Raw genomic sequence first — 221,194 nt, 5'->3', positions numbered from 1 at the left:
AACCCAACAAAAATGTTATTCAAACGTTTTGATCAAAACCAAACACGTTTATAACACATTTAGAACATTTTAAAAACATTTTTTGTTTGCTAGGATAGCATCTCCGATGATGATGACAATGATGAGTGACAATGACGACGTCCTGATGAGTGACAAATCTGGCAAAATCTTGACCACTCACACAGGGACCAACCCGCACTGGTACTGTGATAACCGATGGTGCACTCTTTAAAATAACATAGTTTATTATGAATTCATAACCTCATTAATATATGCAGCTAGTGCAATCCAATCACAGATAATAACAGATAATACGCGGACGCAAATGCAGGTCATTGAAAAAGTATAATGACCGCGTCTCGTGACGTAGCTAAAAGTCGCTTACAATGACCGGCGTAACGTGACGTGTTACGGCGTTCGAACAATTTACGCGGACGCTGGCCGCCGTATTTGGACATCGCATGATTGCGTGCTAGTGTGATTGGTCGCTAGCGGTATTTCCTTAATGGGCTATTCGATTTTTTACAGGGAAAACGACAGATAAAGTTAAAATTGAGTTCTGTTTTCAAATTAAAAGAAGAAAATGTGACGTAAATTGAATTAAATAAAGTGAAAAGTGACGGTTATGAATGAGGTTAATGACTTTGCATCAGTTATATTTGGTATTGTGAAATATCTAAACATTGTGCTTTGGACCTCGGGATATTCCTCGGTTCCAAAGCACAATGTTTAGATATTTCACAATACCCTCAAAACAACTGATGCGCAGTCATCAACCTCTAATTCCTATCAAGAAAGGCTATCTACGTATTTGAATATTTTGAGTTGTGACAATCTTCATTTTGTAAATAATTCAAAAATGATATTCAGATTCTTTGTGATTTGGTAATAAAAATCTAGCATGTTTTCAATTTTATTTACATGTTTGCATCTCCTTATCCCTTATCTAACAGAGGCAAATTTGGTTAACTATGAAGGGTTGTTTTGTTGCAACCACCCCTACATTTTTTCTACAATAAACATCACATTCTATTACAGTTGGTACCAATGTATAGCTATGGGTCTCTTCTATCCAGTGATACCAAAATAAGTACAAACATGCCCTATGTAACATTTCTATGATGTCATAACGTGTGCACGCTGTTGCAAAATTGGACAATTTGGTACATAGACAAAAGAAGAAAGGAATCAGTTGCTAACTTTTGAATAATGTAAAAACCTAACCCCAACCAGGTTCAGCAAGTGCATGCATATATACATAAATATCCCAGAATATGAAAGAGTATATAGAGACACAAGGAGTTATTTTTGACCAAAATATACTTATACAGCAGTTATAAGGATACACTGCCAAATTTCTTCTTGAATATACAAAGCTACATTATGTCTGTTCAATATAAAAAACAATTAAATTACAATGTTGCTGCATGTATATCTATATTATACATCTATGTATGTATGTATAGTATACATGAAAGTCAATCAAATACAAAATAGGTCTCAATTGCATATATTTTAACAATATATAATGAAAGTTACAATTCGATGTTCTTGTTGCTTCGGAAAGTATTATACACATTGACAGAACAAGAACACATAGCAGCATGACTGTCCAATGACTTAATCAAAGAATGATATTAGAAATGTTGTCAGGTTGAAGAAGCAGCGGTCAGCAGGTTGCACAACAAACACTGACCTGCATAGGCAATATAATAAAAGACAGAGATAAAAAGACTAAATCGCGTCTGATGTCAGGGCAAAGGTGCGCTGTGATTGGTTGCCGAGCTGCGCAGTACGGCATTTTCTGTCTAGTTGTCAGAATTTTAGATGTGAACTAGTCTTTTTATCTCTGTCTTTTATTATAGTCAGCTAAGCTGTACATACAGTGGTCACTAATGATAACGTCAATTCTGCTTTGCAGGTAGTGACAATTCAACTGCAATTAGCAGTTGGCTGGATTACACAAGAGGTGGTCGATCAATTAGGCTATGTAGGTTACAGTCAGGCTACCCACATGGTGGTCAGGATGTAAACATATCGACCCTTTGCACAGATCCGCCATCTACCTCCAAGACATCTTAGAAGAGATTCTCCTTGCAAATGCATGCGCAAAAAGTGCATTTTTGTTTTGCATGCTTTTCTACAATGTGCCAGAAGGCTTATGCAAAGCATACGTAGTAATTAAAGCATGCATTTCACAGGTGTACGCACAAACAACTTACACTTTGTGAGTAGAACCTCCGTTAAAGATGACAGTGTAAAGGGTCAATTGGTCAGTCACAGTGCAATCAATCAGGCAATGTGATGAGTAGTGGTCAAGTCAGGTAGGTGAATGATAAGTGGTCAGATAGGTTGTGCAAGCATGAGAATATTGTGGAAATAACAGTCAGATATGTGATGCGATCAAGCAAAATCAGTCGGAACTCGGAATATTAAATTTTCAGTTTCTTATAGGATAGTAAAAACCATTTACAAATCTGACTTCTGCAGAAAACCCCATTGAAATTGAACAACCAGTTCCAAAGATTAAAGAGTTTCCAAAACAACAGGAAACAAAAGAAAATATTTCCTTTGTATGGCTATATCTCAAAATCAATATTTCCGAGTTCCGACTGATTTTGCTTGATCGCATCACATTATGCTGCACTGGGCTGTGAACCTGCAAGCAGTGGTCATGCTGCACAAGCAGTGGTCAATTACACTGCAGGGGAGTAAATGGTCAAGTTGTACAGGCAGTGATCAGTTATGCTGGTTTCATACTTTCCTGCCATTTGCCGCTTTGAAGATGATTATGCTTCACTGCTCAGTCGCACAAGAAACGCTAGCGGTGACCATCTTAAGCTGATATATATAGATCACTTCACCGCTTTGCCTAAGCAGCAGCATCGCTGGGAGTTGAATTCAAGTCAACTTGAAGCGGTGCCGCTCTGACGTATAAGAACAAAATAGGATTTTGGAGTGGTGCTGAGCGGCAACAGTGGCTTTCAGAGTAATGCTGCTGCCGCTCCGCTTGCAGACAAGTGCAAGCGGCGTGATGAAGCGTCACACCGCTCAGCGGCAAGTGGCAGAAAGTATGAAACCAGCTTTACAGGTAGCTAAGTACTGTAGGCACCTATCCTCTCCTTTGTTGAAATCTTCACATTTTACCGCATAATTGTCAATCTCAAACAAATCCACCCTTATCAAAGAAAAAATTATGATGATGCCTGATCAGCCTACTATTTTTAGAAACACTTGTAAATTGAAGTTAGAAATACAAAATGCTTTAACATCTCAGATTCAGCAGCTTTGGAGCCTTTATCCCCTTCTCAAGATATTTGTTGTGTTGTCCTTCATTGTATGCATTCTGTGATTGTAGCACATCTGCAAACTATGAACAAGTGTGAAAACAATTGTGCATCATTTTTAAATCTTGAATCTATGCGTACATTGCACTTAAAAATATAATACAATTTGGAATCTATTAGGGTAGGTTTCCATGTACAATTATAGAGACAATTGCTTGATTTATATGAAGTAGGTAACAACTGAAGACATTTGTGATGCAATAAAGCAAAATGAGCTATTTATTGATAAAAGATTTATCACAAAAATGTGGGCAAATAACAGTTGCATCTCATGAACCTGCAATTTTGTTTGTTTTTTCTCCAGTAATGTTGCCTGTTAAATGAACACAAATTTCAGTGACTGTCTTTTCACCTAATGACAGAAATTGTTCTTCTACATGCCCTTACAGTGAGAATTTCAAATGTATGAACACTTAGAGATTTAATCATGTTTCACCATTGTTCATCACTGTTTAACAATCGTATGTGAAGTTAAAGCTGCCCTCGAGAAGTAAGCAACGCAGGCTCCATCAACGCAAGTTTTTAAATGGTGGTGAAGAACAGTGAAATGTGTGATTGAATCCCTTTCAACAACACAAAAATAAGCTAATATTTGTCTAATTCACATGAATATTTTACAAGGAATGACAGTTTAGTCGTTGCCACTAAACATTACAAGAAAATCTGTGATTTCTCTGTTGGTATCAGCAATAAAACTACAGCATAAAATGGAAATGTTTAGACGCTAAGCAAATTAGAATTGGCAGTGCTAGCAGCAGAACTTCAGGCAACTTTATTGCAACTCACTCTTTAACTTTGACCATGACTGAATCGTTGGTAGGGTTTGCACCTTTTCTACTTGACTATAATCGCTAATGATTTGCCTCTCAAATGCTGAAACTGCTGGTAAGATATCATATAAAGATGATGTTACTATATAATTTATCTTGTTGGACTAAACAATAACCTGACATCATAGGCTTTCCTTGTCTGGGCTTGTTAACAGTTGCCCTTAAAATCATAACACACACATTAACACAGGTATTCCCAATTAAAACAAGAATGCTGATTGCAGCTTTGGCATAAATCTACGATGATAACCGGTTATTAAATTACAATATAAAGCAATAAATTAATCACCAAAAAATGTTTCTATCAAAAGCAGCTCTTACAAAAAATCAACAGTACTGTTACATGATTCACATAATAAACTTAGCTTTCAACTTAGCATGTAGTTGTGGCAACAAAACATAAGTCAGACATGACACACCTGTGTAATACACTATCAGTGATACACTGTCAGTACTGGTTTGGATATCAGAGTCGCATGTACACTAGAAACATACTGGACTGGTACTACACTGGTACGCTTAGAGTAGCCACAATGTAGCTGGACAGCAGTGTACCTCTGGGGTGACATCCATAGGAATATGGTAGTGTATATGTATCAAATTTCTTTACACATGTTCACAGATTATGCTCCACAAACTTAACAAATCTTGACATGACATGATTTGTTTCAAGCCTAAACAATCTTCCGATTGGGTTGGGGTCTTTTAACTTAAATGGAATTAGTCTTTATGTACTCTTATTAATGAACTACACCATCACAGCCCTGTTTATCCAGCTAAAAAGTTTCTGCTTCACTGAGGTATTATCATCAATGGTCTACACCTAAAGGTTGTGCCATACTTAAGGTTGTGCCATACTTGTTGATGTTTTTCCATTGCAATCCAGTCACACATCGGGAAAGTAACTTGTCAATATGTGACATGATCAAGAGGAATGAGTCGGATGTCGCTAATATTGATTGTGAGATATTAGGAAAGAAAGTGTTGAAATTCTTTTGTTTTATATTGTTTTCAGCGATTGATAAATTGACATAACTTTCCAAAGAAAAGTTGTATCAACATGGAGTTTTCAGTTTCTGAAAGCTCTAAATGTCCTTTTTAGAAACATGAGTAAAACTAATTTTTGACCAGGGTCGACATGCGACTCATTCCCCTTGATCATGTCACATATATAGATCTGAAATCACCACCATGCTCAGTATGATATCACTATCAATTGAAGTCAACTTGAAGCAAAGAAAATCACAGCAATTAGCAATTACTGAATCACCAGCAGCATAAATGTACCACCAGCATTGCTGCAACCACTGTCTTAATGTAAAAACACAAAATTTTATATCAAAATAAAAACATGCTTACGAAGGATAGACCAATCGTTGAGTGTTGCCTTACACACCTTAATTTATAGTCTACCTAATCAAGAAGCTCCTGTAGCCAATTGATAAAGGCACACATCTTACAAATCACAGGTCCTGTGTTCAATTCCCATGTGGGGTAACTTTTTACACAGATAGATTAGGGAACAGCCCAAAAGATCGATGACTTCTTATGAACAAGTTTCATTGAGGAAGCGGGTTAAAAATGTTGATTACGTTTCTCCTACACTCATAAAAAATGTCGACGTTATATTGACCGACTTCTGGTTTCGTTAGACAGGGAGGGAGGGGATATAGTCTGTCTCCTTTAAAGTTGATGCCATGTTGGCTTTCGCAGTGACAGATTCATATCGTGCTTGCTAACCTAATCCCACAAGATGTATACACACATGTGGAAGGGCAATTTGTCTGTGGCAACACAACTATATAAACACACCGATTAGAATCTACCACTGCAAAACCCAACATGGCGCTAGATACGAGACACACCATAGTTACATTTATAGGATATCATGGATATTTTGGGTTATTTCCCTTACTGACTTTCCATTGATGGGCATTTATTGGTCTACTTATCTTGACCAATCAGTGCCATATCTCAGAATTAATTCTTCTTGATATCAGATCCTTTGATTGATCATGCTAGACATGTTCATCAAAATATTATTTCAACAATAAATATTACAAAATAATTTACAAATTAGTGTTTGTAAAAACAAATATAGCTAGTTTGTATCTATCAGTTAGCTACAGTAATGAAAGCATTCCCAAATAGCAGGGTAAAGAAGTATAAAAACTATCAGCCTCGTAACAGTCTCTTTGATACTATAGTAGAAAGTCCCCACTTTAATTTATATTACTTGTGAAATACATTTCATTCCAATGGGATGTTTAAACACTTAGAATCTGTCAATATGCATTAAAATTGAAATGTTTGGAAACTTCCGATTTTCTAGCATCAAAATTGTCTCTTGTCACATAAATTAAGTCAGTTTATTAAATAAAAGAGAAGTCTTGCAGAGTGTCTCAGTATGTACTGTAAACCATGTGTACACATCAAAAGTTTGGTGCCATGTTACACAAAAATAGGCTGTCTGAAGAATATGTATGACTGAACAAGAAAGTGGACCATTTAAATGGGTAAACAAGAGCATTTGGTCCTATTCTAATTGATGATCTTTCATAGAATGTAGAGAACATTGTGTAATAATACCCACAATATTAAGAGACTTTGTCAAACTTAATTTGTATCTCGATAAAAACTATCAGTTTCTTGATTAGGCTTTACAATGAGTTGAAAGTAACAAAAGGTTCATTATCTGTCCAGTATAAATTTTATCACCATGATTAGCGCCAACTTCTTCAAGACATGAATAGCTCTGACTAATTCCCGACTTCTTCAGGGCAGGGTTAGCTCAGCTTTCTTCAGGGCAAGATTAGTTCCAACTGCTTTAGGACAAAAGCAAGAGATTTGCAAGAAGAATGTCCCTTGTTAATCTGCAGTTTCCTTGAAAATGCACTATAAATACAATAACACTGCATCATGATTTTGAAATTTTCCTGCCACCGCTTGTCTGCAAATATTTCTCTAGTTTTTCCTGGACCCTGCGCAGTATCTCCTCCAAAACATCAAGTTGATGACTACAAACTTAGATGATGTTTGTTTCTTGTAATTGACAACATAATTTTGATCTTTGATCTTGTATGGTTCAATGAATCAGATATCAAAATAGGTGCAGAATTCTGCTACCCGATATGCCTCCTTTCAAAATAGGACAATGGAACAGCAGTTTCAAAAGGGATTTGCACCCACAACCAGCAAAGGTATAGTAGATATGATGTCATACAATAAACCATGGATGTATGCCGATGACAAGACTTAACATATTTCCCATGTGTCACGGTGGTGAGGTTAATGTCATGGTGATAGGGTTGTTGTCAGTCATGTAACAACAAAATTAAGATCACTCTTCATGAGAAATGTTATGAACACTGCTTTCATCTTTCCCAGGTGGAATGGTGGCTAGGTCGTTGTCATGGTGATAAAGGTTGTTTTCACATTAATGTTACAACAAATAAAGATGGCTACTCATGAGAAATGTTGACATACACTGGAAGCTTTTCTACTGACAGCTTCGTTACTATGATTGCACATGTCCTGAATCACTTCCTTGATCTTTTGCTCCTTCATGGCCCCTTTTAAAGTTTCTGTTGATAAAATGTGAAAAAAGAAAGAACACAAATTATAAAACAGAGAATGGGAATAATTTGATGACAGAAATAAAAATGAATCTATGGTTTGATTTTAGCCATAATTAAATCAACGGTAACATTGGAACAATCACCACCAGTGTTTCACCACCCTTGCACACTGCAACTACCAGTGTATGACCAAAAGTCAGTTAAAGCCATATTGTTACCCTTAAACAAAGATACCCTACAAAAATCAAGACTTTAGGTGCCATAGTTTTGTCAAAATCCGAGATTTTGAATAAACCATTTTAATAAGACGGTTCATGATGGAAATATTAGTCTAACACGTATATGCGATGTTCATAACATAGTACGTACAAGGTGTGTTGGACACATCAAAGGATCATACCATATTACAACTGCCAGTTTAACACACATTGGTCAGATTTCCTATATGATATATGGAGTGCAATATCTCCATAATATAGTTTCTTTGGATATACAAATACAAGACCATAGAGATGACCAGTCAAACTTACCAGACTGTGTAAGAAAGCCGGCCAATGTGAGTACATTGCACTGTACTTCATCAGGAATGTTATTATCTTGTAGCACTGTCTTGATTACCTTCAGTAGACCACATTCTAGCATGGCAGGGACTGATTGTCCTAGAAAATTAAAATATTTAAAACCATGATTAATTGTTTAAAATTGAAGCAATGATAACCTATTCTCACGTTGGTGGACTGCAAAGTTGAGTTGAACAATTGGGGTCGTGAGTCAAGTTGAGTCAACGGGGGCACTGAGCCTTACAATGTTGAAATAACTTGTGTGAAGTTATTCGAGTTGAGTCTATCACCAATTAAAATGCCAGATTTTTGTTTTCAAAAGTGTTTTGTTTTAAAAGGGTGTCCCAAAATGGTAAGTAGCCATCCATGAGATGGTTTCCATGGTATTTTGAAGCTTTAATTGACTATCAAAATGATTAGGGTAATAATATCTTTTCACACACACATGCACTACTACACAAGATCTACCTCTGCTATAAACATATGATTGCAAAATTATACAGGACATACAGAGATGCCTCAATTCCAAACTACACTATTCCTATATATGTCACGTTGTAGGTACTTTTGGAATATTTCCTAACATAGTAACTAACCCCATACAATGAATAAGCTACACACTTCATTTTCATGTCAATAGAGACCAGTCTTAATTCTTTATGCCCATGGAAAATCTGTGCAGTTCTGATACAGAACACAATCTCAAAAATAAATGTAAACTTTAAATTTTCTTCAGATTTTGTGAATATTTCTACAAAGAAGAAAGGTTTATGGGTATTTACCCGATTTATTAACCATTTTTAAACAATTGTTTTGTTTTGTTCCTTGATGGATCTCTAAATCTCCTTTAAGGTAGTACTGATCATACCAGGATGTCTTTCACAAGTTGGATTGGTTCTAATCATTATGACCCTGCATCAGTATCAAAGAAGTGACATAACCAACGACTGAACCAGAGACCTAGTGTATTAGAAGCATTCCAACCATACTCACCCAGACATGTTGAAGCAACAAGTGTCAGAGCAACCAAAGCTTCATTCTGCATCAAGGTATGTTCACAGGTTGCCATGGAAACTAGGGGTTTAATGCCACTGGATGACACAATAGTCTGCATGACGTTTGGGGATGCGGAATGTTTAACTAGTGCTGCTAAAAGTCTGTAATATATAAGCAAGTAGATAGAAGGGAAACCATTAAACACGAGGAATGGTCAATGAGGTAGAATCGAAGAGTACAGATGCCATCATGTTTGTGTGTGTCACTCATAGAAGCAACTTTATGTACCTCCACATTATTTTGCTATCTGCCTGGCAAACTTAGATTGAAAATGTGTTATTTGCTTAGTTGTTTGCATTCTGCCTGTGACAGGAGGATTTTATCAATTCTTATATAGACGAATCCAACGAGCCAAGTCATGGTCAGGATTTGGTCAGCCATCTTTGGGTCCCCGCAAATCGATGTTAAGATTCTTTTGTGTTGTAAACTGTCATCATTCTTTTGTCTACGTGTAACACGGGTGATAGAATGCAGTTTAAAATACCCTCCAAGGCCGCATTATTTCACATTTTAGGTGAGGTTGAGCCGACGGGGACCCAATTTTGGCAGCCATTGAGGTATATAGGAATGCGTGAAATTGGATTCGTCTATAGTACAGAGGTTTCCATAAGCACCTTAGAATCTGAATCAAGCCCCCAAACTGAAGGCATTTATAGCCGTACAAAGAAAAGTTGCAAATATGGTGCTTTTTGATATTCAACATACAAGATTAAATTATTGAGAATACTAACTCATGGATCATCAAGATTTAAATAATAAGAACTTCTGAAGACTATATAGTATTAACTTCAAGATTCTTTATTTGTTACAGAGTTAGTAGGATATAAAGGAGTACTGCTGCTAAACTTCCTTCCCTTTTTACCCCTCCAGAAACCAATTTATTTAAAATACCACATATTTTGCCAGAAAATTTGCACATTCTGGTACTACTGTTATATTTTCAAGGTTATAAAGCAATTAACTGTTGCTAAACTGTATTACCTGTTAGCCTCTCCAGCAACTCCAGCATGAATCTGACACTCACATAACTCTACTACACGCTGAATAAATGCACTATTCTCACCAAGTTGTACCGCTGTCTCAGCTAGAAATAGAAACAAAAAGTAATATCAAACACTGGGCAAGAATAAAGGAGTATTCAATATCAATGGTAGGAAAAGTTTTTGTTGATGTAATGAATGTCCAACAACCAAAATGTTAATAGTAGTTAGGCAATAGAAACAAATTAGTTCGATCTTTCGATCGACCATCGATGCTTGTTCGATCCGTGTTATTTATGAAATCAATTAATTTACTATTGTTAATTATCATAATATAGTAATTATTGCCTTTAGTGATATTGACCGATATGAATGTAGCATTAATTCTTATTAATTAGTTGATAGTTCATTAATAACAGACATCGAAGCAGCATCGACGGTCGATCCAAATATTGAACAAATTTGTTTCTGGTGCCTTACTACACTATACCACCACACATATGTTTGGATTGTGTATCTGCTGTGCCTGCATACGCTTACATCAATAAATCTCAAAATCAATATTAGAAACAAATTACTTCTTTACAAAACAAACAGCTACATAATGTACATACTCCTGATTCCAGAAAAATACAGCACTAATTTTTATGTTTACAAAATATTATCCTGTTTTGCCAAATAAAACATAGCTATATGCTAATCTTTAGTTAGTTCTAATGGGCAATAAAAAGTATAATTTTAATATTTGGTCAATTTGAGGGAAATGGGCCAAAAACATGAGATTTTGCATGTTTTCTTACAATTGCACAAGTCTTTTAAGACTTTGAATACTTAAAAGTATTCAAAGTTTTGCATGATATAGGCTATGGATTTGCTCATAATTTTAAGATATTAGAAAATAAATTTTAAAATGCATAACCTGAAATTAGTATTAGTACAAGTCTTAGGGCTTGATTGTCAGAGCATATGAAAAACAACATAAAAATGCATGTTTTTGGCCCTTATTTCCCCAAATTGGCCAAATATTAAAAAATGCTTTTATCACCAGTTAGAACTAACTAAAGGATTATGATTTAGTTATGTTTCATTTAGCAGAACTGGATATTTTTTTTAATGCTGTATTTTCTGTAACGGGAGTAGAGTAACCCAGTCTTACCTTGTCCATCTATCAACATTCTAATGGTTCCCAGTAGTTTAAATTGTACAGGATGCATATCCATATGAATAAGAGGCAGAATGGTAGCCAGCGTATCTTGTTGTAATAACAAGGGTTTATTTACCTCTGAAAACAAAACAAACACAAAAATAGAAATCAAATTACAAATGAATCCGAAATTGGTGGTTCATCCATTAGCAAGTTTCTATTCTTCTCTTAATACTTCTTCTCTTAATACTTCCCTCCAAAGCGCATATATTGTTGTTGTTTTTCTTTCATAATAAAGTAATGACCTTGTTGGAATGGGCACTAAACTACTTTTGAAACTTTCCATTTGCTCAATTTGGAAACACTTGCATGACAAATGAAACCAAATATATGCCATTAGCAAAGATGGAAACTTGGCTCTCTACTATCAGGAAAGGAAAAATACAAATATTAGTTCTGTTTGATATATAGTGAAAAATGGTGAAAAATGCAGATCGCAAGTTCTTATAATCAATCAAACCACATCTAAACTGTGCATTTTGAAGGTGAACTTCCCTTTTGTTGAAACTCATTTGCAAACAGTTTGTCTTGTTGAAATGACTTAACTTATACCATGAAAGCACAAAACTTTTTTCTCATAATGAATTTTATAGCTGAAAACAGATGGCAAGTCCCTGAGGTAGGTGTGGTGGAGTGTGGTAGGGGAGGGGGTGGGATGTGGTTGGGGAGGAAGACACTAGAATTTTGACAGGGTGTGCTGCCCAAGTTTTAAAAGCCTACCCCATTTCTAGGAGTAATTTAAAACTGAAACCCTTTGCTCTTTTAAGGAGATGGAGTTTTTGAACAATTTTTAAACATGTACCAATGTCTAAGGATTTTCTGTGAAAAACTTACGCCCCCGTTTAGGGATTTGCTATGAAAAACAGACCAAATTGGGCGGCATATGCCTGTATACTTCAACATGGAAGTAACCCCCTCCCCTCGCTGTTTTGCAAGTACTTATAACCAATCAAAACCACTTCTAAACTGTGAATTTTGTAGCTGAACTTCCCTTATATTCTTCATTTATGTTCCTCATTTGCAAACAGCGAGTCTTAACCTACAGCCAGACAACACAAAACATTTTCTCACATACTGCACTGAATTTTGAATCGACCAATATCTTACTACAAAGGTGCAGAAGGCACATTATCACAATGGGAGCGTCATTCTTTTGCTATATCATTTTGCAGTTTATTTTAGGAATTACCAGACTTCCAGTGGGTCAAAGTGCAGCATATATAGACACTAACCTATCCTGTTCAGTAGACACATATTTGTGCAGTGCAAATGCTCAAATTTCTGACATTGACGATCAGATTTTATATCTGAATACTTCCTTTGCATGTGATGTTTGTGTACTTCAACTGAACACTACTAGCCAACATGGAATACGCTTGGATGTTGAGTCACTCGCCAGCTGGAAACAATTTCATCAATTCTATATCATCTACGATGAAAACACCATTGGTTTTACCGGAAAAAACAATCCATGCAGCATATTGCTTCCCACAAATAAGCTTGAAATTCACTTCAAGATGGATGCTAATCTTGCCATTCAAACAGAATTATTGAATGCTACAGATCGATGCTCTGACATCAACATCGCCACATTCTAGACAATGCATGGAAAGTGACATACCAACTACAGGAGTCCGCGCTTGATACCGACTATTATCATCCTAACTTTGTTCGCTGGATCGGAGTAAATGAGTCCAGGGGCCACTTACCATTATGCGCCACTCACTGTGTGTGTAGATTAATGTACCAACAATTTGTGATTCTATGCAAGGAAAAAGTGTCTAAGACATTGTTACTGCATCCTAACTTTGAAGCCAATAACTTCTTTCTACATGAAGAACCCCCAAAAGTTTTGGATGCATCAAGACGTTACCTTGAAAGCATAGATGCACGTTCATTTCTGGATTTGAGATACATTAATCGGCTGGTTTTGAACAAGAATCTTCTCACTCGCATTAAATCTGGAACATTTGGCTGGTCTGAGTTACATATCATAGAATTAGGCGACAACAAACTGACGGAATTGCAATCTGATCTTTTCATTGGCCTCTCTTTCTTAGCCTTTCTAGATATCCACGGTAACCAGCTGACTAGTCTCCATCCAAAGCTTTTCATCAATCACTTTATTCTAGCTGGCATAGAGTTAAGTAGGAATAATCTCACAGAAATAACTCCTGGGACCTTTAAGAGTCTCAATTTGTTACGCATCCTTATTCTGGATAACAATAATATCGCAAGTCTTCAGCCAGGAATGTTCAAAGACTTGAAATCACTCTGGTGGCTGTATATAGATGATAACAAGCTGACAACGATCTTACCGGAGACGTTCAGAGGACTCCACTCATTATTCAGACTTCATCTCAGTGGGAATAGGCTAACAGAGATTGATCCTGAAATGTTCAAAGGAGCCGAGAGACTGATGGAACTTTTGATTTCTAGAAATGAATTAACTTCTCTTTTGCCAGACACATTTGTGCTTACACCCGGATTGCTGAAGTTGTCTTTAGACTACAACAAGTTTGAACACATGGATCTCCAACCTTTCAAGAGTCTTCCACAATTGTTAGCTTTGAATCTCTCTGGAAATCACATCAAAGTTCTTGAGTATGGTTTACAGAAATCAAAAAAATTGGGCCCAAGTAATGATATTCGTGATAGCAATGAGGTAATCCATTTCCCCAAACTGAGGCTGTTTGAAGTAAATAACAATGAACTCAATAGGATAGATAAAAATATATTCAGAGAAATGCCAATCATCAATCTTATAAAATTACGAGGAAATCCTTTAAAGAGAGTAGATAAGAGTACATTTATGTCATTAGTACAAAATGATACATATGTATTAGTTGATGAGCCAGCTACATGCTGTTTTATAGATGGGGACAAATGCAAACCCCAAAATCTAAGAGAGCCATATCTGACGTGTCTTCGTCTTCTTCCTCACCCTTCTGTCAGAGCTTTCATGTGGACTTTTGCTCTCTTTGCTTTCTTTGGAAACCTGTCCATCTTGCTGTGGAGATGTCTTAAGCGTGGCCGAGAAAACATCATCCAAGTCCTCCTGATAGAGAACCTTGCAGCTTCTGACTTGTTAATGGGAACATATATGTTGATCATTGCCTCAGCGGATGCATACTATAGACCAGGGGTTCTCAATAGGCGGCCCGCGGGCCAAATCCGGCCCACCAGCCAATTGTGTTTGGCCCTTGAATTGGTCTAAAATATAAAGGAAAACATAAGAAATTCAAGTGCATTTGGCCCTCAAGCAAGCAACTTTGAAGTATGTTTTGCCCGTCAATGGCCCTTGAACATTTCTAATTGAGAACCCCTGCTATAGACAGTTCTTTCCATCTGAATCTGATGACTGGAGGAATGGTCCTATCTGCAAATTGGCAGGAGTACTCTCTGTTCTGTCAAGTGAAGCTTCTGTATTTTTCATCACCCTCATCAGCATCGACAGATTCTTAGAGGGAAACAAAGACTCACCAAAAAATCAGCCACAATAACTATCATCTGTCTTTGGTGTCTTGCTATCTGTCTCAGCATCATTCCAATCAGTGTCAGTGACATGAATCCAGATTTTTACGATGTCTCTGAGGTTTGCATTGGCCTACCCTTTGTAAGGGCTCATATGTTTCTCAACAAATCTTTTAAAGCTGGAGAAATCGATTTTGATGTCTACGAATCAATTTCTTCTGACAGAGCTAATACCTATGAGGAAGATTACATCTACCCAGAAACTAGTAATGATCCAGGGCAATACTACTCTATAGTTCTTTTCCTTGGTATAAACTTCATGTGCTTCTTTATTGTGGCTGTGAGCTACATTTATATTTTTGTTATCTACAAACAAGTTAGTGGAAAAACAAAAAGTTCTGGGACCAACAAAGAGATTGGTTTAGCTATTAGGATGGGAGCAATCGTTCTGACTGACTTCATGTGCTGGGTGCCCATCGTGGTGATAGGGATATTGGTTCAGTCTGCCACAGTGACCATATCTCCAGTTGTTTATGTCTATATTGTTGTTTTTATTCTTCCCATCAATTCTGCTGTCAATCCATACATTTATACCATAGCCATTATAATATCAGATTACAGAGCTAGGCCTAAAGATAAGAACAAAAAGAAAGACTTAGAAATGAGAAAAAAGATCGGTTACTGTACAAAATCAGACTCAGCAAAGACACCAAGTACGGCATCAACATCATTTTCTTGTAAGCCAAGCAGTTATGAGACACATTCGGTGCAACACCAGTCTACATAGAGAAGAGAAAAAAAGAGAGGCACTACACAAGCTCCTTACTCTACTTCATCAATGATGATGTTGCCTCTGCAATGTCTATTTTGTTTCCTCTCATCCTTTTTCCTGGTCATTTGTCACTATTCTTGTAAGTCTTTTAGTTCATCTGGTATAGATGGCGATGTTGCTTATTAATTGTCTCCTCTGCTTCTCTCTTATCCTTTTTCCTAATAAGGTACCAGAGCCAAATTGGTTTGATCGATCTTTGGATCGACCGTCAATGATGCTTTGAAGCTTGTAATTAATGGACTATCAACTAATTAATCAAAATTACTGGTAAATTTGTATTGGTCAATATCATTACATGCACATATTCATTAGGTAATAATTGTCAATTAATTAATTTGATACATAATAAGGATCGAACAAACATTGATGGATGGATAGATCAAACTAATTTGGTTCTATTGCCTAATTGGTCAGAATTCTTGAAAGTCCTTAGTTCATCTGGTGTACATGGTGATATTCATCTGGTGTAGATGGTGATGTCACCTTTAATTGTCTCCTCCATTTTCCTCATAATCCTTTTTCCTTGGCCCATTCAAATGAGTCTTTTAGTTCATCTGATGCACATTTATCCCGTTTCCTAGTCCTTGATGCCATTCTTGCGAGTCTTTCATTTTATCTGATGCAAGATGGTGATGTTGCCTCTTCATTGTCTCTTCTGTTTTCATCTTATCTGACTCCATTGGTTCATCTGATGTAGATGTTGTTATTGCCCTATTATTGCCTCTTATCCTTGCCTACCATTTTTGTGAGTCTCTTAGTTAATCTGCTGCCTTGTTCTTGATAAGGTCTAGAACCATCTCTATATTGCATGCACTCAACTGTATCCATTTAGCCCTTAAATATTCTGTTCTGTGTTAAAGGAGTATTTCGTGATCTTAGCATCCTCTTTTTATAACATTTTTCAGTAGATATCTACAAAAAAAGCTTGTTCCCAAAATTTCAGTTGATTCCGATTCTGGTATACCAGAACAAAATTCAAATTTCACGACATCTTTGTTAAACGAATTAATCTGCAAGAAATATTTTGTACATAACCATTATGTAGCCAGAGGTTTCCAGTGATATAAAAATCTCAACTTTTTTTTAGGAAAGTGGGGGGGGTGGTGGATAAGGCTCTGAGTGAGTCCCGGGAATTCGAGTCCCGCCCGATAATCCTATTACCCGGGCAGGAAATTCCCGGGTACCCGAAAATTTTTTTTTTTTTTTTCAAAGTTTTTTCCCGGTTTTGTAGTGTCTCTGGACCAAGACCTAAATGCTAGGATCATGGTTGACCTAAAAAATAAATAAATTGAATTTTGCACATTGTTTTGTGATTTTAATCTGAAAATTGATACATAGTTTTTCATGTCATACTCTATTAATGATATCAAAATGCATTGAATTTGAATGCATTTTGATATCATTAATAGAGTATGACATGAAAACTATGTATCAATTTTCAGATTAAAAACACAAAACAATGTGCAAAATTCAATTTGTTTTTAGGTCAATCATGACCCTAGCATTTAGGTCTAGGTCCAGAGACACTACAAAACCGAAAAAAAAGAAAAAAAAAAAAAAATTTTTTTGTTGCAATTTGGTACCGGTACCCGCTAGAATGCCCTTTTAATTAATATTTATTTACACAAAATGTGATGTCTAAGGATAAATTTGTGTAAAAAGTGTGACAAAAATAAGTAAAAGTGTAACTTTCGTAACATTTTTATGCAATCACTTACACGCAGACTGTAGTAAAAAATATGTGCAAAAACTAAGTTATAAGAAATATTATATCAAATTTTTAATGACTTGTTTAAAGCTGTAGGTCAGAAACCTCACTTTTTTGTTTGAAAGTTATGATGTTAAAATAGATTTTTGGGTATTTGCATTGATGCCTACATGTATATTTGAAAACATTTGATATATGTCACTATAGACAAAAGATTGGATCATTTATTATGCATATATCTATTGCTGAACGCTTGGGCACTTCTTTTGCTACATTCTTTGAATTGCTGCCTTCACTTTTTCTTGTTAAATTTAATTTTCCTTGTAAATACGACTATTTGATTTCTGTGAAAAAGCTGTTCTATATAACTATTAACTGACCATTTATCCAGGAAGTAAGGTAAAATTATAAAAGTTGCTATAAATATTTCTTATGGTTTAACTAGTCTATTATGTGCACTGGCTGCTTTGGGTTAAGATTAAAATATGTTCATCCTATCAACCCAGAGAACTAAGTATATAATTCTCATCCCTATGTGACTTCGTATATGTCAAATAAAAATATGCAGTTCTGATGCCTTTCGATAGGAATGCCACTAACATCACTCAAACGTAACACCTATAAATTTAAATCTTCCGCTCTTCTCCAGTGTGCCTCCATGGCTTAATTGGTTTGAGCGTTGTACTAGTAATACAAAGGTCGCCAGTTCGAATCCAGCCAGATGCACTGGTTTTCTTTTAATGTCTATATGTGCTGGCTGCTTTTGGTAAATATTAAAATTGGTTCATTTACACTAGCTGTTTGTCCAATCTTGCGTTAATAAATTAATTTCTGAATGGAGGAACTTATCAGTGCTTTGTGCTTCCATTACATTGAGTGTCTGTATAATATGATATATGCTATGCTGCACCTGATATCACCAGACTTCATCAGGCAACTGATCCGCTGGACTGGTCATGTGATACTTAACCAGCATAGTGTGTCAGTTGCCTGATGAAGACTGGTGGTGTGAGATGTAATGTATAGCAAGTTGTAGAAGTAAGTAAGTTCCAGTAAAAGTTTTATAATGTTATTCAGATTTCCTTTTACAAATTAAGCGTATTGCTAGCCGTCCAGCGTGTATTATTTTGCACAAGGTCCAATGCACATGCTTGACGTCGCGCACATATACGCAATGGTTAATGCTGTCAAAGGAACCTTGGAAAAACTTATAAACCAAAACTCTGTGATTTTAACGACTTGATGGACTAATTAAAAAAAATCTGAATACATCATGACACCAAAGAGTTACAATCATAAACTAATGAGATACAGACCAATCACCAACAGGGAAAAGTCCCTTCGTCAGTTGGTGAATGGTCTATAATTTTAATTAGTTTATCGATAGTTGTAATAGGATCTCTCATCTTCTTTATAGTTTGTTCACACTTACTTGATATAGCTAGATTTCTGAGAGCACTAAGCACAGCATGACCCAATCTCATGTCTACAAAGTCCTCTTCAGCATTGTCATCTTTACGTATTAGTTTAAGGAGTGGTCCTACGATGCCAAGCTCAACAAGCTTGATACAGTGTTCATCTGAAAGGAAACAAAAAACAGATAACAGCATAAGTTTAACAGGTGGTCCTAAGATGCCAAGCTCTACAAGCTTGATACAGTGTTCATCTGCAAGGAAACAAAACACAGATAACAAAAAATTACTTTAATGGTGTATTACAGCAACCACCGGAATTACAATAGCTTTTACTAAATATTCTCATGTTTTAAACAAATTAAACCGACAACAGGAATGCTAAATTGTTGAATGCAAGCCACACCCATCCATTTTTCACCCACTTTGATATTTTCTGAACAAAACTCATCCACTCTTCTAAACAAATTATAAATAATTACAATCTTACAATATGATTGTCAAAACTACAGGTGAAAAACAAACAATAATAAAAAAATAAACCTAATATTTTGGTGCATTCATATAACCTAATATCTGCTTCCCTTTGCCATAGTCAACACATACAAAGCTGCTGCAAAAAAATAGACAATACAATCCAATCTCTATTATAAGGATATCTCTGTTATCCGGATGTAAGATCTTCATAGTAAACCTTGTTCTAATGCTTTGACATTTTAATTTCATACTCTGACACATTTCGAAGGATCAATGTTGCATACATGACTCACATACCCTCTTTCAGTGATATTTGCAAATATTAAGTTATCTTTTGTTTTCCCAATTTAAGTACTTCAGACATTCAATGTAGAATAACACATAATTCTCTTATCCGGACTTGTCCCATCATGGCTAGATAAAAGATTCAGTCATTCAGTAAACTCATTTGAAATTCACACTCTCTGTACAGGAGATTAATAAGGTCATGTCTACCATAGGAGGTGTAAGGATTTCAACTGGAATAGCCCATTTTGTTACACTAGCTAAAATACTTGGAATCACACCAAAATATTCTGAATTACTTTTGCTATGTAATACCACTTATATGAGAGCATGTGCAAAAAGTTCATACTCATAATTGTCATGATATATTTATATAGAGCCTGTACAAGTTTCACCACATCACGGACCAGTACTTTGATAAGCAGTGTTGCCATTATCTTCTCTTCTGTGGCTAATGCCTCTCAAGTAGCCCAATTTTTGAGGAATGTAAAAAAGGAATATCTCTCAAAAGTAGTCCAATCTTAGCTTAGTAAATATGTGGTATAATTTCTAAATGTGATATTCAATGCATGGTTGAACTGCACTGTTTACATCACTGACAAGGTTTGAACAAATTTTCAGCCATTTCCCAGGCTCACAAATTTACAAAAATCCGCCCAAAATATAACTGGGCGGAAATATATAACTGGGCATTTTGAGACAAAATTGATCTAAAATTGCATTATTTTCTGCGAGTTTGATCTAAATATCATCTTCAAAAATTTCATAATTTGTTGCTTTGTAACAAAATCCACTGAAATGGTCTAAGATTAACATGTTCCTGCTCAAGCTCAAAAGTAGCCCAAATCATGGTGACCATTAGTAAGTTGCGGGATGATAGTACAAAGTTGCCTAATTGGTGTACCAAATTGTGTATGATAACATAAGCCTGATCACTGACTGTACCAGTTCATAGTATGCACTAACCAGTTGAGGGTAAATCAATAATTTGTAATTACAGCTTCCAAGGGCAAGAACGACTCTACCATCAAGTACCAATCATTATATTGGAAAAAATAATTGTTATCTTAGGGTGGATTGCATGTAGAGAGTTCACTGGACTTTGCGGGGCCAACAATTCTTGAGGTAACTTGCTAAAGTGAAACAATAATAACTGCAAACAAATAAAATAATGACAAAGCAAAAGATGTAGATTCTGGCAACTGATCCATTGGTTACACATCGATAGTCTAGTATGAAAACCCTATAACCATAATCCTAACTTTACACTTCACCCTAACCCTAACCCTAACCCTAGCCTAACCCATATCCCTAACACTAACCCTTAGTCCAATGCTAACCTTAATACTAGCCTTATCCCTAATCCGAACTTAAAATGCCCACACCCTAATTTGAACCCTTTTCAGACTAATGACCCTTGAGCCAACAGGCTGTTCCTGATCCCTTTACACATGGAAATGTGACAACCCTTTATATCACGAGCCATATATATCACAATGGCTTTTATTTACTACATATAATAATTTGGTGTTGAAAAGAGGTAAATACAACTCAAGTGCAGCAAAGGATTCCAATCAATGGCAGTTTAGGGAAAGGGGGTATTTTTTATTATGAGTATAATTAACCAGGGAAAGGTACTCTAACCCTGATCTGCCATCAATATCATGTTACTGTGTCCATGTGATTAAATAAAACATTCAGCCATGTTGCATTAGTGATAACGATAATTAGAAGCAAAAACATGTTTCACAATGGTCCATTGAACCCTATATACGGTAGCAACTATGGGAGATGAGGCTATTACTTTTTCATTCATAATAGCTAAAGTAACACATTTTTAAAATTTTAAGTGGTGGGATGAGGCTGTTGACCTGGTCACACCCCTTTAATAACTTTTGATTAGTTCTTGGTAAAGGTCAATCGTCCTTTTTGATGGGTGATAGGCCAGTGATACTGCCCTACTTATATACAAGTTTTCAGCATCAAATCATCCTCAAAATGTGCATGAAATAGGATGTTAACATCCCTGCTTAATCATGCTAAGTATAATGATCCAGCTTGAGGGTAGAAACACTCCTAATTCAATATTTGGAATGCTAGTTTATCATGCTCATAACTAAATCGGGTTATACGACAGCTGACTAAATACCTGGATTGGAGTAGATAGGGTTCTTTATTGATGTATGCACCATGAGAAATATCAAAATAATATCGCTTAATTGAGTATGAGGAGTAATAGCGTGTACACATTTCTCCCCGCCATCTCCACCAGTACCGAATATTCCGTTCATCTATTTCCAATGTTAATGGATCTATTGTTGGTACAGACATACAAGACTGGTCTATACCAATGTTGTAAATGTTTGCTCTTAACTTCATATCTATTTGCCTGTCTGCCAGTCAGACTGTGGCAGACTGATTGCTTGTGGGACACAATATCTGATTAGATTATTGACAATTTTGTGAAACACACAAACTTGTCGTCTGCTTCAGAAAGAATACATTTGCCGGAATACAAGAATGCCTTTGTATTTTATAAATCATTTGTACCTAAAATTGTATTGTTTTGAATTTAATTGTTGTCTGCAATATATAAATACTGTAAACAATATTTTCACAGCACATAATTTTCACAGTTTGAAAAGAACTAACTACAATTTTTTTTTTTTTTTTATATTTTCTTAAAGGCCTATAAGAAAAAGAAATATTTGCAAGAATGAAAATGTTGTGAATCCATGGAAATGTTCATGCACCTAAACATTTCATACTTTACAGTATTTGTATCTGTGTTCAATGCAATTTGGTGGTGTTTGTTTCAGCCACTAAAATCAGGGCAAGGAAGACAATATTGAAAATTTAGGGCTCATATTGAAATACCCTACCACGTTTTCACACAGAAAGAAGACAGGATTCCCGTCGCTAAGCGCCGCCTCAGGAAAGCTTCGGTCATAAAAGCGGATGGATTATATGCATCAGTGATACACCCTGCCCAGGATTTTAACAAAAGAAGGCTAGCACAGAAAAGCTGTAGGATGGCGCACATCTTCCTGTGTATGGGAATTTCAATATGAGCCCTTAGTAATTATGATCATCATCTTGCCTTCTAGCCAACCAGGCTAACCAAACTGCTCATATTTGCAGGAATCTGTCATTCTAGTTGGATTTCTTGCATCATTTCCTTTCTGAAAATGTGTACTTTTATGTACCTATCATCATTATGTTTAAAGATACAATACAATACAAAACAATGTCTAAAATGTCCCACTTTTAGTGATGCCTGCCCCCTTAATGAGCAAAAATATTACATAGAAACTGACACAGTGCAACCAACAACTCATTCCACTCATCACATCACTTCACATCTACTTACCACTTCTTGCAAAGTTTCCTAGTGCTAATGCAGCTGATATCTTGTAAAGCGGTGATGGAGAACTCAGCCAATCAGTTAATACCAACATGAATAATTTGCCCTCTCCATTTTGAAATAAATATCTCATACTTTCATCTGAAAAGAAAATTGGAAGACAGAAAAAAATTAGGTCAAATTTGGTAATAAAAATTGTATTTTTAATAGTAATTAGCTGATTTAACTCCAATAGAGGTGACACAGAATTCAGACCACTGTGTTGACCTTTAACCTGAATATGGCTGGAGTGCCGGGAATTATTTTTTGTTAACATCTCGAATGTGTTATAGGACCATTAAAAGGAAGCTAAAAAAGTTGGTTTGGTAGAGTCCTGGGGGGTCATCATTAAATTCCCGTACATACCGGACTAATAAGGAAAGTTTTGTGTGTACTTGTAGCAATGCTTCAAATAATTCTAGGAGGGATTTGCTTACATTTGCATCAGCATGATTGATCTAAAATAAAATATATAAAACTATTATACAAGCTCACACAAATTCCCCCTGCTTGCGTGGCAAGTCTTGTCAGCCTGATATTTGGGTTAAATAAAGTTTGGGAAAGTTTAAGCACAATCCAGCCAAAGGCTGCCCTTTGTAATCTTTTATTTATTGCTCAAGTGAAGATATACCTGAATAAACAGCCATTTTAAGAAAACGACTACTCCAATTTTTACAAACTTTCAAAAATTGAATTATAGACATCAATAACATACATATCAACACCAACTTGAACAGAATTAGGCATATAATAATGATTGTTGATGAAAATATTGATTTTCAGACCCTCAACAAACCCCCTGTCCAAATACTTGTTTTGGCCAGCACCAACTCATTTTTTGGTCGATTTGGATGAAAAAGGTGTCAAAATGCTCAGGAAATCATACTGCATCAAATAAGCCGGTTTCCTTATAGTGGGAATTCCAATTGAATGAACGCAGCTTTCAATAGCTGTACTCGATCCAACCGCGATCATATATCGCGTATTTCAAACTACAACGCGAACGCACGACGTTGGATACAATGCTAACCAATCACGAGTGCGTTGGCATGGTTAGATTCACTTCCTCGTTACTCACGCACAGTTGCACACGCTGGCGTATATCATGGAGTGTACGCAAATATTCGTCATGCTATTGAAAGCTGCGTTCATTCAATTGGAATTCCCACTATAAGAAATTTGAAGTATCACCTTTTTTAGGGCTGTTTAACCTTCCCCTTATAAAAACCATAAGGCAGCACATGGCATATATCGTGTTTTGTATCTGGGCTCTTTACTTGTACTATGACATTATAAATATACCACAGAATACTGATCAAAATGTTACTTCTTTCATTTATAATCAATGTACATAATCGGCAACATAAATAGAAACAATAAATAAATAAACAAATTGAATGCAATACACTTGTGAAATATAATAACATAGTTCATATTTCAGTCTAGACAAAATCTAATTAAATATATAACATCACCTCCAGTAAGCAGCAGAATAACGATGTCAGTAGAGACTTTCTCCACATCAAACTCCTCATCTGACAGACTAACACGCCCTCTTGCTGCTCCTCGATTACTACCTGCGTATTTGTCTACCACTTTTAGGAGGGTTTCTACTAAGTCAGCTTTGGCAAACTCCAATTTCATTGCATCTGAATAAATGGAAGTGAAAATGATTAGAACAAGTTGTATGTAAGGGACGCACCATTAGACTTCAAGGGGGGGGGGCTAGGAAGTTTTGAGCAAAAAAAAACCTTCCCCACTACATGAGCAAAAAAAAAAACTTTCCCCACCAACACACAAAAAAAAAAAAACTTTCCCCACCTAACTGTGTATAAATGCATGAAATTAAGCAGCAAAAAAAAACTTTCCCTGACCACAACTTCCTAACCCCTCTTGAAGTCTAATGGTGCGTCCCTAAATGTGGGATGTTTAACAATGTATTGAACAAATGTTTACTGATTTGGTCGACTAAAGCACTATTGTAATAATTGCTGAAGAAGACACCATCACCCTTTTCTTCAAAATTCTTGATTTTTACACAATTGTAATGTACTTTACAGGGGCATTTCATGATTTTAGCATTTTCTTTTTAAAGTTACACTTCAATAGATATTCAATCAAAAAACTTATTTCCAAAGGTTTAGGCCATTCAGACATTGAATTTGAAAGTTCTGCATAATTGCATGTAAAAATTTCTATTTGTTGACAGACAGAAAATGCAAATTGGTTGGACAATGTCTTTATCAAACGAATGATTCTGCAAGAAAGGTTTATTCTAGTTCCCTAATAGTGTAAAAGTCTCATATTTTTTTGAGTAAGTTTGGGGGGATGAGCCTGGGAACAACAAAGTGCCCTTTTAAGGAATTAACATAACCTGCAAACCTAAGAGGTACTATATTTGTAAAAAAAATCTGAAATTTTAAATAAAATTACAGAACATAAGATTGAATTCATATGATCAAAATAATAGTAAAACTTTCATATGGCTCAAATATCTCATTGCGAGTGTGAATCTACTGGATGTTAATTAACACATTGAGTCAGTTTATCTCATTAATAATCAACAGACTGATACACACATTGATGATAATATGTGCTGGAATGAAATAGCCATTTTCTTTGTTTTAACTCATTCGTTTGGCTCAAAATTAAACATGCCACATATCTGATAGTGAACACCTGACACTTATGGAAAAAATACAAAATCTATTTTTTATGGAAATGTTGTAACATTACTTGAACCTTACACCAAGTAGCACTCATGTTAACTATTAGTGGTTACTGGTTGCAGATGGGAACTGTCATGCAGGATAATATTCTAGCTTACACAGGCAATTCTTAAGAAACATATCCCCATTGCTATGGTTTATCAATAGCTGACTATGTTCTGCATTTTTATCAGCAGTACAAAATGATAATAAAATCATGTGGACTGTGTTGAGTCATCCCAAATACAATATTTGAGGTTTTTTAATTAAAAAATGTAATAGTAGTTCTATAACATTTTTTAATTAAAAAAACCTCAAATAAAACATAATAATAATAATGCCAGTATTATATATAAAAATTGTAAACTTAAAGTGTGAAAAAGGATAAAAAAATAAATGTCTCACAGCTTCAAAAATATATGCAAAATGTATTTTTTTGTTTAAAGATTTTTTAAACGTAATTTTGAATTAAGAGGTCATTTCACATGTTCAAAAGTACACAGTATAAAAATGTGATTAATTTACACAACTGAAGTACAAATATCAACAGTTTTCAAACCTAAACATATTTTCTTCAAATATTTCTCAGAATTTCATGATTTTAGAGCAAAAAAAAAAAAACTTAATAAAAATGAATTTGCCATTTCAGCTGAAATGGATGCGCTATGAGATATAACATTTTTTAAACATTATTTGAGGATGTGGTTGAATATTTACCATTTTCTGCTAGTGATGAGATGACTTCTAGAATCATTTCCAGCTGCTCAGCGTCTGTCACGCTACCCAGACCTCTTGTTAATATCTCACATATACCAGTCTCTTCAAATGCTACTTTGTTGCAATCTATGCATAGAAATTCAATAATTCAAACCCAAATTTAGCAAGAAAACCATGAAACACAATATTGTACGGAAAATATTTTGATGACATGAAATCTTTTATGCAATTGTCAAAAATTGATATTAATTACAATTTGTAATGATACTGTAGTTTTAAAACAAACAACTCTAGTAATATGTCTTATGATATCCATCAATAGTATTAGATTGGTAAAAAAATCTTTGTACCATACCAGGACAACAGAACATATCTAGTATTTATAACTAAACCATTTTGATGTGGTTGTCACAGACAGTAATATAAACTATCAATTCACAGACAGTCTTTTCAACTATCAATTCATATTTAAACAAATAATCATAGATATTTTACAGAGTACAGGCAAGTTTAATGTACTTTTGATACCATTGGAGCTACTCATTGGAAAAATAGATAAATGTACAGCTTAGTGGCATAATATTGTAACATTAATGTGAATTTGTAATATCTGTAGTACTCTGTAACATTATCCCACATAGTATCAGCTTTAGTGTGTTGACATCAACCAAATTCATCTGGGTTATTATGTTATATTGCTTTTATGTTAGTGGAATATGCATGCGAAATAGGAGATGCCATTCTTTATGTCCCCATCTATTAAATATTCATATATCTTCTACTCTATGGTCATTTTATTCTGCATGAAGCTTACGTATAATTTAATTGGATGGCTTCGTCTTGCCCAATAAAAAAACTCTTAGCTTGCCCAATAAATCATGTGTATTGTCCAAAAACATCCATCCAATTTTATCATTATTACCTTTTCAGAATAACCTTCCTGAGTATAAAAAAAAGCTTATTGTCCAAGTGGTTAAGTAGTTGGAAGCTAGGTTACGTACTGTATAGGATGCAAGATTCTAAAAACCTAAAATGACTGAAATTGCAACTCATTTGTCACTGGTGTACTGGTTGTGACTCCTGGGATCAATTTCTAGTGCTCCCATTTTAAAAACTAGTATTATTTATTTATTTTTAGAGAAAACCAGTAGGGCAAGAATAGGGCAAACACTAAAAGTTTGAGATATTGGTTTAGGGCATTAAAATGATGTGTACAAATAAACATTCATTTCTTTTTATCTGAAAACAAAATACCCTTTGATTGATTGATTGATCCAATCGATTGGATTAAATAATCAATCAAGCAATCAATTAATAAACCTACCTTGGTCAGACATATTTCCAGCACACATAATAAGTTTACCACAAAATACCACATCATCAGAACAACTTTGTAGGTATCTGACAATCAATTCAACAACATCTAAAGAGACAGCCTCTGTTTGTAATGGGCCTGGTAATAAAATAAAAACAATGGAAGCAAAATCAATAGAATGTTAAATGTTATCTGAATTAGGTCAATACATAACACTTAATCTGTCTTTTTTAAGGCCAGAATATAGGTGAGGGCAGGACGATGTCACAACTGTCGAACACCGGTGAAAACAAGTCGAGTGCAAGTGAAATCAAGCTGCATGTTTGTTAACAACTTGGGTGTAATAGGGTAAATAAAGCATGCACCCATGTGCTTCATATGCTGCAACACTCTGCTGGGCCAACCAGACCTTTAGCAAGTGCAGTGTCTGGAATGTCCACACCAGCTTATATGTTTGCCAATTTGCACACATTTTACCATTGCAAAATGCAGCAGCAATTTTTTTTCTGCAGTATTTTCCTCTGCGGTCAAAATTTTCCATATTATTTTCTGTCATGTAGCAACAAATGTCAAAAAGAAGAATGGAGCCCTCAAACAAAGCTAATTATTTGAGTGGAAAATCAGAGACAAGAACCAAATATTGCAGAGTCGGTGGGCATTGATTATCAAAAGTAATTACAAATCACAATGTTGCTTTTAGCATTCCATAAGGTTCATAAGAAAGCCACATGCAACCATCCATAGCCTCTCATAATTTGGGTGACTTGTTGACTGTAATACAGTCTTGAGCAAATTGATCAATGTCTTCAGACCACCACATTGACCTATGGCTAGTCTAGCTTCATCTCTCTTTCCATCTTTATATTTCTCTCTCACCATTCCCCCCTCTCTCTCTAAATCTTTGTTATGTGGTCTCTGTTTCTCTCCCTCCTCTATCTCTGTATTTCTTTCTCTCACTCTCTCTCCCTGTCGCTTTCCTTGTTCACTTCAGATACAATGCTTTAAAATATGGTGTTTTTGATTTAATTGCATTGTATTCCTCTAGTATCTACAGTGTCTCAATTGAACTCTAAACTTGGACAATTCATTTTGTAATCCTGGACACATAACAACGGGCATGTTATTTTAAAATATAGTTCATTGCAACTAACAAACATACAAAATAAAACTGATTGCTTACCAAATGATTGGTACCCATCAATTTTGATGTTTATTGAAAAGCCTGCCTCTTCCAAATCTAACATTGGGTTAGTCCGTTGAAAGCCATACATTCTTATGGAAGACATGACCTTAATCTCTAACACAGGGGGTGTAGATTTCAAATGGAGTCACCCATTTAGGTTATCCCATTTTCATACTCCCTGTTTGGAAGATTAAGGTCATGTCTTCTATAGGTGTATGGATTTCAAATGTCCAGAATATATAGGTTATGACTTATGACTTGTACAATTAACCTACATATTATCTTATGTTTAATTTTGATAGGTCAGCGCAGACTCATCCATTGAAGGATATATCAAAATGATTGGTACCCATCAGTTTTCAGTGATTATGGACAAGACCGCTATATCAAAATACAACTCATTTTTTGGCCGATTTGGATGAAAAATGTGTCAAAATACTCAAATGTGTCAAAATACTCAAGAGATCATACTGCATCAAATAAGCCTTTTTAACCCCCTGAGTACTGCCTGCCAATCTATCATTACCTCTGATTGGTCAATTACATGATATCTTCATTTTAATCACCAATCAGAATGGAGCTTTGCAAATAAATCACCCCAATTTTTGTGTGTGGTGAAATTATTCTAACAATGTTGCTGATTGGTCCAATTGATAATGAAAACTTCTTTTTGACTAATAGGCAGGTAGTTCTCATGCAGTTAATGGCTGTTTAACCTACCCCTAATAAAAACCATAAGGCAGCACATGTCATGTATCATGTTTTGTATCTGGGCTCTTCACTTGTACTATGAACATTACAAGTACCCCACAGAATACTGATCAAAATGTTACTTCTTTTCATCAATAATCAATGTATAAAACATAATCGGCACCATAAATAGAAACAATAAATAAATAAGTAAATTGAATGCAATCAGTTTTCAGTGATTATGGACAAGACCGCTATATCAAAATACAACAGAGGAGCTACCTTATTTATATAAACTACGCAAAAAAAGTTCCTTTATGGTTAGGAAATTTACCCACTATTAAAATCTAGCGACCAATTTTGTACATTTGCTAAAAATTCGCATGCGGAGATTGTCCTGCAATTGTGACACCTCAATCACTACCCTACGACACTCCTGAGAAATGATATGAATGTTTAAGTAACACAAGGTCTAAAAATGAAAATTGCAAAGAAGTCTATTCAATGGTTTTAGAGCTGATTCACTGATCCAAGACGGTTTCATTATTCCCGCCTTTTCAATTTTAATTTAAAGCATTTTAATTGATGCATGTTGGATAATCCTTTGCTTATTGTGCAGATGAATGATGAAAGACAAAGGTGAGTGGGTACTATAAAGACATTTACGTTTTGAGAGATGGATATGGAAAAGGGATTCAAAACAGGTCATGATTACAGCTGCATTCCTGGAAGCAGAAGGAATTGAGACACTTGAGTGGCCCTCCAGAAGCCCTGATCTTATCCCCTTGGAGAACCTTTGGGATCAGCACAAGAGACGAGTCAACAAGAAGATAAAGGCAGATACAACTCTGGTGGGATTGCGTCGCATCGTTATCAACGAATGGAACAGGGTTGAACAAGGTAACATTCGACGCCTCATTAGGAGCATGAGACGCCGCGTGACTGCTGTAAGGGAAGCCAACGGGGGACACACAAAGTATTGAAAGACTGGTAAAGAAAGAGATTAATCTCAAGTGAAGTTGGAAGCGGCAGTATGATGCCTGAAATGTGCTCAGCAATTAAACAAAACATGTTATCTGCATGTTTGTTGTTTTTGTGTTCTTTTATGCTGAAAACTTGAATAGGCCTTTTTGCAATTTTCATTTTTCGACCTCGTGTTACTTAAACATTCATATCTTTTCTCAGGAGTGTCATAGAGTAATGATTGCGGTATCAAAATGCGCAGGACAATCATCCGCATGCGATTATTTAGCAAACATACAAAATTAGTCGCTAGATTTTAATAGTGGGTAAATTTCCTAACCATAAAGAAACTTTTTTTGCGTAGTGTATGAATGTTCTATATGATCATAAAACTATAAATCTTGGTCATTTCAATATGATCCATAAAGAAGAAGCAGGCTTGTCAATAAACACAGAAACTGATGGGTACCAATAATTTTGATACACCCTGTATCAATGAAAACTGATGGGACCAATCATTTTGATACACCATGTACACAGGTCCCTAGGCATTGATTATCAAAAGCAAAGTATACTAGACTCAATATCAAACACAATCACAATGTTTCCTTTACCATTGCCATAAGTAAGGTTCATAAGAAAGCCACAGGCAACCGTCCGTAGCCTCTCATTGGGCGAGCCTTTGTCCACCGTAACCAATCTAGTCTTAAGTAAATTGATCAATGTCTTCAGACCACCACATTGACTTATGGCTAGTCTAGCCTCGTCTGTAAAGAAACAATGGAAGGAAAGAAAAAAGGCAAGATGTTACAAGTCCACCACTTGATTGAATCTTATTGCACATGTATCAGGGTGACTTTAAAGGGAGTTGATATGTTTCTTCAAACCCATCTAGCATCTTTTATTGCCACCAGAACTTCATTTGTCTTTATTCTGCTTATTTTGCATGAGGTTTATGCCAAAAAAATTGTTTGCTTGTCATTGCACTCCAAATAGTGAGTAGCACTGACTGATAACAGTGATTTTTGGTAAAACAGTTTAAACACACTTTTCAGAATGTTAAATGAAAAACAACTTTTCTGGAATTTCCAAAATTAAGGTTGTATTCTTTTATACAATAAAAGCTTTTTTTTCCCAGATTAGGGTCAGTCGGGCAATGAAAGGGAAAGATATTTGAGGGGCCTTATAATGAAACAGGAAAACTGTGATAAAATTTTGTTGAAATCTTTGTTAATTTTGTAGTTTTAATTTATTGGTCAAGAATATACCAAATTGACACTTATGACCATCTTCCATTCAACCAATGAAACCGATGTTATGCTCTATTACTTTTAGTTTTTCTGAAAAATCATGAGTAAAAATATTTCAAAAAATAAATTGTTTTTCATCCCTCCTATAAGTAGGTCACATTTTAAAATTGGCCAGTTTTGAAGATACTCATATAAGTTGGTCTTCTGCAGTAGTCCATGATTGAATTGCTATAAAAACCAATTTCAGCCATCACTGACCACAAAAGGATGATATCAAATGGGTAAATTCTTTCAGACAGTATTGTCCTTTAACAATCATACCAAATATTCACTTCAAGTGAATTCATTTTCTTATGTACGCAGTGATTTTATTAAAGGTTACACATTGTCTGATATTGACAACTGTCTATTGACCATAGTGAAAGTTAAACCATGTTCAATTTCAGCACAGTTGACACAGCCTACGGTGAGACACTCTGTTTAAAGTGACTTTATCTCACAAATTTTCAGAATCACTTTATTTGCATGGCAATTACTTTTCCTTTCAACCAATTACTTCATGATCTTTTCAAGTTTCCAAATTGGAAGCAACTTTATTACTGTTACTGGGAATTTTACTTCAACCAATTTTAAAAATCTTAACATTAAATCAAAGATCACATTAACAATAGAAAGAAATCTGCTGTACCAAAGTGGATATGAAGCCTTCATTAAACCAAATCTAATGAAACATGTGACACTACTAAAGCCATAATGCAGGGTTGCTGATTTCTTTGATTTTTTTCAAATTTTTATTTTTTGTATTCCAAGAACTGCTTTACCCCATGATCAAGACAAATGAGATCAGTGGAATGCTAGACAGATGCGCAATCCTATTAGGCATTTACAAAATATCAAAATGGAAAATTTCAAAAACACAAAATTTTGTAAAATTGTGGGAAAAAGCTAGCCTGTTGAATTCTGCATCTTGAAGATGAATTTTTAGCAAAAGATAAAATTACATCATAGAGGTATTTTAATTGTATCTAAAAGTTGAAAAGGCACTAAGAATGAAGTAAAACAGTCAATTTAAGAAAGAAATTAACTTACATTTATCAAAAATGGTAACAAAATTAAAAAGTTGATTTAAATCAGTGATTTTTTTTATTTAATTCGCAATTCAACTTTGATTTAAATCAAACAACCCTGCCATAATGTATGATTTTGATCAAATTTTAATTTGGTCATTCTTTGCCAAAAATTATCAATCATTAATAGAAACAACTGCCAAGGAGGTTTTCTGATCATTTTAAGCTAAAATAATGAGGTAAAATGACAGAAAACCACTTATTTAGCCATTTTAACTGTTGAGCTCTTTGGGGGAATTGGCAAATAAAACCAGGATCCCAGGTTTTAATCAAAAACTATTGTTACTGTAATTAAAGCACTTCAGGCTCAGTCTTTCACAGAGTACTTTAGTACACCATATTACAATCATGCAAAAAGTATAAATTCATGAAAAATTGAGGGCATCGCTATGAGCAAATCACACATTATTGCTTTAAATATCATGTTGGTTGAGCTCAGATTGAGCTAGAAGCCTGAGCTCCTAATGTCTGAAAGGAATGGAAAAATACTTTAAAATAATTGATTTGTGTGTCTAAATTTTATGGATACAAATATGTGGATCACACTGCACACGCCTACGAAACTACATATTATGTTGCCAATTTAGCTGCAATATTATGTTGCCAAGTTAGCTGCAAACAGAAACTGATATGTTAAAGGTAAATGTCAAAACCAACACCCTGTTATATTAGCCCAAGGTATGACATTTGTTTCAATCAACAGAGAAATAAATCCCCAAATGGGTCATGTGCAGTGGCAACCTGTGTCCTCATGAGGTAATCAGGTTTGCAGGTGCGCTGTATCAATTTACTATGGTAACCTTAAGCCATTGGACAGAACAGAACACATGGGACCTATTCTATACAATGTGAGAGAAGATGCTACAAATTTATAATTTTTTTAGTAATAAAGGTCAAATAAAATATTGATTTCATGATACGACTGTTGTTGCATTATTGAAGCGACACTATAAATATTTCTATCTTGAAGGTAAACAATGCAATTTTGATTGTATAGTTTGAGCAAAATGTACAATTTACAATGCGTAATTTAACAATTTTGTAGACTTACCATAATTACAGAGCTCTACATGTCTGTATGATTATATCAGTATAATGGCCTAACAGACTGCTTATGTAGTCCTGGATGTACTATAGATGTACCATAATTATAGCAAATATTGCCTAGAGCTCTACATGTCTGTATATGGCTACATCAGCATCATGGCCTAACAGACTGCCTATGTAGTCCTGGGTGTACTATAGACTTACCATAATCACAGCAAATGATGCCTAGAGCTCTACATGTCTGTATATGGCTACATCAGCATCATGGCCTAACAGACTGCCTATGTAGTCCTGGATGTACTATAGATGTACCATAATTATAGCAAATATTGCCTAGAGCTCTACATGTCTGTATGGCTACATCGGCATCATGGCCTAGCAGACTGCTATGTAGTCCTGGATGTACTATAGATGTACCATAATCACAGCAAATGTTGCCTAGAGCTCGACATGTCCGTATGGCTACATCGGCATCATGACCTAACAGACTGCCTATGTAGTCCTGGGTGTACTATAGACTTACCATAATCACAGCAAATGATGCCTAGAGCTCTACATGTCTGTATATGGCTACATCAGCATCATGGCCTAACAGACTGCCTATGTAGTCCTGGGTGTACTATAGACTTACCATAATCACAGCAAATGTTTCCTAGAGCTCTACATGTCTGTATATGGCTACATCGGCATCATGACCTAACAGACTGCCCAATGTGCCCATACAGTCCTGGATTTACTAATAGACTTACCATAATCACAGCATATGTTGCCTAGAGCTCTACATGTCTGTATGGCTACATCGGCATCATGGCCTAGCAGACTGCTATGTAGTCCTGGATGTACTATAGATGTACCATAATCACAGCAAATGTTGCCTAGAGCTCGACATGTCCGTATGGCTACATCGGCATCATGACCTAACAGACTGCCTATGTAGTCCTGGGTGTACTATAGACTTACCATAATCACAGCAAATATTGCCTAGAGCTCTACATGTCTGTATATGGCTACACCAGCATCATGGCCTAACAGACTGCCCAATGTGCCCATACAGTCCTGGATTTACTAATAGACTAACCATAATCACAGCATATGTTGCCTAGAGCTCTACATGTCTGTATATGGCTACATCGGCATCATGGCCTAACAGACTGCTACGTAGTCCTTGATGTACTATAGATGTACCATAATCACAGCATATGTTGCCTAGAGCTCTACATGTCCCTATGGCTACATCGGCATCATGACCTAACAGACTGCCTATGTAGTCCTGGGTGTACTATAGACTTACCATAATCACAGCATCATGGCCTAACAGACTGCCCCATTGTGCCCATACAGTCCTGGATTTACTAGCAGACTTACCATAATCACAGCATATGTTGCCTAGAGCTCTACATGTCTGTATGGCTACATCAGCATCATCATGGCCTAACAAATCACACAGGGTAGGTATCAGCTTTGCATCAATACATGGTTTCCTCACAAACTCTAACAGAAAAAAAGAAAAGAATACAAAACATTAGAAAATTGGTGTTTTAACTGTACAGAAAAGCAATAATTTACCACATCATAATATAAAAATGCTTGATTTGGACACAATGTCACATGTTTTTGCACCAAAACTTTGGTAAAAATAAATATATAATCATATATATATATAGTCCACCCAAAGCATTTCATCGTGTCGTCTGACGATTGCCTTTTAGGCATGAAACTCAGAGTAACGACTACCTATTCTGGAAGGTCTGTTCTTTGAATTTTTATACGCTATATTTTGGGATTGACAACATTTTACTCAAGTTAGACTATCTTTTGAATAAAGTGCTCAATCCCAAAAGAGAGAGCGTATAAAAATTCAAAGAACAGACCTTCCAGAATAGGTAGTCGTTACTCTGAGTTTCATGCCTAAAAGGCAATCGTCAGACGACACGATTATACTTATATATGTCCAGGCAATTTTCTTTTGCTGACACGTGAAAATTTACAGCACAATGTATAATGTTTTTATTTTTATATGAGTAAAACAAGAACAAAATTTGTGTTCATGAAGATATTTGTTCATTCAATATCTGTTGTCATTTTTCTTTCTTTTTCTTTTTGGAAAAAAGAACTTTCAAGCTTAAAATAGCAACACCTGCCCAGGCTGCCCTCCAAAAAGCCAACAATATCCAACAAACCCCATCAGCAGCAATAATTATTCATAACCTCATTAATAAACACGATGCGTGCGATCCAATCATATTTTATTATTTGTGAAAACACGAGCGCAAATCGAGGTCATTAATATCTCACAATTGACCGCAAAATGCGTAATTGTTCCAATGTCGCACACAATTGACCTCCGCGTGCACCATATTTTGCGTCCAACAAACTGCGCGCACGCTGGCTGCCGTATTTGGATTGCACGCTACCATATTTGCACAGATTCTGATAAGCACTTTTGTTATTGGTCGTCTTGTTTTAGCCTGATCGATTTTGGGAAAGGGAAGATGTAAAAAATTGTTTATTTTACAAACTTTTGAGGAACATTTTGTGTTATTTTGTAAAGTTAAAAGATCAAAGTAACGGTTATGAATGAGGTTAATAACTTTGCATCGGTAATTTGTCGGGCATTGTGAAAAATCGAAACATTTTGCTTTGGACCTCGGAATATCCCTCGAGGCCTCGGGATATTCCTCGGTTCCAAAGGCAAAATGTTTAGATTTTCACAATGCCCTCCAAATAACCGATCGCAGTTATAATCTCTAAATAGTGCACTATACAAAACCCACAACATAAGATCTTGAGCAGTGTACTTTAAACAAATGCTGGTCATCCACAGTCCATACAGCACAATACCCTAATCCGCCTATATCTAGAATAACCATCACAGCACAAACTTTTCGTATAGATAGACTTGAATATCTACATCTCTTTTTCCAAAAATTTCAAATAACGATTGTCCGCTAAACTACACAGACATGACTTTGGGGCTTGATTAAGCATTGCCACAGAGCAAAGTACTTGAGTCGAGTACTTTACCGATTCAGTGACCTTGACAACATATTAATACCAATTTATACATAAATGATTTACGTCACTTGTTTCCAGTTAATGAATATGTAACAAACATAGCCGCAAAAATTCCCCTTCCTTATACCATACAGAATCACACAATTCTTATTTGGAAGTCAATCTATAAACATCACGATAATCAAATTAATAATTATAAAAATAGCAACAAGAAGTAATTTGCTTCTTGTAGCACACAATAGGCATGTCCACATGGAGAATGTTTAGCTAAAGCAACATGGGTCTTGAGAAAACACTTGGGGGATATCCACTGTGTGAACCATCTAGAGGAATCCAATCACTATTGCAGGCATGAGAATGATCATCCATGAAAAAACCTGAAAAAGTTGAAAAAGCCTGAAAAAGTGTGTGAAATTAGGCTAAAAAGGCCCGAAATTAAAAGAAAGTGCGGAAATTTGGACCAGAAAAAAGCCTGAATTCAGGCTCAAACCTAAAAATTCTCATGCCTGCTATTGGGGTTTGTCCCAAAATTTATCCCCAAGAAATTAAAGGAATTTTGTGATTTCTCCAGTGATCCTCAAGTGGTCTTCGAGTGCTACTGCAAAAAAGTAGGTAAATTGCTAAACTTGACCAGTCAGGTAGAGATAGCTCCCTGTGTTAATAACCAGTCGAGGTAAACATCACATTTCTCTCTATTTTATGCTTTTTCTAGCTTTGGACAAATGTGCCCTGAGAAATGTGAGTAACAGCCAATTTAACATTTAAAAATAAAAAAATAATTACAAGCTTAGTATCCAAATATCGTACCGAAAATTTAAACATTGCAGTAGAAATCGAGATGCAATGCAAAAGCAAGAAATAGTGCGATTCTATTTTAAAAAGTGTCTGAAACCAAACGAGTCATCCCTAAGTGCAATAGAGTTGTGGTAAAATCGCTTGTTGCTGGTTCTGATTAAGGTTGTGGTAAGTCACGTATGGACAATCACTCAAGTTAGCGATAATATCTTTGGTATTTTATATCACAGGTTGTGTAAAATTTAACTTGAGTAAGGATTCAGGTCTGAACATGCCTAAAAGGAAAACACAAGACTCCATTAAGCACCTAGAAGTCAATGACCACAACCTATTGTATTCTTTCTTATACACATTATGAGCTTTATTGTCTCCTCAGTCAAGGTCTTTTATTTAACTGCTTCAGCTCATTGTATGTCTGATTATCACTTTATTGAACGATGATGGAATGGTATTTTCACTTAACAGCATCATACAATGAATACAGTGAAGATTGAAATATACCCACATGATATCGCTATATATGCATTGTTTCATGGTCACATGGTTCATCACCTGACTTGCTATTGAAGACCCAATCAGAAGCATGTACCGTATTTCCTTGAATAGTCGCCCCCCTCAAATAAACGCCCCCACCACTTTTTTCAACCAAGATGCTAATATTGTATTATAGCTGTATCTATATTGATATTGATTAAATGTTGCTTTAAATATTATTGATTAAGTAGCTATCTACTGCTGATTCTGGTATTGATGAAATACCGTATTTCCTCAAATAGTTGCCCCCCCTCAAATAAATGCCCCCATCACTATTTTCACCCAAGATGTTTCAAAAATGCAGATATTTCCATGCTATCTTGTGTAGTAAGCTTACCATGTTGCTCACATGGTCGATAATAGCAGCAATAATTGGCGAAAATCTGCATCGGAAACCCGGAAGTGAACCAAATGTCAATGTTTCTAGTTCATAGTTCGTCATTTTAGCGTGACTTTTAAGCTACCTAATGATTTGAATGGGACTTGTCGTGCTAAAAATGACCTCTAATAACCCCCCCCCCCGTCTGGAAAATGCAACGTCCCCAGGGGCGTTTATTCGAGGGAATACGGTAAGTTGAATGATTACAACTCATACCACAGGCTGAGTGCCTCCCCTTCTGAGGGACGGGGCGGGAAACACACAGGGCACCTCCGGCCAACCCGAGAGTGTTAGGGTTAACCAACCCCATATCTAACAGAAGTTTGGCCAAAAAGCTAAATGCATAAGCTAAATGTTAAGGTTTAGCCTATATGGCTATTACACTGTTGCTTGTATAATGGTACTGGAAACATCAACCATGCTGAGCCATATTGTAGAAAACATGTTTGCATGCTCAATCGCCCTCTTTTTTTACCCTGTGTCCAGGCCTGGGGAAGGAGCCTCATAATGTTGCTCAACCTATGATTTTAATTCACCCTAACCCTACTAACTACCGCAAAACACCACAGGATGGGTATCACCCCTTCAGTAGGGCAGGGGTGGGCAACACACAGGGCCCTGAATGAGTTACAGTTAATGCACAAAGAGATTTTTCATCATGGAGGTAGTACAAAATCCTTTATCAATTTTTATTACAGCTGCAATATTGTGCAGATACAATGCAGAGTACACATCTGGTATGCATTTTGTGGCTAAGGAAGGGAATAATATATATTATTATTTATATCAGCCTTACGAGAAGTACAATAAATCCGCATATAGTATAGTTTCTTTGAACAACCCCATTAAAAACGATTGTATGAGCAGATGAATTGTGTGTGCGTACATTGCGCTGATTGGCACCACAGGTCAAATTTGATTTATTTTTACCAAGTCAGTCTAATAAAATAATAATAATAATAATGTTGAATGGCTTATTTTCAATATAAATATACTTTGTCTTTTAATAAATTCTAATAATAAAATAACCAAAAGTGGGTAACTAAAATAAAATGAATCACAAATTATTAGTTAAAGTTATCAAATTCAATTGTTGTAGGGTTGTTCACAGCCTCCTGTTTTTTTATTATATTTGATCAAATAAGCAAGCATGGTTCATTGTTGTATATCTTTTGACAAGAATTTAATTGAACAAGACATTTCAAACATGTAGTAAAAGATTCTGAAATATTTTTACGGTACTGTATCTCGTAGTGGATTAGTGCTGTATATTTTGGAAAGTATATAGTGAGCAAGGAATAAGGTATATGCAATGGCCAAATGATCACGATGATTAGCGTTGTAAACTCAAATAACACCTTATCCCTATCTCTTTCCTCTAAATGTATACATCATCTGTTAGTGGCTAGTCAGTGGAAATGATTTTGTCACCTATTATGTATGCAGGATATATTGTGATGTACAGGATGCATGATGCGATTGAGCAATATTTAGTTGGAAATCAGGAGTATTCAATTTTGACTTTTCAATCATCATATAAATAAATGCATTGCAAATAATAACAAAATATCATAAAAATTTTGATCCAGTTTCTGAGATAGGAAGATTTATAGAATCCATAAAATAAAATAAAACCAAAGTTGCATGTTGGATTTTGGATGCATCTTTAAAATTGATTTCTATGACATACAGCTCTTTTTCCTTGATCATGTGATATAAACAGTAATGTCAGTGATAACATGTCTGATATCATTTGTCAGAGGCTAGGTGATTGATTATGAGCTTATGTGATGTGATAAAGCTAAATAAAACGGATGTCAGTAAACTTGATCTGGAGAGATAAGGAATTATTATGTTTTATTGCTTATAGTGGCAATAAAGTGATCAGATTTAAAGCTTGATTTGATGGTATTTTTGGCATAATCAATAGTTGCAAAAATGAAAATTACTTTTGGCCAACAACACCCATTGCACTCATTAGTGACTTTATTGCTTCTGTTCATTTCAAATGATTATTCTTTTTTACTATAAAAACACGAATTAAAATCAGTATTTTGATAATGTTATTTTTGCATAGCACCCTTTGTGCAGTAGTGGTGGTCGGTGGCAGTAGCATAGGGAGCAGTGCATGTGGCTTTTTGTTGGCAGTGGCCAGCAGTGAAGATGACCTGCTTCAATGAAATAATAGAGGATTGAACCAAACATCTATACAGAAATGAATGAATATGCCATTAAAAAAATTCTCCATTTTCTTAAAAAGAAATTGAGTCCTCCTTTAACTACAGTAATAAAAAAGTGAAGTAGTTGACCCTTTGAACGGTTATCTCAAAATGAGGTTCTATTTGCAAGCAAAGTGTGTGTGTGTTTGTTTGTACACCTTTCATATACATCTTTAATGCAGCGTATACCATGTGAAAACATTCTGATGCATTGCCTTTATACGTACAAGAAAAATGCAAAAAAGTGCCCTTTTGAGAACATATTTCCATGTAGAACCCAATGTTTGTAGCAAGATGCAACTTGGTACAAAGAGTGAAAAGCAGGTGACAAATTTTTGCTTATTTTTTGCTCTTATTTAATACATAGCAAATAATCCCGAGATCTGAAAAAAAATCCATGAGAAGTGTAAACTCTGCCTAGACTGGTCAAATCTGCTTGCTTATTTTCCCAAGATTGTAGTAGCATCAGAACTAGGGCACTAAGTCTCAAGTGAACTATTATTCATGAGCTGTTAGGTAAGTATTGGTCAGCAAAATTGTTGAATCTCATGAAATTCATGATGAAACTCTGATGCATTGTAGTTTGTATATGTTATTTGGTTCAAACTAAGCTAGGGCAGATGACCTAGCAAATTATACTCTAAAGAAGAAAAAAAGTAGGAACTCCAGATATCTATCAAACACCATCTTTTAGTTAGCTTAGCCTAATAATCTCCAGAATCTGTATTCTTCAATCCTAAGGAAAGTCAAAAGAAAATTGTGATCATTGGTTTAATGGCGGTGCAATATGGCACTTTGTACATGCACAAGGGGCTTTCTTTCTACATTCAAACACTGAAAATTGCTTTATTTTTAAGAAACAAGAGCAGATCCTGATACGAACTTGACAGTGTCATACTTGTTCCTGCAATACAAATTATTGATACATGGGGTCACCCTAAGAAATCAATAGAAATTGATATTGTTACCAGGAGTGGGGTGGGGTAGGGTTAGTACTAACATGGACAGGGTGTCTCATGAAGAATGCTTGGTTTACTCTAGATGCTTTTGATCACTGCAGGCATCATTTTGCACATTGTAGAAGGTAATTATAGTCACAAGTAACAAGATTTTGTCTCAATATCAATAAAAGGAAAAGAAACGTAAACAAAAATATCCTGTTCAGCTTACAAGATAGCAAAAAATATAGATCAATTTGTCAGCTTTATTGTAATGTATACATGATCTTATTTTGATTTTCTCACCATACTTTAACCATATGAAGTCTGTATTGAAATATTTGACCTATTTTTAGCATCTAGCACAAAGTTGATTAAACGGAAACGATCTCATGATTGAGTAATTTAATCAGATGAGTAGCTCATTGATTACCGCGGCAAATGGACATCTGTATGTCATGCCTGCCTGCATAGATACAAGTAAATCCATTGGGTTAAGAATACAAAACAACTTTGGTCTACACTAATTTTCAATCAACAAAAACAGAATAAAACTTTTCTTTGCACTCTATATTAAATGGCAGCCAGTTGCAAAGGGGATATTTCAGATTTGAACCTGTGACTTATTCGCTGTCATAGTGCATGTTAGTAACCATTGGTTACTGCTCCAAGCCTGGGCTCATACACTTGTTCTGAATTTTGATATGCCATAGGCTTTGTGTTGTGATCATTTCGATCAGTGGTTCGTAACAAAGAAAGCGTGATCCAGTTGACCTGGCAATGGTCATATTGTAATGTGCACTATGACAGCGAATAGATGCTCACCAATACATGTATATGAAGCTGGGTTTAGTAGTATCAATTTCAAATTTTCAAAGGGGATGGAGGGGCATTTTGGGGACAGGTGGCAATCAGTGTCCAGAATGGGGTCAGATGGGGTATGGGTGTGTTTTGTCAAGCATGTGTGATACCAGAATGACTATCTTCTATGACACAACAGTAAATTACTAAAAACAAACCTTATATTACTCTATAGGACGCTTTAATATTGAGTTTGTATTGAGATGGCACAATCTGTGCTCCATCCAGCTTTTTGGACTGACTTTGCGTTGCATGCTCGTTCAAGATTGCATGGGCCACAGACTATGGCTAATCTACATATGAATCAAAATGATATGGTCTGAATTTGATGATAACCAATATTGGATTTTTTAATATCACCAAATAGCTGATCCAATCCTATATTTTCCTTGGCCTAAAATGACAAATACTTAAATAACCAAATTGAATATGTTTATTTAAAATCATAAAATTGTGTTGATTCAATTTTACATTTGACTGCAACTTAAATGAATTAACTTTAATTGATATTCATCCTGACCATGAAAAATATGTCAAATGAAATCATAAAACAGTACACAAATGTGCACAATGTACTGGTATGGTGTAATCTTTGCCCCAAGTCAAACATGGATGAACATTATTGGAAATGAAAGCCATGTTCCTGCTAATCCAATATTCTGCTGATAGTGCTCAATATCTGTCTGATCCAATACCAAATCTGATTATTACTTCACATCTAAAAATACCCAGCCCAACTTTAATAATCACTATTGTGTGCAATTGGGTAATGTTTTATAAGGAGATGCATTTTATGCAATGTTGAAGTTAACAGCATTAATAATATTTTTAATAGCATGACTATTTTATTGAAATAATATGTGCATCCAAAGTAATCTACCCCCATGCCCTCCTTAAATTTGCTCTACATTTAGATGTGTTAAAAACCGAAGGGGCCACTTAACTTTGATAATTTAGTAGGCATGCGACACTCAGGTTTTCACAAGTAGGGTCTTGGGACAGGATTTTCTCCAAAAAAATTATGTATTGGAACTTATATATTCAGTTTTTACACCACTTTAGTAGGTATGTGACGCTAATGTATTAAAAAAATAGAGTCTTGGGAACTGATTTTTGCCTTAAATATTTTGAGTATTGGAAACTTATATTTAATTTTACCTGCTTGAGTACATTGTGATGCTCAGGTATTCAAAAGTAAGGCCTTGGGAACTGCTTCTGTCGTTAACATATTAGGGTATTGGAAGTAAAATTTAGCTTGTAAACTGGTTGCGTATTAAGGCACAGGCAGCTGATATTTTGCTTTTAGAAATCAAAATGAATGGAGCATGAAACTGTCAGGGTTTTTTTTTTCAGAGGAACTGAAGCAAGCTAAAACAGGGGTCTTACAATTGGCCGAGAAATCTGAAAAAAGGCTGGTCACATCCTTTATAGCCCATTATATGCAAGTGCCCCCTTCTCTTTCCACACCTTCCCTTCTCCTGGGGTAAACATCCTTACCATTCTTTGCCATTTCTGCCACCATTCTGGCTATCTTGGTCTTGCATGATGGATTGCAGTTACCTTTCAGACTCCATGAAGCAGTATTAAGGATTCCACCATCTAGAAGCTTTTGACACATGGATTCTGCAAACAAGAAAACGAGGTCTGTAAACATAGGTCATGATAGGTGGACTGGCTTCTGTGGCAATGAAACAATCCTCACCTGGGCTGTTATCCAGACCACACAGTGGCAAAGCTATGACTTTTTTAGAGGGGAGAGGGACAAAGGAACTTTTAATGGGGAAAACTCTTACAAAAATGGTTAAAAATGTACAAAAAGGCCTAGATACCTCTAAAATATCAGGACAGCCAGCATCCCACATGGGAGAGGCAGGGGGGGGGGGCAAGACTTCTCATGGGGGAGCTTCCCCCATTGGCTACACCACTAAGGCTGTGACATAGAAACAATCAAAATGAGGCAGTTGAGTTCAATTCTCAGACAGTTGGCACAAATAGCAGGCTGCCCCTGTCAGTGATATGTCAAGCAATAGAGTAAACTGAATGGTATTTTTAATAAAATAATTTTTTTTTATAAGCAATTTACAATTCATGAGAAAATACTCTACAAATTATCCACTATTTTGGGACAAAAACATAATTTTCCTGGTAAACAAATCTCTTGATAAGATCAGTTTTACATAAAGTACACAGAATCCTCCTCCATAGCACTTTAAAGTACACCAGTGATGAGGTATAACATCTTGAACTAGTTTGTTATGTCTAGAAGAACACTACAAATTGGTTGAAAAAGCAATCCCAACATGATCAGTACACATATGAATTCACGTTATTGTAAGGCACATCTAGAGATTTAGGATTGGGGCTAGGATTTAGGCCCAGTACAAATGACCATACATTTTCAGCCCTTCGATATACCAATGACCCTTACTTCTAGGCCAATTTTAGTATGTGGATGGGTAATTTTTTCATAATATCCCCAATTTTTTCAGAAAAATAGCCCAATTTTGCCTATCTAGCCAACGTTTCAAAATTTGATATAAAATAGGATCGATTGAGCCCATATTTATTGGTCGAGCTACGAGTTTTAAAATATTGGATGAGACGTAGTCAAGTCCAATATTTTAAAACTCACAGCTCAACCAATAAATGTGCGGCTCAATAGATCCAATTTTTATATCAAACCACGATTTGCAGCACTTCAAATGGGAGGTTAATAGCATCAACCCATCACTTTAATTATAGGCCGTTCCCATCATTTCCCACTTGCGGTCTGCAATATGAAGCAGAATGCATCATGGGATTAGTTTCATATCCTTTATCATTTACACAGGCATCAGTGGGTGTAACGTATTGACTCCATCCAGCCAGCTTGTTTACCACTTGCCTGGATCAAAGAAAAACATGTCAACTATGGCCAGTTATCTAAGGACATGCAGTATTATTACATATAGGCTACTCTCCACAATTCCAAAACTTTTTTAGATACAATATTTTTTCAGGATTTTAGAAAAGTTCAAGAAAATGCACACTATTAATTTGTTTCAAATGGCCATCTATGAACACATTCCTAACCTGTCCTTACCATCTTGTCTTTGCAGTGCTACCAGGATGCTGTCTACTGATGATTCCAATTCATCTGACTCTGTGTTCTCATCTGCCAGTTTGAGGCGAACCACTGCCTGGTTAAGGTCATCTGTAACAAGAGAAAAAAACCCAAATATTTAGAGTAAGATCAATTAAATTTAAAAATATAGAGTATTCAAACAGCATTCTAGATGCTAGTGCCCTAATTCCTTTAAACAGTGTCATTAATGTAAGTATCATAATGTAATCCATCGTATCTGTTGTGCAATGGTATGGGCTTCAACTCATGGTCGGGAGGTTACTGGTTAAAAAATGTTGTAAAAACTACTTTAAAAAATCGCAGTGATTTATAGTGCACTACGCACAGGCACAATGCCAGAACGTTTATCCACAAGCCTCAGCACACTTGTACACTTAGAAAAAGCCTTTAACATATTTCCTCACTTGTCTCTATAAACCCAGGTGTATATAGATGGGTACCAGTATATAGTTGGTAAAAAAAAAAACTTGTTGGGTAGGACGAGTGGCAAAAACCCTTTACAGCACCTTGTAAAGGGGAATCTGGCACAAACCCTAAGGAAAAAAAGCGACATGCACTCCAGCCTAGGCCTTTGAGCACTGCTCAGGCATAATATTGACCATTTTCTTCCATATCTGTTGTATAGCGATTCTTAAGAATTTTGTTTAAAAGTAAAATTTGCCAGTTGATGTGTACAACAACATGGCATTTAAACTTATCTATCTGTTAAAAATTGCCCTCGGACTAATCAATGTTTTAATACCTCACTGAATATCTGACAACAAATTCATTATAGATTTCTGCTTTCATTTGAAAGTAAATATGCAGCATCATGACTATCTATATTGCAGATACCAGCACTGTATTATTATTGTCCTTGTCATTATCACTGTTTGTCATCATAAGCATAATCACCATAATTGTTAGATAATTATGGTAAAGTATCTGCTGAAAGATATTAAGAGTGTCATTAATTTCAATTTATTTTCATATTCATTGATCTATTATGTCTACTATGTGTAATCTTTCATATAGACCCTATGCAATAAACCAACTGGCACAGTATAACAATTGAAATAAGCAGCCAAGTTGGAGGAGAGTTCTAAGATGCCAAAGGGACAGGTCTCTAGTTCAATCCTACAACCATTCATATTTAACATCTGTTTTATTGTATTATCATGAGACAAAATGATTAGTTCATAAAAAATCAAATTTCATAAACATTACAGATTCCACTCAAATAGAAATAAGTTCCATTCAATATCAAACAACAATATGTCTATAAGTGGATAACACACATTCCTTGAATAAGTTCATCAGGATGGTTAGATATTATTTTTGTTTTTACAAGTCCACAATTTACTGAGTAGCAATACTCCCATTCTCATCTCTAGAGTGTTCTGTTCCTTGCAGTAGCTGATTGTATTTGTATACCATACACTATTTAGTGAATATATGTTCCTTCATTGCAGCAGATAACATTGTCCCTCCCTCCCCCCTGTGCTTTCTGATCCACATTGTTTCTCTGATCCATCTAGTTTGCTTGGCCCCCTCCCAATCAAGTTATTGATTGCGAGGGGGGCAAAGTCATAGACAAAGATTCATGCCAGCAAACTAGATGGATTAGAGAAGCAACATGAATCTGAAAGGGGGGGGGGGCATATGTTATCAACCACAATGAAGGAACAAATTTTACTAAATCATTCTTACAATCAGCTACTGCAAGGAACAGAACACTCTAGAGATGAAAATGGGAGTGTTGCTAGATTGACACATTATTAATGAAGTCTCCCGATCAGAAGATGAAATGTCTAAAATGTGAGTATCACTGGATGTGTACACTAAAAATTTACCAATAGTATACATACACATTGACTTTAGAATGCAAATGAATATGGCATTCTTTGAATCATGTATCATTATACATTCACCTTTGTGTCTCTAAATCAAATAAGTTCTTCTTTTTTATTTGTCTCCAGATCTACAGTTCTGAGAAAACTAATTTAGAAAAGGGAAGCAATAAATCAGAAGCTACATCAACTACAGATGGGATGGATTGCAAGAAAGGGAAAAACACCCACATATAAATTAGTATACCCAGACTACAGTAGAGAGTCAACTTTTTCCAGGAATGGAGCAGAATTACGAAACCTTAATTAAAGGAGCACTGCCTGATAATTTTACACTTGATCGCTTAGTGATTGCAATGCATCGCTTTGGTAAAACAATGGGTAATTAATTGCTTGTGAAAAAGTTGGATATTATGTAAATGACTTGCACTAAAAGGGGACCTTTTGTGAATTTTTCCTTCAAAAAGGTATAATTTCAATGTTTTTTCTCCCAAAATGGACATTTTGTGAATTTTCCTTCCAATAAAGGTGATTTTCATTCAATGTTTTTACAGGAAAAGGTGGACTTTTCCCTGGATGGCATGGGGGTGTGTATCACATCCCACGCACCCTCCACTAGCCACGGCTTTGGTTGAAGCACCCAACATAATATACACAAAACAAGCTTATCTCTCAATTATATGAAAGAAAAAAATGCACTTCATGACACCCTAAAACCTTCACTATTCATTTTGGACAAACTCTCACCATTCTTCCTCAATCTCTTCCCAATCCATCACTACATCTTAGCTCAACACTATAACTGCATTACAAAATCTGAGACCTCATCATCAATAGCACCTTAATCAGTCGCCCGATGACAATGCTGCTCCTAAGTGAAGTCTTTGTGTGGTGCTGCTATTTTTGCTTTGCCCTAAATGATATGACACCATCCTTAGGTTACCATGATTCCTCCAGAGAGATGATGTTATTTGGTTGGTAGAATATAGAGATAGTGATTAGGCTGACACTGAGGTAAAGATAACATGGCCTCCAGCTGTATTATTGATATCAAGTATCTTAGGCAGACACTTATATGATCCTGGTATGAGCTATGTATAGAAAGTATCTGTATCCTCTTTGTATTTCTATATCGCTTGCTTTACTTTGTATTCCCATCTCTCTCTATTACCGTATACAAGTATATCCATATCTCCTTTTACTTAACTAACAATTAGCCTTATTGGTATGCAGATATGCAAATTATGTCTAATTAGGTTGGCAAAATTTTGATGGTTTTGACCTAAATTCATTAATATACAAGTTTATTTACAAAATATCAATTGGCAAAATGTTAGCATATTCATATTTTAATATCCGCATTTCTAATTGAATGTATTAATGCCATAATCAAAGACAGAAACAGAAACATTAGTTCTGGTCTGATCACCTGCCAATCAAACTCCTCACAGCCTGTGATTGGTTATCAATGTGTAGTTAGGGCGGTGCTTTCCCTAATTAGGCTATGTTAACAAAACACATGCGGTGAATAAAATGAAAAGACAACGACATCAGATGTGAACTAGTTTTTTTTTATAAATTTCTGTCTTTTATTAATATTGGTGAATACATATACACAATTTGATTTTTGCGCCTCTATACATAATTGGATTTGTGATTTTTTTCTTCGACAGCTATTGTCTGTTTTGGGGATGTTACCCATTGGTTTTGTGTGTGAAACTTGGTTGACTTTTTACACTGGAACCGGATACAGTCAGACATGTTTGTTCCCTCTACGTATTTTTTCATTTATGGATAACACACCTGATGATTCTCATAATAAAACATTGAAGTTGACCAAATTTTACATACAAAACCTTTGGGAACGAACTATCAAGGATGGTTTCTGGGGTGACGTACCCCCCTGGTTTTCATGTATTAGTACAAAATTAAAGTTATGAAATTAAAAATTCCTCTCGCTTAAAAATAGTACCAATCTTGCTCAAATTCTAATCTTGCATTACCAGTAAAATTGCATAATATGTTTCCTGGTACTATAAATTACAATCTAGGTTCTTTCCCGGGGTTCTTTCTTTACTTATCTTCATGAGTCATGAGTATGACACTCATTTATCAGTCTTTTGAAAACATTATCTTGACCATAAATTATTGTTCTTAAATATGATGCAACTGTGGACGAGACTCATTCCATTTGCTTTTACAGGAAGGAATGTTCTGCTATGGAGAATAAAAAAATTGATTTGGGTAAACTAAAACACTGCTATTTTTGGATGACCCGATACACATTCCCAAGCCACACAGACCACTAACAAACTTAATGACATATGGTACTAACACTAGGCCCGCAAACTAACTCATCTGTTATGACACAGTTCTTTCACATCAATATGTTTGTACATTCATAAAATGACCCTTGACAGTGTTGGGTACACAAACTCATACTCCCCAACTTGAGGTCAGTTTTTGCCCTATAACTGTTGAATGCGGGATCACTGAAGCAGAAGCTATTCCAGTTGAAATCCACATACTCCCTATGGCAGAAATGGCCTTAATCTTCCACAGAAGGAGTGTGAATTTCAAATGGGCTACCTGAATGGATGACTCCATTTCAAAACTGCACCACCTTTGTGGGAGATTAAGATCATGTCTTCCATAGGAGGTGTATGGAATTCAACTGGAATAGCCCTATGCTTTTGGAGATGAGACCATTTGAGCTATAAATAGCGCAAGGTGCTCTGTGGTCACTTAACATTGATTGATTGTTGGTATTGAAAACAAATGCCGCTATCTGCGCTTTGAAATACACTAATCACATGCAAGAATAGACTAGAAATTGATTTTCTCTAACACTTGACCTATTTACACACGCTCCTGATACCTAATCACACTCGGGGTGTGTGTGTGTGCACACATATATGGTCATCTACAGGGCCCAGTGATTTTCGTGATGTGAAATTCCAACACCATCCAAATTCACATGCGACAAATATGGCATGAATAGCATGACTGTCACTCAGAGACTCATATAATTTGTCACACTCATACTTTGTCACTCAAAGATTCCTATTTCATCTCAGATCAATCACCCAAAGATTCATTTTTTCAACTTAAATGTTGTGCTTGTAAACACCCTCCACACACACAACCCCCACACTCGAAGCACAAACTATATAGATTATCATATTTATAATGCAGATGAATATGCTCAGTTTGTAATCGTGGAGCATGGTACGTCAATCTCGTTACACAAATCAGCAGTGGATGTTAGTGAATAAATTTGAATTCTTACCTTTCACCTGTGTACTCAATAGCTACCATCTGACAGTACACTAATTTGTAACATGTTTTTATTACATTAAATTTTGTACAATTTGCTACCCATTGCCCCTCTTAAAACTGCAGATATGTTCATCCATTCCTAGAGCGTCTGCAATTGGATAGCAAACGTTCAATGTGCGCCCTTGTTATAATTAACTTACACATAATGTTTTAATTGTTTATTTGAAAACATCTCAGCACACACAAAAATGTTTTAAAATCATTACAAACAAGTTTTGGTTTTGGTCAAAATGTTTAAATAACTTTTAAATGTAGGGTTATATGAAAGTCATGATTCAAAAATATTTTGTCAACACAACATTACGTTAGAATGTTTTGCAATTAGGAATAAAGGTATTGTTTTTAGCCACTGCAGTGCATCTATTATCTCATATAATATGGGCAACACAATTATTTTAAGTAAAACAATGTGGTGAAGCCGAGTTGTTTTACGCCAAAAATAATGGCGTCGCTATTTAGGGGAAATTTAGGGGGATGTATTACCCCAACTTCTGCCGCCTATGGTCAATAAACTCTACTTCTAACTGTGTTCAAGCTAAAATAAGGTGAAATTGAATAAAAACAACATTAGGAAATCTGCAGCTGTTGAAAATGTGAAAACATTTTACTTAAATGGCATTTTCTTAAGGGCTGGGGTATGAACGTTTGGACAGTATTTATTTTGGGACATTAGAGCACATCAGACATATCGAATTGCATTCTGAATACGAAGAATGTCATTCTGATATCAAATAATTTTGATTTTTGAAATTAGCAATTTAATACACATTTTATGGCAAATCATTAAAATTGATATTTTTGATATTTAACAGTACTTGAAGTAAAATTTATAAATCTGATGATTTATACTTAAAGTGTATGTAGGTGGGATGAAAAGCAGGCGATCAATTGAAAATTTTGACCTTTTGTATTGAAGATATGGATTTTTTTCCCAAAACACCAAAAAAATTAGGTCTTTTTGGGAAAAAAATCCATATCTTCAATATGAAAGGTCAAAATTTTCAATTGACCGTCGGCTTTTCCTCCCTGCTACATACACTTTAAGAATATATCATTAGATTTATATAATTTACTTCGAGGACTGTTATATATCAAAATTTGAAAAATATCAAATTTTATAATTTGTCATAAAATTTGTATTATATTGTGATTAAAAAGAAGAAAATTATTTGATATCAGAAAGACATGCTTCGTATTCAGAATGCAATTCGATAGGTCTGAGGTGCTCTCATGTCCCACAAAAAATACTGTCGAAACGCAATAAACGCTCATTTTGGATCCCTTAAGCTAATGAGTTGCAATAATACAATTCAAACCTTGCATCTAAGTTCATTGAATGCATAATAGAGCACTCCATCTACACATATCAACATGTTGAAGTGCTCCTAAGCAACTATACTCTCATTAATTGCAGGTTAATGAAAACAAATGCATTTTTTTCCAAACCAATTGGTGGGCCATTGGTCATCTCATGGTTTATTGACACTGGTCAATGATTAATCAAGGTTTGCTGTGTTGGAATGATCAATTGTCCACTTCAACTGGCTGGCCATTAATTCCAATGCATTCAAGTAAAAGTACAGTAAAGGTCATTTTGGATCATTGAGCTGACAGGCAAATAGATCCTGGTGGTCATTCATCTACATTGTAAAGGTAAACTGACAAGGGGAGGGGTGCTGGAGGAGGGAAATCTCTGTCTGCAAATACTTCTGAGTTGCAATTTTCACATCAATTCACAATTCTCGCAGACAGGACTAGAAAGAATGCTTATTTCCCGGGAAGATTAAATTTCTAACAAAAGTAGCAATATTTGTAAATTTTTGGGAAGCTAAAATGTCCCATCAAATAGCAAATTTCTCCCCAGTGTCAGAATTTTCCTGGAAGGAACTTCCTGTTTATCCTGGTATTGTCACAGAGATTATAATTGTAGAAGGATTTGTGAAAATCAAAGTTGAATCTTGTAAATTGTCAAAATCTAAACAGTTGAAATTTTGCACAAATCAAATTCAACGCATTATTAGCCAAATGAGATATATTAAAAAATTCGACATATACAGCTATTTTGCATGAATATGTCCTAATATTGTCATTTCACAAGCCTGATTTTAATATACCAAATGTCAGGTATGTTTACCAAAACTATAATGTTGCTTCTTCCTAAATTGCTACTCTCTGGATTTTGTGTTTTACTCTAACACATCACTGTACATGCAGCTTTAAATGCTTTGGGGGCTAGTCGTCTTGTACAAAACAAGTTCTACTTTACTCTCCTTACCTAAATGCAAGTCCAATTCAGACACAATCAAGTGTAAGGAGTCTCATGTTAGCAATAGTCACTTTTGACTTGTCTACATCATTTACTTACATTCTAAAAATACTTGCTTCTGATCACAACTCCTTTACAAAAGGACATCTGCTTGGAAAGTTAATGGTAATTTCTTTCATTGAAAATCACGGAACGTCAAAAAATGGTTCTCTTTTTAGTCAGTAATATAAAATCTGTATTTCTGACATATACGACTGACTTCCTTTGATTGTGTGGCACATTTAAGCATAGAAAAGGTCATTCAGGAACATAGGCTGTTGCGTATAGAGGCATCCTGGCCAGACTCTTCTGGATTAAATGCTTTGGGGCAAGCTGTCACGTACAAATATGCAACAAGTTCTGTTTTACCCTATCAACATCATTCAGCAGACTATTATCCCCATGAGTACTAGCTGTCGATTGGTTACAAGAAGACTCTAATAAATAATTGAGCCAATCAGCAACATGGTAAGAATGTAGTAGGGCTGAAAAGGATTGAGCTTAAAATATTTTAAGCTGTATTTTAATTGGTTGCTCAGATTAATATAACATATAATTAACCAATCAGAAACAATGTAAGAAAGGCAGTTCTCAGGGGTTTAAGGAGTAATGGCCTCTGGAACATCGAGTTCACAGGCTAGAGTGAATATATGAATCATACTCCTCCATTAAAAATGTCTTATTATTATTATTATTATTATATGTTTTCCCTCCATGAAGCAACAAACCAATATGACAGACTTAGCATAGTGTTACAAACGGGGTACTCTTTGGGAATTGTTTCTTATTCTGATGTTAGGATAATCCAAGAGGTAATTGCACACATACACCTGTTCATCCCAGTCATTTCATCAGATTAAAAAAAATGTTTTTGTTTTACCCCACAATTGTTTTAATCAAACTTTTATCATCGTTAAAATTGTACTTTATATTCATACTGTTGTATACCAGTGATGAAGATAAAAAAAATTATAAATTAAGATAACATACTGTAAAGCATGCTATTTTTGCGGTATTTTTGTGATTTGAACTAGAAGTATTGTAGTTTCTTAAATTCACCATTACAAACAGTAACACATTAAAGCCTATGGGTAGAAAATATGTTCACAGGCTTTTAAATTTGCAGCTCTGAAAATAACTGCGAAAAGCACAAAAATTAAAAATTAAAAAACCTCACAAAAATGTCCTACTATACAGCATTACTCCATCTATAATTACTCAGAAATGGTAAAACTCAATTACAGATACCTAGTTAATTGCCTGTGTACCATGGCTGCTTTCTTTGCCATTTAGTTTCACAAGTTTATATGCATCACTTGGATGGTAAATTGAATTAAATTTTGACACAGATTTGATATAAATTATGATAAATATGATAAAAAGTAGAGAACACAGAGACATGTCAACACGTCATGGGTGCGTAAATGAAGTTCTAATTCCATTCCATGTGACGTAACCAATAACTACATAGATACATCCCGGTCATTTCATTGAACTTTTTAAATGTTTTTTTCACCCACAAAATCAATTTTAATGAAGCTTTTATCATTGTTAAATTTGAGCAATATATTCACACTGTATACTAGTGATAAAGATACATAAATGACATAAATATAGAAAGTAAGATTATATATTACTCCATCTATTTACTCAGATATTGTTAAACTTAATTATAGATACAGGAGAGTAAATTGCCAGTGTACCATGGCTTTCTATGCTCCTTAGGTTCACAAGTTTATATGCATCATTTGACTTGGATGGTAAATTGAATTAAATTTTGACACAAATTTGATATAAATTATGAAAATATGTAGAGAAAGTAGAGCAAATATACAGAGACATGTCATCACGTCGTGGGTGCGTAAATGAAGTTCTAATTCTATTCCATGTGTCGGAGCCCATAACTACATAGATACACACAAATTGCACGAATGAATATATTATCCAATCAGCCAAAATGAACCTATCATTGTGGAAGATCAAATTAACACCTTCCAAGCTATCACACTACCAATATAGAATGATTTATTGTTTATAAAATCATATTGTTAGTTCCCAAGCGATGAATGTGTTCATGCTCCTAAATTAAAGATAAACAAGAAGAAACTTTAATTTAAAAATCTGTAGTTAATAAGCCTGATAGCCAAGTATGCATGGTAGCGTCTAATGTATGTGTTGCTATGTACCCCTGATAACAACATGCACTGATGGTAAAGTTTGAGTAACTATCTACCCATGATAGCACTGTGCATGGTAAAGTGTGTGTTGCTATCTACCCATGATAGCACTGTGCATGGTAAAGTGTGTGTTGCTATCTACCCTTGATAGCACTGTGCATGGTAAAGTGTGTGTTGCTATCTACCCATGATAGCACTGTGCATGGTAAAGTGTGTGTTGCATCTACCCATGATAGCACTGTGCATGGTAATGTGTGTGTTGCTATCTACCCCTGATAGCACTGTGCATGGTAAAGTGTGTGTTGCTATCTACCCTTGATAAGCCCATTATGTACTGCAAAGAGATTGGCTTAGTATTATGTTGCTATCTACTACTGATAGCACTATGCATAGTAAAATGTGGGTTGCTATCTACTCCTGATAGCACTATGCATGGTAAAATGTGAGTTGCTATCTATCCCTGATAGCACACTTTATGCATGGCTCACTATGTTGCTATCTACCCCTGATTGCACTATGCATGGTAAAATATGACTTGCTATCTACCCCTGATAGCACTGTGCATGGTAAAGTGTGTGTTGCTATCTACCCCTGATAACACTGTGCATGGTAAAGTATCTACCCTCGTAGTATGTATGTATTGTACATCATGAGTTGCTATCTACTCCTGATAGCACTATGCATGGTAAAATGTGAGTTGCTATCTACCCCTGATAGCACACTTTATGCATGTCTCACAATGTTGCTATCTACCCCTGACAGCACTGTGCATGGTAAAGTGTGTGTTGCTATCTACCCCTGATATCACTGTGCATGGTAAAGTGTGTGTTGCTATCTACCCCTGACAGCACTGTGCATGGTAAAGTGTGTGTTGCTATCTACCCCTGATAGCACTGTGCATGGTAAAGTGTGTGTTGCTATCTACCCCTGACAGCACTGTGCATGGTAAAGTGTGTGTTGCTATCTACCCCTGATAGCACTGTGCATGGTAAAGTGTGTGTTGCTATCTACCCATGATAGCACTGTGCATGGTAAAGTGTGTGTTGCTATCTACCCTTGATAGCACTGTGCATGGTAGAGTGTGTGTTGCTATCTACCCCTGATAGCACTGTGCATGGTAAAGTGTGTGTTGCTATCTACCCCTGACAGCACTGTGCATGGTAAAGTGTGTGTTGCTATCTACCCCTGATAGCACTGTGCATGGTAAAGTGTGTGTTGCTATCTACCCATGATAGCACTGTGCATGGTAATGTGTGTGTTGCTATCTACCCCTGATAGCACTGTGCATGGTAAAGTGTGTGTTGCTATCTACCCTTGATAAGCCCATTATGTACTGCAAAGAGATTGGCTTAGTATTATGTTGCTATCTACTACTGATAGCACTATGTATAGTAAAATCTGAGTTGCTATCTACTCCTGATAGCACTATGCATGGTAAAATGTGAGTTGCTATCTATCCCTGATAGCACACTTTATGCATGGCTCACTATGTTGCTATCTACCCCTGATAGCACTGTGCACGGTAAAGTGTGTGTTGCTATCTACCCCTGACAGCACTGTGCATGGTAAAGTGTGTGTTGCTATCTACCCCTGATAGCACTGTGCATGGTAAAGTGTGTGTTGCTATCTACCCATGATAGCACTGTGCATGGTAAAGTGTGTGTTGCTATCTACCCTTGATAGCACTGTGCATGGTAAAGTGTGTGTTGCTATCTACCCCTGATAGCACTGTGCATGGTAAAGTGTGTGTTGCTATCTACCCATGATAGCACTGTGCATGGTAATGTGTGTGTTGCTATCTACCCCTGATAGCACTGTGCATGGTAAAGTGTGTGTTGCTATCTACCCTTGATAAGCCCATTATGTACTGCAAAGAGATTGGCTTAGTATTATGTTGCTATCTACTACTGATAGCACTATGCATAGTAAAATCTGAGTTGCTATCTACTCCTGATAGCACTATGCATGGTAAAATGTGAGTTGCTATCTACCCCTGATAGCACTGTGCATGGTAAAGTGTGTGTTGATATCTACCTCTGATAGCACTGTGCACGGTAAAGTGTGTGTTGATATCTACCCCTGATAGCACTGTGCACGGTAAAGTGTGTGTTGATATCTACCCCTGATAACACTGTGCATGGTAAAGTATCTACCCTCGTAGTATGTATGTATTGTACATCATGAGTTGCTATCTACTCCTGATAGCACTATGCATGGTAAAATGTGAGTTGCTATCTACCCCTGATAGCACACTTTATGCATGGCTCACAATGTTGCTATCTACCCCTGACAGCACTGTGCATGGTAAAGTGTGTGTTGCTATCTACCCCTGATATCACTGTGCATGGTAAAGTGTGTGTTGCTATCTACCCCTGACAGCACTGTGCATGGTAAAGTGTGTGTTGATATCTACCCCTGATAGCACTGTGCATGGTAAAGTGTGTGTTGCTATCTACCCCCCTGATAGCACTGTGCATGGTAAAGTGTGTGTTGCTATCTACCCCTGATAGCACTGTGCATGGTAAAGTGTGTGTTGCTATCTACCCCTGATAGCACTTTGCATGGTAAAGTGTGTGTTGCTATCTACCCCTGATAGCACTGTGCATGGTAAAGTGTGTGTTGCTATCTACCCCTGATAGCACTGTGCATGGTAAAGTGTGTGTTGCTATCTACCCCTGATAGCACTGTGCATGGTAAAGTGTGTGTTGCTATCTACCCCTGATAGCACTGTGCATGGTAAAGTGTGTGTTGCTATCTACCCCTGATAGCACTGTGCATGGTAAAGTGTGTGTTGCTATCTACCCCTGATAGCACTGTGCATGGTAAAGTGTGTGTTGCTATCTACCCTTGATAGCACTGTGCATGGTAAAGTGTGTGTTGCTATCTACCCCTGATAGCACTTTGCATGGTAAAGTGTGTGTTGCTATCTACCCCTGATAGCACTGTGCATGGTAAAGTGTGTGTTGCTATCTACCCCTGATAGCACTGTGCATGGTAAAGTGTGTGTTGCTATCTACCCCTGATAGCACTTTGCATGGTAAAGTGTGTGTTGCTATCTACCCCTGATAGCACTGTGCATGGTAAAGTGTGTGTTGCTATCTACCCCTGATAGCACTGTGCTTGGTAAAGTGTGTGTTGCTATCTACCCCTGATAGCACTGTGCATGGTAAAGTGTGTGTTGCTATCTACCCCTGATAGCACTGTGCATGGTAAAGTGTGTGTTGCTATCTACCCCTGATAGCACTGTGCATGGTAAAGTGTGTGTTGCTATCTACCCCTGATAGCACTGTGCATGGTAATGTGTGTGTTGCTATCTACCCCTGATAGCACTGTGCATGGTAAAGTGTGTGTTGCTATCTAACCTTGATATCACTGTGCATGGTAAAGTGTGTGTTGCTATCTAACCTTGATAGCACTGTGCATGGTAAAGTGTGTGTTGCTATCTACCCCTGATAGCACTGTGCATGGTAAAGTGTGTGTTGCTATCTACCCCTGATAGCACTGTGCATGGTAAAGTGTGTGTTGCTATCTACCCCTGATAGCACTGTGCATGGTAATGTGTGTGTTGCTATCTACCCCTGATAGCACTGTGCATGGTAAAGTGTGTGTTGCTATCTAACCTTGATATCACTGTGCATGGTAAAGTGTGTGTTGCTATCTAACCTTGATAGCACTGTGCATGGTAAAGTGTGTGTTGCTATCTACCCCTGATATCACTGTGCATGGTAAAGTGTGTGTTGCTATCTAACCTTGATATCCTATTACGCTATCTTGTCTTATGCCCCTGAGCGGCCTGACAAACACGCATTGGACACAATCATGGCAAATGGACACAATCAAGTCTTGTCACTGGCTGATACGTCGCGTCATGTCACTTGTCGCAGTGGCAAGCGGCATGAAAGTCTGATAAGGGTATTAGTATAATATGTTACTATGAGAATGTGAATGGCACACTATGTTGCTATGTGTTATGTGTGAGTTACACAGTTTACATGGTACAGTGTGTTGTTGTCCTGATATAAAATGTTGCTATCTACCCCTGGTAGCAAAGTCTGCATGATACATTTTATGACAGTCGATAACAATGAATATTTAAATTTGAATTTAAAAAAAATTGTCATATGGCCAAGGGTGCCATCATAAGTGATGGACTATGCTCCATCATGACAACTGGGCACAACTGACACATTGAATTACTTTGAGATAATACACTCAGTTGTAAAAAGCTATTTTCAGTGGTCCAAACATTTCCCAACCATTTATAACTCAGCTGCATTGTCACAAGTGAGAGAAGAGGAATAAGTTTGAGGTGAGCAATCATGAACATGGACAGCTAGAAATATGAGCAGGCGGTCCATAACCCATCTAGATGAGATAAATTTATGGTATTATTTCCTTGAAAAAGTCTAAATATTTGTACAATCAACAACTTTAAAAACCTCTAAATGAAGGCAATTCCTGATGTATTTACAGGTGCATCATAGAAAGACTGCTGATAATAGGATTTATCTTAATTATTTCAGGTTTACAGTTTTATTGTGAGACTGTTTCAATAAACATAAAATCATCTACTGACTCTAAAACAGCATAGTAAATCAGTACATTTGTTTTTCAAAAGGAAATGAAAGCAAAATTGAAATATATCTACAACATGTCAAATAAATTCAGCTCCATGTACTCATTCACATGTATTGACATTAAGATTCAGAAAGACATTATACTTGAGCACCTCTCAGTAAGGGTAGTATGATTGAATATACAAGTAGCAGTGTATGCGTATACATAAGACCCAATGGGCTATTCCAGTTGAAATCCATACACCCCCTATGGAAGACATGACCTTAATCTCCCACACAGTGAGTGTGAATTTCAAATGTTGTTACCCAAATGGTTGTTTTCCATAGAGGGGTGTATGGATTTAAACTGGAATACTCCAATGCCATGCAGCATAGCATTGCCAACTGTAATAACAATTTTATTAATCAAAAGTTAATCATACATATTTGCTGGCCAAGGATATGACGATCAGAAATATCATTTAGTATATATCCAAACCAAAGGTAAAGTACAGGTAACATGACCATGCATATGCAGTACAGACTTAGTATACTAACAGCCTGAATATATTCCAATATTTCTGTATGCATTTTTCAATCACAACCAATCTTGCATTTTAAATATTGCGTTTGCTGTCCTATGATGCAATCTTTGTTCTCAGATACAATTTTCCAGTCATATGATTAGCTTTGATCTGTGCACTCTTCTCCTTAACCTTTTCTTGCTATTACACAGTAAAACTAGAATTATGCAGTTCATAATTAAGTTAAGGTGGTCCCCACACAAAAGTGTGTATATAACAAAGATTTGTAAATACAAATAATATGACATTGAAGTCATAAATGTGAAAAATATGATTTTTGGTCAAAAATGTCATTTTTTGTAAAAATGTGACTTCTGGTCAAAAATGTAATTTTTGGTCCTACTCATCAATCTATCTTTTGTAAACCCTTTCCAAATTTAAAACAATGGCATGTTAAGTTTCAGAAATAGAACAAGTCGGCATGCTCTGTTCCAAATACAATATTCATAAGAAATTTGATCATGGTAACGCTTAATTAAACAGCCTGTAAATTGATACACAGTGCAAATCCCCTTACGGTCAATCACAGTTTAGTCAGCTATGTTTGGATTTCTGAAACCCCTGAGACGGACTCCTGCTTCGCAACATCATTCTTTTTCCAAGCTAGAGTGACCTCTGCATCTACATGTAAGCCCAAGGGGACACAATCCAGGACAAGCAACACTTAACGATTAAATCCATCTTAAATTTAAAACACTGTTTATTAAGCCACCTTTTAACATGCACATCAGGGATATATTTAGCTTTGTATAATCTCTGTGCATTGGCATGTCTCCACCAGAGGGGCCTCTCATTATTTTTCCTTTGTAAAAGTAATTCCACCCAAGGTCATCTTTAAATACATACTGATACATGTCGCATTCATTAAGAAGGACATCAGTCTTAGATTTTTCCGTTTTAACAGGAAAAAACATTGACGTATTGAACGGCCCCAAGCTGGAGTCTATATAAGTGCATGCACTTTAACTGTTACTTGGGCGGATGTCATAGGGAAGCAGTCTAAACAGTTTCCCTTAAAGGTAAACATCAATTTAAGTTCAAACATGCCCATCAAAGTCTGCAATTAAAGCAATAGCCTGAGTGATATGATAGTACAGGGCTATTTATAAATCTCATAAGCTTTAGCGGTAAATACAAGCACTTAATGCACTACTACATAAGTAGGTAGGCTAGCACTAAACCATATACCGCCGTTTCAGCTTTTTGTTGGTACAGGTACTTGAAAACTACCTTAAGATAAATTTTCCATGAAGTTGCAGTTGTTTGGCAGGGCAATATTTTCATCGTATTTTGATGGTGGACTGTAGATAGACACAGCCTGCAGCATGATAAAATCATCTTGAATCTTGCTCACTGCAGCCCTACTTTACATACACACAGACACACACAAGCTTCTTCAAACACATGTTGAAATGATTGTTTGCTTACGAACACTGTGAGACGCTATACAAGGCATAACATATGGGCGCATTTTCAGGTTCCATGAATATCAAATCTACAAATTTTAAGAATTAATCATCCTATGCTTTAGTTATAGGTAGTCCTTTAGTTGAATTTCATTGCCTTAATCTAGAGATCTACCATAAATACTCTATCCTATTTTGCATAATGTAGATGGAAGTAAAAGTATTCGAGCAGGCAAAGCTACACTTCTCATACATGTAGTCATAGACACTGTATAACTGCCCAAATATGATTAAATTGACCTTTTCATTCTAATAATATACTACTAAAACTAATGTATACTATATAATTCATAAATGCACAGTTATTTAGAATGAACAGAACACTCATGGCCTGTTCAGTATGCTAGCTGCCACAAAATCATTTTGCTAGTTATATTACATTATGTGTGAGGCCATGAACTATTCATTTATCATATTATGAAAATGGTAATAACAACAGCAACGTAACACCGTTATTACAGGATGTACAGAAAGAAAGAGAAGTTAGGAAGATTAATGAAACCACAGAAAACAAGAATAGAGGCCGTCAGCCTTTCGCCATCTTGTGGGTACAAATGATCTGCGTGTTCATGTGTCGGACACTACGCGCATGGCGCAGCTTGCCATGCAGTTGTTACCACGCATCAACGCGATGATTTTGCTGTTCACGCATGGAGATCGAACGACCATCGCAGCGTGTACCCACAAGATGGCGGCATATGACGTCACACTGACGGCCTCTATAGAAAGGTTGAAAATCAAACATCTATGACAGATTAAGAAATGGAAGTACACATGAGAAACAAAAATGATACAAATGATTTGTAGGAAAGGAAAGAAGAAGAAATAATAATAACAAGACGACTGGAAACGAGAAGGAACAAGAAAAGAAAGTATACAATTTCAAAGGACAAAACCCCATTCAATATAAATAGGTCAATTTTTCAATGTGCGCTAATATGAATAGATCTGGAGACCTCATCCGCCTACATAAAGGGAATTGTGAGCCTCTTGTATGTGAGATTGGCTGAACACAGAGGCCTAGCTAGCCAGAGCAAGGTGCACAATTCCTATAGTTACACACACACCATCACTCTCTTTCCCCTCTTCCTGTTATTCTTCACAAGACTTCTCTGTGATTTCTTTATTACTCATCTGTTATTCAGATGATAAAATATATTTCAGATTAAAGCCACAACATCGAACTTTATGTAGCTACCTTTACAATATGTTTTGCATTCGTGTAAATTTTGAAACTGGTCAATGTTATGTTAAATTGCTATAAGAAGTGTATTTGAGAGTATAATTTAGTAGTTAGTGTGTTTTGCGAGTTTGTATAATAGATTTCGATCATTGGTTCTCTTGCCGATATTTATAATGTGTTTATCTGTACAATTAAGGCACCAGGCTACCTTAAACTATTATTAAAATTTTAACCTGTAAATAGTTATAGACTATTTGGTACTGACTTCTAGACTACTCAAAAGCCAAAAGTGTGTGATCCTACCAATATTCTAATTGTCGTCCATTCCCCACAGGTGCCTCACTATCTCAGTTTTGGTCACACATTGCCAGTATCACGCCTTCCCTGTGGGGCTTTAATTAAACAAACTTATACATTGTGTATCATCTACTTACCAAGCATTAAGTATCCCTTGCATTTGTGATACAATGACAAGGATATATTGTGTCAAAGCATTTTTTTTGTGGATTGAGGGTAATTAAGGCAAAGATTGCTTCAGTTTCTGGAATTAGTAATTAGTAAATGTCATATTTTGAAAGGGTTAAATTTGTATGAGAGTAGATCGCACAAATAATTTGCCATGCTTATCCACATAACACGATGGTTCATAAAAATGGTCAGGGAAAGAAATTAATACAAATTAAATATTCATCTGTCTCCTGATAACTTGTGTTGGATCACAAACAAAATCGAGGAGGTTTATTCAAGTTACACAGGGTAATTAGTATAGATGTGCTGGCAGGTTGGTTCCCATTTCTTTCTTTTTCTTTCTTTTATTTATATTGCAGGCGATACCAATGACACTTTGATGCTGGTGGTAAGAAACAAGCCTGGCCTGTATGTACATGTACACCTGGACTCCCATATAATTGCTAGTGACTACTAGACTTTGTGTGAGGCGACAGTAGACTTTGACATGCACAGCGAAGCATATTGAAAATTTTGTGTCATCTGCGAAAGTGAACTTACATACGCAGAGCAATACAAGGGAGAGCATGCATCTTTTACACAAATTGTACTGTCAGAAGTCTATTGAACCAAATAAGTTCTGAAGTTCGAGTCCAGCTAACGAAAAAAGTTAATACTTTAGGGCTTCTCTTGGTGTATATAATAGCATCGTTGATCAACCACAGTTGAACTTTGCATGGGAAATTTTAATTTGAGCATTCCTTCGATGTAGAGTAGTGGAAATTTGGAAGATGGGTTGTGCATGATTTAGCCATGACCGGCGCTTTGGTAAGGCAACTCAGGAACAAAGGGTTGCATGTACATCGAGAGTGCTGAAATAGAATAAAATAAAGCAAGACATCAGGCAGAATGCTGTTAGCCACATTGGTCCAATATTTCTGACGCAAAATGGAATTAAACAACCCAATCACTGGGTTCTGTATATGCGCGGTTGTGCGTAAGTGTACTGGCCAGTGCAAGGTGCCCTACTCGGATCACAAGGTCTATTTTCACTACACAACAGAATAACTCGATTTCTGCCCGAGATAGACGAAAAGATTTTTCAATTGGTAACTAAAAGTATGAAAGAAAGTTAACCATTGTGATGTTGATCATCAAAAAGATCAAATCAACATCTTCATATATTTGAAGAAAGAAGAATTAACTTAAAGAGTCGTAAATTCATCCAACTTCGCATTGGTAGTGGACAACATATACAAAAATTTTATACAATTTCATGAGTTGGACGAAAAACTTTAGGGGACAACATGGGAAATTTCCATTGGACAAATGAATCTCATGGGACTTGGAATATCACTAATATCTGGATTTTTAACAATTGATTACATTGTAAGTAAAATTGTACAAGAAACAATTTATACAGTGGTGAGCCCTCTGATATTATATTGATGTGCTTTATGCTACGTAATAGTATGACTATACGAGGGTAGAAGTGGTTGAGTACATCACGTCAGGTGCGGTTTATATCTCAACAACACATATATTCTGTTGCACATTTGAAATTAATAACATTTAGTCAATCGTGCTTGTATTTGTTTGATTAAGTCTGTGTTAAAGGGAAGTAGGAATCAACTCCAGGTTGGCATGGGGTAGCTAGACTCTGGGGCCAAGTACTATGCCCTCATTTTTCTAGTTTTTTTTGTGAGGTTGCGCGGCCGGCTAGTTATCGCGTTGATTTCTTTCAATATCCTATTGTGACGATACAATGTATCTTGCAGCATATAGAGCCAGCATAATTTAGTAGTGTTATTGTGGAGAATTATATGGATTACAGTCAATATCCAGCAAAGAAATTATAGTGCTGTTTTATGCTAATCAGCAATTAGTGGCACAGAGCCAAACTGTGATTTATATTTCAATGTGCCAACAATAAAATCCTTCATTGAGGTTCCATTTAGTTATCAGTAGCATTATCAAACATAGGCAGATATATCACCATGTAGTTTCTGGTTTTCAAACAGACGCCTCAAATGCGCTAGTCAACTTTTAAATATGTGCCTCATTCCATTGTGTATCATCCAGGAGCGATAGAGGAGGTTTAGGTAATGATATCCGTGCAGCAAAGTGAACAAACAAGTTTAAGGGGGAAGGGGGATTAACCAAGTTCCTTATAAAATAAGTCCCTTGTGTGGGGTTTTGAATTATCTTTTCTGTATTTATTTATTATGATATATGTATATGTCATAGAATGCTAACATTAAGACTTGATCCCTTGTAACTTCAGGTAGACCACCTGTTGAAGAGTCTCAGGAATTCCACTTGGGAGCGTGGGATCTGTATGCACCAGTACCATAATTTATTGTTGAGTTTCCAGCCATGATATTTGATGAATAATCCACAGGTTCGGGTCAAACGCTCAGAATTTAGCCTCGGTGGCGGCCACCAGAGTGCAAGTTTGGATCACATTTGGTTTTGCTAAAAGCGAGATTTTCTGCGCCTTTGGTCGTTGTTTCGCTAGAGTCTTGGGTTGGGTAATTCGCTCGATTAGAGAATCTCCTATTATATATTTGGCAATTATACGGCTGAGAATTTGTTTGTTTGTTTGTTTGTTTATTTGTTGTAACTACTGGTGCGGGTCTTAAACAAAAAGTCAATAAATGGTTGTCGTGTCTGATTGCCAACATGCATGCAAATTTTGCGTCCGAGTGTTTTCAATTTCTCTGTCTTGGGGTAATAAAGTTTAACACAGTGCAACAAGTTAAACTCAATTTACCCTTGCTGAGAAATGGACCAATCCATGTTATTGTTTACCGGGTCAGATGTCAATCATTGTCATGCAGATAAATTTGTATTGTTTGGCTCGACCGGGAACCAATGGGATTTACCGCCTTCAGGGTTTCGGACGTGATTAGGTGGTTATTTATTCACTGTTGGTTTTGTATTGGACACGACAACAACAAAAATCTTCCCACCCACCGCGCCCTGTGTGGACATGTGAGAAGGAAGTAAAATATAATTATGTGTGACAGTAATGAGATAATGACCTGTATAAATACAGATATATTTTATCTACTACATGGTAGTGTGTTAAATAATAGCTAATTAAAGCATTTAACTGTCTGTAAGTTTAAAAGAAAAATCAAGAATTATGGTCCCTGTAGATAAGGAGGGAGGAATAAAGAGTTGACGCCGATCATTAAAATTACATGTGACTTGCAATTAATTTCCCTTTCTCAGATCTTCATATTTACAATGTACACTGTTTAATTAGATCATGTGTTCAATATGTTGCTACATAAAATTTATATAATTGTTCTGTATCAAACTTTTTAGAATGATAGTTCAAGAGGGAAAGTAAGTCGTCAAAACTATATATATGTACAGGAATTGACAATCGTATTGTTACATGCAGGCACAGGTCCGGTGTCATCAAAAACAGTAAAGTAGTCTTTTATAAGGTCAAAGACTTCACACAGTAAGCAAAAGAAAATAATGCTGGGTTTTGAATTATCTTTTCTGTATTTATTTATTATGATATATGTATATGTCATAGAATGCTAACATTAAGACTTGATCCCTTGTAACTTCAGGTAGACCACCTGTTGAAGAGTCTCAGGAATTCCACTTGGGAGCGTGGGATCTGTATGCACCAGTACCATAATTTATTGTTGAGTTTCCAGCCATGATATTTGATGAATAATCCACGGGTTCGGGGTCAAACGCTCAGAATTTAGCCTCGGGTGGCGGCCACCAGAGTGCAAGTTTGGATCACATTTGGTTTTGCTAAAACGAGATTTTCTGCGCCTTTGGTCGTTGTTTCGCTAGAGTCTTGGGTTGGGTAATTCGCTCGATTAGAGAATCTCCTATTATATATATTATTTATTATAATAGATTTCGATCATTGGTTCTCTTGCCGATATTTATAATGTGTTTATCTGTACAATTAAGGCACCAGGCTACCTTAAACTATTATTAAAATTTTAACCTGTAAATAGTTATAGACTATTTGGTACTGACTTCTAGACTACTCAAAAGCCAAAAGTGTGTGATCCTACCAATATTCTAATTGTCGTCCATTCCCCACAGGTGCCTCACTATCTCAGTTTTGGTCACACATTGCCAGTATCACGCCTTCCCTGTGGGGCTTTAATTAAACAAACTTATACATTGTGTATCATCTACTTACCAAGCATTAAGTATTGAAGACATGCTTCAATTACAGTAATTCTACACTGACACTTATTTTGTTTGTATATATTGAGCTATATGAGAATATTTTCATTTCTCATTTTGAGAGAGGTTATAACACCAACAAATCTTACACAATCAGGCAGTACACTTGTTCATGTTATATAATTTACTTTTAAACATTATCTTTTTCAATCAATAGTGAATGCAATGCTAAGAGCTTGCTAGTTTCGATTTATTCTGCACTACAATGTATGTAAACACTATTACTATGTGATGTGATACAATCAGGCTAAATAAAGCATAAACTGTGAAATTGAAAGCATACACAAATAGTTTATAGGGAGTATAAATAATAATATATATTATAAGAAAATTGGCCCAATAATAGCTCATAACTTGTCAAATGTGCTAGGGATGCAAAGATTTCAGTAATAATGTGCAAGTTGATAATGATTACAACTCAATTTGAAATGAAAAGGAAATATTAAATAAAATGAAAAGAAAAATAAGAAGAAAACCTGATCTTTGGACAATGACATTGAGACTATTTATAACACATGTAAAGTTATTTACTTGAAGTAGGGATGTGTTAAATGACACTTCATCTAAACATCTGTATTTCATAGCAGACTTGAAATCAATCAGAAATCTGCATGCAGACTTGCTTTATACACAGGGACTGAGGACAGATTCCTTGTAACAAATACAAATCTTGTTTGTTTGCATGTGTGTGTGTAGGTGTGTACAGTCAGTCTACTCTGAAGTACAAAGTACCAACGTGTACGTACACATTGTGCCGACTTTGAAGGCACGCATACCTGCAGCAGAGACGCAGCATTGCGCACTGTTTACGTGCTGTATACGCGCACGTTGTCACTTTGTACTTCAGAGTGGACAAACTGTATGAATTTGCATGTCGGTAAGGTCACACTAGTGTGATTTTATATAATCTCATACAGCTACCTATCTACTGATGATAGCACCAGTGTGATTTTAGAACATACTGCTATCTAATCTAATGAAGACAGTATCACTGTGATTGTAGATAATACTGCTATCTACTGAAGATAGCACCAGCTAAGTGTGAATTTAGATCATACAACTATTTACTGAAGATAGCACCAGTATGATTTTAGAAAATACTGCTATCTAATGAAGATAGCATCACTGTGATTGTAGCTAATACTGCTATCTAGTGAAGATAGCAACAGTTAAATGTGATTTTAGATAATAATGACTATATTTACTGATGATAGCACCAGTGTGATTTTAGAAAATACTGCTATCTAATGAAGATAGCATCACTGTGATTGTAGATAATACTGCTATCTACTGAAGATAGCAACAGTTAAATGTGATTTTAGATAATATGACTATTTACTGATGATAGCACCAGTGTGATTTTAGAAAATACTGCTATCTAATGAAGACAGTATCACTGTGATTGTAGCTAATACTGCTATCTACTGAAGATAGCACCAGTTAAGTGTGATTTTAGATAATACAACTATTTACTGAAGATAGCACCAGTGTGATTTTAGAAAATACTGCTATCTAATGAAGACAGTATCACTGTGATTGTAGATAATACTGATATCTACTGAAGATAGCACCAGTTAAGTGTGATTTTAGATAATACAACTATTTATTGATGAAAGCACCAGTGTGATTAAAAAAAATACTGCTATCTAATGAAGATAGTATCACTGTGATTGTAGATAATACTGCTATCTACTGAAGATAGCAACAGTTAAGTGTGATTTTAGATAATACAACTATTTACTGATGATAGCACCAGTGTGACTGATTTTAGAAAATACTGCTATCTAATGAAGACAGTATCACTGTGATTGTAGATAATACTGCTATCTACTGAAGATAGCACCAGTTAAGTGTGATTTTAGAAAATATGACTATTTACTGAAGATAGCACCAGTGTGATTTTAGAAAATGAAAATACTGCTATCTACTGAAGATAGTATCACTGTGATTGTAGATAATACTGCTATCTACTGAAGATAGCAACAGGTGAGTGTGATTTGTTTAGATAATACAACTATTTACTGATGATAGCACCAGTGTGACTGATTTTAGAAAATACTGCTATCTAATGAAGATAGTATCACTGTGATTGTATATAATACTGCTATCTACTGAAGATCTAATTGAGATAGTACCACGGTGATTGTAGATAATACTGCTATCTACTGAAGATAGCACCAGTTAAGTGTGATTTTAGATAATATGACTATTTACTGATGATAGGACCAGTGTAATTTTAGAAAATATTGCTATCTAATGAAGATAGTATCACTGTGATTGTATATAATACTGCTATCTACTGAAGATAGCAACAGTTAAGTGTGATTTTAGATAGTACAACTATTTATTGAAGATAGCACCAGTGTGATTTTAGAAAATACTGCAATGAAGATAGTATCACTGTGATTATATATAATACTGCTATCTACTGAAGATAGCAACCGTTAAATGTGATTTTAGATAATATGACTATTTACTGATGATAGCACCAGTGTGATTTTAGAAAATACTGCTATCTAATGAAGATATGCGATGCTAAGATAGTATCACTGTGATTATATATAATACTGCTATCTACTGAAGATAGCAACCGTTAAATGTGATTTTAGATAATATGACTATTTACTGATGATAGCACCAGTGTGATTGTAGATAATACTGCTATCTACTGAAGATAGCAACAGTTAAATGTGATTTTAGATAATATGACTATTTACTGATGATAGCACCAGTGTGATTTTAGAAAATACTGCTATCTAATGAAGACAGTATCACTGTGATTGTAGCTAATACTGCTATCTACTGAAGATAGCACCAGTTAAGTGTGATTTTAGATAATACAACTATTTACTGAAGATAGCACCAGTGTGATTTTAGAAAATACTGCTATCTAATGAAGACAGTATCACTGTGATTGTAGATAATACTGATATCTACTGAAGATAGCACCAGTTAAGTGTGATTTTAGATAATACAACTATTTATTGATTTGATAAAAGCACCAGTGTGATTTAAAAAAATACTGCTATCTAATGAAGATAGTATCACTGTGATTGTAGATAATACTGCTATCTACTGAAGATGTAGAGTTAAGTGTGATTTTAGATAATACAACTATTTACTGATGATAGCACCAGTGTGACTGATTTTAGAAAATACTGCTATCTAATGAAGACAGTATCACTGTGATTGTAGATAATACTGCTATCTACTGAAGATAGCAACAGTTAAGTGTGATTTTAGATAATACAACTATTTACTGATGATAGCACCAGTGTGACTGATTTTAGAAAATACTGCTATCTAATGAAGACAGTATCACTGTGATTGTAGATAATACTGCTATCTACTGAAGATAGCACCAGTTAAGTGTGATTTTAGAAAATATGACTATTTACTGAAGATAGCACCAGTGTGATTTTAGAAAATGAAAATACTGCTATCTACTGAAGATAGTATCACTGTGATTGTAGATAATACTGCTATCTACTGAAGATAGCAACAGGTGAGTGTGATTTGTTTAGATAATACAACTATTTACTGATGATAGCACCAGTGTGACTGATTTTAGAAAATACTGCTATCTAATGAAGATAGTATCACTGTGATTGTATATAATACTGCTATCTACTGAAGATCTAATTGAGATAGTACCACGGTGATTGTAGATAATACTGCTATCTACTGAAGATAGCACCAGTTAAGTGTGATTTTAGATAATATGACTATTTACTGATGATAGGACCAGTGTAATTTTAGAAAATATTGCTATCTAATGAAGATAGTATCACTGTGATTGTATATAATACTGCTATCTACTGAAGATAGCAACAGTTAAGTGTGATTTTAGATAGTACAACTATTTATTGAAGATAGCACCAGTGTGATTTTAGAAAATACTGCAATGAAGATAGTATCACTGTGATTATATATAATACTGCTATCTACTGAAGATAGCAACCGTTAAATGTGATTTTAGATAATATGACTATTTACTGATGATAGCACCAGTGTGATTTTAGAAAATACTGCTATCTAATGAAGATAGCATCACTGTGATTGTAGATAATACTGCTATCTACTGAAGATAGCAACAGTTAAATGTGATTTTAGATAATATGACTATTTACTGATGATAGCACCAGTGTGATTTTAGAAAATACTGCTATCTAATGAAGACAGTATCACTGTGATTGTAGCTAATACTGCTATCTACTGAAGATAGCACCAGTTAAGTGTGATTTTAGATAATACAACTATTTACTGAAGATAGCACCAGTGTGATTTTAGAAAATACTGCTATCTAATGAAGACAGTATCACTGTGATTGTAGATAATACTGATATCTACTGAAGATAGCACCAGTTAAGTGTGATTTTAGATAATACAACTATTTATTGATTTGATAAAAGCACCAGTGTGATTTAAAAAAATACTGCTATCTAATGAAGATAGTATCACTGTGATTGTAGATAATACTGCTATCTACTGAAGATAGCAACACTGTGATTGTAGATAATACTGCTATCTACTGAAGATGTAGAGTTAAGTGTGATTTTAGATAATACAACTATTTACTGATGATAGCACCAGTGTGACTGATTTTAGAAAATACTGCTATCTAATGAAGACAGTATCACTGTGATTGTAGATAATACTGCTATCTACTGAAGATAGCACCAGTTAAGTGTGATTTTAGAAAATATGACTATTTACTGAAGATAGCACCAGTGTGATTTTAGAAAATGAAAATACTGCTATCTACTGAAGATAGTATCACTGTGATTGTAGATAATACTGCTATCTACTGAAGATAGCAACAAGTTGAGTGTGATTTTTTTAGATAATACAACTATTTACTGATGATAGCACCAGTGTGACTGATTTTAGAAAATACTGCTATCTAATGAAGATAGTATCACTGTGATTGTATATAATACTGCTATCTACTGAAGATCTAATTGAGATAGTACCACGGTGATTGTAGATAATACTGCTATCTACTGAAGATAGCACCAGTTAAGTGTGATTTTAGATAATATGACTATTTACTGATGATAGCACCAGTGTGATTTTAGAAAATACTGCTATCTACTGAAGATAGCAATAGTTAAGTGTGATTTTAGATAGTACAACTATTTATTGAAGATAGCACCAGTGTGATTTTAGAAAATACTGCAATGAAGATAGTATCACTGTGATTATATATAATACTGCTATCTACTGAAGATAGCAACCGTTAAATGTGATTTTAGATAATATGACTATTTACTGATGATAGCACCAGTGTGATTTTAGAAAATACTGCTATCTAATGAAGATATGCGATGCTAAGATAGTATCACTGTGATTATATATAATACTGCTATCTACTGAAGATAGCAACCGTTAAATGTGATTTTAGATAATATGACTATTTACTGATGATAGCACCAGTGTGATTGTAGATAATACTGCTATCTACTGAAGATAGCAACAGTTAAATGTGATTTTAGATAATATGACTATTTACTGATGATAGCACCAGTGTGATTTTAGAAAATACTGCTATCTAATGAAGACAGTATCACTGTGATTGTAGCTAATACTGCTATCTACTGAAGATAGCACCAGTTAAGTGTGATTTTAGATAATACAACTATTTACTGAAGATAGCACCAGTGTGATTTTAGAAAATACTGCTATCTAATGAAGACAGTATCACTGTGATTGTAGATAATACTGATATCTACTGAAGATAGCACCAGTTAAGTGTGATTTTAGATAATACAACTATTTATTGATTTGATAAAAGCACCAGTGTGATTTAAAAAATACTGCTATCTAATGAAGATAGTATCACTGTGATTGTAGATAATACTGCTATCTACTGAAGATGTAGAGTTAAGTGTGATTTTAGATAATACAACTATTTACTGATGATAGCACCAGTGTGACTGATTTTAGAAAATACTGCTATCTAATGAAGACAGTATCACTGTGATTGTAGATAATGCTGCTATCTACTGAAGATAGCAACAGTTAAGTGTGATTTTAGATAATACAACTATTTACTGATGATAGCACCAGTGTGACTGATTTTAGAAAATACTGCTATCTAATGAAGACAGTATCACTGTGATTGTAGATAATACTGCTATCTACTGAAGATAGCACCAGTTAAGTGTGATTTTAGAAAATATGACTATTTACTGAAGATAGCACCAGTGTGATTTTAGAAAATGAAAATACTGCTATCTACTGAAGATAGTATCACTGTGATTGTAGATAATACTGCTATCTACTGAAGATAGCAACAGGTGAGTGTGATTTGTTTAGATAATACAACTATTTACTGATGATAGCACCAGTGTGACTGATTTTAGAAAATACTGCTATCTAATGAAGATAGTATCACTGTGATTGTATATAATACTGCTATCTACTGAAGATCTAATTGAGATAGTACCACGGTGATTGTAGATAATACTGCTATCTACTGAAGATAGCACCAGTTAAGTGTGATTTTAGATAATATGACTATTTACTGATGATAGGACCAGTGTAATTTTAGAAAATATTGCTATCTAATGAAGATAGTATCACTGTGATTGTATATAATACTGCTATCTACTGAAGATAGCAACAGTTAAGTGTGATTTTAGATAGTACAACTATTTATTGAAGATAGCACCAGTGTGATTTTAGAAAATACTGCAATGAAGATAGTATCACTGTGATTATATATAATACTGCTATCTACTGAAGATAGCAACCGTTAAATGTGATTTTAGATAATATGACTATTTACTGATGATAGCACCAGTGTGATTTTAGAAAATACTGCTATCTAATGAAGATAGCATCACTGTGATTGTAGATAATACTGCTATCTACTGAAGATAGCAACAGTTAAATGTGATTTTAGATAATATGACTATTTACTGATGATAGCACCAGTGTGATTTTAGAAAATACTGCTATCTAATGAAGACAGTATCACTGTGATTGTAGCTAATACTGCTATCTACTGAAGATAGCACCAGTTAAGTGTGATTTTAGATAATACAACTATTTACTGAAGATAGCACCAGTGTGATTTTAGAAAATACTGCTATCTAATGAAGACAGTATCACTGTGATTGTAGATAATACTGATATCTACTGAAGATAGCACCAGTTAAGTGTGATTTTAGATAATACAACTATTTATTGATTTGATAAAAGCACCAGTGTGATTTAAAAAAATACTGCTATCTAATGAAGATAGTATCACTGTGATTGTAGATAATACTGCTATCTACTGAAGATAGCAACACTGTGATTGTAGATAATACTGCTATCTACTGAAGATGTAGAGTTAAGTGTGATTTTAGATAATACAACTATTTACTGATGATAGCACCAGTGTGACTGATTTTAGAAAATACTGCTATCTAATGAAGACAGTATCACTGTGATTGTAGATAATACTGCTATCTACTGAAGATAGCACCAGTTAAGTGTGATTTTAGAAAATATGACTATTTACTGAAGATAGCACCAGTGTGATTTTAGAAAATGAAAATACTGCTATCTACTGAAGATAGTATCACTGTGATTGTAGATAATACTGCTATCTACTGAAGATAGCAACAAGTTGAGTGTGATTTTTTTAGATAATACAACTATTTACTGATGATAGCACCAGTGTGACTGATTTTAGAAAATACTGCTATCTAATGAAGATAGTATCACTGTGATTGTATATAATACTGCTATCTACTGAAGATCTAATTGAGATAGTACCACGGTGATTGTAGATAATACTGCTATCTACTGAAGATAGCACCAGTTAAGTGTGATTTTAGATAATGACTATTTACTGATGATAGCACCAGTGTGATTTTAGAAAATACTGCTATCTACTGAAGATAGCAATAGTTAAGTGTGATTTTAGATAGTACAACTATTTATTGAAGATAGCACCAGTGTGATTTTAGAAAATACTGCAATGAAGATAGTATCACTGTGATTGTATATAATACTGCTATCTACTGAAGATAGCACCAATTAAGTGTGATTTTAGATAATACAACTATTTATTGAAGATAGCACCAGTGTGATTTAGAAAATACTGCTATCTATTGTATTGAAGCTAGTATTAGTGTGATTGTATATAATACAGCTATCTACTGAAGATAGCACAGGTGTGATTTTCAACAATACTGCTACCTAATGGAGATAGTACCAGAGTTACTTTAGAAAATAATGCTATCTACTGAAGATAGTACCAGTGTAGTTGTAGATAATACTGCTATCTATTGAAGATGGAACCAGTGTGAAAAATAATACTGCTATATACTGAAGGTTTCAATCTCTGTAATTCTGGAATGTACTGACAACATGAATTTCTACCTATTAAATATTACATTAGTGTGAATATCAATTGATTTGAAACATGTTGTGAATGAAACTATCTATATCAATAATATATTGAGCATGATAATAGCTAAATCACATATTTAAGTGCACAAGTGTGAATTTCACTAATACTGCTATCTACTGCTATCTATACTACCACCACTGCAAATTCCAATAAACTCCGTCAGGATTACTATTATTAAAAATTCAAATATCTAATGAAGATAACACCCCCTGTGATTTTCAATAAACATAGGCGTTATCTTATTATTAATAATAAGAATGCTTTTGATCTAATACTGTATAGCAACGTGTATTTCAATGGGCAATTTTGTTTGCGTGTCGCATATAGTTGATGTGTTTGTAAATGCATGTATGTAATGTATGAGTGTAAAAGGATACATACCAAGACTTGTTGGGGAAAAACATTAACTGTAATATCAAAAACCTCAATGCACAAGTATCCCACAAGATACAATTGCATCACCATTCACACACATATATGGGCAAGGAAAGCTTTGTCTGCCAAGGTAGCCCCATTGCATGCCATGCCCCGGACATGTGTCTTCTCTTGTTCTTTCTTTCTTCCTTCCTAATTTTTCTTCCCTTCGCCAAAAAAGTACCTGCGGTGTTGGGGTTAAACACTGATGTATGAATAAATGAGTCAACAGGTTGCTACTGCATGTACCTCAAAATGCAACGTTACACAGATACTCATAAATAATACACCATGTACAGAACAGATGAACCTCATCTATCTTCCTACAAATCACTAAACACACTGCTCTATCCAATTACAGTTTAATTTGAGGACATTATTTGTAGCAACACCTGAATGATAAATGAAAGACAAACCTGTATGAGCAACAATTTATTGCACATAAGCCTCTACAGTGAGTCAATCGTAAATCATTTATTTAATTCTAACCAACCTTTGCTCTTTACATTTATTCTACTAGTCATTCCAATGACTTGGTTATTGATTTAAGCAAGTTTGAATGTATCAAATTCAAAATGCCAAACCTTTCTACAAATATGTGCAATGTTATATAGTGGCATGGCTATACTACATACAACAGGAAAGGCAAGGATTGCAGACTTCCAGTTTAATATGAAGACATAATATATGAGGCCCATCAAATCTCAATACAGCTTACAAGAAATTCAAATCATTATTTTATTCGGTTATTATTCTACTCTCTATCTCTAGCAAATCTTTAAATCATAAAGAAAGCTGTGTGAAAAGATTAGTTTACCATAGCCAATAAGGCTTAATATTTCTACTTAAACTAATTCTAACCTAAATCCCAACCCAAATCCTAATCCTATAACAGGTGGTGCTAAACCTTAAACTGAATTATTAATCAAACTATATTTCAAACATTATGGCTGACACTTCCTGTCATTAGCAAGCAAATAGGGACAAATTTTTTAACAAATCTATATTCTTATTCATGAACATTTATATATTTACATCAACTTATCTTCAGAAGATAAGAAAAATCTGCCCCATCTACAGCAACTTTACTTTCAAGAAAAATATGCTTAAGAACTGTAAGTCTGAGGCATATATTGTTTGCATTGATTGAACATAGCATAATTATTACTATTATTTAGTTTTGTAACAAAAAACCTAGCTGCAGAAGCATCTGACTATTGTGTGTTTGTATGCACATATGTGAATGTCAGAAAAAGGGTCAAATGTATCAAAATACCTTCTCTTATAAATATTATTCAGCTCTACTTATCCTTTTTGTTGCTAATGGTAGCTAGTAGCATTAACCATAATGACTATATCGACTCACTAACATTGTAACACTTAATCACAAAACAAGTAATTATGTGCTATCTTCAGTAGATAGTTTTAAGGGTACACGACGTATTGTTCATCGAAGCAGCAAAAAAAATTGATTTTCATTATTTAAATCAATATATTATTGAAAAAATAACACTTTTTTTTTGCTTCATTCTACAAATCATATACTTTGAAAACATGCTTGATTTATTGTTGTTTATGAGTTATGAATGTTTTACAAAAGTGTTATTGTTTCAGCCCTCTTTACAACATAACTCAAGAACCAAAGGACCTACAAAAGTATATCTGTGATATTTGAATTCTTCTACATGTTCGCTATGATATGATCAATGCAATTTTTTCCAGAGATCTAACAGGCACATGCCCCCAAAGAAGACCCGCTGGTCTTTCCGGAGATCCACACAGGCACATGCCCCCAAACCACTCCTATGGTTTCCAACTGATGTGTTTGTAATGTAAACTTTGTGCTAGTTTCTGGTTTTAAATATCAAATCTTACTATAATTGAAATGCTAGAATTTGGAATAAACATGCATTTTGTTATCTTGTGACTACCTTTCTTTTTGTTCTAAACCAAAAGAGTAAGTCAAGTTTAACGACAATTATCCAATTTTCAAGGCCAGTCTCTATAATCGATCTGTTACAGGTAGAGGTGATAGGAACTGAACAAAAAAGGTAGTATGTGCGCTCTCTCGATTTATTTTTGCAGACTATATTCTCCAATAGACAGCAACATGTTATTTATAACTGGCATGAAACATGAAACACTTAGTCCTACAATATTGCAATGGATTTTACACCATGCGGTATCATATATCATATGTAATTTTTGATGGAAGAGTGGAAAGCATATACATAAGATCCAATAGTTGTTGCTATTTTTAAATTGTTAAGTAGCAGTTCTCTACGTTTCCATCCAAGGTCAACAGAGTCCAGATGAAATTTAATCCAACGATGCCACTGATATTGTATTTAAGGGACACTATGGTATTATTTTGTAATGTATCAAACAGCCTCTTATAGTGAAGGACTTGAAATAAAACACAGCACTCATCTAAAACCTACATAAGCTTTTGGATATTTATCACTCTCATCAAAATCCCGGATCAAAATGTGATCTCTTTAAATCCAAGTTCAGGAACAGCTCTTTTATTGCTTTAAAATGACGTCTCACAAATTGATGATAGATACATAAAAAGTATGTGAAAATACACCACAAATTCCTTATTATTTTCTTTATTTTCTATATTTCCAACAACTGCTGTGTGACTTGTGATGGATCACATTGTATCTGATTTAAAAACACATAAAGACACACACAAACATATTACAGTAGTTACCCAGTGCTTTTTTACAAGATGTATCACCTTTAATGAAAATTCAATTAAAACAAGTTTTTAAACAAAGTTGTCAGAAAAGGCCAATAGAGTAACCTACTTCTGCAATAAGAAAGACAATTTTAATATTCTGAAATGAAATTCTCAAAGGAAACATTTTGTGATGAAATTCAGAGACAAAAACAATACGTCGCGATGCTCAAAATACTGTAATGCACTGCTTAGTGATGAAAGGCAAACTGATGCCGATTTAATGGTTGTACAATCGCATCAGTAATCAGATCACTGGTTACCAAGGAAGCACTTCATCAATTAACATATAGCACAGCACTGGAGTGATCGGGTTGTCAGTAATCGGATATAGATCAGGAGTTATCAGGAAGTGGTGGTTGCCACCTTGTCTTTGCCCACTTTATGCATTGCATGAGTACACTAGTACCTCAGCTCAGCCCCAAAACTTAAAGGGGAATGTTGGAATGTCATCTTTCTCTGGATAAGACCTGACACTAGGCCAGCCCATGGCCAGAGGGTAACAAGAGTAGGTTTGTTTCACCTTAAAGGGAATGACAGTCTTGCAAATATGGGCTGACTTTCCCCTAAGCCATCCAATATGCCATGAATTAGTAGGACTACAACTGGTATCTGCTGGTCAGTTTATACTCCCATTTCCACATCTGTTATTTTTATGTGCGCCTTTAACTATAACTCTTGAACTTCCTAATCATAATCTACACCTTTACCCTAAGAATAAATTATGTACAGGGATACGAGCTTTGACTAATGATCAAACAGGTGCCACTTTGAGCGCAAGTAGTATCATTGTGTTGTACACTTTAGGCAATTCCATCCAACCGTTATTGCATTTATCCACCCAGATGTATAAATGGGTACCAACGTTATGCTAGGGAAGTAAACAAGTAGCTGTAGGTGATGTGCTACAAACCCCCACAACGTCTGATTATAACACATCAATAGGGAGATGGCCACTCCAGGCTACGTATGAGCACAGACAAAAATGTTTTCAACAAACAAACAAACATGACAAAGTAATAAGTGGGGATATGCTATTCAGTGTCTTCATTAAAATATGTGAGCAAGTCAAACATGTGCACATTTTATTTACAGTGGTAGTGATTGTATTGTAATGCTTTGTCCATGGCATATTCACTAATGAAGTCAAACAATGTCTGGAGTTGGTGTCTTTGGCCACACAGTCATGTACAAATGCTAGCACATATGCCACATAAAACTGCCCCCAGAGATGAACATAATTCAAAATAACCAAGAAATTTGCCTCAAGTGCACCAAGACTTTTTGCCTAATACATTAGAGTCTATGCTTCAACACATAGCTGCCATGGTGCCCCTAAATTTTGATGAAATTTGATCCCTGGGCCCCACATGACCATAATTGCATTTCTCCACATACTGTGGCCTATAGCAACAGGTGACTATTAAAGTACCATACTGGTTGAAATTACTCTGCTGCTTTTCATATTTCTGATATGTACGCACATTAGTTGATGCACGCTACGCATATGGCTCTTCATAAATGAATTCAAATTGCCTCTCATGATATGGCTGGCAAACGAGCACGTTAAGATTCTCAACAGATAGGTCAGGTAGACATATATAATTAATGGGGCTAGTGATTTGAGAAGCAAACCACTCAATTAAATTAGTGCGTGCAAGCAAGCAAAAGTGACTTGCCATTCAAGTGCAGTGTTTATTAAGCAAATAGCTAGTCAGGTAATCACAAGGTAAACCAGCTATCAATTTGTTTCAATTTCATGTTGTGAGTTTAGACCAGACAAGGTAAATTACACTTCCCATAATGCATTTTTTTCAATTTCAGTTTTCTGTGCTTTTAGGCTATGCAGTTCAACATGGGTCTAAAAGAAGTACAGTCCAACCTCTCTTATCTGTACCTCTTTTATATGGATCTCTCTGTTATCCAGACATGTGATCTTGATAGAAAAACATGTTTTTCATGTTTTGAGAACTTGATTTCATGCACTGAAGCATTCAGAAGGACATAACTATGTGGTATACACAACTCAAATACCATATTTCAGTGTTATTACCCCATTTTGAGTAACTTTTTGCTGTGTTAATGTTAGCACTTCAGACATTGAATGCAGAATTACTGTTACATGTAATTCACAGATAAGAGAGATTAGAACGTACCTTGAAATGAACAGAGCACACCATCTTGCAAATTATGGTAGGCTTTTATTAACAACCAATGTTTAGCCAGTCTAGATTCTCAACATGAAAAAGGCATGTTTTACAGGGAGTATGCGCAAAGAAAGAAATATGAGTGCCATTTTATTACATGAGATGGCGTAATATGCTGCAAAGGATTCTGGGAAGGGTAAGATATCTTCTTTTGAGTGTAGGCGGATCTATGCAGAAAACCATATACACATGTGATGAACAACCTGTATCAACATTTGTATTGACATATTGACAATATTTTCAATAAATAATTTGAACTACCAAGTGCATGATATACGGTTGAAATTTTCACGGCTATTGACTTTGGTCCTTAATCATTTATGTGGGCCCAAGCTCAACAACATCTGACACTTCAGGTGAACAACAACAGGTACTTACTGAAATGAGCAAAAAGAGGCCAGCCAACAGTATGGCATTTCAAGTGGGCTCTGCAATGACTCTCAACAGCATTTGTTTTTCCAAGTATTGCAGGTACCAATCATGCAGCTATTCCAGAAACTAACTGTAACCCCAAGAATTTCAGAGAACTGGAAATTACTGTGGAGAACTGAAAATTAAACTTCAGTAGCAATGCAAAAAATGGCTGACTATGCGGACTTTGCCAAATTGTAATTATGAGTCTTAATTAAAATTGAAATTCATTATTCTTTATGCATGTCATGAATTATGCATCTAATTTTGGTTTAACTTTCTTCTACTGTGTAGCCTTCATCAAAATGATACCTGAATTACTTGTTTGTATTATTCATTGAATGAGTAACCCAGGTTTGAGAAGAACTAAAACAAAGAAAATATAACAAATGATAACTTAGTGGCATTAAAAAGACAATTTGTGAACTAGTTGCTTGGACAGCTTGTTGAAATCACATAAAATGGACAAAAACAAGAAACAATGCCACAAAAATCCATTTTATTCAGAGAAATGATTCTTTTAGGGCTCATACTGAAATACCCTACCACGTTTTCACACAGAAAGAAGGCAGGATTCCCCTTGCTAAGCGCGCGCCTCAGGAAAGCTTGGTCATAAAACGGATGGATTATATGCATCAGTGATACACCCTGCCCAGGATTTTAACAAAAGAAGGCTAGCACAGGAAAGCTGCAGGATGGCGCACACCTTCCTGTGCAAGGGAATTTCAATATGAGCCCTTAAAAAATACAACAAAGAGAAACAGAGAGATTCACTAGAAGGCTATATATTTGTATACAAATACGGATATACCCGCATGTTATCGGTGTACCCAAACTTACAGTCCTTATTTGCTGAGGACTTAAAATAAAGAAATTGTAAAAAAGTCGCCCAATTAGGCAGAAAATGTGTAAACAGTGAAAGTCCAAGTCACAAGCTTTAAGTGAATGTAGGTTGCACTGTCGTAGCACTTAAAATAAAGAAATTGTAAAAAGTCCCCTCCCAGGGGAGGCGTCTCTCCATAGGTTGCTGTTGTCAATCTCTCTTATTCACAGTGAGGCTATGCAATATGATTAGGGAAAACTATTCCAGAGGGAGTATGTAAATTAACTGGAACAACCATTCCAGAGGGAGTATGTAAATTAAACGGAACAGCCTATTTTGGGGCCATTTCAGAGGGAGTATGTAAATTAAATGGAACAGCCAATGGATATGTAATTTAACTGGAACAGCCTTAATGCTTCATGCTGGTATTTCCAATTATTATATTATAATACGGATCTGTCTGTTTAGTCCTATGTGTGTGGGGTGTTGGTGTGGGTGTTAGTAACAAATTCTCAGGTGCTATCTGTGTACAAATTCTGAGCCCGGAAGCTGCTTTATTTGATGAGAAACGGCCGGCCCTTTGTTTTAACATTTGGGGCCCTAGGGCCCATTATATTTGAGTTATGAGGTCCATGTACATATGTTGAAGTATAATTCTCTAGTGCTATCAAGCGACTCAAGCTGGGCACTGTAGCTGCTTTATTTACCGAGTAATGGCCGGCCCTATGTTTTAGCGCTTGGGGCCCTGGGGCCCATATTATGTGATATATGGGGCTCATATGTACATATAACAATGTAATTTTCAGTAGGCTAAAGCTGGGCATTGTAGCTTCTTTATTCACTGAGTAACGGCCGGCCTTATGTTTTAGGGTTTGGGGCCCTGAGGCCCATATTGTGTGACACATGGGGCACATATACACATATAACAATATAATGCTGAAGACCGTTTAGTGTATCAAATATGAACCATGTAGCTGCTTTATTTACTGAGTAACGGCCGGCCCTATGATTTAACGTTTGGGGCCCTGGGGCCCATATAATGTGATATATGGGGCTCACATGTACATATAACAATATAATTTTCAGGTGCAATCTGTGTACAAACTCTGAGCCCTAAAGCTGCTATATTTGATGAGAAACGGCCGGCCCTTTGTTTTAACATTTGGGACCCTGGGACCCATAATATTTGACTTATGAGACTCATGTACATATGTTGAAGTATGATTCTCTAGTTCTATCAGTAGACTCAAGCTGGGCATTGTAGCTGCTTTATTTACAGAGTAACGGCCGGCCCTATGTTTTAGCGTTTGGGGCCCTGGGGCCCATATTATGTGACACATGGAGCTCATATATACATATAGTAGTATAATGCTTAAGACCTATTAGTGTACCAAATCTGAACCCTGTAACTATTTTATTTGCTGAGAAATGGCCGGCCCTTTGTTTTAACATTTGGGCCTCTGGGGCCCCTAGCCTTTAACATCTGGGCCCAAAATGGGCAAAAGGCACATTGAAAACTTAGGGCTCATACATGTACCACATATGAGCCCTAGTGCCCTTATAGTTTTAGAGCTAGCCTTGTCAATCTGTTGCCCCTTATTTTAACATTTGGGGCCCTTGGGCCCATAATATATGACATATGGGGCTCATGTAAACTTGTATATATAGAGTACCCCTGGGGCTATCAGTGTACCAACTCAGGGCCCTGAGGCTGCTTCATCTGATGAGAAACGGCATGGTTTGTGTTTTAACATTTGGGCCCCTGGGGCCCGTGACCTTTGACCTCTGGGGCCGAGATGGGCAAAAGGCACATCTGCGGGGTAGGGCCCATAAGTGTACTACATATGGGCCCTGGGGCCCTTGTAGTTTTAGCGCTAGCCTTGACAGAATGATGTGTTTGATAGAAGGAGAAGGAGAAGGAGATGAAACCACAGGATGGCAATATACCCGTCCATGCTTCGCATGCGGGTATAAATATAGAACCTTTGGCTTCAAACAACATCTTGGGCTTTTTAACAACAGACTATACCACTCAGACATTTGACAAGAAACCTAATCAAAACAGTGCCAAATATCCTGCCATTGTGTTATGCATAAAAACATAACCTACATTGCAGCTTCAAATAAGAAACTTGACTGATGTGAAGTAGATAAAAGCTAGCAACAGGACTCAGTTCTTTAAAGACCCATTCAGTGATCCCAGCGCAAGTGTCAACAAATTAAAATTGTTTATAAATTGCTTTTTATAAAAGTGAAGGATAAGTCATTCAAATTGTCATTTGGTATTTTTGAAATGACAAATTTGGCAAAAAACAAAGAAAACAGCAGTACTGACTAAGTTGAAGCCCCATTCAAATACATGTAGCTAATTTAGATACGGTCAGTATCTAAATTACAGATTCGTGTAAAATGTCTTATTTTGTCTTTTAATACATAGCTTTCGGTTGAACCATCCCACAGGCAATGTTAACACATCTATGACAATGACAAAGGTACCAAAATCTGAATTTTGATGAATTTTATGATCGTCCGGATGAGCAAAACACTGAATGGGTCTTTAACTTAAATCTGCACTGCTGGTAAAAATATTGCACACTTGTAATGTTTCCTCAATAAATATGTTGCTCTTAATTACATAATTACATTCAACCCTCACAGTTGAAAAGGACAGGATTGGCCTTTGTGTATGCAAGTGCAGCAAACAGGACCTCATCTTGTGAGCTTTTGTGCCTCACTAGATGTCATAATTGGAGCAAACTCCGAAAATTTTAGAACCCCATACTATTTATTTTGTTTTAAAATACAATTGAACTAGTTGGCTCTGAGCCCAGGTAGAAGAGGCTTTTACTCCATACTTGTAACCTATTTGCATGATTTTCAGTTTCAAAGACCAAACTTTTTACACGGTACTCCGTTCTTTGTAAATCATTTCCCTTTTTCCCATGCATAGTTTCCCGACATTATTTTTCATTCCAAATCAGTCACTTTGAAGATTCTACTTTCTACAAACACTAAAATGAATACTGTCCCATGCAGAGCTTTGCCTCATCAGTCAATAAAGATGCCAATATACATATCACAAATAATTAATAATCATATAAAAAAATCATCCAAATAAAGCCTTATTTTATGTTTTTAACAGCATAAATGAAGAACTACAAAGAGCTAAGATTTCACCAATTAGAAGAGCATTTTCTAGTTTTTTGGGTTTCAAATATGATATTTAAAAAATATTTTAGAAAAAGTAAAATTGAAACCTTTACCATTAAAAAAAAAAAAAATTAGTATCTATTTTTTTTTAATTTAAAAAGTTAGCACAAATCTTTAAGAGTGAAGCAGTGAAATGCTGCTTACTTAAAACAGGTGCCACAATGAAATGTAGATCTATACAGTTGTTTGAAGAATTAATTGTGCATTACAGCCAGATAATATTTCAGATCTAGTCTAGATTGTATTTGCATTTCATGATATAATTTGAAATATATAGGCCTATGTGACAGTTTAATAAACCTCAAACTAATTCAGTTAAATAAAGTTTATGAAAATTACTATTTGAAAGTGAGACATAAAAAGATCGTATGACATGTTCCTTTTTTCTTTTCCTTTACAAATTTACAAAGACTGATTTGTGCAAATTCTGGTGAAAAGAACAGTATCAAACAAATCGCAATATATTATGCTAGAATGCATCGGCTGCCAACAAGAGACACCCTTCATTTGAAACAAATCAAGGTGCTCCAAAGAAAATATTCTGTTGTTTCCGGTTTCTAAGTAACCCTAGTTACGACCGTTGATTTACAAATTTTACAGCTCCCCTACAACAAGACAGCAGCAATCACTGTATGAAACAGATAACAATTTTCATAAAATATTTTGCTGAGTAGCTAACCTTTAGCAATCTCATAATGAAATCAAGTTACAAATTTCTTTTGTAAAATAAAAAGTTTGTTGACTGATCGATCCCTGATTCCTGATCAGTTTAATCTTGCACCAGATTGTATTTTATGCAGCTGGCATTATGCTATTCTGAGAAACTTCACATCATTGGATTTCACCTTTGATAAAAATATGCAGCAGGTACACTATTTTAGTCAGCAAGCAGAGAGCAATCCAACGGGCTATTCCAGTTGAAATCCATACACCCTCTAAGGAAGACATGACTTTAATCTTCCCTACTGGGAGTGTAAATTTCAAATGGGGCTACATGAATGGATGACTCCATTTGAAATATACACCCCATGTGTAGGAGATTATGGTCATGTCTTCCACAGGGGGCATATGGATTTCAACTAGAATAGCCAAATACGTCAGATTTCCCACAGCCATCACATATGGGGCTATACACATATATCTTATCAGCACTTCAGCAGATTTCTAGTTCACATAAACACTTTTGTAGATTTCTAATACACATCAACATTTCTACGCTTCATGCAAGCAGATATCTAGAGAATTTTGGGAATTGCTAATGAAATCTGGTGTATATTGGTGGCATGGATGCATATAACATAAATGGCCAAGGCTCAACTAGGCAAAGCTTTGTGTACTGCAATATGAACGTAAATTACAATATTCAAACATTTAAACTAAAGCAGCCTCACTCCTGATGACACAGTTCAATGGCTTCCACTTGACACTCTTCCACTAACAGTTGAGGAGTATAAGTTTATTTGTATACCCAATGTATTTACCTGTTATTTTGTAGGTGTGTGACTCCACACCACTAGAAATTTCAATTGAATGAACACAGCTTTCAAGAGCTTTGCGATCCAACAGCGATCGTATTTTGCGTATTTCAAACTACAATGCGAACGCACAACCTTGGATACAATAATCAAAATACTAACCAATCATCGCGCAGTATACGCGAAAAATCATCATGTCAGGCTATGCTCATTCAATTGAAATTTATAATAGAAATCTGATCAAGTGCAATTACAATTTTTGCCAATTTTGCTTTAAAGAAAAAAGAATGCACAGATAAATTAAGATTAAAATGATCAAAAATTTGCCTAATTTTGGCTACAATTCGATTCAAACTGCACTGGTCATCATTATTATCTCAAGTTGAGAGTAATGCCATTTGGGTTTAGCAGTGGCAGATTCGAATCAAGTGTGTTTACACGGTTGCATCACCAGCATATGGACAAATTGGCCTTTTACGATTCAAATCTGCCACTGCGAAATCCAACATTGCATTACTTTCAACACAAGAAGAGATACACCATAATAGTGTTCAATCCTACTATTATTTTTGAAAAATCAAATAATCGCCTGAGCCTAATTCTATGCATTTTCAAGCATCTAGGGGTCACAGAACTTTGTGTTGATATTTGAGATCCTCCTTTAAGTCAATCTGTGGTTCCATACTGTCTGCACTTAGAAGCCATTCATTATGCATCAATGTTTCCATAATTAGGCTTAAATCAAAAGAGGAAATAACATTTGGGATGGAAACTGTTTCAATGTGTTGACTGTATTTTATCAGAGATGTAAGTAGCTGTTGAAAAAAACCCCGAAACGGTGAAAGGGAAGCGAGCAAGCTGAACATTTGATTGCAGCACTATCTTTTTAGAAATGCTAAGGATCGGGGAATAGGGTATGAAGGTATCATCCAACTAAAAAAAACCTGAATTGTGTTCCGATTCTGGAAACATGGAAATGTAAAAAAAATCATAAAAAACAACAGAAATATGTAAAAGAACAGGAAACTTACATGTCTGATTTATACCACCATAAAACTCGAACAAAGAACCTCTGTTCACAATACAAATACATGTATCTGAAAGCTTAAACTAGCATATTGCAAGCAAACAGATTGTGCTATTGGAAATTTCTATGAAGTAAAATGCAAAAATTACACAAAACATACATAGCTTAAAACTAAATCTAATATCTACTATGGTAAAATACAGTAAGAGGGGATTTTTGTTTACTTGAGGGCAACACAATATTTTTCTGCGGCCTAATCAAAAGAATGCGAAAGCAAATTACTTGCACTTTGAATGATTATCATCCACTTTGTACTTTCCTGTGTCTCCTTCACTGGCTACTCACCCATATTTATGAATATGTCGGTCTCTTCAGCTGTAGGGTCTTGATATCAATTCATCTGATCCTGTGGAAGTATAATAACAAGAATACATTATTATCATTTTTGAGAATTATATTTATGATATGAGTATCAAGTGCAAATTCACATTTAGAACGACACCAAGTACAAATACAAAGTAAAATAAGCTTAAGGCATTTGTCTAAGAGCGACACAGATGCATCCATATATAAGCGAGGTAACACCTGTGCACAGGATTGGAAGAGTTAACTTACAGTTGTTTGGAACAGCAAAAATTCAGGTGTATTTGAGGTAAATTGATGTTCCAGGTTCTAGAAAGTATATAATTTATTCACATTTATAATATGATAATATCTATGTGATGTGATCAAGCAATATATGATCATGAATGCTAGTAAAATTGACAATTTTATTATGATGAAAATGATCATATGATTCATATCTCAAACATAATAATATAATCGTGATGGATTTTACCATAACTGGCAATATGGGCAATAATATAATAAATGACCATAAAAATGAAAATTGATGTACCTAACAAGAGACTCATTTACTTGATCACTCACTAATGTAAAGCAGATATTTTTTTGATGCAGAATTTTTCACAATTTTAACAATTTGGAAAATATATATCACCAATTGCTTATTTCACAGCATTTATGCCAAGTATAATGTTATGTGATTCTATAACACCCATGGATGAATAAGGCTGCGATCACATAGCAGTATACGGTATTCGCTATACGAAATACGCTCATTCGATCAGGCTGAGTTCACATAGTATGTACTCCTATGTGAACTCAGCCTGATCGAATGAGCGTATTTCGTATAGCGAATACCGTATACTGCTATGTGATCGCAGCCTAAAGAGCACATAATATGATGGATGGGCAACATCGCACATCAACCTGAGGACAGTGACAATTCAAGTGGTCTATACACATAGTTTTTTTAGTAGCCTCCCCCATGGCCACAGCAATTTTGTCCAGTGGCGACACCCAGTGGATGCTGTTGGATCATATCACAGAAAATGGTAAAATATGAGGGGGAGGTTGATCCTGTCCTCATCTCTTTAATTTATATTGCGCTGGTATTAGAGTTTCCATGGCCTGCTAGGCTGCTATGACCACATATTTACATTTGCATTTATGTTCATTTTACAAAACATTCACAAAAATAAAACCTGTGTGAAATCAATATCATATAGACCTAGCTACATCAAATATGGGAATAGAGTATAGGTTGACATGATCCAAATAATTTTCCCCATAGCCAAATGTTTAACGTTAGTAGTGAAACTATTTGGTAAATTTCAAGTGTTCAGACTTTTATGTTACTGAAGTACCTTGGATGCTCAGTAGTGCAAAATCCCCAACCAAACCCTGATTTTATATACTTAGACGTTTTCTGATATATAGGACACACACTTATAGACTTGATTCTTTCACTTGGTTTCGCATGTGACAGATGAAAGATTGTAATTTACCAATCTGGTTCACGCCTACCTGTCTAAGTCAGGAAATGTCTTTGAAATCCAGTCACGACAGAGTGATTTTCGTAGAATTAATGAGTGTAAGGCATACATAAAGCCATATGGGTAATATCCAGCATACCTGTCAACCTACCAATGGCATTGGACAAAAGCAATGTCCAGACACATGAATGCAAGGGTACAGGAACATTCAAAAGTTTAATTATAATTGGTAAGTAAAGTAGTAACGTAGGTGGTTGCAGTATCGAATCACCTGTGTTAACTTCAACCTGCATGAGCATGTACACATGCATACAAGGCAAAGGTGGTTTGTCAGTATGCTTACGGTGCAACCATGTAAAAACACCAAGTCACTACCAAAGTTGTGGTGAACAAAAATTGATGTCATATGGTTTGTTTTCTCGTCCAACAGCACCACATTTGAGATAGGGTCTGTCCCTATTTCTAAACTATTGAAAGGTTGGTAGAGCTGCAAATGTTCAATGTCTGTATGACATACAAATCAATATAAAACGTTTTGCTTGTTGCTGTTGTGATTGCTGTTCTTTCTTAAGTTTTCTTTCAGAATTTGTATCTCTAAGTAAAGTTTGTATTGCAGTCTCAAACAATAAAAAGCAACCGTAAACAAACTTGTACATCTTTTATAACACATAACAATTTGTCTTGCCTTTATTTCACATCAATAAAGTCATATCAAATTTAAAGGACTAACTATTTTCTTAAACTGCTTTCTAAAAAAGTACAAATCTTTGACCTTAGCCAAAAGCACTCACAAAGACAAGTAGTGACAGGAACAAAAAAAGAAGCAAATTGATTGGGGGAATTGGGGTGCCATATAAACCGATCAAGTCAAATATATTCATACTGGCATCAGACTGCATTATGCTATAAGCTATGTGCTTTAAATTACAAGGCAAATGTAATGCTCTTTACACAAGGATAAAAATAAAACCCCGTAATTAATCCATCACTGGAACATACGTGATTGGTTTTCGGTCAGAAGTGCGAAAAGGTGACAAGTCTCCCAGGTGTACCACTTTAAGTCTCATCACTTGTGACGTGAGCAAGGTACAACTAGCGAGATGTCTGTGGACATAATTATGAGATAAGGCCAAATAAAGAGTGCAATTTCTTTTACATTTGATTGCTTTCTGTAACATGAAATGCTTCATAGCTCTGGAACTGTATGTCCAATTTTGAAGGGGCTTTCAGCATATTGCAGCATGTAGAAGTGGCCATATTAGTAAATAAAAATGTAAGAATGGAATTTGCCTGACAAGAATCTTGTTTTGCTTGAATTGTAATTAGTGCATTCTCAAAGCTCTATCACAGACATATCAAGTTGACCTAAGAACTTATTTACAGAATTACAAGCCAGCATATGATCTTTAGCCTGATATTAGAGAGTGTATTATGTTGCTGATTCTCTAAGATGGCAAATATTGAGCTCATGAAGTGCTGAACACAGAAGCCTCCAAAGGTCTTGTGCATGTATACAGGCAAAGCCCAGGGGCAAAGCCCTAATCAAAATAAAATTAACAAGAAGCAAATAAATATTGCAATTTTAGTTTGGAAAATCTAATAGATTGCCATAAAAGAGAGGTCCAATGCTGTGAGTACTGAATACAGTTAGAATGGGATAATTGCTGAAATATACTAGTAATATATATATAATATGGGAATGGATTAAAAATCACCAAATATCATGATTATTGTAATTATTATTATTAGGCGACAAAAAACAACAACAGGAGGATGGACTTTTCCAATAGGTTCGGTCAGTCAGGATTTGTTTTTTCCTAGCGGCTAAAATGACCCTAAAATATCACCAAAATCTTTAAAATATGGCAAAATTTGATATATTTTTTTGCAAACATATTTTGAAAATTTTCTGAACTTTGTTCAAAAATCATCAGTCAAAATCAATCAATTTTGCCCCCAAAACGGCTGATTTTACATGATTTTAGCAAAAAGTAAAAAAAAAAAACTCCCAAAGTACAAAATCTGGGTAGGTCCAGCAAGTGAAACATGGGGTTTTTTTTGTGGCCTTACCTAGATTTTTTTTCACATGATGGACAATTGACTGATCTTAGAAAAATTGTCCAATTTAATATCAATATAGCCACTGATTGGCATGATAGAGTATATAATGAATGTTAGCCACTATGCATATTAAGGTGGTTTAACGTCTAATGAATACAGACATGACAAATTGAAAAGTGCAAGGCAAATGCCTCAACTGATGGATCACATGTGACATGGGATCTAAACATACAAACCTTCATTCAATGAATTACAAGTTCAAAGGCTGTACCAATAATGTGAAAAATAAAGGATAATTTTTTGAAAAGAAGGAATCCTAGGCCCTACCTAAATAATATAGGATTGTTTGTACGTTTCTCTGCAACCCAAGTTAAGACATCATAGGAGATGTATGCTAGTTTAAATAATCTATGTTCCTGGTGAAGTGAATTGTCTAGTCACCATAGGCTTCAAACATTTCAGGCTTGCCATACAATAATACAGAACTGCTTACTATGCTTACCATGCCAAGATAGAGTGTATAATATATGCATTCTAACATGTGCATTGGATTTATGAAGGTACATGTACATAATGTAGTAGAGAGCAAAAATTTAATTCCAACTGCAACTTGCAATCCAGGACCACAATGTTATTCAGTGTCTTGAGGGCTCTAATTTAAGGAGTTGGACCTGTATCTTACAGGACGGCTTTCATTAGCGATAGGTCAGACTCGATCCACCATGAAATGTTGCAGGGGGGATCGCCACACCTCCTCCTTAGCGAGTCTGTTACCTTCCCAGCATTTAAGAATGCTGGTACCTATTTATACACCTTGGTTGAGAAGAGTAATCGAGATAAAGTGCCTTACTCAAGGGCACAACACAATGGCATTGCTGGGGCTCGAACCCGCAACCTTCCCATTATGAGTAGGAGCCTGTTCTGCTTGGTCCCCATGTTCCCTACATGTATATTGGAACTCCATTAGTTGTAAGTCTTTACTAATACTATGTTATAGCACTGTGGTCTTGGACCACTAGTTGTGGATGAAATTAGATATTTGCATAATAGACCTGCAGTACTTTGATACTTGGGATTCTACCATGCAACCATAAGCATCCTTCACTTATGCATCTAACCATGATGTAGAACCTGATGTAAATTGCTGCAGGGATACGAACCACCTACCACAAGTAACCCACAGACCAGCAATACATACAACAACTGCTAAAAATGTGTTGCACTAGGCCAGGAGCACTTTATATCAAAATCCTGGGGATCAAAATACAGTGCCTCGTAATGTTTTGCCAAGGTACGTATGTGCCCTACTGGCAAATACATGAAAGTATTCCCATCTATGCAATGACAAATTTATATGAAATGGTTCCTTCAAGCCTTTTTAATGTGGTTGCATGAGACAAGAAGTTGGATACAAAATTGATGAGTCTAGACTTGATTACATTATACTGTTTATCAGTGTTGCCATAAATTTGCACAATTGGGCTGCTTTCAAATGGTTGACCATGCCTCTGTAAAATCAACATGTCTTTCTAACTAGAATTATGCAGTCCATGACCCCCACAACAAAGGATAAAGTTAATACATACAAAATATATATATTATAAGGTTGTGAATAAGTTCAAATGTTCAAATAAAATGACACAAAACTATACAGCTCATGAGGTCACCATACTCTTATCATCCAACAAACTATATCGGTTATCGCTGTAAGCTAGAGTGGATTCAAATTGATGATTTTTTCCCCACCGGGTGGGCGGATGGACAACCGACAGGACAGACAAGCAAGATGATTTAACCATCTATGCCCATTTATGCTATAACATAAGTCCCACAAAACACATTGTTGAAGCTAGCCAAAAATTGGGGTGGGCTTCTTTTGTAAGTATCATGACACAGCAGTTTTCAATTGCAATTTCCTTTTAATTTGATTTTTACAGCCTTTTGTGTCTCCAAAAAGTTGCACTTTTCACTTTTTTTGGCCACTTAAATTATGATAAATCCCTGAAAACAAAGAGGCCTATCGAGTTCAGATCCGTCGATACACACTTTTCAATACGGAACAAATGTTAACCTCATAGGGACATCATCCAAGCAGCAAAGTTCATTTCCCTTTGAAAAAGCGTTATCCGGCGGATCTGCAGTCGACTATTCTGCAAACAGGTGGTAATCCACCCAAATTTCTTAATTGGGTGACTATTTTTGCTAGAATTCATAAAAATACCAAAATATATGGATTTTGGGTGCCCTTTACTTGGTAATGGGGCTACTTGAGTACTGCATGCCTAAGTCTGACATGGTGTTTGCTGCACATTTGGTCTCAAAAATTGTAGTAACACTGCTTGCAATTCTAATGCATTACATGAATGTATCCTGCAGCATCTAGACCTGTGCGTTCAACCATACTCAGCAGTTGAAATGGAAACCTTTTATTCATCTTTTATCTTACATTTTTTTGCAAGCAATTTGGGATCGGTAATTTTGAAAGGAATTCTTATTTGCAAATATCCATCTGCATCAGACCATTCCTCCTAATGTAAGGCCTTTACAATTATAGTTGTGTTGGCCTCACCTCTTACCAACCGTCAAACAATCAAACTATTTCCAACTTCAAGGACATTGACATGTACTTCTCCAAGTTGGGCAGTGGGCACATTTTTAAATCTTGAGCCATTCCAGTTGAAATGCACAACCCCCATATTTCCAAGTATTGACTTCTTTGTACAATCAAGTTAGCTCAATTGATAAGGCCTTCGACTATGGTGCGAGAGGTTGCGGGTTCAAACTCTCGCGGTGGTTTAGTACGCTCTCGTGGAAAAATTGAGTTAGCTTGAAATTCCCCTGGACATGGAACTTACTGCTAATTGCCTTGTTACAACCAGTACGAAACTCGTGTAGCTGATCCTGGTTGCGATGGTCATTTGTGGAATGTCTCGGGTGTGCGCTCTTGAAGCTGCGAAGTCCCTGTGTTGTTGTTAAATGGTTTATGGAATGATGAGGGGCCGTGGTGGTCAGCGACAACCTGTAAAATGTGCTGAGGCTTTTGGATCAACATCTAGTGTGCCTGTGCATATCGCACTATAAATCACTGCGCCTTTTTTTAAAACAAAATTATAAAAGACAGGTACTACTACAAACAAGAAATCAACCGCATTAATTAATAATGGGTGCAAGACACAAATGTGTGCACAATTAATTATTCAATGAATAACACATTCCTTTAAATGAAACAAAGTCCATTCCATCAGTTCTCATTTGAAAACCATATGGAATAGATCACATAGACTAATTACCAGGACCTATTATCCATCAATACTCATTACGTTTTAAACGATGCTACACACTTGTAAGCTGCTCTAGCTACATTGTAGCATACACACAACATTCAAACCAATTGCTCATATTCGTCTGAAAAGGGATTGACACATTCTTTAAAATGAAACAAAGTCCATTCCATCAGTTCTCATTTGAAAACCATATGGAGTAGATCACATAGCCTAATCAGCAGAATCTATATCCATCAATACTCATTAAGCCATATATCACTAACGATGCTGGGTACACACTTGTAAGCTGCTCTAGCTAGCATACACACAACATTCAAATCAATTGCTCATATTTTTGACAGAAAAGGAGTCTGGCACCATGGCACAATTACGTACAGCATTCAAGCTGAAATCCACACTAAACCTGTGGAAGATTTTGGAAATATCTTCCACAGGGGGAGTATGTTTTTCAATGTAATTGGTCAGGGCTAATCATTTTGAAACCCATACTCCTAACGCTGTGGAAGATTTTGGAAATATCTTCCACAGGGGGAATATGTTTTTAAAATGTAATTGGTCAGAGTTAATCATTTTGAAACCCATACTGCCCCTGTATTATAGCTTCACCTACATCTTCCACAACTGGAGTGAGTATTTCAAGTGGAAGTTACCCAATTGTCTATTCTATTTGAAACATATACTCGCTCTGTGAAAGACTTTAGCTAAATTTTCCACAGGGGTAGTATGGATTTTAAATGGAATAGCCTAACTTTCACAGCTCCCATGAAAATCTCTTGCATCCTGTTGCTGCTAAAGGCACAGTTCAATGAACTCCATTTACCAGTGATAGCTCAAAAGTTAACATCAAGTTGTGGAGTATGAGATTTTCCTTTTATACCTATATTAATATTGCATTTTAAAGGTTAATCTATGAGTATACTTGCAAGCATTGAGGTTTCAGAATTGTGTCTCAAATACATTATGGAATCTTTCATATCTTACAACACTATTTTTTCCCAAAATACAATGTGTTTCAAATTCCTTATGCTGTTCTTGAAGGGTCTGACTCTAGTCTAAATGTATTATTATTTTCATTATATCTTATCAGTTATTCAAAACAGTAAAGATGCATTATTTTGTATCGGATCTATATTGGGCATCTACAATTTTCATACAGGTTGTGTGTGTGTTTTCGATCTAGAAACCAGGGTTCTCTCTTTTTTTCATAATTCTTGTCATACACTTGTAGATGACTAGTACATTCAAAATTTGCTAAATTCCAATCTGCCGAATTATGGCAGTAGCGTGTGCAAAAGGGGATTGGGGGCATGGCCCCCACTTTTGTCAGTCAGTAGGGGGAATGCACCTAGTCAGGGGAAACTGATAGAGGGTGGCTGCAACAGGTGATAAAAATAAATAACATGACAAAATATGACTTAAAATATAACATTTTGATCGCTATCCCACCCTTCTTAGATTCTTAAGCACCCTAGCAAATTGGGTCAACAATCTGTTGCATCTGACTTAATACGGCGAGCAAAGTGTGTCGAAATTTTTGAGCAGTTGGGGTACCGTGACCCATGGCCCCCACTTTTCAAAACCTGCACACACCACTGGTTTATGGATTATCTTTTATTCAGAATGTGTCAAACTAAATAGGTTTTGTTTTCTTAAATGTCAAATATCATAATTCTGATATGTTCATATTGTAACAAATCCAGAAAATAATATCGAACTTGGAAACATGATCAATTAATTTATATTCCTAACAACACTCCGTTCATTCTGACAAAGCTCTAAATGCTAAACGACAAATGCAGTTGAATGACTCCCACATACTTACTTTTTTAAATATATGGAAATCTTGTAATGTTGTAAAAACATGCCGACAAATAAGAATTCGCACACAACTACATTTACTGCACAGAATACCTAGCGGTACTCTACAATATAAAGTTATGCACTGGTAATATACACACATCGGTGAAATGCAATGCCCATAGTTATTTATTTTATAAAGAAAACCATAACATGAACTGAGCAAGACATTAAAACCTAAAATCATGTATTAAAAGATCTCGCAGTGAGTAGTATGCTAGGATGTTTTGTGAATATGTAAATGCCCAAAGCTGTTTCTTTTTCAGACGTTGCATTAGGATGTTGTTTTGCTGAAAAAGGGTTGGCAGGAAGGAGTTTTGATAACATAATCATGCTCTCTAAAAAGAAAATGTATCTTTTGGCTAATTTTTGTATTATCATAGCTGATGATTCATTATCAACACCATACATTTTAGAATAAATAGAAAAGCTAAGCTACATGTACTGCTTCATTTCAATTGGATTTTACATCCGCAACTCAAATGGGCTTTTCCTGTTGAAATCCATTATTAATCTCCAACATAGGGAGTGTGAATTGCAAATGGGGTTACCTGAATGGGTAACTCCATTTTAAATTTAAACCCAATGTGTGGTCATGTGTCATGTCCTCCATGATAGGTTGTATGGATTTCAACTGGAATAGCCCAATTTTAATAGGGACTAGTTTTAGGTCATGCTTTAAATTCAAACGCTTGACACATTTCTGGGGGATATGTTTTCAAGTTACCAAAAACTAATTCATGATCTCGGAGGCAATCTATCAAAGGACTCAAATAACACACTCACAAATCAGTATTCCATTCTTGAATAATGCCAAATGATACCAAAAGATAGGATTTCCATTTATTTGACTCCTAACCTATGAATCCCTGAATTGGTGTAGTATTAGGCTTCTGAAGAATAGAATGACCACATTGTTTTATAAAGATTTTGTTTTACAAGCAATGTGAAAACAATGAATCAATCTATATAATTTTCCTAAAACTTATCATTTTCATATATCCAAGATACTCTGCATGATTTAACCATAATAATGTATGTGATTTGAAGCATACATTATGTTACCATAAATTCTGGCTTTAAAAATGATAATAATAATAAAAATGAATAAGAAACCTTGGCACCTTTTGCTATCAGGGGTAGACAGCAGTGCACATTTTGCTCTCAGGTGTGGAGAGTAGAACTCATTTTGCCCTCATTGGTAAACAGCATAGCACCTTTTGCTAAGGGGTAGACAGCTTTTGATATTACAGGGTAGACAGCATGGCACCATTTGTTATCAAGGGCATACAGCAGGGCACCTTTTGCTATCAGGGATAGAAAGAAGAACTCCTTTTGTTATCAGGGGTAGACACAGACAGTAGAGCATCTTTTGCTATCAGGAGCAGATAGATAGCAGCACATATTTTGCTATCAGGGGTAGACAACAGACATCTTTTGCTACCAGGGGTAGACAGTAGTGCACCTTTTGCTATCAGGGGTAAACAACATGGCACCATTCGCTATCAGAGGTAGCCAGCAGAGCACCTTTTGCTTTCAGAAGTGATAGCAGAACACATTTTGCTATCAGAGGTAGACAGCAGACATCTTTTACTATCAGGAGTAGACAGCAGAGCACCTTTTGCTATCAGAAGTAGATAGCTTAGCATATTTTGCTATCAGAGATTGACAGCAGACATCTTTTGCTATCAGGGGTAGACAGCATAGCACCTTTTGCTATCACATTTTGCTATCAGGAGGAGTAAACAGGGCACCTTTAGCTATCACAGGTAGACAGCAGACATATTTTGCTATCAGAGGTACATTGAGACAGCAGAGCATCTTTTGCTATCAGAAGTAGATACTAGAGCATATTTTGCTATCAGGGGTAGACAGCAGACATCCTGTGCTATCAGGGGTAGACAGCAGGGTACATTTTGCTATCGTGGTCATACAGCGGGGCACATTTTGCTATCAGGAGTAGGTAGCAGCTCACCATTTGCTATCAGGGGTAGATAGCAGAGATGGTAATAAGTCATTTTTGCATGTCCAAGTCAAAGTACAAGTTATTTGGTCCAAATCCAGTCACAGGTCATTTAATCCAGTCACAAGTCAAGTCACATTTGGTCACAAGTCAAGTCAAGTTACAAGTCATGTGGTCCCAGCACAAGTCAAGTCACAAGTCTTTGTCCAAATACAAGTCAAGTCACACATTATTTTGCATTCATGCATTAAACTTGGGCCGGGCTGTCATTTCATTTCAACTGCACAAAATACAACATTCAATTGGTCTCCAGCTTATGTTCTAGCTTTAAATTTGTTTTAAGCTCATTTATATGGCCTACTTTGTTTTCATACTTTTTTTCTAACCAACATTTATTTTACACATGTATACATGGTTTTTTTTCAAATTCTGGTTGGCTAAATTAATGGTTTTGTGCAACTGCTTGAACTCATGTAGTAGTTTTGACATCTGATGATTTGATGTCAAAGTTGGACCACACCAAGACCTTACCCCTTATCGCAGTCATTACAGACTGGACACGAATGAAAACTTTAAATCATTTCTTGCAAGTCCAAGCCAAGTCGCAAGTAAACGCTAGAAGTTGCAAACTTGTCAAGTCACAAGTCACACAAATAGCAACTGAAATCTAAGTTGCATAACTTGAGTCTACAACTCTGGTAGATAGCAGGGTACCTTGCACTATCAGGGGTAGATAACAGAGTATTTTGCTATCAAGAGTAGACAGTCAGCAGAAGAGCACCTTTTGCAAAGTGATAGACAGCACAGCATCTTCTGCTATCAGGGTAAACACTAGACAGCAGGACACCTTTTGCTTTCAGGGGTAGACAATAGAGCATACTTTAACTCAGTGGTAGAAAGCAGAACACCTTTCTCTATCAAGGGAAACAGCAGGGGTAGACAGCAGAGCATCTTTGCTATCAGGGGTAGTATATCATCTTTTGCTATCAGGGGTAAATATCAAGGTACCCTTTGCTATCAGGAGTAGACAGCAGAGTATTTTTTGCTATCAGGGGTAGATAGCAGAGCATCTTTTGCTATCAGGAGTAGATAGTAGATCATCTTTTGCTATCAGGGGTAAATAGCAAGGTACCCTTTGCTATCAGGAGTAGACAGCAGAGTATTTTTTGCTATCTGGGGTAGATAACAGCACCTTTTACTATCAGGAGTAGATAGCAGAGCATCTTTTACTATCAGGAGTAGATAGCAGGGCATCTTTTGTTATCAGGAGTAGACAGCAGAATATTTTTGCTATCAGGGTAGATAGCAGAGCATCTTTTGCTATCAAGAGTTGATAGTAGATCATCTTTTGCTATCAGGGGTAAATAGCAAGGTACCCTTTGCTATCAGGAGTAGACAGCAGAGTATTTTTTGCTAGCAGGAGTAGATAGCAGAGCATCTTTGGCTTTCAGGAGTAGATAGCAGAGCATCATTTGCTATCAGGAGTAGATAGCAGAGCATATTTTGCTATCATGAGTAGCTATCAGGAGTAGATAGCTGAGCATCTTTAGCTATCATGAATAGACATCAGAGCATCTTTTGCTATCAGAGCACATTTTGTATGGAATGAAAGTTGAAACCTCTCAGATGTTAGTGTCATGTTGCAGCATATTTCAAGATTTTCTTCAAGAATTCAAACTCAAAGTAGTTCAAATTTCAACGTTAAGGGGGAATAATACCCTGATTTTCATCAGTACCTCTCTTCTTTTTTTTCTTGCAAATTTATGAACTACATAAATATGTTCATCATCTCATGTCCTAAACTTATAAAATATCTCTACCTACAAAGTGATTTTAAACCATTTTAGAAAATCATTTTAGCCCTATATATTTTTCTGTTTACTGTATCCTAGTAACTGAGATATGTGTTTCATAACAAACCATAATTTATTCCATTCAACATGTCCAAGTAGAATACATGAATAGAATACATTAAATCCTTTGTTATACTATCTATAGAAATGTACTCACTGATTATAACACTGAATAAATTAAATATGCCTAATCTCTTCCACATAGACAATTTAATACTACACCATGTATGTATCTTCTATAATGTGTTGTTAGGAAAAGAGATTAAAAAAGGCCACAAGGTCATCAAAGGTCAGGTTATAGGTCAATTGGTTCAGGTCAAATTCAGACATCAATTTTGAACACATGTGATAGTCTGTGATATCATACATGTCATAATGAGGCATCAATTTTGATATTTTGTCTGTTACTGGATATATAATGGAAATGTGTGAGGTGGATATACTAAAATACCTTGGGATGTAAATGGTGAGTACAATTTAGATTGCCTAGTTGAGATGGATTGGGCAAATAAATATAAAATAGTTACCAAAATCACAAAAATGAAGCTTACGGAAAACTACCTAATATGGTGGTATACATGTAGGTGACAAAAAATACAATCTTTTTCAACATTGCTGTAGTGTGGTTGTGGTAACCTGTTACCTATGGCTTAATTAAGTTTCGGTGAAATAGTGTCGCAAGTTCAAAATACAAAATATAGCTCGACATTGAAAATAGAAGCATTTTAACCGGTTCGTTTTTTGATAGTTGTGGAGCACCAAGTTCATGAAGTCATAAAAGAAATCAGGGACCACTTATTCCCATTTTACATATCAACATTATTTCCCTAATGTGTTAGCAACACATATCCAAAATTTTATCGAAATCCGTTGATAGTAAGCTTTCCAAAATGAAGTGAATTTAAAACATCAGTGATGTACCACTTTTTGGCTTATACCATTAGAAGCATGTACGCTTCATTGATACTGATGCCACCAATTGAACGTGAAGATTTGCCCCTTCATTTTGCATACCACTTTGTCCAATTTCTTTTTCTCATTTCTTCACAAAATGCAAAAAAATGCAAAAAAAATGCAATGGGTGTAGTACCCCTTAACTGCAATTTATTGAGTTGAATTTACTCTTCTTGCAGGAATATATCCATTCCAATAGCTCTATTAAATGCAAATCTTTATGTTTGATCACAATGAATCTAATTTGTTGAAGCAATTTTCATGCTTCTTTTATTTTCAAGCTTTTTCCACTCCAAGCAGCTACTGTGAAAATAACAATGTGCATTTTTTTGTGTTCATTTTGGGTACAAAAGACCTTTAATTAAGGCTATAAGGTCTTTTATGGAACTTTATGTTTATCTTCAATACAAAAGGTCAAAATTTTCATATGACTACATACACTTTTTAGTACATATGAGTACATATCATTATTTATTTATTAAGTTTACTTCAAGCACTGTTAAATGTCAAAAATATCAATTATCTATGATAATTATGTACATACATTATGTACATTATCTCGCGAATTTCAAAAAATCAAAATTATTTAATATCATCAGAACATTCCTCATATTCAGAATGCAATTTGGTGTATCTGATATATGTGTTATCAGTTCCCACAAAAATACTGTGCGAAGGTGGGTGACCAAGCTCTTAAACAGATTATGTAACTGCAATGTGAGAGCACAGGAGGTTCTAATATAATATCCACAATTATACATGCATATATATTATACTCCATATTAGTTGACCTGTTGCCTGTTGTGAATATGCTTTTCATATTCACTCCATTATCACCATCAATACCTGGGGTGATTCTCCATTAATATCTAGTAGCACCCAACAGGTAATGGCTGAAGTGGTAAAATCTCACAACATAAGAAAAGAAATGCTGGTCAGGATGAAGTCTACTGATTATTTGAAATCTCTCAGAAATAAAATGCATGTTAGACATGTATCTTATGTGTACTATAATTAGCAAAATATTATGTGTGTGGCATGTGTGACACCACAACGCCTATTCCAAGCTCATTATTTTTGTCCAACGATCAAAATTTGAGTCTTTCAAATTTACTGAAACATCTTTCTTGATCATTCTTGGTGTTTTTTTAAATAGGCCCTAGTGTTTTTAATAATGCAAAGTTATCATTTATGTTCATGTCATACTCTATTAATAATTTCAAAATGCATAAAATTTATATCCATTTTGAAATCGTATAGAGTATGACATGAATACAAATTATAACTTTGCTTTTTTTTAAATGTCAACCATCCATGAATGATCCTAGCATTTAGCTCTAGGTCCAGGGACACTCCAAAATCGAAAAAATGAATAATTTCAATTTTTTATGGGCGTCTGACGGATAACCTCCGGTGAATTTCTGGTCATCCAACTGCAGTTTTGGGCATCAGGACGCCCAGATTACCACTTAAGTGTATGTCAGTTGTCGCAAGATTGTGTGACTGATAATTCTTGTGTACCAAACAGGGTTATCACCAGGACCAAAAAAGTTCTGGTTAAAATATTGAAAGCGAAGCGTAGCGAGCGAAGCTGTTGCGCCTCGCACTATCTTTTTAGTGAACGCTAGGGATTGGGGAATAGGCTTTGAGGGTACCACCCAACTAAAAAATTTTCTTGCTCTTTTTATGATGAAATATCACCATCCACTTCCGGAAATGTAAAAAAAATTAAAAAATTTGTGAGTGCCCGACGGCCCCGTCCGGCGTAGTGACAACCCTGGTACCAAATGGTTGTTGGAGTTTGTTGTATCAGTTTGCAGAATCATCATAAATTTGGTGAGGATGACACTGGCTGGCAGTTACTTGAGAAGTCTAGAGCTTTGTTCCCCAATAGCTTGTATTCCAGGCTAGAGTCCCGAGCTATCAAATTCTAGTAGAAATCAATGCGGCATAATGTGTAAAAGGAATGGAAGTTCGCAAAGTAAACAAAGCCGATTAAAATGAGCAATCAGATCCAAAATGTTTCACTTCAACCCCGGGCTTCAACTAAATTAGACTGTTCAAAATAGGCAACAGACAGTATGCCAAGTGAAGCGAATATCGTAATATGTGGCTCAACAGCCTATATTTTAAGTATACATGCAATTCCGGTGAATGTGTTTCCTGGACTCACTATGATGTATGTGGTAGAGACTATCATCGAAAATGTTTCTAAAATTGCATGTCAACAAAATTTTGGACTGTTCAAAATAGGCAATCTTTACTCATCAAAATAACGATCCAAATTTCAACATTAACCGAAAAATGATAAAGCAATACTAGACTTAGCCTAGCATCGAATAAACTTATCATGTGCAAATTCGAAGCTAGAGTTCTCGAGTTGGATTAAACTAGACATAATCATGCACAAAATCTCACGTAAAAAATATAAATTAAGAAACTATGTTTTTAAAATTAACCCCAAACAGTAAACAGATATTTTAATACAAGATACTGTACAAATCACTGACAGTTTGAAGCTTAGAGATCAGCTGATTGAAGCAAGGTTTTGTTTACAATCATTGTGACAAAGTAATCTGTGGTGGAAAATACCCAATCTACGGTGGCTTGATCGAGAAGTCCATCCTCAAACCAGGCCACTGACCATGTCATTGTGGATAGTACTAGTACAGATATAGATTTCTTGATCAAAATTATCAAACGGTTGCATATCGCACACAGTTTTCACAATCACAGTATTGTACAGAAATTAAGTTCTATGTATACCTGCTTGGGACTCTAGCTTCAGAATCAAATGCAGAGCTATCAGTAAGCAAATTCTACTACTAAACAGTAAACTATGGAAGCTAGACTTCTTGATTAAACTCAAAACTAGCAGGTATATGCAGCATGCAGCAATTGCAACTAAAATTCTCTTGGTCGGGCCACGTCACATCCATTCATGCATTAGCGTGAAAACAACTTATCGCATATTTTTATTTGCAGAGAGTCGAACCTGGCACAATAGTGTGATAGTGTGATATACTCCAGAGTTCAATGTATGCGAATGTTGTTTTCACTCCAGTACATTGTCAGCCAGTTCATACCCGGCCTGGATGTCCGACCGACAGAATACAGTGTCAGTGTGCCACAAGAATATACCCCAATGTGAGTGTGTAAAGTCCTCCATCAAATGACAATGAGAAGATCACAAATTATTATGAACTTAGCAATAATATGATGTATACATGGGCAGTGTACTATAGCTATGCATGTAAAAATGATGTGGTTGAATTAAAAATACATTGTAAGCTTACATTACATTATTTTGCATGGGCACACCCTTGACTTGCTAGGAGATATACTGACGTGGAAGCTTATTTTATACAACTTGCCTACCTTTCTGGCAGATGTCTAATCGAAGTACCTCTCCTTAAAGCCTTACACAACACGCAGACACGGAAAATGTTTCTCCAAAATATCTCCTTTCCTCAAAAACACTCAGTTTGTCAATGCCAATGCACACAGGTTTATTTCTCACTTCCAGAGAAATCGTGAAATTATGAATGAGGGCAGTCTGTAAACGTTTTACACATGGGTAAATTCATTTTCTGTAAGGGGGTTTTCTTTCTAATTCATTAATATGGTATTTTGTTTCAGTAATTTTGAAGTAAAATTTGACATATTTTGAAAGAAATTGAAAATTTATATAAAAATATTATAATTTTAGTTTAAAATTGAGTTTTTAAATGTTTGATTCATTTTTTTAAAAACTGAATGTTTTTAAATATTACCCACCATACTATTTGATGCATCCAAGGTCAATCATAATTGTTTTCACCTATGACCTCCAACGCATGACCTCCAAATGAAAACATTAGAAAGTCAATGCAATGCATAGCAGTCATAGTGAAAGGAAGTTGGAATTTTAGGAAAGTAAAAATCACAGATCAACTCTAAGAACAATTTGTATTTTGTTACCATTTGATACTCCATCTACAGGGCCTCAGAATGGGTCTCCCACGGCCGTCTTGCGGTCACCGATGTCTTCGATTTCTGCTGTTTTTTTACATGTTTGTGTTTTGGGTAAGTTGCGATTGAAGAGTGCAGTGTGTTGTTGTGTGTGCAGTTGACAGTTGACAGACACCTTTGGCTGCTTTTCAAAGTTCACTGCAGAGAGAGTGTTGACTCATAGTATGAGTCATGTTGCTGTAAATTTCACTTGCTTAAGTTACCTGTAGTAGATTTGGGGATGTGAACTTCAAGCTGTAAAATTCATCTTGGCTGTATGGCTAGTGCTCACTTCCCGGGGTTCACTTTTATACTACCCGAGAACTCTAACTTCATGAACTTTGCGTGCGATAGTTTTAATAATTGTGCATTCAATGCTAGAGTATGTTGATAAATATTGTTTTTTGGTCAATCAGCATTGACATTTTTTGCAACAGATGTTATTTATTGTTAATGTTGAAATTTGGATGAAAGTTATTTTGATGAGTCAACTGTATATCTTAAAGATTGCCTATTTTGAACAGTAGAAAATTGTTAAAGTGCAATTGTAGCAACATTTTTGATGGGATCGCCCGTCGTGATCAGCTGTAATAGATTCAGTTCAGTTTATTTTCATCACAACACACATCGGTACAAGTATAATGTAATACTAGAAAACAATTTTGTAATAAATTACATGTCATTAGATTTATAAAGTTTACTTTGAGGACTGTTAAAAATATCAATTTTTGATCATTTGGGAAAATAATTTTTTTCGATCCAAATTTGAAGAAAGCTGAATGTGATATGAAACGAAAGCAAACCTGCACCAACAATATCTACTCCGGCCTTACGATTGAACACAGTTCAAAACACAATGACCATTTTAAAACAGTCATTACAGAGGCAACCATTTATCTGCATGGGTAAATAAATTTGATTTCTTCCAGACAAGCTTTCAGAAACTTTATTATAAATAAATGTCATATTTAACGGTTTGTCCATGTGTGAAGCTACGAGATGTTCAGCAGATCGACATTGACACACTGATACATGATGATAGGCACTGGAATGAAACAGTAATTTTCATTGTTTTACTCGAGACTAGGCCTACATCTGATAAAACTACCATTTATTAGGAAAAAATCAAAATCTATTTTTAATGCAAATTGCACATAATTTTGCTTTAATTAAATTACATTTATTAACATATTAAACAAGTCAGTATTTCTAACTGATAGTTACATTCCAGTTTCACAAAAATATATTGCTGTTCTCCTACCCAGAGCTGTACAATAGACTATGCATGGGAACTCCACTGATAGCTTCCACATATGTATACCAAGCTTGGTCAAATTTGATCATTTTGACTTGTAAAACACTTTTGACTAAATGACATAATATGACTGAGGCTGAGCAAAGTTTTCAAATTTGAAATAGAGGCTTCCCTTTTGGAAGTGCTATACATTGTATATTGGTGATCACCCATTGTGATCCTATATGTTGATTTTGGGGTACTAACCTATCATCATAAGATTATCAGTGACAAGGGGCAAGATTCTCAATTCTAAAACTTTTCACCTAACATGATTATTACTCGATGAATAATCTACACCATGATTATCATCACTGTTTACCATGTTTACTAACTGCTCCCGTTTACTAACCGAAGCGTGGGTCTCTAGCTAGTTTGAAAAAAGATAAGATTTTAATACCATCTTAAACCTCTGGCTACATAATGTTTCTTTCAGATTCATTCGCTTGGCAAAAATATCATCATATTTGTATGTCCTTTTTTAATAGAACAAAATTAAAACATGGTTGCCTATGTAGTAAAACTAGTATACGGCCACACGTTTTGAACTGGCCACCCAAAAATGGTGGTGGTGTTACATATTTTCAAATTATGATCTGTTCAATTGCGGATGTCTTCAAAATCTAAAAGTTGCTGTAAAATTTTTATTACTTATCCTATCATAGTCAAAGTATACATTTTCTGAAATTTGATGAGGAATCTAAATATGGACTTACTTTTTCTGTATGGGTTAGGGGTAAAATGTTGCAGTTCAAAATATGATAAATTGTAAAAAATTCTAACATACTTTTGGACACCCTGTATTCCGAGATTACCAAACAGCTGTGATTTTTTTTTCTCTCCAAAGTCTGCAGGCTCCCCTATCCTCTAACTAAATAGATGTTGTTTTCTTTCAGTTTATTACTGCAAGTTAGTAATAAGCAATGCATTAAGTAACCCTTTTGTATCCGAATTTTTTATTCCACCCTGTATAATTTCAAGGTCACCCTGTATAATGAGTTGAAATATGTATTGTTACATTCCTTATGCCTTCAGCTTTCCAAAAATGTATACTTTTGCTAGTTTAGGGTTGATAATTGTGGAGATATTTTAATTTGAAACTCGATTGGTGTAAAAATTCATATATTTGTGATGTAACGCTATGGGTGGCGAGTTCAAAACACATGGCCATATAGTACATGTAATCATGCATAACTCACAAACACAAAATCGGAATCAACTGAAATTTTTTTATTATTTTAGGAATAAGCTTTTTTTGTGGATATCTACTGAAACATACCATAAAAAGCAGATGTTCGAATCACAAAATACTGCTTTTTCCCTATTATCTTTTTCAAGTTTTTCCCTAAATATCTCTTTCAAGTTTATTTGAGTGAAGCAGGTACATTAATGTTTAACTAAAGTGCTACAATGTAGATATTAAACAAGAGTTACTTGTTTTCCAATCTAGGCAATAGGATCCACACTACTTGGACTTGGTATATATGCAGAGATTGAGAAGAGAAGTTATGAAGCAGTCACTGATGTGTTTGTCAGTCCATCATCTCTTATGATTGCTGTTGGTGCCTTTATGTTTATATTAGGATTTATTGGATGCATTGGGACTCTCAGAGAAAATATTATCTTACTACAAATTGTAAGTACATCTGTAGTGTAAAAGTTGCAAGTAAACTTGCATTTTGAAAGACTCAGTCAGAAATTTGACAATTTCCTGTGCAAATGTTAAAGGAAACAAACCAAAATATTGATAAAGTCTTATTATTTAAATGTGACACAATCTGGTCCATGGGGGCCAAAGGCGGCAAATTTGAAACGTAGATAAAGGTAAAAATATGGAGTTAAAAAACAATAAAATACATAAGAAAATAGACATCAAAAAACTTCATAACTTTAGAACCAAGTATGTATGCTAGACCTTTGGTGTTTTCAATAAATGATAGCCTATTGTATGTATAATGTAATAATTAAAGTAACTCAACTTTCATAAATGCCTCCTTTGGCCCCCATGGACCTGATCGTGTCACAAATATAAACGTCTTCATGTTCTTTTCGTAAAACATTATTTTAACATTGTTTTGAAAATAAGTAATCCTATAACCTAAGCAGTAAGTGTTAATGGTTATTACTAGTATTGACTTCTCATGTTCAAATTATATACTTGTAGCTACTGGCATAGCCAGGGGGAAGTTGACCCCTGTGGAATATCTTGGGGCCCCCTGTGGGATGCTGGCCCTCATAATATTTTAGATTTTCAGGCCTTTTTTGATAATTTTTCCCCCTTCCCTCAAAAGTCACCCCTCCCCTCCTTTGGATCAATCCAGGCTACACCACTACTTTTACCCTAACTTAATGTTGAATGTCAGATTTGATTGCAATGTCTGATTATAAATGCCATCTTATATCTCTTTTTTCTTATTTTAGTTTGCTTGGACATTAGCAGTTGTCTTTGCTTTGCAACTAATCACAGCAATTGTAGCTTTTGTTTTCAGAAACAAGGTGGGTGTCATTTTGTTACTGTTTTTATTGTTTAAATGTGTGAAGTGATAGATACATGTTTAAATGTATGGAGTGATAGACTATTTGTGCAAGACTTTGTTGTAAGGCACAAAAAGGTAGTACATTTTGCTGAATAATTCTGGATATTACGGGTGCACAGAAGTGTGAGGTTCAGTGACGGGAAGTGTAATATCACGACATATATATACCGTAACCACCCGGGTATTTAAGCCCACCTTCAGGTATAAGCCCACCTTCAGGTATAAGCCCACCCCCTATTTTTCAAAACATTCTGGGAACAATGGTGCATTCGGCTATAAGTCCATGTTTTATATGACACCATTTTTGGATGTTATGTGAAAATGTAGATGTTCTTTCTTATTGAGCATAAGTGCAAACAAAATCCCTTGTATTTTGCTCACAGATGTGTAAGCTGTCCCACAATGCAATGTATTAGGTACCCAATTCTGAGAGGTGAAAAGCTTAAAAAGTACAGATAAAAAGTGAGATAATAAAAGTCAAATTTGTAAAAAGCTTACATTGTCAAGCTATGTTCAAAAAAAGATGTATTAAACATGAAGAATGTTGTATCATCACCAAACAGCGCAAATAGCCCCATCAATTGCATGGCTTTTGTTATAACTCAATGAAATAAGGCATCCACTCTTTATTTCAATAAATAATAAAAACTCTTCAGTTCCCCAATAAGTCTCCAAGATGGCTTCCAGTTTCAAAATGGCCACCATACATGTATGCTCTACAAGTGACCATGACAAAATACACTCAAGATTTATTGCTTTATATTACTCATGAAATACATTCTGCTAAAAAGTGCATGGGTACTTTAAATCACTATGTCAGTTCACAATTGCTCACTTTTACTGGTTATAATGACTCCAGGTGTCGTTGACTGGTGGCCCATTATGACATATAACAGAATACAATATTTTAGTTTGATTTTAATTAAGAAATAAAGGGTAATGCATGATCCTTTACACGAAAATAATGTGTCAGAGGCAGTAAAAACGTAAATAATGGGTGAGGCGCAGCCGAACCCATTATTGAAACGATTTTACTGCTGAGGACACATTATTTGCGTATGAAAGATAATGCTGCACCCTTTATTTCTATTCTATTACCACAAAATAGTGCGATTTAAAGAGAAAATATCACATTTTTTGCCCAAATATTTCAAGTTGTTTACCTCAAGGTGTAGCGCCTGCAGGTAGCCAAAGCGTATGCACATTCCAATAACACAACCTAACATTCCATTCTCCCCTATAAGCAGGTATGCACATACAATAACACACCCCTGGCATTCCATTCTCCCCTACATATTAAAGCAGGTGTGCTGTGCGCTTTGCTGTGCGCTGTGATGATATAAGAACATAAAGTTTGTTGCCCTTGACACTTTATCGCTAATTAATGGTCTGTCACGTGACGTGTTCCAACAAATCACAGTGCGCGATTTTGAATAATGGGTCGTGGGGGTAATAGAATATACTATTTTGGTTCTTAAATTGAAGGAACATATTTTCTATACTGTCATCAAGTTATCCCAACCCCTGTTCTCAATCATCCAGGCCTTGAAACAATGTTAACTTCTTGGGAATGAGGTAAAATCACAAATTCAAATGGATTTCTCTTTATATATATTTTTTTTAACCAAATGCCCGGGGGAGGCACTCAACACAAATGACCATACGGGTATGCTCCCGAAAAATCTCGCAGCTCTGAAAGACCCGTATATTTGACCAAAATAGAGCTCCGAAAGACCCTTGATTTTGATAATTTCAGCTCTAAAAGACTCTAAAATTGCTCATTCCTCATTATTTCTGGGGTTTTTCAGGCGATTTTCAACCAAAAAGCCAAGAAAGACCCTTGAGTTTGACTGTTCGCAGCTCCAAAATATAACTTGTTCGCAGCCCGGTTCGCAGCTCCAAAAGACCCCCTTTTACCGGTATGCCATCAGCTCCTAAAGACCCACCACCTCAAAATTCCGGGGAGCATACCCACCAAAATATTTTGATGTGCCCCCCCGGTCCAAATGTCCCTCCAAATGGGAAGGAGCTGCCTAGATTCCCCATTCTTAAACAGTTGTCATTTTCCCTGTAATAAAAGTATTGTTTTGAGACCCAGTCTATTTCCTGATATAACATGGACATTATTTTTGCATGGAACAACTTGTTGTGCCGTCTTGTTGTTCCACTCACAATAATGCTATTTCCCATGTTATGTCAGGCGATAGACACATGGCTGGCTCTCAAAACAATACTTTTCTTCAGTAATTATTTCCAGTCCTGTATTAAAATCACATTTAAAATATTGATTTATATGATCTAGAAACAAAAGAATAAGAAGGGCTATATTATCTGGGAAGAAAAACAAAGAGAGGGAGCCAGGGAGAGAGAGAGAGAGGAGGGGAAAAATGAGGATGAAAGAGAAAGACTGAGTCTGAATGAGAGAAAGAGAGAGGGTGGATAGAGGGAGAAAGACAACAGAAGGGAGGTAAAGGTTTGAATATAGTTTATTCAAGTTCAAGTTAAAAGTTTGTTGATATAGTTTCATGTTTATGTTTCAGGCAAGTGCCTTAGTAAGCGATGGAATCCGTGGTGCAATAGAGGATTATTATAATGATCCTGATATTCATTTTGCAATTGATACACTACAGCAAGAGGTAAGTAGCTTGGAATCTTTGTCACTGGATCCCAGTCAATGTATTAATTCATATATTGCAGAGACATCAGGGTCATATTCAGCATGGAACCCAGTCGATGTATTCCTTCATATGTGACACGATCTGGTCCATGGGGGGGGGGGGGCAAAGGTGGCAAATTTGAAACTGAGATAAAGGTAAAAATATACAGAGTAAAAACAGTAAAATACGTAAGAAAATAGACATCAAAAAACATCATAACTTTAGACAACTATGCTAGACCTTTGGTGTTTTCAGTAAATGATAGCCTATTTTATGTATAACGTAATAATTACAGACAACTCAATTGTCAAAAATGCCTTTGGCCCCCATGGACTAGATCTTGTCACATATTATTGTAACAACCCTCATAATATCTAGGCCTATATGAAACTGTCCAGTACATTGAACAAAATGTTTCTTATGTATGTTATTAATTATCCTAATTCAATATTTTAATTTAATTTAGTTTGAATGCTGTGGCGGTTATGATTTTAATGATTGGGACAACAACATATATTTTACTTGTGGCCAGAGAGGTCCCACAGCATGTGCAGTCCCGTATTCCTGCTGTATTTCAACTAAGGTATGTACTTTGTAATTATCATTCAATTCACATGATCTTAAATAATTACAATTATTTGTCAGTTACTGTGGTTTAGCTTGTAAGTTCTTGCTTGTTAGCCTGAATTGGTTCCTGCATAAGTACTGTATAAGTACCATATTCATTCCAATAAGCGCCTAGAGCGCTTAACAAAGTCATTTTGGGTGGGTGCTTATTTTTTACCTCGTTTACCTAAATTTTTCAAAAGGACAGTTATTAGAGACAAATTTACGTATGTTATAAAAGGGTCCTGAGACGTTCTAATAGCTTTTCTGATGCAGAAAATGTTTTGCAAGTTTATGCAGGACTTGTAGTCCTACAGCAAATTGAAAATACCCTGGGTGGGCATTTATTGGGGCATGGGCGCTTATTGGAACGAATACGGTATATATATCTTATAATCTTTGTTGGGGATCTTATCCAGGACATCTTCGAGCTGACCATAAAAGTTTTCCATAGCTTTATCAGGTGCAGTTGATGAATGGGATGTTGAAAGGGTGACCGTGCAGTATGAGAGAGATGATTCTGTCGCTGATTGGGTTGAGGCCCAGGAAGGATCAAGCTGTATTCCTGTCCAAGATGAAATCTACTCTGAACTCCTGCTTTCCTTCATCTTTGCCTAATGAATATATCATTGTGTATCCATTGTCTGTAATAAAATGTCCTTGTTTGAGCCACCATGTTTCTGAGATCCTCAGTATACAAATGTGCTGCTCTTTTATTCTGGTTGTAATGATCTCTAGCTTCCCAACAGTCATACCTTGAACATTCCATGTTCCTATGACTTGATGTTTTCTCAGGTTCATGCTGCTCCTTTGTGCTCAGGATTGTCGGCAGTACACTCTGCATCACTACAGCTATGCCTAGTCGGATCAACATGGTCCTCTTCCCCAGTAGCCATTGACGCATCGTCTGGCCTGTGGGTACCACCATTGAATGCCGGATTCTATATTGATTACGACCTCTTATAGAAACTATCTTGGCCAAAAGTAAATGCAGTGGATGACCAGGTCCTACTGCATTAATAGACTTGCTGGATGGCCACCATTGGCTCTCCAGAGCCGACGCCCCTTAAGATGAGAGTGCCCAGCCACCCTCCTCACCAGGAGACTGGTGGGAGAGCCGGTTCAGTCACCAACAGCTCAACCCTTAATAGGTTGTACTTGATACAGGTTACCAGTAGCAGGTCTCCAGACCTGACCTGACAGATGGAGCACCCCCTTAGGGAAAAACACCCATGGGAAAGCCAGCACCAAGAAGTGCTGGTAAGGGTAACTTTCAGCCTTGCGCAATGAAGGGCAAAACACCACACAGGCATGAAAATCAACTTTTTTAAGGAGACCATGTTGTGATTTGTGTGCTTATGAACTGGTGAACTTGAGATAATTTTTATCTATTTATTTTTATTTTTTTTATTTTTCCAGTATTTCTGAGCATTTGATTCTGAAAAAAAAAAAAAAAAACGTGGCTATATCTCATATATCCCATTTGATTTTTTGAAAGAAATTATTTTGATTTTATTGCATTACATGTGCATCAGTTTATGCTGCCATGTTTTAAATAATAGCAAACTCGGAAGCATATTAACACATATGGAACTATACATTTATACCTAAGAATAATTTAACAATAATATCTATCCTAGAGAAAAATTAAAAAGATACATTAAAACCAAGTATGCTATCACTACAAAACATGTGTGTCATCATAATTAAAAGATAAAATCTTTAATATTACATTCATGACTGTCATATCAGCATACTTCCTCACATACTTCCTGTGTTGGCTAAATTTGCATTTGATTTGTAGCTAGAGGTACAATGTGGGCAAAATTAAAATAAAGTCTATTATTTTGTTTAATAAACTTCTCTAGGTGTTTAACCTTAAAGCTAATTTATCATCATTATTTGTTACAAAGATGATAACACAGTAATTTTTGGCCAATTCGTCGGTCGCAACACATAGTGGCGTAGAGTGATATTCCAAATGTTCCGTTTCACATAGTGGCGTATAGGTTTAGAGCTAGCTATTACCCTATAATAGTTATTCCTTTTTAACTATTAAAGATACAGTTTAATAGTTTGAATCTTAAGCTTCAATTTAAAATTGAATCGGGCCACTGAGAGATTACAGTGGAGGAGTATGGACTCCGTTACTGCTAGCATATCCTTCATAAATGTTTTGCTTGGAGACGTATTTTATCTTTCACGTACGCCACTATGTGTTGCGACCGACGAATTGATCAAAATATTTGGATACATGTAGTTTCGGTCAAAAATAAAAATAAGCAAATGAAAGCAATACAATTTTGGCCAAGTTTGGCAGTTTAAAAAAAAATGCAGTTTTTATTGAAAAATAATGAAATTCCTAGATGATACAGGTTTCATGGTTTCATTACCCTCCCTCCTCGGATACTTTAAATCACTTACAAGTGGGCAATTTTCAGTGTCAAGGTGAAAAGTACCCACAATTTCTGTCTCTTTAATGACCAAGTAATAAAGAAAAGTACTTAAAAAAATAAAAGCAAAAAAAAAAAGCAAAAAAAAAAAAACCCCAACAATTTAATAAATATTTGGCTAGGATATTTGGATACTAAATGTGTGCACATAATTTGCTAAGTTCTTTCGTGTACATGAGTATGTGTTACATGTACATTTCTTGCTAGTTGCTGGCTGTCTAGTATGCAGTCATGAGGTTGTCTAGTATGCAGTCATTTGTGACTACCCTACTTCCATATAGGAAGTCTGCCATGCTATCATTAGTCATCATGTATTTGACACAGTTGCTTAGAAACTAACTAACTCACTATAAACTACACCTAGATGCGGACCTAGATGTCACAAATCACTCACATAAAGTTTGTTGATGAAAACTAGTTATACTATATTTCAAACAATCTTGGAGGTTTGGGAAAGGTCAAAGGGCATTGGATCCCTACCATTTCCCTATAGGGAACAGAATTACAACCAGTATTACTGTATTATTGATCACTTCATAATGACACATTTTAATTGCTGATTAGTGTGACGTTAATGGGCTATTCCAGTTGAATTCCATACACCCCCTATGGAAGACATGACATTAATCTTCTATACAGGGAATGTACATTTCAAATGGGGTTACCTGAATAGGTGGCTCCATGTGAAATCTACACTCCCTGTGCAGATAAGATCATGCTCTGCATATCAGTGTATGCATTTCAACTGGAATAGCCCAAATGAGCCCCTCAATTGATAGTACAATGTCATGCAAATATTTTTATTATCAGATGCATTGGGCACCAGTAGGTCCATTTTTAAGCGTCCCATTTAAAAAATTGAAATTTACGTTCATGAAAAGCTTTATTAGAAAAACAAATGATATAAAAAGTTACAAATTATTTGCAGAATTTTTGCAAAAATTGGAAAGGACATGAATTTTCCAAGACATTCATAATCCTCTGCATCCGAGATTCTGTTGCCAGATGCATCTGAACACCAGACTCTTCATAAGCATCCCAATGCTGAAGTATTGCGTCCATGACATGCAGACATGTGTAAAACCTTGATCCCTGCCGTCCGTAGTGTACTACTCATGTGTGGAAACACAGTCCAGAAATGAATTGCCATACCGTGGACACACATTTTGTAGTTTCACATGTGACCCTACACACCTACCCCAAACGAATAAAATGATTACAAAACAAACGAAATGTATTTTATTATTTTCCTTTTTAGGTGGATATGGTTCCTAACACCCAATGTGGATATAAAGTAAGGGAAAATAGCCCAACCAGATTTGATGTGGACAATATGATCTTTGTCAGAGGATGTACAGATGCCATGAAGTTATGGGCAGAAGATAACCTTAAAACTATGGCTGTAGTTGTTCTAGTCCTGGCTATACCTCAGGTGAGAGAAAAAATATATAATTTCCCTTTACCTTTTTTTTTTTTTTTTTTTTTTTTTTTAGAAAAAGAATCTTTATTTTAGGGATTGCATGTTTATGAATAGATGTCAAACTCCTGTTTTATGTTTGATGTACACATCAAAACTGTTTGTGTAATGCTTGCTATGCATATATCAGTCATTGTCTTTGTGAAGCTTTGCATTGGTGTATCCAGAAAAATATGAGTGCTAACCTTAATTGGCCTTGAATTTGGCAAAGGGTCCAAACTACAAATATTTGATCTGTTTAACCCTAACCTCCTAAGCCAAGCACTCGGTTGGCGACACTTTGCCACTGGTCTTGGGCTTCGCTGGCCAGCGAAACCGTGCCTATATATCATTTAGGGCGATTGCATCATCACACCACGTGGGATGCACGCACGAACAGCACATATATCAAGTAGTATTTTGTAGTATACAGGCGGGTTAGGGTTAAGAAATCCTATACTGAGTTTCGATAGTGGTAACCTAACCCTAACCCCTAAGGGCTTTTTGGCGACGGGATGGGATAGAAGGAAAGAATAAAGAAAGAAAAGAAAGAAAGAAGTTGTTGGCTCTGGGTGGGATTCGAACCCGAGACCCCTCGCATGCCAAGCACTCGGTCGGCGACACTTTGCCACGGATCTTGGGCTTCGCTGGCCAGCGAAACCGTGCCTATATATCACTTAGGGCGATTGCATCATCACACCATGTGGGATGCACACACGAACAGCGCATATATCAAGTAGTATTTTGTAGTATACAGGCGGGTTAGGGTTAATATGGGTTTGAAGCATCGTACCAAGATGTCATTAATTATGACATGATGTCATTAATTATTGTGCCAGGGTGTCATTAATTATTTCAAATCAAATAAAAATATTTTATTTTCCCACAATTCTTTTGATTGTCTTTTAATTGATTGCATTAGAAATTACAAGCACTCAAACAAGTATGAACTTTGTCTCATTTTGTGTAAATGTGTTAAAAACATTTTATGCATGTATGCCTGTGAACTCTGTGTCAATTTTTTTTGCATGTTAATTTGTTTGCTTACTTTTTATTTTTGTTGCATGCTAACAGATTGCAGGAATATTTATGACATTTCTCTTCATTTTGCAAGTTGAAGATGAGCAGATTGCTTTAAAATATGAAACCTAGATGAATGATGCATGTATATGGTAGGCAAGCTGTGTGTAGGGGCCAGGGATGCTTAATTACATCTAACATAAAAATATACCATAGCTGTTTGGGAACAACCTAAAAGTTTCAAGACATCCTATAAATGAGAGTGCTTTCATTTAGGAAGCTGACCTCTCCTTCATTCCCTCCCTCCCTGATGATATGAATTTAACACATTTTCAGGAAGGAAATGATGCAACTAGCATAACAGATGCCTGCAAAAATGAGCAGTTTTGGAGAAAATCACAAAGTTTGATTTTACTTTACTGCCTCAATGAAGGCATATGGACTATATTTTTTACAAATGTAATTATACTTTTTGACCCTCTCCCCCCTAAGGAAAGGACTTTTGTTTATAGCACATCTTCAAACTTTTGGTGTGTTTCCTTACACATCATAGTTTTCACTAATGATATGCACTACTGAACTTCACTAACATAAAGGTTTGTCTACTTCTGCCATGTTAATTTGTTGATACTTATAATCTCACTTTCAGTGATATAGTTATTAAACCCATCAACAATCATGGATCAATCAGGGATGTAAGGTTTCGGGATAATCTGGAATTCCAGATTTTTTTTGTCCAAATTTCGACACTCTTATTTATTTTCAGCCTGTTTGGGAGCCTTTTGCCCAAATTCACATGCTTTTTCCAGATTTTCAGGTTTTTTCTTCAGGTCTAATTACATCCCTGAACATGATTATCCCCCACCCCGGCTCTTTGGATTGAAGTATTACACCCCACCCTCTGTAACTTATGTTATTTCAAGAATTCTTGCTTGAAGTTGCTTGAGTATCCTCAAATCACTTAACCTTAACAAATGCAATGTTAATGCTAAAATAAGGCAAAATTAAAACAATGATGACTTAAAGGTGAGCTAGAAGATGCACATTACAACTTCTTACAGTTTCCTCTGCTTTGTTTTGTAATTTTTATTACAATAATTATTTCTCAAAATGCCCCCCCAGATTGTTGCACAATACCCTGATGTAAATCCAGCCCTGCAAATAAACCTGCCTAGGTTTAAACCAAGTATCTTAAAAGCACCAGGGGCAATCACTGACTGCACTATATACTTTCACTAAGGTTATGGTCACTAATATTAACAACTATATTCTCAATACTTGCTCAGTCCATTTCAGTTTGTTGGCATTTTTGCATTGCTTTGGTAAAATTGCATGTACAGTTTTAATTTTAAACATTCAATACTGATTAAAGTTTGTTTTATCAAGTTCTCATATTTGATTCAAAAGCATTCACAGAGCACTGCCAACATACCAGTCCAAAATAACAGCAAGGGTCAATGCAGAATCAAATCAAAATGACAAATGTAAATTGACTTATCTTGCTAAATGATTACAAAATATAGATCTATAATAGACTGGGCAAGTATTGCCTGAAAAAATACTAATGATTGCTTTTGTTTGTTTTGTTTGTTTTTATTAACAAATGACTAATTGATTTTACATTTTACATTGCTTTACATGTAACTATTCACAAACCCCATATTGCACCACATTGACATTTACAGAAATGAATTAATATGTTAACTATTCATACCCTGAAAGTAAAATGTCTTATTTTCCTTGGAGCCATTGAATATATTAATTCTGTTTTTCAGAATCTCAGCAATGATAATTGTTGCCTTCCTTGCTGATTAATTGGGAAATTAACATGACTATGTCATGCCTGATTTGTCATGATAAGGGGCTCGGAGGGAATTAACATTCATTGTGATTATCAGTCAAATGTATACACAACAGCTCAGTACATCATATGGACTGTTTCTTTATTTCATTTCTTTCATTTCTTTATTTTACCAATTATTTCACTCTAAGTAAGATTTTTTGTTACAAACGCAGATGGTCTCTATGGGTATGTTCATAAAATATTGAAATTTAATCATTTCAGCTCAAATTGTTTTCATTGAAAAGAGAATCACTTAACTTTTAAAAAAATGAGGGGTCAATCATGTCTGCAGGCCAGCACTTTGGCAAAGTTATGAACAAAAGTATGCTCACCTGAATTGTCCCAATTTTTGTGTCCCAGCATTATCAATGGCTTCCTATTTCTAACATGTGTGTATGTATTTTATGGCTAAATTTTTACAAAAAGGGCCATTTTACAAAAATGCACCCGTGTTTCAAAAAATATAGCTATCACTTCATGATTGTATCAAATTATTAGTTGTACCAAAATTCAAGTTAGCTTTTGGTTCTGAGGGCCCAGATCCAAATTTTCTTCATTTTCTTATTGGATTACAAAGTTAATACATGATCTTGGGTCACAAGAGTTGTACTAAAGCTTTAAGAAGCCCCAGGAATGAAGCCTACCCTCACATGTCAAAAATATGATCATATTTTACATAGAGCTCAATGCATTTGTCTATTTGAGGTATAGAAAAAATGATGTGTGCCATGATCATTTGTGATTTCATTATAACAAACAAGCAAGTAACAAAGAAGTAAAAGAATTGTTTAAGAAAAAATGAGTACCATTACATGACTAAAATGGGTCTTGTAATTCTGTAAGAAAAGCTGTGTGTTATTTTCATAAGGGGAGCAAGGGTTTGTGTGGAGGGCATGGATATCTATAGTGTGTCTTGTCTCAAGTTGAGAGTAATGCCATGTTGGATGTCACAGTGGCAGTTTTGAATCGCTTGCGTTATGCCTAATCCTGTGTATGTACACAGATATAGAAGTGTGTTTTGTCCGTACGCTGGCAACACAATAGCGTAATTACACTACCACATGCAAACATCCAACATTGCATTACTCTCAACTTGAGATGAGACAGCACACTATATGAAACATGCACATGTTAGACCTGCCATATGTCACAAAATGTACATTTTTTGATTTGTGAAATCTTTATTGAGGGATTTAAACTACTTCAGTGGCAAGCACTGCTTTCCAAGCAGGCCCTCATACAACAATATTTACAACATTTTTACAGAATATTTACAAAATAACATGATGTTTAAAATATATACAAGAACATGAATAATAATGTGAAAGAAAGAAAATAATGCATCTCAAGTACATGAACGATATAAATCAAAATACATGTACAATATGATAATAAATGATTATGATTTAGCAGAAATAATGATGCTCGTCTTGAATTGATGCAAAGACAGAGTTTCAAGGTTTATACGATATGATGGTGGTAAGTTATTCCATAAATTTGCAGCTCTTACAATAAATGTACGTTTACCACTATTAGAATTATATTTAGGCATGATCAATGTGTTAGAAGAATGACTCCTTGTTTTGTGATCATGAGCATTATGGACAAAGTCAAATTGATTACATAAATATTCAGGACACATGTTTTTGATACATTTAAAGGTAAGAATAATCATGTGATTAGACCATCTATCACAAAGTTTAATCCAATTTAAAGAATTTAACATGTCATCTACTGGTGTTCTAATATCAGCAAAGAGAATTGTTCTAGCTAATCTGTTATGAAGCACTTGAAGCTGATATTGATTGGTTGCAGAACAATTAGACCAAACACTGCTGGCATAGTCGAAATGTGGAATTACAAGAGCATTAGAGAGCATAACTAAGGTTTTATGAGGAAGGAAATACTTAGCACGTTTTACAACACCAATTCTCTTGGAGATATTTCCAGATACATAATCAATGTGTGATGACCAAGACATATTACTATCAAACTTAATACCAAGATATTTGAAAACATCAACTCTTTCAATAATTTTGTCATCAAATGTGAGAGTTATGTCCTTGTAATGATTAAGCGTATGATTAGTTCCAAAAACCATAAACTTAGTTTTATCAGTATTTAATGTGAGCTTATTAGCTTTAAACCAGTTAGCAACAGTTTTTAGGTTAGATTCAAGTTGCATTTTTAGGTCATCAGCATTTTTTGCTTTACACATAAGAGAAGTATCATCTGCATACATTACTGTCTTACAAGTTACAACATCAGGTAAACAATTAACAAAAATTATAAATAGCAGAGGACCCAAGATTGAGCCTTGAGGAATTCCAGTATTATAAGTTTTGAAATCTGACAGAAAAGAATTCACATGCACAGCTTGAGCCCTATTACTTAGGTATGATTTAAACCAACAAAGTTCATTACCCTTAATACCATAGTCAGCAAGTTTATTAATTAGAATTTCATGATTTACCGTATCAAAAGCCTTTTTTAAATCCAAAAATATAACTCCTGTTGCAAAACCATTGTCCATATTATTAAGAATATAATCTTGAACATCTAGTAAAGTTGTTGTTGTAGAATGATTGGATCTAAAACCAGATTGAGAATCCGAAAGAATATTTCTACTACAAAGATAATCATATAATTGGTTATGAACAGTTCTTTCAATAATCTTTGAAATAATTGGCAAGACAGAAATCGGCCTGTAATTGCTTACGTTATTCTTATCACCAGATTTAAAAATTGGAGTGACTTTGGCTTTCTTCCACTCATCAGGAAATTTGGAACTGTTTAAAGAAATGTTACAAATATGAGCAAGTGATTTTGACACATAAGGTGCAGCCAATTTGAGCAGTTTTACATTGAATTTATCTAAACCTGGTGACTTATTATTATCCATATTACATATTTGGTTATATACAAAATCATAGGATACAGAAAAGAATTTAAAACTCTCACTATGGTTACATCGAAATATACTACTTTTCCCATCATTACATGGGCAGATGATATCAATATTATCAAATTGTTTACTAAGTTCTTCACCAACTGAGGTGAAGAATTGATTAAATGAGTCAGCAGTATCTTTACCTGTAGCAATATTACCATGCCCATTTTGGCTTATAATGTGAGGCACATTTGGCTTACCTTTTTACTTGGAATTACTTTTTAAGTGTTTTCCATAACTTTTTGCTATCATGTACATTATCATTAATTGCCCTTTCAAAGTGCTTCTTCTTCAAATAAAATTTCATATTATTAACTCTATTTCTAACTGACTTAGCCTTTTCCCAATCATCAGGGTCATTGGTTTTATGAGCCTTGGCATAAAAATAATCCCTATCCTTACACAATTTAAGAAAATTACTGTCTACCCATTCAGGGATCTGCCCCTTTATACGCTTAGTTTTAAAAGGTGCATGTTCATCGCATGCTTCATTAAACAATGATTGCCACTTAGATAGAGCGTCATCAACATCATCAATACAGTTTACTTGTTCCCAATCAATATTCTGAATTGTGTTCACAAAGTGTGATTCATCAACATTTTTGAAGTTTCTTGATGTGACAGTTCTTGGAGGCAATTTAATTTGTTTGTGTTTGCGAACAACATATATTAATGAATGATCACTAAGTCCTAGACTATGTACACCTGACTGAAAGGACCAATTCTGGACGAGACACAAAGATCAAATCAATTATAGTTCTACTTTTATCAGTAATTCTAGTGTAATCATTAATGAGCTGAGACATTTGGCATTTTTTGCAAGATTAGATACTTTTTAGAGTCGCACTTTTTAGAACATCCAAATTAAAATCACCTAATATATACACATCATCATAAATATCATTGCACTTTTGAAACAAAACATCCAATTTATCAATATAGTCAACAGTAGAATCTGGAGGATTTGTAAACAGTACCTACAGCAATAGGTTTGGTGTTAGGTAAGTTGATTTCAATAAAAATTGCCTCTACCTCATCATCATGAATATCAACATTTTCTTTAAAACATAAATTTTCTTTTACATAACACATTACACCACCATGAGCCATCCCATTACTTCTATCTAGACGACAAAAATTATAGCCACTTATCATAAGTTCAGAGTCATCAATACTTTTATCTGTCCAGGTCTCACTCAGACAAAGAACATCAATATTGTTTTCATGCACAAAAATATCCAGATAATCGAGTTTGTCAATAATACTTCTAATGTTTAAATGAGCCATTTTGAGATCTTTTTGCAACTTGCACTTTAAATCAACAAAACATTCACCAAAAGGGAGCTCGTCATTAGCAATTCGTGTAAAACAGCAATTACATAACCAATTCATAGAAGTATCTGTTAATGTCGGTGATCTATCAACACATTGGGCATGAAAATCAAGAGTACAATTATTGCAAGATATATGTTTAGACTTACCAATTTTACAACTACAATGTCCACAAAACATATTTTCTTGGCAACTAGATATATTATTATTTTCATCAAGATTAGACTTTACGTTTTAGCTTGTTTGATACGAAGAGTCTTAAAAAAGAAATGAAGTTGCTAGCCAACTGTGTTGTCCCTGATCGACGAAGATGAATGCCATCCTTTGCAAGATGCCTATGAATAATTTTTGCTATTGTCAATATAGTTCAAATTTAAATGTTCACAAGTCTCAAATAATCTGGAGTTGAATTCCTTAATCCAGGCATAGCGTCCTTTGTGTTTTTGTATAGTTAGCGAAGATATTGCGACAGAGATCTGCGAGTCAATCTGCTTAATTCCATGAATAAGTTGTGTAAGTGCGGCAAGGCATTCTTGTGGGAGGGTAGTCCGAATGTTATTGGTCCCACAGTGGACTATGACTGAGGAGGGGTTGTACTGCCTAATGTATGATGGTGCTAGTCTAATCCAAGTTTCAATTCTGCTGCCTGGAATACATTCATTTACAACATTGAGGCGTCGCGACATTCTTCTTCCATCAAGGTATTTGGGGATTGAATCCCCCAGAATTAGAACGGTGTGTCGTGGGCGTCTTAATTTCTGTGTTGAAGCTTCAGGTGCTGGCATAGAGAAACTAGAAATTGATGCTGCATCAGGCATGTTGATAACACATTCACTACTGGCCGTTCTTTGAGTATGTTTTGAAGTCCGTCTAAATGTACTTGAAGCACCGGCAGTGGGATTTGGAGAGGGAAGGGGAAGGGGTGGGAAATCTTCAGGCATGTCCTCAACTTCCAAAGCACTAAATACATTGCTTGTAGGGATGTCGATGATAACAGAGTCCGTTCTGCTGGGGGGAGTGGGTTCATCATTGGGCATGTTAATTATAACGCTCAGGTTCTGAGGCTGGGGGGTGCTACTGCTGGGAGCTGTGAACGTGGTAGAGATATCAGTCTGTGTGGCAGTAGAGCATGTGATGGTATCATCAGTCTGTATTCCAATACTACATGTAGAATGGGTGCTAACAGGATGTGGGGTCAAGTCCAATTGTGTAGAAACATTGGCTTGCAGCCTAGGTTGAGAAGATGTGATCGGGCGAGAGATGTCATGGGGGTACAGTTGAACTTGCGCAACTAGAGTTCAAGAGGTTCAGTTTTTCCCCAATGTCTTGTACTAAGTGTGTTGAGGTCCAGTGGTAATGTTGACTCCCTTGGATAGATAGGGTATGAGTAGATCAGTGTTACTCTTTCTTAATCTGTTCTTTTTTCCCCATCTTGTTGACAGCTCTTTGGGTGTTGTCTAGCCTTCTACTTCATCTTGCAAGTCCGGGAGGAGCAGAACCAATTTGACTATGGCAAGGCTAAAAATGAAGATGAAGGGGCACGCATGAAGTAATATGTAACCATGGTAACAACAGAAATGTCAAAGGTCATTATCTATGTCTTACTATAGTTTTTTGCAGAATTTCTTTTACAAATTAAGTGTGCTGCTAACCGTCCAACGTGTATTAGTTTCCACAACTTCCTATGCACACGCTTGACGTCACATGCGTATATGCGATGGTTAACGCATAAAAGGAACCTTGCAACAGATTATAATGAAATATCTACTTCCTGCATGCTGTGTTTGAAATAAGGCAGGCCCTCAGACCAAACAAAACCAAAAACCAAAAATTGTTTTCCTCTTCAACATATAATACTTTTCACAAAATTGAAGCTTCCACTCTTTTATTACATCATTACTTTTTGTTGATTTCCAAGTCTGATGTCTTAAAAAGGCACTATTTGAAATATGTATATATTTGAGTTTAGGCCTGTACAAAGTGATGAGGGCCCGTATATGTTTAGAAATACGGAACCAAGTGGCCCATGAATATTTTGGATTATTTCCAACACTGCCTGCATGTCTACAGTCATTTTGCAGTTTATATTATATGTATATGCACAGACTTCTACAGATCAGTCAACAGTCAAAGTCCCTGTTCTTTGTATGCTGTCTAACAATCATGCCAGTGTTGCGTGTCTGCATTGCATGTCTGTGCGCTTTACACAAAAGACCATAAAGATATGCAGTATGTGCATAGCAGTTTCATCTGTTACACTTCTGGGAATGATCGGCCATTATTATTGGGTGATGCTGAGACTTTCACTGTGGTTAGTCTACAGTAGCTTGTGTGTATATGATTTTACTCTTACTTGAAGCCAAAGAGATTAAAGGTAAAGAGCCATATTTGCATGTCCCTAATGGAGGGCAAAATAGTATACCTCATTTATTTCACCATGCACTTGAAAGAAAGAATTAATGCTTGTTTGCATTCTGCTTACAACCCATGCAATGTGCTGTTATGCAAAACATTGTAATTATCAAGCTTAAAATATACCAATAATCATTCAGTTCATGTATTGGCTGATAAATGCCATAGGTACATTATTTTGGCTCCATGGATGACAATCCAATGTAGGTAATCACCTCTTTGCTTGAAGTATGCAGTAAGTCTTATTGAATTTTATATTATGTGGGTTTCTATTATGCATGCAAGTTATTTTCAGATCAAATGTGTTTGCATGGAAAACAAAGTGTATTAAAAGGTCAAGATTATATTTAGGCATACCTAAAAAAGAAACACCCTCAAATATTTTTTATAAGTAAAAGTGACCAAAAATTCAAAGTGGCGAATCTGGAAGTAATTTACGATGAAAATATAACTTAAACAGAAGGTAAACCAGAAGTGACCTGTATTTTTTCATCCAGAATTCCCTTTTAATAAATGTCTCCCACTTTTTATGGTGTGTTGACCTCCTCCAGCCATCCCTTGTTCATGAGTTGAAAAATCACCTGACTGGGTGATCTATGGATGAAAAGAAAAAAATACACCCAAATTGAAAACAGTTTTTAACGATAACAATGGACAAAGTTGGTAAATGCCAACAGGGCCTACCTGTGATATTTCACTGGATGGTAATGTATATTTTAATAGGCTTTATATCTTATACACTAATGAAGGATCATATCAAGTTTACTCAAGAGAAGAATGTAGAAGTGACCAATTAGAAAACAATATGATTTATGTTCCAGAATATGCCATGAAGTTTAGCTGCTGCTATGCATGTACAGATTTTTTTTATTACTTTAGGGCTTGAATTTTAAATTTAAGTTTTAAATTTTTTGCTTTTTGCTCCAAAATGCAATGGCAAATTCCAAGAAAATCGACAGATCAAGAAGTACTTATAGACTATTTCAATCTGTGTACTTTACATTCCAAATGAAATCAATTATATATTTTAAATATTTTCTTGAAGATGGTTCATGTGTCGAGAACAATAATTTTGATAGAGTCTGTAGTGCCGAAATGATCAAATAAAACAAAACAAAAACAAACAAACAAAATATTACTTAGCAGTGTTTTAGGTTGGAGGAATAAAATATTTGTCTTGTAGTCTTTACGCTCACAGAAGTAAGATTTCAATGCAGCACTTGCTGTTCGCAGAAAGGAATATATTCTGATCTAATGAAAATGGGACAAGATAAAAAGAGTTCTTGATGTCAATTAGGAAAAATGTTTCTGTATTATTCATTTATGTAATGTAATCTATGTGCCAGGACTGTACAGGGTGTCCCAGAAAAAATTACCGGGCGAATGAATTTGGACGTAAGTCGAGAAATAGACATCAGAATCCAAAAATCTAAACATCAGCGTGTAGCCCATTTTATTCAGCATCTTATATGTCAATTTTACTGGAATCGGTTGATTGATCGCGAAGAAAGGAGCGATTACATAAGGCATGCGTCAATTCACTTCATTCCAAGTTTGTAAGAAAGACCATTCAACACAATGTACACTAGTGGTTAACTGTCAATGGACTTTATATTTTGTTCTTAGAAATCCTTTTTTAAACAACCTGTTTCTTGCAAAACATTTAATTAGGTTTTGTTTGAATTTGAAAATCTGCACGATATTGAAAATTAAAGCTTGCATATAAGATGATGCTCGGTACTTGTAAATATATTTTTTCATTAATGTTGATATAAATGTTGCATAAAGAACAATTGCATATAGAATTCCAGTCGGCTTACAAAAATTCTCACCGTGACATTAATGTCAATTTTCCAAGAAATTTTTAGATTTTAGATTGCAAAGTTTAGATCTTTAAAAACATCAATGTTGCCTGGTGTCAAAAATCACACGTAAATTGTTATTCTTGGCTCAAATGTTCTTTGGAAAGTTAAAATATAACATATTTGCACAACATAATGAATTGAATTTGGAAAACTTCCAATTGCAGAAATCAAAGCTTTCTCGGATAAACTGTTATGAATGCATGAATGACATAACACCGTCCGATTATAAAATAGATAGTGTGATGTGGACTAAATTTAATGAGCGAGAATGAAAAAAGCGCCTGTTGATCAAACTTGAATGAACTGAATTGATGCACGCATTGTGTAATCGTTCATTTCTTCGTAATCAGTCAACCGAATCAAATAAAATTTTCGTATGTGATGCACAACAAAATAAGCTATGTGCTACATTTTAAATTATTTGATTCTGATGTCTATTTCTTGACTTACGTTCAATTTTATTTGCTCGGTAATTTTTTCTGGGACACCCTGTATTTTTACAAATCAGCTTTTTACTTTCCCTGTGACTCTGAAAAGCTGGCCAAAAGTAAGTTTAAGTAAGCTCATAATGTTCAGTATTTTTTTCTTATTATATGTGCAATGTATGTCATACAGGTAGTATTATCATTATAGACCTGTTTATAGTATTTCTTCATTTCAGTTCCCCATGCATATAATATACAGGCTGTATCAAAATGATTGTATCCATCAGTTTGTAGTGATTTTGGACAAGACTGTCACATCACAATGCAACATATTCACCGAGTTTGATGATAAATGCTATAAATGGTCATAAAACTATAAATTCAATAAGATTGAAAAAAGCGGGCTTTTCAATAAACTTCATTACGGATGGGTACCAATCATTTTGATACACTCTGTAACCTGCCCTTCTTTTAAGTCAAATCAAAATGCCAAAATTTGGACATCTTGGCTGTTTGAAGGTAGAAATCATGTAAGTGTTGTTACTAATTTAAAAGATAATATTATAATGAAGTAAAATTATTTATGTATTCCATTTTACACACCTTGTATTTAAGAAAATAGACTTTAAACAAAAAGTTATATTTTCATCATGTTTTATACAATAAAATAAACATACAATTATATAAACATACAGTGAGATAAATAATGTTTAAAAACATTTACCGCCATCTATGTTTACCAATTTCATGTATTACCCTGTAGTATTATGAGCAGTATTTTAGTCTTTCTTGAAACCAAAAACTGAAGAATGTCTTTCTATAAAAAGAAAAAAATGCAAACTGTGATCCACCACAATGGATGTCATAACAATCTGTTTACAGTAAAAACAAGTACATGTATGCAGCTTTTTAATGATTTTCCATTGCTTCATTTTCTATTGCTTTATTTTCTTTTCTTTTCTATTGTTTTATTTTCTATTCTTTCTTTTCTCTTTTGTATTGTATTGTATTGTATTGTATTGTATTGTTTTCAACGCCTTGAGCACCTTTTTAAGGTGGATATTAGCACCTAGTAAGTTAACTTTGTTTAATGTACACTTTAACAATTAATATCTCTAGCTATACATATAAATATGTTTTGGAAGGTGGTTATTTTCACCTGATTATCAACTATTATTATAATAAAATGATATTTATTATAATGCAGTTTTAAAATGTATTAACAAGATATATACAATATATGCAATGTATGTCAAACTTATAAGTATTTGTGTCAAGTGCCAACTGACTGTTGTGAACAAATTACAAATAGGTGTGTTAAATATCACCAGATCAGTGGACTCAATAGGTTTTCTACCTAAAATTAGGTTTTCCAGCTAAAATTTTGGTCATGTTGAAAGATTTGTTTTAATTGGATTTACTGGACCCTGAGTGTAACTATTGGCAAGGTAATGTACTATAGTAGAATGAAGGTATTCATTGTTGCTTTTCAAATAAGAAAACATCTCATATAAGAAGCAACTTTTCATTAATGCTAATCTGAATCTCTACGTTAATTGAACACATCATAGAAAACAATCTGTAACACAGGGTGATGTATTGGGCTATTCCAGTTGAAATCCGTACACCCCCTATGGAAAACTTAACCTTAATCTTCCACACAGAGAGTGTGAATTTCAAATGAGGTAACCTGAATTAGTGATTCCATCTCCTGTGTGGGAGATTAAGGTCTTCTGTAGAGGGTGTATGGATTTCAACTGGAATAGACCATTGTTATAAGATGTGCAATAATGCATGTATATTATGATCATTTTATTACCAAATATGCTTAAAGATACATTTGAGGAAACTGAAGCAGACAAACCAAAGAAGATAAAACCTGCAATTGATAACCACTGCAAAGTATTCATTAGCAAAAAATGTTCTGTTGTGAGAGATATTGACAATTAATTACATTTTAATATCAAATGTCTCAAGATCAAACTTGTAGCATGGCCAAGTATTATAATATGTGTGTACAATTCATGTGAAATGTGAATCATACTTCAAATGTTTCATCTATCTTTATCATGTTTATTAACAATGTAAGCATAACTAAAAAACAAGATTGACAAATGTTCTGATGTTCAACTTACAATGTTGACATAATTAATTGCCATTGAATCACAAATATTTTTAGAGGTTTTGATAACTTGAAATCAAAGACTAGAATTGTATTACTGTACCTCGAAATTTAGACAAGATTTACCAATTGGTATCATTGCTGTCAGGAATCTAATAAGTGACATTGCTTATTCCCAAAATTTCAGTTGATTCTGATTTTGTGTTTACGAGTTATGCATGATTATGTGTATTACTATGGCCATTGAATCCCAAAATATTTTTAGAGGTTTGGATAACTTGAAATCAAAGACTAGACAATTACTGTACCTTGAAATTTAGACAAGATTTACCAATTGGAATCATTGGTATCAGGAATCTAATAAGCGACATCGGCATTACAAATTCCTGAAGTATTGTGGGATGGTTTTGGCAGTTTTAGTATACATTGAACTCTGACCCATATAAGGAAATTACTCTAATTATTATGCATTCATTTCTTATTGTAATAATGTTATCATTAATATATTTTAAATAATTAATTTATGGGATAACATGTTGTTGTTTTTTTGTTTTTTTATTCTAGTAAAACATTTTTTAAATATTTTGTGCGCACAAAAGTATTTCTGATAAGTCATTGTGTACCAAAATTACAAAACTGTCCCACAATACATTGCAAATTGTAATGCCAGTTTGGCTTATTTACCATAGTTGATGTTTGTTAAAAGTATTGCATTCTCAGTTCATGAAGCCTTTTTGTGATTCCATTTTTACAATTTGTACCCCTAAGTTGAATAAATCCTTTCAAATTTGAACAAAATTATATGTGTTACAAATAGAAGCCCTTAAAAGCTCAAAGATGGGTCAACCTTGTAGTGTTGAAATGTGATATATTTTTTCCATTGTAGTTTATAGATGATTTGAGTTCATAGTGAATATATTGTATGTTAATAAATTACAATGGAATTAGGTCTAATATATCAAAGGGTGTGAATGTTTTTGAGTCATCTAGAAGTAGAAAATGGACGGAGAAACTGTGAATAATTTTGTCCATATGAAAGGGGTGTGAAATGAATTTTGCCTCTGTTCAAATAATTGTACATAATCATCATTATTACTTAAACCTGTAATATCAAACATTATAAATATTGTTATGCTATTTTAGTAAAATGTGCAAATGTAATATCTCAATTTGGACATGGAGTCAAATAAATTTATACAATATAGTTTTAATTAAAGGTTAGAAATTGGGGTAGATGAGAGCAAGTTCATCGTTATACAACCAACATAGGTGTACAGATTTAAGGGTCGACACCTGCCCTCTCTCTGACTCAATATAATGGTACAACATTTTCAAGATTTCATGCCACAAAATAGAAAATAGGTGAGATGCTTGCTGACTGCCATGACAAATACAGATTTTAATCAAATTTTGCCCCTTGTGAGTCATCTTGCCCCTCCCCCCTTCTGAAAATCATGCCTACACCACTGGGCTGTGAGGCTTGTATACCTTATGCACCTTACTAGTCTCAGACTGGAGCTTATGCCAGTAGAGTGATTTTTTAAAAGAGTAAGAAGAAACAAATGCTAATATAATTATAAATGTTACAAATAACATGGAAAGCCGAATGAAAATTTAAAATTGTCACACAACCTTTCTAAGCAAAATGAACACAACATGACAATTAGTGCAACTGTTTTCTGGAAAGCAGTATCATTTATTGGTTTTCCATAAACATATTTAAAGTGCTATGCTTTTGTGCAATTTCCATGTATTCCATTATCAAATATATTTACCATGGTAACAATAATGTATTTTTGTAATGCTATTATATTGTTTTAAAACTTAACAAAAGTTTGTTACAAACTTATTTTATATCAATTAATAAAGCTCTGTTTGATAATGATAGTACAACTAATCGTGTTATTTGCTTGTGTATGATTTCGGTCAAATTTTAATTTTATCTTTATTCTTTGCCAAATATAAAATTTTATCAGTAACAACTGCCAGGAAACTGGTGTTCTATATGGGGTTTAATGTCATAAGTTTCAAGGGGCAAGTTTCTCTGGCCAAAATACAAGGACAAAATTGACCACAAGTTGTAATAATTATGCTTCTTCCTTTGGCCCAATTTTAGGTCACAATTGACCTTATTTTAACCCATTTTAGCATTAAAATGGCACTTTTTGTGTGATTTTGTCCCGTTAAGGGGGTACTACACCCCTGGGGTAAATTTGTGACTTTTTTGCATTTTTCTCAAAAGCTAATAAGACACTGGTAACAAAAATTATGTATATTATTGGGGCAAGGAATCCAATTACTATACTAAAATGTCAGTGACGCAAGACAAGCAGTTCAGTATATATGATAGGAAATAAGGTACAGCCTAGCGTTACCTTATTTTTTTTATTGTAAATAACAAACCGCTTGTCTTGGGTCACTGAAATTCCAGTGCAGTAATTGGATTCCTTGCCCCTATAATATACAAAACTTTTGTTACCACTGTGTTATTAGTTTTTGAGAAAAATGCAAAAATAGACACAAATTTATCTAGGGGTGTCGTACCCCCTTAAAATCATTTAAGTAGCAGGCCAGGGACAATTTGAAAATGTTGCCCCCCCCCCTTTGCTTTTCTGGGGAATCACTAGATTTGTTGCTATGCAGGGCCGGGTTCGGGTCAGGGTAAATTGTAGGGGTCAAAAGTGACATGATGCAGTCATGTCTACAGTAGAATTCACCTCGACCTTTGCAGGACTTAAACCCCATTAAAAGCTATTAAACCAAGATAACACTCATTGAAACAGCTCAACTGATTAAATCGGATCTTCTCTGGCTGTGCACATGTGTCTGTTTTATATGTGCGATATAGCAATGAGCTGCTATAATACAGCTTCAGTTGGGTAACCGATTATAAAGGAAACAATGGTGTGGACCTTTGTTCACGAAATGAGACAATGGCCTGCTTTTTGTTAACCAGCATTCTTGAAAATGAGCAACATAATGATTGTTGACTTAACACGGTTTGGAAATAATTTCTTCATATTTTTGGTGTTATCTGTCGTTTACATATCCTTCGTAAAACACAAAAGTGCGACCCTTTGTCAATCACCTACAGTACCCAATTTCGGCAAACTATATAAGAAACTCATCATGATGATTGCCAGAGAATAGTTTAAATGTAGCTTGTACCGTTTTTTTGTGGCATCCTTCAGAAGTGAGCGGTCCGATACCAATATTTTCGGTCAAATCTCCATTCAATTAACACGGGGAGTTGGCTAGCCATGATGCAGTCATGTCTACAGTAGAATTCAATTCGACCTTTGCAGGACTTAAACCCCATTAAAAGCTATTAAACCAAGATAACACTCATTGAAAACAGCTCAACTGATTAAATCATATCTTCTCTGGTTAAATACACACATCATATGTTTCTGCTTTTACACGTACAATGGAGCAATGCGCTGGGATTATCCTTTCAGTTGGGTGAACGATTATAAAGCGAGCGCTAGAGAACAATTGTGTGTGGTCTTTGTTTACGAAATGAGACAATACGTGCTTATTGTTAACCAGCGTTCTTGAAAATGAGAAACATGGTGGTTTGCAGACTTAACACGGTTTGGAAATAATTTCTTCATATTTTTTGGTGTTATCTGTCGTTTACATATCCTTCCTAAAACACCAAAGTGCGAATATTTCCAAACATCTAAATTAGCTAAAAATTTAGGACATGTTACAAAACTATATTGTCTAGAATTTTAGAAGAGTACTTTTAATATTTTTCACACAGCGACGATTAACTAGGCAATGTACTATTACCTATAACATTAACTAAAACACCAAAGTGCGAATATTTCCAAACATCTAAATTAGCTAAAAATTTAGGACATGTTGCAAAACTATATTTTCTAGAACTTTAGAAGAGTACTTTTAATATTGGCCGGTTATTTTTCACACAGCGACGTTAACTAGGCATACCCCCATACTTTTTACGTAGGCTATTTGTAGAGGTCACGCGTCAATGGGAAAGAGCACTGTGTATTATGTATAGGAAAACGGACAGTAACTGCAGTATGCTATGCCTTGCCCTCACTCATATTTTACAAAAGTGCGACTATTTCTGAACATCTAACCTAGCTGTAATTTTAGGTCATGTTAGAGAAATATATTTGCTAGAAGTTTGGAGAATAAGTTAAATATTGGCTGGTTATTTTTCACACAGTGATGTTAACTAGGCAAGTGCCCATTCTTCCAACATACATCATTTGTAGAGGTCACGCGTCAATGGTGAGAGCACTGTGTATTGTGTATAGGAAAACGGACAGTAACTGCAGTATGAGCTTAAACGTATCATATTTACAACTTCGGGGGGATTATGGATTAAGAAATAAACGGTGGTATGAGTAATACTGATACCACATAACTTTTCAGTATAGTTATACCTTGTTTAATGGTATAATTATCACTATTTTGCATAATACGCTGATGGGGGTAGGTTCGTCCTCCAGTTTGGGGTAAGTCCGCCCGGGGAAGATATACGGTGAACATGCCCCATCCTCAAAAGGGCGAACGTGCCTCTTGTGCACATTTTTGAATATAAAAAAAGGGTATGCAAATAACAAATCGAATAAGGAGTTTATAACTGCATTAAATCTTTAACAAATCCCATATATGTTCCAAATACAGATTTCCATTAAAACCATCTGTAGGCCTATTTATGTATTAATGATAATAGGCCTACAGCATTATTAAGGCAAGAAAAAATTACGTTTTGGTGTAATTTTTTTGTTTGGGCTGCAGTTCGATGAACACTACCCTATATATCGCGTAGCTAATATGAGAAGTTTATAATGACATATGTCACCTAATTTTGCCATCACCAAATTCCCCGATAGCCGTAGTGCTGAGAAACAAGGGGTGGGCGAACCTGCTCCATGGGCGAAAACTCCCCGCTCTCCCCTACTCTATCTAAAATACAGGTTTACATTTTACAATCTTTCATTATCTTGCTGTATTTCAGCTAGAGCGCCATCATGACGCGACCTCGATGGCTATCATTTCTATACACCATGTCCAGTGAAGTGAGAGAGAATTGAATAGATGCGTGTTCGTCACAACAGAAATTAACACAATAGAAATTAGCATTTCATGAATGCGCAACAAATCTTTAGAAATAAGAAAACACACATTTAGACAGAATTGGCTTGTATCTGGGTCTACAAAATGTGAAATGACCCGGGGAAATGACGCGGCCTTGGCGGGGATTTTAAACTGCATTCCATCACCGTGTTTTAAATGGACAAGAATAATGAATGTTTACAACACAATACAACATGATAACATCGACCCAATTGGGCAGTCACAACACACTAGTTTGGTGCAGAGGGGACTGGCCGAATGAATTCAGACCTGAGACGAACAGACCATCACTTGCTGACCTCGTTGGATTCGTCTATACCAACGACTCTAACACATCATGTGTAATAATTGTTCCCTATAATTATGAAGAGCTTGGTTTCAAAACCCCTTGTATCCACTCTCGGTCAAAATTAAATATCCATCTTCCAATTCAATTCAAACATTTTTACATTCTAAGGAAGAGTTGCATTAATTACACTACTTTAAACATGGACGTTTCAAAAGTATTTTTATAATCAGTTGCCCGGGATCAGTTTAAAGGGTTTTGAAACCAAGCTCTTCATAATCATATTAAATCCATGCACACCGGACTAAAACGCCCCCCACGTGATATGATATCATTGCCTGCCTAACAATACGCTGGCGAAGTTACGTAATTAATCGGATTAATTACCATAGCAATAGGTGAAAACAATATTGAACATATCGCGCTGCACTACAAGTAGCCTACACTCATCACCTGTGTATGTCTGCAAATCCAATCATAGATTGAATACAATACTGGTCTTTTCAAAGATACTAATCTTACAGGTGCAAGTAATCAGCATGATATGGTTCAATGAAGAGGTACCGCGTGAACGTATCAGTGCAGCGCGGTATATTCAAAAATAGTTTTCACCTATTGCTATGGTAGTTAATCCGATTATTACGTAACTTCGCCAGCGTATAGCCGGGGCGTATAGTAACCGCGAAATGGCAACCTGACCTTTTATTCCTTTTTATTTGAACCCAAACTTCTTGCACCTCATAAGGAGTACGATTTACACCTCACTCACTGCTATGAAAATGCTTTGCACTCCTAATCTTTCTTTGATTACTATGCTATATAATGTTACAGTCGTTTTAACAAGAATTTGTCTTTAAAAAAGACAAGTTCACGGATCAGGTGTATAGTCCATGTACTTTGAGCTACTTTGGTCTAACATTCAATATTCATATCTAACCTACTCTGCACTTATTCGACAATAAATAAGTGATATGAGGCTTAATAATGATACCTGCGTCTTGACTCTGGAAAACAATATTTTTAAAAATCTCATTTTGCATTTAGTTTTTAAGCCAACTCGGGAGCCACCTACAGGATCTCGTTTTGCATTTAGGTTTTTATTGCGTTGCAAAGTAGCAAAACTTTCTATATATGGCCAATTCGTGCCTGGAAAGGCTATCCCTCTTACAACCTATCGACAGGTCTGATTTCTATAATGAGGTGTCACCGGGTTTGCAAGAGATAATAATACCAAATCTAAACACCATGAAATTTACCACATCACGACCAAGCTCACATTGAAAAAAGGGAGAATGTTATCCCACCGGTTACATTTCAGCACATCACATCAAAGCTCCCATTGGGCGCCCATTCCTTTTTTAAAGGAATTTTTATTCAAAACAACACAAATGATACCAACAAGAGTTTTCAAAAAGACACAGTTCACGGATCAGGTGTATAGTAATTTGTTCTAACTTTCCATTTTCATATCTAACTTACTCTGCACTGATCTTACAATAAATTAGTGATTTGAGGCATAATGATACCTACATTCTGACTCTGGCTTATAACTCTCCATCCAGCAAGAAACTCATTGAAATACAAACTTTCAAATCAATAGGCCTAGGCTATCACTATCATGGAATTCATTTAATATACCATGCAGATAATAACCTTGGTCCAATCATTATTTAGGTTCCAATTAAGATAAGCAAATATTACTGGGTAGATAAACATCTGCCGCATGTAGAATTAACGCAGGAATTAACGTTTAGGTGTACACTTAAATTACAGGATTTAAAAATAAATCCTTATGGATTGTAGTTAGGGACCAATCAATTTTAGATTTAAAATCAATCTTATAGATTTAAATTTTAAATCTCAAAGATTTGATTTTAAATCGGTAAGATTTAATTTTAAATCTGACACTTAATTGGTCCCTAATCACAATCCCTTAGGATTTATTTTAAATCCTTGAAATTTAGAGCGTAGATAGCACAAACTATTCATTTTGAAATCCTTGTGGTCACACGCATGTGGAATATTTCAACACAACACAACACATCAAAGTTTACCCCTGTATGGCGTTTCGTGACCTGTAGGGCCTAGAGGTCAAATACAAAATAAACGTTGGACCTTGTGCTAGTCTCTCATCCGATGCCTGGCCCTCATGCATAAATTATGGTTTCCAGTCAGTCCGGTCCCGTAGTTAGCAGCTGCATCATTTGATGTATAAGTCTCACGAAAGCCAAGGAATCACACCAAAACTATAATGGTTTAAAATTATTACATCATAGAAATAATGTCATCCCTGGGCATCGTGATCCCGTCGGCAGTCTTTGGTGATGTTGCGGTCATGGTGCGATGCATGCTGCAAATTTAACAGAAATAATTATTTGAGAAATATGCGATTTCCGAACATAGCCTACGTAAGTATCATTATACGCCCGTAAAACTACTTAAATTACGCTAAGGATTTAATTTCGCTAATTTCGCTATAGGCCTACAGAAATTAAATTCCCGTGAAAATGGTGGTCATTGGGAATTGGCTAATTCCCAATGGAAGTAAAAGTACTAGCGAAATTAAATAGCTTTACAGTATTCAAAATCACTCTGATGTGATGGGATTTTGAATAGATGCACGGGTGGTTTTTAAAATATTTTCCATTAATGCACAAAGTGCCTTATGCTTTTGTTTTCATTATTTTTTTTCCAAATCACAAGAATCAATAAAAATCATACAAAGCAAAATCCCATGCACTAAGTAACACCAAAACAATAAAGTTACACCCTATCTAAAAGTCTACCTCACCATATAACATCAACACAGCCCACCGAGCCACACACTTAAAAGAGAGTTTACAGTCAAATCTCCACTTTTTAAAATGAGCGGAAAGTTTACTTTTTTTGGCTATGTAAATCCAGTTCCCCTATTATTTTCAATATAAACTTTACAACCAATCAATAGAGGTTATCCGTGTTCTATAAGCTGCATATCAACGACTGCTATAGGCCTACCTTGTTTAGGACTTTCAAAAGAAGTACATGCATGTGCAACCATGACTGTTTCAAAGTAGCCCGCCAAAGTCCTGCAGGTAACTCCGAGGTCGTGCATTGAATTGGTTTGAATGAGGAATACTACGGGAACCAGCGCCTTTTGTTAGAAGTCACGCATTGAGTAAAGTGGATAACCTCTATAAGGGCTTCTTATTTTGAAATTTACAAACATAAATAATATTAGTAAAAGTTATTCAAGGCAAACGTGACATTGATTTTTCAATGTCAAATTTTGAAACGGTATTGTGGTTTTAAAGACAATTTTCTCACATATTTATGCTTGTCTGTAAATCATTAATTATTTTTGTTCGCAAATTTCAAAATAATAGCAAATCGTCTCAGCTCATACATTGGTTGTTAAGTTTAATAAAATAACAGGGAAACTGAGTTTTACATTGCCAAAAACGAATGTGCCCCTTGTGCACATCTTTGTATTTTCTTCAGAGTAAATACAAATCGAATGCCGATTTTATAACTAACATAATTAGATTAACTTCATTAAATCTTTTGACAAATCCCATATGTTCCTAATACAGATTTCTATTAAAACCATATGTATTATGTATCGATGATAATAAAACATTATTAATGCAAGAAAAAAATTAAGTTTTGATTTTTTTTGTTTTTTGTTTTGGCTGCAATTCGATGTACACGTTCCTATATATATATATCGCGTAGCTAATATGAGAAGTTTATAATGACCTATGTCACCTAATTTGGCCATCACCACATTCCGCGATGGTCGTATAGTGCTGAGAATCGCACGGCGAGCGAACCTGCCCCTAGGGCGAACACTCCCCGCTCTCCCCTACGTTGATCGAAAGACCCTAGGAATCCCCGCACAAGTTATGACGGTGCATCTGGCTTTTAACTTGCACGATGCAAAAGAAGCCTGCATGTTTTATTGCTTATATTAACTGCACAACATGCATGTATAACGATTCGTGATACCATGATCATCAAAGAACATTAGGCCTATTTTAAGAATTATTTCAGTATCGAAATCAATAGGAACCGAAGGAGTATGGTGAATAGGCCTACTGTACACATTCCAGAAAAATGTTTAATTTGTTTGTTCTATATTTCCCTAAAATTATCCCATTTTGTCTCCAAAATCCTATGTAAATGATTGTCAACGCTAAACAGAAAAATCATAGAAATTTTACACAATTTGACATAACTTTAGAATATATTGGAATATCTTGATGATTTTTCGGCATTTTGAAGGGCAACAACAAGTATTAAGAAATCAAATATCGCGCCTTTACTTCCCTTGGCACAACAAGAGCTAACAAGGACACAACTCGCATGCAATCGAAGGTCGTAAAAGATAATCCGATGACAATAGTCGTCAATAAGTCGTTTCCAGTCCCTGGCCTAACCATGGATCACCTTTAGATGATCTATGGCCTAACTGTGGGGTTCAGCTAAAATAATTTAATCAATATCTAATGCTTGCAGATAGTGTAGATAGTACAGTTCGGTCAAGGGAACTTATTAGTGACGATTCAATGAAGACAAAGTTTATGTGATAGGATCATTCATTTCATTTAACTATTACCTCATACCTACTCGAGAACATGTAGGCCCTATGCAATGCATGATAAAGTTTATAATTATGTTCTATTCATCTCGCTCGGATGATATTCCGGGATGTTATACATTTGGAACATTTCACATGCATGCTATTTATCTCAATGCCTTCTCGGACTAGGCCTATATTATATTTATATTGGATGGTAATCGTGAAACCATAGAACGATTGATATTGAATAAAATTCAGTTCGATTCAAACATGGAAATAGTAGATTCAAATCTACACCCTTTTTTGAAATACTATATCTACCAGCGACTTAAAAGGGCATTTCCTGATCCACAGCCTCATTGATTTTCTCAAAAAAAGTTGAGATTTTTATACTACTGGAATACATCTGATAATGTTTATGTACCAAAATCTCTTGCAGATTAATTCGTTGCAAAAATATCGCCAAATTTGGATTTCGTTCCAAATCATCCATGAAAAAACGTGAAAAGTTTGAAAAAGCCTGAAAAATCGCGTGAAATAAAGCTAGTAAAAAGGCCAAAAACGGGCTGAAATTAAAAGAAAGTGCGGAAATTTGGACCACAAAAAAGCAGAAAATCCTGCAAAAGCAGGAAAATTCTCATCCCTGTATACCAGAACAAACAGTGGCCAGGCCTATGGAGCAGTGTAATATACATAATCATGCATAACTCGCAAACGCAAAATCGGAATCAACTGAAAGTTTTGGAAATAAGCTTTTTTCGTGGATATCTATACTGAAAAATGTCATAAAAAGAGGATCACGAAATCCTCCTTTAAAATATATGTACTTTAATTTGGCCGATATAGTTACATGAATCAATTTTGTTCTTAAAACAAACTCCTAAAATGATTTTTCTTGAGCATAATGATAGCTTTTTCACATTTATTTGGCCCTATTAATGTGAATGAAATAAAAAAAAAAAAAAAAATCCACAACAAATTTTGTAATTTTGTCAAATCAATAAGAACACCATTTATATTGGATGGTCCTTTTCTTTGGAAGGTTTTTGATAAGGTTTAGCCTACTGATAACGATTTTTGTTCAGGGATCGACGATCACAGATTTTATGAAGCAATACCCAAATGTTATACCCGGCATGGGAATGTATGGTTGGTGAAATCTGGCCCTTATTTATATACTATACGGACAAACGATTATTATCGATATTCATATAGCCCACTTCACTCTGGTATGTTTGTGTCAACTGACTACAAAAGTCAGGACAAAAGTGTTTGTTACCGGATTCGGACCCTCCACTTGTCTACATTCAACATGCTCAATTGATTTCAGTGCCTGATCTCTATAATTGCGTGTAAACTGTGAAATGTTCACGATTTCAGGGATTTACATTTCTTGAAAAATTTAAACAGAGTTTAAACAATCCCTCTAATACCAGAGAAGACGGGAATAGTCTATCTTTTTCTTCTCTGGTTATACAAGCCTCATTCAATTAGGCCCAGCACTGCGATCGAATCGGCTTTCAAATGATCATATTGTGCACGTGCACATATAGGCCCCTACCTTTCACGATAAAATAAATTTTCTTGCCTAAATGAAAAGCAATAATTTTATATATTTAAAAAATAAAATCCTGGTGTTAAACTTGAGGGCAAAATTGAGTCTTTCTAGTGTAAGATTTTCGATTTAAACAAGCTTCATGCATGGGGGGGGGCTCCCACTTTGGATGTGACACGTATAGGGCCTAATACCCTTTTTCAACGTCGCTGTCAGTGAAACCACGGTTATCGAATTTCTCGTCAGTCTAAATGGCTTCACATTATTTCTATGTTTTTCAAAATAATAAACAAGATCAGTGATAAATGAAAGTTGCTGTTCAAATTGAACTTGTAAGGGTCTTTGGGTGACAGATCAAACTTGAAAAACAGGGGTATTCGGGTGACAGAGCATGTGTTCGTAAAAAAATATGGGATTTTTGGGTGACAGGTTTCATTAGCGCTGTTTCGTCTCTCACTCAAAGGTTCCATTTAAAAAAAGGTCATGTTCTCACCCAATGACCCCGCTTTTTTACATTTTGCTCTCACCAAATGCCAAAAATCATGTTCTCACCCAATGACCCGATATTTTTTACATCTGCTCTCACCGAATGCTATACTGCGAAAGTGCCAGCCCTCACTATGTCCAACTTCATATTCGCCCGTGAACTTTTTTTAGGGGGGGGGGGGGTCGGAGGGTCAAATTTTGAGCTTTTCAAAGTAATATAATAGTTCGCTAATGAAAGATTTTCCCCAACTTTCTAAAGCACATCGCGGGCTATCATAGTTTTGTCCATTTTTCACTTCGGACTGCCAATTTTCAAAATCATCGTGTGAACATATCCATGGATGGATGATTCTGATCATTCTGCGTGTCACAATAGAAATGTCGATTATTTCTGCAGGTTCTATTGGAAAGTATTGAGTTGGACATTTTGGTAGTTGCAAGTGAAAAATGGTGAAATCAAAACTGAAATTCTGACAAAACTATACAATATAGTCCAACAAAAAAACCTTCTTAGCTCTTCTTTAGCATGTTTAGCGAACTATACGAGTATTAGTTTGAAACGCCACGGGTAACCATGGTAACTCTACAAAAATCTCATGGGCGAAGTACAAGTCTGTAAAAACCAAAAGGACACAATTTCATGCATAATTTTAACACATGGATTTTTTTAAGGTCTCCAAGAACTATGGTTTTACCTAACCAGAGAAGATGTAAGAAAGAGGAGGGTTAACAGAATCCTGTCGCATAGTCCTTTATAGTCTGAAGTAGTTATACATCCACTTGAAATATCCTATGATGTTATGTGTGTGTGCTGCCCACGGTTGACTGATTTGCACTCCAGAATTGGAAATATTTCCAATGTTTCTGTACAGAATTTGTTGAAAAAAGTATGAAACGCCTGTGTTAAGGACCTGCTGCTTAGATGGGATACCGCAAGTGGATAATACAAGAAAGAAATCGAGTGTTGTAAAATTTCCCTCAAAATCCGCCCTTTTTAGAAGAAATTTTTTAGGATTTTTTTTAGAGAGTGATGATTGTTGATCATTTTTTTAATGCACTTTCCTGTCATTTCCTGTAAACCTAATAAAGATATTCTGATATATAAATTGAAAATCTTCTCTGTCATAAAATTAATAATAGAGGCTGAAAGTGACAACAAGTGGCGAAAATTGTACTTTGCCTTGTAATGGAACTTCAGTCGTATTTTATCTGAAATCTGACTGGATGACAGGGCCGGGCCTGCATGTTTGGTATGCATGGCATAATTCAGCATCGAAGTGGTTACGTAATTCTCTTGGTTACCGGATCACGCTACTTTGGTATGCCTTCGAGTGCCATATACTTTATGTGGTGATCATTTCGATCGTGGTTCATTACTCTAGCGCGTGATCCCGTTGACATAGTAACATTACGTAACTTCGATACTGAATGAAATGCAAGCACTGACCTATCCCTGAAAGTAGTTATCTGTAAGTTGTGTATCACACACGTCAAGGGTTCAAACCCCATTGTGGTATTCTATTGTTAAGCGGCTAAATAGGGTGATTCACTATTTACTTTGAATGGGCGGTCTCACACATATTTTATTGAGGATAGCTGGATCAACCTCCTCTTTCTCACATCTTCTCTGCTGATACAAATGTGAAATAGGCCCTATACTGATAAATATATCTTCTCTGATTATGCAATTCAATGATCGAATAATGAAATGTGACTTCGATTTTTAAGACGAATTTAAACTCTCCTATTTACGGATATGAGTGATATAAGTGCGAAATACTCTTTTTTACCAACTTCAAACTAATTGCAACATAATTTGTTTCAATACAAAACATTTATATGAGGTCCCAGATCATATAGGCCTATATACTAAAGGCTGGTTCAAAGTGAATATTCGAAGGCGAATATTCGGCTTCGAATACGTTTTGGGCGTCAAAATATATGCGGCTTCGAATATAAAACTATGAACCGGAGAAAGATATATTTCTACAATTCACAGCGTTGCCCGACTGTTAACAAGTATTGCCCGTTGACCAAGGTAAGCAAAATTTAGAGAATTTCTTTAACTAAGTTAATAAAATCATAATAGGTAAACTCCATTTAACTATTGTCATGATTTAATGTCTGTATAAATGGGTCTAAATAGGAGCAGTGGCGTAACCAGTGGGGGCCGGGGGTGCAAGCTGCCCAGGACACAAAAAAACTGGAAGAAGAGTCAAAAATTGGGAAGGGGGAAAGGGGGAAAGAGAGAAAAAGAGGGAAGAAAAAAGAGGGAAGAGAAAGGGGGAAAGAAGAGAAAAAAGGGAAGGAGAAGAGAAAAAGGAAAGAAAGAGGGAAGAGAAAGGGAAAGAAGAAAAGAAAAAGAGGGAAGAAACGGGGAAGGGAGAAGAGAAAAGGGAAGGGGCTCAAGGGAGAAGAGAAAAGGTAAAGAAAGAGAGAAGAAGATCTATAGGCCTACTACTTTCATTGTGAAATTTGTACTCTGAAACACTGATATTTTCTAATATGCCAAAACCAGGGGCTTCATGGCGCTCAGCCCCCTTGACCCCACCTGGGCTTTGCCCCTGGACCCCACCGACTCCACCCGTTTAACGCTTCGCGGCAAGCGAGCTTTCTCTCGAACATAAATACTAAAACTTTTGATCAGAAATTGGGAAATTTTTCAATCTTTCCCCCCCCCCCCCGGAAGGTCAGGTCTGGTTATGCCCCTGAGAGTCAAAAAGATTTGCTTTTCGGGGCATTAACGACCTGCCTGTAACCGGCGCGGAGGTTGACACATACCTTCTTGTAGGTTTCAACTGCAAAGCAAATCAAGAAATGAATGAGGCAATAGATAAATAAATAAATAAAAAATAAATAAATAAGTCAATAAATAAGTCAATAAATACATAAATAATTAAATATAGTATTGTCCAAAAGGCAGATTTGTAATTTACATTCTAGCTACTGACAGTTTAATTAATTAAATAAATAAATAAATAAATAAATAAATAAATAAATAAATAAATAAATAAATAAATAAATAAATAAATAAATAAATAAATAAATAAATAAATAAATAAATAAATAAATAAATAAATAAATAAATAAATAAATATCATAAGATATGATTGAAGCGACGACAAATATGACAGCCCTCACAAGTGTTATATATGAGACTACTAACGGTGACCCACCAAATATATATCTGTCGAGTTCAACAAAATTCAACTCCCACAAATATATTTCCGGTAAATACTTTTTTCATTGGCTGATATCCACTTGAGATCGGTATCATCAAAGTAGTATTGCTCTCATTTCATGATTCATTGAGCAATCAATTTTGGCATTCGACCGAAATACGCGTCAAAAGATAAAAAGTCTCGTTCCGAACTTGTGTAGGCCTACATTGCTAGGGCCTAAGTGTGTTTTAATGCCTGATTCACAAATTATAGAAATAAACAAGAATTTTTTTAAAAAGAACACGCAATGATAGGGTACCAACGCTCGTGGTTTTGGTTGTTCTGCATAGTTTATGAAGATATTCATTGCAAAGCGCTATATATCCATTCCTACATTCCTACTTATTTTGCCCTCTTAATTATTAATTATATTTATGAATTTGACTGAACGCATTACATCTTTATTCCGCCCAAAATAACATCGTTTATAGGTGCCCAAAAACGTCAAGAATTCCGCCAGTGCGGAAAAGATGACAAAAATGGGTGAACCTCCGTGGCAAACGCATTTTATATCAATAACCAATGATTTACCACCCCCAGACCCTCACACATCCTCTGCCAGGGGCAGATGCATATGGGGACCTAGAACTGGGGCCAAACATTATTTATGTAAAACCGGGGTCAGAGGATGATTTAAGGAAGCCCCATCATGCACTGCAAACGTGTTATCACTAGAGTTTCAACTGCCACTTTACTTTTCAAATCCCATTGAATTCTGTGCAAAGATGTTGTTTAACATGTTTAAGAATATTGTGCGTGTGTCATTATTACTTGGTCGATTTCAGAACAAAAGTGATGTATGCATAAAGGATAATTCACACCTTCTGTAGGTAACATAAAATGTGAAATCGGCTAGCATTTTGAATGCGTTTTTATTGTAAATATATCAGTCCAAATTCAAATTTAACCATGCCCGTCAATGCAATGTGCGAGCAGTGGTGTCATGTTCACTCACACACCTGTGCTAACCGCAAGTCAACACAGTGGCGTGGTGGGAAGTGCTTAAATCATCCTCTGAACCGGGGTGGAGGCATAAATCTGAATTTGGAGTTAGACTTTTTTCCTGCATCAGTCGATTTAAATAGAGCTACGTTAATATGGAAACATTCACTTGTACATTTAGGTTATGTTTGTAAGCCTAAATATCATAATTTTGCATAAAACATTACTTTATACCATCACTACAGCATTGGAATGCTATTGCCTGCCGGGCATTTTCCTTTTCCTGGACGTCTTAAGGGAAGGGGTATGAACGTTTGGACAGTATTTATTGTGGGGCATTAGAGCACATCAGACATATCGAATTGCATTCTGATTACGAAGAATGTCCTTCTGATATCAAATAATTTTGATTTTTTGAAATTCGCAATGTAATACACATTTTATGGCAAATCATTAGAAATTGATATTTTTGATATTTAACAGTACTCAAAGTAAACTTTATAAATGTGATGATTTATACTTAAAGTATATGTAGGTGGGATGAAAAGCCGACGATCAATTGAAAATTTTGACCTTTCGTATTGAAGATATGGATTTTTTTTCCCAAAACACCAAAAAAATTAGGTCTTTTGGGGAAAAAATCCATATCTTCAATATGAAAGGTCAAAATTTTCAACTGATCGTCGGCTTTTCCTCCCAGCTACCTACACTTTAAGAATATATCCTTAGATTTATAAAATTTACTTCAAGGACTGTTATATATCAAAAATTTGAAAAATATTAAATTTTTATAATTTGTCATAAAATTTGTATTATATCGTGATTTTCAAAAATTAAAATTATTTGATATCAGAAAGACATGCTTCGTATTCAGAATGCAATTCGATACGTATGAGGTGCTCTCATGTCCCATAAAAAATACTGTCGAAACGCCATAAATGCTCATTCCAGATCCCTTAATAGTCCCTTACTTTCATATCATATAAAAATGGGTACGCTTGTACCGCACTAATAAGGGGGCACACCACTAAATCAATGCGCCATTTGTGTAACCCTAATTTTGGTATTTTGGGCTGGTCTTTAGACTTATTAATCAGAAAGAGTGGCGAATTATAGCTTAAATAAAAGTGGAAAGCCTATACATAAATTCGTCGCATTTTTACAAAAAAAGTCGCATTTTTATAATTATTGAGAAAATAGGTCCGCGAATTAAAAAATGGCAGATTCGGGTTTGCAGTCTTGAGAGCATGTCAAAATCATTAGGGATTTTTGAAATCATCGTTCGTCGAACGATATTCAGGTGACCTAAAGCCTTTCATATAAATCAATAGTATCTCGCTATCAGTTGAGCGATATTTAATCCGATCCAACTCATATTTTATTCGTTGCCGTATATATTTTGACGTCACAAAAAGTATTCGAAGCCGAATATGCGCCTTCGAATATGCACTATGAACCGACCCTAAAAACACTAAATATCCCTATAGTCATGGTAGTGAAAGGGGTCTAATTCACATAAAACCAAAATAGCCGATTATTATACAGGGTTCAAATTAAGTTAGTCTGGTTAAAAACCATATCAAATAGTATTCCTCGCATTATAAGGATTCATAAAAAGTATAGTGTGACCTATATCTTCAATGACGAGTTCTCGCGTTAAAAAGGTCTGATGTTATATTTTGGATATTGAAAAAATGCTCCGATTTTAACAATTTATGATCTCAAATTGTTCCTTTGGCAAAAATAAATCAAAATAAGAATAGTTTTAGTTTGCATTGTTTTGGATGTTTTGTTACAATAGCGGGATTATGTAGGCCTACATTTGATATCACAGTGGTATGATATGATGACATATGAATTAATGAGTAATGTTAAATCAAGTGAAACATGATATTATGTAATAATAATGATTATGATAATGATATAAAAAGAGATAATAACAAAGAAATAAAGGCAATTTGGCTCACCTCTTTGAGGTTAAAGAAAAAAAAATAAATAGCGAGATTATAATTTATATGATATTTGACATTATTATTATTATTGTCTTGCCTGCTGATACCCTCAACAACAGTAACACCTGGGATATGGCAGACTATTCTTTGTTTAAAATGTTATTAATTTAGCAAAGGGGAACAATTTTCAATTTTTGAACCCCGTGAAACTCAAAATTTAACGTGACCTTTTGCCAAAAATTGTCAATAGGGCAAAGATTTTTGGCAGGCCAAAAGGGGGGGGGGTGGGAGCATTTTTAGCAGGTCGAAAGGGGGTCAAGTGATTTTTGGCAGGTCAAAAGTGGGGGAGCAAGCGATTTTTGGCACATATATCTTAGGCACCGTTTCTATATTACGCCGTAAAAGGTTTAGGAAAACATTAGGAACACGTTCAAATATGCAAAATTTTATAATCGCTGCGCTCGCATTTTATGATAAGACAATAAAGGTTTTATATTCGGGTTCCCCAAAATCTTAGTGTGGAAAGGGGGGGGGACAGAGATTGTTTGCCACGTCAAAAAAAAAAGGGGGGGGGGATTGGCGCGTGAAAGGGGGGGGGCGAAGGGTTTTTGGCACGGCCACAGGGGGGTGGGGGGGGGCAAGCGATTTTTGGCAGGCCACGTTGAGAATTCACCACCCCGGGGTACACATAGGCCCTAATTATTGCACAGCCCCTAATAAGGCTCTGAGGGAAGTAGGTATAGATCAAATTATACTTTTTCTGAATCTTACATGTAGGCCTATAATGCGTAGGCCTACATTGAAATGATTTTTAACCAGATTTAACAAACTTTTGACCCCCCCGCATAATCAGCCATTTTGGTTGTACGCAAATTAAGGTCCCTTTCCCAACGGGGATTTTATAGGACTTTCAGTATGGTGTTCTGGTGACCTCACAGGTGTTACATGGGGCTGCCCCCCCCCTTGGTTTGGACCTCTCCTACTAGTCCTGACATGATCGTGTTCTGCTCTCTTATACGTCATGCCGTTCACTTTGCAACAACCATTACCATGCCCTTTGAATTGCCCTCGGGAATGATAGCGAGCGACGAGAAAATGCATAGGCCCATATGAAGCCAAACCCAAGCACATAATCTTAATACGTATTTTGCAACTGATCACTATGACTTACATTGCAAAGGAGTCCGACGAACTCAGTTGATGATGTAAATACACTGCTGAACTCGGTCCTCAAATAATTAGTCAGCCATTTATTGTGGTTGTGTACCGACTTGGAAACATGGCCCCATCTATCTTCGACATCTATCATGTCTATTTGTATTCACTGGACGGCATAACTTAATGATAATTACATGCATGTCAGTTTTATTTTCATGACCTTTTCGCAGTAACAGTTGATACATTTATAATACATTTGAATTCATTAGCTATAAATCCCCACGCCTTAGTTGTTTTGTTTACTTCACCGTGTTTGCATCCGATACAGAGATGATGCGGCTCAATGGGCTGTATAGTATTCAATAGGTTATTGCATAAATACTGCAATCAGAATAACCTTTGTTTGCAAAGTCCTAAATTTTATCCAATGAGATCGATTGTACTTTCATGCCAATAAAGTAACATTCAGGCTCATTGGTATTTGTTTATCGCTCGTCTCTAGCTACTGGAGTATATATTAACAATATAATGGGAGTGAAGTGGGCGTGACCAATCAGAATCCAGAAGACATTGTTCCGCATTTGATTTGGGGGTAAAAAATAGACAACTAGACGTGCGCCCTCTGTCGTCAAACTCGTTTGACATGAATAGAGGGCCAAAACAATTTTCATCGACGGTATCGCATTTTTAGAGGAGGTAGGGTGAATTTTGGCCGTAAAATGCACTTTTTCGTGTTGACACCATGGATTATATTTTCACAATTTTTGCACCATTTATAAGCAAGTTGTGAATGTTTCTGAAATTGTGATTGAAGTTAAGCCTTTACCCATCTGATGGGTAGAGGACGCCTGGTTTGGGGTTCCAGGAAGTAAAACGTCCCCCATTTATCACAAATCATAGTGATTTGTGATGTTTTTAGTTTTGCTTTCAAAGCATTTTTGTAGGGGGCGCTAATTAATGCTTAAAACGTTGTCTCACTAGTCTCCTCCACAGCCGCAGCCGAGTTGATTCCACTCACAAACCGGCGGCGGAGGAGACTACGCCTACGGTACAGTGTTTAAAAAAAAAAAAAAAAAAAAAAAAGGGGGGGGGCTACGCAATACGTAAATGGCCGGCCTATAGGCCTACGCCTACTGCTGATTCAGTCCTAAACCGCCCGGGATGGGAATCGAGACTACTGGTGATGGCGTGACAAGCTGCATAGGGCCCGGGAAATATAGGCTTACTAATTGTAATTAGTTTTGTGCGGGGATATATCTCGCACTCCAGTGCCGGATCCAGTGCCACAAAAAACCCCGAAATTTTTCCCCGAACCATAACTGGAGCAGTCTAAAAGAAACCACCATTCAAGCCTACAACAAGTATTCAAGCCTACAAGCAGCCTACACGTATTTCAAGTCTCAACTTGTCAACTACAACAACAAAGCAGCACAAGCTTGGCTTCTGTACTCTTTCGAGTCCAGCCAATATATGAATTGATGTGTTTATGTCTCCCGCCGGCGGCTTTGTTTTGGTTACGGGCTGTGCGTAAGTTGATTGCGGGCTGTGTAAAATTAGAAAAATTTGATTTGCTACACATGCAGTAGAAAAACGGGGTAGAAAATGCTTGCGAAACTCAGGATTTCGAAAATAAAACTGAAAATTCCTACCTAATTCGCTGGAACCGACCAATGTATATCGTGGTGAGTTTTAGGATAATGTCGATACAATTCAACAATACATGCTAAACATGTAAGCAAAACTAAAATGGCAAAAATGTTTAACATTGTTTAAGCTTACCTATTTAGGCTATTGATCGAGAAATCTATCTACTATCCATGACAACACGATAGTTACTGTGTAGATAGCACGTTCAGTCATCATAGCGTCGTCAATTTTAAAACGCATTGAAACAATTTTTTAGATTGTCCAATTTGGCTACAATTTACTATTTAGCTTGGCTAAATAGAGGGGGAGATGGCCGAGCGGTTAAAGCGTTGCGCTGTCGGCCGGGAGATACAATTGGCGAGGATTCGAGCATTGGGCTTGCCTTAGTTGAAAATTCTCTTCCCTCCCAAAAAGTTCCTATATGGTCGGGAATCCTTCAATTCAGTTCAGAAATTTAATTTCAGAATTTAATTGAAGAATTTCTTCTCGCCCCCATACACTGCTTATCACGTGCAGATATAGGTAGTGTATGTGCTTCGTCCGTGATTCGGAAGTCACGTAAAGCCATGGTTCCTGTGTACAGGAAGAGTCAAACCCTTGTGCACGTTAAGTGTCAGAGCTATTCGAAAAAGAGAAGGGGGACCACCCCCGGTTCTGATATCTGCAATCAATCCTAGGTTCCAGGATCGTGCATAGGTAAACTGTGCACGTAAAGCCTGTGCGTTGATACTCAACCATTTGAGGTAAGCACATATATGGAAGGAAGAAGGAAGAATCCTTCAATTAAGTCCAGTTTCATCACAGAATTTAATTGTATAATTTCTTCTCGCCCCGTTAGACCGGCCACATCCACATAGGCCTACTTGTGCATAATACGGGAGGTCGATTTGTGCCCATAAATGTTTAGGCCTATGTCAAACTGTATTTTATACAAATTGTACAGCTATCGTTTCTACCCTATGACCAATTGCCTGCAAAAAACTGGTCATCGCTGGTATTTTTCATGAAGAAACAGGACACTTTTCACGCCGAACATGTCCAAAACACGTCCAGCCGACGTACAAGCCTCCCCACGCATGTACATAAACAAGCTGTGTTCATTGTTTAATTGTAACCTGCAGCTGTTCGCTAGAAAAGTTTCTGCATAATCCCGCTATTGACCTTGACCTTTCTGTACTTTTTACATAGTAAATTCTAGTGAGTTCATTTTCTTGCAATATTTACCATCCAATTTATATCCTCAGAGTATAGTCTCCCAAGCAGTTGTAATTACTACAAATCACAAATGTTTGAGCCTTTGTGAACTCGGGCCTGATTTACCATTGGGCCAGATGGGCCCTGGCTCAGGGCTCCAAAAATTACCTTGTGCAACTTCCCTTTTAACCTGAAAAATATCCATTATCTTGGGCTAAAATAAAGTAAAATTGCACAATTGTGCACACTTCGCTTTCAAATAGCAAAAGTAGCCTTCATTTTGGACAAAAGTAAAATAATCTTTTTTTGTGTGTGCATCCTGTTAACATCGCGGAAATATATACTTGTCCCCCTCTTTTGTGTTAATGTATCTACCAAAACTTGACGGGGCCCGGGGACTGCTCTATAATCCGAAGGTTCTAAAATCCGAAGGTTCTTTAGTCCGAAGGTTCGCTAGTCCGAACATGTGTTCATAGCATTCGTTAGTCCGAATTTTAAAAGAGGTTCTCTAGTCCGAAAAAAAAATTGAAAAGAGGTTCTTTATTCCGACGGTTCTTTATTTCAAGGTTCTATAGTCCGAATTTTAAAAAGCGGTTCTCTAGTCCGAATATGAAAATAGTCTCTATAGTCCGAATTTAAAAAAGGGTTCTATAGTCCGAATATGAAAATAGTCTCTATAGTCCGAATTTTTAAAAGGGTTCTATAGTCAGAATATAGAAATAGGCTCTATAATCCGAATTCAAAAAAGGGTTCTCTAGTCCGAAATTGTAAAACGGTTCTATAGTCCGAAACGGATACCGTGTTCTTTAGTCCGAATCAGTAAAAAGGTTCTATAGTCCGAATTTTTAAAACATTAACATATACTGCGCCCTCTAGCTAGATAATACTATTAAAGCAGAGTCTATGGCAAACGGGATATGACGCTAGTCACGCTACTGCTATTAAAAGGGCGCACACCACCAAATCACGATGTAATGACGATGTAATGTAGATGGATTCGGTAAAAACAAAAATATTTTTAGAGATATTTTGGCCTTTCTGTGGAAAAAAAGAGAGGCATGTTATAGCTTAAATAAATATTTGAGACCTACACATGAACTTGGATCGCCCAACAAGTTGCATAACACAATTTTTTAATAAAGTAGGCCGTCGGATTGAAAAATGGCCAGAAACGGGTTTTCAGGGTCTACCCTGAACGGGTCGAAAATGAAAAACGGATACAAATGAAGAAAATATCACCAGAATAAAGGTGAACGTTAATGTATGCTACGAAAAATATCCAGAGAAACCAACCATGTTGAACTTCAGCGGATTTGTATTTAACAAGTGATGATTTGACACTGAAACAAATGATAAAAATAAAATTCGGACTATAGAACCCGTAACCAATTCGGACTAAAGAACACGGTATCCGTTTCGGACTATAGAACCGTTTTGCAATTTCGGACTATAGAACCTTTTTTCAAATTCGGACTATAGAGCCTATTTCCATATTCGGACTATAGAACCCTTTTTAAAATTCGGACTATAGAACCCTTTTTAAAATTCGGACTATAGAGCCTATTTTCATATTCGGACTAGAGAACCGCTTTTAAAATTCGGATTAAAGAACCTCTTTTAATATTCGGATTAGGGAACCTTTTTTGAAATTCGGACTATAGAACCTTCGAAATAAAGAACCGTCGGAATAAAGAACCTTCGTAATAAAGAACCGTCGGATTAAAGAACCTTCGGACTAAAGAACCGTCGGACTAAAGAACCTTCGGACTATAGAGCTTCCACCAACTTGACCACTTTTGTGCACCTTCCTCACGGTCAGTAACGTCAGTTTGGGGCCTCCAAATTTTGGTCTGGCCCAGGGCCTCAAAAAGGTATATGACAATGACAATTTTTTAATAAAGTAGGCCGTCGGATTGAAAAATGGCCAGAAACGGGTTTTCAGGGTCTACCCTGAACGGGTCGAAAATGAAAAACGGATACAAATGAAGAAAATATCACCAGAATAAAGGTGAACGTTAATGTATGCTACTTAAAAATATCCAGAGAAACCAACCATGTTGAACTTCAGCGGATTTGTATTTAACAAGTGATGATTTGACACTGAAACAAATGATAAAAATAAAATTCGGACTATAGAACCCGTTTACCAATTCGGACTAAAGAACACGGTATCCGTTTGGACTATAGAACCGTTTTGCAATTTCGGACTATAGAACCTTTTTTCAAATTCGGACTATAGAGCCTATTTCTATATTCGACTATAGAACCCTTTTAAAATTCGGACTATAGAGCCTATTTTCATATTCGGACTAGAGAACCGCTTTTAAAATTCGGATTAAAGAACCTCTTTTAATATTCGGATTAGGGAACCTTTTTGAAATTCGACTATAGAACCTTGAAATAAAGAACCGTCGGAATAAAGAACCTTCGTAATAAAGAACCGTCGGATTAAAGAACCTTCGGACTAAAGAACCGTCGGACTAAAGAACCTTCGGACTATAGAGCTTCCACCAACTTGACCACTTTTGTGCACCTTCCTCACGGTCAGTAACGTCAGTTTGGGGCCTCCAAATTTTGGTCTGGCCCAGGGCCTCAAAAAAGGTATATCCGGCCCTGTCGAGGATTGTAGCCCGGCACCGAATTTCATTTGGAAGTGCCTCCCGAGTAGCCTCAGCCTGTATATATATATCTGGTCGCATGTCATAAGTTTCCATTACATGGTCAAAAATTTATTTTTTGATATGTTGTATATTGACAACCTCTAATAGATAACACCATTTTTAACCTTAACACATGCTTAATTTATGAGATAATGCTTAATTATTAATTAATTAATACACAGGTGTCTATGTATATCTCAATTTTCAAATGGGTTTTTCTCAAATCAGACCTCAATTACAAAAATGACTCTAAAATTTTTATTTTATGCAAGAATGTCATCAGATTTAGAGGATATGTTCTCAATACATCAATGCTTCAAATGAACTATTTGAAATAATTGTACGTATGTTAATTACATTGTGAAGGTCAATGACATTTTTACGAGTAATTAGCGAGACGGTTATTCTATTATTGAGGAAATGAATATCAAGAAGAGAAATGTACATTAGCATGTTGCTAAAAATACTGAAATTCAACTAGGATTACATTAAAAAAAAAAAAAAAAAAAATGGAACATAATACCCTTTAAGGTGGTACTACACCCCTTGATAAATTTGTGACTATTTTTGCATTTTTCTCGAAAAATAATAACACACTTGTAACAAACAAAAGTTATGTACATTATAGGGGCAAGGAATCCAGTTACTACACTGGAATTTCAGTGACTCAAGACAAACGGTACATTATTTATGATAAGAAAAGAGGTACCGCTAGAATGTACCTCATTTCAAGTAATTGTTTTAGTTGTACAAATTCAACATTTAAAGCTGTCAATACATGTACATCATACCCTCACTAGATTTGAAAAAGTAACCAGTAGTTTTGACATGCTGACATGTGAATTTTCACATAGGCCCTATTTAACACTCCCGCATCCGCCTGCTCCACATCCGCCTGCTCCTCCACCCCTGGTATTTTTCATTTCAACTGATGTGATTTTTTACTGTATAATGTATAATTATATGCTTCAGTAGACTGAAAGAGTATAAAATTAGGCTTAAAATGTGGTATCAACCACTGCTGTAGGATATGGGGTTACGTAAAGCCAATCAAATTTGTATTGCAATTTTCAGAAAAGTGTAATCCCTCCACCCTTTTTGCATACCCAACTTTATGACACGCGACCATCTGTGGAATCTCCAGCTGAGTAAAGAATATTTTTTTAGCGTCTATATCATCACAATGAAACACTTGGAGTGAACGTCTGGTCCCAGTGACAATTTTGTAAATTACGTTGGCGGGGGGTTGAGCCTCAGTCACTGCAATGTGGTTCTATCACAAACATAATCTGGCATTGTGAAGGAGATCTGTCATCGGGCTACCACGTACATATGCAAAATTTCAATTTGTCATGTCTGATCCGTGACCGAGACGTAGGACTGGTTCAGAAATTATCTTTCTTATCTGAAATTCCATGTATCACTGAATACTTGAATACATCAGGTACGTAAGATATGATCTGTGGATCAGTACCAATTTCATGGACCAAATAGCGAAGTAATTTAATTTGTTGAAATGTGGCTCTGTGCAAAGCAAGTGTGTAAATCACAGCCACATACAAAATGACATGCCTGTCTGTAATGTTCATAGGCATGGCAAAAAAAGGAAAAAATGAGTTGTTAATCAGGGCATAATACAGAAAGTATGGCATTGTAAAAATCTTCCGCATTTAAAGAAAAATGCTGCACAATATGATGGTATTTTGTGCAGGTAAAGGATAGAATTGCTATACAAATTCTAAAATTGTATTATTTTTTGCTGTATGCTGCTTTGAGGTTTTCCAATTTTAGTGTGAGACAAGTAGTTTTTGCCTTATCAATACCTCCATATATGTGTGACATTGCCTGGGGTATAGGGCGATTTCATGAAAGGTCATTAGTTCAAATCTGCCTCGGGAAGACATGATGCATGGAACAAATACAAAGCAAATGAGTCAATCAATATCACTTTATCTGGGGATTTCTTTGGTGCTTCAATGCACACATTATGTCTTCTGGAGGCAGATTTGAACTAATGACCTTTCATGAAATCACCCTGTTGCCAAACTCTTCAGTGTCAGCCAAGGTGCAGCAAATTAAAAGACTCTTGATGATAAACTAATTAGTACTCAACAGAATTTCATAATTCTTTTCATAATTTTATTCATGGCTATATATTATTCTCTCTTATGTTTCTTATTAGGTCATTTATAGCCAAAAATGACAGAGGAACTTAAGAGACGTTTGGAGTTCAAGGATTCTGCTATTCAGCTAGCTGCTGCAGGAAAATTGTATAGCTTAGTCATCAACAAGCAACAGACAGATGCTGATATTGACATTATCACCACTACCACACCAAATGTAAGTACAGAATAAAATTATATAGGGGTAAAATGAGTCACTTTTTGCACTATTCTGTAGAGATGAAAGGTGGGATTCCTAAACTTAAATTAGAATTAAAACTTTGGAGTGTTGACTTAGTATTTATAATAGTTTGTCAATTGCTATGGTTTATTAACAGGAAAAAATCAGAAAAAAAGCTAGGCTAGTGGCTCAACTTACATGTCATGTGGGGTAAGATGAGGCAGTGAATATAATTATTATACACAAGAGTGTGAATTACCCTTATCCAGGGTTCCCATTTGGTTGGTGATAGAGCAGGGAAGATGTGGTTGGGTGTCTGTTGCTCGGGTACACCCCGTCAGTCCGAAACATTGTCAATCCAAACCCCGTCTGTCCAAATTTTAAGGGTTAGGGTTCGGGTTCCAAACCCTAACCCCATCTGTAACCCTAACCCTAAAAATTCGGACTTTCAATGGTTTGGACTGACAGTGTTTTGGACTGACAGTGTTTCAGACTGACGGGGGAGACCTGTTGCTCTGCTCTACATACTCATGCTGAGCTCTGACAGAGTACCATCTTCACATCATTGAAGCACCCAATTCCAATGTATAGTCTGTTAAATAGGAAGCCCCGCCAGAGCAGTTCTTCTGGGGTGAACCAAATCCACTTGGTTATCACATTAATCAGTGACAAGGTTATCTGAATTTGACAGATGCTAATCAATGTTTAAATGTTATTGCATCAATTAGCACCTCTCAAATTCAGATAAACATTGTCACTGATTAATTTGATAACCAGGCAGGTTTGGTTCACCCCAGAAGAGCTGTTCTTGTGGGGCTTCCTCTTTAAGTTTCACCCATGCTTGATATAGGAGGTCAGCCTCTTGACCGCTTGTATCTGGTGTTTTAAGATGTAACTGTGTAATGGAGATGAGGTTGATCAAATAGGATCCAGTATGTTTTTGTTTCACCAGCATTCTTCAATTTTTTTAACATCATCAGATTCCAGAGCTTGAAGTACTGTGGGACAACTGTGGCTCATCATCACCAGTGATCAGCCTAGTATGCTGTGATGCCCTGGTCAGCCTTGTCAAACATGGCCATGCTGAGTTCACTTACATTTTGACTGGATTCTTGAATCTAGTCCCGTCTGTTAAGAATGTGGGAGGAATTACCAATGCTATCAGTCACCTACTGCTTCTGCAACTAAGAAGTGATGTTGAGATAAAGAAGGAACAGTCAATAGGATATTCCTGTCAATATAAATTAAGGTTTGTTGAATATATATTAGTTAATCAGATACAAGAATTAAGTTACTATCACTTTATTTCAAATATGATTTGGATGGATATGTATTTCTTAAATGGGGGTGTCCCTCAAAATAAATTACGATATATTAAGGGCTCATATTGAAATACCCTACCACGTTTTCACACAGAAAGAAGGCAGGATTCCCTCGCTAAGCGCATGCGCCTCAGGAAAGCTTCGGTCATAAAACGGATGGATTATATGCATCAGTGATACACCCTGCCCAGGACTTTAACAAAAGAAGGCTAGCACAGGAAAGCTCCAGTATGGCGCACACCTTCCTGTGTAAGGGAATTTCAATATGAGCCCTAAGCATGTGTGATAAATCAGTGAAAAGGGTTGTCTTGGGAAGCAATTTGTGTATACAAAAAAAGTCAAGAAATATGGTATTTTTTTGGGTGATAATTTTGAGTTAATTGATGATTTTTAAACATATTCCAAATACACCACATTACATGTAGAGTTGATAATTACAGGTTATAATTTAAATTGTACATTAGCAGTGGTGTTTTTAAAATATAGCAGTGAATAATATCTAAGATGCACTATGTACTTTTTGAGGGTAGGATATTCATGTGTCCTTAAATTTATGTAAGAAAATAAATATTTGAAAGTTCATTAACATAGTTGTTGAATTCATGGATTAATTGCTTGACTTATATGTTGATTGATTGATTGATTGTCTGATTGATTGTAGATCACCTCCTCATCCATTCATATCAGTTCTAAGTGGGAGACCAGACACATGGCCATTTTTACTACAGCAAGTGTCTAACATATTGCAAAACCAAGTTTATGGGTGAGTAATTGCATTTCATTTGGTGTAGATTATTCATCAACTAGTTTAAAACATTTAAAAAAAAATCTAAACTGGAACTAAAAGTTGCATCTCACTTTACTATGTTGGATCATATGTATCTGATTGATAATGGTGTGACGTCAGATGATGGGGATGGTGTTCCAATTCCAATTGTCACATACATGTGCCCTGGCATATTTACAAGTCCCGTCATCTGATGTTACACCATCATCAATCAGATACCTAATGCAGTCAGATGGTATCAGACTTAACAAGCAAAGTGTGTTGCAAATGTCAGTTCAAGTTTAGACTAATTTAAAAAATAAAATATTAAGTTTCATTGTATTTTTGTTGGTTATTTGATCATGCTAGTATTTTTCCATACCGAAATATAAAGTCCTTATTAGAGTTGGGCGACTAAGTCGCCAATAGTCGTTAGTCGCGACTATTACTGATAGTCGTGACTACGACTATTGAAAACCAAAAGTCGACTAATGCAAGTATATTTTTGTGTTAAAAAATTACTTTAAAAGTGCCAGTTATTCGCACCAAAACCAACCAAATACTAACATATAAACTGCGAAAAATGTGAAAAAATGTTAGTCATTGTCTTACCAATAGTAACACTAACCAACAAGTAATCATAAAGTCCATAAATCATCATTAAATTGGTGTTATTGACTTGTTGTCGAACTACTTTCCCACAAGATAAAAGCAGTCAAAAAACTCAAATTACTTAGAACTGTCGCACATCTCATTATGATTATAATTTATGCAGCGATAACAGGTGTAGCAGCGTCATAGCGTGCATGTACAGACCCAGGTTGGGTGTTTGTACCAACTACTGAAGGTATGAGATTATTTTAACTTTGGAAAGAAACAGCGAGAACTTCCGAAGTGTTTTCCAAAAGGGAAAATTTAGGAAAATATTATTAGATTAGAAGTACTTTTCACGTAATTTCAAAAAGCTATGCTTATTGTGGTAACAGAATATTTAGAAAGTAACAGGAAAATAAACAAATTAGCTGACAAACAGTCGTAATGTTGCAATGCCACCCCTGTAGCGACAAATGCAGTAGTCTAGATGAGGTCAGGTGACGTGGGTCGGAGGTGAAAGTTAATCGTACATGCACGATGCAACACGTTCATGAGCATACCATGGAAAATATGCACTGCCGTACCGGCATGTTTACATATTTTCATGCACAGCAAAACATGAAAACGAACGAAGATCGCTATTGGAATATTGATGGTTTGAGAAATTATATGAAGTTTCTTGTGCTGTTGCTGGAAAGTGGCAAGTGAATTTAATTGAACAGAAAAGTTAGGCCTATATTACAGCATTTTACAGTCAAATATTTGCATCGCAAACGCAACAATGCTGGTTTGTGTAGCAAACTGTGATGCGATGCCGGCAATCACAGGTCCTGTAATCATGCATTATAAATACTAAATTGCCACCAATCTTTCACCCGATTTTTCAGTCCAATTTTAACCACAGATAGTCGCGACTATAGTCGTAGTCGCGACTATTTGCTGCCGACTAGTCGACTAGGAAAAAAGTGATAGTCGCCCAACTCTAGTCCTTATAGTAAATAAAAAATATATCACATAAAAAGTAGGCATATGCTAGGCAATGTTACTGCATATTGCATGTGTGGTTTGATATGAGCTAAGAGGAACAGAAAATGGTTACAGGTCAATAGTCCATAAACCCAGTAAATTAGCCATAACCCTTACCCTAATCCTAACCCTAAACTTTAATCTAACCCTAACCTATACCCTAACCACCGGCGTGTCCAGGATCTGTTCCTGCAGGGGGCTCAGAGGGCTTTCAGAGTTATGTGGGGGCTTAATGGCTAAAATCACCAAAAAATGGCTGATTTAACATGATTTTTAACAAAGTGCAGGGGGCTTCCGTCCCCCGGGCCCCCGGACACGCCACTGCTAATCTCTAATACTAACCCTAAACATAACCCTAACCCAAACTCAACCATAACTCAAACCCTAACACTTACCCTATCCCTAACCTTATTCAATCCCTAGCGTTAACCCAATCCCTAATCCTAACCTGATCTCTAATCATATTCCTAACATGGATGCTCTAAGCCCTAACTTTAACCCTTTTGGGACAATAAGCCCAATCGCCATTCTAACTTCCGGTTTTTGAGAGCAGTTTTGGGACACTTTGACCTCTGACATATCGGGAAAATTGACGTCATTATTATTAATTTTCTTATTATTGTCATAATGTTGATCATTAAAAATACTAAATAATTTATTTATGAAATACTAATATTTTTTATATTTGTTTTAATTATTGTAAAACATTTTAGATCATATTTTGTACGTACAAACACCCAATATTTCTGAATTTTCTGAAAGGTCAAAGGACAAAGTGTCCCAAAACTGCAAAAACTGTCCTACAATGCATTGCAAACTTCCAATGCCGATTTGGCTTATTGGCTCTTTGGACTAATGGACTGTTATACAGAAAACCAATGAGAAAATGATAAAGTATCACATAAAACACAAATATCGGTGGTTAGTTAGTTTTCACTTTGCTTGTGTGAAAAAGTTTTAAAATTTCCAACAATTAAGTGGTGGTTAGCTTTTATGTATGAATAATGTGCCAGCGTTTGGAAAAACATGAAAATATTGTGCTCTTAAATGTTTAGGGTTTCCTCCGCAAGCATTTATTTGTTTAAATGCTATTACACCCCATTAGAGAAATTAGGAAATTTTACAAGTTGTTTTGCATTTGGAAAAACGTGAAAATATTACACTCTTAAATGTTTAGGGTTTCCTCCTCAAACCTTTATGTGTTTATGCTATTACACCACAGTAGCATTTTCTTGAAATTAGGAAATTTTACAAGTTGTACTTTCTTACAGGAGTTGCCATATGCCCTAAACTGAAGGTGACAACTCCTAATTGTATGGCGTTTCAACTGTAAGAACAGAATTGTTTTATATTAAGCAAAGCGCATTTGGCGAATAATATGTTTTTTCGTTGAAGCAAATCAAGCAATACCTTTTAGTCCGTACCCAAAAATCTCAGATCAATTGGAATCTATTTTAAATTCCAACAAAATGTTTTTTTATCAACTTCCAATCACCAGACTAGATGTATATTGTTTTCTCTGTCTTCCAGATTAGCAATGCTAAAACCTTTCTTAAAGTATGTCATCCTGGATCCCAATCAAAGTACACAATACAGTAGCTTGAGAAGTGCTCTCTATGATGTCCTTATACAAGAAGCTAGATCAAGAAAGCAGGAAGAGAATGGGGCACCATCTGATGATGTGAAGATATTTCTCTTGGACTGCCTTCTTTGCATTCAGGTAATCCTCAAGACTACAGTTCTCCATTTTAGGAAAAATTTAAAGAATTTTTCAGGATCAGGAATAGAACACAGAAAATTGTGAAATGGCAAACATTTGTGCCACAAACATTGGCCATTATAACTACCTTTGCCTAAATCTTCTTCAATATTGTGCATTACATGTACTTGTATTTAGGATTATATGATTGTAGATTTAGTGCCTTTTTGCAGCCCTCCTATGTATATACATGTCAGATGGACATGTTTGCATGCTAGCCACAACGTTTCAAACTGAGACGATAATCAGTTATCGTCTCAGGTTTCAAAAACTTGCTGCGCATTTCACAGTTGCTCAAGAAAATGAGACTGTTAATTTAAAGGAAAATATTCATCATGTGCTAAGCAATTGAACAAAATGCTAACATTGAAAAGAAATTTAACAAGCTATCTGATTCTTGTTTTTTTTATATTTTGCTTACTTCCAGACTGACAATCCACAGCATTTATGTGAAGCAGTGTTACAGTTACAGGCCTTGTCAGGTGTGATTGGTTCCAAAGAAACAACATTACTAGCCTTTGTATGTCATGCTCTGACCCTGTGCAAGAAACTTCTGGATTTCGGTTTAGAGATGACCTCAGTATTAAAGGTCATTAGTACAGTGATTCCTGACAATGAATCTGTCCAGTTAGATTTAGTTTTTAACCTGTGGAGTAATCTTCTAATACAGTGTCCAGCCTGTGAAATGAATGCACTCCTTGAATTAGGTAAGAAAGATAGTGTATGTTATGCACTCTGATCCAATCAGGCCAAAAGAGGTTATTGTAGGGAGGAAAATATATGCTAGGATGTATGATAAGGATTCATCAATAATATGCTTTTCAACAACTCTTCCTATACCTTTGTACAGGAGCCAAGCGTTGTTAATCGGTGATGAATCCACACTCCAGTAGCGTATACGCGAACGCAAGGTTGCGTAAAATTTGTCATGCCTGGAACATATGCGTAAACATGAACTCTCTTATGTTGGCGGTAGCAGCTAAATATTACCGCTTTATTCTTTAGTTTTATTGCCGATATCAACAGAGAAATACCACGATCTTCTTGTAAGGTTGAGTGGCAGTGACAAACGAACATACCGAATGAAAGAATCATGTGAATTAGACATCTTTAGCTTGTTTCGTTGTTGAAAGGGATTCAATCATGTTTCATTGTTGTTCTAAAGCTGCCCTAGCGAAGTAAACCACTCAGACGACGTGGACGCATCGTTGTTAATCGGTGATGAACAACGGTGAAACATGATTGAATCCCTAAATGTATCTCACAAAATCCACACCCTGGATGCATGGATGCTTGCTTTCTTCTATCCTCTAATGAATCCCATATTGTGTTATGTAATTTTTGTGTTATGCTCCTGTTACTTTTCATAATGTATCACAGGACGGAAATTGTTTATACAAAACCAAGAAACAGAGAAGCCAAACAGGCTTTCCTCCACTACCAAGAGACTCATGGTATTACCACTACTACACTACATCTCCACACCCATTGGCCCTGCTGTTACCATGGAAACATCACATAGAGGTCATAATCAGATCCTTGCTGGAGATGTGTTCCTTAGTACTGTGAATCAAGATTTCAAAGGAAGCTCACTGGAATATAGTACTGATGTAAGTGACTTGTATTGAGAAGTGTGTAGGGGTGGTTTAGGTGATTTCTAATTTAGTAACTTGCTTAATATCCTATCTCCATCTCTGGGCATTCAATGAAACAAAAGTCATACCCAATTATGCTGTTTCCAAATGCTCATGTTTTCTTAATTCATCAATTGATAATAAAGGGTTCACAAATTCAAAGTTCGCCCCTAAGACCTGTAAAGCCATACTCTTTGATCCTATAATATGAAATTTGTAAATCTTTAATTTGTGATGTTTACAAATGTCCCAATTTACACCTAAATGGAATCAGCCCAATTTTGTTGTGTTTGTTAGGTCAAGAAAGCAATTTTGATAAAATGTTGTATTCGGACATTAAAGTCCCCCTTAGACTCGCAAAATAGTCAATGGAGTTTCTTTCACTTTACCTTGTTATTTTGGCTTAAAATGTGCAGAAATCTTTCCTGATGGTTATTACTAATATCAGCATTTTGAGTAAAGAATAACAACATTTAAATTTAATTAGAATACATTGAAATGTTGTTGACGAAATTAACAAATTATGAAAGCTATAGCCTATGTTATTTTATGCACATGGTCCAATTTGCAATGTCTGACATCATTTCGTTCAGTCACAATAGCTGATTATGCAAGAAAGGATGCAGTTTTGAAAGTTGCACTTTGGTCCATTAAACTCTCACAAAGCATGCAGAATGTATCCAAAGTTTAGAATTATCCTGCAACCCTATAGATTACCTTTCTTAGAGGATGAAATAATTTCATTAATGCCCAAAATATTCCATAGAAATTGTATCAAAATCAGCTCATGAAATAATGCAGTTCTTTTGAAAGTGGTTCTATGAAAATTGCGACAATGAAAAGATCAAATAAAATATATTATATGACAATAACTTGTTTGATAGAGAAGTATTAACCCTAACTCTATAAACTCTTGCAAAGCAAAACCACTGATGAGCATGCATGCATCCCATGTGAGGCGATGACACAATCACCCTTACTCGTATTAGCCCAGCCAGTGAAATGCCCATGGCTACTGGTCTCTGATGGAGTGCTTGGCACGCGAGGGGTCGTAGGGTCGAAACCCGGGGGAAACTCCAACTTCTTTGTTCATCTTTTCCCCTTTTTCATTCATTCTTTCCTTTTAGATAGCCAAAACCACTTTTAGTGTTAGGGTTCAAATTGCTCTCTCTTACATAGTGCTTGATTTTAGTTATTATTATAATGCTTCTATTCAAAACCGAGCCTCAAGTACATGTAAAAGTACATATAACTTCAAGAAATGCCACTTCACTGATTGGAGTTGTATTTAATATTGTAGAATTGTATGATGGAATGCCATTGGTAATTGGAAATTTTGTATATTAAATTTCTGCCTTAATTTGAGCCTATTTCTGTTGACACATTAAGGGATGGGTATGAACGTTTAGACAGTATTTATTGTGGGACATTAGAACACATCAGACATATCGAATTGCATTCTGAATACGAAGAATGTCCTTCTGATATCAAATAATTTTGATTTTTTGAAATTTGCAATGTAATACACATTTTATGGCAACTGATTAAAAATTGATATTTTTGATATTTAACCGTACTTGAAGTAAACTTAATAAATCTGATGATTTATACTTAAAGTGTATGTAGGTGGGATGAAAACCCGACGATCAATTGAAAATTTTGACCTTTCGTATTGAAGATATGGATTTTTTCCCAAAACACAAAAAAATTAGGTCTTTTTGGGAAAAAAATCCATATCTTCAATATGAAAGGTCAAAACTTTCAATTGATCGTCGGCTTTTCCTCCCAGCTACATACACTTTTAAGAATATATCATTAGATTTATAAAATTTACTTCGAGGACTGTTATATATCAAAATGTGAAAAATATCAAATTTTAATAATTTGTCTTAAAATTTGTATTATATCATGAATTTCAAAAAATGAAAATTATTTGATATCAGAAAGACATTCTTCGTATTCAGAATGCATTTCGATATGTCTGATGTGCTCTCATGTCACACAAAAAATACTGTCGAAACGCTCAAAACGCTCATTCCAGATCCCTAAGTAATTATATTTATTTATTTGATTTCTGCAGGTTCAAGTTCTACCACTTAAATCTGTTGATCCACAATTCAACTACATATCCTTCAGCACCAAGCTGGTTAAATTATTCCATGATAACTCAGATGTGGCTTGTGATTGGCTGTTAAGCATCCAATCAAATTTGTCCTCTTGTGGGCATTTGCCAGATATGATAACAACAATAGTGGCTGCATTGTTCCTATCAGAGGAAATGAGGATAGCAAGCTTAGCTTTAGATGTCTTAGTAGGGATTGCAAGTCAAGATACATCACAGGTATGTGATTTTTGTATATATGCTCCAGGGGTACATCTCACAAAAAGCAACAATTGATCTTACATTTGATTTGTCACACTTTAAGAACCTATTTAAAATCAAATGTAAAATTAAAATGTAAGATTTGTGAAATGGGTCCCAGGTCAAGTATGAAACAATAGAGCAATGATTGTGTACATGTTTTATTGACATCTGAAGAGGAATTTAATAATGTTGTACCAATAAAGATGAACAATAGACCATTTAAAATCAAGACCGGAAAACCATGTACAGTGAGCGGTACTTATTCAGTAAGCTAGGGGGTTCAAAATGTGGACAGGAAATATGTCATGAATCACGGTAACCTTTTTAGTGAAAATGCAGCTTATTTAGCCAATGTCAACATGTGGTCATCAGGTAAAATATTTTCCTAACATATTGAACTAGCACCTCTGCTATTTGGCACTTCACAATATTACAGGAATTGAAAGAAAAGTGCAAATGTTAATAAATATTTGGCACATTAGATTTGGACAAATTGACACCGGGCAACGTAAACATCAATGAAGACATACTCATGCTTGATTGTTTCTTTCATGTTACACATTGAAACTTGGCACTGCATGTGATGCTGCAGAGGTACCGATTTATACGCAAGCATTCAGGAAATTATTTCATACCTTAGGTTTAATCAGAATGAATCAATTTGAAAAGATCTATTGGTATTACAATCAACCTCTTATAATTTCTGAGAAATGTTAGTTTAGACATTAGCATATTTATTAAACAGGCCATGGGGATATAAAGATTTGTCTCACCTGCGGAGCTTATAAAAGTCACACTTCAGGGTGTTTCTTTTTTTCATTGTTTTGTTTTAATCAGTGAAAAGAGGATATCTGACCCAAAGTAAACATGGGCCAAAAGTGCAGTAAGATGATTAATTCCTACTTAGTGCTATGCCTTTTTCAACTTAAAATAAGCAACATAGCGCAAATGGTTTGAGGCAAAAGTCACTGAGACTACCTTATCTTTATGTTTTTCCTCTAAATGTAGGCACCCAGATTATTACCGTTGCTACTCTATCGGCTAAGTCAGGTCTGTCAGAAGGATTCACCAGAGTTGATATTGCCCATCCTGAATGCTATACCAAAGACTGTAACTCATAAGATATGTGTTGGCCCAGCACTAAGAACATTGCAGGGTCTTGGAGAGAGTGATTCTATTTCACCGCTAGCACTGAGGTTGATAACAGCACTCTGGGAGAAACAGGTTTGTTTGTGTGTTAATTAGGATTAGAAAATTTTGATGTTTTTCTTTTTATTTGTAGATTTAAGGTTATTATTTTTTATAATTCTTTGGTAATATATTCTTTAGTTGTGTAGTGTTTACCCTGGTCTGAACTTATTTCAAAATTTATAATTAAATAATTTATATTATTTTTTTTGCTTTTGTAGGACCGTGTCTTCCCACATCTTCAGAAGCTTTTGTCTGATCCACATGATGCCAGTGACAGTGAGCCCTGTGAAATACTACTGGCTAAAGCAGCTTCTATTAAGGATGTCTGTGTTCATAGGTATGACATAACAAATATTTTTTTTAGTACATTCAGAGTGATTAGTTACTTGTTGCTCTGAAAATTTATTGAACAGAAAGAAAGTTTAAGAAGTCTGACATAAGATGAATTGAGAGAGAGAGAGACAGAGAGAAAAATCAGAACCAGTTCGGATGGAACCAGCATACTCTATGCAATCTAGAGTTCATCCAACTCACAGACATACAGGGATTGCTGGTGAATCTTTACTGTATTAGTCGCAATCACTTTCTCTCTCAAGTGTCTTGACTGTTCAACAAAGTTTAAATTAAATTAAGAAGACATTTTATGAAAGTGCTTTACCCTAGGTAGGGCATCAGATAGCCCCACAACTCTGGCCATATTAATTATTATTATTACTTTTACTAAGACCAGAGGTACTTTTACATTCAAAATCTGGAATTGCATGTGATTTACTATTCTGAAAAGGGCATATTTTGAGTATAAATTTTGCTTTACACAACGACTATATTTAATACATTGTGATGAAAGAGCATGTTCATTGTACCATTACTTCGGCAAACATTGCACAAAAGTGACCCAAAACGTTTCCCCTTCATGCAAGTGAAGTGTACTTTTGCAATAAAATTTGAAGCAAAATTCATATTTTGAATGAAAAGAGATGTGACAAGTTCCTGTGTTTATGGTGCAGTACATATATGTTGAAGCTAAATACAGATTTTGATATATTTTGCGGTATCAATCAGGGTAATAAATTGTGACATGAATATTTACCAAATATTTCCCCCCAATGATTTTGTGCCGACCTTAAAGCAAATGAAAAGGTTTTTTTTTCTCCAATAACTGGTTGGCAATGCCTTTATTCTATGTTGTACTTTTGTTACATGATAATATCATCTTGTATCATTTACAATAGAAATTAGTATAATATCAAAATTTCAAAGACCTATTGTTTGAGTATATCATTGCATAGCATATCATATCACAATGTATATTATCTTTTTTCCAAAAACATATTTATTGAAACTTATTACTTTTAAGTTTCTTATGCAGTTAATAAATGTCTTAAGCAAATGAAAGTACGGTTTTCATGTTATGCATATCTTTGTTAGATAAAACAAATCACTGCAGTAAAGGGTGACTTGGAAATTAACCAAATATTTTCCCTCCCATGTTATTCTACAGACCAAACCAGCATGGAGCTGATTTGCTACCATCTATATCAAAGATACTAAAAGACTGTAGTAGAGATAGTGAAGCTACTATAGCTGCCCTGGCATTAGAAGCATTGATGGCTTTGTGTGAGGCGGAAGTAGTGGATATAAGAACAACATGGGAAGTGCTATCACCAAAACTAAGTAAGGACAACAGGTAGGTCACAGGATTGATATTTGTATTCTAGATATTGAAGAATGCATTGGCATAGCCAGGATTTGTCAGAGGGAGGATGATGAGGAGGGGAAAAAGACAAGTAGTTATATTACACATTGTTATCCCTCTGGATTTATCCGTAAAGGGGATATTGCCGTAGTGTATTCCTTCCTATTCATATTCCTAATGTTTTATAAATACACTATACTAAAGTTGTTTGGGTTTATAATAGGCAAAAAGAATATTGATATAGAATGGCGTGCTTGCAGTTGGGCACAGCACTTACACTAGTTGCGTGTTGTGTAATGCTTGACTGGCGCACACTTATGTGAATTTACACGATGTGAATTGAGGCTTTATTGATGCTCGCTGTAATAAAAACCGAATAATTTTTGCCTATTATAAGCCGAACAAACTTTGAATCGTGTTGCCTTTGATACCAAAGCATCTTGGCACCAACCTTTCAGCATTACCTAGAATAGATAACTGATGTTAATGACTTGTTATTAGCCTTGACATAAAAAACGACAAAAAAGCTATTGTTGATTACACAACATTGAGGCAATTGAATACACTACTCAAACAAATTACTGGCACAGAGCATACCTTGAGAGGACACTTGGCTCATTTGCATGGCAGTCGGACTCTCCATTGTATTTGTTCATTTGTGTATGGAGAGCAATGGCGACCCTTCATTGTATTTGTTCATTTGTGTATGGAGAGCCATTCTTGGAGCCCATGGGACTCAGGCTTGGTCCTCAGATAGAGTCAGACGCTGTATACTAGAAACGCATATTCTTAATTCCGCGTTTATTCAATGTTAGCATTAAATTTGTATTGCCCGGCAGCGCGCGCAATGGAAAAACCTGAATTTGTTACATAAAAAAAAAAAAAAAAAAAAAAAAGTCGGGTTCCACCTGAGTACATATTAAATGGGTGTAGAAATTGTTCTGAAAATATTAATTAATTTAGACAAACATACGGGATATAATGAACCTTTGACATGACGCCATGATGACATGATTTTATTAGTCGTTTTATATCACCTATACCGTGTGTCATAATACCAATATTTTGTAATTTTATATAAGAACTAATATTTTGCATCATAAATGCGCAGTCCATATGTACAAACGAATACTAATCTTCAAGATATTAAGCTTTAGAAGACTTCAAAATAACATGTCACTAAGCAGGTCATAGGTGCTGGCCTTGTCCTATTGTACTTGTTCATTTGTGTATGGAGAGCTCATTGACCTGTATAGAGGTCAATGGGAGCTAGAGCTTCTTTACGGGGCACTATCGGTTTCAGGGCGTAGTTCATTGAACTCAACGGGCTGTTATTTGAAGAGCTTTTATGTTATTGCAAAACGGATCGTGGCGAAAGCTAATAAATAATTCATACCAGGGTTTAATTGATCTGGGATGCGGACATTTCATTATTCGCAAACCACCGGGATTCGATATAGGTTTGCGTTGTAAAATGAAAATGTGAATAAGAGTGTCATCCCCCTGTTACTGGATCAGATACTGGCAATCCTGATTTGTATTCTTTCTTTTCTGTTCTCATGGTAATTACCAATTGCAAGTGTTCTGTTGTCTGCATAGTACTGAATGAAATAACCCTCATCTGATTTACAAAAGCAGTGGTGTTTAAAAAATATTGATACAGGGATGTAAATCTTCCGGAAATATCTGGAATTCGGGAAATGGGGCCATAAAATAATAGAATCTGGAAATGTAAAAAAAAACCATGTAGTGCTGGTATTCATGTCCCCCTCTTCCACACCCTAGTGAACCCTGACCTAATCCTACCCAGGACTTGGAACAGAAAATAGTATGTTGTCTATTCAGAGATGCCAATTTTCCGATTCTATTCGGATTCCGATTTTTGGGATTTTTTTTTTTTTTTTTTTTTTAATTTTTAAATTTTTTCGGGTTTGGAGTGTCCCTGGACCTAGAGCTAAATGCTAGGATCATTCATGGTTGACTTATTAAAAAAAACTGTGATCATTTGTATTCATGTCATACTCTAAGTAACTCTATTAATGATTTCAAAATGCATTGAATTTGTATCCATTTTGAAATCATTAATAGAGTATGACATGAATACAATTTATACAAATAATCACTTTTCACATTAAAAACACAAACAGGTTTTTGTTTTTTTAATAAGTCAACCATGAATGATCCTAGCATTTAGCTCTAGGTCCAGGGACACTACAAAGCCGGAAAAAGTGTACTTAGTTTCCGCGGCTTGCTTTTCTGAAAAGCTGCCGCAGATGGCGAAGCCCTGGTAATTTTTTTCAGTAAAGCTTTATTTTGAAAAGCTCTATCCCATGATGGAGTTCTTATCCCTGTAAATGTCTCCGTTTTCAAGTTATGAAACTTAATAAGTTCAATAGTTAGCAGTTAACAGTTGTGGATTTTTGTGTAATTTTTGATTAAGTAAGAACTACCTTGGAGGCCATTTTTTCCTTCATTTAGTGTGTCAAAAGGAGTCTGAAAATACTAGAATCTAGGAGCTTCCGGGGGCTTTGCCCTCTGGACCCCCACCTTAAGGGAAGGGGTATGAACGTTTGGACAGTATTTATTGTGGGACATTAGAGCACATCAGACATATCGAATTGCATTCTGAATACTGAAGAATGTCCTTCTGATATCAAATAATTTTGATTTTTGAAATTCGCAATGTAATACACATTTTATGGCAAATCATTAAAATTGATATTTTGATATTTAACAGTACTTGAAGTAAAGTTTATAAATCTGATGATTTATACTTAAAGTGTATGTAGGTGGGATGAAAAGCCGACGATCAATTGAAAATTTTGACCTTTCGTATTGAAGATATGGATTTTTTCCCAAAACACCAAAAAAAAAAAAGGTCTTTTTTGGGAAAAAATCAATATCTTCAATATAAAAGGGCCGTGGTCCCGAGACTATGCTCGCTTCGCTTGCTCCGTTCGCAATTTTTCCTATTTTTTTCCATCTACCTGTTGGCATCTCTGTCTATTGTATGTGAAAGTTTTATGAATATTGCTCTTTTAGGTTTCAAAACAGATAAGTTTAAAAAGAAACCCCAAAACCAAGTTGCACATGTATGTTCAATAGAAAAATTTCAGAATTATAAATTTCATTGAAAAATTTCAGAATTATAAATTTTCATGGCCATACTTGGAATCAGCGTTATTTTGAAACATATCTCAAAACTTGTATGTTGAAGGCTATGGCCAGCACACAGAGCAATAAGTGGACGGTGCACTCTTAGAAATGCATTAATTAAATGTGACGTGTCATGTCAAAAGGAGACAATTTTGGGCAGGATCGTAAATGGAGAAATAGCCAAAAATCTGCCCAGGGTGATTTTTTCACAATTTGGGTTTGTTGCGAATTTGTGATGTTATTAATGTTTAAAATATTGCCTGATAGTTTCAGACCGGAATATAACTGACATCTTGTATTTTTTGACAAATTTTTCAAGATAATTCCTACTCTCAACATTATCAATAATATTTTTAAAGGCCGATATCTCAATTTCCAATTTTATAATACCATAACTTACAAACTCAAACTCAATATCTTCGCTTAGGAATGTACAATTTTATTAGGGAAAACGGCATTGTGGAGCAAAATATCTCTATATTTAAGATGTGTAAAAAACTCAAAATTGATAACCTGCCCAAAAGTGTCTCCTTTTGATATGACATGTCACAAATGTGCTGTAACTGCTTATTTCTGCAAGATATATATAAAAGTGTAAAATTTTGGAAACCTTAATATAAATACAGATTTGGTGCAAAAATATAAATTTTGGAGAAAATCACACAAAAAACAGCAACACATTTTTGCTTCAAGTTCAAATTTTTGTAAACAAAGAAAAAGGTTAAAGATAAAATATGATATGAGTAATTTAGCTGGAAACAGTTTACTCCCCCCCCCCTAAGTACTGGTTTTAAGCAATAATACTATTTCTATTTCTGGAAAGAGAAATTAAACCAAAGCTGTGTATGACAGTATAGATCTGTGAAGGAATGATGGCAATGCAGCCAAAGTCATGTACTACTCCCTATTCCAGAAAAATACAGCACTAATATTTTTGGGATTAAAAAAATATCTGGCAATAAAAAAGGTCTGCCAAATGAAACATAGCTCAATCCTAATCATTCATTTAGTACTAACTGGAGATAAAAGAAAAAGTTCACTATTTTACTAATTTCTTGAAAAAAGAGCCAAAAACACGCATTTTCGGTATATTTCTGAGTCACAAAAATCAAAGACTTGGAAACAGTCTAAGCATTCAAATTCTTGAGTATATGCTGAAATTTTGCTCTAATTTTCACTTTTTTGTGTTACTTTAATTAAATGATTGGTTATAAGAATGAAACATGTCTTTTCCAAAATTAGAATACATAAACTGAAATTAATTTTAGTATAAGTCTTTGCCTTTGGGCTTGATTGTCACAGCATACGAAAAACACCCTAAAAATGCATGTTTTTGGCTCTTATTTCCAAACATTGACCAAATTTTAAAATTTGACATTTATTGCCAGTTAGGACAAACTAAAGGGTTAGGATTTAGCTAAGTTTCATTTGGCAAAACAGGATTATATTTTTTTAATCCCAAAAATTAGTCCTGTATTTGTCTGGAATAGGGAGTAGGTGCAGACTGTGTTGTTAAATTGCAATTCCCCTTTGCCCTTTTGAATTGTTTGTGGGTATTAGACCTTGCTATGCTAACTGTACTTGCCCTGGGGCAGGAGCTTTCTGCCATTGATCATGATAATTGAAGCATAAACTGTTATAGATACCAAACCAAAGTGATTAACCCCAGACAAAATAATGAAATTGGAAGCAATGATTTGCGTCTTTGTCAGACGTTCAACAGACATATATGATTTATTTGCAATAAGTATGTAACACAAATATATAGCATGCATATAAGGAATCAGCACCTTAAACCTGGACTTATTAGCAAAAGCGATATTTAGATTTACAAAGGACCCTGATGAACTATCAAAAGTCACCACCCCAGTGACCTACACAGTAAGGGCTTATAAATATCTTAAAATAAACAAGAATATTTTAGAGGACCTAGATGAAACCTATCTTAAGTCACCACCCTCGTGACCCCTACAGAGGGAGCTGAATAATATCTTGTTAATATAAAATATAAATATAAAAAAAGGAATATTTAATATAGCACCACAGATGACCTATCTGAAATCACATCCCAAACAAACTACAAAAAGGGGAGATTATAAATATCCAAACAAAGAGCACAGCCAGTAATATAAAATGATATGGGCTGAAACCTTTAACAATATTTGTGCATGCAAAATATATATTATATATATTCCTGTAAGATGGTTTCCAGGAATCGCACATTCATATAGGGAAATCCCTGACAGGTTAAATTGGATACTTGATCCATACTAAAATGTCTACATACTTTAATTTGTGTGCATTTCTTATCCATACTTAAATAGATATATGTTTCAAATTAGAAAATCTCTGCCAGCGGATTTTAAATTTCTTTAAATTGATGCTAATGCTTTAGCATTGCTCACTTCAAATGACATGGTTAGACATGTGTATATTTTTAATCAACTACAGCTATCTCACCCTTTTCTTTTAATTTTTTGTTTGAAAAGCTGTAACATATGAGATAACATTTAACTATATGCTTATTAGCCGAAGGAGAGATATTCCGCCGAGATGTACATTTTACACGATGAAGTTCAACTATCAGCAGGAAGTTCTTGATTGATATAGCAAAGGAAGGCACCTATCAAGAGTTTCATGATTTGAGCAATTTACCGCTCTCAAAAGGAATTAGACGACTGCACCAAACCAATCATCAAATCACGAATCGTGACCCAATCTTTGCTCTATCAATTACGTTAGAATTGCTTCTTTAACTTTAACATAGAAACTTAAAATTTTCTTTATAAATTTTCCGCACCACCACTACCATACTCTCAATATGAAAAATTGCAAAGGGAGTGGTGGGTGGGAAAAAATTTTTAAACACAACCTAGTCTTGTTGAATCTGACAAAATAATGACGAAACAAGAAATGATCGGAATGCAAAACATCGCCTGTGTACCATGTGACTTGGCAACAGTACACAAAATCACACAATAGGCCTTACCAACGGGGACCACAGCATTTATTCTGCAGGGGTTAAATTGGTTTTCAATTGATGGGATTGAAAACGTTATTATATGAGTTGAATGGTTAACATTGGAACTGTGCCAGTTAACGAACTCTTTCAAACAGAAGTTCTGCTATTCACTATTATCTGAGATTGGTGAACCTTGCATGTTCTGCAGGATAAAAAGGTCAGGCTTAAAAACTACACCATGATTGTTGAAGCTACACAAATGCAACAGGAAGACCATATTTCCTTTTCTTTTAAAAACAATGGTTGTGAATTAAACCAGTTTTTCCAACGTTGAATTTTAAATTGGTTTTGCAACATGTGTATAAAGGATACTAGTGACAATTGCATCGAATCATTACAAAGAAGAATCTACCTTTTGTAGTGAAAGCTGAGACTGTACTTGTCGCAGGTGAAAGTTATTTCACAAAGAGTTGGAGTTGAAAGGTTGGCAAGACTTAATTTCGAAGGATATTGCTGTTATAAGTTTCTATATTCCACGATTTTAAAGGAGGACATAGTTATTTTGCGCATTATGTCATAAAATGGAACTGTTATTGTGCAAATTTTTCATATTTCATCAATAACTTCATTTGAAAGGTGATAGTGCCAGAAGCTGGTTTGAGTGGATTACGTCACAATTTTGAGATTTACAGAAATAATTAGCCAAAGACAATATCTGTACAGTGTGTTTTTGCTGGAAGTGTGGACATATACTTCATATTTGTCCAATACAATCGCATTCGGATTAAGGATAAAACTTGAAACAAAGAAATAAACCTGAAATGGTAAGAAATAACTTGATTAACACCATATTGAATTCAACTGAACTCTTGAAACCAATCCAAATTTGTCTTGGTTGTGGTTCTGTCAGTTTTCATGATGATGCACAAAATGCACCTTTACTTGTTTCCACTTCTACTGGTCTATTTTGAGTTAGCATCATTTGAAGTGACTAAAGCAAATTACACTGTAAGATGTCAAAATCAACATTTCATTCTTTCTCAGAATGATACACGTACAATTCAGACGTATAAGAATGAAACATGCAATTCTACGGTGTCTTCCTCTAATAACCAAGGAATTACTGTGAATCTTCTTTGGATATCTCCTTGGTCCATTTTTGACTACTTTACCCTGGAAGAATTGGGAGCAGAATGTTTAAATCAATCTTTTAGTTGGATTGGATCTATGGCGGCAGGACCATGTGCGATTGTTCTGAATTGTAGTACAATTTATATCAATGTAAGAGTGTCTGCTATTTTTGAAATACAGGAGAGTAGTAACATTGCATCAACAAACAACTTTGATACAGGTGATCTTCATGCATTAGAGAACTTCTACCAGTGTAAAAATGTTCATATCATTGATGAAATGTATCAAATGTCATATAATGAAATTTCCTATGTCAGACTACAAGAGTTGCACCCATCTCTCAAGATAACATTAGAAGGTAATCCTAGATTTACAGCAGATGAACTACTTGGATTTGACCTTGACCTTCCAGATGATATACTTTTAGCAGAATTCCCAAAATGTCCTAATGACTGCTTATGTACCCTGCACTTCCAGATGTTTTTTATTGACTGTCCAGATGTATATGTTACGAAGAACATTCTCTTAGTAGGCGGATATCCTGCTTTGATTCTCACAAACTCGACTGCAATAGACCTCTCTGACAGACAACTTGCTCACATTGAACCTCAATGCTTCCACAATCTACCAAAAGTTAACATTTTATTGTTGAGCCGTAACAGGATGATAACAATCACACCAGGTATTTTTGAAGGTTTACAAAACATTCATACATTGGACTTGTCGTTCAACCAAATCTCAAATATAGAAACTGGTTCATTTTCACATTTGTACAAATTAAAACGGTTACTGATGAATGCAAATAAGCTTAAGTATATTTCACATAGTTGGTTAGATGGTTTAGTTAATGTACAGGTACTGTATTTAGGAGGAAATACTATTAAGGAAGTAGGACCAGATATATTTTCACAGATGCAAGCGTTGAAGGTCTTGTCATTACCTGATTGCCAGTTATCTCAATTGAGAAACCTTCCAAATGAACTGTTGCTGTTGGATATTGCATCAAATATTTTCCCAAGTTTTCCTACAAATCTGCCAAAGAATTTAACCCATTTATCCTTGGATAACAACCATGTCTCCTTTCTGAACCAAACAATACTGTATGATAAATCTACATTGATATCACTAGTCCTCTCCAACAATCAATTATCTGTAATACCAAGCAATTTATTCAGTCATCTTTATAATTTAAAACGCCTTGACTTGGGTAATAATGCTTTGGAGATATTAGAAATAGACCTTTTTTATATGCTAATGAAGTTAGAGATATTAGCTCTATATAACAACAGTATTGGCGCATTACAATCAGGTGTATTCAGAGATCTTCATCAATTGCGAGAGCTTTACCTGTATGATAACAAACTCAAGGTGATACAAAGTGACATTTTCAATGGTTTGACAAAGCTAGAGATATTAAATTTGGGTAATAATAGCATTGAATTATTACCATCAGGTGTATTCAGAGATCTTCATCAATTGCAAGAGCTTTGGCTCTATATCAACAAACTCAATGTAATACAAAATGACCTTTTCAATAGTTTGACAAAACTAGAGAAATTACATTTGGGTACTAATAGCATTGAATCATTACCATCAGGTGTATTTAGAGATCTTCATCAATTGCAAGATCTTTGGTTGTTTGACAACAAACTTAATGTGATACATAGTGACCTTTTCACTAGTTTGACAAAGCTAGAGAAATTACATCTGCATCAAAATAACATTGAATCATTACCATCATGTGTATTCAGAGATCTTCAGCAATTGCGGGAGCTTAACCTAGACGATAACAAACTTAAGGTGATACAAAGTGACCTTTTCAATAGTTTTATAAGGCTAGAGTTTCTAAGTATGAGTAACAATATTATTGAATCATTACAATCAGGTGTATTCTGTGATCTTCATCAATTGCGAGAACTTAATCTGGATAGAAACAAAATCAAGGGGATTCAAATGGACCTTTTTGAAGGCTTGACAAAGCTAGAGATATTAGTATTGGCTGCCAATGAAATTGAATCAATACCTTCTGCTCTCTTTAAAGATCTTAAAAGCTTAAGGGGACTCCATCTCTATTACAACAGATTGACTGAAATACCAAAAGATGTTTTTCACCAATTTAATGGAATGCCTTTACAGGTACTAGTTATCCGTTCAAATAAAATCGTTAGACTTTATCCATATCAGTTTGCAAATTTGACAGATTTGATAGTTCTGGACCTTTCAAATAATGATTTGGAACAAATCCACAGTAAATCACTATCTGGTTTAACCAACTTGAAATATCTGAAACTTGTATCTAATAATCTGAATCACATAACAAAAAATTCTTTCATGGGATTGAGTCTACAAAACAATAGTTACATTGATGTAGACAGCCCAGCCACATGTTGTTTTCTTGAAACAGTAAGTCGGTCTCAATGTGTTCCAAGAAATGAGCAATCTCCTTACTTAACATGCAAACAGCTTCTCCCATCTACAGCAGTTAAATTTTGTACATGGATTTTTGGCTTTTGTGCTTTGTTTTCTAACATTGTGGTATTCATTTGGGGATGTGAAAAAATGAAGTCTAAATCAGCAGATGAAAAGCAAGTGAAACAAGTTGTTTTTATCACCAATTTAGCTCTGGCAGACTTACTTATGGGTGTGTATTTGATAGTTATTGCATCTGTTGATCAATACTATAGTGAGTATTTTCCTTCATTTGCTAATCATTGGAGAAAGAGTGAACTTTGCAAATTTGCAGGATTTCTATCAGTCTTATCAAGTGAAGCATCCCTTCTCTTTCTAACCCTTATAGCTGTAGATAGACTTTGGGCATTTCGAAAAATCTTTATAACACGCAAGCTATTTGGCAAATTGACACAAGTGTTGATGACAATATTTGTATGGGTTACTGCTTTTGCTTTAAGCATGGTATCTATTTCTTTACAAGATGATAAATTGCATCAATTTTCTGATGTATGTATTGGGTTACCATTGGCTAAATATAAAATATATGAGGAAAACTATGAAAACATTATATTATCATACAACTTTGACAGGCCAAATGATCATATTCCATTACAAACATTTACAGCAAATGGCTCAAAACTAGAAAACTATTTCTCAATCGGACTTTTCCTTGGGCTTAACCTTCTGTTGTGTTTGTTAATTGCAATATGTTACATACTCCTATTTGTGTATATTTGTAAATCAGGATTCTCCTTGCTCAAAACTGATTTGAAAATGGCCATTAAAATGGGTGCTATCGCATTGACTGACCTCATGTGTTGGCTTCCTATTGTTACCTTGGGTATTTTAGCACAGACCGGAGTAAAGGAACTTCCCCCTGAATTGTTTCTGTGGATCACGGCATTTACTTTGCCAATTAATTCTGTACTTAATCCATTTCTGTATGCTACTGTAGATCGTGTATCAAATCATTTTGTTGACCGGTTTCGACCAAATTTTTACAATGAAATGGAGACAATGATGTAGTCCATTTCATTTAGATTTCACATTTTATCATTGTGACTTTACCAAATTCTGTGTCTCAGAACAAAATATTACAGCTGTAAATATGCATAGTATATGTATACAAGTTTATGCTGTTTCCAAATGGTAAACATATGATACTTTGCCAAACTCTTCTAAACAGGAATGTTTGATATGACAACAATAAATGTACAATAAAATAGATGGTATAAAAAGGAACTGGGCAAGGTGAATCTTGCAAAATTAAGTGGGTTATGTAAATTTATATATTCCTTATCCTATATCTGTCTCTAAATGATTTTACCATGCATTTTCTGATGTTAATGAGAAACTTGACCTTGTTTTTTGTGTTCTATAGTAAAGTTGAAACATGAAAAAAAGAACACTCATTAGCAGTGGTGGCACCATGAATCTTTTTTGAGGGGGCATTGGGGGAAAAGTGAATTTCAAGGGGGCAAAATCAACCAATTTTACGCAAAATTGCAGCAAAAGGAAGAAATATTTGTAATTTTTAGTTTTTACTGGATACCCCCTTCCCCTTCTGATTTTTGGATTTAAAAGCCCTAAAAAACTAATCTTACAGCAAATTTCAGGTCAGTTAAATCCTGGTATTTTTTCCTATGTTGCCACTGATTTCTGGCATATTATCATAATTCCATATGTATATATATGTGTATGTATGATTTTACTTTTTTTTTATATATCTTTATATATATATACTTTAATTATCATTTTGAACATTGCTAATACCAAGTAACTTTGTATAAGGTCATATTTGGAAAACAATTGTCGCTGCTTGGTAAGAAAATAATAAATAATAACAATAAATATGTTCATGTTTTCTGGTCACTTCTTACCTTTGATTGATTTATTGTTTGTTGTTTTACTCACATAAAATGGAAAGAAGCAAAGGGAGAAAGAAAAGAAATGTGTGGGGGTAATGTCAAAGGTCATTTAGTGGGCAGGTGAAGTCATTGCTGATCAGGGTACAACACTGGTTGCAAAAATAAAAAATATTAGTAGCTTAGAAAGAAGTATATATTTAGAGAATAATAATTTTGCACCATGTATTTTGAGGTCATTGTGGGATATTGGAGGGTTTTGTTTTGGACCGATGCCCATAACAAAACCTGTCATTCATTACCGTTATATCTGATATTTTGAACAAATCAAAATGGCATTTTATGTTATTTTATGCTATAAAATGCTGTTAAATATAAACAGTTTTAATTATTGTTATAACCTACCCTACAAAAAAAAAAACCGACCAGGTGAACCAGACAGAAGCGCTGACAACAAAGAGCTACCAATCACAGAAGCCAAAAGGCATTGTGTGGGCGTGTGTGTTGCCATAACACTGCACTAGCACCCGAAGTCATTGTAGCGTGTATCTGAGATGAACACTGTGTTCCAAGAACCATTATGAGTTTTTAATGACAGTGCAATAAGTGCGCATTCAGGCAATCAATTTCTTTTGATTGAATCACAGGCTTCACATATATTCAAGAGGTTTTGAATTAATTTTGAAATGTGGGATGGAGGTTGGTCTGCAATCCATAAACCCAGTGGCACGGGATTTCGTTGTCGGGAGGGGGACTCACATAATGATATAAAATACATTGAGGGCTTAGAGCCAGAAGTAGTAGCTATGTCCACAATTACATGTTACTCATTTCGACAACAAATGGATGGTTAATTCTGTCCTCCATAATAAATGCAAGTGACTTTGGGGTATATGTATGGTCACTTAAACAGTTAGCATGGTTAGTTAGACGCAAGTGACCATGTACATACCCCTTGAAGTCACTTACATTATATTACAGAGCGCAGAATTAACCGTCCATTTGTTGCCGAAATAAGTAACATTTAATTATGGACATAGCTACTTCTGGCTCTAAGCCCTCGACATGCAATGCTTCTAAACACTCTCTCGGACCTGTTATACAATCATGCACAAGATTTCCAAGGGGCATTTGAATGGCAAAGTTATCCTGTTCACCTTCTCCAATATAACTCTAGTGCTTAATAATGGCCACATTAATTAGTAAGTGGTCATAATCAAGGTAAATTTCAGGCTTAAGCAGGTTCTTGTAAATGATTATTCTTGTTGACAATTTCAGTATTTCACTATTTTGGTCTTAAAACAGGTTCCCATAATGACATGGCAGTCACCTTTGTTTTTTTATTTGCAGACCATTGGTGTTGCAATCTTTATGTAAGCTGTTTTCTCTCGTCCCAAGTCTGGCTGTGGAGACAGAAGAATATGAGGTGAGATAGAACTTTTGTACATCTTAATGTATTTCATGAAATTAGATGCCAAAGCTTGAGGTTTCTGAAATAAAATGAAAATTTGCACATTCCAGGATTTTTATTTTTACTTTCCAGATGGTAAAATACAGATTTAGTGTTCTAGGAAGACCCTAGTCAAAGCCAAGGTGGTAACCTGCAATCATGGTGCTTTGCTATGGTTCTTAGATCAACCAAAAGCCCAGGGGAAAGACCCCTGTTTTTGGACTGCGCAGCTCCAAAAGACCCCTGAAACAGAGCGCTGAAAGACTGTTGATTTGGATAATTTTAGCCCAAATTGCTCATTCCTCTCATTTGCCAGGTGATTTTAACCAGAAAGCAAAAAAGACCCTTGATATTGAGAGTTTGCAGCTTAGAGAGACCCCTTTTTTGACATGTGTCGATTGTTGTATTTTTTCCCAGACGAAGTGTTGAATTAGAAATCATTTGTCGATAACACCTCTACTAAACTCCTCAACAAAAGTTTGGAAAGTTTTTTCAAGCATCTGTGTCCAATTATTTGTGACATATTCATATCGTGTTGCATATCACTGGATAGCTACAATACTCCCCTTTACAATGACACCCCATTTGAAACAATAACAGTTTTCACGGCTGAGTACGCACCTTGTGAATGTAGTGGGGTCTCAAAAAGAATTTGCCAAATTGATCATTATTCTGTGCAGCAAGCTGCAATCCCATAACTTCACAATCTGGGACCTATAATGCAATCCTCCAAGATGACACCGCTCGTCCCACATAGCCACGGTAGTCAACGACTACCTACAGAATATGGGAGTAGAGTCAAAATGGCCTGCCATCAGGCCAGACCCGGGGGCCAGACCTCAACCCGATTGAACACTTGTGGGACCAGCTTGATCGTGCTGTGCGTGCCAGAGAAGCCCACATGCAACCGCATTGAATGACTTGCGACAAATCCTTGTTGAAGAATGGAATTCCATCCCACAGGAATTTGGCAAATTCTGTTTGAGACCCCACTACATTCACAAGGCGCGTACTCAGCCTTGAAAAATGTTATTGTTTCAAATGGGGTGTCATTGTAAAGGGGAGTATTGTAGCTATCCAGTGATATGCAACACGATATGAATATGTCACAAATAATTGGAGATACAGATGCTTGAAAAAACTTTCCAAACTTTTGTTGAGGAGTTTATTTATGCGACTGCAATGATAATGACAAAATCAAGTAAAATTTCACATGTCACAAATGTACTATCTATTAGCTGTTCTATGTGCTGGTTGACAACCCAGGATAACTCAAGCTTTGTCAATGTCAACCTTATTCATAACAGACCAAAATCGCAGGGGAACATATATGGCCAACCTGATTAACATGTCTGTCTGAATTTATAAGGAAATATTTGTGGTAGTAGTAGCATGGTATGTTTGTTTCTCACTTCAATGTATGAAAAGAATCTGTTATTTCAAGGACACAGGACACATGTCAATAAATAAAGCTGAATTGACCCATTTTTCTCTTATCATTTAGGATTTCAGATGTGATATTGTAGAATCCCTGTGGAATTATTCTAAGAGTAATGACATAAGAGTATGTATAGCTGCATTCCAAGCCTTGGCTAACTTTGGTGAAGATGAATTCTCTCTAGATGATTTACCAGAGGAGGTAAGCTAGTGATAGAGACTGGTTACTGCACATTGTGATGAGAGAATAAAGATAATTTGTGATGCATTGCATAGAAAGGTACATATGCTGTGATGGTCATATCCATTTGGTACATGTAGAGCCAGTTAAGACTATTCAAATCAGAAATTCTAATAGAATGAGATTATTATCTTGGTGTTTATTTATTGAGAAATGTTGCTCAGTTCTAGAGATACTTGTAGCTTCACCTACACCTGCTGTGATATCAGTTTGAGAAATGCAGCATCCTTCTTTTTAGTAATTATGAAGCCTGTTACCTATATTACCAATAACATTTTCAACAAGGACATCACATACTAGCCAGCACCTGGTGTTACAGCCTTGTAGTTATATATAGCTATATTTGAAATGATGCATATGTCACAGCGGATATTATGTACCTATCAATGCTACATTTGTCTTTTATTTTGGAGGAATGGGCACAGTCCAACACTGTGTAACCTTTGTCAAAGCTCTGTGATCCTGTATAATCTTTTATATTGTAATTGAAATGAATGTTTAATTTCTATACCCAAATGTGGCCTGTGAATGTTTTCTAAAACTGTATTTTGGTTTGATGAAGTTGATGAGCAATATATGCATATTTTTTGTTTTAATTAAAAATAATAATTATCATTGCACCATTCAACCAATTTTCATAAATGTATTTTTTGCAATAGGTGACAGCAGAAGTCAGAGCCAAGTTAGCAGCAGCCAAGGCTCAAGAAGAAGAGAAGAAGGAATTAGAAGCACAGGGTGGAGATGTAGAGGAAGGAAAAGAAGAGGAGGAGGAGGAAGAGGAAATTGATGTACCTGGAACTTGTTATGTTAAACTACTGCAGTTTGTGCCAGAAGATGCTTACCCAGGTACAGTTTGAGGGTTGAGTTCTCACTACCAAGTAAACAATGCAGTATATGCTCCATTATTTACCAGTAAATACTGTATTTTACTGTGAGAGTAGTAAGAAGCAAAATACTGTCACAAACCACCCAGCCATTACACATAAATTCATTGAAGTATCCTGCGCTATCTTTGAGTCACTTGGTCCTGCCGAGCCTCAAACCCACGATCCTATGGTGAAAAGGCGAGCGGGCTAGTGCATAGACCAAAGGAGAATGTCCTTGTCTGGTCTATGACACTAACGCACTTATACCTTGGTGATAATACAATATCTGTTGTATTATTTACTTGCTTGTACTGCATTTGTACCCCCTCCCAAAAAACCAAAACAACAACAACAACAAAAAAACAGGTGCATTTTTACTTTGGAAGGCAGAAATATGAAATACTTATTCTTTTAAAATCTGCTTCAGGTTTGCAGAAATTGTTAGTTTCCCTGGTAGCTCAAGAGTTGCGCACCATGCCAAGAGGAATCCACAAGACAGCAATGCAGAGCCAACACAAGATAGCCAGCCAAGATAAAGTATTGACTACCATACCAAAGGTATTACTCAACAAATATGAGAAGAACAGACAACCAGGATTGAAAGCTGCTTTAGCAGGTAATTTTGAAAATCTTATGTAATCTGATCTAACATGACCAAAGATGGCAACTTCGTTATTATTCCATCATCATGCCCAGTAACCAAACTTACTATTTCTTGAAATCCGGAAGGGTGGTCTTAACCCTGGAATTATGGAAACTATTGGGCCTCATAACTGCTAACTTGTTGGTATATAGAAGTAGACATTTATAGAATGACCAACTTTAAGAATTTTGCCATGCACCAAAAATGGTCAAAAAATGCTCAATTAAAAACAATCGTAAAAAAGCCTGATCTTCGCCCAAATTTCAAATATTGTTGGTGAAGTTGGTCAAAGTTAAAAAAAATAAAAATATGGTTCCTAGATGTTTGTACCTAATTTTTTAAAATTAATAAAAAGAATGTTTTTGTTACGTTAACAGAAATAATTTGGGCCAAAAAAACAATGGTTTTTTTTAATTTTCTCCCAAAATTCATAGATGAATTTGTCAAGTCTTTGCCATTCTAAATATTTAGGGCCTATACTTTTATATACTTTAGACCAACAATTTAGCAGTTATGAGGCCCAAAAGTTTCCATAATTCCAGGGTTCAGACCAACTTTAAATCTCTTGCATACTTACATGTAGTTGCAAAGTCATAAGCTTTTATAACAGCAATTTTTTTCTTTATATTATTTTTTTATTTTGTTTACAATTTTTGCCTTATCTCATTTCAACAATGACAGCCTTTACCCTGGTCAGATATGATCACATCACAAAATAATATCTATTTCATCTCATAGATTTGTTTATGGAAGAATTAGTTATTTGAGAAAATGAAATTGTAAGATGATGTAAAAGTAGTTCTGGAGAGTCTGGATTTCCAGGTCTGGATTCTAGCATGTTTGTATGTTGCTAATGGAGGGAATATATTGTGCATCTCATCATTTCCCCATGCACCTACAGTCATGGTCAAAATATATTGGGACACTTATGGAAAACATACACTATATTATGGCCTTATTTCCAAAGTTTTTAACATGGTGAAATGGAGGTTTCTTTGGTGTCAAGGCTATACCTTTTCCTAATACCCCCTTCCTCACCAATCAATGTTGGATGCCACTAGGCTCGCATGACCAAAAAGTAGGATTCAACATTGATCGGGGAGTGGGGAATTTTACATACCCTATCAAAACGCCCCAAGACTTATGGCAACCATTTTAGCAAAGCTGTACATTGTATGAACACACTGAACATTTCAGGTCTAGAGCTCATCTAACAGTGCCTCGCGGAACTGTATCAGATTGCTGGTGAATCTTTAATTAGTTCACTTTGTCTCATTGGACCATTTATGTATTATAAGATTATTATTTCAACACACTAATAACATTTTGATTGTATGATAATCTGTAGGAGGGTTGCTGTTCTGCTACGAACCCAAACTAGAAATTGGTCGAGATGGTCGCATGGCAAGACGTCACCTTGTGAGCCAAGGAAGAGCCTATCAGCAGATGATGGTCACACTGGTCAATGAGGTATGAATAACTCTGCCCTTCAAAATGGACCTCAGAATATCCTTTGGGGGTATGCCTCTCAGGATATTCCAATGGCAAAATGTTTAGATTTTTCACAATGTCCTCCAAATAATGCGCAAATATTCACCTTAAATAATAACATTTCAGTCTTCGGATATAGTATGAAAGTACCTTTCTCTTTAAAAGCACACCATACACATTGATATATTCACAACACAATAAAATTGGCTTATATATTTCTTGTTTCTTGGACCAGGTAACCTGTCAAACAACTGAATGGTATAGACTCCTACAGAATCCTCATGGATGGACATCATACATGGAACGAACATTCAAAGCCTTGTTAGAAGTAAGTGATGTACTAATGTGACCCTTCACAATGCAAAAATGCAGTTGTTGGCAGAAAGAGAGAAAAGCAAAATTAAATATGGGGAAAACAGCTATACTGTCCTTCTTCATAAAATCAGAATGCTGTGTTTGCACTTAAATATTGAAATATTGAGACAAATAAAGCTGATACACAAGAAGAATGGTATGATTCTATTAAGGAGATCCCAAGGTTTGATATAGGGCATATCATTTCTATCCCATGTGTCTAATTTTTCTTGGGAGGTCAGGAGGCAATACCCAAAACCTTTGTCTTGATATAGTATTTGCCTTATCAGCTCATAATCAGCAGGCCTTATAACATCGCGGATTGATATCAAAATATTTTATTTTGAGAATTGTCTTGCGACATTTGGCCAGAAGCATCACAAATTATTATTTCAAGTCCTATACTTTGTCTTCTTTCTGGCACAAAAAATATAGACCAGACAGGTCAACTAATTATTTTTCGGCGTAGTAGTAAAAGCCTAACATTTCCCGCTTATTACGAGCTGATCAAACTATAACTCAAGAATTGCAAGACCTATGACTCATTTCCTATTAGATGTGTTTAATATAGAAGTAATTGCAGGTTTTTAGTTAAATGGCTAAAACTGGAAAAATATGGCTCCTGCCAGCCCACTAGCCTAAAATATGTTAGAAAATCACTGGTAAGCAAATATTCTCAACACAGATCCAAATAGTAAATTAGGTACTCACTAGAAATATTTAGATTCCTATCAGAAATCTTGTTCACTCTGGTGTGGTGAGTGGTAGTGTTTCTATATGTTATCGGCAAGCAACCCATGTGACGTCATCAAAATCTGTCACAAAGTTTGCCGACATCTAGAAACACTACCACTCACCACACCAGAGTGAACAAGATTCCTGATAGGAATCTAAATATTTCTAGTGAGTACCTAATTTACTATTTGGATCTGTGTTGAGAACATTTGCTTACCAGTGATTTATGAACGATCCTGATGAATCTGTTACGAATTTGTGTTAGAAAATCATAGTGGAAATAGCTTTGTGAATTTGGCTCCAAATATCATAACATCCCAATCTAAATTTGAGTTAATGTCATGTTTTGTTTTGTTCATAGGGCCGTGAAGCAGAATTGGAAATGCAGCAAAGTCATGGACATAACACTGATAAGCCTGAAGAATTCCAGAACAAACTTGCTAGTGTGTGGTTATGGGTCAGAGATAAGCTAACAGATCAGCTGAAATCTGCTGCAAAGTAAGAAATGAAATTTTTGTCTAACTTTTTAAAAAAAAAAAAAAAAAAAATGAAACAAGGAAGTTTGAAAGTTTCTGACAAAGGAATTTTTTGGCTTTATTGTTCATTACATTTCGAGCTATTTGTCTGCCCGTCAGTAATTATTTGTGAAATACATTTCAGCTTGTGTTTTATTGTATATAGTGCATATATTGTATATTCAAAATCACTTACACATAGCAGCCCAACAGCTGAATTGCATAACATTTACATTGAATTAAGAGAATTACTTACATAAATTTAAAAACTCTCAATTATTAAAAACTTGAAAATAAAATATGCACACATTAAGAATTGCATTTGACTTGACTTGAAACAATATTAATAATGCCTAGCAAGAACACTAAGATACTTGAAGGAGGTTTGTGAGAAAGGGTAGCCGACTAGACTGAAATCTGTTGGTCCTACATCTAAAAGAGACAAATTTTGGTGGTCTTCTGAGGGTCATGTGGGACCGATACTCACTTGGTGGGAACCAGGATGAGGACCTCAAAGACGTGCTTGTTTCCTGGGCTCCTCTTAGACAAAGTTTGGAGTTGGAGAGTAGCTAAGAAATCTGCATAGGTAGTATATTTTCTACCAAGTTGGTTTATGCAAACACGTCTCTGAATTTTCTCAACCTGGACCATCTGGCTACTAGTTAATCCTGAATAGTGGGGCGGCACATTCCAAAACAGGGTGGAGGTATATACACCAATAATAGCTCCTCGGTGTGAATGTTTGGGATAGGTCAAGGTAAGGGTGTAGATTAGAATAAGAGTTAGGTGCAGATGATGTAACATTATAATTCACTCACTTATTGTTTTCCATTTTAGAGGTGAACCATCAGCGCAAGGCAATTCTCTACTAGCTCTGGTTGGTCTAGCCTTAGTATCTACTCATCATGCTTTGAGTCTAGGACAAACTGCCGATGATAACCAGCAAAAAGCCAGTGAACACATTGGTCATAATAGATGGTTGATGATAGTCATTGAAACACTCTTTTCAATTGTAGATGGACGTTATAAAGCTAAAGGGAAAGTCTTCAACTGGTGTCATCAGGTATGTGTCATAATTCAGCTGAGTTATAACTCATTGGGCTTTAATAAAACTATAAATCAAATGGTACCCCAGGATGGTACATACTTGTCAAAAACATCTACATGGTGTATCAAAATTCATTTCACCAGGGGAGCATACCCCATCTCTAATTTGTTCGGTTTATAATTGGTGAAAAAATGAGACTCATAAAATCGTGTATTGATAGAGAATGGCGTGCACACAGTTGGGTGCAGCACCTACGCTAGTTGCGCAATGCGAGACTGGCTTGCTAATGTAAATTCTGTGCGAGCTTAATTTGGGATTTGAATAATACGCTGAGTTACAAAAACAAATTATTTTCACCAAGTATAAGATGTTCCAATTGTAACCCTTGTATGCTGACTAGGCAATACTGTTGATGAGGTTTTTTTTTTTTTTTTTTCATAAACAACCGTTTAATCATGAAAATATATGAATGAACCTCTAAGTCATACTATAATGATTTTTTCAATCCTATGTGTTTCTTGATTCACAGCGTACAAATCGTGGTATGTCTACAGCATCTACTCTAGCTCAATCTTGTGCCATCCTTGGATTGGCCCAGCTTACACCACTAATCATCACCCTGGACTCTTCCATCATCTATCAGATGATTGATGTCATCACAAGAGGGTTACCAGGGCAAGCAACAGCTGCTGAGTCATCCGTTATTCAATTGCATCATGGGATTGGCCTTGGATGGGTGCTCAAGTCACTCTATGAGGAACGGTTTACAGATGTGTCTGGAAATGAGGTACTTTGGATAAAAGAATTTTATATAACTGGATTTTGTTTTTATTGGTGTTCAATCACACTAGATAATTGAAAGATCCGTAAAAAAGCTAAAATAAATCCTATACTGTATGATATCAAAGCACTTATCTGTAGTCCTGGAGCCTTTAGTCTAAGCATCTGGAATCCACCAGTCATGATGATTCAAACTAATGATTCAATTGTCATTCTGAAGTACATGTATACAGGTAGCCTATATATTTAAGATGGCTGCCATTTCAATTGTTACTACCGCTCTATTTTGTTTATTGCAAAGGGTCTACGTCTATCAATATCAATAGTAGTAGCAGCGACTGAGGGAAATTTGGCATTCAGATGTTCTATGTTGATCATGATATAACCACCCCTGGATGCTGTTAATTGACATTTCACACACACACACACCCCCACACACAAACCCATTGTAGTTGCACTTTTCCTGGATCAAACAAATACATCATTCCCACAAATGTCTGCTTTAATACATAATGTATCTGATCATTATGATAATTTATATCTTTGTGCAGGGATCTATGGCTATGCTTCGAGCATTGGATATCCTGGAAGAATCTGCTTTAAAATCCCCAACTGGAGAGGCCACACATGGTGCCATGTTAGGACTCAGTCTTGCATTGTCAACATTGGCTAATGAGGGCGCTGCCCATGTACGAGCTCATCTCAAGAGTATTCACAGTAAGCTGACAGCTAGATTGGAAGAGGAGAAAGAGCTTGGAGCATATTTACAGGTGTGTTACTTAACCATATGTTATATAACGTCAGCTTTTAACATTAAAGGGCTGAAGATTATCAAGTAAGATTGTATACATGCGTGTGTGTTTAAATTTTTACAGAACTAACCTGAAATATGAAATCAACAGTTATTACTCAGTAAGACTAATGTAAGCAAGACATGTGTAAATAATTATAACCTGCATAATTGATCAATTAATCCATCAATATACAGTTTACCAATTTCTATGCAGAATATTCCAAGGCACTTGAACAAGAACAAAGTATAGCAAAAAACTTAGATAACTACAAATGGATAGACTACACAAAAGATAAATAATAATAAGGGTAAGGGAACAAACCAAAAATTTGATGATATCCCATAAATGAAAGTCCTTATGTTTTAGGGGTGGGGTCAAAGTATCTAATTACGTTTGTAAAAAACTACATAAAATATTGGTCAAAGTTGATCTTTTCAGTTGAAATTCTCAACATTTCACACTTCCATTACAGGGCGGGATGGAGGGGGTTAGCCTCATAATAAAAACACCTTTGGTTTGTTTCCTAAGCAAGGTTATGAAACAGATAATTTAAGTAATGAGACGTTGATGCAATCAAAATTATTTAATAAAAATGAATGATCCGTAACCTGCAAAATGATAAATATCATGTTATAACTATTTTTTTCTTCATTTATTACTGCAGGCAATCTGCATTTGTGTTGCCTCAGTAACTTCATCTGGATTCCATAGCAATACAATCAATCCTTCAGATGCCTTCAATGCAGCAATCAAACTACAAACGGTGTGTCAAGAGCATTCACAGGTAATATACAACTAACACTATAATAAAAGTGTTAATAAAAGGAAATAAAAAGAATAGTTTGTGTCTAGCAACTCTGTCAATCAAACTTCAGTTATGCATGTATATATTATAGTGCCAGCTTGTTATATGTGTCATTTTTTCTTACCTAGGTTCCTGGTCTAGCTATCAGTACAGGATTATTGTTTCACAATCTAGTCCAAGGTGGCCATCCAAATATCCCACCACTGATGTCAAATCTCTACTCAACATGGATATCTACATTGGAAGCAAAGGTAAGCTAAATCAGTGGCCTTCCTATCAGTACAGGTTTACTGTTTCATAATCTCATCCAGGGTGTCTTGTTTATCATGTAAAAAGAATTGTGTTAGCTTGGTCAGTGATTTTTAGTGAATGGGTGGGGGAAAGAAGGATTAATGTTTGGTAAGAAAAAAATATATCGAAAAGGCAAGTAAAAGTAACTAACAATAGAGAAAATATTTCAATATAATTCTTATAACTAATATATAAATTATTTTATGTGTATAGGGTTCATCACAACAGAAGGTAGCAGCATTGAGTGGGCTTACCACATTAGTCATGGGAGCAGGAGCACTCTACCAGACTGCAGGAGAGACTAACATTTCAACTGAATTGCAATCAAACACAGGTGCAGTACTCAAGCTACTGACCCAGGTAAACTAGGATCTCATATCATGATTAATCCTAACTGTATCAAATCTTATAAAAATGTACAAAGCAAAACCACTGCACCTACATGCATCCCTCATAATGTGATGATGCAATCACTGTAAGTCACGCGGGGTTTTGTTTGCCGGGCCAGCGAAACACCCATGTCTACCGGTCGCCGATGGAGTTCTTGGCGCGCAAGGGGTCTTGGGTCGAATTCTGGGGGGAAATTCCAACTTCTTTGTTCATCCTTTTTCCTTTTTCATTCCTTCGTTGGTTTCTGATGGCCCAAAACCACTTTCAGCGTTAGGGTTAAACCTACATACCTGTATACAAAAGCATGTAATAGTTACACACTAAAAATAGTAGTTTTAATGTTCTCAGTTAAAACCAGTGTATCTTCAGGAATCAATAAGCATAAGTGCACTGTTTTGTACAAGTGTGGGGCAGAGATTACACTGACAAATAAATACCATCCTCTTTGTTATTGATTCACCATTTTCACACCCTTTAACCCCAGACGGAGACAATGACACACAAGGCAACAGCAATTTTTGGCAATACTTATTGGCCATCAGGATAGACAATAATTTTATTTTCATAAACAAAGATTTCAGCCATTTTATCATTACAAGCAAAGGGTTTGTACACAACCCTGGAATGAAACAAGAAAGGATGGGATTCCAAGATAAAAGTAAAATACTCAACCCAATTTCTGTTCGACAGTAAACACCCAACTGAGGAATCATGAATCCCAAATCAAGCAAGTTCAAAAAGGGAAAAATCAAAAGGATGGGATTCCAAGATAAAAGTAAAAATACTCAACCCAATTTCTGTTCTCCAGTAAACACCCGACCGGAGAATCTGAATCCCAATCGCAAATTCAAAGGGGAACTCCAGAATAAGAGCAAAGCTGCTCAACCCAATTTCTATTCTACAGTAAGCATTACTGAGGAACGTGGAGCCCACAAATAACCCGACAAAGGGATTTTTATAATGGCCGAAACTTTCCACTCTATCAGTTTTTCATTATATAATTAGTGCATACAGTCGATTGCTCCGAAGGCACATTCCTTGGAGTTAAGCCTCGAGGTAACAATACCTGGAAGCTACAATGACTGATATTAATATGAAATATAGAGATACAGGTGCATATAAGTGGAAGATGCAAGATAAAAGAAAACAAACATCTCCTTGTTTAATACATGTATATAGCTTGTCCTCTAAGTATTATATGTAATTAAACATGACATGTTTAACTCTTGATCGATAAGTCTGTCTTCTGTGAGGACTCCTTTCTATGTTAGAATTTTTTTTAAACAGATCTGTTGTAACAATGCAATTAGACTATGCCATAGTCTATTTTTGATGTTAATCATGATGAAAGCATTCAGTTGAACTCGAAATTATACTGATATTAATTACATCAAAATACTATAAAATTGTTATGAAAAAGTTTATATAATTATATTAGTGACAGTAAAAGTAAAATTGTACGTGAGGCTTATATTATTGAATGCAACATATCATAATGTCATAATTGTATTGGCACTTCAATACTGAACAATTCTGATTTTAGAATCTGCCAGTTTATTAATCGCGAAATTCCAGGTTAAAATAGACTATGGACTTAAGATTTTAAGCGGGCAAAGTCCCTAACACTCACACTGTCAATCATACTTGTTTATCAATCAAATTTAACCGCAAGCAAATACAAGACGCGTCCATGCACAATACTGACGCGTTCATGCAATTACACAACACAAAGGCGGGGTAGGCCACATACTTGTGTACCATGTAGTTATTAATGGTAATGACAGGTACCCGGAGGATTTAAACCATAACCAGATCGGGCGACCAATCACAAGCCAGATCCATTTAAAGATGCATTACATCATGGCCAATTTTAGTAGGCCAGATTTCCGACAATCTCATCCATAGAAGCTCATAGACAGCCGTGTTAAGCATGAAAACCGCAATCCAATGTCAGTAGTCCACTTGGGAAGCTAACAAACAGAGGGAGTAGGGTGACTGAAAAGAACAGATGTGAAAATCTATCAATTGTGCACACATTAATTAAATCAGAGTTTTAAGCTTAAATACAATATCCAGAGTATGCACAATGGGCAAGTGGACTACGGGGTAGTCTATAATGCAATAAGCTGCAGTTAAATTTTATGCTGCTATTATATATAAAAATAGCATTATAATGAATTTTGACCGCGCATGTCGGGAGCTTATCATTTATTTGCTATTTTATATCAACAAGAATATTTGAGATTCCAAGATGAAAGCAAAATGCTCAACCCAATTTCTGTTCCACAGTAACACTACTGAGGAATCTGAATCCCAAAGCAAATCCAGGGGAAAATTAATACAAATCCTCATGGGATTCCAAGATAAAAGTAAAAATACTCAACCCAGTTTCTGTTCTACAGTGAATACCCGACTGAAGAATCCAAATCCCATAAAAATTTTCTTTACCCATATAATTATTTGTGCTCAAATAGCATGCCTAAATCATGCTATATATCATGCAACTATTTAATTTGTTTTCCTTAATTATGTAAGGAAAGCAGTACCTGCCTTTTTTAAAAACAACTTATGATTTGCTTGAAATAAAGGTATGTGCTTGCATTAACATATTTGACAAACACATAGGCTCCCCTTTAATTGGGCGAGGTGGGTGGGAATTAAAATTTTTCGTCTATCCATTCTGGAAACCAATAATGTAATGAAAACAAATCACCACGACGGTGACCAGCGCTGACGAGAGGGCAGCTCTCATTGGTCAACACACGATGCTGTCACGCAGCTATGGCAACACCCGGGAAAACACAGACCCGATCGGTATGAACCGGAATTGCCTCCGCCTGGGGTCAAATTTGTTTTCTTACCGTTTCATGTTAGAAAACTTTATTATAGTATAAAACTTCTAACCCAACCCTTTTGGCCAATTTCATATCTCATTTCCCTACTCTTTCCAAAGCATGCCCTACATTTAAGTGGTTGCACTTGTTAAATTATGCCACAGATTTTCTCTCTTTTTCTATGAAATAAAGGTAAGGAATCATGTGTTTATTCATTATGACAGGGTTTACAAGATGGCAAAGACCCAGGAGTGCAGACAGCATCTCCTGGTCTGCTTGGAATCACCTATATGGCTTCATCAAGTGTCTCTCAAAGCAAAACGGGCAGTAAGTCTACAATTATGTTTTGTGCAATGAAAACAATTATGATATCAATAATATTTTATGTAAAGATATGCCAGAAAACCAAGATAGAACCCATAAACAATGTTGTCTTCATATGCTATCACTTCAGGGGAATCCTTTATCACTGGTGCACCAAACAAGCAGTATGAAATATTACAAATCACATTGTTTTATGATGCAGGAACACGGTAAAAGATCTTAACCCAACTGTGTGCTATATTATTATGTTGTCTTGACATGTATGATACTTTGCTTGAGCTATTTATATTTTACTTAACCAGTTGCAGTTATTTCTTACAAATGTGTTAATTTTTTATTTGTTTTGTTATTAGTACCATCTAGCTACAGCTATCTACCAGATACAAGTATCCTCAAAGCATGCATGGAATTACTGATAGAGAGTGGTAAAGTAGGTCCAGAACGCATATCTCATGCAACATTATTTGTAGTTCTCTCAGCTATGGTTGGAGAGACCAAGTCACTACCATCCTTACCACCAGTGAATTGGGCAGCAGTTCTAGCTCCTCTACTGCGGTTGCCTTATGGTAAGTAGAATTGGTCAAGAATAGACTGAATTCTTCATCTACCAACTGTACATGTCATTGGGTTAATACTGTAAGCGGCTATTGGCTCTAACCTTTCCAAAATTAGTATCTCAAGAACCACTGACCAGGCTTGTTTGGACTAAGTTTGACATATTTTTCATGCTGATGTAATTGAATAATTATGGAATATTGAACAATTTTGTAAATTTTGAAGGTTGTCATTACTTAAAGACAAAGTGACACTTCAACATCACTTTTTAGTTCTAACATCCAATTGTAGGAAAATTGTCACTGAGTTGTTATGATGATCATAGGTAGGTAATTGTGAATTGATGACTTTGTGTAAATTACAACTAGAACTAATGTGATGAGAAGGAACTAATGTGATGACTTCTCACAACTGGAAGTCATGTGGTGACTTCTCAAGAAAGAATTCTGGAAGCCATTCACCAGAAATATATAGCAGAACCTCACACAAAAATGGAGACAATGAAATGGATCCATTTTTTTTCTGAAATAAAAAGAAACTTGAAAAATACCGAAGGTAGAAAAAAACCCAGTTCTTTCCTTCATGATCCCCTTAAAAATGGCGCTTATGGAATGTAACTAAATTAAGTTTTGTCTATTTAACAGGAGAAGAAGTAGAGTTGTTATGTATAGAACTAGCTATGAAGCAGTGCCTCTCACAGCCCAGTGCAGCTATGTTTGTTAACTCATGGATATCACAACCTCTATTTAATGGTCTACATGTAAGTATTTAAGGGACAAGTTGTACTAATGCCTTAAGAAACATTGAATTATTTTCATAAGAAAACCCCAGGTGATTGCTCATATATATATCTTTGCATGTTGTTATCACTGAAAGGGGCAGGGTTCAATTTATGTCGTGGAGCAAACAACCTGCAACACAAATATCACTTTGTATACCAATATTTTACAATGTAAACATATGCTAATATTATAAGAACATCACCTAAATAATATTTCCGCTAAAAATTGCTATGCAAGTTTTTCAAAGTAAATCGAACCCTGGAAAGGAGCCTCCCATTTCCTACACTTATCACTAACCTATCATTTGTGAAATAGAGACCCTTTTCCCCAAGATGTTGAAAAAATGATAGGTCTATATATCCTAAGCACTGACCACCATTTTAAATTATACCCAATTCCCTGACCATCCTGCACAGCCAAAAAAGACACCCTTAACACAGACCTACCTCTTCAAGTTAGCTACGTATTCACTATCCTAATGCATGTTAGCACCTGCTAAATCCCAGATCTGAATATGTGTGTTGCTAAGAAAAATGGTATTTTAGTGATCCCCTGAAAAATGGGTATATTGAGAGCTAGTATCTACCAGTTGTGTTATTTTTATCCTTAAAAAATAAAGAATAAAAAGAAAGTTTTTGAAATGTTGCATTGTCAGATTTATAACTTTCTTAACACTTGTGTCTTTGGTTATAAGTTGAGTCCGAAGGATCTTCAGTCTGAAAACACAAAAGTATTTTAAGCCCTAACCCTAACCTTTACCCTTACCTATAACCTAAACCCTAACCTTAAACTTAACCCTAAATCCAATCTTAAGCTTAAACCTTAAACCCAGCCCTGACACTCATCCTAACTCCCACACTTTCCCTATCCTTAAAACTAACTGTAACTCTAATGATAACCCTAACCTTATCGCTAACCTTACCTTAATCCTAATCTAAAATGCCCTAAACCGTACTTTTCAGACTATCCCCAATTATTGGACTCTTCTGACTAATGGGCTGTTCTCATGTTTTTCCCATTGGTGTCACATTTGCTTGCTGAAAGACTGCATGGAGATCACATTGATGGCACATTTCTCCCAATAATTTTCTTAATGTTTCAGGAGAGGAGCAAAGAGTCAATCTATTCTAGTCTTCCTACTCTCATCAGAGCTGTGCCGTCAAATAAACTCAAAGATTTTATAGAGAGCAGCTTGATTGAGCCTTTCACTATACCAGGAGTGTATACAGAATTGTGTCAAGCAGTACTAACAGGCCTTCTGGCATCGCTCAAGGTGCGTGCATATCTTCATGTATATGAAATGTTGTTTGGATTCCAGCCAATTGTTAATTAGGGGTTCATTCATAGGATTGAGGGCATGATCGCTGTTTATGCCCGAGGCGTGAGCCGAGGGCTTAAATCAACGATCATGCTCGAATTCCTATAATTGATCCCCGTTCATACATACCAAACATTCTGAACATTGTTAGCAAACCAAAACAAATGAAAATAATAAGGGTTTACACGTTTAAATAACATTTCCATACCGTTTTCCTTCTAAAATGAGTAGGCCTACTTACAGGCAGCTCGGCTCATAAGGTCAGCGGCCGAGGAGTCAACGCGTTTATCTTTTGCGCTCCGCGTCAGATGGTAGCGGTGACATCGCGTATCGCAACACTAGCAAATCGTTGATCACGTTAATCGGGTTCCAACGCTGCGTGACGCAGCTTGTTTATGCCCTGCGTACTGGTCATAAACGGAATTTATGACCAGCAAAAAAGGGCCCAAATCCAATCAGAAACGTCCTTATATCGTGAGTATGTATGAAGTTGAATTTATACTTGATTAAAAATTATTTTCAAATTATGCTCTTACGTTTCCAGGTCCGTCAAGGTAAATGATCGATAACCATAACATTTGCAAAAGTATTGTCTCTTTAGTTTGTTACTTGATGTATCTTGTTGTGTCAACTGCATTGACCTATATTGACCTATCATTGCATATAAGCCGGCTACATTATTTGGCAAATAACCATGCAATCAACTTACAAAAGTGAATGAATCCAAAACAATAAATATCAATGACAATGGGTGCATGAAAATACAGTTTTATTTGTTCATCAAATGAAATATAAAATTATATCCCTGCAGCTGAAATGGCTGCTCCCTTGGTGGGGTCACATAGTGTTTTCATTGGTTACCACTAGCTGAACCAGTGGAATGGCTTGTTGCAGTGTCGGGTGGTCCAATCATGTGCATGCTTGTTCTGGGCCCTTGATGCTATGTTGTTGCAAGAGGTCATTCTCTGCCTTAGCAACATTGAGAATGATCAAATAAAATTTGTTTTCTATTTTGGCTGATTTCAAAAATTTTCTCAAAGCATTGCTTGAATAAAAAGATATGCGATCCTACTGAATGCCTGACAAGAGACCAAATTATGTGAGTTTCTTTATACCACTGTCTGGGGATAATGTACTTAGTGGAAATCTAAATATTTTAATGACATTTACAAAAAGCGGTTGCCTGCAAGAATCTCAAATTTGATCACTCACAATAAGTATAAATGCCAAAGCAAAGAGCAATCCATGACCTCTGAAAAAGGTTATTCGTTTCAATATTGAATAATGACAGAAAAAAACCAATTTACAATGTCAGAACACTAATCACAAAATAATAATTTTGTGGTAAAATTTCTTTTTGGTGTAGATCTCTGACCTTCCTCAGTCTGTACCTATGATGTTATATGGAGCTGTAGAAGCCATCTATGGATACATGCCTAAACAACTACAGGTTAGTATGTAAGGCAATTGATGTTTTGTGGGTATCAGTTTGGCTTCAGTCTGGTATTAGTCTCAAATATGTGATCATGCTGGGAATTTGAATATGGAACAATTTTGATAACAATTCAGTATCATATAATATCATTAGCTAACAGCAATGTTATTTATTACATTTCAGATATGCCATATTCCGTTGATGACACTTTTGTCAAACTGCCTGTGTTATCTACCAGGAGAACATATAGATAGAATAGCTAGTCCATCAGTACAGGTAAGGTTACCTTGGTTTCAATTCGAAACAAGTGCATTCAGTCACGATTTTAGTAGAGCTTGCTTATTTGGAATAATTTGTTATACCTTTACACCTGATCTTAAAACGAGGGTATGCCTACATTATTGCTGTCCATAATTTTAAATGATGGAACCTGTGAACCTATTAAGGTTCATACATTATTGCAATTCAGACACTTCAAAGTGTCTGAATCGCATGGTTATATGTGATGTGATCAAGCAAAATCAGTCGGAAGTTGGAAATATTGATTTTGAGGTATAGCCAAACAAAGGAAGTATTTCCTTGGAAACTCTTTAACTGCTCATATCTTTTGAACTGGTTGTCCAAATTCAATTGGGTTTTCTGTAAAATGTAGCATTGCAAATGCTGTTTACAATCCTATAAGAAACTGACAATTGAATATGTTCGACTTCAGACTGATTTTGCTTGATCACACCACATATGTGACATGATCAAGGGGAATGAGTCACATGTCGACCCTGGTCAAAAATGACCTTTATATGTGTTTCTAAAGAGGACATTTAGTGCTTTCAGAAACTGAAAACCCCATGTTGATACGACTTTTCTTTGCGAAGTTACATCAATATACCAATCGCTGAAAACAATATAAAACAAAAGAATTTTAACACTTTATTTGCCAAGATCGCGTCACATATATTGAATTTTCTATGATTCACGCTAATACTTTTTGCTATGGATATGATGCAGTGAGAATTTTAAATGAATGAAGAAATGTAGGAATGTTTTCATTAAAGCAGGCATGATCAAAGATGATGCATCTGTAGCCCATGCTTTGCGCAAAGTGAATGTGCTCTACAGATACATTGCCTTTGATCATGCATGTATCACATGTGGATGCTACACTCTCAAGGAAGTCAAATGAGCTATGGTTCACCTCAAGTTTGGTATTGATGCTAATTGCTTTTTTGTGGTTGCATTTCAAGCATGCCAACAAACTGCCCTTATACTCATTCAGTATACATGGTATACACTCTGTGTGATTAATATTACATACACAATTTGATATTACGACTAGCAAACTTGACGTGAACCAAAATTTAATCCTATAAGTCTGATATTTATCTTAAATATGTATTGAATTTGATTTGATTAGCATTGCCTATTGCAAATTCTTTCAGGATAATCTTGTGAAAGCAACATTTGTCAGAAGTTACCTGGTATCAGAAGGTAAACAAGGGCTTGTTTGGCTCAACCCATGCATAGGTAAGCAAGGATGGCGTGTGTCAGTTTGTAGGGGTGGGTGTGGTGGTGCATGTGGTGGGTGGGTGTGTGTGTGTGCACCTTCAGTGTCTCAAGGATGTGAATTATGATATTTTGTAACTGGAGGCACAGCAAAATTTCTACAGTTTCCGAAAATAATGTTAAAATGCAATACAGTATGACATTAATTAAATGTCAAACAACATCAAATCTTCAGAGCAATAACATCTGTTGAAGATGGTTGTTGAGCTGGTGAAAGCGTTCAGGAGAGTGTACCAAATTTTAGTAGCATAGAAGTTTAATTTGCTTTCTATTAAGGTTGGTCTGAACCCTGGAATTATGGAAACTTTCGGACCTCATAAGTATATAAGCGTATACATATTTAGAATGGCAAAGACTTGATAAGTTCAGCTGTGAGGTCAAATTTGGGCCAAAATGTTCATTTTTTTTTATTAATTTTTAAAACCTAGATAAAAATATCTAGGAGGCTTTTTTTATTTTTTTGAATTTTGACCAACTTCACCAAAAATATTTGAAATTTGGGTGAAAATCAGGCTTTTTATGATTTTTTGAAAATTCAGCATTTTTGACCATTTTTGGTGCAAATTTCGAAATTTGGTCGAAATTCAAAAAAATGAAAAACAGCTCCTAGATATTTTTATCTAGTTTTTAAAAATTAATAAAAAAAATTTTTGGCCCAAGAATTTTTTTGGTAGGATGCACGAAAAAGAAGTGGGCCAAAAAACAGTTTTTTTGGATTTTGGGCCAAAAATGAGCATTTTGGCCCAAATTTGACCTCACAGATGAACTTATCAAGACTTTGCCATTCTAAATATGTATACTTTAGACCAACAATTTAGCAGTTATGAGGCCTGAAAGTTTCCATAATTCCAGGGTTCAGACCAACCTTAACACCCGCAGGTTTTCCTTTGTCATCCATGTGATGTGTTAAAAATATATAAAATCCTTGTTTTACAGATGTAATCATGAACTTGGCCACTGAGTCAGACACACCAACCCTGCTATGGATTCTTGTAGCTGGTTTTAGATGCAGTAGTAATTCATCTAGTACACACATGGGTGCCATGAATAAGATGCAATGGTTTATGGAATTGCTAGGACATGTTAAGAGTGTAGCTTATGGAAACATACCATTGGCATCAGCACAGACCATTGCCAAGGTAAGGCATAAATAACTAAAGATATTTTTTGTTTCCATAACAAGGGAATATGTGACGTGTCATGTCAAAAGGAGACACTTTTGGGCAAGTTATCAATTTTGATGTTTTTACATATCTTAAATCTAGAGATAATTTGCTCCACAACGCCGTTTTCTCCAACGAAATCGGACATTCCTAAGTGAAGATATTGAGTTCTTAAGTTATGGTATTATAAAATTGGAAATTGAGATATCGGCCTTTAAAAATATTATTGACAATGTTGAGAGTAGGAATTAAAAAAAAAGTCTCAAAAATACAATGTGCCAGTTATATTCCGGTCTGAAACTATCAGACAATATTTGAAACATTAATATCATCACAAATTCGCAACAAACCCAAATTGTGAAGAAATCACCCAGACAGATTTTTGGCTATTTATCGATTTACAATCCTGCCCAAAAGTGTCTCCTTTTGACATGACACGTCACATAATGAGGTTTTTTCTCACTATTTGATTTCACTTTAAATTTTCAAAATACTTGTTTAATAACATCATATTCATAATGTTACCACCTAATAGGCAATGGACTGACAATTCAAAGAATGATCTATAAGTTTTTTGTATTATTCCTATTCCTAATGCTATTGGGATATTCCAGTTGAACACCACATACCCCTGTGGAAGGCATTGCCTTAATCTTCCACATAGGGAGTTTGAATTTCAAATGGAGTTACTGAATGGGTGATTCCATTTGAAATCTACATCCCCTGTGTGGGAGATTAAAGTCATGTCTTCCATGTCTTCCATAGGGGGTGTATGTATTTCAACTGGAATAACCCATCGTATATCATTGCAATTTTATTCCCATACAGGCTGTTGATCTGACTCTGCATGTGTTGTGTGGTGCTGTGACTATGTGGAGTACACCTGATACTGCATTACTTCTTGGAGTTGAGCCACAATGTTTTACATCAAGTAGAAATGGTTCAGGTGATTGTGATGTAATAGTGCTCTCTGGTGATGGAAGTAAACTAATCAATTTTAGGAATATATAAATTGAAATATTTGTAAGCTCATATGAAATTCAATGGATATTGTCTTTTACAAAGAAGAAAATTACTCAGAATTTGCATCCATGCAATTCAAGAAAGCTTATAAATGATATTTGCTTACTCTTTTTTTCCATAGGATTGCAAAACAAGATTCTGATAGGTCAGAGAGATCTTGAGAAGATGGCAGTCACCAATCTTCTACCCTTACTACCCTATAGCTTATCTCAACTACTTCAGCAACAGCCATGGCAACAAATCACTGCAAAGGTAAGATTATCACTATCAGGAGGGTCAGAGGTCATTAAGGAATGAAGTAAACAGATAGTTGGATTAAATTATAAATCTGTTCAACTGGACTTACTATTTTTGCTGACTACAGTATATGTGATTCTGTAGTCAGCATGTCCATGATGCATCATCAGGCCTAGTGATATTGAATTGGCTCTGTATTATTAACATGTGACATCACAGTGGTAGAAGTCACTGAGGAACAGATTGAACAGATTTATAATTTAATTCAACTATATTTCTGGATGATTGAGAATATTCACAAATACAAGTAAACAGATAAAAAACATTTCCATAAATTCTGTTGGACCTTGATTCATATTTAATTGCTATATTTTTCTTGCTAGGTTTTGGACTGGTTATTGGTCATGTTGGAAGCTCCTCCTGGTGCTCTGACAGAAGAACATACTACTTACATTGAAGGTAGGTCTCTAATAATATGTAGGACAATGGCCAAATTAGGATTTGAACCTGTGACCCCTGGGAATCTAGGCACTCTCACTTTAACTAACTCAGCAATCAAAGAAGTTAGTAGGCATTGGAGTGTAAAAGTAAATTAAATAGGCCCAAGGTTCCAAATCATATTGCTCCCACATCTTTAGGAACAAGTGTTTAGAGGAATAATATTTTATTAATAGATCTTTTCAGAACTTTCACAAAAAGCACAGATTGTGCTCAATCTGTGCTCGACTATCAAAATAGAGCTAACTAATCAATTTCTGGCAAGTTAAACATGTATTTGACCATGTAGTGGTCAGTCTCCATGCTCAATACACTGCATCAAGTAACAGCAATGTGGTACACAATTTGTGCGAACAATCATATCACACCACAGGCACAATGAACACGTCGTCACTAATGTGTGATTGGCTTTGGTATTTTTTTACATCTTTCCGATCAGTTGCTAAAAAGATATATTACTTAGAGTTAGAAAAAACATGGTGATTACCCTTAGCAATCAACTCCTCAATGCCAAGTAAATGTCAAGATTGAATGTATTTTTTAATTTATTTTTACAGCATCCGTACTAGCTCTACGACATACATCTGAATTCAAGAAACCAGCTTACTGGACCAGAGCTTTCAGCAGATGATATATAGACATTGTCTAGACAATGCCAACTGGGGTCTCACAAAGCATAACTTATGAGCTGTGCAATAATTATGTGCAGACCTACCTCTGGGTGGTGAATTTTCAAAATAGTCTGCCAAAAATCACTAACCCCTCTACCTTTTTGGACATTAAAAAAAATCTTTGCCCCACCCCCCTTCGACATGCAAAAAAATCTTTGCTCCTCTTTATAACATGCCAGACTTTGAGGAACCCTAATTTAAAACCTGAAATAGTCTTACCATGTTATGTGAGTGCAACGAGCAGAAAAGTTTGCATATTTGAATGTTAAAACATGTTTGTATACCTTTTTAAGGCGTAATATTAAAATGGTGCCCAAAATATCTTTGCCTACACTCTTTTGGCCTGTCAAAAATGTTTACCCCGTATAATTAACCACTTTGGGGCAAGTCTTGAAAATTATTGCACCGCTCTTGGAGGAACTTAGGACTGAAATGAACCCATGAACTATATATTGGCTCATCTCAGAAGATTGAAAGTATGTATTTTTGAAGCTGAAAAGTCAATCTATAGGGGAATTTACAGAGAGCATTGACATTTCCCCCATGTAATCATGTAGAATGTTGAATGGATCCAATCACAAACCGACTTTGATCACAATGTAGGAATAGGGCAAAGTTTGTTAATTATAAAAGAAGGGAAAACACAAGAGTCCTCAAATTTCATGCATCTAAAAATGAGTCCTCATTATGTGTTCCAACACATGTGATAATCAATTTGGATAAAAACACTACAATAAAAAGGTTGATGCAGTGTCATCTCAAACAAAAGATGAGATTTGTTTAGACAGTAGATAAACATCTTTGAGATGGGATATGCTTAGGGAACAAACCAAAAGGTTGATGACATCCTTATAAACAGAAGTCCTGACCCCCCTCCCTACCTGAAACGTAGGGCGAACTGTTGAAAATTCCAACCAAAAAGGTCAGCTTTGACCGATGCTTTGACTAGTTTTTTTTTTTATAATGTAATTAGACTTTTGACCCCTCCCCCAATGAAAGGACTTTTGTTTATAGGATGGCATTGAACTTGAACAAGTGTAGTTTGGTGGTGCCTTACAATGATTGCTGATTGGTGTAGTTTGGTGGTGGCTTACATTGTAAGGCTGATTGACTATGTTAAGGTGGGTCAGAGGAGCGCATGACCTGGCAATGTTTGTCATTTCTGTCCCATGTCAAAGAATTGTTTATTAGGAGGGGGAAAATTCCCAAAACTTGTTTGATGTATTATTGGCTGTAACTCAAGAACAGCAAGACCTGTGGGAATATGAATGCAATTATTGGCTTCCGTGATTCATTTCCTATGAGATCACTGTATTAATATTAAGAAGTACATTGCAGGTTTTTAGTTAAATTGCTAAATGAAAACTGCTATCACATTAGCCGTAACATGCTTGAATGTGTGTACTCCTTGATTGAATCAGGTGTTTACTTACTCATTTCTGATTTAATAAGAGATTTGTCAATGTCAAGGCTTTCCTTCTTGAAGAGTTAGCTACTCAGCATGGATGTAATGTTGCTATGACAACTATAATTAATGCAAATTAATGTAATGCAATCAAGCAAAATCAGTCGAAACTCGGAAATATTGATTTTGAGGTATAGCCAAACAAAGGAAATATTTCTTTTTGTTTCCTGTTGTTTTGGAAACTCTTTAATTGCTGATATCGTTGGAACTGGTTGTTCAACTTCAATGGGGTTTTCTGCAAAATGCAGATTTGTAAATGTTTTTTACTATCCTATAAGAAAAAGTTTAGGGTCCCATAATGGAACCAGCATAATTATTCTAAAGTTAGCAATACGATCATTCAGTTTGTTTTATTTACCAAAGTCCTACAAATCAAAAACAAAATGTCAATTTAAGCTGTATAAAGAGAAATCAAGTGTATTTTGCCTAAAAGGGAAAATAAAACAATTTTTCATATAATGAAAATAAACTAAATGTGTTTGTACATGCATGTTATTCATTATTGTAGCGTTCAAATGTCTGTCCTGCATTATGACAACTGAATGGTTCACAAGCTTCAAGTTCCCCTTAAGAGTTTAAAAATATATTTTTTACACAATTAACCCTAACACTGACCACTGCTTTTTGCTTTTGAAAGTTAACGAAGAAACAAAAAAGGAGAGGAGATGAACAAACATGTCAATTGGCACCTCTGGGATTCAAACCTTAGAACCCTTGTGTGCCAAGCACACAATCACGGATCATGCCATTTGTTACCAAGCACAATGTGACATGAGGGGAATGGGATTTCTAGCATAAGGAGAATGATATCTGGGTGGCATGGCAGGAGGGGATCAGGATTATATTTGATATTTGTATTCAGTTGAACCATGACCAGAAAAGTGGATTTTGAAGTTAATCTACTTGTTTAGAGTGTCCCCCCCCCCAAATGCATCCAGTCAGTAACATCAATAGGGATTTTGTAAGTGCTGTTTCCTTTCAAAAATTACCAGCTTGATGAGTTGAGGTCAGACTGCACTAGATAATAAATAAAAGTTTGGAAAGTTTTTTCAAGCATCTGTATCTCAAATTATTTGTGACATATTCGTATCGTATTGCATATCAATGGATAGCTACAATACTCCCTTTTACAATGACACCCCATTTGAAACAATGACATTTTTCACGGCTAAGTACACGCCTTGTGATTGTAGTGGGGTCTCAAAAAGAATTTGCCAAATTGGCCATTATTCTGTGCAGCAAGCTGCAATCCCATAACTTCACAATCTGGGACCTAATGCAATCCTCCAAGATGACACTGCTCGCCCCACATAGCCATACGTACATACATAAACAACATTTAATAGGGCGCCTTTCCAACTTGATCAAAGCGCCGTAAAAACAAAGCAATAACAAAAACAGAGTCAATATGATGGATAAAAATGAGACTTCAACACCTTCTTGAAACTAGGCAGTGTGCATGCCTCCCTGATGGTTCTTGGGAGGCTGTTCCAGAGTGTGGGTGCGAAACATAAAATGATTTATCTCCAATGCGATTTTTCCCGACATGAGCGGTGAGAAGAGTAGTATCGGAAGAAGAACGTGTCATGGGTCCTGTAGCAGGTTTGAGTTTATGAGTGAGAAAGTTTGTGAGATAAACTGGTGCATTACCCTGAAGACATTTAAAAACATACATGCATATCTTGAATTTGATGCGCTCCCGTATGGGCAGCCAGTGTAGAGTGTCCAGGAGAGGTGATGGGCTATCACGTCTGTCAGCACAGAAAATAAGTTTAGCGGCTTTGTTTAGGAGAGATTGTAAACGGTCCAGGTCCTTTGATTTGGCTCCATACAGGAGTGCATTGCCATAGTCCAGGCGTGAGAGAATGAGACAGCGAACGACATGATGTTTTGTGTCCTGATCAAGATATTTAGCGATGCGACGGATGTTCCGTAAGTGAAAGTTGACAGAAGACATGAGACTGTTGATGTGCTTAGTCATGGACATATGATCGTCGAAAATCATCCCCAGATTGCGCACCGAAGTGCTGGGCTTAATCCGTTCATTACCAACTTTGAGTTCAACAGGAGAGAGTTTGTTCAGTCCTTGGGTGGTTCCAGCAATGAAAAATTCAGTTTTACTGTGATTGAGTCTTAATTTATTCACAGTCATCCAATTGCTGAGTTCAGTGATACACAATTCAAGTTTTGATAGAGCAGTATGACATGCTTCTGGTATTCTAGGGTCAAACGAAATATACAATTGAGTGTCATCAGCATAAACATGGAAACTAAGTCCATGCTTACGTATGATATTACCAACAGGAGATGTGTATAAAATAAAACCCAATGGGCCCAGTACAGAGCCCTGGGGACCCCAGTGTCCAGTTTATGCATATGAGAGTAAACACCGTCTATCTGAACTTGGTACACACGACTCTCTAAATAGGATCTCATCCATTGGAGAGCCTTACCAGAAATCCCACAATTGCTTTCAAGATGTTGCAATAACAAAACAGCCACGGTAGTCAAAGACTACCTTCAGAATATGGGAGTAGAGTCAAAATGTCCTGCCATCAGGCCAGACCCGGGGGCCAGACCTCAACCCGATAAACACTTATGGGACCAGCTTGATCGTGTTGTGCGTCCCAGAGAAGCCCATATGCAACCACATCGAATGACCTGCGACGAATCCTTGTTGAAGAATGGAATTCCATCCAACAGTAACGTGTAACCAGGTCGGTGAGCAGCATGAGGAGAAGGTGCCTGACTATTGTGGCTGCCTGTGGTTTTTTCACCCGCTATTGAGGTTAGTGGCTAGCGTTGTTTGAGCACAGAATAATGGTCCATTTGGCAAATTCTGTTTGAGACCCCACTACATTCACAAGGCGCGTACTATATGTCATCCCCCCTCCCATTAAAAAAAAGCTCCCCTTCCCATATGCTACAATACTTTACAGGACTATTAAGGGTCCATAAACCATCTTATTACCATCTTGATACTAAAACAACACTAAGACAAAATTAATGTGTTTAGAAACAAAAGATTTATTTTAAGAAACTGTAAAAACTGATCCATATTATGTTATCAAATCCATTATAAATTAGAATGCAATAGAATGAAGGGTCTGATGAGACCTGGAATTACAAACTGCAGAACAAATTATATGCACTGTAAAAATAACTTGTTGGAATACAACTCTAAATTGGGGTACAACATTTATGGGCCATACTTTGGAAGGGCACAAACATTATGTTATACCCTGGGTATTCTCATTAAACCACCTGTGACATCATGCAATCACAGAGTAGAGCTGTACACTATCGTAACAGTCATGTTTATTGCGTAAGCTAAAGCAAAGAATTCTCCGCGAAAATCACAGAATTCTGAGGTAAAGCGGAAAACGCCATTTCTGAGAAAAAAATATAAAAAAATAAGCAAAAATGCCCTAGAAAAATAAAAAAAAAAACAATTGAAAAGAAATAAATAAAATACTAAATAAAATGGGTCTTCAAAATTCATCAAAATAAAGTAAAATCCGTCATAGATTTACCATGCAACGCCTGTCCTACCTCTCATTGCAGCCATGAATCCCATGATACCCGATCAGTTTTTCCGATCAGTTTATTCTTGGAAAATTACAAAGCGGAATTTAGCATTTGTAAAGCAGAAAATTCTTGGCTTTAGCGTAAGCTTACTGTCATAGGTGGTATAATGGGCTATTCCAGTTAAAATCCATACACCCCTTATAAAAGACATAACCTTATCTCCCACACAGAGTTGGTAGCTGTCAAATGGAGTCACCTATTCAGGTAAATCCATTTAAAATTCACACTCCCTGTGTGGAAGATTAAGGTCATGTCTTCCATAGGGGGTGTATGGATTTCAAATGAAATAGCTAATACAAGATTGCCAAGTTCTGTTGTAAACTATAAAATTAGAAATATTTTAATTAGTGTGAATTGCATATCTGTGACTTGATTTGTCAACAACTTATAATGTTAAACATGTTTAGTTTTTCATTCATTACAGTTCATTTGTGACATACCAAAGAAGACTCTTTATGATACTGCAGACACTCAGTTGTCCTTCATATTCCCATTTCACATTGTGGAGTAAAATTTTGCAACAGTTGCCAAAAACAATTGAGACCCAAGCATTATGATGTATGAATGTATCAATATCTGGGTACAGTCTACAGAAATACAAATAGCAGACTGGGATTTTCCTCATTGGTAAGCAAAAGTACTGCCTTTACAGTCAGTCTACTCGGAAGTACAAAGTACAGACGCGGACACATATATTGTAGACTTTGAAGGCACGCATACCTGCAGCAAAGACACAGCACTATGCACTATTAACGTGTTGTATATGCACGTGTTGTCACTTTGTACTTCAGAGTGGACAAACTGTAACTACTTTTCCCTGTAGCTTAACTAACCAACACCTGCCTATATGCCAGTGGCGGGAAACTTTGCTGTCAAGTGAGTAAAAGTACCCGCCCATATAACACACATATATCAATATTAATATTAATCCAGGAATTGTACAATTACCAGTCTGATTGGCTAATGTGGGGAGTAAAGGTACCCATGTGTCAGAATAACCTATTCCAATGTAGTATCATGTATATCACATTCATCTATGTCAGGTGTAAAGTGAAACAGTAGCCCTAAAAACAATTATTTCATGTTTTGAACTTCTGTAATATTTCTAAATTGTGTCTGCATATTGTGACCTCGATCTACATACTACAGCTGCACTGTTTTCCAAAAACTTATCTCAGCAAACACAAAAAAATGTTTTTGAAATGTTATACCGTAAACGTTCGCCTAATGGCGGTATGGAGTTCATGGAAATGAGAGAGCGCCATCCCTGTAAAAGCCGACTATTATCACTGATCATTAAGGGTGCGTGTAGTTAAAGGATGAAACCTATCGACACATACAATTATGAGCAAGATCGAACAAACATGTTCATGATAATGCGGTAATAATTCACCTGATACGCTGTGGCCCAGTGAGCAGAGCATTAGACTATAGTGCCCGGATAAAGAGAACTTGTGGAGAAGATTGATGGTTCGAATCTCATGCAGTAATTTCTGACAGATTATGATGTCTGTCAATGTATTTTTTTCTGATTTGAGGAAATTTTATTCTCTATTTTCTTGATTTTATCTTTAACATTGTTTATATTATTTTTTCATCTTGTATGTGTCTTTTTTCATGATTCTTTGTTTTTTCGTTTCATTTTAGAGTAACTCAGTCCATTCAATCAAATGTTGTAATGAACCTATTTGATTGTATAGGCATTTGTTATGTGTGTGAGAGACTTAACTGTCGCGTCGACAAGTCTTTCAATTCACGCGAGTGTCCTTGCCTATGCATCAGTGGTCATAAGAGGTATATCATTTTATTCCAAAGGGGGGGGGGGGTTCCAAATATACGGGGTCATAAATTCTTGGAAAGAATATTAGCAGGGGGTCATAAAATGTTTTATGACCAAAATGTAGGGAGTCACACGATGACCACAGAAAGTGTGCTATTTTATTCAAAAAGACTGATTTCAATACATTTATGGGGTTTGGGAATCATAAAAAAAATTTTGCCGAAATAGGGGGTGCGCAATTTTATTAACGCAGACTTTTTTTATATTTGGGACCCCCCCCCCTTCCGAAAAAAAATGATAGCCCTCTAAGAGGATTCAAAAGATAACCTCTGCCACAATAATCCCTAGCTATATTTGTTTGAAACTGTTCCACGGAAGATGTATCATAATAGGCTCAGTCTTCAAATGATATAAATAAAATTTGAATGAGTGAACGAACAAAATCATACAACGACCATCTGAATAGAGGCTGTGCATATGACGTAACATCCCGTAAATCTAGTGGCGGACTACTCAAATGCATTCAATAAAAGCAAGATTGCATCTACCGCGACAGTTCGTCTCACACACATAACAAAATGCACTACGATCAAATAGGTTGATGACAACATTTGATTGAATGGACTGCACTGCGCCATGATTACGGGAAGAAACCGGTTCAAATCTTTTGTTTGGAGCCAATCGATAAACGCAATGGCCTCTATAGCTATCATTGAATACTGGCTAGGATTCCACAACACAATGAGAACATGTTATAAGGCGCTTTGGAAGGCACACAATACCCCAATGGCTTTCCATATTATGTGCACTCAACAACTATTCAGTATCGAAGCCCGGTATCGAAGTTACGTAATGTTACTATGTCAACGGGATCACGCGCTTAAGTAATGAACCACGATCGAAACAATCAGTACACAAAAAGGCATACCAAAATAGCGTGATCGTAATGATCGCCATATAAACAGTGCTTGGTTCCGATACCATCACGGAGTTACGTAACTACTCCGTGGTCTGATGGTTATATGATCAATGGTCTGATCTACTTGGGTTCGATCCTTTTAAGAAAAGAAAAAATAGCTGATCATTTATAATGCATAAATGAATAAAGTAATGTAGTTACACAATTTGAAACATTGAGGCCGTTCTATTTTTCAAAGGTCATTTAACTGTTAAATGTAGTGGAATATATCACGCATTAATAGGTAGCAGGTTGAGCAAATTTTGTCAGCGGTTTTTGTTGCCGTTTGTTCGCAGTGCCTATTTATCTAAAAAAAATAAGAAAATTAAAATTAAATTAAAAAAATTCACAATATTCTTTTCGTAAAATGGGGACAAAATCCAAAAACACTTCTTGACCCTTCTTCACATAAAAGTGGGGGCAGAAATCAAGATTCGAACAAGTACCATTCAACATTCAAGGCGCACCCTCTACCGACTGAGCTAACGGGTCAGACAATAGAAGGGTGTAATTTTGAACTGAAGAATATTAAAAAATATGAAGAAATTACAATGTTATAAAAAGATTTACCAAAATGAGTTAGGTATAACGTATGAATCGATTTACATATTAAGTCCAATGACACTTTGAGAAAGAATACCTGAAGAAACCCCAAAACATTTGCTGCTCTAGCAACTAACCTAGTGACCTAAAGTATTGGGTCATGTCACGATATTTTTTCTGAGGCATTATGTCCAGGTTGCTCAATTTAACATACACGTATCCTTAATGCTGTTGAGATTTTACCAGGATGGCGCTCTCACATTTCTAAGAATCCAAAAGCGCCATTAGGCGAACGTTTACGGTATATGTGTCATGGTCATAACATTTAAATGTGAAAACAACTATATATAACATGTTAAGAATGTTGTCAAAATGTATTTGTAAAATACGTTTCAGCAAAAATTGTCACAAAGTATTTCGTCAACACTTAAAAACATGTTTTAGAATCTTTTGAAAAAAAGTTTTCAAAAATGTTTCTGAATGTTATTAAAATGTTTATACCCTTTATATAACCTGACATATAAACATTTTCCATGTAACATTTTGTGTTTGCTGGGATGTACCACAATTAGCAGCATTTTTTTTCAAAATCTAATTGAAATTAATACTAAGTTATAACATAGATTACAAAAATATTGTGAGTATAAAAGTAAAATCGTAAAATTAAAATAAAATACACATGAATATCCTATCATATCTACACTACAAAGAAACATGCATATATGATTGTATGTTATGGAAACTAAAATCAAGTAAAATAACAAAAAATACAATAAACAAGGACTCGTAAGACAATACTACTTTGTCAATCAAAATTTAGTTTTCTTACTCTAGGCATAAGTAAATGTTTTGTCATAGTAGTCTGTGTGGAAACAAACTTGCCATAGTACTAATCCCCATTCCAGAAAAATACAGCACTATTTGCTTTGGATTAAAAAATGATATCCTGTTTTGCCAAATGAAATATAGCTAAATCTTAATCCAAGTTAATTGTATACTAACTAGCAATAAAAGTCAAATTTGAATAGTTTTGCAATTTCAGGGGAAATGGGCCCAAAACATGCAATTTTGCAAGATTTTGGACAATTTCATTTACAGAATTCAAAGACTTGGCAAAAGTCTAACCATTCAAAATTAGTAGTATTGGCTATGAGTTTGCTCATAAATTTAATATTTTATGTTAAAATTGATAATTGGTTATATTAGAAAATTTGTCCACTGCCAGAAAATTTGTTTTCCAAAAATTAGAATGCATAACCTGAAATTAGTCTTAGTACAAGTCTTCGGGCTTGATCGTCACAGCATACCAAAAACACCCTGAAAATGCATATTTTTGGCCCTTATTTAATTTCCAAAATTGACCAAATATTAAAATTTGACTTTTATTGTCAGTTATAACTAAGGATTGGGATTAACTCTGTTTCATTTGGCAAAACAGGATAATATTTTAAAAAAAAAAAATTAGTGCTGTATTTTTCAGGAATAGGGAGTAGTACTCTCATTAGCACATTTAGAATATCAGGTGTCTGCATGTTGCTCCACTACAGGACTAAATAGTCACACTTCATTTCTATGGCTTTAAAGTTATGAGCAAATGAAGAAAAGAAACAGCTGCTAGTGAAAAGAAATATGGCGACTCATTCTCATATTATAGTTATTACTGATATTGATAGCACACATGAAAATTGTTTTACATTGAAATAATTTGTAATCTTAAGTTTAACTTCACAAATACCATTTAAAAATGGCAGTTGTAAAGGTATACAATAATGTGGGTGTTGTAATTAACACTGAATATGTTAATACTGAAAAAAGCAGGAGTTGCCATGGAGTCATACTTTCCACTTTTTCTTGCATGTTAACCATTGTTACCCACTTGAAATGAATAAACCAGAAACTGTTTTTGTGATAAAATAACAAACCTAGAAATCCCAAGGACAAACCAAAGAAGTGCGACCGCTCATGTGTTATAATTTGGTTCACCTCAAGTTTGGTAGTGACGTCAATGCTTTTTCACGGTTGTACACGTGCGTGTGCACTCAGCGCATTTTAACTTTACGCACACGATTCGATACTGCGGCGAGCGAAATATGCACATACATCACTACCAAACTTGAGGTGAACCAAATTATAGTATAGTATCTCATGTATTAACTGTTGTTCCCAAATATGTAACAGAAACAAGCAGAACACAAAAGTGTGTCTTCCTCCTATGGGGCACATCTCAAATCTGGACGACAGACTTCAATACCTACAGTTCTAGACTCCGACTCAAGATAGCTACAGAGAGGAATCAAGGATGCATATTACATAACCTATGAGGTTAATATATCTGTGAATATCCCTATATGGTTGAACCCAGGACCTCTGTATAATACAAGTATTGCCAAGTCTGAGATTGCAGAGGCTTGTTGTTGGAAGTATTTGTTGACCCTATAGGCAGAACGGATTGCCTTCTTGAATATTATATCTGTACTTTCATTAACATTGGGTTAGATCTTACTTCCCTGATTGTTTTTGAAAATTTAGAAATTGAGTTGATTAATACAACACATGGGTGTGGTTGACAAAGAGATTATACCATAAGATAACCGACTCAAAATTAACTGCGTAAGTGTAACGCTATGGCAATGCCGCCATTTTGGTTTGTCGCACATGGAGGGCAAATAGTGTACTTGAGGTTTTGCAGTAAGAGCCTGAAATTGAACAATAAATTGCTTGTGAATGTGTGTTACAAAGGTTTATGCACTCAGCTCTTGCTCACATTTTTGGCACAATGCCTTACACACAAGCAACAATGTATTTTCAATCAAAGTTTGGCGGGCGCATAGCGAAATTATCAAGAGGTGCGCTATTTGCATTCCATGAGTGGCATGCTAATGTCAGATTTAGTACTTTGGTTCTACATCATTGGTGGCACATAATGATTATGATACGCATTCTGCAGGGGTCATTGGAATATATTAAAATGTAGGTTCGGGGGAAGAACTTCAATAGTGCATAACTAAGGCTACATGTTTTCCACCCATAAAGCCTGTTGTAAATGGAATGTGTCCCTCTATTTAAGATGTGTACTTCGTAAAATTAAATTGGAGATGGTACACTCTAGATTGGCTCACACATAAATACTATAGGAAATCCACGGAAAAGGTTTGTCACATACAGAGCTAGGCCCCAATAATGCTCTCCCCCACTTGTCAATCAAAGCTCAAATTTGCGAAAGAAATGTTACATCTTATCTCGCTGTTACCAGGCTAGCTAGACCATGTTCATGTTACTTGTCCTGAACCATGATTCAAATAATCGCAACACAAAAGCTATGATTGACAGTAACATAGTCTATATTAGAAATTCCAATTGAATGATCACAGCTTTCAACAGCTGTACTTGATCCAACAGCGATCGTATATATCGCGTATTTCAAACTACAACTAGAACGCACAACCTTGGATACAATAATCAAAGTATTAACCAATCACGAGTGAGTTGGCATGGTTGGATTCATTTCTGCATTATGCACCTACAGTCGCACACGCTGGCATACATCATGCAGTGTACGCAAGAAATCCTCACGCTATGTCAGGCTGTATTCATTCAATTGAAATTTCTACTGTAGTGCAGGAGCATGCACCAGTAACCAAAGATTTATGTTCAATCACTTGGATGTCAAATTAGCTTCTGATCAAGCACTGAGTATTACCAAAGTTTGTACATGTAATATTTGGTGTAATATTGACACAAGCACATAAAATGTGCAAACAAACACTTGGGAAAAAGTTAGCCAGGCCACACACTAAAACGATTTGATAAACGTTTGGCATAATTTCCTCTTCATGAGTGACACACAAACAAAGTAGAGCCTACCATCTCCAACTAACTCTATAGTGCACTTTTAGGGTCATTCTATTTGCACCTTTTTTTTCAATTTCTAAGTAGTATGGTTTTTCTATGTTTAAGAAATTTTGTTTGCCAAAACCATTGTCGATTTAGTTCATCTACATTCATCAACTACCGTACCTGAAACCTGTTTCCTGGCAAAGTGGATCAGTTCATCATTTCTGATGAATTCCTTCTTGAGATGGACTAAGTATCAAAAAGTGTGTAAAATCAACCTAATTTTTGACAAACTAAAATTAAATCTAATCAATAAACCTACTCTACATTGTTAGTTTTTCACTACATCTACATCCCATGGCACTTTGGTTATTTTTAGTTACTTCTTTGTTAAATAAAGCTTTGAAATATAATACAAATGTTACAAAATATTACATGACTCTTACATAAAATATATATTATAATACAAAACAAGGAGAAAAAGGAGAAATCCTAGAGCAGCTTTTAAGATACGAGTACAGTATAACTGTTGATAGCAAGGTGGCTGAAGTTATCTAAAGTCAGGATTTCTACATTGTTTGCATATTATTATGTTGCCTGATAACAGGAAACGTCCTGAAAATACATTTCTTTGTATCATACTAATATGTGACATAATCAAGGGGAATGAGTCACATGGTGGCAATTTTCAATTCAAGTTTTTTACATCATTTTCTGGCAGTTCATGAATGCTACATTTTGATGCAATCCCCATCAAAATTGGACATCTGGTTACCGAGATATGAGCAAATTTTCAATGGTTGAAAACAATATAAAACAAAAGAATCTGATCACTGTTTTTACCAATATCGCAAAAACAATATTAGTGACATCCGACTCGTTCCCCTTGATCATGTCACATATATGACCCACTGTGCAGCGTTGGATTTACTTTGAAAAATTTACATCGAAATTTTTAGGCGATGTTCTTATGATATCAACATATGTTTGCATATTGTAACTATTGCAATACTAGCCGAATTTTGTGTAGCAGGTTGTCCAAAATGGGGAGCAATTTGCTCCGCTACATCAGATAAATCCAACGCTGCCACTGTGCAATGGTAGCAAGGATCTGACTTCTTGATTTTTTCTCTTTTAACATGGTTATTCTTATCACAAATGTGACTAATAACAATTGTTAATACCGTATCATGCCCATAAGTGAGTTCATCTAACCACCAAACTTAGATTGTGTTAAGGTTTTAAAATATTTCTCATGAGTAGACAGTAAAATCACGAAACAAACCCGAAACATTTTACTCTCTTTAATGCTAGTTTCATATGCCGCTTTTGATGACGATTCTGACGTTAGTACGCAATCAGGCCATCAACAAGCAGATCTATCTCGATCACTCCACCACTGTACCCAAAGAGGCAAGTCGCTTGGGAGTTGACAAGCGTTGCCACTATGGCATATGGAATAGGATACAATTTTTGGAAAATTAGCAAAGAGCGACAACACTGGTTTTCAGAGTAATGCAACTGCACCTGAGTGACTGCAGCTTGCAGAAGTGGCATGATGAAGCGTGTGGCAAGTGGCATTGAGATACAGCAAAATTGAGATAAAAAAAACAAGAAAACACACTAGAAAGTCATCATTGAAACTTTGCAACCAAGGATGCGAGGCATGTTAAGATTTCAGCAGTAGAACACAAAGTTTTCTGGGCAAGCTGATGATGATGAGAACTCAACTTTCAAAATCGCCTCATTTGGTCTAGTTTCGATCAGTTCATGTCACACTTAATCACAGATTATGATGTATTAACTTGGAATACAAATTACATGTTTATTATTCCTGAGATATTTCATTTTGCATTACCTTACATTTTCCATTATAATAATGATTAATTAATAAAATAGCCATATTTTGATTAGGAATGTCACATATCAATGACTGAAATTTAGTCAAAAAATATTAACAAACAACAACAACCCAAATATGCCCATAACACTCTTTAGTAAATGCTGTGATCAGATCTGAAAACATGACCAGAGTATTTCTCTTATTGTATAATGTGCATAGTTGGAAACTTCATAGCTGTGACTGCATATCAGCTGGACCCATGGCTATATCAGCTGGACCTACACCT

General features: G+C 35.6%; 4 protein-coding genes across 5 annotated transcripts; 3 read left to right on the top strand and 1 right to left on the bottom strand.

Annotated features, from left to right (window-relative positions):
- Window positions 1-403: 403 nt before the first annotated feature.
- LOC140158829 (rap1 GTPase-GDP dissociation stimulator 1-B-like) lies at window positions 404-106,201 on the bottom strand. The gene is made up of 16 exons (XM_072182061.1): window positions 106,036-106,201; window positions 89,193-89,253; window positions 45,970-46,080; window positions 44,385-44,510; window positions 35,512-35,637; window positions 31,337-31,489; window positions 27,896-28,024; window positions 26,572-26,697; window positions 24,622-24,795; window positions 23,114-23,248; window positions 19,002-19,148; window positions 11,508-11,633; window positions 10,353-10,455; window positions 9,309-9,472; window positions 8,286-8,414; window positions 404-7,761 (listed from the first exon to the last, which is right to left on the bottom strand). The coding sequence occupies exons 2-16, from the start codon at window positions 89,194-89,196 to the stop codon at window positions 7,643-7,645; spliced, it is 1,872 nt and encodes a 623-aa protein (XP_072038162.1). The 5' UTR covers window positions 89,197-89,253; window positions 106,036-106,201; the 3' UTR covers window positions 404-7,642.
- Window positions 106,202-106,525: 324 nt separating this feature from the next.
- LOC140158828 (tetraspanin-15-like) lies at window positions 106,526-127,615 on the top strand. 2 transcript variants are annotated; one of them, XM_072182060.1, is made up of 8 exons: window positions 106,526-106,722; window positions 109,392-109,577; window positions 110,363-110,437; window positions 113,019-113,114; window positions 113,602-113,718; window positions 117,453-117,626; window positions 118,725-118,822; window positions 126,238-126,311. In XM_072182060.1, the coding sequence occupies exons 1-7, from the start codon at window positions 106,648-106,650 to the stop codon at window positions 118,800-118,802; spliced, it is 801 nt and encodes a 266-aa protein (XP_072038161.1). In that variant the 5' UTR covers window positions 106,526-106,647; the 3' UTR covers window positions 118,803-118,822; window positions 126,238-126,311. The 2 variants fall into 2 exon arrangements, with proteins under 2 accessions (XP_072038161.1, XP_072038160.1); XM_072182059.1 differs by lacking the exon at window positions 118,725-118,822 and having other exon boundaries at window positions 126,238-127,615.
- Window positions 127,616-152,432: 24,817 nt separating this feature from the next.
- Window positions 152,433-206,892, top strand: LOC140159463 (focadhesin-like). Its single transcript, XM_072182947.1, has 36 exons — window positions 152,433-152,577; window positions 158,579-158,736; window positions 159,720-159,988; window positions 160,723-160,824; window positions 163,978-164,167; window positions 164,634-164,913; window positions 165,587-165,816; window positions 167,921-168,181; window positions 169,214-169,429; window positions 169,615-169,733; window positions 170,898-171,083; window positions 184,008-184,083; window positions 185,612-185,746; window positions 186,445-186,631; window positions 187,079-187,267; window positions 188,643-188,764; window positions 189,021-189,113; window positions 190,236-190,372; window positions 191,227-191,452; window positions 191,967-192,224; window positions 192,769-192,987; window positions 193,676-193,795; window positions 193,945-194,067; window positions 194,321-194,467; window positions 197,556-197,658; window positions 198,009-198,221; window positions 198,855-198,970; window positions 200,095-200,265; window positions 201,677-201,760; window positions 201,929-202,021; window positions 203,182-203,266; window positions 204,242-204,444; window positions 205,297-205,414; window positions 205,613-205,743; window positions 206,112-206,187; window positions 206,784-206,892. The coding sequence occupies exons 2-36, from the start codon at window positions 158,596-158,598 to the stop codon at window positions 206,855-206,857; spliced, it is 5,493 nt and encodes a 1,830-aa protein (XP_072039048.1). The 5' UTR covers window positions 152,433-152,577; window positions 158,579-158,595; the 3' UTR covers window positions 206,858-206,892.
- LOC140158827 (uncharacterized) lies at window positions 178,120-182,096 on the top strand. Its single transcript, XM_072182058.1, has one exon. The coding sequence runs from the start codon at window positions 178,126-178,128 to the stop codon at window positions 181,816-181,818; it is 3,693 nt and encodes a 1,230-aa protein (XP_072038159.1). The 5' UTR covers window positions 178,120-178,125; the 3' UTR covers window positions 181,819-182,096.
- Window positions 206,893-221,194: the final 14,302 nt, after the last annotated feature.

The sequence above is a fragment of the Amphiura filiformis genome, chromosome 8 (genome assembly GCF_039555335.1).
Source record: "Amphiura filiformis chromosome 8, Afil_fr2py, whole genome shotgun sequence".
Taxonomy (NCBI): domain Eukaryota; kingdom Metazoa; phylum Echinodermata; class Ophiuroidea; order Amphilepidida; family Amphiuridae; genus Amphiura; species Amphiura filiformis.
This window is presented reverse-complemented; position numbering and strand designations above follow the sequence as displayed.

What these genes read in the sequence shown, in the direction of transcription:
- LOC140158829 (XM_072182061.1), bottom strand. An exon ending in AGGAAACTTTGCAAGAAGTG is followed by an intron (nt 19,149 to 23,113) that starts GTAAGTAGATGT and finishes GTTTCCTTTCAG; the next exon opens with ATGAACACTGTATCAAGCTT. An exon ending in TGTTGCTTCAACATGTCTGG is followed by an intron (nt 8,415 to 9,308) that starts GTGAGTATGGTT and finishes TTAATTTTCTAG; the next exon opens with GACAATCAGTCCCTGCCATG.
- LOC140158828 (XM_072182059.1), top strand. Translation starts at nt 106,648, where the DNA reads ATGGGTCTCCCACGGCCGTCTTGCGGTCACCGATGTCTTCGATTTCTG. An exon ending in TTGATACACTACAGCAAGAG is followed by an intron (nt 113,115 to 113,601) that starts GTAAGTAGCTTG and finishes AATTTAATTTAG; the next exon opens with TTTGAATGCTGTGGCGGTTA. An exon ending in CCTGCTGTATTTCAACTAAG is followed by an intron (nt 113,719 to 117,452) that starts GTATGTACTTTG and finishes TTTCCTTTTTAG; the next exon opens with GTGGATATGGTTCCTAACAC.
- LOC140159463 (XM_072182947.1), top strand. Translation starts at nt 158,596, where the DNA reads ATGACAGAGGAACTTAAGAGACGTTTGGAGTTCAAGGATTCTGCTATT. An exon ending in GCCTTCTGGCATCGCTCAAG is followed by an intron (nt 200,266 to 201,676) that starts GTGCGTGCATAT and finishes TTTTTGGTGTAG; the next exon opens with ATCTCTGACCTTCCTCAGTC. An exon ending in CAGCACAGACCATTGCCAAG is followed by an intron (nt 204,445 to 205,296) that starts GTAAGGCATAAA and finishes ATTCCCATACAG; the next exon opens with GCTGTTGATCTGACTCTGCA.
- LOC140158827 (XM_072182058.1), top strand. Translation starts at nt 178,126, where the DNA reads ATGATGATGCACAAAATGCACCTTTACTTGTTTCCACTTCTACTGGTC.